General features: G+C 42.7%; 5 protein-coding genes across 14 annotated transcripts; 2 read left to right on the top strand and 3 right to left on the bottom strand.

The window, feature by feature from the left end:
* The first annotated feature begins 50,875 nt into the window (after positions 1-50,875).
* PLPPR1 (phospholipid phosphatase related 1) lies at positions 50,876-172,670 on the top strand. 6 transcript variants are annotated; one of them, XM_079332059.1, is made up of 9 exons: positions 52,474-52,658; positions 70,588-70,662; positions 109,846-109,953; positions 141,739-141,927; positions 153,195-153,327; positions 161,972-162,222; positions 167,650-167,826; positions 169,689-169,820; positions 171,107-172,670. In XM_079332059.1, exons 3-9 carry the CDS (start codon positions 109,891-109,893, stop codon positions 171,137-171,139), a joined length of 978 nt encoding a protein of 325 aa, XP_079188185.1. In that variant the 5' UTR covers positions 52,474-52,658; positions 70,588-70,662; positions 109,846-109,890; the 3' UTR covers positions 171,140-172,670. The 6 variants fall into 6 exon arrangements, with proteins under 6 accessions (XP_079188186.1, XP_079188182.1, XP_079188185.1 ...); XM_079332058.1 differs by having other exon boundaries at positions 70,588-70,686; XM_079332060.1 differs by lacking the exons at positions 52,474-52,658; positions 70,588-70,662 and adding an exon at positions 50,876-50,895.
* Positions 172,671-174,135: 1,465 nt separating this feature from the next.
* Positions 174,136-175,293, bottom strand: MRPL50 (mitochondrial ribosomal protein L50). The gene is made up of 2 exons (XM_079332052.1): positions 175,155-175,293; positions 174,136-174,799 (listed from the first exon to the last, which is right to left on the bottom strand). The coding sequence occupies exons 1-2, from the start codon at positions 175,247-175,249 to the stop codon at positions 174,400-174,402; spliced, it is 495 nt and encodes a 164-aa protein (XP_079188178.1). The 5' UTR covers positions 175,250-175,293; the 3' UTR covers positions 174,136-174,399.
* A 2,063-nt stretch (positions 175,294-177,356) lies between these two features.
* LOC306815493 (fructose-bisphosphate aldolase B) lies at positions 177,357-187,352 on the bottom strand. Its single transcript, XM_079332051.1, has 9 exons — positions 187,180-187,352; positions 180,785-180,906; positions 180,290-180,501; positions 179,698-179,752; positions 179,393-179,553; positions 179,092-179,175; positions 178,443-178,617; positions 178,104-178,303; positions 177,357-177,867 (listed from the first exon to the last, which is right to left on the bottom strand). The coding sequence occupies exons 2-9, from the start codon at positions 180,894-180,896 to the stop codon at positions 177,772-177,774; spliced, it is 1,095 nt and encodes a 364-aa protein (XP_079188177.1). The 5' UTR covers positions 180,897-180,906; positions 187,180-187,352; the 3' UTR covers positions 177,357-177,771.
* Positions 187,353-194,357: 7,005 nt separating this feature from the next.
* PGAP4 (post-GPI attachment to proteins GalNAc transferase 4) lies at positions 194,358-206,670 on the bottom strand. Of its 3 annotated transcripts, none has more exons than XM_079332053.1 (2): positions 206,217-206,670; positions 194,358-197,313 (listed from the first exon to the last, which is right to left on the bottom strand). In XM_079332053.1, the coding sequence occupies exon 2, from the start codon at positions 197,181-197,183 to the stop codon at positions 195,996-195,998; it is 1,188 nt and encodes a 395-aa protein (XP_079188179.1). In that variant the 5' UTR covers positions 197,184-197,313; positions 206,217-206,670; the 3' UTR covers positions 194,358-195,995. The 3 variants fall into 3 exon arrangements, with proteins under 3 accessions (XP_079188179.1, XP_079188180.1, XP_079188181.1); XM_079332054.1 differs by lacking the exon at positions 206,217-206,670 and adding an exon at positions 205,871-206,205 and having other exon boundaries at positions 195,964-197,313; XM_079332055.1 differs by lacking the exon at positions 206,217-206,670 and adding an exon at positions 197,764-198,069 and having other exon boundaries at positions 195,964-197,313.
* Positions 206,671-215,019: 8,349 nt separating this feature from the next.
* On the top strand, positions 215,020-238,824 carry RNF20 (ring finger protein 20). Of its 3 annotated transcripts, XM_079332045.1 has the most exons (21): positions 215,163-215,184; positions 217,652-217,703; positions 218,222-218,392; positions 218,517-218,684; positions 218,804-218,951; positions 219,116-219,298; positions 220,530-220,648; positions 221,464-221,610; positions 221,779-221,856; positions 222,165-222,284; positions 223,496-223,675; positions 223,866-224,001; positions 224,629-224,750; positions 225,059-225,462; positions 226,051-226,168; positions 227,471-227,620; positions 234,415-234,627; positions 236,142-236,267; positions 237,159-237,299; positions 237,616-237,717; positions 237,928-238,824. In XM_079332045.1, the coding sequence occupies exons 3-21, from the start codon at positions 218,264-218,266 to the stop codon at positions 238,102-238,104; spliced, it is 2,961 nt and encodes a 986-aa protein (XP_079188171.1). In that variant the 5' UTR covers positions 215,163-215,184; positions 217,652-217,703; positions 218,222-218,263; the 3' UTR covers positions 238,105-238,824. The 3 variants fall into 3 exon arrangements, with proteins under 3 accessions (XP_079188172.1, XP_079188171.1, XP_079188173.1); XM_079332046.1 differs by lacking the exon at positions 217,652-217,703 and having other exon boundaries at positions 215,020-215,184; XM_079332047.1 differs by lacking the exons at positions 215,163-215,184; positions 217,652-217,703 and adding an exon at positions 215,298-215,619.
* Positions 238,825-288,358: the final 49,534 nt, after the last annotated feature.

The following is a 288,358-nucleotide window of genomic DNA, read 5'->3' as shown; positions in this document are numbered from 1 at the left end:
CAATGCCCGATAGTCCACAGTCAGTCTCCATTCTCCATCAGATTTCTGCACAGGCCAGATAGGACTGTTGAAGGGTGAGTGGCTCTTGCTGACCACCCCTTGGCTCTCTAGATCACGGATCATTTTGTGGATGGGGATCACAGCATCTCGATTTGTCCGGTACTGCCGGCGGTGCACTGTCATGGTGGCAATTGGCACCTGTTGCTCTGTCACTTTCAGGAGTCCTACTGCAGAGGGATGTTCTGACAGTCCAGGCAAGGTGTTCAACTGCTTAATGCTCTCTATCGCTACAGCAGCTATTCCAAAAGCCCACCTGAACCCCTTGGGGTCTTTGTAGTAGCCGTTCCTGAGGAAGTCTATGCCTAGAATGCACGGTGCCCCCTGGGCCAGTTACAATTGGATGTTTCTGCCACCCCTTCCCTGTCAGGCTAATCTCAGCTTCCAGCAAAGTGAATTCCTGTGATCTCCCCGTCACCCCAACAATGGAAACAGGTACCTTCCCCACATGTTCTGATGGTATCAGGGTGCATTGTGAACCAGTATCAACTAGCACTTTATGTTTCTGTGGCTTTGATGTGCCAGGCCATGGCACCCACACCATCCAATAAATCCTGTCATCCCATGCCTCTCCCTGGCTAGAGGCAGGGCCCCTCTAGCCCTGGTTATTATTTCTTTCCTGGGCATACATAGTGGAGGTTCCTTCCAGGGGATCTGACAGAACACCCTCCTTGCTGTAATACCCTGCACCTTGCTTGTGGGAGGTTGAGGCTACCTTCATTTTAGTGCGGTTCCCTCGGTTAGCATTTCCCTCCCTGAGCTGACGCACCCATGCTGCCAGGACAGAAGTGGGTTTCCCATCCCATTTTCCCATGTCTTCCCCATGGTCTCACAGGAAAAACCACAGGTCAGCTCGTGAGGTGTACCCTCTCTCCCTAGCTGGGGGACGTGAAGCTCTGACTTGGGGGCCTGTGACTCGTACTGGTGCTACGCTGATCTTCCTCACCTCCTCAATTCTCTCCATCATCTCCTCCCTCATATCCCTCATCCTATCTTCGACCTGTTGGAGGTCCCTGGCCACGGCAGAGACATTGGCCTGCATTGGGCCATTCATCACGCTCTCGAAATTTCTGAGTTTGTTGGCAACAGAACACACTGTCTCTGGATGGTTATCAGCATTAATCATTGCTATGTAGGTGGTATATTGAGATGGACCCAAGGTTGCCAAGTTCCATAACATCTGCCCTGTGCACTTGACCTTGTCAGGGTCATTGTCATGCTGTCCATCCCTCCCAAAGAGTACCTCTAATACTGCTGTCTCTCTCAGCTGCTGGATCCCTTCCTCAAGGGTCTTCCAGCGCATCCTACGGTGGTGCTCCTGCATTCTCTCTCTGCATACAAACTTCTCTCTCACACTCATTAAAAGCCAGTCCCAGAGGGAAAGGAGGCCTTGCTCCCTTACGAATATCTGGTCCACACCTGAATCCTGGGCCAAGGATCCCAAATTCCTGGCCTCAGTTCCATCCAGTTGTACACCTGTTCCCGTAAGGTCCCAGACCCGGAGTAACCAAGTGATAAAAGGCTCACGGCCCCGCCGAGCAATGTCTTTACACAGGTTACGGAGACTATCGTATGAGAGGGACTCGGTGACAATCTCAACCTCTGGCTCCCTTGCTGGTTGTGAGGACCGTCCTTGCTGATCCCCATTATCTAAGTGCCTCGTTTTAATCTTAGATTTCCTAGTTTCCACAGGAGCAACTGGCTGTGGCTGCTCCTGTGATCCAGCTGGAACCTGGACAGATACAACATCTACAGGTTCCACTGCAGCACCATCTGACTCTCCCTCTTTAGGGCAGGGGGAGGGTTTCTCACCAGCTGGAGAAAAATACTCCTTCATCATCTGGCTATGCTCCTTCAACATCTGACTCTGCTCTTTCAGCATTTGGCCTATATCCTTCACTAGAGCCCCCACCCACTCTGGGTGACTCATTTCTGTGGTGGGTGTGGGGCAGGGTTAGGCTCTGGGGCAGTATCTCTAGTCGCTGGGGCAGAGGCAGGTTCTGGGGCAGCATCCCTAGTCCCAGAGGCAGGCTCTGGGGCAACATCCCTAGTCCCTGGGGCAGAGGCAGGTTCTGGGGCAACATTCCTAGTCCCTGGGGCAGGTATCATAGTTGTCATCCGAGCCAATATTCCCTTGTTTCTGAATGCTAAGTAAAACAGGCCTATCAGCAACACCAGCCACTGTATAATAACACTGGCAATTAAAACAGATCTGAAATCCTTGAGAACCAGTGGGGTAGCTTCAAAAAACTGGGTGATGGGTTTGGAGAAAATTTCCCTTGCACTCGTTACCTCACAGTAAGTACCATTACTGAAATAGCCCCAGAAACACACAGTTAGGGTACGATAGCTCCGGATCCATGCAACCGCTTCCCAGAAAAAATTAAAAACCCATGAATTCCTGACATAATCAGTCCACCAAAGTAATCGGATAATAGCTACAGTAACTTTGGTGAGGGGGCCCAAATTCAAATAACGGCTTGCAAATGGGAGGGAGATGGCTGTGACCACATGGAGCACAAACCAGATTAAACCGGACAACATATTGCCAGTCAAGAGAGCTGTTATTCCTGTCTTAACTCTCAACTCAGTGCCCTCTGTCCCACGTCTGGGCGCCAAAATCTGTCCTGGTTTGAAAGGACAGGTGTCTGCCAGTAAGGGCAGAAGTTTCCCTTTGGAATAGAGACTTTGGTTCCACTCCCCCCCGCAAGTATTATAATTGTTTGAATCAAGGACTCTGAGGCAGAGATAAGGGGGTGGGAATAACAGCTCTTTTACTAATATATCTAACTGTACAAGCAGAAAACAATAACAGTTAAAATTGCTAACAGAACAGAATAGATAACTCGGTGTCAGTCCCTTTAGATGCAAGCACGCTGTTTCTGTGCTTAGTCCACAGTCCTGATCTGCCGAGGGCAGACGGGAACGGAGGCAGGAGGGGGTGGGGCAGCAGCGGCCATGCCGGTCTCAGTGGGAACAGGCTGGAGCGGCGGCTCCTCGCTCACCGTGTGTGTCCGGGTGATCAGCTGTGTCCGCAGAGGCAGGAGGCTGGAACGGGGCAGATGCAGGGCAGGTGATCGCAGAGGGTCTGGCTCTCCTGTGCTCCGGCCGCGTGGGCTGACGATCCCGGGCGTCCTCCTCCGAGCTCGCTGGAAACCTGAGTGCCCTCCCGGAAGCCTCAGAGGCCCCTCCGGGAGCCGTTCCCACCCACCCCTTTTGTCTGGACTCATCAGAGACCCTGGGTGTAACCCGGCCAGCTCCATTGGCATGATAATGGGAAAAATTCTTTCAATTGACACAGTAATAGAATAACACTCAACTCCCAACAAAAGGTCACTCCAGTTTTAAGGCAGTTAAATAAGAAGTCATCATTAATTAAACCAAAACTAGTGGCACCACTAAGCAATAGTGTTGGTAGAGATGAACTGCTGCTTAGAAAATAATATCTCCGGTGAATAAACCAGGATTAGAAAAATAAAACCCCTAAACTGAGAGCTTGGTCATAACCTCTGTATTGCCTAACTCATCAAATATTCCTTGTTTTTCCCCAGGTAGCTGATATTCCATTTTTTCTTTAAACTGTAAAAAAGACAGTATTCTTAAACAGAAGATGGTAAATGCTACCGCATTTTCTTTTCTCACACATAGTGGGATGTTTTGGCTATGCTTTAGCTAACAGGATCTGGCAGACCATTAGAAAAAAGAAATTCACCTGAATCTTAAGTCTTTCATTTTTTACCATTGATTTCACAAGATCAGAATCTTTAGAGTAGGTTATTAGAAAACTGTTTGACAGAGAAAAGATACAAATCCACATCCAAAAAAAGGTATTCAGTGCAAACCAAGATGAATGAATAATACAGAAGACCTGTTAAATAGTGTAATCATTTGGGTATGCTGAATTTCTCCAACTACCTCCAGGAAAGGTGAGAGCCAGACTCACCCCAGGTGGGAGGAAGGAGATTGTTGGAAACCATGAAAGTGGTCAAACACCAGCACAGGAGCCCAGAGAACTTGTAAAGTTTCCAGCCTTGCAGGTATTTGAACCCAGCTGCCTAAAGCAACCTGAACCAGATGGTCCTGTTCCAAAAGGCACATTTGGACCACAAAAGGGACCAGAGCTCTTCTCCAACCTTCATTGTTTGATTGATACTACCTCTTACATTCAATTAATACATGCATCCCTCAATCCATAATCGAGTATAATTCCTATTTTTATCATAACACTCATTATAATCAGAGGAATTTTGCCTTACCAACATTCAGTGAAACACCAGGATGCATCAATAAAGTTTATAGATAAATAACTCCCAAAAAAAGAGTTGGTCCCTCCTGCTTTGTTGTCTTATTTTACGGAAAGAATCAGTCCACTAGGAAGCACCTATAAAGGGTCCAAAATTATTTTATAAATCCTGTATTTTCAAAGAGTTTTTCTCAGGTAAATCTATGTTAGCAGATTTTTTGAGGGAATGGTAATTTTTCCAAATACCTTTTGTTAACAAGATGCTAGCACAAAATCAACATTCCTGAATAATTTAGTGGTGTTAAGCTATTCTACCACCTGCATCTATTATGCTCCCACTTCAACAACAGTGTTCATTCACCTGAGTAAGCCAAAAACCAAGTTCCCTACTTATTCTTGTGCGAACAACAGGAGGCTTTTGCTACTTATTTTTACATGTGCCACTAAAATCATTAATATGTTTAATTTCCTGGACTGTGACACAAGATCCCAGTATTCACTCCTGTGAATAAAATGCTAGGACTAGACAGCAGGAGACAAAACTGTGTGCTGAATTACTGAGAGTACATCATCTGTTGTCATGATATTCTGACTGCAAAGCAGTCTGAAGTAGGCCAAGGTACCCATTTGTCCTAAAAAACAGCTTCTGTCCAAAATCCATAAAAACATTTTTAGGCAGATAATTGGAACCATTACAAACTTTGAATCACCAAAATTTTCTGTGCAGAAAATCTTTGACAGTGCTGGTAATAGCAATTATCCTCTCCCCAAAGCCCCCTACCCCCTTACCATGACTTCAGAGGTCACAGCCCTTTTCCAATGTCACCCATTTTCTCTGAGACCTTAAAGAAGTGTTTGCTTCCCTTGCTGTCTCCATCCTCAATCTCCCAATATCAAGAGACACATCCCCTGACCTGCTGGCTTTGGAGCAGACTGCTATAAACCAATAACCACCACCCCTCCCTTGTCCATCAGCCTTGGAGATCTGTCCATTTTATCCTGGAGCATGCAATTTGAATATAATTGAGTTGAATATTGGTTTAATAGAGAAGCAGTTTTGGTAGGACACAGACCTACACCTGCCATACCCCTACTACTACTACTACTACTACTACAAAGGAACCTCTCTGCTTCCAACCTAGAACTGGATTTTTTGTCTCTTTGACCCATTAACAGCCCTCAACAAAAGTAATGTGAACTTTTCACCATATAGTTGGCAGTATCTGAGGACAAAGAAGTCAAGCTTCACCACATGTTAGCACTTCAAAAATGAAAGCCTTTGTAAGGAAAAATTAATCAATCCACAACATTTCTCAGCCTGTGTGCCTTCTGCTAGTGGTTTTCAAGATCATGCAGGAGCTTTGCAGTCAAATATGTCATTTTCTCTTGAATTTTTGAAGAATGAAGGTACACATACACAGAAAATAAAAGTCATCAAATAAAGTGTGAATGTTCCTGATTTAAGACATGTCTCAGATTCTTTGTTTATACTAGCAGGTACTTCAGAGAGACCCCTTGAATGGTGTGAGAATGCTCAGGCAGTAGTGTCACTTATGACAACTGTGTTTTGCTTAAAATCTGTTTGTTGAAAAGAGTTCCTTCAATTAATAACTCTGCATTAGGCAGTTCCCCCCCTCCCCCGTTGTGGTCACTCTCCTTTTTTCATCTGCTACAGCAATAGGGAACAAATTGACACTGACTCCCTTACACATGCAAATAAGTTCACTCTATTAGAGAAATCACCCCTTTTTATACCTTTAATCTCCACTGGACATGAACAAAACACAGCAGAACACCCATTGGCTGTTCAGCTGCTGCTGCTGTCCACAATCCAGCCTGCAGCTGTGCCTCTCCCACAGGGTGTTCTGGTGAGCACAAGCCTTCCCCACTTTAACAGTTATAACCCCATATTCCACAATTTTCCCGTAGTATACAGCTCCTAGTTCTGTCCCACAGTAGATTGTCCTGCAGGGGAGGTTGGTTAGAGTTTTGGAAGAAAAGTTGTTTGCCATTAATCAGTTTTTTAGTTCTTCCTGAGGTACTCAACTACTCACCTAGTCATTGTCCCATCCCACCACACTGTTGCATTGCTGTTCGGTCACTTAGTGCCCTAATCATCAGTATGTTTCTCTGTAGGTAGCAATTTCACATAAAAAGGTTTCACTCTTCTCTGACATTAAAATATGCTCTCACTTCTCCATGTCTACAGTGAAAAAGTTTATTCTTTTGTTCTGTGAATGCAGAGTGACATTACCTCTGCCTGGCTGCTCACATTCACCACCAAACAACCAGGGTGAAGTTCTCCTACCTCACCTGCAGTGATACAAATACCATAAAAGCAGAGAGCTATGGCAACTCATGAACTAGGTTTCTTTGCATCCCTCCACCTACCACTGCTTGGTCTGTGGAAATTTCTTACAACAGTCCTGGTTCGGACCTGATGGGAGTGACCAAGTCCTCCCTGATTTGAGAGAAACACTCCAGGCTTTCATGTGGATGGAGGTGCAGTGGGGCAGGGGGGTGGTTCACCTCACCCTCCCTCCATAGCAAGGAAGGAGAGAAATATCTGGTGCAAGCACACAGGAGGCTCACCAGAGGAAGGACCACCACCAGGAATGCTTAAATACATCCTCTGCATCTCAGCCATGGTAGTCCCTGAGCTAAAGGAACATTTTATATGCCAATGCACTGCTGGGACAGAGTTAATCTCTTCACAGGGGCTGGTACAGGCTGTGTAAGAATTTGTGCAGAAAACAGTGTTGATAATAGAGGGATGTTTTCATTACTGCTGAGCAGAGCCTGCACTCAGCCAAGGCCTTTTGTCCTCCTCAATCTACTCCATCAGTGAGCAGATTAGCAACCAGCTGCATAAATTGCTCAGAGGCCAAACACTGGCTGCAAAACCTCACATGCAGTGGATCCTCAGCTTGAAAGTTTCAAGCTGTGTGAAGAGCACAAAACAGCTTGTGAGAGACATTCCTCATAATATCAAGTATGCCACACAATACTGAAAAATGGAACACAATAAATATTAAAGGTCAAGTGAAACATCCCAACTCTTCACTTTCCATGCAAAATCATGTTAGATGCTGAAAATACAAAAGCCTTCTTCTGAAGTCCTGAAAATTGCTGATTTCCTTGCCTTTTATTCACAGGCAAGGAAATCAGCAATTTTTTAAAATGTGTAATTTATAGTATGTTTATGTTACACCTGGGACCTCACACAGTGTTAATAAAATCTTTCTCTATTCTGGACAAAATGCCTGAAATACATATATGTTCCAAAAAGTTTATCTTGTCCAAACCAAGAGTCATCACCTGAGATAAAAGCTGTATCTGTATGCACAAAAAAAAAAAAAAATTTAAAAAAAAAAAAAGTTTTCCCATTTGCATTAAGTTGCCCATAAAGGAGCCCAATATTATAACTCAGTCTAGGCCTGTTGTATTTTCAGTGTATCGAAATTAATTACATTCTTCAGAGCAATTTTGCATGAGCCAGTGACTTGCCTTCTTTGTAGGAATATTTAAACATTCAGATGCACTGAAGAATTACATTATTAAACATGCTGCAGAGAATATCAAAAATGGAGTGCTGACAAAATTTGTTTGGTTTCCACAGAAAATTCTGACTTCTGCTCATGATCACTGCTATTACCTCAGTCTGAATCAAGCAAGGCAACACACTCCTGTTGGAGCAAGTCCAAAGGAGTCTGCAAAGATGCTGAGCAGGCTGGACACGGCTGAGAGAGTTGGGGCTGCTCAATCTGGAAAAGAGAAGGCTCCAGAGACACCTTAGACACTCTTCCAGTACCTAAAGAGGCTTCATGAGAGCTGGAGAGGGATCTGTAGGACAAGGGCATGTTAGGAAGAGAGGTGATGGCTTCAAACTGACAGGGGTAGGCTTAGATTAAATATGAGGAGGAAAGTCTTGACTGTGAGGATGGCAAGGCCCTGGATCACATTGCCCAGACAAGTTGTGGCTGTCTCACCCCTAGAAGGGTCTGAGGCCAGGCTGGATGGCATCCTAAGAAATCTAGTCTTGCAGAAGTTGACCTCTGTGGGATTAGAACTCGATCTTCAAGGACTCGGTCTTCAAGGACTGTTCCAACTCAAATGGTTTCATATTTCTATGATTCTCTGATTAACTGCTAGAGGAGCACTATGGTCTCTGACACTGGCCAGAGTGCATTAGAACAGTAGCTTTTTCCTTTTCTGTAATACTTCCTACCTCCTAAAAATAACAGCGCAAATTAAGATATTGTCATGGGCACTTCATATTCATGCCCTTTCTCAGGAGACTGACAATCCTCGGACATGAAATCCCAGTCATAAAATCAGAGCAATGTGATCAAACACAGTAGGCAGATTCTCAAGAAACAGAAATCAATACAACTCTGATGAAATCCCTGAAATTGAGTCAATAAATTAAGTAAAAGATGAAGTACCCTATCCACAGGCCAAATGCAATGATATTTTTTAATCTTCTCTTTGAAGGGATAGAATATGGAGGTGGGCGCTGAGAGATGTTATGTGTGTTTTAAAGAAGTCCATTTCTTTATATCACTTGCATTCCCTACATTCCCTAACATTTCCCTCTATATTACACAGCTCTTTTCTACCAAAAATCCTCATATCTTTTACATTGGTTCTCTAAATCTTCTCCAACAATGGCAGTGTTTTGCAGAACACTGTTGGAGGTGATTTTGAAGAAGCTGCCTTAGAAGTGTGGTGCCTCATGGTCTGGTTAATGAAAGACCTACTCCTCAAGACTGTTAATCAGTCATAGTTTTGTGGAAATAAAACACATGCTGGCCTGAGCATAATGACAATAGATCTCTGCTGCAGCTACACACATTCAGATATGAGATTTCATATTGCCTGTATCAATATTCCTCCAACTCCACCAGCTGGAGTACTGTACACCAGATGACCATGTGTGATGGAGTGTCTCTGTCACAATCTCCATGAAAAAAATACTACTTCTACATTTGCTAAAAAAACACCTGAGTATCTTTTCTTCTCAATTTCACCCAGCTAGAACATAAATCCTAGATACAGGACAACACTTTTTGAGTCATTAAGACAACACAGAAGACGACAGAACTCTAAAAGAGAGTTTTGGTTTATGAAAAGCTGCAGTGTAGGAATGAAATTTAAAATGTAACTATGCTTCAGAAAGCATTTGATACAGTACATGGCAGAAGGACAGAGATTTGCAGTTTTCAAGACTTCATGTTTAGGGCAATCAATGCCTTCAGTCCTCCAGCACTGAAACTTGAGATGCCAGGAAGCATGAACATGAACATCAAAATTTCTAGCAACTACACAATCAAGACAGGTTGGTATAGGTGTTTCACAGCTTTACACCTGAAACTGATGGTATGAGTCCATGTGGTATTAACAACTCACCAGCATCTGATAGAAAAGGCAGGCACAAAATGCAAGATATCTGTATAATGGAAGTCTGAAGGACTGTCCTAGGATAAGCATTACTTGGACCCACAGGTATTAACATGAATTGTCTTTCTGGAAGATAGAATTGTAGAATGATTGAGGCTAGAAAAGACCTTCAAGTTCATTGAGCTAATGCAGCACTGCCTTGTTAACCACTAAACCATATCCCTAGGTACCCCTTCCACACACCTTTGGAACATTTCCAGAGACAGTGATTCCATGGGCAGTCTGCTCCAATGCCTGACCACACAGACAGTGAAGAATTTTTTTTCTAACAGCAATACTAAACCTCCCATGATGCAATTTGAGGCCATTTCCTCTTGTCCTTTCACCCTGCGGTGGATTAGACAGATTACAGCATCCAGGTCCTGCATACTAGTGTGGGACATTTTGGAAAGACAGATGAAGTGAAAACCCTGTAGAGAGATCATGGTGAAGAAGGGGTATACACCTGTACTGCAGATCTCTAAGCCTTGTTGTTTTAAATGTTTTCTCCTGCAGATACCTAGGTCTAAAGAAAAGTAAACCTTATTCCCAGGAAGAAAGAACACAGAACACACTTTGCCCTTTATTCATGTCAGCCACTACCACCTGTGTGAAGATTGTGCTCCACGCTATCTCATCAAAATCTACTTTTAATTACCTAATGATTTATTTTGTAATGTAGCAGTCTATGTTCTGTTCAACAGCTAATTGTTGCTTTGCAATAATTTATTTTTATGACAAAAAATATTCAAGGTGAGCAAAATCAGGAAGAAATGTTAAAATAGTTTAGAATATTAATTTGAAAGTTAAATAGATTAGTAAATAGCACATTTCTCACAGTCTTAGTGATGTGCAGACACATTTTTGCCTTGTCACTTGCAAGCTGACAGCATCTATGCCATATTTTCCTCAGCAAATAACAGGGTGGGAGATTGGAATTAATATTTGTTTAGATCTTTTTTTCAAGCTAGTTTTATATAGTACTCACTATTTAAAAGGCATGCATAAACTCAATCTATAAAAAAATCTTGGTTTCCATCTCCTTTTCCAATGCAAATCCTGTTTCAGATTTATCACTGCTTAACATCAGAAAAGAACACTCAATGCTGTGCATGGCACTAGTCTGTCAATAGCAAAGACAGCCATCTTGAGCCAGGAACATAAAAGCAGCTTTTAGAGATGGGCTTCACTCTGTCACCAGTATGGTAAGTATCAGATTGCATGGCTGAAAAATTTAGCCTTTTGCTTGCCAGTATTTTTTACTAAAGGTTGCTCATTTATTACCTCTCTGTTGGTTTGGTTTGGTTTGGTTTGGTTTTTGTTCTAGTCCTTCAGCATAACGGGGACAACTGTCTTCTCCTCAGCCACACTGCTCATGTGTTTGGGTGTGAATGGATTTCTCTGGCTTCAGAAAAGCTATCCCAGCTTTAGTCTTCAGTGGAAACACAGTTGTACAGCTAGCTGCCCGTGGAAAGTGCATCCTGCTCCCTACTCTGGAGCACAGGGAAGCTTCTGGACATCACTTTGCAAGGAATTCTTGCAGAAGACTATTTTCTGCTCATTGTGTCTCGGGTAGAGTTTATGAAATTTATGAATGAATTATGAATTTTTATGAAATTATGAAATTATGAAACATAATTTTCAGTTTTGGAATTGTGCTGAACACAGGGCTGATAATAGAGATATTTTTGTTATTGCTGGGCAGAGTTTGCACAGAGCCAAGACCTTTTCTGCTCCTCCTGTGGCCATCTGGGGAGCTCAGGAGGGGACAGAGCCAGAACAGGTGATGCAAACTGACCAAAGGAACATTCCAGACCATATAGCATCATGCTCAGTGGGAGGAACAAGAAGGAAGTGGGGGACATTTGGACTGATGGTGTATATCTTGTGTTCATCTTCCCAAACCACCAATAAGTTCTTCTGGGAATGGCTGAACACCTGCCGGTCCCTGGGAAGCAGGGAATTTCATTCCTGTTTTGCTCTACTTGCCTGCATAGGTTTTGCTTTCCCTATGTATCTCAACCCACAAGCTTTCCAGCTTTTAGCCTTTTGATTCTTTTCCTCAGTTCCTTGAGAGTGAGTGAGCTGCTGTGTGGGTCTGGGATTAAACCACAACACCTCCTCGAACAGCTTTCAACAAGTCCAGCAGAGTCACCCACTGCTTAATCCCAACTTCTTCACACTCTTTTTTTGTTGTTGTTAGTTTCTGTTTGACTTTTTCATCTGATACAATTTATACTCATATTCCAACACCTTGGCTCTGGCTGACCTCAACTTCATTCGTGGGTTTGTGCCGTTCCTTGCAATAACACAACTAAGGGTCTCACATGACCACTCATACTCATTAAGGATACCCTCCTTGCACTCTGAATCCTTTAGGTAATCCAATTCAACTGCCCAATTTAATACCCTTGATTTGATTGTGTCTTTTGAATGGCACAATACCAATGTTTTACTTCCAGGAAAATTCCCATTAAGATCAAAATAATTGTTCATGATTCCTTATTCTCTTCTACACAATAATAGTAAACAATTCAACACACACAAATTTCTTTTGCTTCATTTAGTTGCCTCTGCCTGATGAATCACAGAAGACCCCTAAAGACCAAAAATAAGAAACCAATAGCAACAAAACACAATCAGGTTTTGATTTTTTTTTTGCTGTTCCAACATATCTATCTACCTCCTATGCTTCCACTCTGTCTACCCTAGCTACAAAAATGAGGGCTGTGGATGGCTCCCTGAGGATCTCTGCATCCATCATAATTTTCAGTTTGGCAGGAGAGAATAAAGCTAACTAGCCACTAGTAGATGGCTGTGCAGGAGAGAGGAATTGTGCAGCCTCTGATAAAAGGATGCTGACTGCAGGAAAAACATGATAGATCAAGGTTCAGGTAGCGAGAAAATTTTATAAATACTCTTAATTGCTAACCAAGCTGTCACCAGCACTTGTGCTATTATGCCTATCCGCATCAATCACCTTAGAGAGAAAGACTCAGAAAATATAGCACTGTTATTTCCTCTGTTTATTGAACTACTCACTTGTTTGGAAAATGCTGCCTGCACTTGTCTTGGACTGCCGCTCCCAGGGACAAGTCCTCACTTTGTTCTGTTTGTACAGCAATAAGCACTGAAAAAAAACAACAAAAGAAACAAAAAACAAAAAAAATCCCCTCCCCCCAAAAAAATAAAACAACAAAAAAAACCCCAAACCAACAGCAACAACAAAACAAAGCAAAACAAAAAACAAAACAAAAAACAAAAACTAAAAAACAAAACAAAACAAAACAAAAACAAAACAAAAACAAAACAAAACAAAACAAAACAAAAAACAAAACAAAACAAAACAAAGCAACCCCCCCCCTTCCCCCCCCCCCCCAAAAAAAAAATCTAACAAACCTGTAAATGCTCCTGGCTAGCATTCCCTGTCAGAGACATCTGGAATGCAACCGAAATAAATCTCTGAATCCAGTTTCACACCTCCATTATCAGGGAAATTTTTGCAGGCTTCAGATATAACCTCCTCCTGCCACTGCCAAAGCACAGAGCAGCTACAGAAGTCAGAGCTGAGGTTCAGAAGGAAGGTTTTTCTTTCAGGCCTGTATATCTTTCCAGGCAGTAAGATAGTCACATAAATCTGCAGAAATTGATGAAAATGTAATGCCAAGCCAAGAGATTAATTTGTTCACAAGGCATTTCCTGCATGCTATGTTAATCCCAGCACAGAAAAAGCATTCTGAAAATTGGCCCAAGTAATACAGTGTGTAGTGTCTTAATTGGCTGTTAAAGTTAGAAGAACACTGATTAGGAAACAGGTGAAGTGTTTATTACTACTATGAGGAGCTTCAAGCTTCAGGTAGCTTCAATGTAGGCTCTAACTGCAAGTTTATTTATAGATATTACAGCAAACTTCCACAAGAAGGGGCCAGAAAAAATAAAAAAACCTAGGGCACCGTGTAAAGCAGTTTCTGTGCCAACACTGACAAACTGCTTAGCATTTTCCACTGCTGAGGTTAAGTGATAGGGCATGTCAGAGCAAACCAAGGAACATTCCAAGAGGAGGCAGATCTCCATCAGACTGCTTTGTTCCTCTAATTTTAGCATCCATACAGAGAGAGTCATAGAACAAAATTCTACTTTGGATGACCTGGTGTCTGTAAGACACTGAATTTGAGAAGAGAAACCTTCATGGACTGTGTCCATGAAAGAATAATTCAAGTCTGCAGGCAAAATCCCCATCGCCCTGACACCTGTGACTTTCTACCAGTGCTGATGCATGATGCAGTCAAAATCACGATGGCTTGCACCTGTGTTTTTTAAATACATAAATGAAGACCAAACCAAAAAGAGAGTGGTCCTTTAGTCCTGCTCCTAGGAGTGTCTCTAATGCACACTACTTCCAGTGCAACATAAGGTGCAAAGATGGAAACAGAAACAAAGGAATATGCTGATGTGCACCTACATCAGTGGCACATTTCTCTGTCAGATCTTTTGTGAATTTCTATTTCTTTTTCTATTTCTATTTCTATCTTGTCAGTTGCATAAATCTATACTCACATTAATTAAAATCAAATCCTTGCTTTGCACTCTCCAAGTTGCATCACAGTGTTTTGTGCATTTTTTACAGAGATGGCTCAAGGGCAGACATCAAGTGGGCTACAAAAATGCAGCTTGTGGTCAAGTAATCAGAGCAATAACAGTGAGAAACTTGTCACTCATCAGAGGAGTGAAATATAGTCTGATTTTTCCTTATTGTAAGAAGTAATTGCTTTTCTAGTATTTAATGTAAAAAATAGTTCTCTCTTCTGGAGGCTAATCCCTGCCAGATGGAGACATAAATTTTGAGCTTAGTGTATTAGTGATTTTTCATTGTGTCAGTTGTGTGGTAATACCAAATGCAGAGCAAACAAATCATGCATTGGTAGGACAGAACTAGGGAATTACAAAGAAAATAGAAAACACTTCAGAGACATTTCTATCTCAATTTATATATGTTCTTGTTGGAGAGCTTCTGCTCCAGCCTTTCCCCCATTGACCATAGCAAGTCTTTCTCACTGCCTTGCTCTCACATGGTCAGATATTCTACTGTGTGCTGCAAAATGTCCGAGCTGTTTGACCTCTCCCTTTCTGAGAAAGAGTGGGTCCAATGATGAGAAGGTTTGAAAGTTAATAACATTACATCCCTCTTCAGAGCTGATTAGCCAGTTACTAGATTTGAAAGACCCTAATGTATTGAAATCAAGCCAAAGTGCTTTCCAATTTGGTGAGGACAGTGCTTTCCTAGAAGTACATTTTAGAACAGGAAAACTGTCCTTCTTTAGCTTGATTAATTGCTTCCACAATGAAAGAGATCTCCAAAAATAGGCACACCAGTAGGTGAAGTCTGCTGGTAGCTGGCAGCCAGCCTTGAAGTGGCAGGAAAGGGGATATTCCAGGATATTCCCAGACTGCTCCACAACTAGGTTTGCTTTTGGCATAGCATAAAGACAACTAAGAATTATACTTAAAATAAATCTGAATTGAATGACTTAACATGATTCCTAGAGTTCCACAAATTCTTAATGTTTTTTCCTCAAGATTACTCTAGGTTTGGGAGTTTAGACAGATCATGCAGGAGAATTAGCAAACAAGCAGATAATAATCTTTAAAAAGAACTGCTGCAAATGCTGTTGCAAAATGACTTCCTAAAATGAGACGAAGCATGAAAGAATTTGTGTTGTTACTAGAAAATACTCTGAGATTCACGAGAGAGTAAATTTCAGAATATGTTTGAATGCAGTTCCTCTTCCACTGATTGCACAGGCTGTCACTGGTAACAGACAAGCAGTAAGGAAGCCAGAGCTGGGAACAACCCTGGTGTCCCTGAGGAGCTGCAGTCACATTTATCAGGACACACTGGGCTTTAAGGAGACCACCTACCACTCAAAGTGTGGAAAAGTGTATGCTGGAAAGAGGCAGTAGCTCTTTTTACAACTTAACCTTCCTGTCAGTGTCTAAACAGCTGCTGACCATGAGCCAGTAGTGAGCACACGTGGCCAAGAAGGCCAAGGGCATCCTGGCCTGCATCAGGGAGGGTGTGGCCAGCAGGAGCAACGAGGTCATTCTTCCCCTGAATTTGGCACTGGCTAGGCCACACCTTGAGTGCTGTGTCCAATTCTGGCTCCTCAGTTTAGAAAGGACACTGTTGGGCTGGAACATGTCCAGAGAGGAGCAACAAGGCTGGAGAGGGAGCTGGAGCACAGGTCCTGTGAGCAGCTGAGGGAGGTGGGGGAGCTCAGCCTGAAGAAAAGCAGGCTCAGAGGAAATGTTAATATCAATCTTGGCAACTCCCTGACAGGAGGGTGCAGCCAGATGGGGCTCAGGTTCTGCTCCCAGCTTACAAGGCACAAGACAATAGAATTCAGCCTTAAGCTGTACCAGGGGAGGTGTAGGTTGGACATTAGGAGGAAATTCTTCACAGAAAGGGTGCTGAGACACTGGAAGGGGCTGCACAGGGAGGAGGTAGAGTCACAGCCCCAGGAGATGTTTAAGGAAGGACTGGATGTGGGTGGCACTCAGCACCATGGTGTGGTTGACAAGGTGGTGTTGGGTCATAGGCTGGACTCGATCTCACAGGTCTTCTCCAGCATAACTGATTCTATGATTCTGTAAGCAAGTAGGTCTGCTTGCCCCTGCAACTAGTGTGGATAATTGCCAATTTCTTGTCTCTCTCTTATTGGTGGTGGTGTTGTGCCAGGTTTTGCTGTGGGGCAGCTACCAAATTTCACTAGGATAGCCTGAGCTGTTTTCACGTTTTATTAAATTCTACCATCCTTTTGGGTGCCCAGTGCATTTTTCAAAAGTACCTCTTTCAAACACAAAAGCTTAAGTCAGCCTGCGGTGATTCTTGGGAGCAGAAGCACAAGGAAATACAGCTCTAAATCCATGTACACTTTCTCTTCAAGCTGTTACAAAGCTGTGGAAGAGGGAGTTGGGATTATTTAACCTGGGAAAGTCTCCAGGGAGACCTTCTTGCAGCCTCTCAGTACTTAAAGGTGGCTTGTAAGATAGATGAGGACTGACTTCTTAATAGGGCTGGTAGGACAAGAACTATAATTTCAAACTAAAAGAATGTAGATTTAGACTAGGAATAGATAAACTATTTTTAATTATGTGGATAGTGAAAAGTTGCACAGATTGGTCAGAGAAGCTGTGGGTCACTGTTCCCAGGAAACATTCCAGGTCAGGCTGGATGGGAGTCCAAGCAACCTGAAAAGTATCCCTGTCCCATGGCAGGGGGGGTGGACTGACAGGACTCTAAAGGTTCCCTCCAGCCTAAACTGTTTTATGATTCTATAAGGAAATTTTCAACACTCATGGCTATCTGTAAAGAGTGGATGATCCACTGAGTTTACTGGCAGGAGTACAAATACCTGAAACAAGAGGACTGGCTCCCTGGGTTAGACCCCTGTTGCACGCTGCCACAGGTGACAGACCACAACCTCTGGAGCTGTGTTCACCTTCAAAGAGAATCCAGAGCCCAGACTTGGGCTGAACTGTAAGTTGCAGTTTAGTTAGTGCCAGCTTAGGGGCTTATCTCCCTGTTTCTGCTCCCCTGGCTGCCACAGCAGTAACCCTCCAAGGATGATTGTGCGGGCTTGGCGGACAGCCTTGGACACCCACAGCCAGTGTCTCATCACTGGGGTGCTACACTTGGGGTGCTACATGGCTCTGGGGAGACAAAGAGGCAGGGCCACAGGGAAAAGGCAGGAAATGTAAAAGGGCAGCTGGGAAAGCCACAAATGCCTCAGCTGGGATCTGCTCTCACCATGCCCAAATGTGTCACAGCCTGTCCCGAGCAGCTTTCCTGCACATCGCAGCTCCTTGGCGAAACGCTGATTTCCGCCACGGTTTTACCTCCGCTCACAAGGTTACCATGGAAACTTCTATGCCTGAGAAACCGAGAAGGCGGAGCTGCAGCCTGGAGAATACATAAATCACTAAGCAGGGAAGTAAGCCAGAAACAAGCAAGGGCTTAGGAAGTGCACCTTTCTCATGAAAGCAGCACCAGAACAGATTAGAAAGGGTAAGAAAGGTGTTGCATGTTAGCAGATGCCTCCTGTTACAGTAGCAGAGCACAGGCCAGTCAAGGAGATGCTGAATTACAATCCAGAGAGCACAGGGAAGAGATAATATTCTCACATTAAATTGTCTCATTGAAAATATCATTCTAGACTATGATCAACACCCAGTCTTCCCCAACTTGTCCCAGATGATACTTTTGCCTTTCCCTCCTTTCCTAGTAGCATAAATTAGTTTTAACCAGAATCTCATATGGGAATAACTGTCCTGTATCTTTCTTCTTGCTGCACTGTTCTCATCCCTCCTTTTTCCTACATGCACTCCAATAAACCCATAATTTGTTTGCTGCTTTGACCTAATATGCGCACATGGGGATGCACTATGTGGTAGTAATTTTTTTTCTAAAAGTGGGAGACACTTTGCACACAAAGAAGGGGATCCTGTCAAATGCACAGCTGTCAGATACAAGCACAGAATAGCTCATTCCCTATGGGTCACAGTCAAAAGACTGGGGAAGAAGGTGTTGCAAAAGTGGACTTAATTCTTTCCCTTCCTCAGCTGTTTACTACCATACTTACTATGAAAAAAAAAAGTAGCGTCTCTGTTTCATAAATATGGGGAAATAGTCTACACAGTCATCTTGATTTAGTCCCAGATGATCGTAAAATAATTACAATGGATAAAGGATTAATCTACTTTCTTAGGAAAGTACCTTCCTCTGCATATCTGACTCTCAGCTGCATCATCTATACATCCTTTCTGTTGGCTGGTAGTAATATGCCCACAGCATCAGCTATATTGAGTAAATCTTGGAAGCAGAACTAAGGACTGCACTGAGAACTTAAACTATCCTGCTAAATTAATTGACCACTTCCCAGTGATCTTCAGGGAGGCAGCAGTTGCAGTATAGTCCTCCCAAATTAAAACGTGCTTTTTTGGTCAGGGGAAAGGCACCATACAACCTTACTCTCAATGATGTCTCAGGAGACTGGAGGTTAAAATTATGCTATTTGCAATTACTTTTTGTAGGACATAACAGACACAGCCTGTGCTTAGACAAACAGAAAGCAATTACTTCTGTTATTAACTAGGCCCTTTGACCACTTTGCTGCCTAACAAGTTGTTATTATGATTTTATCAACTGTCCTTAATCCTTTCCTGGAGTGAAGTTTTACCACTGCTGTCCTAAGAAAAAGACAGTCTGTATTTCCAAATTTTTCTTTTGTTATTCTGACTTTTTCATGGTGTCAAGGTTGGATGTATGTGCCGTGGTTTTCATTAGTTGGGTATTTGCACAGCAAAGCTCCTGTTTGATTTTATGAACAGGGGAGTAAGAGGTAGATATTTCCATTTAAGACAAAAGGAGAATGATATCTGGCAATGTGAGAAAGACAGCTCACAGAGATTCCTGTCATCAGGGAAGTCAATTTGCAGCAAATCACTGTGTCAGAAGAGACACAGGACCAAGGCTGCTCAATACGTGGGGCACCTGCATATCTCCTATCTAACACATGGCATTTCAATGGCTCATTTTTGAATGGACCTTAAAAGAAAGATTACCTCATTCTAAAGACCCTACCACTAGGATTCTTCCTAAGTATTATACATATTTAAAATAATTCTTCACCTCTTCCCAAAATCTGTGATATTTCCATGCTGCTGTCTTCTTTCCCCCCAGTGAAATACACCATTTGGGTTTTGAAACCAGTAAAACATGTTTGTCAAACTGCCTGCATTGACCCATTATTGGCATTGACCAATAAGTTATTCTCCCAGATCCAGTTAGAAAAAGAAATCTTTTTGAAAAGAGACTTTTGATGCTCTTGCTTTTGTGTTGCTTGTCAACATTTAGTAGCTCCAGAGCACTGGCTTTTGCTTTTTTGTTTTTTGTTTTCAGGATAACAATACTGGCAAAAACCTTCTGTGAAAGTAAGAGTACCTATTGCCATGCTGACTATTAACAAATGATGGATATATTTTTAAAAGTGAGAGGAAGAAACAATTTGGGAAATTCAAGAAAATCAACATATGACTAGTTCTGTAGCCCAAGTTACCAAGTCACAAGTTTTGCAGGATATCCCTGTTGCAAACAGAGAGACTGATATATATGTATATAAATCTTCTTTGCCACAGAAATTACACCTTTGAGAATTTTGCCAGAGATTGTCACAGAGAAGTTTTATGTTCATCAGATGCAAAGGTGAAGCACAACTGGGACCTGGGCATCTTCAGCAGATCCATAGGGAACCCTTCCTGACAACATAAATTTGCATGCCCTGAGGCAACTTTAATATTCACTAAATGTTAGGTCAGTCTCTGAGTATGGCAGGGTGGATAAAAGGCCAGATGGAGCCACTCTGGATGTCCAATATCAGCTTCTAATGATCAAAAGCACAGCTTGCCAAGTAGCATGGAAGGGACGTTGACTAGAAATGGAGAAGAGCTACTGCATAAGTAAATAAGTAAATTCTCTTCCATTTGTTCTGACAAAGATTATAAATACTGTAAAAGTACAGATACTGCTGAATGGGTACGTAATGCTAAAGAGTTGACATTGGTGAAAAGGGTGATGGCAAAAGCAGGGAAAAGCAGGAATTCTGCAAAAATAAAGCACCATGTTCCAAGAGAAAAATAAAATTCTACAAGAAGAACCACTATGACCTGGAGCTCTAATTGCAAGAATTTCCTGCAGCTTCCAAGAACAGAGAAAAATGTTTAATTTTCTTTCAGCTCCTTGGCACTTCCTGGTACTTTTCTTGAGTGATCTACATTGCTTTACACCATTCAGCTGTAGAAATTAAATTTTTATGCAGGTTTGCTTCATGTGCTGTTGTCTGCTTACAGTAGTGTTAGAGTATGTTAACATTTATTTTAGATTTGCTGGTTTCACTATGTGATTGAGTGTTTGAAATGGTGCACACTTGCCTTTTTTCAGTCTCAGAATTCATCATGACATATGTCCACTGTTTGCACTATGTAATGATTTGTTAAAGGGTTTCACTAAGGAACAACAGAACCAGCCTTCTGGTGGAATTATTCTGAGTGCTACACTCTGAGGACTGAGTGGAAACCTTTGAACCTGCAAAACGGAGCTTGTCCAGGTAAGCTGAAAGCTCAATATGCAGGAATAGATGGGAAGTTATCAAAAAATAGTGGGAAGGTAGGTTTACCTTCTTGGCATACTGAGAAGAATGTAGCACTATACAAAAATTCTCCTGACTCCAAAGCAATGAAAGGGCAAGGCGTGTATGTTACGGGTTTAATAGTCTATAGCTACTGTGCTATAAAACTTGAGCGCATCCACCACATTCTTTTTTTTAACACTTAATCTTTTGCATCTGAAAGCTGCCAATTCTGACTCCTGATTAAAATCAGTAGGACTACTAAAAGACATCTCAGCAGCCTGATAATAAAGTCTTCATTGAATAATGGACATTTTAGGCAGCTTTATAGTACAGGCACTAAACATTGCTGTTCATTCTAGAAGGTAGAAGTCACAAATTTTATTAATAGTCTTCCACCATCAAGCCCAAATATCTAATGAGATTTCACTTCAGGTCCTAAGTTAACACTTCCAATTTTATGAAAAGCAACACCTCCCTAAATTCTCTTCAATAAACCAAGAATTGATTGACTACATAGCTGAGTTGTTCTCTGTCTTTCTGCCTCCAACATTAAAACCAGGTTTGAGCTGCAGCATAGGAAATGCCTGGAGCACGCAGCCTAGTGCTGCAAACAGTTGGTCACATCTGTTTACTCTGAATTCTGTGAAAAAGGGATGACTGTGGAATGGAAACACAATGTCAGCCACAGTGGCTAACGGCCTCCAGCTGCTGAAACTGACACAGCATCCCAGATCATGCCCAGCAGCACCTAATTTTTCAATGTGCTTGTTCTTGTGGACAAGTTTAAAAGGTCAGAGGGTTACATAAGGGTGAAAGGAAGAAATCCTATGCCTCAGGAGGACAAGTGAAATAGGTTTTCCAGGGTTAGGGTCAGAGATTTTATAAATGAATTCCTGAGAATGTGGCCTTGTATCCTCAAGGATTCCATTAAATGTCCACTTTCTTTTATAACCAGAATTGTGGCGATTAGGAGGGCTTATCTGTGTGCAACTCAAAAATGCGAACCAAAACACTATTCATCATCAATATGTTTTAGAATAGTTGCTAGAGGAATCACTTTTCCATAGAACCCTACTGGAATATTGCTTCCCATAGGGTTTCCCTGTAAAAACAAAAATTAAAAATAAAATCACCTTAGACTGGTGTAAAGCCAGTTGAATTCCAGCTTCAGTGATTTCCCCTCCTCCCTGTTCTTGCACAGGTACAACTGAATGCAAAAACTGTACTCCATGCTGTCACCTCAAAATTTATCTGTTCTCCTTTTGGTACATGAATTCCCCCACTCCCTCTAGTGTGTCTGGCAGGGCATTGAAGAAAAGTAGATCTTTAGACTTGAATCCTAAATCATAAAATAGGTTGGTTGGGGCCCTGAGCAACCTAATCTAGTGAGTGGCCCCAATGTGGGGCCACTGGATAGTGCTGGTATTTGTAACAAAATGGTTTTAAAGAGCCCTCCAACCCAAACCATTCTATGCTTCTGTGATTCCAAATTATAGACTCCTAGAGGAGTATCCCGGATTATAAGCATTATATCAAATTATCAGGTCAGAAGTACCCCATTCAGTGACAGACAGCCTCTAGTTACAGAGACCATAATTTCCACTCCCTTGGAGTTTCCTCAGTTACTCTCCTCAACAATTCATGTTTAATCAATAAGAAAAAAGAAAACAAACTAAAACTACTACAAAAACTCACAGTGGAATTAGGCCATCTAGTAATTTGGAGACAACAGGAAAGGTGCAATGATACTGTAATATGTGCTTTTGTATGGATGTGGCATAAATAGCTTCTGAGGGGCAAAATCTGTGTGGAGGAATAACCACAACATTATATAATTCATGCTGAAGTTCAGCCACAATGCGTCCACCTTATTTTATTGGGACATTCAGTTCCTGTGTGACTTAAGAGGTAAAGTTTTCTGTTTTATTGAAAAACATCTTTAAAATTAGTAAGAATAGTGTTTGGTTCTGGTTTATTCTCTTCTTCATATTAATATCTTCTCACTGGATTGTTTTCAGTGGGTTTTTTCCCTCCTCCCTACCTGGTTACATCTGTACCCCTAACAATGAGGAATACAATTCAATTGTAGCCTGCAAAGACATCAAAAAGGAAAAGGGAACTGGAAATTAAGTGGAAATTATTCCCAAGCACACCACAGAGCAGGGATTGTTTTATTCAATGCAGTTCACAAGGTTTACTTGTCTGCTTTTTTGTCTTTCCCTGTCAAAACAGTCTAAGAGTTTTGAATTGCCTATCTTTACAGTTCTAAAAGCAGCTAAGTAGATAACAGTTATAATGGAATTTTCAAAAACTAGTAAATAATGTATCTTTAAAATATTTCAATGCCAGGATCAATGCCAGTTAAGGTCCATGCAATTACTAGAAGGGACATCTCAATGTCATTGCCAGAGTCACAGAATACCTCCCTTCTTGTTTAGGTCAGGCTTTAGTCAATTTTTTTCCACAGGCATCAGTTTCTACTCATTCCCACAGGTCTTTAATCAGCAAAACACTCACTGTTAAAGAGATTGCCCAGCAACGGTGGTACAAGCTCTTAAGTAAGGTAATCTGGTCTCTTTTGCAGCTGCTTCTCAGAGAAGTTTCTGCTCAGCTGTAGTCTGAGCAAATCTCAATCAGAATTTTTGCTTGCAGTTGCACCAATATTTTGATCCTGGTTGTTTTGTTGGGTTTTTTTTTTTTTTTTTTTTTGCTTTTTTGGGGTTTTTTGTTTTTGTTTTTTTTTTTGTTGTTTTTGTTTTTTTTTTTTTTATTATTATTTTTTTTGCAGCCCCAATTTAAGCCACTCATGTCTTTTATTTTTAATAAACTTTTTTTTTTTCCATTGCAGATGTTGTTTAGCATTTTTGAGGTAAATAGGTTCAGCAGCCATAAAATTAAGGGTTACAAATAGTTTTAAAAGTTGTCCACTCTGTTGAAATGTTAAGCTACTTACTGTTCTTGATATGCATGTTCTGTATCCCCAAGTTGGCCATCTGTTTGTATTTTCCCAAACAATCCCAGTTCTAGTTCAATCACTTCCTACTTCTGCCCCGTCCCTCACTTCGCTTCCGGCCGCCTGCTGCTGCCCCCTGTCAATCAAAAGACACTGCCCCATATGCAAAGTTTCCAGAGTTCCCAAGAAACACCTCTTCAGTGGAAGTCCTAACTACCCATGAACTAAGGAGCTGTTGAGAAGAGTGGCACCCCTGGACCAACGGGCCCCAATAGAGTTCTGGATGTGCCTGTGAGGTTGGAACTCCCTTTCCTGCCCTTGGACAGGACTGCACGGGAATCTCCTTCCAGGGTCGCCTAGGCAAGCAGCAGGAGGTGTTGGCCCCTGGTGACCCCCCCCCCCCCCAATTCTTCAATAAAAGAGCTGCTATTTAATAAAGGCTTTGGCCCTGCTCTGTTTATTACAATTTTCAAGACCTTTTCTTTCCATTGTATATTTATATTATTGACTAATCCTTGGGTGGATGAAACTGCCCTTGGGGCTGGCAGGTGACGTAGGCAGCAACCTCGTTCTTGGAAGTGTCATTAGATTAAAAACTAAAGGGGAAGCCTTTTATTAAAAATTCACCCCTTCCTTTGTTCCTTACCTTCTTCCCACCCTCCATTCTCCCTGCCTCCCTTCCTCATTGTTTTTTTTTTTCTCTTTTTACTCTTCTTTTCCTCTGCTTCTCCTTGCCTTCCTTCCTTCCTTCCTTCCTTCCTTCCTGGAATCATTCCTTCCTTCCTGGAATCATTCCTTCCTGGAATTCTTCCTGGAATCCTCCTTTACTTCCTGGAATCCTTCCTGGAATCCTTCCTGGAATCCTTCCTTCCTGGAATCCTCCCTCCCTCCCTCCCTCCCTCCCTCCCTCCCTCCCTCCCTCCCTCCCTCCCTCCCTCCCTCCCTCCCTCCCTCCCTCCCTCCCTCCCTCCCTCCCTCCCTCCCTCCCTCCCTCCCTCCCTCCCTCCCCCCGCTCCTGCAGGCTTCTCTTCATCCCATATTACAAGGCAGTTACACTCCACAAATGTCACACACACACACACACACACACACACACACACATCCCCCTATTTGTATGCATCCCTGCCCGCACATATGGCTCCTCACACGAATGTCACAGTCTGCTTCCGAGCCAACCAATCCTTTTGGGAGGAAGCAGCGCCCCTGGTGGGTCCATCCGCAGCTGCCCGTGCCCGGGCACAGCCCCTGGCCACACTGGCACCACAGTGTCCGCTCTGTCCCCACCCGCACTGCCCATCAGCTCCCACCAGCCCCCCCTGCGCTTTGGGGACGCCGAGCAGCTCTGTGGGTCCCGTCTGGGGATGCCCAGGGGTGCCCGGTGTCCTTGGGGCGGGCACGGGGCGAAGGAGCCACGGGGTCACCCCCGTCCTGTTCCCCTGTGACACGGGCACGGTGACAACAGCCAGCACCCAACCCGGCGGGCCCCCTATAATTAGCTTTATTCCCTCTACGTCTCGGTTTTAATGTGCAGTTCCCAGATTCCTTCACAGTCAGCTCTCCCTGTTATGCCTTCTTGAAAGCAACATATATAGCGCAGGGCTAAAAATAACACTAGCAATGTCATGGTAACCATGGGAACTGGTCGGCTTCAAACACAGATGTGTGTGAGATTTACAGGAGGCTGCCCTTGACTTTACCAGATGACCTATCCTCTTTAAAAAATTACCGTGCTTGGAATTTGGATTTCTCACTTGACTTTGTGTTGGGGTTTTTTGTTTGTTTGTTTGTTTTGTTTTGTTTTGTTTTTCTCCTTTTAAATACATAACCAGTAACTGGATTTTGGTGCTTTTTTTTTTTTTTAATTTTTTTTTTCCGTTTTTAAAAATAAATTGTTGTTGCAAAGAGACCCTGAAAATTGATACTTTCTTTGGATGCTGATTGCAATGATGCTTTAAAAACTTTTTCTTTTCAGATAGAAGGAGCAGCTGTTTTTGCTCACCATCCATTGTAACTGATATGTCTCGCCTCCTTCGGTCAGGCATAGTTCAGTTCACTGCAAAGATAAAATGGATGAATTCTGATCTTTTGTTCTGGGCAGAATATGGAAGTTTCAATTTCTTGAAAATAAATGTAGCAACTGAAATTCAAAGCAGATTCAACCAGAGTCTGCCAACATCAATATAATAAAAGAAGCTACCCAGCCCCCCTGGAGTAACTTTTGACACAATTGACAGGTGAAGCAGAGGAGGCTTTCAGATCCCTCCATATCCCTGCCTCTGGAGCAAATCAGCACTATCCACATGAGCAGAAGCTGGACACTGGTTTATGTGGGGGTGAGCCCTAGTCTGCAGCTCTGGTCCACAGCACACTCTGTGCCTTTACTTCCCACCACAGCAAAACTGTGTCTGCTGATCCCTTGCTATTCCTGCAATCACTGAAACTCATCATGGGCTGTACAACCTGGCCTGGAATGGGTGGATGCTTGAGCAAACCCTGATCGTTTTTTGTCAGACACAGATGAAGTCTAGCTGCTCCTCTTAGAAAAAAATCACTTTTTTGGGCTGTCCTTACAACCTCCACACATCTGTCCTACAACCTGTGCTGGTGGCAGCAACAGCACACATATCCTCTTCTCTGTGCTGCCAGGACTTCTCCTGCTGTCATTTCATCCAGCTGAAGAACAGTATGTGGCTTAAGTTTTGGAAAACTCTGAACCAAAACATCCAGTAAGGTGGTCACCATCTTTTGCACCTAAATGTAACAGAAGCTCCACATGTTTATAGAGTTTCATGGGCTGTTCAAGTAAATCGTGGTTGCTAAAGCACAATTCAAGTGTGATAAAACCTGAATTTTAAATGGAAAACTAGAACTAGCTTTCTCTATAAATTATATTATTGTAAGACGCTACTTTAAAATTGCAGGACCCTCTCTGTCATAATATTATCATTTGACTTATAAATAGTTACTTGTTTGGACCTGACTTTCCTTCAGATCACTTTGTCACAGGATTTTCAGTGCTTTGCCATATGTGTCATCATAAACTGTTTTGAAGAATAAATAGTTTTCTTTAGTATAAACTTTTGGCAGGCTCTATAAGTGAGAGAAAAAATACAATGTACAACTGAGCAACCTGATCTAATTGAATGTGTCCCTACCCACAGCAGGCAAGCTGGAACTGGATTACTTCTAAAGGTTCCTTTTGTGCTATGATTCTGTGACTACACTGTTCCATGATTTATTACTCTGCCCTTGTGGGAACACTGATATCAAAGTCTACAGAGAGTTCTCAACTAGTATATTGCAACATTTCTGGCACCATAGGTGGAGAAAAGCCCAGCATTCTCCTTAAGTAGTGTGGACAAGGGTAATTACAGCAGGGGACATGAGGCTCTTCAAGGTTAATACAGAGGCATTCCATGCAAGCAGTTGGGTAGAGAGCCTTGTGACCACTGTCCCCTCATTACAGCAGGGGAAAAGAATGGATTGTGCATGGTACTGAACAGCAGCTGAAAGTGGAGAATGTTGTAAAATGGCTCATGTGCCATGACCCTCAGTAAGAAGAAGCCTACCTTCTGCTAGGTGAGCATTTGGTACTAATGCATGGATGCTGCTTGGGAAACAATATGAGTATGTCCCACTGTTTCATTCTCCCACTGAAAATCTAGATTGAACAGCTTAGAGACAGATGCTGCAAAGTGATGCTGCTCTCAGAAGGACTTGGGATGACATCTGAGGAAAAAAGTGATGCGCCACTGTTCCATAGATTTGGCTTTGTTGACAGCCTCTCAGGAATGGATTTGAGGAAGGAAACAATGAGTGGTGTGAGAATATTTCAGCTGTTGTGCAGGGTGGCTGTGCTGCACATGGAAACCACTGTGAACTCCTGATGCTTCCCAGCCCATATGTGAATGGTGATGTTTGAAAGATGACCCCAACTCCATGGGTTTCAGAAATTCCTTCCACAGATCTCTGATGTGTTTTTGAGTTAGTCCAGAGGCTCTGTGCTACTTTCCTACTGGAATGCCTATCCTTACCTCAGCATCACCTAAAAGTTTTTTTGTAGCTGGAAAGGAATGTGAGTGTAGGTGAAAATGCTGCTTGCACATATTTTGTGCATGTGTGCTAAAATGCATAGCACTGAGACAAAAACTATGTGAGTCAGACTGTTCCCTTCCACTGGACTGAGACTTGCCAAAGGTCTGAGCTCACACAAATACATCACAGAAATGTTTTCATCTCCCAGCAGCAAACAAGGCATATGTGCTGCCTCCAGAGAAGCCATTGCCTCTGCAGCTTTTTGCTGCCTTCAGCAGGAAGCAAGTTCAGCAATGCCCACCTCAAACACCTGCACTCCATCTGTTAAGAGCACTGAACACTCCTGAGCTGCCAAAGTGCCACCAGTGAAACTCAGCACAGCAAGGGAGCCCCACTTTATCAGACCAGTGACCCAAAACCATTGCTATAGATATTCAAAGAGAGCACACTGGGGAGTTGAAATGACCGTGCTCCCCTTGATAAGCAAGGGCATGGAAAGGTGGCAATGACACGTGAGGTCAATAAAGATCTTTGAAACTGCTTTAAAACTGCTCTGTGCAGATGTCGAGCCCTGATCTCGGGTGCAGTCACTGGAAAGCATTTGCTCCAGCAGAATTCCTGATTCCAGTGAAGTCCTTTGTCTGCAGTTTCAGCCCTGGGGTCTGTTGATCAAGGATTTAGAGCCTCTTGGTGGGCTTAGACCTTAGCCATGGAGAAAGTAGGACCATAGCATCACAGAAGGGTTTGGCTTGGAAGGGATATTAAAGGATATCTAATCTGACCCCCGTGCCATTGGCAGGCACAGCTTCTGCTAAAGGAGACTGCTCAGAGTCCCACCCAATCTGCTCTTGAATGTCTCCAGGGATGGGCCATCCTTCATATGCTCTTTATTACCTTCTTTGGCAGCTGTCAAACCTGTTGCTAGTACTGAACTGCCAGACTCTTCCATGTTTTTTTCACTCTGGCACAGAATATCTCCAGACCATTTCAAGTTATTTTACCTGTGAGAAACAGGCATACACTAGTATGCCCTTGAGCTGTACAGCATGAATTTGTGTTAGAATAGCCTCTCTGCCACAGAGCAATTATTCCATCACATATTTTGAAACCTGCTTCCAGACAAAAGTAGAGTGATATGTGATGCTGTGATCAACCTCCAGACAAAGAAGAGCACAGTCATTTCCAAAAGACCTCATATATCCACTTTCCATGCCCTTTCCATTACATTTCCTTGAAAGCCAAAGTCAGTCTCATACTTGCTTTCAGGTGACCTTGCCCAGCTGATTTCCACTGGCTGAGCCTGAAAAACCTAGAAGTAATGGGGGAAACACAAGAAAACAGTGGTGGAGCATCTTTTCTTTAACTGTCACAATTTCTATGGTTCCAGTCAGGCATTATAATTGTTCATGACATTTTGTTTTCTTCTCCTCTCATAGAATCAGACTAGAAATTTTTGTTCATCTACAATTTCCCAAGTTATTACTTCATTGTGCAACTGACTGTGAAACATTTATAACACTGCTTGTTTTCAATGGCTTCTCAGTCTGCTTTGTCATTGCAGTAGGTTTACAAAGACCCCTGCTGTTGATGGAGAATAGCTTGAAATTTCTGTCTTACCCTTCAGTGTAAGGAGCTGGCAAAAAGGGTGGCTGACTCCATGGTTAGAGACACCCAGCTTGCCCCACCTTTGGCCTGCCACTTTTTCACTCACATCAGGAGAATTCCATGCTGGAAAGAAATTAGAAGATTCCCAACTGGTCTTCCAACTGCTCAAATATGCAAAATGTTTTCTTTGATGTTAATGAGTTGCTGGCATCAACTTGTGCAGTGCATATTTATTATCTGGGTGCAAGAGGCCTGATCTGATTGATTGAGACACATCCCATTACGTTTGTGCCACCAACACCTGCCCCTAATTGTCTCCAGACTTGCCATTATTCTGCTAGATGACAACTTTGATGTTGATGAAATTTCTGGCAGAGGCTGAATTTTGTTATGTGGTCATGACACACAACACACAACACCGGCACAGCAGGGACCAGACTAGTCTGGACGATGAAAATTTTGAGCAATTCATATCTGGATCCACTTGACTCCAGCAGAAATTTGGCACATTATTTTCAGAAGTGTTCAGACACCTATTGAAGGGTAGCTTTCCTTCTGGAATTGTAATAAGCATTTCTTTGCATCTGCTGGTGCCAAGGTCCTTTTAACAATGTAATCTGTGTGTCTGAAAAACATCTGACTCTAGGTTTGAAGAGGAGGGACAGCATCATTTTCCTCTGCTGTGAGCAGCAAACTAATTTCCATGAAGGAGAAGACTTATGGGAAGGGAGGCAGGACTTTTTGCAGCCACAGTAGCTGAAGCAGAAGGAACTTCTCTCTGTGGGCTTTCTCGACTGCAGGATGCTGATGGCAGATGTGTGCAGGAGCCTCATCCTTCCCAGTTCATTTGTTCCATGAACTAGTTTCACACTGTTGATCCTTGCTTGAATACCTTATCCCATGACCCTTCATTACATTCTGCTTCAGTCTTTTTCAGGTATTAATATGTGCTGAAGCACTGCTGTATTGACAATAATAATTATCTTCATAAAGAACTGACTTGATTCAGGCAGACAGATGGATGGAAAAGTGAAAAAAGAATTTAAAAGGGGACACAGATGAATAGTTTGGAAAGGAGGAGAAAGCAGATGGTGGATGAATTCATTAGTTTAGAGCAACTGTATGTACCCCTTTCTTTCTTCCCAAGCTGTAGCTAAGTTTTGCTGCTCATATTTGTAATCTTCCTCCCCCTGACTAGCAGCTCCCTGCAATGCTTGCTATCCTTACAGCACAACCCTTGGAACACACACATAGCAGCTCTGGTACACCTGTAACGAAACAAAGCCACAGCTTAGCATCTTCCCAGCTCTGCAATAAATCCAGGTGAGAATCCAAGGCACTGCAAGCCATTTCTTGCTGGTTTTACCCATACTGAGAATGTTGGTTTGAAAATGGGATCATGTGTCCTTTTGCTGCTCCAAAATCTTAGTGAGCCATGTAGGTAGCAAGCTGTGAAGTTCAGGTCCCTCTGAAATTCAAAAAGACTGAACTGGGTTTTACTACAACAGCAATCAATTACAGACAAGTGCATGGAGTGACAGGAAAAGGGGAAATAGTTTCAAACCACAAAGGGTGGATTTAGACTGGATATTGGGAACAAAGTATTGACTCTGAGGGTAGAGAGGCACTGGTACAAGTTTTCCAGAGAAGTTGTGGTTGCTCCATCCCTGGAAGTGTTCAAGGCCATGTTAGCTGAGGCTCTGAGCAACCTGGTCAAGTGGAAGGTGCCCCTGCCACAGGGATTGGACTGGATGATCTTTTAAAGTCTTTTCAAACCCACTCCATTCTGTGGTAAATGTACTGCTTCCCAAACAATGATCCAATCATTGCTGTCCCACGCCAAGGGCTGATGAAAGCAGCAGGATTCGCTCAAGCATATGTATGAATTCAGACAATATCCCAGGGGGTTTCAGATGTGACCCTGCCCAGTTCTGTGGCAGAAAAAATTCATACATTGCAGTAGAAGGGGCTTCCAAGGTCCATTCATACCAATAAGAGCCAATAGAATTGGTCAGGGAAGCTGCTCTCAGCCACCAGCAGTGGCTGTCTCACTTCCCCAGCATGGATTGACTTCCAAAACACATCCTCACTGTGGGTTCACCTGCATACACAGAGGAGTCTGTATTGCAGCTCCTTTGGAAAGGCTCAGCACACATCCCGCAGGGGCTAGGGCCCTCCCTGTTTGTCTGGCTGTCAAGTCAGTGCCAAATCCCAGAGGGGAAACTGGTCCCAAACCAAATGCAGGTGTGGACTAAGGCATGCTGAATTAAATGCTAAGTCAGTATTTAAATTAATTGAGCTTTCAATCTGGCCGTAAATAGCTTCTACATCTTTGCATGATGATTTTGCCTAATGCTAATTTGACTAATTAATTTGACTAATTCTATGTGTTGTAGAACTGTTGGTATTGGGGAAACAAATGTTCGATTTAAAAGCTAATTGAGGATCAGACTGTGGTCAAAAAATGCAGACAGATGAAATGGGTGCTTGCTGATCACTGAATTTTCATAATTTTCAGTGAAGGAAGACAGACTTGGTAACCTTAAGAGAGAGATCTCATGCTTGAGTGGAAGTACAACAGAGAAATAATTTCTGACTAACATAACTAAAGCTGACTGGTTTTCACCAACCCATTCATGAAGTCTCCTTATTTCCTACAGTGAGCAATCACAATGTTAATTTCCACCCGTTTTAAAGGATTTCAGAATTGGAGGCTCAAAATGTTCAGAGTATTTAGATGTAAGTGCTGATACCTAGCCAAATACTTTTAAGCTGGCCATAAAATGTTACTTCATGAGGATACTAACTATGTTAAGATTGGATTGCATTTTTTAAGATGTTGATTGGAAGTACTTCAAGAAATTTTGTTTGGGACATTCTTTGGAAGGATATAGGGATACTTTGCACATGTGTGCACTTTCTTTCTTTGTACCATGCTGCACGTGTACACTCTCTCTAATTAGCTATAGCAATAAATTGTGCAGGCTATATTCCTTGTCCAGCTCTTAGTATCCATCAAACCAATTACCAGAAGTCAGAAGAATGCTTATGCTGCATTATTCATGATGCCAGGGTAGGGAAGTATGTGTTAAGCATTCACCCTGAGTATAGATGCAGTTGTTCACTGAGATAAGCTGAGGAACAGGGAGATTTCCTTCATCTGGAGCTGCACCAGTATTTAGTCATTGCCACTGGAGAGGGACCAGGGCCCAAGCCAAGGACATGTATATATGAAGCCCATTTAACAGTGTTTATCTTGATGAACCAAGTGTGCCCACTGTGTATAAAAGCCAGTCATTCAAATAGCTCATCCTAATATCTAGAACTGGGCTGAATGTGAGGTTACAGCCTGGGATCTGTTCTTCCCACCCGCTCTTCAGACACTCAGCAGCAGAACATATTTCCATGGAGGGGCTCTCCAAGCTGGTGTGGCCACAGAAATTCAGAAGTTAAAGTTAAGTCCCTAAAAGTGAAGTTGGGAATAAATAAACTCCCACGTTACTGCAATATGCCACAGGGTTGGGATAGACTCCCGGTCTGCACAAAAATCTCTGTGTATCCTTCATATGACTCATGCAAGGAGGTACTCCCCCATTGTATTTTGGGGTGGTGAATTTTCTCCTTATCCTTTGTTGCCTATTCACACCCCCATTTATGGGGTCTGACCTGGGGTCCTTACAACATGTTTGAAACTATCAGGTTCAGATGGATTTTTTGCAAACTATTATCTGGACAGAATATAAATAAAATTAAAAGGCAAGTGGAAAATTTGGACTTGCTTTTGACTTTTGAAAACCCAAATAAAACCAGAATTCTTCTTTCTTTTTTTTTTTCTTTTTTTTTTTTTTCTTTTTTCCTTGATAGGAATTTATTTACTTTCTACATGTCCAGTCTGATTGAATGGGAACATTAACCCAAAAGACTTTAAAAACTGCAAACCCTCTTTCAGCTGCAGAGGGACCAAGACATGCATAAATATAACTTTTCTTGGAAAATTTTGATTTTTAATAGGTTGTGCTTTCCACCTAAGAAAAGGAGTATTTTGTCTGATCATTACCAACCAGCAAAGCACAGCAGTGGTGCACACGAATTCTGCTAGAGAGCTGGTAGCCCATGAGGGCATACTTTTTTTGCCTTTCTTCTTCAGCAAGTGCATGCTGCAACCCACATCTATGCATCAAAAAGTTGTCTGTGCAATAAAGTAATTTTTTTCCCTTTCCTTCATTTTTAGTGATGGAAATTGACAGGGTTACAATCCACTGGGGACTGATGAGCAGGCCACACCAAGGATCTTCCTGCCTTCTGCTTTCTTTCCTGGTTGTGCCATCATCACTTTCTGCCATAAGACAGCAGTGGAGTGTTCTCCTTGATGTGACCGAGTCCTTGAAACCCATGGGGCACACATTTTTCTGGACTCTCAGGTTCAAGTGGTTCTTTCTGAGTATTAGTGCTTTAATTTAAAAGATGGTAGAAAAACTGGGGAGATCACATCAAGGACACTTCAGACAGCTTTTAGGGGCTGCTGAAAATGCATTAAGATGAGACATTTACAGGAATCTCCTCGATTCACTTATCAAAAAGCAGTCTGATCTATGACAGGACTGCAAAGTACTTTTGTGAGCAGTTATTTCTGTGTACTGACATTGCCTGTAATATATCAGAAAAATGTGTAAAAAAATAAATTTCTGGAAGTTTATGTCCATTCAAAATGAAAAACAATAGAATATCTTTAAATAGAAATGACAGATAACTCGATTACTACCTAATGCAGAACAGGGAAAAATATTTGTCCTCTCAGCAGTGTTCTCAAGCTAGAAAAATTATTTTCCATGCTACTTGGAATGATGAGGGTAAAAACTACTCAGGGCAATGAGTTCTGTTTGGAGCCTTTAGGTGTTCTTTTCATGCTACCAGTGAAATAGAAGCTGCCTTCAACTGCTTTTACTTTTTTTTCTCAGCAGATCATGAGCCCCTTTATTTGTGACAGGTCTCTGCAGCCTGGTATTTCTGCAGCACACGAATCAACCTCTCAGGCACAAGGATGGCCATAATAAAAAAAGAAGTGCAACAGGTCACATTAAATTATTGGGATAATTTAATGTGATTTTAATGGCTATAGATCTCTCCCATCCTCCCTAAACACAGATCTAACAATGTGAGATTTGAGCAACAGAAGCTTCTGGTCTGGAGCTGTTATTTCTTTCTATGGCTTGCTTTTGCCACTCTGTGGAGTGTGAAATTCAAGATTAGTTTGAGATTAGTATGGATAAGCATAAGTACAACACAGAGATCTTTTTAATTGCTTCTTGCTCCTTTACAAAGTCCTTTACAAATTGGTGTTCTGCATAAAAAAAAAGTGTAGTGAATTCATATGTAATATTTGGGTGAAAATTTCAATCCCAGTGCTTTTAAAGAGCATCCATTGTAAAGCAACTTACACTTGAAAAATCTTGCAGCTTTTTCAGGGATTCCTTTAACAGGAATGAAGTATTTTTTTTTTGAGATCCTGTTCTATTCTGTTTAATTTAGAACACATACTAGAAAAAAATTTATTATCAAAAAAATATTTTCTATAAAGGCAAGACATCAACATCCATTCTATTTCTCTATTAAATTTACAGTTGTTTAAGTGCACACAAGACATTAAGTCTGGGATTACTAAGCAGTTTTTAGATTTTCCCTCTGTAGCATAATCCTTAAAATTCCTGATAACTTGTATTTTTCCTTGCATGACTGACAACTCTTTCCATGTATGCATAAGCATATTATTTTATTTCTTGTTCTAGAAGGATTTGTCTTTTTTTTTTTTTTTTTTTTTTTTTTTTTTTTTTTTTTTTTTTTTTTTTTTTTTTTTTTTTTTTTTTTTTTTTTTTTTTGTTTGGTACTGGAAAAATATGATCACAGTGTCAAAACTAAAATACAGTAACATTTCACAGCTATTTTTGTAGAGTGGTAAAGTCCTTGTCACAAGGACTTTTCATTTTGTGAAGGATTGATTCTAGAGGGGTTTCATTCTCTCTGTAAACCACAGCACAGAAGATGCACCGTGTGCAGTTACAGAACATGCAATAAATATTAAATCATAGAAAATGGCTCTTGGCTTTAGTGTCACTTAATATCATTCTGAAGCTTTCAAGGACCTCTCTCAATCACACTCCATGTGTATTTCTCAGAAAATAATATGTTTTTGTTTTTCCCTGCATTTATCCTCTAAAATTAAAAATATAATAAACTCATCATATTAGCAGTATAAACAAAAGGGTTATCCACTTTTCTACAACCACTGTTCAACACACAGGGTAAATGCAGTCACAAATGAAAACATCACCTCTTTTCTCCAAAAAGTTTCTCTGTATGAAATTTCATCTAAGGAGCCCTCAGATCAGCACTTCCATTGTCCATTTTTGGGAAAAGTTTAGAGCTGGCCTTGTGTGTAGCAATAAAGTACAGACACTGGACTGCAGTGGAGTTTTGATCTTAGTGCTGAGATATTATGAAGCACTCGTCACAGGAAAATTCACATCTGAGATTAAATTCTTCTACACTTCAGTTCTCTACTGTCTTAAGTTGTCTTAAGGGAAGCCAGAACTGCACATTAATTAATTGAGAATGCACATATCATCCACGGCTGAATGATTAGTGTCCTTTTCCCATCAGGCTTCAAGGTCAGGTGTGTGTAGATGCACACAGAATTCACAGGTCAAACTGGGTCTCATTGTGCTGAATGTTGATCAGCATGGGCAGTCTCCATTCCAAATAATGGATAACCTGGATATCAGACAGAAAATAGCACATAAGCAGAACAGAAAAATGACTGCAAAACAAAATGGAGAAAAAAATGTGTGGATAAAATTGATACATTGTTGTAAGCATAGTTTTGGAAAAATAGCTATTTCCTCATAAAAAACACACAAAGTGTGAGCTCAGGGGTCACTTGACATACTGCAACTCATTTATCAGGCATTTCTGCTACTACTTGTGCTTTCAAATTAAGGATTCACCATTCAATGACTCCAGCACAATGAGGATGAACACCTCCTATCCAAAAGTGACTCTTCACAGGCAAAGCAGCATCTATTCCCACACCTCTGGTCTTGTCCCTGAGCAACAGAGACATGCTAGGTACATGCCAGGCTGTTACATGAGAGGAGAACTGGCTTATGCAATGCAGAGAAAAAGGGTCAGTCACTGATCAGCTGACACATTTTATTTTTTATAACTTTTGAAAATTAAAACAAATTACATTATCTTTTTTGGTATTGTTCAAATAATAAACCTTAAACACAGAAATTTTAATTCATTTTCTCTTTTCCACTGTGCTGACAAAGATATCACACAGCTGTATCTATTAAAACAAAGACACCAGAAATTGCAACACATTTTTTCTGTCTCAGTTCCAAAAATAGCTATTCCTAACAAATGGAGGGAGAAACCAAGCACATCTGCATTAATGAAATGGTCATCCAGGATATCCAACAGATCACTGCTCTGTGAATACTCCATAGCAAAAAAACAGTAGGGGTTAGAAGAAGCATGCAAAATATCATAGGGCAGTGGTATTTCTGCACCTGGATAACATTGAAAATGTGCATAGATAAATTGGATTTGAAAAATATACAAAAATATACAAAATATACAAAAAATAAGTGCTGTGAGCTGTCTTATTTATCTCCAGAGCATTATTTTTTTAAAAAATAAGAAACTTCAGAAAAATTACTACACTTGGAGTGTGTTGTAGTGTAAAAGCATAGGGAAGCATAAAAACCACCATTTTATCAGTCAGTGCAGTTCCAGCAGCATCAGGAAAAATAGGGCCTTATGATGACAGATTGGAGAAAGTGAGAAAATCTGCTTCAAACAACTCAGAAGAGATCTGTCTTCAGTTCCTGGGCCTTTGTTTGAAGTGTGATCAGTAGAAAGGTGCCGGGGTGTCTGAAATTCCTTCAGCAAAACTTTAGCTGCTATAAATCAGTGCTGAATCCACCCAGCTGCTCTTCACTGTTGGCAGGGGTGATGACACAGTGATAATAAGAGATCAACAAGAACAATATTCAAGGTCAGAATGTCAAAGTGATGGAAAATGTCCAGGGTCATTATCCAGTCATGAATAAATCTTGATTGGGTGAACTGTAAAATCATTTAGTCTGGAAGAAAACATCATTTTGTTAAACTAGTAATCCAGCACTGCCAAGCCCACCACCCAGCCATGTCTCTTTGCCTTGCTCTCATTTAGTCCTGCCATCTTCTGGCCTGGGAACCACTCTCCTAAACCAGCTCTGCAGCTGATGAAGTTCTATGGCATTTTCTTGCTGTTGTCTGCAGAAATAAGTATTTTCATATAAAAGTACTTTATAAATACATTTAGGAGGGAGCTGCTTCTCTGGTGTGGAATTATAAAATGTTCCCATTCAACAAATCACACTGAATCAATTAATATGGACTTTATGAATGTGAACTTCAGGGCAAACCAAATAATGTTGGTATAAACAACTTGAGATTCCAGCTCTGGCATCGCTAGCAGATTTCATTTTTTTTTAAATTCATTATGTCAGTGTTTTGATTTCAAAGGAAATGGTAATCCAGAGACTGGTCTTATTTTGTAATTAGAAGAAAAATAAATCCATGCCTTTATACTGCTTCATGTTCTGCCTTCAAAATCTTCAACCACTTCTCAAAATCTCTGCATTAATCTATATAAGAGGAAGAAATATTCATATTCATGTCATCCTCTGATTTCCAGGATAGACTAATCAATACTGACTGGAAAAAGCATATCTTAAGTACCAATAAGGGCATTAAATTTTCGTTCCACAATAGCCTATAGCTACATTAGGTCTAATATAGAGGGACTACTCAGGTGGTGCATATTTTCAGACAACTTCTTGGTTCAAAGTTAAGTGTCAAACATTCAAAACCTATTCAATCTAGCCTGTGGCAACAAAGTAATTATGGAAACCAAAAAAGTCAAATGAAAACACAATATCCACTCAACAAATCAGAAACATCCAATTAAGAACAGAAGGCAGTGCTGCCACTGGTGATGACACATGATAAATAGTGATGACACATGATAAAGACAAGATAAAATATTTTCTACCTGTGTCTGGAAGAAAACTACATGGAAACAACATCTGCACTGCTGCCTGTCTGACTTTCAATTGCACAGTATTATTCTAGAAGATCAGATGTACTAATGAAATTTCCTGGTTTTTACATGACTGCTTGGGGGTCACTCCTTTTAGCCTCACGTCTGTCATTCAAAGTTCACACTGTACCCTTTTCTGAGCAGAGATATAGGAAATATGGGATGTATGTAGGCAGCTGGGAAAGATTTCAGATATTTCCAAGCAAAGGACATTGAGGCCTTTATTTTAATATTTTATACATATACATTATATATATAATATACACTATAATTTCATTATATATGGTTTGTTTTATTATAAACATGCACATATGTTTTATTATAAACATATTATATATAGCATTGTATACTTAGATTACAATATATATTATTTCTGTTTTGTTCAAACTGCTGGTAAATAATTAATACTTCAAATTTGCAAGTAGCAAAGCTGTTTTGAGGTCTTGGGGGCATCTTATATAGTATACAGAAAGAAAAGAAGCAAATTTTTCCAAACTTTCAGTGTTGCATGCACAAGAGAACTAAAAAAAATATTCCTCTCCTCCCAAGGACAGCACAAATAGCCTCACTCTGCATTTTGCTCTCACTTAAAGTTGCATTATAACAGGGGAACCATCCACCTGCACTATGTACCCATCTGCTTGTCTGTTTATTCCTTATTAACTGAAATTGGAGATTTAGGAAATTTCAGGAGCCCTGCAGGTCAACATTGTTCAAAAACTAAAACTAAATTGTGACAAAATAGGTATGTTGGCTGAACGAGGTCTCTCTGCAGATGAAATCACAACTGCCAGATCCTTGTGGAGTTATTGCCAACTGCATTGTCTCCAGCCCCTAGAGAGCCAAAGGTCAAGTAACCCATGTGATTTAAAACTCTTTCAGACCTTCTAGGCATTATGGAGTTACTATCAGAAATCATCTTAGTCCCTCCAAAGGACTGGGCTCGTTGGTGATGGAGGTTCTGTAACTGGTAATTGTGCCTACACTACCTGAGAAGCTTCTAGTTCTTCATTACTATCCAGAGCTACCAGCTACAGTAGGTATTAGCTACTGGCTCTGAGTGAGATTTTGATTTGTGTGAGGATTCAGGAAGTTCCCACCTCTAACCAGGTGCCTCCCCAGAATATTTCCTTAGAGAAGGGGCTCGTATGACCACCTGTCTCTTGAAATAAAGCACAATGCCGTACCTGTAACCCCACTTTTTCCCCCCTTACACTTTATCTTGGATATTAGGCACACCACAGGTTGTGAAAAAAACAAGATTCAGCTTCCATATATTCCCTAATGGATCTTGAGCTCCTCTTATACCTTTCAATTCATGAACCTGCCTGCCCAGGAAGGCAGATAGGTTATAGGCACGCTTGCCAGACAGTACTTAAGGAGAAGGCACCAGGGACTGCCAGCAAGGCAGGGAACTGAACTAAATGTATCAGTTGGATTACTTTTGCTATCATCTCAGCGTTTACCAATATTTTTCAAAGCTGTTTGTAGTACTGCTAGGCTCAGCCTTGTACTCAGCAGCTGCTGTTGAGAACGTCCTGTGCTCTCAGGCACATGTCCACGGCACCAAGTGACCAAGATATATACTGTCATTTAAGCATTTAATTATACAGTTTCTCCTCATCCCCATCTGCATAGCTGAGGACTGAGACCAAAGGTGATGAGAAAGGGAAGGTCTCCATCTCCATTTCCTTCTGGCTGCCAGGCTAATGCTTTTAGCAAGAATGAACAAGGAAAGTGGAGATTCACATGAAATAACCTTCATTCAGGAGGAGCCTGGAATTTAAGATGCACACATAAGACAATATTAAACTTTCATGAAATGTGTTCATTAAAACGACTCAGTTCCTTTTGTAAATAACTAGCTCTTTCATCATCTGATGTCTTCACAAGACTTTTCACTATCTAATGTCTCTGTAAACCTTGACAATCTCTTCCCTTCCATTCCTTCTCTGCATTTGTGGGAATATGTACATGCTCCTTCTCAAATAACTTAATATTCCTCAATCCCTATAAATATTAACAGGCAGACTTTGTAGAGCAGGAGATGAAATGTTTGCCATTCACATCAAAGGTAGTCAATTCATGACCCATTTAGGTTGAATCCCTGCTGTGGGGGTAGGGGAAGGAAAAAAGGATGAGGTAGGAAAGAGTACTCTGTGAATGTCATTTGAGCACATGTTTATGGCAATACCTTTGTTGCCTACACAAATGCATCTGCATATCCACAAGTAATAACAATTAAGACATAAGCTTTGCTTGAACTTCTATTCACTTGATTTTCCTTTGACAGGTGTGCCTTGGTTTGCATGCTGTGTTCAGTGTCCTCTGAATCCACAAATCACTTCACCAAAATAGCTTAATAATTATTTTGCTTTCTGAGTGCCTTGAAGTTCAGACCTTTACCAGAAATAAATTATCAAAGATAAGTTCTTTCCCAAATCTGTGTATTTCAGGGACAACAAATTAAATGTTTAGTGATGCTTCTCATGTTCTGGTGGCTCTGAGACTTGCCTGGGGCAAGGGACTGTGTCTGCTACATGTATAGGATGACACTGAGCAAGTTCCTGCATCTCTTTGTGTTCATGGCTTTTTCTCCCACACTTGTAGGATGGGAATAATAATACTGACAGATGTAATAACTTTTGGGACCTTGCAGGACAAATATATAAGAATAAACTAAGTATATGATGCAGAAAGAGCAATCTTACTATTTTGCCATTTACATTGCACTTCAAGCAAGTAAATAATTGGCCCAAATAGCCAAAACAGAACAAAAACCAGAAGGGTGGCTTCACTGATTTCAGAACAAAGATATAAAGTTTCTTTCATTCTTTAACATTGTACCTAACAGTCTATATCTGCTTTCATCATTCAACTTACATGAACAGTGCAAACAAATATTATATTAACAATTCTGCTTTCTCCAAAGCACCCTTCCCAGCACATTTAAAGAGTATTTGAGTTATCTAGATTAAAATACCCCAGTATACACCTAAAAATCACCAAAATACACCAAAAAATTACAAACTTCTCACTTTCTAAATAGTTTCAGTTTAACAGTTTATGAAGAAAAAACCTTTGCTATGATTCAGATTCCAGTTTTGTTAAGATGGGTGTTAATGAAGATCACCTGATGGTAGGCATTAAAAAATCTCTATCAACCTGGGCAGCAGCTTTTTTCTTTTGAAACTGCTGAAATTTGAGTCCTTCAACACCTAATTTTTTGAAGGGAAATTCAAATCCCTGCAATTTTAATAAAATCTAAGTGTGGTGCAAAGACAGTGCTGAGGATACAAGCCAGTGTCAGGAGTTACACTCCCTGTGGCACCAGTCCTAGAGCAGCTTGGGTGGTGTGGCACTTTTCCTTCCTCATCTTCTCATTTTAGTAAGCCACATATTTGTCCCTAACTTAGTGCTCCTAGGAGACCTTGTAGCTAGAATAGCTGGATGTTTTTGGTGCTAATGCGCTGCCTGAAGTCCAGGGTGTTCCTGCTGCCTGTGCAAATCTAAAGCTCACTGACCCACTGCTCTTCAGTAAGGTGGAACATACAAAAGGACTGGAGCTGAGTAACATATTACATTCTTCTACTCCACTTGCCTCCTTAAATGTTAATGCTTTGCATTTTCTCCATCGTTTCCCTCCGTGTTCTTTTACCCCTCCTTCATCCACAATCACAACCTCTAAATAGCAGGTGAATAAATCTGGTCAGTACGTGGTTTCAGATAGCACGCTACAACCCAGGAATCCATATTCTTTATACTCATCACTCACTCATTCCTTTATCCTGGAGGAGCTATGTAGATTGAGTTTGTGGGAACCTATGCCTGAGGGCCTTAAGAAGATTGAGGGAACACTGTGTATTCATTATTTTTATTATTTTTATTCTGTTTCTCTCCCTCTCTCTTCCCCACACCCCGAACTCCACTTTTTTTTTTCCTTTTTTATTTTTTTTTATTTTTTTTAAGTTGGCATTTCATATTTATTCGACTTTAGGACAGAAATTAACCACTCAGAACCACTTATCTCTTTACTCACACTGATATTGCCCAGAAATACCACGGTCTCTATTTCCTTTCACTCCTTCCAAGGCCCTGGGTTTCTTCTCCCATTCATGAACTACTGAAGACCTTCAGGATTTTTAAGGCTTAAATCTAGATTCATATCTTGACTGGACCCTGTTTTTCAAGTGGCAGAGTACAATACCTGTGTAAATTATTACCTCTCTGGTAGCTGTAGGGTTCTTGTTGATCCTTTGATCTATACTAAATTTACTACCTCTGATTCCTACTGTCATGAGATACCTGTTTATGGTCAGAGTCTCTGGAAGATTCACAGATAAATCTGATTGCAATGACTGAAAGAAGACATTTCCTTTTAAAACCTTGAGGTATTATAAAGTGCAAGGCATGAGATTTTTGTGTTTATCCTCAAATTGTTGTAAGAATAAATGTTCAGAAGTGGCTCTCTGTGCAGATTGTTGGGTTGTGGGTGTTAAATGCCTCATAAATGCAGATAAGCTATCCCAGGAGATTCTTCATACCCTTGTGACATATCTGTGCATGCACAGGGTCTGGGCCAAGCTGTGCATCTGCCCATTCAAACCAACACTGGTTGGTCCTAGAATGGGTTTTGGCTACTTGTGAAATATGAATGTGTAGCACCATGATGCTTTTAGAACTGTGAATGTGATGCTTTTGAGAATGGAAAAAGGAATCACATGTATATAACAATTACATAAACGGAATATTTTCTCCAAATGTTCTAAATTCTTCCAGATATTCTGAATCTTATGAAGTCAATTCAAAGGAGAAGCATACCTGGCAAAAATCTAATTCTGTGCTGCTTAATACTGCTCTGTCTTGTTTCAAACATTTAAAGGTGGTGATGAAAACTATGTAGGTTCTTCTCCATCTTTCCTCCTCTGTCTTGTACCCCAACACTCATCAGCAAAAAGTGATAGGGACAGTAATCATCACTATCTATTTCACACAGGAAGCAATTCTTCATTGAAGAATCAAATTTCAGTGGAGACAAACTCTCTTTCTTGTATCCTCTCCTTCCAAACATCATAAATGACTCTCTTAAATCAATGAGATTACTAGAGTGGGGAGTGCAGGTCTGTTTACACTCTGGAAACACCCCTGTAAGTGTTTCTAATAAAAGCTGTATCCTCTTCTTTAAATGCACCCTTTGGCCAGTCACAGTAGGACCAAATGCATCACAAAAAGCCTAGAGAGGCCTTCTATTTGAAGCTATTTCTAGAGGAGAAAAGTCTTTCCTGCTTCAAGTCAAACCTTGTGCCTCTTATGAAATACAATTTTTAAATTTTTTTTTTTATTGGCTGATAGTAAAACTGATCTGTCAACACCCTCTTCTTCTTACTTAGACTACATTAGTCACATCCACATGACAATGGATGGTTGTTGGCTGCCATCCCAAGTGCTCTGTAGCTGTGATGACACCTCGTCTGCCTACATTTTGATTTGGGTGGTGATGGCTTGCCACCACCCAAGGTGAGGTGAGTATAAATGAGGATATAAATACCCTTGTGTTGTTTATTGTTGGCTTTCTAAAGATCCCATTCATGGAAAGACATTGACCTGCTGGAACAGGTCCATGGGAGAAGGCCATGAAGATGCTCAAAGGGCTGGAGAGCCTCTCCTATGCCTCTCCTATGACAACCCACTGAGACAGTTGGAGTTATTTATCCTGGAGAAGAAAAGATTCCGGGGAGACCTTAGAGTATGTTCTGGTACCTAAGGGAGTTACAATGCAGCTAGAGAGGGACTTAGGAGCACACAAATGTAGGATAAGGGTTAATAGATTTAAACTAAGAAAAGGTAGATTTAGATATAAGAAGGATATTTCTCCTCATGAGGGTGGTGGACCACTGCCACAGGTTTCTCAGAGGAACTATGGATGCCTCATACTTGGAAACACTCAAGGCCAGGTTGGAGGGGCTCTGAGCAACCTGGTCTAGTGGAAGATGTTCTGGCCCATGGTAGGGGCTTGGAATTTGATGATCTCTAAGGTCCCTTCCAATTCAAACCATTCCATGACTCTGTGATTCATCATCATACTGCTGTTCAGGGTGGCACCTGAACAGGGCATCATCCTGACTGGTGAGAATCTGGACTGATGCTCCTTTTCCCTGAAAGTCAGGGAAAAAGTCAAATCCATATTCCTGATTTAATGAGAGTTGCTGGATCAAGTCAGATCAAGCAGCCATTGGCTCTCCTTGTTTCTTGTCCCTGATTAACCAAAGCAGCCATCCTTCTTGCTAGACAAAGCTTCCTGTTGTCTTTCATTTCCACAGAAAATTTAATACTTCAAAAAATGTGGGAACTCCTGTGCTGTGAAGACGCTGTATGTTGCTCTACTCCTCCAGGGAAAACCCACGGCTCTGGCCCTAAATCTGAGCAAGACTGGCTGTAGAGACAGTAAGCTGGCTAGCACTTACACAGGCCAAGATTGAGAATACAACCTTCCCAGACCTACATATCAGAGCTGTAGATAGCAATGCAATGGGCAGTAAATCTGGTGTGTAGGAACTCCTCTTCAGGCCCCTCCTTCCACTGTAGTGTCTAAAAAAAATATAAAAGAAAAAATGTCAATGCTGGTTGATCTATCACTCAGAAAATTCCTGGAAGCAGGAGGGAAGTACTAAGGCTGTCTTTCCTGCTGTCCTGTCATCAGCACTCACACATAGAATGAAGTTATCCTCAAGCAGTACCTTCTGAAGCTTGTTCCAGCTACATTTCTAGTTGTTAAATCCGCAGACTTCACAAGTAACCTTTCTGGAGCTCCATTCCTCATGCCTAATGGAAAATCTGCTTTGCCAGAAGAGTGAGCAGGTTAATACCAAAACCTGTAAAATGAGGTACCCTGAATGCTCTTTGATTGTAATGCCACATTTTCCCACCAAACTACATGACCCCTTTGATGTAGGATTACTTAACTGCCAGATTAGTTCAGGTCCCAGATTCCTGACCCACCATTATGACTTCTGCACCTAATTCTCAGCTACTGCACAAGGATACTGTTGGACTTAACAAAAATGACAAATGACCATGCAATTAAACTCAAAAATATCTTTTAATAACCTACTTTCTTAAGAGTTGTCATACAAATTTCATATTAATTTTAAATTCAGGCACTGTATTTCTGCAGACTGATCTTGCTAGGCCAAGCACAGAGAAACAGAGAAATTTATCTTGACATTTGTTCTGATGCAAACCTCACTGCTCAGAAGCATCACAGTAGCCTTTAAGCTCTGTAGTGGAGTCATGAGTAAGCAGATGAGCACAGAGGGAGAAATTTCTGTGCAGGAAAGGAGTGGGCAGGGGGTTATCAAGCCCCCGGCTGATATAAAGATAACTCATTTTCAGTTAGTGGGAAGTGATTTCCTCGCTAAAGGGATTTAAAAATTACTCCTACACAATATAAAAATAAAAGTGTTAGACACTGGCTGATATCCCTGACAACTGTTTGTGCCCTAATGTTAGCAGGTGAGGTTTTCCAAAGCTTCTCCTAGTCCTTCAAAGTCTTGTGCAAACTGAGACTTTCCAGGACTTTTTGTAGCAAATGACTACTGTAAACAACTGGTAGCTTGGACCTGTAGATGACAGGCACTGGAACAGGATTGGGAGGCAAATACATGAATGGTGGCACAGCACAAGTGTGCATCTTTTGGCCCTTCGCTGGAGCAGCACCTGAGAGCAGCAAGGACTGGAACTGGGAGTTTGATTAGGCAACAGTGCAATGCCCCCAAAGCCATCAGACCTGCAAGGAGCATCCACATGGTGGTACAAGGATTTGATCCCTCTGGATACAGGGGTGAACTGCTCTCATCCTGTTCTCCTGAGGCCATTTCCAGACATCGTTCAAATGGTGACAGTGGACCTGTGGGGTTTTTCACTCTCTTTCTCCAGCTGCCATGCCCAAGAGCAGGGCAGACTGCCAGCTAACCCACCTGCATATCATCTGCACATCTTATTATCTCTTTTCATCTCTCTCAATCCTTCATTTCATTATTCCTGTACCTTCTTATGTCCTCACCTTCCTCACAAATCAACAACTTCAAATTACTTTTTTCCTGCCAGACACCAAATTTGATATTTCTGATTCTGCCATAAGTCTGATGTGATATACCTGATAGAGTTACATGGGTTTACAGCTTTACAAGGCTGTCTTGCCCTAAAGGTCTTAGTTTGGCCATGTTTCACACAGCACCCCCTCAGCTGCCTATAACATTCGTCCGTCCATCCTCTGTGGGACCACCTGTCAGTGTCTCACACTGCTATTTCTTGTGGAATTACACAGTTTGGGTTGGAAGGGATCTTTAAAGTCCAGCTAGTCTGACCACTCGGCAATAAGCAAGGGCATTCTCAACTAGATCAGGTTGCTCAGGGCCCACATGCAACTTGACATTGAATGTTTCCAGGAATGGGGTATGCCCTCACACCATGTCCAAAATTCTTCCAGTCCTGATTAGCTTGGCTAGCCTCTGGCCAGAGCCCAGACAGTGCTCCCATCATTTGCTTGCATATCTAACAGTGATTTTGTCGGTCTTGTATCATGGATCTCAACAGCTCAGTAAGGATGCTTGACTGGTCATCCTTAGAAATCACACTAAAATGCACTTAGAACTTAGTGTTTTCCCTTTGGGATGAAAAGGTCCAGGAATACACTGATGACTTACATGATCAGGAGGATTTACCCAACTCATGAATGCTGCTGGACTTCAGCTTAAGGTGCAATTGCAACATGAACAAGTACATTGTGGACTCCTTGGGGTTCTGGTTTTAGGCACATTATCAGAAAAAAACACAGGGCATCTCCATTTATGTGCAGATTCTGGTCTGTTCATCTTTTCCTATGCAGTAATTATGAATTTACTGTTATCCACATAGGGATGGCATCCTTTTTCTTGTCAACAAGAAGACGCCAGAAATTTTAAGAAAACTTTAAAAATGCTACAAAACACCCCAAGATTTGAGGTACATAAACTTCTCAAATGTGCTAGGGAGCAGCTTTCTGAGTTACTGCTGAAGTGTACTACCTGCCTACACCCACTCAGCTTGAGCTTGCCTGCCAGTACACTTCATTATGCAAATATAATTTGCTATTAAAAAGCTACAAGATTGTTTTCTTAAACTTAGGTGTATCATACTCTATCAGCAGACTTGTTTGTGTATGCATATGTAAACATATAGAGGCAGTTTGGGTTTTATTTTGCTAGAAAGAATTAATCTGATGTTGAAAAGCAGAAAGCGGGTTCCTCACTTCTCTAAAGAGTGAATAATTTGGATTGTTCTCTGCATTGCAAGGTGTGTTACTCATTGCATACACACCCCTATTTGTTCCCATTTCTGCTAATCTTCTCCATGGTGAAGACTTTTTCTGCAACTATAGGATTTTCATAACTGTAGCAGCACTGTAATATGTTAGAAATCACTCTATTTCTTCTCTGTGGGCTTTAACTTTTGCATTATGCTTGAATCCTTTGATGTCCGACAAGAAACTGGTCTTTGCTTTTAACCCACTGGGTGCTTAATGAGAAACAGCAGCTCCCGTCACATGTCCTGTGGCCAAAAGAGTCCATTTGAGGGAAGGTTTGGGTACAGCGTTATTTATGAAGCTGGTATTCCCTGAAGCTGGAGGGGAGTACTGTTATCTTACACTGGCATAACAGATGGTGCATTTTCCTGCAACTAATTAGCTATGCAGTGCCTCCTCTGCAAAGAGTGAGAGAAAATCCTTGATGCTTCTCTGCTACTATCTCTTCTCCCTGGGGCTGAGCAGCATTCCACCAGACACTGTAGTGGCTGGGAGACTGGCAGAGTCCAGCAGAAAGCATTCCTGACCTATTTCAGGACTTTGGAATTTGATAGGTCACTCACAGTTACTTATGAGAGGCTTGGTTGGGCTGCTGTTTGACACAGGTGGACTTGGCCCCTCAGCCTGGCTGCTGTGAAGACAGGCTCACAGAATCTCAGAATGGTTTGGGCTGGAATGGGCCTTTAAATGCCACCTCATTCCAGCCTCCTTGGCTTGCACAGCAGCACCCTTCACCTGATCAGCTTACTTAGGCCTTGAATGCTTCCCAAACCATTCTGTGATTCTACAACACAGCAATGTGCTCTGGTTTACACATTTAAGTGTACTGCATTTCCTTAACCAGGAACATCTGTCTCCAAAACAGTGGTATGGTTAAGTCTCTGGCTAGCAATTAGTAGTGTGTGTGTAATGCCATTTCAGCAGGAGAAAATAAAGCATAGTGAAAACCAATCTGCCAAGCATGAATTCACTGCCAGCTCTGTAGCAGTCAGGCCCTGGTCTTCAGAGTGACACCTGACCTGCCATCACGGTCACACACTTAGTTTTAGATTCTTGTACCCTAATTTTGCTCAAGCAGGGCTAGGATTGGTAACCCATCATTGTTGCCTGACAAGCATGTGGCAAAGATAGCTAAGTAAGTGCAGTGTTCCTAGACACAATGTATTCAGCTACAAAAAAAAAAAAAACCCAAACAAATCCCCTAATTAGTCCTAAAACTATTTTTTATTATATTGGTGGCAAACTTTTCACCTCTGTGGCTTGTACACAAATCCTACAGCTGCAGTCCGGTCTGTGCATATGTAGGCTGCCATTTTCTTGCTCTGTGCATCAAGAAGTGTGGGTTTGAGTTACTGTGGCTGTTCTGGACAGAGGAACACTTTGGATTCAAAAAACTCTGCAAAAAAGTCTATACTTTTGCAACTAAAAAGACGATCAGGGCAAATTTATGGACAGACAGTAACAATGAAGCCTTAGGCTGAATCCTTATGCACTAAACTCTGCTGTTACTTCATCTGAAAGTGGAAAAACGCTGTGGAAAAAGTCAGGTGGGGACACAGAGACATGCTTGTCAATTAGAGAGATAAAGCAAAAAGTGCTGATTATTTCTGCTGTTTGAGGAAATTATCTCACAAAATTAGCAGCAAGCAAATGCAGGCTATATATAGCAAACACTTATGTTGTCATTGCAAGCATCCTACTACAATACTTGATGGAGTAACATATGATTATGGTGACACAGATTGCCCTGGATTTCTGGATTGCATCTACCCAAACAGGCAAGCAAAGAGCATTCAGAATGCTCTGCAACTGACTTCGGTGAAATGACTGACAAGAGTCAGAATGTGAGATGTCTTACTGGAACTTCCAATGGAAAAAAGATAACAACTACCACCAGAAGTTTAAAAAAAAAGGTAAAAAACAGCCCTGTGAGTCCATGTGGCAAGTACACATCGGTGATGAATGTTTCTGCACTTATTCTTCCACAAAGATTTACAGACTGCTGAATAGTTGCAATCCACTCTTCAAACTCCAACAAGGATAAAGGAGCTGACAGATACCTATGCCTCCTTCTGAATTATCATTGATCGAAAACTAAGATTTGTTGCTTTTAGCAGCAAAATATGAATCTTTCTCCTACAGTACACATCCTTGCCTCTTTTCTGCCTACTGCAGAGAGCTGCACATTGCCCACGGGATTTTACTACAAACGTGGGTGTGAATTCTCCCAGAAAGTTAGGCAACACACTTTGGGTACCAGCTACTCTCTGATTCAAAACATAAACACGTAGTGATCTCTAAGAAGGAAATTAATATATATTTAAACTTCCAGGGTGCGTATTCTTTTTCTGTGAAAAGAATGCATACTGCAATCTGATGAACTGGGCTTCTCTAAAAATTCCACTCCAGGTGCATAGTGCTAAAACAAAACACTTTGATTGTTCTGGAGGCAACATATATTGAGTAGAGACTGCTTTAGTTTGTTTGCTGTGTGAGTGGAATCATGTCCCCTGAGACAGGATGCAGTTTCTCATATTTACTATTTAGCAAGTGCTTCTGGTAAAAGATCATTTGTGTTTACACTTTCCAGTTTGTTTTCTCTTTTGTTTGCTTGTTTCGTTCTCAAATGTTCCTCCTATTAATACATCTTCTGGAACTGCCTGGCCTACTTTAGGCTAAAAATAGCCCTTGTTGCTACTGCCGTAGCTGTACAAGAGTCACACAACAACCACACTAGGAAAGAAAACCTCACGCCCAGCTGAGCTTCCCCGAAAAGACAAGTGGGTCAGAAATCCATATGACCAAAAAGCAGGAGGAAAACAAATTATGCCTTCCTCCTCTGCTTCTGCTAGGCTTGCTGATAGTGTAAAGTGGGGGAAGAGCAGAAAAGTATGTGAATTTTGCTTTCCTTCTGCCTCTTCTTCATCCACCAAGGACAGTGGGTACCTCTTTTGGAGAGAAACAATGGAAGAAACAATGAAACCGCAGGGATGGAAAGCTGCAAAAACGACATTCTCATTTAGTGTTTCCACGCTGTCATTGCTGAAATTAATGTAATTTGATTGATCTCTTGGGTAAATATCAGTCTTTGGCTATGACCAGACCAAAGCTACTGATGCTGTTGCACTGCTTAAATGAACAGACACCTCTCATCCTTAGTGGGCTGTGCCTGTGCTCCTGGTGTCTTAAAAGGAAAAGGGCTTAGTATGTTTTCCTCTGCATTGCAGCAGACACAATACTTCTCAAACCTTCAGTGAAAAACTCTGCACTACTCATCTGGCTGTGCTCCTGGGTCCATGTGGCCCATGGTCCACACTGGTCGGACACAGCCTGGCCTTAGTGATGATATCTGGCAAGTCACCTCACTGCCCTGATGCACAGGGCACCCTGCCCATGAAATGGTGGGGTAATAAATACCAAAAAATGCTTCTGCAAGACATCTTGGCAACTGAGGAATTAAATTCCATTGATCCACACATGAAAATTATATTGGCATGATTTACTCTAGCTTGTGGGTGTTGGTTTGTTTTTTTTTTTCCCAATTTTACACTTAAGGCATATTGACAAGAACATGCCACACACTTGTGGGAAGCCAGGACTCTGTGCTCATTTGCAGTAGAGTAACACCTGGGTCACTTTTTTCTTTGTCCTGCCAACTAGGAATTCAGCTTGAATGTAGTTGGGGTAGTACTACTCTCAGTTACAGCAACATATCCGTGAGTTGGAGGCAAATCTAAGCCTACGACAGGGAAATGACAAGCTCCTCTCCGTTGCGTTCTGAATGCCTAAGGCAGTTTGCTGAGGACAAGGCTCTGTCGGTACCGTGAGTTCAGCGCCCTGGTAGCTCCCAGGCGGACAGGGCCATGGAGAGTTGTAGCGTTCAGGACAACAACACCGTGGAGTATCGTTAGTCCTGCCCGGTGCCCTGCATGGGGCCTGGGGAAGGGGGCACGCCAGCACTGTCAACGCCGGCACCAGGGCCTGCATCCCACCCCAGCGTCACCCCAGTGCTCCAGGTTGCAGGGCTCCTCTAACCCAGAGCACCCCCGGGATTTTGGACCGCCAACACCCCTGCGGGCCACCCACGCCGCATCGCTCTGTCCCGATGCAATCCTGCTGTCGTGATGCCGGCGAAGTCCCTGGGGCATCGTGCCCCCCGCGGCGGGACTGCGGCAGGAGCACCGGGGAGAGACGGCCTCCGCGGAGCGCAGACAGCGATATTCCCGGACGCGGGAAACTGCTCCAACCCACAGGGAGGGCACAGCCTCGGGGAAGCGGCCGAGCTGGGGAACGGCGGCGGCTCTGGGGGTCCCACTCCCCCTCCCCGCCCTTCCGCCCGCCCCTCCCGGCCGGCCCCTGTCCCCTCCCTCCTCCCCGCCGCCGGGCGGGGGCTGGAGCCCGGTCCGGTGCCCGGGAAAGCGTGGGAGGAGCGGCGGCAGCGAGGGAGCGGAGCCTGTGCTCGCCCGGGCAGTGCTGCGGGGAATCGAGGCGGGAAGGGGCGAGGAGGACGAGGAAGCAGCGGCGCAGGGAGAGAGTCCCGGAGCCGGCCCTCCCCGCCGCGGCGGAGGGCGGACCACGATGTCCGGCCGGCCAGAGCTGCCCGCCCGCCCTCCCGGAGACCGCTGCCCGTAGCGGGGCCGCCGCGCCGCGGGGTGAGCGGGGCCGGGGGATGCCGGGGGGCGGCAGAGGCCGGGGCGAGGCGAGGCGGCGGCTTCCCCGCGCCGTGCTGCAGAGCGGGCCGGGATGAGGGATGCGGGGTGAGGGGTGCGCGTTCGGTGTGGGGGATGGCGGGAGCGGCGCGGAGGCATCGCCGCTTTTCCCGTGGCAGGTGCTGGGTGGCCGCTATCCCGCCGTTTCCCTCGGGATTCCTCCTGGGAACAGCCCCGAGAGCCCCTCCCAGGAAGGGGTTCGGGCGGCAATGCCGCCGAGCCGTGCGGGTGGGCTGCGGTTCGAGAGGAGGCTGTGTCGGCGGCAGGGCGTGATGGACTCGCCGCATGCGGTGAGAGGGGCTTTGGAGCAGAGGTGCTAAAAGGTCACCGTGTGCGATGTCCTTGTCGGTTTCGGATGCTTTGAGAGACCCCTGACACTCTCTCTTTCTGCACCTCTGCAAAACCTCCGCAGGTAGAGAAGGGAGAGTAATGAAGGCGTTTAGATCAGCTGTCAATGACAGCTTGCGGGTAGAGAGATGAGATTTCCAAGCTCTCAGGTTGTACAGTAGTTCTTCGGCTCCTAGTGGGTGAGTGCTTGAGAAATAAATGTGTCAGTGGCAGCTCTCGTCCATGCAGTGTGGTCTTTGTGGGGCCTGAAGGCACCTGGGCCGGAGCAGGGGCCCCGCAGGCACACTCCCTCTGCAGATGAGGTGCGTGTGTGGGGAAAACACACAGATCGCGGCTTTGTGCGCGCGTTTCTGCCTGCTTCCACTTGGGCACAAGACGGAGTGTTTTTAAAACCTCTGCTTCTTGCACAGTGCAGGTTTTGTGCTTGCTTTGGGAAGGAAGGTTTCTGTAGGAGTTACTGCAGAAGGGCTTACCTCTGAGGCTGCTTAGTGTGATTCCCCTCAGTCTTTGAATTTCAGGATCCCGTTTAATCTGAGGACACTGCCGTGGACCTCCCTCTCTTAAATCACCTCTGCTACTCTTAGGTCTGATTTTTGGCTGTTTATAAAAATAAAGATTGGTGAGGTCTGAGGGGAAGACCTTTATGCATTTGTCCACAGGTAACTCTGAATATAGTGTAGAGGAAGAGAACCTGCTTTCAAGGCTTGACACACGGAGGAAAAAGGACAACATTTATGTCAACTGAGGAACTGTCAAGCACTAGGAGCTATGACAACAGTTCCTTACTACCTTCCCATATTTATTTGTATTCTTTCCTTTCCTCCAACTTTCATTGCTGGCTCTCACATGACATCTTTCAATGCTGGCTTTTGCCCACTCCGAGTGGAAAACCAGTGATGCTGAAAAAGATAACTAAATCAACATGTTCAGCAGGGATGATATCAAGCAGCATTTCTCCCTTGATATGATGGATGTGAACTTGTTTCAGTGTATGTAGAATTACTACAAAAACCTGGTCAGAGCTGTGCTGGTTGCTGGTGCTTATTAACCTGTTTCAATGCACAATAAAGGTAATATTTTTTTTTTTTTTCATTGATGAGATCAGAGGAGAGGAGGAACTAGTGGGGAACTATATCCTTAATTCCTTAGTCATGTGGTCACATCTGCTCAGTTACAGAACCTTTTGCTTGGTCTGTAATTGGAGACATTTTTGTCTCAGTTGAGAGAGTTCAGTAGCAGAAGAAGGAGATTTTCGAATTTTCAGTGGATTTTTTGTTTAGAACTGTACCTCAGTTTTCTTTGACAGCTTTGGTTGCCATGAAGAACTTTGATTTTTTTTTTCTCTTTGTCAGTCTTCCCTGCCTCCTTGTTCAATGGTAAGAGTCAACCTACCATTGTACTTTGTTGTCTTTGTGTTTTTTAAAATTGGCAGACATATCTATAAGTATTACTTCCATCAGATAGTATGTTGAACTAATTAGCCTACTTTATTGTGCTCTGGGTTTTCTTCTTAATACTTTCTGCAACCATAAATATCTTGTAGTTGTGTGGATACACAGCAGCATGCAGGACATGTTTTTCCAATTGTGTTGACAAGGAACTATTGTGAATATCACTTTGGGATTTTATTGTGGGGTTGGCACTCACTGTGGCACTAGATCCTCAAGATATGCAAACTTCTTTAACGGAAGCAGCTACCTATCATCAGTGCTTAAAAGAAGCATTTCTTTAATCCACTAATGCTGTCCTGTGTACTGGGTGAAGTTGCAGTGAACGAAACTTTTTTGGTTGGTGACTCTTCAAAAGCAAGATTTGCCTTCAAGATTATTTCTCCCTATCTTTGTTTCCTCAAAATAAAGATAGAAGGAAGATAAATTGTGTGGTGCTGGTGCCAGAAGACTTACATGCCTGTCTTTTCACTCTATCCTGGTTTGTGCCGAATAAGTCTGTGATATATATTCAATTCTACCCTAGTTTTCACAGAAGGACAGTGAAATCAGCTGTGCCATCTTATTCTGAGTGACTGAACCAGAATGCTTATTTCTTAGGAAGTGAGTAAGTGAGGACACCCAAGATTATGACTTCTTTTTAAATCTTTGCTGTGTTTTGAAGCATTGCTTCCCAGGTGATATTCTCATGTAAGTTACACCAGGTCCAGAGCCTGTGCATGGTGTCTGCTGTGGCTCTGGCTGGGTCAAGTGATGCTCTGTGCTTTTAATTTTCCAACTCTGAAGGAATTCCACGTTCTTCAGACTGCCCAGTTTGATGTTACTTTGAGTTCTTCAGACTTAGCCCTGTATCATTCACAGGGCATTCTTCAATGTTTTCTTTAGTTTGGTTTGTTTTGCTTTTAATCTAATCACTGAAAAGACTGAGTGCCAACATCAATTTGCAAACCCAGTTGTTTCCTGAAGAACACCTAAAGCTCTTGGAGTTTCTAATAGATAGATGTTTGGATAACACATAAACACAGAAATAATGACCAGCATGCTTATTGCCATTGGTGTGCAGAGTTGGTGATGCAGCTTGCTCGCATATCCTCTCTTCCCTGTTTAGGTACTGATTGCATATCCCGAGTGAAACTTGCTTTTCAGTGGTGCTTTTCAGAAATGCTTGCTTGGCAGCAGCTGAGAGACCCATTGTGAGGGGCATTGTTGTTCATGATGTGTGTCCTGATCTCCTGCTTTTGTAAAAATTGTGCTACCATCAATGTCTGTTGGATAGACGTGAGTCTGAAAGGGATAGGCTACAGAATCTGACGTCTACTGTCTACTCTGAATAATCATTATCTGGGTCATTAGATACGGGCTCCGCATTGGCCCGTTTCTCCCTTTTTGGAAAACTGCTTTATTGGTAGCCTGTACCTGTCAAAACAGAGCTGAATAGCTGGTCTGTGTTGTAAACAATCAGATGTCTTTACAAAAGCATGTAGGGACAGGGTGGGGGGAGTGGCTTCAAATTGAAACAGGATAGGTTTAGTTAGATTTTGAGGAAAAAGAATCTTTACTCTTGAGGGTGGGGAGGTAGTGGAATAGGTTGCCCGGAGTTGTGGATGCATCATACCTGGGAGTGTTCAGGACCACTGAGCAATCTGGTCTAGTGGAAAGTGTCCTTTCTCATGGCAGAAGGGTTGCAAGTAGATAGTGTTTAATGGTTCCTTTCAACCCTATGATTCTGTTAATCATATGTAAGTGATTGGGCCAATTCCACACAGTCCTAGGGAACATCATTCATGTTGGTGACTTGTTGCACTGCTTTTTTCCCTGATAAGCGAGTGGATCAATATCAGTCCAACCTTGAAGTACAAGATAACTTTCCTTACCCAAGTGGGTTTTCTATATTTTATTATAAAATAAATAGGTCAAGCTTGATTAGTGCATGGTACAGGAATCCCATAAGAGCATGTGGAATGTGTTGTGGAGTGCCATACTTTTTGGTTATAGTGGAAGTTGTATGGGAGGGATCATAGAGATAATTAGTCAGAAAGGTGTGGCCACAGGTAGAGGAGTGGGGACAGAATAGGCTTATATGGATAAGACAGTGTTTCAATCAATTTTCCTGAAAGATTTTTGCTGTGTTATTCTTGTATCTTAACCAGGATGAGAATTAGCTTCAAGATAGATCCATGTGCAGAAATGTGTTGATCACTGATTTAACATCTCTCGGGGACTGAGGACCAGCATAAACTATAGTCATGTCACTCATTACCAAACGACAGAATTATGTCTTCTAGATAGAGGGTCAAAGTTAGCTACAGGGCTGTCCTTTGCTTTTGAAGTAGGGTTTCTGCTTTTCTTGTTTTCAGAGTGTCAGTGTTATTCATGACCGTGCAGTGTGCCACACTGCCACACATCCTCTACTCCTTTTAGCCACTTGTTTAAATAGTCTTGACAATACACACCTTCTTTGACTTTATTTTCTCTTTGCTGTGCTCTAGCAAGTGGAAACTGATCCTTTGGTCAGAAAGGTTATTCAGTGGAGGAGCAACATCTATCATAATGGCTCTTGCCACTGAATACAAAGAGGTTTTACAGAAATCATGGCAAATGCCTGTGAGACCCCAACTCTTTTAATAGCTCTAAGACCACTGTTGCAATCTCAGAAGGTGGAACTGATTTTGAAATTGAACTTTGCACAGTTGCAAAATCAGGATTCATTCCTGTCTGAAGACAGATGATGTGTAACTCTCCAGAAGTATTCAGAGATGTGTAGGTCTCTCATGCCTGGTTGGCCCTGGCAGAGTCTCATGTGAGTGGACTTGGATGCCTCTTAGAGATTGTCTAAGCTAACAGGTTTCTACAGAAGCTGAGGTTTGAACCCTCTTAGAAGAGTTGCTCTGTTGAATAACTCAAACAGGAGCATGAGATTGCAGTGTGAAATTTCCACAGACATTTGTTCTGCTGCTTTTTGCTGCTTAACTGAGGCTCCAGTTAATTCAGAATCCTGCTTCACCATCCATCAGCTTAAATCTGTCAAAAGGAGAGGAGGAAAAAAAAATCCAACTTCAATAGAAACACGCACTGCAAGAGGCAGTTGTATCACATTTGTATTCTGCTCTGTGCTTCTGTCACCCACGCTTTTAAAGTACTCAGTGACAACAAAATGAAGTACATTTAATTTCCACATATACAATAATTTATTGTATTTAGTGAATAATTGCTGGTAGCTCTTCTATGGTAACTTGTTTTTCTGCTTGTTCCAGACTTTGTCCCATTACTTGGGCATGGAGGGAGACATTTAGTAACACATGAACTAAAGAGACACCAACCTATTTTTTCGTAATTAACTGAAATAGTTTCCAAGAAACTTGAAAAATATAACTTTGTATAATGCAGCTGGGATTTTTGGAGCATTCCGTGATAATAATTTATGGGAGAAAGGCAAAGTACTGGAAAAATGAAGGGTAGTTGTAAAAGGATGCATTTTCTTCTCTAGAACACCTAAATCACTCTTTTTTGTGCTCAAAGCTTGCTTTTAATACTGGTGAAACACGCTCATTAACCTGTCAGAATAATGCTGTTGTGATGGCAATGCTGCATTTGGATAAATGAAGCCAGAAGAACAGTTTAAAGTTTGCAGTCTTGTGAAGGAGTCTTGCCTCTCACAGAGCGAGCCTGCCATACCAGCTCATGATCTCCTGTGCTATAAGCTCTCCTGCCTTGGGATAGGCCATGGTCTGCAGGCAGACTTGAGGACAAGCAGGACAAGCGCAGGACGCCTATAAAATACAGGGCTGTGGATTAACAGCCCCTAGGCTGCCCCCAAATGCCATTTGTAGTGAAGTGTCCCCAAATGTATTTTGTTTCCATGTAAGGACCATGCCCACATTACTCTGACCGCAAGTGTTTTTGATGGAGACACCTGAGGAGATGTCTTGCCATTCACTGTGCTGGGAATGCTGTAAACCAGCAGGGAAACGTGCTGGGCAGGAGTGTGCACATCACTTTGGTGTGACTTAGGGAGGTGTCAGGTGGCTCAAACATTTGCTAGATTGCAGAACCACTGGTTGTAATCCATCATGGTGAACAGTGAAACAGATTTTAAGGAACTGGGTGTGAAAAATTGCTTGTCACTGGATTAGTGTAATGACTGGAGTATTCAGGGATTTGAATTGCTGGTAGAATGGGGTCCACCTTAAAAAATGCATGGTGATAGTGGGTGTGTTTCTTGAAAGCAGGACCAGGTCAGGCAGAAGAAACTAGTCTCCAGCATTATACTTCAGGCACTGGCTGAGTCAAGGGAATTTCAGTTCTCCACAGTGCAAATGTAAGCCACAAAACTGATGAAGGTTTCACGTCCTTGCATCACTCACGCAAATTGTTCTCAGTTATCTTGAGAATACAGTGAGTGTTATTTTGTAAGACGTGAGAAGATATAACACAATTTGCCAGTCACGAAAGCTATCACAAGCAGGTAGTGTATTTCAGTAAATCAAAAATCAGAAAAATAAAGTGCCATTCAAGAAATACCCAGCTTCCTGAGACTTTCACTGAGACCCTACTATTTGCTGGCAGCAAATAGTATTTTCAGGCTGAGTACTCTGAATGCAGACATAGAATCATAAAGCGTCTGAGGCTGGAAAAGACCTGTTAAGGTCATCCATTCCAGCCATTAAGTGGTGTCCTGGTTTCATGGTTGCGAGTTGGTTTTCTGTGCTGATGAGCATCAGACAGAACACAGCCTGTGGGTTTGGGAAAACTAGAGGTGGTTCATGGGTTGTGTCTGCCACATTACTATTGTAAGGCTGCCAAAAACACAAGAGGCAAATCATTTGTTGGTAATCATTTCATGCACTGCTGCAGCAGTGAGTGGAGAGGGCCATTGCTTACGTGGGGCTGTCACTGACAGCACATCTGCTGCTGCCCTTGTCCATGCCCCAGTGCATGCAGCCAGTGACCCATACAAAATCTGAGAAACAGCTCAGGAGTGCTGGGGTACCTGAGGCTGGGCAATGACAGCTGTGAATAGAAAGGGAATGTTCAGTCACTCTCAGCTGGAGCTTTGTAGAGAAGCTGCAGCAGCAATGCTGAGGTGGCTCAGGGCCAGGTGAATCTGCCCTGCTGCCCATCCCTGAGGAGGTGTGAGCCACTTCCAAGGGATGTCCACCTGGACGCTACCAGCTTGGCTCACAGGGCACCACTTGTGTCAGCTCACAGATTATGCAAGGCGGCTGCAGGGTGTTACTAATTCACAGGTGTTCAGTGAGAAAACCTGTGCCTGTGCTGCAAGAGATGGTCTTCAAAGAGAAGCTGTTTAAGGACTTGCATGATTTGCATGAGAGAGGAGGAGATTTTGACTAGAAATGATTGGTCTGTGGCTTGTTTCTCTTATTCAAGCAGTTTCTATGGCAAAATAAAATTCTGCAACACACTGATTTCTGACAGAAATTACTCAGTTTTGAAAAATTTTGGCCCAAAATACTGAGCAGAAATATTAAGCATAAATTTTTTTTTCTTCTTTTCTTTTTTTTTTCTGTAGGCTGGTTTTTATTTAGTTCTTGTTTTATGTTTACTTAAAATTATATTCCACTTTGAGTAGCATTATTGGAGGTGAGTTTATTTTCTTTAATTCCAGTTGACAATGGAAGGGGTTATCTGTTTTTCTGTATTGTGTTAATGCCATGAATTTGACAAGAGAAGATTCTACTTTTGACTTTGGAATCTAGAGAAGAGGTGTGAAGTTTAAAGGAGGAAAACAAATTAAGGATCTAGTGAAGGACCCCTATGCCTTCTAATTCTCTTGGTCTGTATATCTGTGTTCAATTTTCAGATTTTTACAGAGAATTTAATGAGTTTGTGGTTCAGTGATGGAAATAACTGTGAGCTGGGAAGAAAATTATTTTGGGTTTACTAAAGCCATAAGCTGTTTCTCTTGCTAACAGGAGAAAAACAGGCTGAAATTTCAGACACACTGAAATATTTTATTTGCTTTGTATCACTGTTTTCTCTCTTCATGGTTTGCAGCTTCTTTGTGTAATTTTATTTACCCAGGGTCCAATTTTCAAGCTACCTACTAGATTTGATGACCAAAACTCTGTTCCCCAGCCCCTCTGCTGTTTTTTCCTTTGGATTCAGCAGCTCCTAACAGAAAGGGAAGCACAGGTCAGGTTCCATGGAGCAGCACTGGTGTGAGCTGGGAGCATTGCATTTATTCAGTATTGCCTGTGGTACCTCAGGAAGTGACTGCATCTGTCCCTACAGAAAAAGAACCACCAAAGATAGCTTTTCCTGCCACTCTTACAGCTCTTGAAATAGAGGATGGGAATAGTCCCATCCCATTTTTTGATAAAACTCGTAACAATATTGTTGCCTAAGCATGATATCAGACCTCACTTCTAATCACCATAGGGGTAATTAATAAGTTATTTGCATGCAGAAATATTAATGTCAGTCTGAACAAAGAGCAGCAGAAAGAGACCCTGACTGGCATGGCAAAAAAATTAGTAAATAGCTTCAACCTCCTTTTCATCCTGCTGTTTCTGTTCTCTAAATACGAATATTTGGGTCAAAGAAATTATATAGGCACTTGCTGACATTTTTTAATGCCAAATAGATCTGCATCTCCTGGCATGGCAGTCTGTATTTTCCAGTACATAATGACCTGCTATTAATCTGCAGTCATTTATCCAATCAAATGCTTATGTCTTTGGAATCAACACCAGGGGGGTGCTCAAAGGAAAAACAAATCTCTTATGACATCAACTATCCATTTCAAGAAGAAGCTCATTCTATAGTGTCTTGCAGCCCTGTAAGCTTTCTTTCAGCACTCAATTATGTAATTATCAGATAACTGATGTTTGAGAATAATTACTATCGATAGTTTTAATTAATAGTTGACATAAACTGTATTCCTTCTCAGGCTATACAAAGTTAAATTAGGGATGGATGTTACTACATCTCTGGTGATCTGGAATAGGCCAAAAGTTGTTCATCACATGACTGAGATCTGTATTACTCACACATGTCCAGGATGGCATCGACACCATCATCATCATTACCTGACCTACCCTGCTAACTCTGAGGGGTGTTTGCTCTAAAATGGCTGTGTTGCTGTTTGCCACACTCCTGGAGGAGCTGGATGTCCACAATGTCTGTGCTCTTCTTGGAGAGCACTTCCTGCCTCATCTCAGCTGCCGGGTTCAGCACAGCCAAGAGAGAGTGACAGCCAAAGGGGAGAATATTCTGCTTTCCTCAGGACAGTGGCAGTGCTGATGTTGGTCATACACATACAGGGACTGACTTTTTCATTCTAGACTTTGGTATCAGGAGCAAGGAAATTTCTGACATAATTTGGATTTTTTTTCTTCCCCAAGCATTTTAAAAATTTAATTTCTGATACTAGAAATAGCTACTTAACTAGTGTTTGAGGACAGACTGCTTTTTCTTTGCTTCCTTTAAGTCTTCCTTTGCTTACCACACATCACCTTAACTAACATACAACCTTGTCTTCTTCAGTCATTTCTTTTTGGGAAACTAACATCTTCATAACACTTCCTTAATGTTGCCATCCTTTTATAATGGTAAGGCTTCATTTATCTTAAGAGGAATTAGACCCTTGGCTTCATTTATACAGTAGAGACTGTATCTGCTGCTGTCAGAGACTTGCTCTGATGGATGTATCTCACAGTTGTGAAAGATGACTTAATCTAGTCCAAAGCTATTCATGGAGTACTTGGCTGAATAACTTAATGAAATGGTTTAACAGATCTAAAATGCCCTCACCTGAGAGCAGATATTTGGTTGTGTTATTCCTCTTAGGGGGCAGGAAAATTGGCTTCTAAATGTGAGAAATGTGAGTTCCAAAGACAGGAATACTTTAAAAGACTGTAAAAGGAACAAAATGATTTGTTGAGTGAGAGGCTACTTTTTATTATTCTTTTGATACATATATTCTGGTTTTAAAATTCCTGCTGAGATTGCACTGATTCTTTGTTCTAAGATGTTTGCTCTGGTATAGAGGGCTAGCAAATCAGCTGTTCAGCTTTAAGTCCCATTACACAGGTCTCATGCTAAATTTTACTATTGAGTGCATGGAGGGCCCACGTGCTGTTTGCAATGATGTGAAGTGGAATGATTGTTACAAATATTACTGTATTGTGGAACAACAGAAAATAATAATTTTAAAATTGCCATTCCTTTTCGTTGTTACTCAAAGTAGAGATGGATATCCCCAGCAAAATTCTGACTATTACTGCTTGCAGAATTTTGTTTAGCTTGATGATTTTCAGCAGAAACTAGTCAGCAATGCAGGTAATTTAAAAATAAATTAAAAGGGGAACATTTATTTATTTATATCTATTATAAAGCATTCAACAAGGGAAACAGAAATCAGGAATAAAATCTACACTTTTTTTTTGCAAGAAGAGGTGAATGACTCAGTCAGTGGTATGTTAATCAGAACAGAGGGAGCACAGTGAGAACACTTTTTCAAGTAAAGCTCATCACAGGACAGAAGAGCACATTTTGAGATTTGTGGATCACGTGCCCCTGTGAAATGGCTTTATCAATGCCTGTATGGATTTGGATTGACATTGAATGGCTTCATGAGCAGAGCAAGGTGAAGGAGGTCAGGATATCTGAGTCCTCCCTAATTTCAGGCTAGCATGGGGGTTTTTTGTGATGCTTGGTCCCTTGTCAGCTCCTCTGTCATCTTGTAATAGAAAAAAAAAACATTTTTCTGTCCTCTCTCCACACCCTTTGCCCTGAAGCCATATGTGTGAGGTGTGCACTTCAGGACTCAAACCAGTCATGTCCATTTCCTTCATCCTCCTCAACATTTCATGTACCAGAACTTTCAGGTTTTTTCTGCTTTAAATGTATACTTCAGTGTGACTGTCCAGGTTGTGCAGCTCTTTGGGATTTGTTGCCTTGCAGATATTCAGTGGCAAAGAGTTCAACAGCCTGACTTCTGAGCATCAGGTCATTTTGGAGTTTGTTCCCAGCTTGGCTGCCAGAGGAGCCTGGTATTCTCTCACCCTCTTGCTCAGATATTCAGCCTTCCAGCCTTGGCCTTCCTTAGTACTGGTCTTCTCAGTCCTAATTTACTTTTGTCTCTTACAGTTTGAATTTAATCTACCTGTGATGATGACAGAAGGGGGAGGCTAAAACTTCCTCGGTCATGCATCATGTCAGAAAAGTCAACTGAGATTACTGGGAAATATTAGTTAAGGCATTCTTGGTAGCAATTGCATTTTCTGAGGGTTTTTTAAGCCTTAAGGGCCTCAGTGAGAGACTCAACGTTTTGTTCAAGACATCAGTGATTCAAGACAGGTAGTTCTTTAAAATTATTTTGCTTTTAAGCCTTCAAACAGCTTTTCTGATGGAAGATTTTATTGATAAGTTGTAAAGCACAGCAAGTAATGGAAGTATTTCAGTTCAGGTGAGTGACGTGGAAATTGGAAACTAATTTTCAGGACTTCTCTCTTCCTCTGCATTAGTAGCAGAAGCAGTTCACGCCCTGTTTTATCAGTCTGCTGTAAATAATGGGTGAACATTTGAGCAGTGACAGCTTGCAAACAGCTGCTGAGGTGCTGGAAGGATGTAGCTCTTAGGCTGAAAGTTGTGCAAACCTCTGCATTTAATGTATGCACATTATATCTGTATTTGGCAAATATGCGTTACCTCAGATAGAGCTGGGATTTCAGTGGGGGGGGGGAAGGCAAATGATAATAATGTTAAGTGGAGGTAGAGAAGGAAGGGAATGGAACGGTGTTAAAGGTAGTGGTTTTGTGAGCATCAGTTGTTTTGGCAATGACAGAACATTACAGGAATGAGAATTGGTCTCACTTTATACCTTCCAGGCTGAGCAGAAGATGGGGTCTCCTCAAAATGGTCCTGGTGTGCATGAGGATAAATAGATAAAGTCAATTATGATTGTGTTTCGAGTTTGGCATCTAGGGTTATGTACTGGAAATACTGGTGTTTCCAGTACTCATTACAAAGGATTTCCTTCACCATTGACCAGAGCAATTGCTAGCCGCATTAAGGTTGCATGTGAAAAATGCTTTCCTATTTCAGACAGAACATCTCAGGAAATGGAAAAAACAAATGTTTACTGATTTACTTGTTCTTATGTGTTGTACTATATTTGCTCAGAAAGATAATTAGACAGTTTGAAAAACTGGCTGCAATAAAACTGTTTGTCAGAATGAAAAGCATCAAATCAAAAAGTTTTCCCAGAGTGGAAACTCTTTTCCCAGAGTTTCCCAATCTCAAACAATTTGGCAACTCATGCAGATGTTAACACAGAATGTCATATGTCAGAACCAGCCCTATACTGCAGAGCTGTTCTGTCAGGATTATGGCCATGCAGCTCTTTTATTGCTGTGCCTACAGCACTTAGAGCTCTGTTCTGCCGCTGCACTCAGAACATGCTCTTGCTTTAACCTCCTATGCAAGCAGGCAGGGAGTTTCCTTTTCTGATGTTCTAAACACAGTAATACATGTCTTGGCTCAGAAGCATCCTCTAAAAAAGTATCTGAGCCTTAAAAGTACACTCCAGAGAAGCACACATTTCTTTCCCCCTCTTTCTCTGTCTGAGCATGCAGCTCGTGGCACTGATCTGCTGACAGTGCCCTGGGTCATTGCAGGCAGTGCAGTTACACAGTTATAGTTTACAGCAGAAGATGGTTCATGTCTGACTTGAAGGGTGAAGTATAACCCTGTGCACACTAGACTATTTTATGTACTGCATGACATTAGGTGGGTTAAGTGGGATGAAATTAGGCCCAACAGAAAAGTAATTGTGTTCTCTGATTTCTGGTTTGCACAAGTTAAGCAATGATTAATACAGGCACTCAAACTCTTTCTAGTGGCTGTGTTTCTTTAAAAAAGCTGATTTTTCAGAAATCTTCATTATGATGGTAAAACTTGCAATTCCCATTCTGGCCATTGTTACAGACTTGAAAAGAAAATAGGAGCAAAAATAATTGGCAAATAAAATCTGCGTGTACCCACTTCTTGTGTTACATTATAGACATTTTGACATCAACTCATTCACATTTCGAGAAGCTATGCTGCAAGAGACTTTCAGACCACCTTTTCCCTTACTGTTGCTATATGTTTTTCATAGAGTTTACTAGATCTTTGGTTCTCTTGAACTTAGTGGCAAAGCTTCTACTGATTCAGTGGAGTCAGGGTTTAACCCACTATTTATAAGTGCTCCCCTCAAACATACAATTGTAGATCATTAAGGCTGATAAAGGCCTCTGGAGTCATCCAGTCCAGCCTTGGGTTGAAAACTACCATATCTACCACTAAACTATGTCACTAAGCATCACATTCTCATGTTTTTTTAACACTTCCAGGGACAGTGATTCCACCTGGTTAGCCTTTTCCAGTGCTTGACCAATGAAAAAAAAATTTCCTAATATTCAATCTAAATATCCCCTGGAACAACTCAAGTTTTATCTTACTTGACAAGAAAAAGACTAATGCCTGAAATAAATAATTAAACAAATGGACTATGTTGCCTTGATTTCAAATGTTTTCCAGGGAACTTTTTCACAGTACAGTTTAAAAGCACATATGCTGTGCATGCTGACAAACAATAAACACCAATTTATCCAGGCATTTCTCTTCCAGCCTGATGTGTGTTTGACTGTTTTGAGTCAGCCCTCAGTGTATGCTCACCTCTTTTTTTGCTGTCACCTTCCAGTCTGCTGCACAAGCATTGTCTCCCATCCTCACAATCTTACAGAAAAACAATCAACTCAACTTCTCTGCACAGAATAAGAAAAGACCTGAAGCTTTCTGAAATGTGTGGCATCACACTGAAGAGCTGCTAACACCAAGTGACTTGTTCAGGTAGTTTCACTTCTCTGTGATTTGGCCAAGAAGCAAGTGCTGGGGATATAAATTAGGTTGACAGAAGTAGAAAGAAAGGGTGGGTACTTGGATGCATTTAAGTCACAAGTATGCCTGTCGGGAGATTAGGAAGAGGCTGCAGGTAAGTTTATTATCCTGCAGTTTGCTACCACCCACCAAGCACCTGGAGGCTGCTGCTGTCAGGTGGCATATTGAGTGTGATCTGTGACTGCTCTGTGCTTTTCCCCAGTGACAGTATTGCTGGCTGGAAGCGTGGATTACCTGCTACTGAATGGGGGCAGATCAGGCGCCTGAGCTGCTCGCATTTCCAGTGACTGCTTGCTTCACAGCATCATCCTGAGTAGGGTGTCTGAAAAATCAGTCCTAATGCTGTCTTTTCAGAGCTTGAAGAAGCTTGAGGTGGGTTGTACAAGAGATATGTGTTGTCTAGATGAGGATGTAAAAGGGGAGACTGGATAAAAGAATTACAGTGCTTTTGACAAAAGCAGTGGCAATGTAACTGAGAAATTTGTCTGAGGAATGGTGTTTTTGTCATGGCTTAGACCATAGGACAGGCTACTGTATCCCTTAAGGGTACAGATAATATAAGGAAAATTAGCCTACAAACACAGAACACTTAAAAATTTTAGCCTCACTTTCCTACCCACTTATTACTGTTGCAGCATATCTGAGTTTGCAAATGAGATATGCCAATTATAGAAGTTTTCATTCTCAAAACTGTAGAGGAAAAACATTATTGAGGTCAATTGCCTTTGTCTTTTTTTTTTCTTTTTTGATAAGAAACTATAGTCCTTTTTAGAATAGTTTTGAAAATAGGTTTTGAGGAAAGAACAATTATCACAGTCACAATGAAAAATATTTAAAGAAAGCCAACTTTATTATTCTTCTAATGCATGTCTTTTTAAACCCAGCACATGAAACTGAAAGGCAGTTCACCTCTGTGCATGATTAAGTGGAAAAATTGGAAAATTTAGAAGAAAAAGTGTTACTATAAGAAAGTAGTAAAAATACTATAAGAATACTAAAGTATTATATAAATACTATAAGAAAGAATTATATAAATTAGTTCATGTGCCATACAGTCTTCTCTTGTAGATTTTGTTTAACATGGAGGTGTGTTCCTAAGTAGCTGGTTTCCTTTTCACGAAAAGGCTGTTACAGACTTGACATGATTGCCATTCCCTCTCTTCACATAGGCACAGACTTCAAGTGGAATGTTAACCAGTGTCACTTAAATTGGTTCTCCTCTGGAGGGCCTGCAGTCTTTGGGTAAAAGATGGAGAATATCTTGGCACTCCAGTGTTCTTTATCATCTCAGCCATTCCTGTGAGGATGTGTTTTCCTTTTTTGTTGGAAAACACACTCTTTGACTTGTGTGTGGCTGCCCCACCAGGACCAGCTGTGAGTGCTGTTTTCTGCTGCCAGTCCAGATCTCCCTTCTGTGACCACAGCTGCACAAAAGCCCAGCTGGAGATGCCAGGCTGGGCTCTGCTGACACTTGCATCTCTGTCATCCCTGTGAAAGCTTGTGAAGGAAAGCAGAACTTAGTCCCATGGGTTCTCTGGTGGATTCCACCTGTGCCATGGGATTCTTTTTGTCTCTGCTACAAACTCACCCTTGCAACCTCTCTCTGCACTTACCTTCTACCCCCTGACTTAGAGTCTCTCTGGAAAAGTATCAAAGATAACCTCTTCTGTCCTTCTCACTTCACAGTGTACATTTTCTTGCATTGTCCTTCTTTTGCAGTGATACCTAAAGCTAACTTGTCTCACTTGTGCTGTGAAACATTTGGATTTCACCACAGTCACAGTGGAGTGGCCTGTGAGAGTCAGGAAAAGCAAATTCTGAGTGCCCTCTTGTTCAAAAGAGGGAATGCTGCACCAGTGGCATTTTGGTGATGCGTAGTTCCCTCTCTGTGATGAGTAGCAGTGCTTTTTCACCCTTCTTGTCACCCCTGAAAATGTTTCATAGCAAATGCTCCCACAGCCACCCAGAAGCTTAGACAAGATTAGTTTTAGAAATGCAGTTTTTCAAAGCAATCAGGTTTCTCAGTTAAAGTTTTAATTAATTTCACTGGGCTTGATTAATCTTAGGACACAGTAAAGAAACAGACTAATATGCAGGAGTGGATTTTACTCTTCTTGATGATACTGCTGTGCTCTGGTCCTCTGTGACCACTGATCCAGACAAAGTATTTTGAGAGAAAAAGCCTCCAATTTCACCCCAGCCTTGCCACCCTCATAGTCAAGAATGCCTTCCCAAGATCTAAACATTATTTCAGTTTATTTCTGTCTTATTTCAGTTTAAAGCCATTGCCCCTTGTTCTGTCCCTCCTTGTCCTTCTCAGAAGCCCCTCTCCAGTTCTTTTCTAGTCCTATTCAGTACTAGAAGGTGCTCTTAAGTTCTAACCTTCTTTTGTCCGGGCTGAACAATCCCACTTCTCTGTCTTCCATTTTTTTTTCTGGCCAACTTTTCCTGTTTGAGAATGATGGCACCACGAGATGTTAAAGACCAACATTTGTCTTATGAGTCAGCATACCTTGAATTGTATTGGACCTTTGAAGTTTGATCCATTTTGCTTGATTAACTTTAAAATATGTATTTTGTAATTTCTGGCAAGCTTTGTGATTGGCATTGCTTTACAAGCCTACAAGTGGAATAATAGGTGGTTTGCTGCATTGAGGAAAGAAAATCATTGAAAGATGTAGGTAATTATGCACCTTGGCAAGGACTGAAATTTTTCATTTACTAGATAGAGGCCCAAATCTCAGTCAGAAGAAAACCCTTGGCTTCATTGAAGCCTTGCCAGTTTAACTGGAAGAGAGCAGAGCCTGGAGAATACAAGAGCTGTACCTGACCATAACAAGACAATAATTTGAGTTTGATAACATTTTGGTAAGTTGGAATGAGAGTGTTTTTGAGGAAGACTTATGGCAAATGGTACATTAATTATTACTCTGTTATTTTTCTTGTCATTCTCCAAGAAATGTGAGCTTGATTTAATTTTTTTTTAATATTTTATTTCTTGAATAAAGTTGTTAATTTGGGGTATTATTTTGGAAGCTTCTGTGTTGGCTGAGCAAGACAGAGATACACAGTGTAGTACTCGTAAGCGAGTATATACATAATAAGCCTTTGAACATTGTAAAGAAATGCTTGTAAAAAATTCAGTGCTTTTCTGAAAGATAGTGTTCCATGTCCAGCTGTCTTCTAGAGCCCACAGGGTAAAAGGAGTGGTTTAAACCAGAAGCATGGTTTGTTGCTGACTGGCATCTTTCAGAGACAATTGGCAAGAGGTGAAAGAGAAAAGCACTGGCTGCTACACTTGGTGGATACCCAAGACTGGTGCTGTGCTTTCTGGGTCTCCTCAGTTTTAATACAGATTCCATTTGTGAGATTCTGTATCTGTTCTGCTGTCCTCTTTATTAATCTACCATCCCTCAGACTCTTCAGATCCTCTCAGCTTCCTTATTCTCTGGTCCAGATGTTTAGTCTCCCAGAGCTCTGCTGCTGCAACTTACTTTATGCTGAGTGGATTGAAGTTGCTTCCTTTTCCCAATAGTGCTGGATTTAATCTCAGATACATATTCCAGATTATATTTATTACAAAATATATTACATTTTTAAGAGCTCATAGCATGTCGTGTTAATATCTTGATCCCTAGCACAGGTGAACTCCTGTTGTCTTCCGTACATATGCTCTAAGTCCTGAATGCATGGATTTAGCAAACCAAACATAAAAATAAGTACAAAAAGTAGGGTACTATTTTACCTGCTGTTACTTCCTTTAACTTCTAGTATTTCTTTATCTATCTACAACCTTACCTAAGAAAGTCTAAGACAATATTAGAAGAAAATTGAGGCATATAAAAAGAAGAGGCTACAAGCTCTGGTGAGTCACATAGTGTAGAAGTAGCCTCAGCTGTGTTTCTTGTTCCAGTTGTGTCAACACAGACCTGTTTTACTGTACAGAGGCCAGTTAAGTAGATGACTGCTCCTTGTAGTGCTTCCCTGTCCCCTCACTCATGCTTGACTAGGTTGAAGAGAAAGGAGATCCCAGGCAATGGTAAGCTTTGTGTCTGGGGGAAGAAGAATAAAATATGGTGATGCAAATAATGCCCTGCCACTTCAAGAGCACGGGCTCAGCTTTAACTGAGCCTCTGACCTTGCTAAATTGGGGGTGTCCTACTCCCTCACAGGTTTAGACCTCTGAAAAAGGGTACCTGCTTCCACTGCCTTAGTTTGCAAGTGATCATGAGGGCACACAGAATGGAGTAAGTCTTCATACACTAAGGATAGTAAGGAAGATTCTGTTGTTTTTATCTGGGTAGATTTGTTAGCTGCCAGATTTTGCAGCTTGTAGCTGCTAGCTGCTGCCTTTTGCACTGGGTGTTTAAAGAGCTCGAACATCCTTTTTTTATTCTCAGTTGGTTTTCCTTTGGTTTTTTTTTTTTTTTTTTTTGTTTAATATTCTCTAAATGTTCTGTTATTGAGCATTGTCCATGCAACTGCATGTTAGAGAAATTTACTTAATTTCACTTTCCTAATAGTAGCACATAGCTCCAACAGCTGTAGCTTTAAAAACAAATCAGACTGTTAAGAGTGTAGAGTACGTAAAGCTGTGCAGCAGTTGAATCTCAGGTGGTAGAAGGTGAGTTAAAAGTATGATTGGATACATCCACAGCCTGGAAGTGTGTGTTGGAAGTAGGATTTTCTCCTGTTTCGTTTTTTGTTGTCATATCCAATTGTGGTCAATCCCCTACACCAGATACAGGTAAAATCTGTTTCTGCTGGCTGATCACTCAAGGCCTTTGCCTTTTTGTTTTGGTGCTGCTGGTATGTCTTGTTCTTTCTTCCTGACCCTCTGCTTCTGGCCTCCACATATGCAAAATTATCTTGCTTTGTCATTAAAGTGAAAATGCTACATGCAAATTTTTTTTTTTAAATTGCCAATGAGTATTCTGGACTATTCCAAAGTATGAAGCCAGCTTTTCTGGTATAAAAAATATTTTTACTGGCTTTTTGAAAGATAAATGTTTTGCTTTTCTTAGACACTATTTTGTTGTTTAAAATCTGATGATGAAAACCAGTTTCCAGCTGGAGCTACATTTATTTTCTTTAATGGTTCATGGTTCCCAGGCAGACTACATCCATGTAATACAACAAGGTTTCCAGGAAGGGATACAACACTGCCTTGGAATGGCACATATACAGTGCTTCTTTGTAACATTCTTTCACCTCCAGCCATTTCAGTCCAAGGAATTCCCAAGCTGGATGTGATTTCTGAGTACAGAAGAGAAAAACAAGCATGTATTTACAAGGTTTTAATTCCCTAGAGAGCCACATGAGCAGAGAGAGAGAGATGGAAATAACTGAAGGAGATTTATGTATTAATTGTAGGTGACATCCATGAAAAATGTTTTGTGCTTTTTTTGCCCAGCCATGCTTTGCCTACCAATGTCTTCACAGCATTAATCACAGCTAAAAGGTTCTGTGGGAAACCTTTTCTGCTATGTTAAGAAATGCTAGTGTGGATATGGACTTAATGCTTTGTCCTTCTTCTTGCTACATAGAAGGAAGGAAGGCTGTCTGCAGAGGACTTTAGCCCTGGAAAGGAGGCAAGCACCTCCTGCTGAAGAGATGGTTATGTTTTCTTGCTATTAAGGAGCTGTAAGCTTGAGATAGGCAGCGGTTGCTGTTTCTAGTGGCAGAAGTGGCAGCTTGTAAATGGCCTGACACATGGGCAAAGCCCCTGTCTGTGCTTTTAGCTGGGATCTAGGTTAAGAGGAGCAACCTTGCATGCAAATTCAGCAATCAGAGACAAGCTTGGTTTTGCATGGTGGCACAGCAGGACCAGCAGGACATCTTTGGTCTTGTGTCAAAGGATATGGTTTTCCTTCTACACAGGGCAGGGAAGGAAGGAAGACAGAACAGTACTGTCCAGGGAGGGCAGGGAGACCTAAAAAGGATCATGAGGCTGCCTATCTGGGTGAACGCTTCTTAGGAACAGTGATCTTTGATGGGCTTGATGCTGCAATTTATACAGGTGCCAGTAAATGAACAGTTTAAGCCTGTGGAAAAGCTAAGTGCTGTGGAAAATCTTATACAAAGTATTGTCACAACTGGGAACCATTGCCACTGCCATTCCCTATAAGGGAAGACTGGCCCAAGCACTGAGACATCATAGCAGTGACTGGAGAGGAAGAGATCTGAAAACCTGCAACATGAAAATAATAATCATAGCAGTGACTGGAGAGGAAGAGATATGAAAACCTGCAACATGAAAATAATAATCAGCACAGTATTGTCAAAAGAAAAACATTTGAGAAAAGTTACACACCGCTAAGTTATGGCATAGAATATTGCTGTGTTTGGAGTATGGCATATTGAGATTCTCATGATACATGAAGTTTTAACACATTACTTGGACATATTCTTACTTTAAACAGTTTTGACAGTCTAAACTTAAATGGTTGCATTAAAACCATGTGGGTTTTTTTAAACAGGATCTTTCTAAATGGCAGAGCACAAAGGACAGTGGAATCACCTTCTGTTCAACTGCCTTTTCTTTGAGACTTAACGGTGAGAGATAGTTTATTTGTATTAAATATTGCTGCATGTAGCTGAAAATTTGATTTGGTTTGAATGAAGACTTCTTCAGGTTCTTCACTATTACTGTTGATTCTTATTACTGGGACATTTGCATCTATTGCAAAGCATATTGCCTTTAATACCACACAGATCTCTTCTGTGAATAAAACCACAGTGTTAATGCATTTCTTGGCTTTTTGATTGAAGAGGTGAGGCCTGTTGCAATGTGAACAGGAAACCCCAATTCCGTTGATGTCCATGAATGAGGTTGAAAGCACAATTTTGAGACTCCTGTGGAGTCCTCATTAGGGCAGCACAGGCATCACGTATCTGTGGGTACAGATCAGGCAAAGCAGCTGTCTTTTGGCCATTTATAGTTCTGCAGATGGGCAGCTCCTGTTTATCTGCCTGCTCACACTGGCATCATCTTTGCCAAATCCAACAGAGGTGCAGTTGCCCAATGTCTCTTCTTTGACTACAACTACATAATTTTGTAATTGTCTGTTTAGCTGAGTCTGGCTGGAATTTAGCGTGCTACGCAGTCAGCCCCAGTGGAAGGAAAATCATCTATGTCCCCATGTCTTGGAAACATATGACCCTTTTCTCCTTATGCAAGGGTAGTGTGATTTCCTCTGTGTTGCTGAGCTGAAGAGAGCAAGGACATTTCCTGAGACCATCAGGCAGAGCATGGGAGAAGGGTCAGAGGCAGGTGCTGCCTGGCAGGGCAGGGGGTCTGCCAGCTATTCTCTCTCAGCAGGCCTGCAGAGAGGAAAGCCATGAATCAGTCAGTGCCCACAACATCTAAGCCAGGGAATGAGTAGATTTGGAATGCTGGTTCCTCCCGTCCTGCTGGGATTTAAGCTGGGCTCACAAGGCTGTGTGGTTTAGCAGACACAGATTTGCCAACATCCCTAACAAGTCGTGTAACAGTCGCTTGATTTTCTTCCTTCCTCTCTCCCCCTCGATCACATCCTTTGTAATATTCAGATGAATCTGTGTCTGTCTGGGCTCAGTTTCAGGGTCTCTGCTGGAAGGTGATGGATGTCCGTGTCTCTGCCCAGGGCTGGTTGAGCCCACTGCCAGTGGTTCCACCAGCTCCAAGCTCGACTGTGACTCCATGTAGCAATCTGGAGCTGGCCATAACCGGCCCAGCCCCCAGCCATACACTGCCAAGTATGGAACAAAAGGTGGAATTGCTGGAGGAGCAGAGGTGTGAGGGGAAAAGGTTGAGGGGCAGGAGGGGAGGAGCACAGAAGAGCCCCAGGAGCAGGGCTCATGGCAGTCCAGGACAGTTTTCCTGCTGTGAGTTTCAGCCTGGAGGAAGAGCCCAGCGCAGAGAGAAACCAGCACGTCCTGATCACTTCCAGTCCTCTGAGGGTGTGTGGGGAGGGAGATATTAACCCACCACAAAACTCTGCCAGGGAAGCACCTTTCACACTCTGAATAAACATCTCTTTTGTTCCTAGGGGCTCCGCATGCTGTAAACGTCTGATTTCATGTTTTGTTTAGAACTAGGAAAACATAATCTCAACCAAGCAAAAAGACTGTTGAATTGTTGTGGAGGATCTGACTCTGTCCTCAGGTGTGTGAGGAAAATCACTCATCTCAGCCTTGTCTGTGCTGATTTATATGAAACTCTTCAAAATTGCTTAAGGATTATGGGATTGAATGTTGCTTAAGGAAAGCTGGGACTACAGAGGAAAAATAAGGTCTCTTCTCCTAAACAGTTCTTGATCACAGGCAGCAGATCCCAGATTACTTTGGTGGTGAGGCCATGCTCAGGCTGGCCATGTTGACCAGGTATATCAACCTCAGTGAAATCTATCTCCCTCCCCTCCCTCCCTCCCTCCCTCCCTCCCTCCCTCCCTCCCTCCCTCCCTCCCTCCCTTCCTCCCTCCATCCTCCCTCCACCACCCCCTCCCTCCCTCCCTCCCCCCTCCCTCCCTCCACCCCTCCCTCCCTCCCTCCCTCCCTCCCTCCCTCCCTCCCTCCCTCCCTCCCTCCCTCCCTCCCTCCCTCCCTCCCTCCCTCCATCCCTCCCTCCCTCCATCCATCCATCCATCCATCCCTCCCTCCCTTCTTTCCTCCCTCCCTTCCTTCCTTCCTTCCTTCCTTGAATCCTTCCTTCCTTCCTTCCTGGAATCCTTCCTTCCTGGAATCCTTCCTGGAATCCTTCCTTCCTTCCTGGAATCCTTCCTTCCTTCCTTCCTTCCTGGAATCCTTCCTTCCTGGAATCCTTCCTTCCTTCCTGCAATCCTTCCTTCCTTCCTTCCTGGAATCCTTCCTTCCTGGAATCCTCCCTGGAATCCTTCCTGGAATCCTTCCTTTCTGGAATTCTTCCTTCCTGGAATCCTTCCTTCCTTCCTGCAATCCTTCCTTCCTTCCTTCCTGGAATTCTTCCTTCCTGGAATCCTCCCTGGAATCCTTCCTGGAATCCTTCCTTTCTGGAATTCTTCCTTCCTGGAATCCTTCCTTCCTTCCCTCCTTCCTGGAATCATTCCTTCCTTCCTTCCTGGAATCCTGGAATCCTCCCTCCCTCCTTCTCTCCTTCCCCTTCTCCCAACCAGAAGAGACTTTCAATACAGAATTTACATTTTTATAACACGAAGTTAGCCAAGAAGCAAGCCCTGACTTTTTAAAGACCTACTGGCTCAGAAATTTTGATTTTTTTCCCTGTGCCACTGCTGATCTCCCGCCTGTGCTGCAGAGCAGCTGTGATGTGGTGCGGGAGCCATGCGCAGATCCTGGCTCGGGCACTGATGCATGCATTGCACACCTTCAGCTGTGTGGCACTGTGTCCTTCTGCAGTGCCAACTGCAGTGTTTCCAGGCTTCCAGGTAGAAGTAGCAACAGTCTGACATCCAGGTGAGGGGTGGGGGTTTTCTTCCAGGCCCTGGCTGTGCAGTCACCTACTGGCTTGCTGTCTTACTCTATTTTGTAACCCTTTGAAATACTCAGCTTCAGCTTCCACACATACACACAAATCTGGCAACCTCCATCAGAAGTGTAAGTTTTCAGAGAAAGTATGAAGTTGCTTGGCAGCTGATGGCAATAATATCAGAGTTCAAGTGCTACTGCTAGACATCAGTGAGCAAAGCCCCTTCAAACACAGCGAACATAGAAATGTCACTGAAAGACAAAAAGGGGCACACATACTGTAAATTGCAGTGATGATGTAAAGCAGTAGGACATTGTTGTCTTCTTAAGCTACTGAAAGATAATAACTTATTCCAGTGCCAGTCATAGCTTAGGTCTTTGATCCTTTTCATCTCATTATCCTGTTGAGCAAACAGTAAAGCAATTTCGGGTTTCAAAGTTGATGCTCTGCTGTTGGACTGGGGTGATGTCTTCTAAGATATAAAGTGGAGCATGCTTTAAGTGGGTCACTTTTTATCTCCAGACTTTGCTTGCCTTCACATGCCAAGTTGGGCACCTGTCCCTACCCCTCTATTGTTAAAGGAAAGCTTAGTTGCATACATTCAGTATGTGTGCTAAGAGATACAGGTGTATTTCCAGTTATTTTTATAAGCTTTCATTGATTTTTGCAGGTGTTTTGAAGTGATCTTGCTATGACTAGATGTAGAGAGTTGCCTGATACTAAGCTGCCTGTGAAAAGCCCTGTACTAGACCTATCAGTTGTGTCTAGTGTCAGAACAGTGCCTGCATTGATTCGGCATTGAGTTCAGATTCCATCAAAGGAAAAGGAAATGTCCCTTTATCTTCTGTTTTTTAGTCTGGTGGAATCTTGACTTTTTGCTTTGCCTTAAGATAGGAGTGTTTTCATCTTGTTCAGGTTTGTCACATAAAGAATTCACTAAGGGGGGCAACCTTCTGAGCTTAATTAGAGGCAAATCTCTTACAGGGTCCACAGCTAGGTGTTCTAGCTCTTCAGACAGCTAGGCCTCTTCTGTGTGTCTTCCTGATATTCTTATGAAAGAGTCACCTTACTGTCTGTCATTGAAGAGATGCAGAGCAAGTAGCATAAGGTTGCACTTCTTGTTCAAGTATTTTTTCAGACAAGTAACTAGATTAGCCAAGATAGAGTGCAGTTTTCAGCTGACAGTGGCCTGATACTCTTGTGTTTGGAGTTTCTGTAATATGAATTAACAGTTCCGATCTTCTTGTTTGTGTCTGTACTGAGTTTGAGATTTCCTTTTGTCCCCAAACTGGCCATATAATTTTCAGGAATGCTTATGTTGCTATAGTTGAGCAATCAGTAAAAAAGTCCTTGAGTACCAGTAGGAAGCAAGGAAAATGCTTTGTGGAGTTCGCAAAAATTCCATTGATGGAGAAATTCCTTGTGATCAAGAAGAGGGAGGGTTAGTGGTACTGGTCTGAAATACTGGTCTGTCCATCTTCCCTTTGGAAATGAAACAACTGGAAAATAAAACACTTTTTCTTGTTCTCTCTCTCTCAGGACAGGCCTTGGACAAGAAACCTCTCCAAGGTCTGCTAAGGAATTAATCATTCCTTAGTGTGAGATTTGTCTTCACCTCCACCACAGAAAATCCTGAAAGAGGATTTTGTGTAGCTGTGTATGGTTTATTTAGTCTTTCAAGCTTCACTTTAGTAAGAGAAAAAAACTCATAAAGGTTATGTCACATTCATGTGAGAATCTTATCCCATTGGTTTGGTTGGAAGGATAGTCTAAAGCAATACCCATGGGCAGGTTATAAATCTTTTATGTTTTCATTTGTGAATGATATTTCCATGGGAATCACCTGACACTTGGGCAGAATATGAGGGGATGGATACATGGTGTCATGGAAGGAGGAAACAGTAAACAGAAAAACTCTTGAGAGAAAGCAAAAAAAACCCTGCATTTTGAAAATGGCAAATTTGACTTCATATTCTCTGGGGACTTCGCTGGGCAAGCAAATGCTGCCAACAGTAGCATCTGCTGCAGGACTGAGGATGTGGCTCTTGTGGCCAGGAGCTGAATCCTTCCCTTTTAATAGTGTGTGGATTATGTGCCTGGTGCTTTTTAACTTTTTTTTTTTACTAATAACGTAGAATGTTGGGTGTTGAGAACGCTTCTTTTAGACCAGAATAAAGTAGTTTAGACAATGCCAGAAGTGAACCATATTTCCAAAGCAAAAACACAGCAGAGGATAGAGATCTGGTAAGTGTAAATTCTTTTTAAGCTACACAGATGGCCCAGCCTCACAGCAGCAGGAGGATGGGAGCAACCCTGTGTTTTCTTGTGCAAGCAATGATGACAGCCTTCTTCAGTCCTTAGACCAGGCTGAGGAGCAGACCTGGAGGGGAACCCACTGCGAGCTGGGAGTGTAAGGAGTGCAGCTTTTCTATTTACCATCCTGGTTCATGAATGTAATACAACAAGGAATTGCAATTCAACAAATTTCCAGAACATACAAGGCAGAAATAGTAAACAAATCTTTAAGGGTACTGATTTGTCAGTCATCTAGCCATTGTCTGAGAAAGTTAGCGTGCCGTCCACTTAGTCTCTTCATAATGAATATGATGTGGGCACTGTGCCGGGATGTAATTGTTCAATATGATGAAGTAAAATCCTATGTATTTATCCTGTTTATGTATAGAAACTCATCCTTTAATTTTATTTTGCCACATGCCAAATGAAATTTAATGTGCTGTTATTTTAATATAATACTACAGTTTGTGGTATTAAATTGCACAAAAACATTTGCATATGATAAGTCTGTTGCAGACTGTCTTTGAAATCCTTAGTGAAAAAAAAGAAAACTGAGAGTTCTTTTGTTACTAATGGGGCTGTGTAGACAGAAAAACACCCTGAATTTCACACCAGTGAACTAATAGGTGGATTAATAGTGCCATGATCTGGAACAGAACAGGGTGGAATATATTGATTAGAAATCAGCAGTTTCACTCTGTCAGCACAATAGCTTAAGGGCAACATGATTTGGTTTGCTTTTATGTAGACTAGGGCTTTACATTCTTTGCCAGTTACAGCATTGCTGCTGTACTGTACTTCTGTGCTTCAACTGAACAATGCAGAAAGTTGCTGACTTTTGAAAACAAACCTGAGTATGCACAGAGCATGATCTGCATGCATTTTGTGAGAAGCTGCATTCTTTAGCTTCTGTACTGCAATTATGAGTCACAGTTAATCTGAATTCTTTTGTCTGGTTGCAAAGTAACTTGTTAGTGTTAGTACACCGTGTCCATATCCATTAGATGCTTTGCAAAGACTTGTTTTCCTTTGTTTGATGGAGAATACAGAAATAAAACTTTCATGGAGCATGAAGGAACTGAGTCCTGTTCAAATAGATGGGAAGGCATTTGTGAGAAAGTTAAACCCAAATGATTTAAGCAAATGAATTATCTGTGTCACTTCTGGCAGTACCTTTCTCACTACAAAATTTCCCCTCTGGCCATTACCTGCTTAGACTTGAGTATTTACATGAATTTAGGAATACAGTGACATTAGTTTCAGTCCTGTCATGGACAGTGACTTGCCTTTAGCTTAGTAGTTTGGACTGCTAAAGGGAGCCAGAAGGGTTCTGGTCATGTAACTGAGGAAAAACAGAAAATGGTGCTGTTCCATGAGCTCATCAAATTCCTGACCTGAGTAGAGAGACAGACTTAACTTGGACCAGAAAAAGAGTGCATGTCTATGTAGGATGGGATTTTCGTCTAAGTTGGTTTTATTTTTAAGGTGTGTGTGGGTTTTTTCCCCCAGAAACTGAACTTTGACAGAGTTTGCCTGGCATTTTAGAAGGGAGTCAGAGTATTTAAAAAGGGAAAGGAGGTAAAAATCTGACTGCTATTTAGAGGCTTGTGCAATAGGGAATTTGAGCTGTATCTCCATGGGGTTTTTTTGATATAGTATGAATTTTTTCCAGCTTGAGTGAGGGTTTCTCATCGTGTTGTCACAACTTACTGTTTTAGCTTTGGCACTTGTCTCCAGTGTGTCAGACGAGAGGAATAAGTGAAGCTGCAGAGGACTTGCTTTCTCTGCTGCATTTTTTTTCAGCAGCGTAACCCTAGTAATGACGCACAAGAAGTTGTTGTGCTGCAGTGATGTTGTTGACCACCCTGAAATTTTCTACTGACATAGCTCAAGAAAATAATCGATTTGCCATTATCTAAGAGATCTGTAGTGAAAAAAATCAGTTTGATAGGTTTTAGTTTGCCAAAAACCCACACAACCATTTGCTTGCATCTCACTCAGCTTTATGTGAGAAGGACAACAGTGTAGTAGCTAGATAGCAGAATTCTTTGGACACGTTTCTTTGAAATTGCAAATGCTGAATTACAAAAAATAAAATGCCAGAAGCACAGAGACGAGGTGACTTGCCAGAAGTCAGTGGAGGGCCAGGATCAGGAACAGCCACTGTCTGCCCAGGGTCCCAACCAGGTGTCTTAAGTGCTTGGGAAGCATTGACATATCCTTTCAGAGGTGAAAGTCTCATGATGTATTTTCTGTCGTAGCAGCAGCATGCAGCCCTCACAGTGAGGAGACAAGGCAGGCAGGAACTCCCAGAGTTTGCTGTTGCTGGATGAGCAGCATAAATATGTGTAAGCCTAGAGATACTTGGTTATGTTGTTCTCTGGATGGGTTGCTTTTTTATTTTAATGTGATGCATTCCATGGAGCGCTGAACAGTCAGACAGCAGAGTACAGTAACAAGATGGAGTGAGAAATAAGTAAGTTCACGAGCTTCTTCATGAAGTGTCAAACATGTAGAGCTGCTGGGTTATTCATTTTCCTTTGTCAAACATGGAGCTGTTTTTCTAAATAGCTAGCCACTTCATTGTAGTACAGGCGAACACACAAATCTGAATACTGTGACATCTAGAAAATTCCACTGGCTTTTCTTTCCTATGTGGAGAAGACATCTCTCCTCAGGAGGAGAGGATGCTGTCTCCCTGCTTGTGGGAGTGCTTTCCTGTGGAACTGTTGATAACCCTGTTTCATTAAATTAAAAATAAAAAAAAAAAATCATGAGCTACCTTGGCACCAGTTAATCTTTTATCATTAAATGTTTTATAGCTGGTCACTTCTGTCTATGGATCAAGGGAGAAAAATGTCTCTGTTAGTAAAAACATGAATCTGAGCTTCTGGATGTGAAAGTAGTCTATTTTAAGAAAGGTGTATATTGAAAAGTTATTCAATTTCCAATGCAGAACGAAAATACAAGTTTACTGGCTTGGCAGGACACAGTAAATACTTTTGGCAGTTCTGATTCCAGATCTAATGTATGAATATTAGAGAACTATAGCCCTTTTACCTCCGTTGCGCTGGGGAGAGGGAAGGGGAATCCTGGTTTGAGATAAAGTTTTTTCGTATAGAAAGAATGGGAAATCACAATATGTAATAATTCTGTGATACATTTTATGCAAATACAATGTTGTGAAGGTTTCAGTTTGAAACTGGGCAGAAACACCAATTTAGTGTTTTGCCAATTTGAGATTCGCCAATTTGAGATTTCCTGGCCAATGCACAAATTTATGTTGTGGGTTTAGCACTGGTTAAGTGCACCCACTAGAATTATTTACTCATTTCTGTTTTGAGATAAGGTTAGGAGATGAATATAGCAGGCTCAGACTTTGAAGGGTATAAAGAAGAACTTTATTAACAGAAACTAAAAAATAAGACAGAGAATAAAGCTTTCAGAACACTTCTTGCCCCCACACACTCTCTTTTCCTTCACACTGACAATGTACAGAAACAAATCAGTCAGTTTACCATTTCTAAAATAGTCTTTCTCCAGTTTACTTAGGAGAGGAGACTCTCTTTTCAGTCTATGGAGACTTCGCCACAAGAAAACTGTTCTCTCGTGGCTTCAGTTTCCACAAATAGCAGCTGCCCGGAAAATCTGCAATCATGAAATCCTTCCCATTTTTTCAGCCTTCCCACAGCTGAATTTATGGACCGTGTCAGCTTATGGGGCACACTTTAGGAAAGGGTTAGCAGTTCAAGCAAAGGCTCTCTTCATCTTTGAAAACAGAAGTCTTTCTTCTTCTTCCCTAGGGGCAAGGGATCTACATCACTCTCCATTCTCTCTCTCTGTTCAAACCTCCCCTGAGATCCAGCTACTTCAACATCTGCTTACTTCAGCATGAATGTCTTTGCTCATGTCTACAGTGTGAACTCTTCATCCACCCCATATGCATTCCACAATTTATAGGGGGGGGAAAAAATAGTCCAATTTATCAGTTAAATCTTCTCCATAGCTTACAGGAGAATTTCAGTCTAGGATACCTTCGCATCCCTCTCCCATCTTGGACCTAACTCTTCCTTCTTGTCTGAGCTCGATGTCTCCAAGCTAGTTCTGTGCCCAGCTGGTACCTGTGCTCAGGCCAGAAGGGAGAGAGAGCTTCCCGGGCTTTGTTCGTATAAAAATGCGTGTTCACAGAGGTGTGCTCAGCCTTCTCAGTGGCCTAACAGCTTGTCAGTTCTAAAAATTAATCACTGATTTGTTTCTGTCAGACACAGAGGAAGTTCTCAGCAGCTTTTCTTTTTGATTTAATATTTCTGTGGGTGTCTTCTTCATCCCACACTAAATGTCGTATGTGCAAAACCAGCACAAGTATGAAAAAAACTTCCTTGGATAATTCAGAAGTGAATACAGGTAGAGCAAATATACACAGATATTTCAGATTGAGGGATCTTAGTTGGAATTATTAATATATAAAGCAAAATAGTAACTCATAATATTTTCAGACCATTATATTCTCAATTCAACTTAAAATTTTTAAAAGGTCAGTCTTTCTAATCTCTCCAAAGGTTAAAATTCTGCAGCCAATCACAGAATTAGTAGCAAAATCTGCTAGTGTAGCCTTTTTCCTATGGGACCCCATATTTTGTTTTCTAAAACTGTTTATTACAGGCTTTCCATGCTTACTTCTGGGTTTCTTGCAATGTTGGCAAGAGGGCTTTGTGGGAAGCTCCACAGTTCTGGAAGAACTTTCAGTCTGGAAGAACTTTCTCTGGGACTTCACTGGATGGGGGTGATACATTGGCCAAGTATAATCTCATGAGCTAAGAGATATTTTCTACAAAAGAAGGAGCATTGTTGTACTGAATATAGTCCTGCTTTGATAGCAAGTTTTGCCAGCTGATTTCAGCAGACTCAGGAAATGGCTCTGTACAATCAGTGGCATCCTTTTCAAAATGTGAACATTTTTTTCAATTCTAATAGAAAATAATAGCTTTGTTTTTCAGCAGTTCCAATTGGAAACAATGACATGATTTTTCAAAATTAAGTGACTTTTAAAAGGGCAGCAAGTTGGTGTACTCAGAAACGGTTACCAGGTATGTGAATGTTTTATGAAGCTGGTCTGATTTTTACAGACAACATTAATAAAGATTGTTGGGCTCCACTGCATCTAATTACTGTGTCCAGTGATTCTGGAGAGATGGTGAGCTGACTCCAAACACAACTGCCAGAAGTCAGAATTTCTTTTTGCCTTTTCCACTCTGTAATTCTTGTACATGACCAATATAAATTTGCTTATTATGCCTTCTGTGTTGTAATTAGGAGGGAAGGGCAGTGGGCACTGTGTGGCTATAAATGAAGGCAGTTATTTAAAACAATTGTCATTTTGATTGTCATTTGGCTGCCTAACAACCACATCTGATGTTGAGTCTTAGAAATTACAGGCAGTGACTTAGGACCATAAGTGAATTTGTCAGGTGAAAAATCTTTCATCTTCATTTTTCTAATGCAATAAATAACAAAATTTATATTATTTACTAACACCTTTTTAGTTTAAACCAGCAGAAAAAAGCTCGTGATAAGAAGGCACAGGATGGAATGGCATTTATTTTTAGAGGAATGTATACCAAAAATCTCAGTGTCCTTGAAATTTTTCTGATTTCTCCTGAAATCAGCACAAACTTGGAAGGACATTCAGTCTATTTTGATTTTTGGTGGCGGGTTATTTTTCCTCCACTCATTGTATTATATTTTTTAAACTGTTACCTTTCCACCTTACTAGAGAGCTGCAATTTAAGGGAAAAATGCATCATAAAAGTGGAAACGATAAAACGAGTGAACAACAAATTTTTCAAGATTGCTTGGTAAAAATTGCCCAATATGTAAACCTCTTTTATTTTTTCACACCAGAAAAAAAAAAAGTCAGGTTTCCAAATTACAAGTGAAAATTTGAAGAAAATTTAATGAAAGTTGTTCATTAAAAATTCAAATTCTTTCTATCATGCATTTTTCTTTGTTTGGAAATCCTGCCAACCTACAACCAGATGCATTCAGTTTAGGTTGCCTTACCACAGCTCTGCACTCTTCTTCAAACCTTTCTAGACCAGAGCATTAAGTAGGTTTGTTCCCCTTCGCTCACTTACTTTGCGTCTTTTTCCAATAAGACCTTTGCAGATTGTGTCATTTTAACAAAGTGCTATGCCTGCAACTCTGAAAGCATTTTAAAGCTCCTACTTCTGAAATTTCTACACCTTAATTTGTTGGATTCTGAAATTCCACTTTCGACTATGTCAGCAAATCACAGAAAAGATGAATATATTTAGAAATCGGCTTATCTTATTGTCTGATTTTCATGGTATTGTAGTAGTGGACATTGGGCTGGGATGTGGGAGACTTTTTTCCTATTTCACATGCTGTTCATCTCTTTCTGGGCACTGCTGTTCAAAAATTAAGATTAAAAAAAGTATTTATTACTACTGTGTTTTCATGTTTTTCAAGCGTCTTTAAGTCTGTAAATACTGGAGAGACACATTTCCCGTGAAGCACTTCATCCACTCAAACGCTTTTTTTTTTTTGTTTTAATTATTAAGTGGCTTTTTCTTCATGATGGTATTTGCCAAGTTTCTAATCATACAAGGCAGAACAATTTTGTGGGTTGACTCTCCTGGATATATAAGTTACTTTTACTTCAAGTCTTCACTTGCTTTGGGGATATTTTTTTTTTCCATTTTAGAAACAAGATTTTATGGGCTGGTTTTCTCATTTTCCTAACAAATTGGATAATTTTGAAAAGTAAAGTCTTAATGCTGACTTGAAAAGCTCTTGGATTAGATTTTAATCAAGTTTTTGAGGTTTGGTTTTTTTTCATTTTGGTGGGGGTTTGTTGCTTTGATGGAGCTTTTTTTTACTTTTATTGTAGTTGCTTAAATAACATCACATTGCATTCCTTCAGTGCATTGGTGTAAATACAAAATAATAAGTGCAGATGCCAACTCATTTGACAATCATGAAATGAAGGTCTGAATTACATCTACAGGACAGAGGCTACATAGGGAGTTCACAAAGAAAGATTAAAGAGTGCTTTTGTCTTTAGTGAACAATATGATGGATGAAAAAGGTGATGCTATAAATTGAGGGCAAGTTTTATACTTGGCAGGATTGTTAGACTTTGCCTCTGTGTACATAGAGTGTGAGGAGACCTTGGGAATGCAGTGTCTGCATTTCATAGGAGTTCACAGGCTTTCTGCCTTCTTCAGGCAAATATGTTTGCATTGTGTGAGTGTTCTAGGTGCAGAAATCATTACTATTGACAGACTGGAGTTTGAAAAAATTATGTGGTAATGAAAAGCCGTAGGAAAAAACCACCATTGCTGATGATTGACAAATTAACAGGCTCTGAAAATGGCACTCCAGCAGAATCCTAGATTAGTGTCCTTTAATTCTTGATTGTGCTAGTAAACACTCAAAAAAAAGCACCCTGATTTTTTATAATCAGGATTTGTGTTACTCAAAGAACTCTTTGATTCAGAAGTTGTGCAGAGAGACATGGAGGAAAAGAGAGCTGAAGTAACAAACATTGAAACTATCCAAAGATTTACATACAAGCTTGTATGTTTCTAGCAGTTCTTAAAAGCAAAACTGAAGCCTTGTGAGTCTATCAACAGTTTATCTCATTGCCAATATTTAGGAGTATCTGATGTTACAGGTGAGACTTCGTACTGTTTTTTTTTAATCTGCTGTGAAACACACCTTAGTGTTCTACTTCCTTTCTTCCTAATTGGTTTTTTTTTTCACTCTTGCAGTTATTCCTGAGATGGAGCAAATATTACTAACATAAAGTAACTTTCTCCGTGAACTGAAATTGTTTTACCACTTTAAATAGTGTACCACTTTGTTCCTGCTAAAACAGTCTTCATCTTTGGCAATTCATGAAAGAAAGATCCTATGCCTCTCTGAGACCAAATCAGATAAGTTGCAAGTTCACTGAGTGGAAAGAATTCACCTTTTTTGCATGTAAATACTTCTCTTTTGAGCACTTAATTATATTGATAAAGAAGTTCTGATGGGTAGGTTAGAAGAGTAGTTTCTAATTTCACTTCCCGAATTTTTTCTGTTTTCTTTTTTAAAAAGACTTTAGAGTTCTACTTTAAAGATTATCCTTTGATTGCAAGTCTAATGTGGCTTAATAAGTCTAATAAGGTCCCAAATTGAAGGTTCTTACCTTGGAGGAGGCTGTATTTTGCACTGAGGATCAGAGCTAAAGCTCCTGCAGGTTCTCCTGATGTGTCCTCTTTGTCCCTGTGTTCACACCACGTGGCCCAGAATTTGGTTCATGCTACCTTGGCTAAATGAACCCCTGGGAGTTACAGAGTGGCTTCAGGAAACAGGAATCATATGTGAGATATTTGCTTTAAATAGATTTCTTTAAATATCTGCACATTTTGATTTTTAAAATACTTTACTTGAGGGTGTATTTGCTTACAGGCAGGTCTGTGTTTTGTTTCTTCTGGGGCAGGGGTTCAGATTCAGTGCATGCACAAAATTCGTGGGACTCATTCTTTAAAAGGTGCTCATTCCCTCTTGCTGATAATATGGATCATAGTAGGTGTTTAAATGGCTGTTAGCAGCTGCAGAGTAATGAGAATCTGAGTTCCTTGTGAAGTAGAATAATTCATATTCACTGTCGCTATGAATGTGCCCTCAAGGTGACAGATTCATGACTTCATGCATTAGAAACCTCATACTTCCAAAAAAGGGATATGTTTAACAGAATAGCTATTCTTATGAGAAATGCATTTTGAAGCTTTTTATCTTGCTGCAGCCCTTAAGTTGGAAAAGGATGCTAAGCTGGTCTGTTACTATATCTGAGAGTAATTTGGTTTTGTGTGTAGAATTAGGCCCTAATACATTGTTCAGTTTTAAGTCCAAAGCAAAGGACTAGGATAGATATGCAATCAAATATGTGGCTGCATTTCCTGCCATTTTGTCAACAGAAATAGGCAGCAGCTGCTTTAAAGGGTACCTGGTTTCGGTGTTGGAGAGCTTTATCTGAAATGGCAGCTTAACAGACATATTGGCCTCCTTGCTCTACAAACCTCAAACTCCTAACTGAAGGTATGAAAAATGAGGGAAATTACCTTATTGTCCCCTTCTCTGGAGGAGTGATTTGGCTCTGGCTAATCAATAAACCATGTCTGCAAGGCAGGGATGGCAGTCACCTGAGGTCATACCTCTGTCAGAGAGAGTGGGTGGGCAAAGGGAACTGGGTTTTTGTTGTTTCTTTGTTTGCATTCAAAATCTAGGGGCTGCCTTGATGTGGGGCAGAATGGTACCTTGCTTGTTCAATTTCAATAAAGTAAAGATGGAGGGATGGAAAGAGGAACAGAGGAGAGAGGGAAGAGAAGCTCAGACAGAGAGAGGAAGTCTGTTTTCAAGTGATTCAGGAGTAATGTTCCTAGGAATAAATACAAGATCTCTATATCCATGCAAAGAGAGCTTAGAAAGACCAGAATTTATGGCATATTTGGAGCTTTTGTTTTGGCTTTGTTTGTTTTTGATAAAGCATTTCTCTTGCAGTAGCAAATCAGATTCTCCAAGGAGAACTGTAACAGGGATAGAACAAGCAGAGAATTAAAACCTGGTCCCAGAGGTATAAAACCTCAATTTCACTCATCACAGAATAGCAAGGGGAAATACACTATGCCTGGGGGAGGGTAAGCTGTTTTCTATCTTTGCCATGATTTACAACAACTGAAAGAAGGAGCCTTTTTGACTTTTGAGGCAAGGCAAGAGGTTTATTAATACCAACTAGAAGAACCTCTCAATTGGTTAAAAATACCCTTGCAGAACAACTTACCCTATTAGAAAATGATTCTGGGGTGTATTTATTTTGTGGGTTTGTTTTATTTTTTTGTTGTTGCTGGTTTTTTTAGTTCTCTGCTTCCTAGAATGGAACTGTTAAGGGATCATGAAATATTGTCTTGGTTTTAAAGATAGATATCTGCTAAGAAAGGCAGGAGCCTCTCTTGAAACGGAAAATATAAATCCACTCCATTGGAATTACTATAATTTTGAAATTAAGGGGCTCTCAGGCAAAGATATGGGAATAACAGTTTTTTACTAGGGAAATTAAAATAAAAATGCAGTAATAGAAAAAAAAAAATTGCTACCAGAGTCAGAATACAAGCAGTCAGTCAGTCAGTCAGTCAGTCAGTCAGGTGTTGGTAGCAGTTGAATTAAATGGTGGCTACAGTCCTCCTGGAGTGACAGGTGTGGGTCTGTTGAATTACTGGTCCTGTAGAAGAGTGCAGTTTTCTTCTGAAGGTCCAGTGGCAGTGTAGATATGCCTGGTCATCCACTGAGAAACCAGTAGCTAAGGGCTGCTTTGGTGTTCCAAATCTCAGTTTCTATCTAGGTAGGAAAGGCTTGGCTCCTCTGCCTAGCTGGAGCATGTCCCACTGGGGTGATGGAACACTATCAGTCATGCAGTGGGACTCAATGGCTGATTAACAGAAGAGATCTTCCTGGAGGAAGGATGGGTTGTGGAAAAGATAAAGAACACTGTCCCGTCTGGTTGTTAACAGTTGGTGATGGAGTACATACTTCTGGTTACATCCTGCATTGCAACCGAAGACAAATATTAATGCTAAATATAGACAGAGTGAACATTCACCAACCCATATTAAAGTTTACTGAGCCTGTGCTTGGTTTTGAGGACCTGTGAAGTCCTAAATATTTAAACTGAAAGAGATAAGGGGAAATGTGGGAAAACTGCTATTTGACATCACCAGAAAACACTGCTGATCCACAGGCAAGAAGATTAAATTCTCAAAAGGATAGTGGGAGAAAAGAGAGAAGATAAAAACTATGCTTATATGTTTAATTTTGCATTTTGAACCTTTCAAGTTTTTTTTCTTGTGTTGTTTTAGAGGTTTTCAGCTTATGAAGAAGGCTTTTAGCCACAGCAAATTTAAAACTGTTCATGCTGAAAGTCAAATTAACTCTTGGAAAAACAATAGCTTGCAGAAATTTGAGTTCTTTTTACCTCTGACTTTCTTCTCTTTCTTTCTCTGACAAGCACACACAAAACATGCACTCCATCACCTCAGGATAGTGAAAGAGGTTTTAAAATTCCAAACAGCTTTTACTTTAAAAGTTCCGGTTTTGAAAGAATGCCTTTACAAAGTTAAATTCTTCTGAGCTTTAATGGCTCTATGTAATTGCAGCATATTCTCTGCTATTTTACATTACCTAATTTTAGGTGAAGTGTCTTCATGGCCCTTGGGAGGACATCTCACAGTCTCAGTGCAAGCCTACACTAACACGCATTCTGTACTTGCACCTAAAAAGACCAAAAAAATAAATAAAATGAGCAAAGAAAATGTAGTTGCTGTAATTTTAAGATTGACAGGTAGTTGGTTGCTGTCACCTGTTTTTTTTTTCACTGCCAGTGTAGGTGGCAACTATCTGAATAGCAGAATTTAGCACATTGCCTCAAAGAATCAGGGATCACTGTCTTCAGCCTGAGAAAAGTCTCTGTGGCATAGGCCAGTGAAGGCTGTGATAGTGACAGTCTTTTATTTCTGTGTGGTTTTTTTCTTTCTTTCAGTTTATAGCATAGCGCTTTTTAAATTATATTAAGCTTATCAAAACTGAAGGTGAAACAAAGGCATCTGTTCCCTGAAATTTGTACTGATTTTAAATAATTTTCCCTTTAAACCATGATTTGCTTGTCTGTGTGTGAATAAAGGATACTTTTATAAGATTGTCTGCCTAAGGGACTTATTTTTCACCTGTTGTTCTACTGCAGGATCATAGTAGCAAGTGGGCTAACATTCCCACCTCTTCCCCCTAAAGCTTTTCCTTCCCCTTCATCTTTGTATCATAACACCTGGATTAGCAGGTTTTGTTAGTCAGATACCATCTTGGTAGATGTGAATGAGAGAATCAGGGCGTTTGGTGTTTGTACCTGGGTAAACAGTAGCAATCTTGTTTCACTCCAGTAGTTTTAAATCGGCAGCCTCTTCTCCTCAGCCCATATCCTGCAGTGTCTCAAAAGAAAATGTCATTTTTTAAATTGAAAAGTGAAAGTGGTGCTTAACAGATATTCTTTTATCTGTGCACCATTTTTCTTTGAGTGTGGGCTGGTCAAAAAAATCTGCTCCCACAAAAGCATTTATAGTTGACACTATTAAGCTTTCAAAAACAGAAGAAAAAAGCCTTCCTGCATTGCATCCACTGAAGATCTGCTACCACCCAGAAGGAAATGTGAGCATTTTTATTCCTCTGGTCTCCAAGGACCATGTGTATAGCATCTTGTGTTGATGATAAAAGTTGTACAAAATGGGTTTGTAGAACTGTATTTCATGGTTGTCGTAAAGCCTTTGTTCCCAGTGTCCAGTTGCCACATTATCTCTGTCTCTGTTTTAGTTTTTGTTAAAGTTCCACTCACAATGCTTTCATTGAAAAGCTTTGTGATAGAAAGATATGCATTCCAAAAGCTAGAAAAACCCAGGAAATTATCAATCAAGGAGTATTATCTTAAAAAGAATCATTTTCAAGTAAATATTCTAAACCATTATTGTCTCTCTCATGATTTTAGACTGCATATATGTCGTTTGTCATTTCTTACTTAAGGGTCCTTAAAAGTCCCATTTTAAAGTTGTACTAAAATAATTCGGTTTATGGATAATCATCAATTCTCATGACTTAGGAGCAAAATCAGTAACAATATCAACCAGAGCAAAAGTTGGTGTGGAAACTGGAGAAGAGAACACATTCAAATTGAAGAAAAAATTAGTAAGGTGAAATCAAGTTAAAATACGATGAAAACAATATAAGGTGCAGGGTATTACCAAACTCTGTCACCCCAATTGGTGAAATATTCTATGACTAGTAACTCTGGAACGAATTCAGAGAAACTGAAAAGGAATAATTATTTCAGACTATTTTGTTTTTGTTTTTATTAATCAGATAATAGGTTGTTTCATATTGTCCTCTTGCAGCCTATATAGGCTATAGGAAATATATCTTTGTTGGGGATTTCTTCTTTTTTTTTTCTAAATAGAATTTTTCCTACAAGTTGCTAGGAAACTAACCATTGGGTATTTACGGGTACTTAAGAAAAAATATAAGTGGCTGAGGTCGGGAGAGGAGTGTAGCATTTGGCTATGCCTATTTTTCTCTGGGGGTTTCTCTCTGAGGGACGAGAGACAGAGATACCCCAGGATTTTGGGCAGGTAAAGGACGGCGCTGGGGGCAGCTGCTCTTTCTCTCTCTCTCTGGCCTTCAGAGGACGATTGAACTGCTGCTTGGGGAAAGGAATTCTCTTCTACACTGCCACAGCCCGGCCAGAGCAGGCTCTGCTGCTGTCCCACACCCTGCCCTCCAGGCTCCGTGCCGCTCCCGCTCGGCATTCCGGAGCCCTGCAGCACCGGCCCGGCCCTGCCCCAGCTGCTGAGGCGCGGCCTCTCCTTCCCATCCCTTCCCTCCCGGATGGGCCGCCATCGCCGCGCCACAGCCCTCCCTGCCGGGCGAGGACCACTGCCCCACCCCGCACCCGTGGGCCGTCGCGCCCCCTGCCGGCCGTGCCGGGAACTGCAGCGCGGGGAACGCGCCCGCGGCGGGAGCTGCGCAGGCTCTGCTGTGCCGGGAGCGAGCGCCGCGATGCGGGCTGTGCGTGCTACTGCACGCTGGGGAAGAGCAGCTGCTCCTGCCCGCAGCGCTGCCCAGCAGCCCTAGATCCCAACCGTAACAATGCAGAGTGACAGGGTCTACAACCTTCAATCCAAGGGAGGGCCCTGCTTTCCTAGCAGACACCTGTCCTTCAAATGGAGACAACCTACTATGTAGAGCCAAGAGGTTATTTTCTAATCTGTGTCTTAGAAGACCACCAGCTGCTACTCACGTGGAAATTATGTGAACACTTCAAGTTACCTTTTTCACGTAATTCCCTTTCATCAATCGAATAAAACTGTTGCGTACACTTGCCAGTACCTGTCCCTTTCTCCTGCACACCAGTCCTTCTGATGAACCTCTGAGTCCTTTGGGTACTGGCCTCAGTCTTTATCAAGAAGAAGAGATGGTGGTCAGTCATCAGCACCTTGGTTCTGTAATTCTGCTTCTTTGAATTTAATTTTTAAGGTGCTTATTATCTTTGTAGAATTATCAAATTAATTGAGTTGGAAGGGACCTTCCAAAGGCCCTCTAGTTCAACTCCTCTGCCATGGGCACAGTAGATTAGGATGCTGAGACCCCTGTCCAGCCTTAGCTTGAGTCTAAGTCCAGGGATGGATCCACCACCTCTCTGAGCAATCTGTGCCAGAGTTTCACCACCCTCATTGTAAAACAAGTTCTTTCTCATATCAGATGTAAAATGACCCTCGTTAATTTTAAAACTACTATCTCTTTTCTTATGTCAACAACCTTACTAAAATGTTTGTCCCCATCTTCTTTATGGAAAGGTCACAATAAGGTCTCCCTGGAGCCTACTCTTCTTCAGGCTGAACAATCCCAACTCTCTCAGCCTGTCTACATAGGAGAGGTGCTCAAACCCTCTGAGCATCTTTGTGGACTCCTCTGGACTTCCTGGGGCAGCTTCACATCTCTGCTGTGCTGGGACCCCAGGACTGGAGGCAGTTCTGCAGGTGGGGTCTCACCAGAGTGGGCAGAGGGGCAGAATCCCCTCCCTCCTTGGCTGCCCACTGTGCTCTGGATGCAGCCCAGGACACAACTGAGCTGCCAGCACATGCTGCTAGGTCATGTCCAGCCTCCTGTCCACCCCCAAGTCTCTTTTCCTCTGGGCTGCTCTCAATCCATTCCATGGGACCAAGGAGTAGCACTTTGTACTTGTAGAACTTGATGAGATTCCCAAGGATCCATTTCCTGAGCTTGTCCAGGTCCCTCTGGATGGCATTCTGCCTTTCAGGCCTGTCAGCCTCATCACTTATCTTGGTGTTGTCTGTGTTCACTGAATTACATTCAAGCTTGTGGATTTATTAAAAATTTGCCAAGATGAGTTTTGACTTTGTTTTTGTGTACATGGTTTCCCTCAGCTTAGTAGCAGAGCCCTTTCTCTGTAGTTGGCCATTGACTAAGGCATATTTGTACCCTTTTATTAATGAGTGTATTAAAATAGCATGGCTTAGATGTGAGCTGGACAGATTCCAAGGTGGAGCCCTGTTGCATCTCTGGGAGTCTGCTTGGTTGGCAGTTGTGAATAGGGTTAGACATGTGTTTCCTTTGCAGTCTAGCAGTGGGTGCTAGCATGGATCTTGCACTTCATTGTATTTCATATCACCTTTTCTACGTTCTTTTAAGTCTTGTGCAAAGTTACTGAATTTCACAGTTTGAATGTTTTCCTTATGGTGATATGTTTCCAGATATGTTCTTCACTGTCTTGGCATCTTTTTTGTTTCAGTGAAACTTTTCTTACAGTGCTCTGATGATTAAGGCATGCCTTTCTTTTAAACCCTTTGTCTGCTGTTTCATCTGGCATTTTGCTTATCTGCTTCCCTCTTCTCTCCATTCAGATTCATGTTTTTCTCATGCAAAAATCCTTGTTGTTTTGTTTCAACACTCCTTCTGAAAATGTTTTCTTCTGGCAGGTCTCTGCTTGCTTTTGGTCCATGCAAAGATTGTGTCCATGCCAGACGAATCAGACTGACCCAGGCATTCATATGAGCTTTGTTAGAACCATTATTGGTCTGTGTGTTAGCACAGAGCTCACTCAGGGTTTAGCTATGGGAATTGGCTTCTGTCCTCAGTAAACATGTGCAATTGGTTCCTGCAGTGCCTTAAGTGCCCTTAATATTATTTGAGTTAGTGATATGGAAGAGGGCTGACTGTTAGCAGTCACATTAATTTTTGAAAATAGCTTCTAGAACTTAATTTATCTTCACATTATTTTGGGTTACCTGGACTGGCAACAATCTGCTAGATTATTCCAGAGAAAACAATATACTCAGAGAAATGCAAACTTACTTTGATCGATATATTCCAGTCATACTTAACCTCAAAAAGAAAACACATCAGTGGGGATTTAAATACCTTTATTTTAAAGCCTGTCTGGCTTTTGTGATACATTTCTATCAGTCATTGCTGTGACTGTAGGGAAGGTACAACAAAAGGCAATGCCAGAGACAAAAGTTGTGTATACCTTTGGTATCTGATTGGTTCAGGCTGCACAAACTTCAGAAGCTGAGGTTTTGTTCAAAGGAATGCACAAATAAAAGTGTTGATTTTAAGTGATACTTTCACATAAGAATGCTGGGCTAAGATTGTCTCAAGGTCTGGGAGGAGTCCTTCTAAAAAGGTTCTATGTATTGAAAATGTTTTATTTTTGTCTCTTGCTTTCTAGATAGTACAGATTAGGGCTTCCTGTGAGAAGAATTCTGGACAGAGAGAACTTGAATCAAGTTGTCTTTTCCTGCCTATTATAAAACTTTGCCTGATGATAAGGAACATGCTAGTTTAACAGTGGAATGAATTTTATTCCTCTGACAGCAACGTCTTGATAAAAAGAAAATGTGAAATCTCACCCAAGTAAAGTCAGACAGTGGAAGCATCCAGACAGTTCAGCTATTGGTGCAAAAGTCAGGGAACTGCTTCTGACTATGTCTATAAGTTTTCTGATTTTCTGTAAGTCCTGTTATGTCCACAAATCATCATGAGAGAGAACTCAAAGATAATTTGAAAAAGCAGTGTCAGATATTAGCTTGGGAGAGTGTATCTGCAGATACCTTAAAATGGCTGTGGGGCTTATTTTGCACTGTAGAGTCATAGAAGTGTTACAGCTGAAGGAACCTTAAAGTTCAGGGACACATTGCACTAGAGCAGGTTGCTCAAATCCCTGCCCAGCCTGGCCTTGGACACTTACAGGGATGTTGGGGCCACAGCCTCACAGTAATCTCAAAGGAGAAGCCTGTGCTAGGGCCTCTCAGGGAAGAATTTATTCCTAATACCTTATCTAAATCTACCCCCTTTATTTTAAAGCCATTGCCCCTTGTCCTGCCACTCTGTGCCCTTGTGAAAGTCCCTCTCCAGCCTTCTTGTAAACTCCCCTTAAGTAATGGAAGGCTGTCCAAAGCCTGTTCTTCTCCAGGGTGAAGAGCCACAGGTCTCTCAGTCATTCTTCACAGGAGAGGACCACCAGTGCTCTGATCAATATAGTGGCCTCCTCTGGTCTCCTTTCCCCAAAGCTGGAATTGTAAGGTATGTGGGTCCCTGTGAAGAAAACCGTACACAGAAAGGTAGCCCTTTCAGTTTTCTGTGGGAGATGATAACGTGGTTACTTCCTAATTTTTTATGTATTGGTATTAACACTGAGAGTAAGAGAAATGTCAGCTACAGGCCTGTTCACTCAGGTTAAAGGTGGGAAAGGACTGTTAGTTTGTGTCTGTTAGCAAGCATTTCCCTCTCTGGTTCTGTGTGTTTGTGCTCAGCTAGATCATACAGCATTGTTAAGTCTGGAAAACATATCACAATTCCAAGTGTGCTGAAATATTTCCAAAATTTTCCATGCTAGGAATGTGTGATGTATTGAATTTGATGCTTGTCACAATTTCTCTTTCTTAAATTTCATCCTGCTGCTTGTTATCACCAGCACCCTAAATACTTCCATTTCTTTTTTGGAAGCTGCATGTGTTGTTCAGTGTTCTGGAGCTCAAATAGCTCTTTGCAAACAGCCCTGAAATGAAAAGATCCTTTTGGAAGTAAATCTCATCAGGACAAAGCTGCAAAGTAATTTGAACTTTCCAAAATCTTGGAAACCACTATCATATGTTCCACATCATTTGGGGAAGCTGACTGTGTTTAGTTGTCACAGTCATTTTTTTATGAGCAAGTGCCTCCTGTGGTGATAACTGCTGTATTGCTTATCAGGGGCCTCTTTAATGCCAGTCATTATTAGTGTGAGCTTTACTCCATGGGACCAAACTCAATACTCCTCCCCACTGTCATCCATCTCCCCATCAATTTCCTGCTGGCTTTTTTCATTTGTGCCAGGATGGGTAAGGAGGTGGGATTTGGAGACACTCCAGTTTTGTCAGTAGGAGCAGGTAAAAATGTTCAGTTACTGCATAAAGGGAGAGGAGCTCTGGGTCCAATTCCTATTCATCAAAATTGAGAGAGTGGTTGCATGCTGATTAATACCAGATCAGTGCACTGTGGATTGCCAAGCAGTGGGAAATTTGGGTAAGGTGTTGGGCCTGTGCCTGCTGAACACATTGAATGCAGACTCTGCCTTTTCTGTGGCCTTTTGGCAGCTCTAAGAGGACAGGCAGCATTTGGTTCAGAATGTAGCCTGCAAATATAGTTAATCAGTGGTTTCTGTTTAACAGTTCTTAATTACAGCTCTTCTTAGTACCTGAACATTGCACGGAGAGACAACTCTGGAACCTTTGATCCAAGCATTGGGAGGCTGAGAGCTGAATTTTTAGTAAAACTGAGACATAGTCATAGCTGTTGCTGAGCTCTCTTATTTATGTGGAAATGTTGTCCCTGCCTTTGATGACTGTACAGTTAGATCACTGATGCACTGAAAAATCCAGACTTGACTGTTCTCATGGCAGCTGTGCTCTTTGCAGGGATCATTGATGCATCCAGCTGCAGGAGGAGCAGAAGCCTCTCCCAGTGGATGGATTTGTCACTGCCAGTGGAGGACAGCAGTAAGGTCTGTGTTTGGACACTCCTAAATGATGAACAGCTGAGACCAGCTGGGGATTCAAATTTCTCATGGGCTCCTCAGGTACCTGGTCTGCAGGGTTTGGATGTCTTTTGTGGTGTTCCCTGTGGAGAAGTGGGCATGGCCTAAAGCACCTTTTTTGTTTTGGGGGAGTCAGGGTCAGTCTCTAATCTGTTGGCCAAGATGCCAACTGTCACACAGGTGTTGGTTGTTCCTTCTCCACTAAAAATGGGAAGCGGATGCATAATGACGACTTTTAAGCTGAGCTGTGTTATAGAACTCTTGCCTGGCTTTATAGATGGGATGATACAGCACCTCATGATTCCACTGGAAGCTCTGAGAAGAGATGTGCAGTTCTTACAGTTCCATCATCTCAATCCCTCAGTATAGTTGGGTCCAAAATTTTATTTTAATTTTTACTTTGAGTTGACTTTTCTACAGAGTTGGATAAAGAATAGAAAAGCCAGGAACATTTCTAAGAGAGAGGTCAGATAATAGGTACACATCCTCTTAGTGTTATGACAGCAGCAGAGTAGAAGTGAAAGCTTGTTCATGCAGCTCCCTATATGGTCACTTCCTTGTTTTTCATTGGTAAAGAAAGGCCATCTAGGGATATGGGTTATACAGTGGTACCAACTCTTGGAATACTGAATCTTGAAGGACTGTCCTGGATATTGCCCAAGAATTTGCAAACCTGGCAGAAAAAAACACAGCTACTGTCCTGTGAAGAAACCAGATGTGCCAGGGAATAGTGGTAAAGAGGAAAGAAACTTGCAAGCTGAAGGATAGAGAACAAGAGAGGGAAGATGAGACGGAGCATCTAAATTGGGAGAGAGTAAAACTTATTATTAATAATAAGCAAAATAATAAGTTTAAAGTGCTGTGCATTATCAAAAACCCCATAACTAACACCACTATGAGATTCTGAAGCTGAGGTGGTCCCCAAAGCAGGGTGCATGCACATCAAGGTGTGCATAAATCAGTCCACTGGGATGTGAAAAAACATGGTTTTGTGCTATTAATAAATTTTTAAAACTATGTTTATTTCATCTCTAGCTTACAGTTTTTAGTTTTTCTGTATGTTTTACAAATGGCATAATATGTTAGAATGGTGGTACTTTGGGAAGATTTCTTTCCCTGGTACTGTTTGCAATTCAAAAGTTTGGAGATTAGTGTGGTAAACCACAGATGTAGCCGAGATCTGTGTGCTCTACATAAAATAGCTGTGTGAATGGTCTTGCATCTAATTTTAGGGCTTAGAATTATGTGAACTATATACCCTGTGGCAGAACCCTGATAAGAGAAATAGGAGTCTTTGAGAGGAAAATGGATGATTACAAGCTAAAGAAAGTCCTAGGGCTAGGAAAAGACAAAGAGGCAGTACAAACTGCTGCCCTTGCAAAGTGCACATGAGGGGAAGGAGGTTGTGGCAGGTACCTTTGCTTAGCACAAAGGTTGTGGAGGGAGTGCAAGCAGCAGGCAGTGCTTCAGTAAATATCATTCTGGGGCATTTGGGGGGGAGAGGGGGGGATCAGCACAAGAAAACAAATAAAATCCAGTGCCCCCACTCTCTCAGTCCCAGCTGACAGCCCATCTCTTCCTGGAGTTCACACAAAATTAAGACACAGAGGGTGGGGAAAGCCTTTAGTTCCCAGGAGAGCTGCATAAAATTATGGTTATTGATACCACCAAGACCACTACATAGGAGGTGCAGAGAGTGACACCTGCTCTTAGGACAGCTGTGCTGAGGAAGCAGGTAGTGAAAGAGGATGAGGGGCAAAGGTTTGCTCATAGCAGAGCTAAGAAGGGATGCACATACAAGATGAAGCAGCCAGGGTGCTGTATTTGCTGCAGTATGTAAAACATTCCAGTGCTATGGATATTGATGACTTGGCATTTCTTGGATTTTCTTTCCCTGTTCCTGTTTTGTTTGTGCTGTCACATATGCAAACAGAATGATGCAGTATTTTTATTCTATGTCAGTTCTCATCACTGAGGTGACAGGAGAAAAACGTGAACTGAGGGAAGCAGAGAAAGAAGATCAAATTTCAAACTGCATTAGTCTCCAAATCAGAAAACTATTTCTATTGTGAGTACATGTGTATTTCATATTGTTAATATTGATTTTGCTTAGTAGATCAGGGAATGCAGTGTTTCAATATGTATTTTTTTAAAAAATGGTATCTAAATGAACATGTTTGTATACATACCTAGAGAAATGAACTCTTGTACATTTATCAAATGTGATGTTCTGAGCACTAGAAGCAGCAACTGTACATAGATTAGCCAAATTGAGAACTGCTTTCTGTGATAAACTGAGTTTTGACAGAGTGCATAAGTCCTTAAATGTTGTGACTGGGATGACATATTTGTCTATTGTCTTTGGAGTATTTTAAAAGAGCAGTATATACATTGGTGGCCCTCATATGGGCAGAAAATAACAGTTTTTTGTAGAAACCAGTTTCCTCTATGCAAAAACCCTGTATGTATATGTGATAGGCACTCTTACACCTATTCACTGGAAATAATTTTTCCACTTTTAAAGAGCTATTCAGATAATTTGTGAAAATTAGGATAATGGTATTTTAGAGGTGAGAGCTATGCATCAGCAGTGGAGAACTATTAAACAAGAGATGATGTTCTGATGGTCTATTTAGAAAGATGGCAGAAAACAGCACAGGACATGATGGCATATTTATATGCTTCTGTCAGCTTTTAGTGTTCAAGTGACTGTTTAATCATTTTCTGACCAAGTCAGATTGCATGCAAAATTGCTCCTTTTATTTTCAGCTATAGTTTCTCATGCAGTTTGCAGGCTGCAGTTGCATTTAAGTTTATGTGAATTTGTATGAACCCACATTCATGCTGGTTTGTAAGTGTCCACAAAATACTACAAGCTAACTCTCTGTATACAGTTGACCTGAAATAGGTGCATGTTTCATTAAAACTCGTACAGAACATGATTTCAGTAACATCACACTCTTAGAAATAACATTAAAGTCTCAGCTACAGGAATCTCAGAATTCTGAGTCACTTTAATTGTAACAGCTTAGCTGTTTGTGTTGACTTTAAAAATCAAATGCCTGATAGCCTATGCAATGTCTGTGGGAGCTTCTCTGGGGCCTCTGTGGGTGCCACTAGTCACAATTACACAGGGAAGAACCCTGACCTCCAAGAAAACAAGGCTTGGCCCTAGTCAGGAGCTTAAATCCATGGAAGTGTTTGCACCAGCCTTGCTGGATGCATAGGTGAAAACCTTTTTTTTAATCTATGAAAATATAGGGCATCTTTGTCTATCAAAATCTGGGTTGAGCCCTTGTAGCCAGACAAATTCTATTGCATTTTCTAGTTGCAACACAGATTCTGAAATAATTCTGCAAGGACAAGGGCTTATCAGATCTCACTTGTCAGGACTTGCCTGAAGTTTTTTCTGCTCTTTTAACTCTTACAGCAGTTGTCTGAAAGAGTGATAGGTGTTACCTAATCAGTTTTAGCTTGCTGTTATACGGTTGTATAATTTAATGCCTATTTTTATAATGATCTTCATCAGTTTCTCTGCCTAATGGGTAGAACTAAGAGTGTCTGTTCTTTTAAAAATTAACTATCTGAATGGCAGCATGGAGAACAGATGTGGGATAACAGCAGAGGCTTGAAAACTGTGAACACAAGGTGGTACCAGAGCCAGTGAAGCTACAAGCAGCCACCTCACCCATCAGGGGGTTCTGAGCAGAGTAAAGAGGAATAAGCTCCCCCCATCAGCCTTGGTTCCTTTCTTTTGGAGAAAAGCTGCAGCCAGGGACAGTTTGCCGTAACTCTCTCTCCTATTCCAGACTAAGCAGGATTCATGGAGAAGTCTGTGGATAGCATAACAGTACAGAGAAGGGAGAGGTTTTACAAGGTCTCTAAATTCAGAAGGGTTTTTGTTATAGTTGGCAGTATTTTTTTATAGTAATAAATAGATTTGAACTAATAAGAAGCTCTTTTTTTTTTTTTTTTTTTTTAAGACTGTTGTAATCTAACAATACATCCTTAAATTCTTGACTTTCCATCCAGTAGTGTTTGTGAAGCCCACCTAAACTGCATGAGCTGTACTAACAGTACCTTCCTTAGAAGTGGGCACACTGGGGCTGTGGGGTTATACTTGGTTTCCCTTGGCTGTAGGACGGACACAGAGATTAAAAAAAAGGAGGAAAGCAAAAAAACCTTTTTTTTTCACTGCTATTAAAGAAAGCTTCTACCAGAATGTTTTTTATGATGGAAAAGACCAGATCTGCTAGAAGTCCTTTGTCTGTCTTAGCAAGGGATGAAGGTGGAGGTTTATAAGCCAAGTGAACTGACAAAAGATCCCCATAAGATTGAGCTCGCTAGGTGTGCAGGAGCAGAGTCTGTGCAATCCTTGTGTGTCCCTGACAGCTCCACTGCCATCATTAATACCAGACTGGAACCAGGAGCAAGGGGTCCTGCTCCTGGACCCCATTGCCAAAGGCTGCTCTGTGGTGAGGCAGCTGTTTGTTTACTTTCATAATATTACAGCTTGCAATCAATACTCACACAGTTTGCTGAGCCCTGAGGGGACAAAATGAATGGGGTTTTTCTTTCTATCTGGTGTTGACTGGCTTGTGCCTATTACATGACTAGTTTTTAAAACAGCTCACCATGATTTTTAGAGGAAATTTCCAATGCAGAATTCATCCCCTGATAAAAATCCCTTTGAAAATAAATAGAAACATGTTAATCACCTGATTTTCATCCCCTTACCCTGCCTAGCATTGGTGTACTCTGTTCCTTCCTGTGCTCATATCAATATTTCTGCCTGTTGATCTTTATACCATGACCTGTGTGAGCAACCTCCAAAAGTATTGGCTTCCTTAGTTGTCATTGAACAGTAGTGGGAGAGAGGGTTGGAAATTTACTCACAGGTATCCATCAGAGGCCTGAGAGTAGCTGGCACTTTGCAGGAGCTTCATCCTTGCACTTAAATGTGTGGATCAGCAGCTTGCTTGGACTTAGGCTCAGCAGATGTGGCATATAACAGCACCATGCAGCCTATATTTTTGAAATATATTTTCAATATTGGGATTCCCAGAATTAGTTATGTATAGAGCTGTGAAGCTCCATTTTAAATAAAAATATTTGTCATTCTTGCTAACACATAAGCAGCCAATTGTTTTTTTTAATAGCTCAGTAGGTTTCAGTAGGACAGTTGGCTAAGGAGGTTTTGTAAAGAAAAAAAACAAAGCGAGTTTTCTGAAGTAAAGTACAAATTTCTGAATGAAAAAAATACTTTGAATATTTTTTTCTTATAATACTATATTCTAATAATTTAAAAATAATATTAAAATATCTTCTGCAAAACTCATATGTTTTTGGGAGGGCAAGGGTGGAGTGTTTTCCAGGGTGTGTTATATTGATAGAAATTATATTCAGTCTTGTGGTTTTGCATCACAGACAAAAGCTGTGGTCTGTTTTCCTCTCCTACCCTCCATCTCATAGGAGTTTTTCTGTAGCTCATCCAATTTTCCTCTCATCTGCACCATTACATTGTTATCCTCTGTATACTTGAGGTTTTCTTTTGCTTTCTTTTTTACCTTCAATCTCTTGCTCCTTTTTTTCACCAGTTAAGAGCCTGAGGCGGAGGCTGCTGTTTTTTTCTCCTGTTGAAATTACTCAGTTTCCTCAGTGCCTGCTGGTGCTTTGCATGAGCAGTCACCAAGTGGAATGGAATTGGTTTCAGAGAGTGAAATTGGGTCACAAGCCTTTCGTGGTAGTATCAAAAACAGCAGGGAGATCACTGCTTTCCAGCCAGTCTTAGAAGAGTGTCAGCTGCAAATCACAAACAGTGTTTTTGGTTTTTTTGGTGAGTTATGCAAATGAGACACTGAGCATAGAACTCTTGTGCAATAGTTTACAGATGGTGATTTAGCATAAACAGAGTACCTGTATCTCAAACCCATTATTAATTAAGGCAATCAGCAGAAGTTCTGGATCTCAACTGTTTTACTTTGGGAACATTAGCCTGCTATGTTTTCTTTAAACTAATCATGTAACTAATCTCTGTAATTCAGAATCCTTTAGTATAGGAAGTAATGCCGACCGCACCTGCAATTTTATTGCTGTAAATCCCTTGAAGATTGGAGTTTTAACCAAGAAGTAGAAGAAACAACCAATGCCTTTTGTATTTGTCCAGAAAAGATCACAAGGTAAATCAGTTGGTTTAATTAGTCTAAATAAAGATGACATGTCTTCAGGTGGAATGGGTGGAGGCCAGAAATAGCCTTTCTTTTTCCCACAAGTATTTTGTTTAGATTCACTTCAAAGTTTGAAAGGCTGGAATGAGAGCTAGAACAATTAGCTTTTTTGACTTAAAAGAGAGTTAGGAGCAGAACTATCTTGTAATGGCATAGATAAATGTAGTGGGTTTTGGTTTTTTTTCCAGAGACTGCTTGTTATTTTTTTTTTTAAGAATTCCCTAACAAATCTCATAGTCAAATTCCTTCTTCATTTATCATGTACCACTAATCCTTTTGTAAGAAAGAGGAGCATTATCAGCTATAGCACACCACCACAGCAGGTAAAACCTTTTATTCATATGGTTTTGCAGATGTGTCACCACATTTTAGGTGGATTTCATTCAAACCAACACAAAGTAAGTGATACAATGAAAATTGGTGAAAAATCTCACCAGATGCAGCAGACCAACCATGATGACACTTTCAGACTTGCTGGACAAGGAGAGGTTCATGGGTTTAAGAGGGCTCAAAATAGGGCTTGTGGCCAGGTTGTTTGGCTTTCTGGATATTCGCATGTATATACCTGCTATTCACACAGATATGTTTGGGTTCTATCTGGCCTACTGGTGTCAATGAAAATTCTGTTGACAGAAGCTGTGGCATAGAGATTTCACTTTCCTCCCCACAGTGAGAAGCTGTTACAAGGCCTCTGCTGTGCTGACATTACACTTGAACTCTGTTGAGCATCTAAGTGATGTGCAGCTCTTATCAATCTGCCTGTCCATAGACTTTGTACTGTTGCTTATTGCTCAGTCATGGGATATTTTCTACATGAAGCTGGTAGCAAGGGAAAACAACCCTAACAGGATTCTTGAAATCTGAGGCATCACTTTCTTCTAGGTATCTGCTTTGACACCAGAGATTCAGCATTTTTAACATTTTTAAGAGAATGAATTTAGGAATCAAATCATGGTAATTATTAATGTAACTTTCTTCATATCCAGGTGGGTTTTGTCCAAAGAGTTACCGTTTCAGATATGCTGTGTATATTACTTATATTCAGATATGCTGAACTATATGGCTTAGGTATCACTGTTTGCCATGAAATGGTTTTCTGTGTTGAATACCGAATGTGAGGATATGACTTCTGTTAGAAGAAAAGGGTCAGAATTCTCATCAGAGAAAGTGTTTTTCTGCCCTAAATGCTGCAAAATTCTTTTTGTGTAATGGTGAACATGTGCAGGTTTATTTTCCGTATTGTTGTTATTCCTTTCCTTGCTGCCATTAGTGATGTGTAGTTTCTTGTCCAGAAGTCTATGGAGACACCTGTGAGAAGCACTTTCACAGACAGGGCAATTTATTTGAATGGTGTAGCTGTTGAATGGTGTAGTTGTCCTGGCAGAAACCAGAAGTTGTAATAAACTGTACTTTTGGGTGAGATCTAGATTCAGTAAACTGTGCTTCTTCTTTACCTGTTCATTTCTTCTTGTCAGTGTTCTGGCCAGGTGGAACATTGGGCTGCTTACACTGGAGACAGCCACCAACTAAGGTCTGAAACTTTGCACACCACATTTGTTTGTGATCATTTGTTTGTCATCAGCTGCCAGACAATTTCACAGTTAACAGCTGAAGATCAGGTGTGACTCAGACATCAGGTCTGGACAAACATTTTCTCCAGTCTAACTCCATGTTACTGGTCTAGTGGCCGTGGTGTTGGTGGCTCTCTGCCTCTTAATTCTCAGTCAATGGGTCCCAGGGCCCATTTTGTCTAGGACACGCTTCCTTAAGGGCAACATGATCCAAATGATGGTTTCCTTATTTGTTAGGTTAAAATTAGTGTGTTGTGGGCCACTGAGATAGCAAACCGAGTGCCAGTTGTCTGGTACCTTCTAATTGTTGCAGCCATGATGTTATTTTCTCAGTTTTACTGTTTTCAGGCATGTGGTCTGTGTTGAGTTTGGGTGCAAGGCAGGCAAGCAGATCTTATGCCACAAAGCCATTTGTGCTTTTTGTCACATGGTTTGGCTTTTGGAGTGATTCATGCAACCACTGAGGTTTCAATTACTTTGAAAACAGTAAAGAAGTCTGTACTTGGAGTACAGTGACCGCCTTTTGCAGTAAAGTCTTACCATTCATTCCTTCAGCTCTTTTTTGTGCACTGGGAAGATATGTTAACCCTCTGTTGTCCTGTTGCAGCCTGTTCAGAATTACAGGCGTGCTCATGCAGAGGTTGTACTGGGATAATGTGGTGCCTATGCACATGGCAGGTGAAGTCACAAAGAGAGAATGTGAGGCTGTCACATCTCGGGGCATGCTTGATCAGCCCTTGTTGTGTAAGGTTGCAGTGTGTGTTCTGCTGGTTCCAGCAGCAAGCAGCCAGGAAAACTGTGTTCCTAAAATCTGCAGTGAGGACTGTGTGATTCTTGCGAGGGAATTAGCAAGTACGTTTGAAGTGCAAAGATTGTGTTGTCAAGTGGACAGAACACTTGACAGGACTCTGAGAATAATGTGTCTTTTCAGCCTATGCATTGAGTCATTGTGTGATGTTTGGCGAATTGCTTCAGCTGTTTTCCCCCAACAGGAAATAGAGGACCCTGCTTTACAGTGAGATCTGTAAGAGATATATAACATATAGAGATTATACAGGTCTTCACCAAAGCTTGGATAATCATTACTAGCAGTGGCATTAATTTGAATTAGTTTCCTGAATGAATGGGGGTTTGATGTATGCAATTTGTGTTTCAGTTGGGCAAACTGATAGTTGGTAGAATGGTGCAGAGATTTTGGTGATTTTTTTTTTTTACTTGTAAGCAGAATTCTAATTTTAGTGAGAGTAAAGATGTTTATAATTTGAAGCCAATTGCAGCAGAGGTTTGCAAATTGCTAACAGAAGGTTTAAGTAATTTACGTAAGGAAGTAATGATGTTTCCAGTATCTTTTAGATTGATATGGTTATAGTTGGTGTTCCTTCTAATGTAATATTTACACCTTGTTTTAGAACAGTAATAGCTGCTACTGAAAATATCATAAAACTAAGAGACAGAAATCCATTTTTTTTGTGTGTTTGCATCACATCCTGGTACCATATGGCCAGTGGTTACCCTCCTCACCTCTGGTCAGAGAAGATTTGGGATTCTTCTGTTAGGTGGTGTCCCACAGTGCCAGTGGTTTTGTTGCTGCTGTAGTTTGTGCAGCAAACCTGGATTTCAGGCTGGTGGTTTCTGAGCTACTGCAGAACAAATATGCATTGATTCTGATTAACTGAAACATGGTTGACAACTGTGACAAACAGGGCATGTTGTCATGTCTGGATTGTATTCCTGCAGATGCCCAGGTGCCACACACAGTGGTGTGGCAATATATGGACTACCTTGTTTATCTTCTCTTCCTACCTGTGCAGAGCATGGCTTAAAAAACATAGGTTTGACCACTGTCTCCAGAAGAACAGACCCCAAGTAAAGTGGTTAACTGATCACAGAACAGCAGTTGAATGTGATGTGTGTGCTGCAGGAACTTGCACTATAAAGGCTCAGGAAATGCTAGGTTGTCCTAGATACATCCTTCTTGCTGTCTGCCACACGCTCACATAAAAGGCTGTAGAACATACCTAAATGAGGCATTCTAAAAGCAATTCTCCTGGATGGATCCCTGTGGCAGGAAAATCTCTTCAGCTTGAATTGCCTTTTTCTTTGCTGTCCTTTTCATTCAGTTTTCAATTCACTTATTTATATTCTGTGTCTCCACTTATTCTCCCAGGAGATGCCAGACAATAAGCTCCTTTGCTGTAGATATGGAGCTTTCTGAAAATGCACAGGTGAGGTAAATTGAGAAAGATGTGAACTAATTTTCATTAATTCACAAATGTTGTATTATGCAACTATATAAATTGTTTTATGAGTGGAAGCACCTCATAATACCAGAGCTTTAGATGATTAATATTCTCTCTACAGTGGTCTCTAATTAGTTAGAATAGGTTTGACCAGTTCTGCTCTCATGCTGTGATAACATACCAGGCCTGAAAAGGTCACAGCTACTGGGATCTAAAAAGATTGTTACAGGTTTGTTTTAGCAATTCAGTTAAGTTAATAAAAATAGAAATAATAAATGGAGAAGGCTGATGCTGATATTATAGCTTTTATTTGCCACTGCCTTGGTCAGAGGCTTTGCACTCTGAAAATTCATTCAATGTGAAAAAAATCTTCATGGATTAGAGAACAAGACTTTCAGTAAAACTTCTTTTACATCTTATTATGATTCTTTGTGCAAAACTGGGTTATCTCTGGCTGCTGTGCAGGCTAAAGCATCTGGGGTTTTCTATAATCTGTGTTTTGCTGTCAGTATCCCTAGAGGACTCACTGCCAGCTGAAGAGAGACAAAAGATGGTGCTTCCACCAAGACTACACCTTTGCTTCCCTCTACTCTTTTGTCAAGTAACCTGATGAAAAGACCAACTATGACAAGCACTGGCTAGCTGAGTGTTTTCCCACAGTCTAGGAATTAGCTGATCACGCAATCATTTGGTCTCTTGCTGCTTAAGCCTGACACAAATGTGTGATCATATAGGAGAGGAGCTGGCATGTAAAAAGCTGTCCCATAGGCAGTGCAGTTTTTTAAACCAGTGGTGCACAACAGGCTTAAAGGAACAGTAAACATCTGTAACATCAGGGTCCCTTAATGTTAAATCAGGCAACTTAACCTTCAGTTAAATTACTAGTTTCTTTGCTAGTTTGTTCAGTTGCTTTGAATCATCTGTTATGAAAGGTTTTTCAAATTCTTGGATTGCCTTGCCTAACCCTCTGCTTGGGTTAGGAACACACATCAATTGGAATTGAAGGCATAGCTTGGGGTTGCAGTATAGTGGTATGGAAAATCTTGGTTATTTCTAACCTTAATGTGGCAAAGGATTCATGAAGGGGCTGAGGTATTAACATCTCTTTGCTAAGCCATTTTGAAAACTGGATTTGCAAAGTTACTGACAGTGTATCTCCAGGGTACATAAAGTTTTCATTGAATAATGCTGTGTGAGATGCTCTGACTCGTTAACCTGCTGTTGCACCAGGTTCTGTGTATTTTCCAAGTTACAAAACTGCATGGCACAAGAGTCAGGGGTATTAAAAATGCTGCTAAAAAGTTAATTGCTGAGTTTTTTCCATGGTCCAAATGGGGTTGGATTACCTTGTCTTTTTTAGGCAATGGCACTAACCTCTGACATAAGCCCCATTTTACCCAGTAAGTAAAGTTGAAGTCTGTTTGCAAAATGAAGTGTTTTGAGAATATTTGTATTACAGAATAGGATACAGTGTAACATGCAAGTGTCTGAGGCACACCACAGGTGGCATTCCTGACTATTTTGTTTGCCCTGAAACTGTATTTCTCAATGGTTAGCAGTTCAGAAACTGTCTTTGACACAGAATGTGTCCTCACTGGAGTCACAGTACCTCTGCTGTGCCTAAACCCATCATATACATTGTGTATTTTACTGCTCTGGGTCAAACTGAAGAACTGAGATGAGGAATAGGTAGTTCATAGGTGGTGAGACAAGACCCTGCATCACGGCAAGCACTGGCAGCTGATCCAGCTCCTCCATTGCAACCTCAGATGAACTCAGTTGTGCTGAGCATGGTGCTTCTGCAGTAACCCTGCTGAGAGCTGGTGGGAAAGCAGTGACCCATCAGTGAACCTCACAGGCTCCATGTGCCAAGGCCTCAATTGCCACCGAGATACCATTGAGGTCAAAGAGTCGTGGGAAGATGCTGTGCAAAGCATCCTCTGCAGAATGCATCAGCTCCTTCCTCCTCCCTGGCCCTGACACATGGAGGTGCTTGTCATCAGGGCAGAGTTTCTTTGTGAGTGTTGGAGGTGAGGCTGGACCCATCTAAACCTGTGCTCTTGCTTGTGGTGCTCAGGTTAAAATTGATAGCAGAGGATTTTGATTCTCTCCTGTGTCTCATGTTTTGTGCAATCCTGCACTAGGTACTCTGGGCTACACACTGCTTTTCCAACTCTGCCTTTCCTCCTGCACTGTATCCAGATTCTTCATGTGTTGCCTCATGCATGCAGAAAAGGACACACACTGTCAGTAAAATTTCTTTATGTTAGTCTTTTCTCTACTTTTTCTACTTTTGTGTGAAAAGAGTGTCTTAGCACAGTGTTACAAGGTTATGTTAATTAGAATAACCAGTAACTCAAACTAATGCTGAGTGGGTAGAGTTTGGTGTGTTAATGTATTAATTTTTATCAGGACAGAAAGGCTCTGGAGGAAGAGCCCAGGTCTTCACTGCATTTTTGTTTCATTTGCTTGTTGTGGGTTGTGAGTTTTTGTGCAAAACACTTGCTGTGGTCTTGAGCAGATTTATCCAGATAAACATTATGATCATGAATGTGTACAGTCAGTGTACTCTAAGCATGTCTCTAAAATTGCAAGTTTACAAGTCAGTTCCAAAAATCTCCTGGTTTAAAACACACCGTGGGCAGTTCAGTGGGCTGAAAATGTGATTTTACAATTCTGAGGAATAATCTTTTGCTTGGGAGTAGGTTGTATTAAAGGAAAACTATTGTATTGCTTATCACCTTTGATCTGTATATGATGTGTCTTGTAACCTATATCTGTCTCTTCTTTTGTGTTGCAAAGGGAGAGCTTTTTCAGGGTATTCTGTACACAGTTATACCTTGATGTTCACTGTAGTCCGTGTCCTTGGTCTGTTAGGTCAGTGCTCTGTGTTATGAACCTCATTTTGGAGTTTGTAAAAACATGAAATATACTGAAATACCTCTGTCTTTTCTTTTTCAGGATATAAAGTTTTGAACAGTGCCTCTCCAACAAGTGTGATGAGAAATGGCTTTAGGAAACAATACCCAGAGAAGTTATTCCATCATCCCCTGCTTCATCTTTGTTGAGGTGAGTGCAGCATTCAGCTGCCAAGTCTACATAGAAGGCAGCTCTTCCCTGGAGGAATTAAGTAATTAGTTACCCATTTTATTTGTAGCAAAGGACGCTGTCTTAGTTGATCACATAGATATCCATCTTCATACTCCGTGCCATCAGGTCCCACTGAAAAAAAGTCCTGCATGAGTTACCCAGATGGCAGGTACAATCATGCAAGAATGAGTCGAGACACTGTGCATCCAAGACTTCTCTGGTTTTCTGGCTAGTCCTATGGTACTTGGCAGAGAATGGGCAGTAGCTACAGGTGTAGGTCAGCAGCAGGGGATTGCTCATCTTCCCAATCTTTCCTCAGATGTCTCTCCATCCTGGTGCTGCACAGGGACCAAAACTCATTCAATCTCACAATCTGATGGTGGGCAACACTCAGCTCTGATTTCACTTCAGGTGGAACACCAAATGTAGATGAGCCATGCCTGACCTTTAAGTGTGGTGAAGATGATTAGCTAGGACAAGGGCTGAGAAACGTCTAGCAGTACATCTGCAGTTAATGCTCCATGTCTGTGTTAAAGGCAGTTGGTGTGGTGAGCTTTTAAATTATTATTTAATTATTTTATTTTTTTAGTGCATACAGGTGGTAGTTTATGGTTCTTCTTTAACTTACCCTAACACTGATAGACTGGCCAACATTGGTTATTCAAATCCATGATTGTTCAGCTGGTTCATATAAGGCTGGGACAGTTTTCTTGGCAAGTGAGGCAACTCTGTTTCCAGGGGGGATTAAAGCTTCCATCAGTTTTAAATGGTAAAAAGGTGATAACTGCCTGTAAATAACCAAATTCAGGGCCACCTGTCTGATGTAGCTTAGATGGAATGCTCATTCTTTGGCCTGAGTTCTGAGGCAACTTGAGCTCTTCCATAAGATAAAAGCCAGTAGCTGTCAAAGGATTAATTGTTATTCTGATGGAGACAGTGGGTAACTGCTTTATTCTAACAGCTAGAGAAGGAAAAGGTAAAAATGAGTGATAAGCAGAAATTAGGTCAGAAAAACACCAAATAAATAGCAAGCAGGGATGTGATGTCTCCAATTTATTGCTTAAACAAGCAGCTCTGAAGACTTTTAGTCCTCTAAAGAAATGAATGATGGACCTGGTTGGCAACTTATGACAGTGACATAAATTGTTCATTCAAGACTGATAGGAGGATTTTTTGCTCCATAAATGTAAATTCCTTGTCCTTTCACATAATTGATATGCTGATTAAAACACAACATTAAATTAAAAATCAGTCAAAAACAGGGAGGTAGTGTCTGAAAAGATGTTCTCTCTGCTGCATTTGATAAAAACGTTCTTCCTTTCCCTCTTTGTCCGCAGTATAGATTTTTAATGGGACTGGGACTACAAATTCATGGCCTTGTGTCAAGCATTGTAGCATTAAACAACAGGAAATCTAATTTCCTGTTGGGAGTGCAGAGATGATTGATAGTAACCATTCCATCTGAAAAGTCCCTGTAATCCTAAGACACACTGAAGTGTTGTTCTATTTTCACTGCTGTGCTTCTGAGACTAAAGTAAGTGGGTTTTTTTTTTTCAGACAAGCTGCCCCAGACACCAAGTCCTGTTCTGAATTACCTGGGTGAGGACAGACCCTATTTTTGTTGCTTTGAAGCAGCCATGAGAATTGATTAGCAGTGTGACAACTTGCTGCTGCTGTGAAAAGCAGGACAGCTAAAAATAATGTTGCCTGCTTTCCTGACAATATTTTTTTTTGTGGGAAAACAATTCAGCAGCAGCCATGCTTGCAATCATGATAGGAAGAGTGATAGTCAGTAAAAATTATCATAGGCACGTTCCTCAGAGTGTGCTGCCTCCCTCACTGGAATCTTGTCCTCTGATTAAAAGTTTTGAGATACTTGCACTTAAGAAAATAATGCTGAGCCTTAATTGTGATGTCAGTTGCCCTGGATGTAGCTATTTGCTAGCTGCCTACTCTGCAGTGTGCCTTCATGAAATTGTGGTGGCAGAGGTAGAAATGAGGTGTCACCAGGAGTCTGGACACTTTAAATACCATCATGCTTCAGTCTGTACAAATATGACACAGTTTTAGCCCTTAGTCTAATTTCCATTTTTTTCCCCATTTCATTTTTTTCTGACTGAACTAACTTGTAGCTGTCAGTTATTATGGAACCTGACCTGAAGATGAATGGCTCATTATAAAAACTTAAACCCTGTGCCTGACTCTATAAATTCTTTTTCATGTTCAACATGAAAAACTTTTAATAGTGAAGGGATAACATATGATGTCTAGTCTAAAATGACAGAAATGTTTAATCAACATTTTCATTCCCTAATTGGAAATACAATGTCACATTATGAATGGATTTAAAGACTAAATAGGGAATCATTAAACTAATTTTGGTCCACTTATTAAATCTGAGTCCCTCTCCCAAATAATGCAGGCAGCTTTCTGGATGACTCTTTATTCTATTATAAGAGGTGTCATTACAGTCTGGCATTTGTCACCAAGTGTTTGTGAAGATTTGGTGCAGTGTATTTTATTAAACACGTAAACAATTGACTAGTATGTGCAGGAGATTAAGATTCTCCTTTTCCCTTCCCTCCGTGGCAGACAGCATCCTGAAAGGAGCCTTCAGGAGGCTCTCTCAACCTTGGGTTGCATTAGACAGATGTTAAATAGTGGAGAGATGCCCTACTCCAGAGCTTCCAGAGCCCTTTGGAGTCAGTGATGGACCCAGAGCATGCAGCAGAGGCTGCATTTGATATGCTCTGGATCTACCCCAACAAATGCCAGTAGTGCACAGCAGCCTGTGTGAGGATTTGTTAGTGGCCAGAATTGATCACTGAAGAGTTTGCAGGGATGGCAGCCAAGCATGAGAGAAAGCAGGAGAAGCAGCGTCTGGTATGACAGGAGGAAAAGTCTCATGTTCTTCCTTTTTCCCTTATGGTGGCCTTTGTTTGCCAAAGCGCTTTGTGGGGTATCTCCTCCCTCCTTCACCTGCTAGGACAGAGTACTGTCAAAAACATCTGTAACATTTCAGCATAGCTGTGCTGTTATTTTGCTATCCCACTTGGCACGGTTTGATCCAGGGAATGTTGTGTTACATCCTTCTGTGAGAAACTTTATTAAAAACCTTAACAAAATACAAGAAAGGACTGAATAAGGAAAAATTACAGTGCTGGGAGCGCAGGACAAAACTGCCACATGCTCATCTACAAAATGGATGCTCTTATATTTATGCCCCTGGCCCCTCTTAAAGTCTTGTCAGTAAACTTTCTTTGCTGATTATTTGTGGAGGCATCTTTTTTGCTACTTGGTTGGAGCTCAGGTGTTGTCATGTCCTAGTAACAAGCCTTCCCTCCTCCCGAAGTGCCCTGTACAAGGGGCACAGGTTAATAATAGCAGTAATACGGGGAGAACAGAGCACATCTAAATAATAAATCACAGTAATGTAACTATACATCAAAAAAACTTTCTTTAACATACATATAATGTTCATCTCTAATTGTGAGAGGCAATTTACTCAGCTGTAACACTTCCATGGACCATCTAGCATGTGCTGGTTGAAGGTGGGGAAAGGTGCAGTCACAACTGGCAGATGTGTTTTATGCATGAACACACAGCCAGTTTGTGCAGTGAGGAATAAACTGTCAGAACAACTAAGCTTCCTGAGGTCTGGGCAGTGCCAGGGATAGAAGTGGGAGAAATGCAATGCCTGGCAAATCCCAGTCCTCTTCCTGTGGGACTGGTGAACTGCCCTGAGGTCTTCATCCAGTACTGTTTTCCATGCTCTGTGCTCTTACCTTCTCTTTGTTCATCTCATTTTGGCAGTCAGCTTTATAGAAGAAAACGCTTTTGCAGCCTATTTGATGCTTATCATTAGTGACAGAAAGTGCAAGGCAATGTGATAATTGCGTTTAGCAAATAGATTTGGAAGGAAGATTTCATATTGTGAGTAAACAGCGTCCTCACAACTACACATGACTTCAGGGGGAAGGCATGAGAGTAACTTTAGAGCCATTGTGTCTGTTTGAATCGTGGTTTTTGAAGAAGCAATATCTTTCTCTTTCTGCAAAGAAAACTCTCTTCTCAACAAGAGTTAGGGCTGTAATGGCTCTCTAGGCAACAAAAGGAGAAATTTGGACAGGAATTTCTGTTGATGAGGCATTTTCTACTTCCTTTTTCCTCCTCCTCACACTGCAAGTCCTGACCTGACAGCTTGAGCTGTTTCAGGGAATTATCTAAGGATTTATTTTCAATTGCAGTTACTCCTGGAGGAGTTGGGTGTATCTGAGGTGTGTCTTTGCACATGAAAACACTAAAATTTTCTGTAACCAAAATGAATTGAATTGTCTTAAATTGATCAAAGAGTTATGAATACCAAAAGGCTTTGATATATGACTGATGCATATTCTTCATTGTGCTTCATTGTGGATTATTGTAATCCTGACTTTAACAAGGTAATAGGGGCAGAGTCAAATATGCAACACCATTAAAACTTTAAACATTGGCCTTCTTTAAATTCTGTAATTTGAAGATCACACTTTTTCACACTAAATCCATTTTTCTGCCCCCAGAAAAGCTTTTGCAGGCAGAGTGGAAATTGCTTCTTCTTGACAACCTGAAATATAGGACATTGCAAAGGGCTGAGGATTTTTTACAGAAAACATCTTCTCCTCTTCCCCCCAAATGAATTAAATTATATTTAAAAATCTGAAAAATATAAAGTCCTGATGATTTGAACTGTGGTTATGCTGTAGCCTCACCGGATTTCTGCATCTACAGTGGGGTACATTTTCCTTTACTTTTTGCTCTTTTATATTTGGACAGATTGAATCATCTTCAAATACCAGTTCAAATGTAATTTAAAAAAAATGTTTCAATTTACAGAAGCACTGAAGGAAAGCATTCTTCTTCCTTGCCCACATACATTTTCCTGTCAATATTTCGTGTAGTCAAGCCAACAGCTGAACTATGGAGTAGCAGGAGAATTTCTGCAATACTGAGACAAGTGCATCTTGAACTTCTTTTTATCGTCAGGACTTGGGGAGCTGTGGAAAAAAATCAGTAAATTTAGAACATTCATGACCTATGTGGCATTTGTTTTATTATAATTTCTTGGTTAGGTGTTCTGAAAATTTTGTAAATTTGGGTGTGCTGGCAGGTGCCCTCTAATTTGTAGCAGCATTTGAGGAGTGTGAAATGACTTCTTACGTCTGCTGCAGTCCTCAAAGTTACATTTCTAAGAGACATTAAATGTATTTAAAGTGACTTTTTATTTGTTTATTTTAAAAAAAGAGTCCCTTGTCTCATCATAAAAGCTTGCTGCTTGCATTACAGCTTTAGTGATATCATTAAAATTGCATAAACGACATAGAGATATAAGATTGAGACATAAATTTTGGATATTCAAAATGCAGTGTTTATATCAAGATAATGCCCTAGAGAGTGCAAAATAAATCCCATCAGATTTAACCTAACCTTTAACTGTAAGAGCATCCCAAGGTGACCTAACTTCCAAACACTGTAGCCTTCAGTGACTCTGCTCCTTCCTTCTCCATCCATGCCATGCTTAAATGTGCTGTGCTTCTCCGATGGGATGCTGTGAGCACAGAATCACTGGGTTGGAAGAGACCTCCAAGGTCATCGAGTCCAACCTGTGCCCTAACATCTCAACTAAACCATGGCACCAAGTGCCACATCCAGCCTTTTTTTAAACATATGCAGGGATGGTGACTCCACCACCTCCCCGGGCAGACCATGCCAGTACTTGATCGCTCTTTCCATAAAAAACTTTTTCCTGATATCCATTCTATATTTCCCTTGGTGAAACTTAAGACTGTGTCCTCTGGTTCTGTCAGTTGCTGCTTGGAGAAAGAGACCAACCCCACCTGCCTACAGCCACCTTTCAGCAAGTTGTAGAGAGTGATAAGGTCACCCCTGAGTCTCCTTTTCTCCAGGCTGAACAGCCCCAGCTCTCTCAGCCATTCCTCACAGGGTTTGTGTACCAAGCCCCTCACCAGCTTTGTTCTCACCTCTGGACATACTCAAGGGTCTCAACGTCCTTCCTAACCTGAGGGGCCAGAACTGGGCACAGCACTCAAGGTGTGGCCTCACCAGTGCTGAGTAAAGGGGAAGAATGAGCTCCCTGCTCCTGCTGGCCGCACCATTCCTGATACAGGCCAGGATTACATTGGCCTTCTTGGCCACCAGGACACACTGCTGGCTCATGTCCAGCTGCTGCCCACCAGTGCCCCAGGTCCCTTTGTGCTTGGGCACTGTCCAGCCACACCATCCCCAGAGTGCTCCAGAGCTGTGTCTGTGCTGGTGTTGTGTAAACTGCCTGTCATTACTGTGAGAACTGGTGCTGACAGATGCTGTGCAAATCCAGAGGGCCTCCTCTTGTAGCAGGGTGATGTTTCTTCATAATCCCTGTGCTTCAGTCACTTCTGTTTCTTGGAATTGTTTCTGGTTTCATTCACTCAGTATAAGTATCTGATTCTCATTGCTCTTTCTAAAAATCTCTATATGTACCTCATTTGCCAGTTATTCCTCAGCATTTGCTTTCTTTATCCTCCATATACTTCCCTTGTTCCAGGTGACTGGACAACTCCATATTATAAAATTGGCTTAATCTCAGTGAATAGGTGTCTCTTGCACATCAGATTCATTTTGTTGAATTGCTAAGCAGCTTTCATATTATCTGACTATAGAAGAATCCTTCTAAGTGCCTCACAGTTGGGCAGAGAGCACAGAAAACACTTGGCCAAAATAGGCACTGTGAAGTAAATCTGATTATTGTTTGATTCTCCTTAGCTTCTTGAGGTCCTCTTAAAATTAACATTAAGGTGTTGCCATGAGAGATTTGGTGCTTTACTGAACTTTCCTTTAAAACCTAAGTGAAAGAAGGCTTGTATTCCTGCTTGCAGACATGTGAAGCCTTTTTTTTAAATTCTTCCCTTTATCCTGAAAACTTCCAATTGCAAGTAATCCATTCAACCTGAATAACATCTTATAATTTCCACCAATGAATCTGGTACACTTTTCTAGGAAGGTCTTAAAGGTACCCAAAGTTCTTTGTCTTTATGAGTAATAAAAAAGATGGATTTGCTAGTAGAAAAAAATGCTATTAACAAATTGCTGTACCTGTTTACATTGTGCATTGAAGCTAGCCAACACTTTTGAGAGCTACTATAATTTATAATATGTTGTTCTGTTTAATCAGGTTTCTAAGAGAGGGAATTGTACGGGCTTTTTTAAATACTCAGCAGTTAGGAAGATTGATTTGCTCTGGTTCTGAAGTACAAATGCATTTTTCTCATTTTTTAGTTAAAAAAAAAATCATAGCTTTAGTAGATTTTTATTAGAAAAACTACTGATCAGAAAGTTTTGTAAATATTTCAGAAAAGGGGTTATGAACCAGGCACTGTTCGTGCAGTTGTTCTCTGTGTGCAGAAGTCTGCAGGATGTATTTGAAGCCTTCTAAGTTGTGAGGCATTTCCAGTAATGACTGAGCCTCTTTAACTGGGCTTAAAATACACAGCAGTGTGAAAATGCACAGGGCACAATGTGTAACTGCCCACTTTTCTCCCTCCTTCCTTTTTAGAGGTATACTTAGGTTTTGGTTTCATGAATATTGCTGTGAAGCCCTTAATGTGTTAACTTTTTTTTGTAAAAACTTAAGGGATTTTCATGTTTTCTTTCACTAGCACACAACACTCGGATACATGAACATTTGGAGATCAAGAAAAGTGCAGTGCATTATCAAATTATTGATTGTTCCTGTGATAAAGCTGCACTATTTCCTCTGGTCTACATCTGTGAATAAAATTTTTTGTTTGTTTTGGTTTGTAGGCATATCCCTGCACTTACTTAATTTGCATAAGTTACATGAGGTTCTAAAAAGAGTGGAAAGGAATCAATAGGGACTCACAAATGTGGTCTAAGTAACCCTAAGTACAACAGTCAAACCCTTCCAGAACTAATCAGTAGGAAAGAAATGAAAAATGCAGCAGCAAAAGAAGATGCTTAAAGCATATTTTGAAATATCAAACCCATACCAGCTTTTTTGAGAGTAGCTTTGACATCAGGAGAATTTTTAAAACTGGAATAGGTCTTTTAAAGCATCATGCCCACTTTCATCAGGAGTCGATTTCTCTGAAAAGAAGGGGTTTGTTTTAACAGTGTTCCAAGTTATTAACATCAGCCTTATGGCAAAGAGGTTTGTTTCAGTGATATAGCTTTGAAAGAATATTGGAATTTTCTGCTCTTCAGAAATTCCGTCTGATTTTTAATACCAGGTTTACGAATTGGTCTGCCAAGCCTTATGCATCCTGTACAAACCTAAGGTACTGCATCAACTCCAAGCTTCTGGCAACACTTAGGTGCCTTTGTGTGAGTAGCAAGTAGTTTCTAAATTGTGAGATCTTCTCCCTCTAAAGCACAAATGGATAATCCTGTTGACAATTTCATGTTACCTGAGTAACATGAAATAAATAAATCTATTACGAATGCAGTAGAATGTGGCAGCAATAACAGCAAAAAATCCTTCTGGAGAAATGATACTTTATGTTTCTGTATTTCTAACTTGCTTGGCCAGTGCACCTCAGGCTTTATGATCTACTTTGTAATTCCTGGGGTGTTCTGAAGGGGCATCTGGTGCTTCTTGTCAGTCCATTCCTAAATCCCAGTATTTTCGTAATAAACAATTCTTCTCTGAGATGTTTCCTTCATCACTATATTTCACCAGGAATTTCTGTGAGGTGGTGGATATGGTGCAAGTAGTTTGCAGATCCCATTCCTAAGGACAGAGCATATGCTTTGTATGCAGGTAGGTATGTTTGCACTTGTCATTTTGTCACAACTGTGGCAACTGTTGTGGAGCTGTTGAAGAGACTGAATGAAAATGGATTAATGCAGATACGTTTGCAGGAAATAAGTGAGACAGCAGGAATTGAGAGTCGTTGCATCTTGTGCACATGATGCTAAATGGACATTCAGGTCTTAACACACGTGAAATTATTACTCATGATGTTGTGTGCTTACAACAGTGACAGATTGACCCTCAGTTTTAGAGCTCATGAATCTTCATGGATTATCTTTCAGCTTGATGCCATGCCTAAAATAATATTTCTGATTCAGAAGCTTGGGCTAGGGTCAGATTTAGAATCTGTATAAATTCATAATGATAAATTGTGTTAGGTCTTCCTGGCACACTCCAATTTTAAGTTAAAGTATCAGGAGTTAAGATGTATCTTTGTCTTGAAATAGTGATTAAATAGTCAAGATTTCTGTTGCAGATTTTCAGAAGTTGTTATTAAGTGAATGGTTGATCAATATTTTACTGAGAACGTAGTCAATTTTTAAAGAGTTGTTTCACAGTTCAGGAAACCAAATGGGTGTTCATAATGGTGTGTAACTCTTACCTTTTGAGTGATGAATTTACAGCACCCACTGGGATTAAGATCTACACCACACTTGACATGGTGGAAGTCCCACGGATGGCTGTGATCTCTACCAGCAGTAATTCTGCTTGTTTGCAGAGAGTCAGTGCAAAGAGCCCAAAATATTAAAACATTCTCCAAAACCTGCTGTGCAGTTCTTTCTCTTATAATTTCATTTATGACCTAAACTCAGGATCAGATAAATGGAAGAAACCATGTAACAAGAAGCGTTCAAAATGGATTTGAATAATTTGCTAACTTTTCACAGTTCTAGGGAATTATTAACTTTTTAATTGTTCTAGAGTAATTATTGATGACTACTATGAAAAATATGCTGCAATAAGATTAAAGCAGCTTGGAAATAACGATGCAATTATGGCTAGAGTTGCTGTCAGTTTTCTCATGAGTTTAGTAAAGTGCATTCTGTAACTTAAAGGATAGCTATACTTGGTTTTATAATGGCCAAATTATTCCTGTATTTCTTTCTCCTGCCTATTAAATGCTGCATGTCTATCCCCAAAATCAATAATCTATTGTTCAGCACGACTTCTGGAGTTTAGACTTTGCATACCTGACAAGAGCTCTAATAATAATAATACTAATCCTGTATCCATACTTGTTACATACTTTACTAAAGCACAGAAATTTAATGTGTGATTATTGTGGGCAGAGGTACAACATTGTTGAATGAATAAAACCTTTATTTAATTTGCACCATATATAACAGACTGTTTGATTTCTCAAAACTCTTTGTGAGTTTTGCATGCTTCATGGAGAGAATAAGGTTAGAGAGGCTTTAAAATAATCTGTGTTACTTTTTCACAGTGGAACTATTGATTGAGTTTTTATTTGATCTACTTTAGTCTCAACACTGAATTTTTTATAAAATTATAGCAAAAGATCTGTAAATGTACTGCACAAATGTAGTCTAATTTCTTATTAGAGCCCTGACGAATGTAAGATTCCAGTTATAATGGAGTGAATTAACTTTTCAAATAGACTGGGTAGCAGACTGTAGTTTTATGAGTTATATAGTTGTGCTAATATTTGACTTGCAGCTAGCTAGGCCAGTAGTCATGAGGAATCTTTATGATCTTATTTAAACCAGTCCAAGCAAAAATCAGTTCAGCTCTGTTAGAATAATGGGGAACATACTGAAACTCTCAAACTGATCAAATTGGGGGAATAGAGGTAGTTTATACAGTGTTGGTGTCATATGAATAAATACCAGCATTGATTTAACATGTTGAGTTTCAGATTTTTTTGTTCTTACTGAAAACATCTTGGAGAAAGATTCCTGTTCAAGCCTTGTCACCTTACCCTGTTTTGTGAACCACTGAGCTGTATTCCTGTGCTGCCTTTTCATAATATTGGCATCCTGAAGTGATTTCTACTGCACTCTTTTCCATGCTGTCCACCATTCAGCTCCCTAAAAAAGCCACATGTGCAGCTTTGTGACTTCTGCTGCTGGGCCTTGGTTTAGTAAGACCTGGATTAGTAAGCAGGAGGTTAAACTGCCCTTAGTGTATGTGGAGACTTGTTAAGTGAGTATCTAGAGGAACATTAGTAATGTTAAATCTGGGTTCAGACATGACTACTCTTGAATTATATCCAAACCTGGTCATGACAAATAGCCACAGCAAATAGCTTTGGATATTTTTCTTTGTTTTGACAAAGCTAACATTGAAAAGAGAATGGTATCTTTAAGTGTTCTCTTCTTCTTTACCTTGCATTCAAAACTACATAGCTAGATAATTACAAAATCTGAAAAATGAAGGAGTCATTATTAATTTTTTAATATGACTGCCTGCCAGTGATAAAGAATTGTACTAAAGGATTGGCTCAGGCACAACATGACTTGCGTGCAGCAGAGGAGATTCAAAGTGGTAATTGTTTTTTTAAGAGCTTCCTGTTCAGCTGGGAAAATGTTGAAGGCCAATAAAATGGATTTCATAATGCATTATACTTATTAATAAGACTGTGAAGTAAAATGTCTTTGACTGTTTTCTGTTTAATTTAAAACATTATCTCTATTTTTATTTTTATGATTGGTCTAAGAGTCCTACAATCTTGGTATCAACAGATTGAGTTTTTTGGCAGTAAGTGCTGGATTTGGCAGGGCAAAAGGTAGGGTAAGACCAACCTTTGTTCACTACTGGATGCAGAAGGGAACTTAGTAACTGCAGATGAGGAGAAGGCAAAAGTGCTCGACACCTTCTTTGCCTCAGTGTTTAGTGGAAGATAGCTTGTCCTGACAACTGTCCTCCTGGATTGACAGATGGTGTCAGGGAGCAGAACGGTGCCCCTGTTATCCAGGAGGAGGCAGTCAGAGAACTGCTGAGCCACTTGGATGTTCATAAATCTATGGGACCAGATGGGATCCATACCAGGGTGATGAGGGAACTGGCAGATGAGCTTGCAAATCCTCTCTCCATCATTTACCAGCAGTCCTAGGACACTGGTGAGGTTCCAGGTGATTGGAAGCTGGTCAGTGTGACACCCATTCATACAAAGGGTGGCAAGGAGGATCCTGGTAACTATAGGCCAGTCAGCCTGACCTCAGTTCCTGGGAAGGTTATGGAGCAGTTTATACTGAGTGCCATCACACAGCACTTAGATGATGGCCAGGGCATCAGACCCAGCCAGTGTGGGTTTAGGAGGGGAAGGTCATGTTTGACCAATCTGGTCTCCTTTTATGACCAGCTGACCTGCCTGGACTTTCCTGGATGTAGGAAAGGCTGTGGATATTGTCTATTTGGACTTCAGCAAGGCCTTTGACACTATCTCCCACAGCACACTCCTGGAAAAGCTGCAGCCCATGGCTTGGACAGGAGCACTCTGTGCTGGGTTAAGAACTGGCTGGATGGCCACGCCCAGAGAATGGTGAAAGCTGCTGCATCCAGCTGGTGACCAGTCGCCAGTGGTGTCCCCCAGGGGTCTGTGCTGGGACCAATTCTGTTCAATGTTTTTACTGATTACATGGATGAGGGCGTGGAGTCTTCCATTACTAAATTTGCACATGGCACTAAGCCGGAAGCATCTGTTGGAAGGTAGGAGGGCTCTGCAGAGAGACCTGGAATGTTTGGATGGATGGGCAGAGTCCAGTGGGATGACGTTTAACAAGTCCCAATGCTGAGACCTGCATTTTGGGCACAATAACCCCCTGCAGCATTAAGGGCTGGGGATGGTGTGGCTGGACAGTGCCCAGGCACAAAGGGACCTGGGGGTACTGACAGACAGGTGACAGAACATGAGCCAGCAATGTGCCCTGGTGGCCAAGAAGGCCAGTGTAATCCTGGCCTGTATCAGGAATGGTGTGGTCAGCAGGAGCAGGGAGGTCATTCTTCCCCTTTACTCAGCACTGGTGAGGCCACACTTTGAGTGCTGTGCCCAGTTCTGGCCCCTCAGGTTAGGAAGAAGATTGAGACCCTTGAGTGTGTCCAGAGGAGAGAACAAAGCTGGTGAGGGGCTTGGAACACAAACCCTGTGAGGAATGGCTGAGGGAGCTGGGGTTGTTCAGCCTGGAGAAAAGGAGACTCAGGGGTGACCTTATCACTCTCTACAACTTCCTGAAAGGTGGTTGTGTTCAGGTGGGGTTGGTCTCTATCACCAGCAGCAACTGACAGACCAGAGGACACAGTCTTAAACTGTGCCAGGCGAGATACAGGATTGAGTACTGGAATGGTCTGCCTGCGGAGGTGATGGAGTCACCATCTCTGGATGTGTTTAAAAAAAGACTGGATGTGGCACTTGGTAACAAGGTCTAGTTGAAGGTGTTAGCCCACGCAACCCTTGCACCCAGGAGAGTGACATCCTTCACCAACAGAACTAAGGCAGTTGAGAGCCTTGTCTTGGAAGCTGGGCTCTGAACATCATAAGCCAGAGATAGGTAGAGAAGGGTATAAAACAGCACTGTTGTATCATGTCTCTCTTCTCTGACATGGTGTTGCTACAGCCTCTGCAAGAGGGGGTGCCAATCTGCTTACTAGTTACAGATTTTTTTTCCCAGTTTTTTTTTTTTTTTTGCTGGCACCCATAAATTGCTGGCACCCACAATTCCAATCTCAGGGAGTTTTACAGCTTTCTTATGTCATCTGTAATTTTGTTTATGTCAACCAATAGCTTCAGTAGTTGGCATAAAAAGTAAGAGTAAAAACTACTGCACCTAGTACTTGAAAAGTCTACAGTCTTTCCCTGTTTGGCAGGCATAGTCAATGGCACAGCAGTATCTCCACTCTCCTCTGAGACTTTCTTGGTCTTCTGGGAACTTCTTATGAGTTGTCAGGGAAGTCCTGGAAACTCAGAGGAACATTAGGGTGCCAGTGAGGACAGCTAGATGAGCCCATGTCTGCTAGCAGCAGCCTTTAGTCAACTCTGCCTGCTCCTCTTTAGCCAAGGGAGCTCTGAGCTTGCAGATATTGAGTCCTGAACAAGGAGGATCAAGTGAGGTACTGGCACAGGTTGCCCAGAGATGCTGCAGCTTCCAAATCCTGAACCTTCAACTGCAGCAGAACTGTTGGAGTCTCTGCTTACCAGGGTTTGAAAGTGGAAACTCCAGCAATGATGAAGGTTAGAAGCTGGTGGCCTCTGGCCCTGGGGGAGCAGGCTTCTGCTCCACCTGCAGATCTGCAGCCATGAGAGGAGGTTCAGTGCTGAGGCAGCTCCCTGGATGAGAGCTCTGCACAGATTCTGTATGTGAACCAGCTGAACCTGAACCATGTGGCAGGAGAAGACAGTGAGTTTCTCTCACTGATACTCTCTGCCTATGGAGAATGAAGGCTCCTATGAGTGCTTTCTTTGATATTGCTGAGGAGCGTCTGAAGAGGACTGGATGGATCTAATGGGTCCACAGCTGAGATCACAGATCACAGAATAGCCTGAGTTAGAAGGCACCCAGAAGGATCACTGAGTCCAGCTCTTAAGTGCATGACCCATACCTGTGTTTGTCCAGCTGATGTCAGCAGGAAGGTTTGGCTTCTCTGTCCATGGGGCCCTCTCTGAGAATCTGGACTGCTTAGAAGGCAATCAGCCTGACCAAGTGGAGCAAAAGCAGCTTTGCCAGCAGTCTGGCCAACCTGGAGAGGAGAGCTTAAACTAGTGGTGATGGGGTGGGAGTATAAATAGTGGCTGAGATTTAGGTGAGGAAGTGAAGGAACAGGTAGAAAAGACCAATAAAGGATGCAGACTGAGCAAGAGACCCAGCATGATGTGAACAGAAAGGTCACTAATGAAGAGAAGAACTAGGAAGTAAAATCTCACCAAGCATAAACACATAAGTAAGGAAGTGCCAGGTAAAGTTTTCAATCTGCTTTTGGGAAATCAGCACAACCAGATGCCTCCCTGGCACACCACATTTAATAGTCTGTGATTCAGTCCATTTATTTACCATGAGACAGCCAGATTACACAAACACACACTCAGGATTCAGGATTATGAGTGTCAACTGGCAACTAAAATTTGTTTCATACTGAGTACTAACCAGTCCTTGAACCTCTGACACCATTACCATCCTCTCACTTCTGCAGAAAAGGACAGCTTTTTCAAGCAGTGGGAAGAATCCCTGCCTTGTTGGTGTTAATGGGAGCCACCTGTCAGCAGCCTGTTCCCAGCACAAAGGGTTCACAAACTAAATTCAGATTCATAGCTGGCATGGCAGGCATACCATTAACAGGTTTTCTTTGTCTAATTTAATGGCAGGTGTTCCTTGTCCAGCAGTTGGCAGCTTATTTATTGGATTCAGTGTTTCAGATTGAGACCATCTTTCATGGCTGCTTAGTTTGGACATTTCTTCAACATCTTTGTAAACGACTTGGACGCAGGACTGAAAGGGATACTAAGCAAGACCACAGATGATACAAAGCTGGGAGGAGCTGTTGACTCCCTCCAGAGCAGGGAGGCCCTGCAGAGAGACTGTGGGTGAGTTAGAGAACTGGGCAGTGAGCAGCCATATGGAGTTCAGCGAGGGAAAGTGCTGGACCTTTCACTGGGGATGGGCCAACTCTGGATGTAAGACAGACTGGGAAGTGAAAAGGAACCTGGGGAACCTGGTTGATGGCAAGCTGGATAGGAGTCCGGAGTGCCCTGGCAGCCAGGAAGGACATTCCTGTCCTGGAGGCACCAGCCCCAGCATGGCATCCTGGCCAGGGAGGGGATTGTCCTGCTCTGCTCTGCACTGGGATTGCACCACCTCAAGTCCTAGTGCAGAATGGGGCATACAAATATAGTATAAGAATTATATTAAACTATTAAAGAGTGTCAAAAGAAGGGCAGTGAGGTTGGTGAAGGACCAGAAGGTAAAGCCATGTGAGGAGTGTCTGAGGCCACTTGGTCTGTTCAGCCTGGGGAAAAGAAGACTGAAGGGAGACCTCATTGCAGTCTGCAGCTTCCTTTTGAGGAGAAGAGGAGGGACAGACACTGATTCCTGCTCTGTTGTGTCCAGTGACAGGACCTGAGGGAATGTTGTGTCAGGGGAGCTTTAGGCTGGCTATTAGGAAAAGGTGAGAGTGTTTGGGCACTGGAACAGGGAAGTGGTCATTGTCCCAGCCTGGCAGAGCTCAAGATGCATTTGGACAATGCTTTCAGGCACAGGGTGATTCTTGGGGATGGTTCTGTGCAGGGCCAGGAGCTGGACTTGATGATCCATGTGGGACCCTTCCAACTGAGCTTATTCTGTGATCACACAAGACCAGGGCTGCACTCAACCTTTGACAATACTCAAAGCCAGGAGCAAGTACATGGTCACACTCCCTGTACGCAGAGGTACATGCTGTGGGAAGGAAATGAGAGGAATTAGAGGTCTGAATGCATTTGCAGGGCTGTGAGTTTACTGGTGTCACAATGTGGAGAGATAGCTCACATGAGTGGAGTGCCCTGGATAAACAGGCATTTTCAGGAAGGGCTGACTGGGACAGCAAGAAGGGAGGTTGCATTCTCAGCAGGTCAGCAGAGATCATCCTCTCTTCTGCTCAGTGCTGGTAAGATACATGCAGTTGAGATGCATCTGTGCTGGGTTCCCCAGTGTGAGAGAGACTGTGATACTCTGGAAAGGATCAGAGGCAGTGGGCACAAACTGCAACAGGAAATGGCATTTAACATAATAAAAGCTGTCATCCTTTAAGGGTGATGAAACATCCAGAGCAGCTGATGTAGAGATCTTGTGGAGCCTCTGACCTTGGAAGGTACCTAAGACCCAACTAGACATGGATTTGAGCTGCCTGCTCCCGCTGACACAGCTTCAAGCCAGAAGTCAGTCTAGGTGATCTCCAGAGGTGCATGCCAGCAGGAGCAATTCAGTCACAGTCTGGCAGCTTCTTCACAATTGTTTGTAGCTGGTGGCTCCATTTAGCTGCTGCCTTGTTTGCCATGTCTCATTGATGCTGAGATAACTGCTCTAGCACATGATTTATAAGGAGACTGTACTTTTATTTTTACAGATGAGGAAATGGAGGCACAGGGTGACTTGCCTACAGTTACTCCTTTGGTGAGGGTCAGGATCTCAGTATCTGCAGATGACCTTTTTTATCTTGACTTCATTCTGAAGGTGTGACTTGTCTCAGATTTACCCAAGAATACCCAAGTGCTTGTTGGTAGCTGCTATTTGAATACTCACCTTTTCCCTTCTTCATAAGTCTTTTTCTTTAATGACCTTGAACTATCAACAAAATTTTTCATAGCAAAATAAAGGTTTTTTCTTCTAAAACTAAGAATTTTTCATCTTAGAGCTCCACTGCACCAGCAAAACATTTAAAAATATATCTTAGTAATAAATAATTGCAGTCCTTTTGAAAGCTGCTGGCTTTGAAACACAATTGTTCAGCCTTTCCTTTTCTTCCTTTCCTCAACAGATAGCTGTGAAGCATTAGTCATTTAAAAATCAGACAAAGGGTTTGATGCATATGGGGAAAAGAGGCGGGTTACAAAAATGCTTAAACATGTCAGAGTTCCATGTCACTATAGGAAGAAGAGGTAGAATTTTAGAGTGACTGCTGCAAGAATTAGTTAATAATAAAAAAAGAACTTGACAGCAGGGCAAAGAATTAAACGTTGCGATTTGTTGCAACTAACTGAACTATTTGAGTGTCATTTTTGAAGGGAAGGAACAGAAGTAAGGTCCAGGTGCACACCAGTAAGCACTCTGTGAATGGCTGTCCAAAGCCTCATAGTAGAACAGTAGTTCTGTCACAGGGAAAGAGCAACAAAATGTGTTCATTTTTGCCACATGGCTAGTAGATGGAGAGACCCTGCTGCAGCAGCACTGCTGTGACAAAAGGTCTGACCACAGCCTCTTGTCTCTGCATGCACAGCTGCTGCTGAGAAATTGCTTGCCCATTTCTAACCCCAAGCAACTACCCTGATAATGCCCATAAGTAATGAAGCTTTTGGAGAAAAGGCTGACTGTTAACACCTTTCAAAATCAGTGGAATCAGGACCATGTGTTTCAAAAGCAGCAAGAAAGGGGCCGAAGAATGTGCAGCGTCTCAGAGCTTGGCTTCTCTGAAGCTTTGTGTTTACCCTGGGATTTTCTGGGTTGAGAAATATTGTAGAAAAACAGTTCTGTTCTGTCTAAGAATAGAATTTTCTAACTAAAAGAAGTTACTGCTGTTCTTCTAAACCTCATGCTCTCCAACTCGCAGTTTACCTACAGTTTTCACTAAAAATAAATTCGGGTTATGTACGGATTTGCTTTGGAATTAGGCTTCCTTTCTTCTCACTTTTGCCCAGAGTGACATCTTTTAAGAACCTGACAGGTTTAGTTTCTTACTGAGATTCTTTCCCAACAGGCAGATTGATGACCAGAACAAAAGAGATGAAAGTACTGCCAAAAATGTCTGAGAAAGGAGCAGATTTGCCAAATGCTTTCAGTGTGAGGAAGGTGAGAGAATGAGGAGCTCTCTGAGGAGCTGCTCTTCCTAACCATGCACACTCTATGAATTTATTATAAGGTTTCTGTCCCAGGAGAGCTGTTCCCTGAGCTTGCAAGGTAGACATGCTGAGAAGAGGAGTTTCCTCTTCATTTAGCCAGATAAGATCCCAGCAGCTTTTAGATCTGTTTTAGATCTGTCTTACAGACAGCACTTTTACAGCTTTTTTGGTCTTCCTGGAACACTGATCTGTGCATGATGTAATGGCTTGTGAATTGTAGAGCAGCTGGAAAATCAGTAGCTCCTTTCTTTCAAGGAACAATCTGGGAATCATCTTCTGAACAAGTAAGATGTAAGGGGTATAAGAATAAACAGCCATTAATTGGGATGAGACTATGTACACTACACTGCTGTTGCACTCCTTGGTGTTTGTTTATATGTCAGAGTGGGTAAAAGCCCTCAAGAACCTTTACCTTGAACCCATCCAGACACATTGCTAAAAATGTCACCCAATCCATCATTAGCAGACATAAGTCTGCAGTCTGAGAGCAAGCAAAAGGAAAGTAAGGCTTGTGTTTTGGTGTCCTTTGCTTTTCACTTCGTGCAGATCTTTGTTCTTTTTGTATTTTGCTTTATCCTATTCTCATTTTCATCTAATTTTCCCACTGTCAGCCCCTTCAATTTTCAGAGAGATCCTTGCTTTTCTGACTACAAGAACACATTACAAATCAAAATATACCTTTGCATTTCCCTGTGAACAGTTTTGCTTATGTACCATGTGGAGATGCCAGAGAGCAATCATGAAAAGCATACTGAAAAAATTTACAAGTCTGTTGTGTCAGAATCCTGTATCCTGTCAGGATCTGTTGCTTCTTGAGACTTGGAGAATAAATTGTCCTGACACCTCTATATAAGTGAAAATAGTCATTAGATTAAAAAGCCTTTAGTGTTCGTGATGGATTTAACAGCTTTTATAAGCCATTTGTACAGAGAAAACCCATTAGTCAGTGAACCATTATTGGGGTTGCAGGGCAACTTGGAAGCTGTTTTAGCCAAAGGCAGCTTTTCAGCTTTCCAGAGCAGTCCCTGTATTGGGCATCTTTGGAGGACACAGATACATGGAAATAAAATCTGTGTGTGCCAGTCAAATTTATGGAATGGTTGGTACTTCAAAGCAAAATAAGCTGCAATTTTGTGATTTTGGTTACTGAAATTAGGCAGACAATTAATTATTGTAAGACTTTGCATTATTTCTAGTGGACTGGGTGACTCATGTCATTGTTGTCCAGGTTAAGAACTACTGTCAGAAAGGATCAAACTCAAAACAGCCTTTCACAGGAGAACATATCTTATTCAGTGCTAGAAGGGCAAATTCAACACCAAGTTCTCATTAAACTCTTTGGAGTTGCTCTGAGTTTTCAGGACTTTTTATTACTTTGTACATGCAAATATTTGAGTAAGTTTCATGAATTAGGGTGTTTCTGAGGCTGGAGCAGACCAATACATAGATCCGCAGCATGGTTTAGAGGAGCAAACCCTGAATCCTTTTAAGGACAATTTGGACACCAGTTTTTTGAGAACATCCTGGCAGACTGTTTTCAGTGTTATACCCTTCTTGTGGGTGGTTTCATGAGGTGCAAAGCACTTCTCCTGCATTTAGAAGCAGTGAAAAAGTTGCAAGTCTTCCAACCAAACAAGCTGTTCCAAAGCAGCTGTTTCCAGCACTGCCTGTTCACATGGTGCTTGAAGTACAGAAGTTTTGGCTAGTATGTTAGAGGCTGGATTTCATGGATTCAGTTAGAGCTCTCCTAACAAGTCCTGGAGATGATTACAGCATTTTGTACTGTTTGTTTTAGGTGAACGCTGGATAGGCACAATAACCAGTCCTGGGTGTGTAACTTATTTTCAGTCAGTTCCAAGTGATCACAGGTATTTGCTGCCTCAGTATCTCTCAGCTTCCTCTCCCTCTCAGCTTCAACATCAAATCTTTAAACTGGGGGAAAGCTGTGTAGTGCTGCATTGAGAAATGTGCCTATTCTTGTCATCAGAGGTGCTGTACAGGTATTACTGGTGCTGGTACATGCCTGAAGTTCAAGTGGTGGTCTCTTCATTTCAAAAAGCTGATTCTGCAGATGTCTTGAGGAGACAAGACCAGGCAGGACAGGAGAGAAAAAAAAATGCTCTTGGTTTTTTTAAATTTAATACCAGAGTAGTTGAAGTATATCTCTGCTCTGCTTCTAAAAAAATCATTCTGAACATACACCATTTAAATGCAGACTTTTATGTTAAGAAAACTACTTAGTCTCCACCAGAATTTATAGATTACTTTAAGGTGTTATGTGCTAGAAGCAGCAGTTTCCTGGCTGAGTGCCATTTGGAACTGGGTAGAGCATTAATGCCACCTGCTGAAAAACTCGTGGGACCTGCTCAAGGGAAGATAAATATGCTGTACTTGTGGCTTGGAGGTTTTAACAACACTTGGTAACAGTGATGACATTCTTCAGGTGCTAAATAAAATACAATTTTTAAAATCTGATATATTCTCCCTTTTGACAGGTGGAAGTTTAATTCTCTTCCCTCCTTTTATAAATCTCATCCTGACATTTATCCATGTTTCTGGGGTCTTAAAGGAAAATTGTAGTTCTCAATTTTTGTTAAGAGAGCAGTCTTGATTTTTATACATAGAAGACAGCCAGTGATTTCACAGGAAATTCAGAGTGTCTGGATTTATACAGCTGTTTGAGGAACACATTTCATTTTAGTGTTGCTTTTTGCAAACTAATTTTTACCCTAACAAAGGTAACAGTCTGCATATGCATAAGAAAAAGATACTGCATGAAATACAGAATATGTATTTGAGGGACAGAAAAAGATGTGCACCATGGTGTCCCAGATACAAGAGGCAAAGCTGGAGAGTCTGGCCCTGAAAGCAAGACCTGCCTAATTTTGCAGAGTAGTTTGCTGCTGTAGCAAACAAGCAGCTTTCTCATCTCCATCTTTAAAGTGTATGTCTTCCAGATGTTGCTTAAAGTACCAATATTACTGTGTATTTAAAATTTTTCTTGATTTTCCTTTAAAATTCCATTCCTGCAGTCAGGTGATGATATGAAAATCTCAGCTTCAGTTTAGAAGAATTATCTAAATTTCCAGCTTTTTATTGTGGGAAAGAAAATTTGCAAATGTAATTCTCATCAAAATTTTAAATTTATGTCTCTTTACATTACGCATACAGACAGAGTGTGGATTGATGTAAATTGCACAGATTTTAATCCAGAAAGGTCAGATGAGGTACAGTAACTTTTATGCTGTTATTGAACAAAGTGAGAGTGAGATCACAGTGTGCCAGGATCTGAGAATCAGCCCTGAGTAGAAGACCAAGGAGCAGAGCCAATGCAGTGGAAAGCTCTTCCTTTTTGTTTCTGACCCCTTCAGTCACCAGCTGACAGCTGGTCAGCTAGATCAGCTAGATCAGCTTTCTGACAGAGAACCTTTGTGAACCACCTTCATTAAGGTTTAGGGAAAAACAACAAAAAAAATTCTTTTTGTTGCTTGTTAATGTTGGACAACTGACACAAGATAAAATCCTATGGACATGAACTCCTTGATTCATTCTTTGTAAGTAATAATTTATATTATCATTATGGTTGCTTTTATTTCAGAGTCAGTGGAGAGGGAAAATATTGCTATTTAAAATTGCCTTCTGGAAACACCTCCTTTCTCCAGGACAGTAGTAAGGTCAGAGTGCAAACAGAAGAGAGTTGGGTGCTTGATCTGATGTCAAGGAACAGCTGATGCTTGTGGACAAATACTCACCAAGAGAAATGAACCCACCTATTCTTCCTGCTCAATAATCCCCTTTGAAACTGCTGGCTGCAGATTTACTGGTCTTAAAATGATCCTCTTTCAAACTACACAAACCAGGGACAAAGACTTATTTTTAAAGGCAGGATAAAGCCCACAGTAGATTATTAACCAAATTACTATTATCACCAAATGACCTGAAACTCCAGCTACACTTGAAAAAAAATGAGATGATGTAAAAAATACAGGGGAACCCCCAAATATATTAAAAACATAAAACATCAGAAGCTCTGCATGGATGTTTGGTAGTGTGGCTTTGGGAATTTAATGTCGCATTAATGCCCCCTGCTGATAAGCCTTCAAAATCTACTTTGAATCAAGCTCAGAATTTAATAGTCTTCTGCATCAGTACATCCCTTAAATTAAAAAAAAAAAAAATCTGGCCTGTATCTCATCATAACTGGGTTCTTTTTAAATAGATCACATTTCGTTGAAGTCAGCTGCATAAAAAGGTCTGTGTTATCACAAAAACAGCTCCTTAGAATTGTGCCACATGAATTTCTTCTGCTCTTGGTTTAGTTAAAGGTCCAGTTATGTAGCATAACTGGATAGAATCTATGCTAAAGGAGAAAAAAAAAACTTTTATGATGTTTTCATCAAGAAAGCAAATTATTACCATGAAATATAAGAGAAATTGCAAGAGGGTGAGCAGATATTCAGGGTTGTACTGGAGGAAGCTGAATAACAAGATCATTGAGGTTGAAAAAGGCCCTTAAGTCCACCGAGTGTAATAATTAACCCAGCAGTGCCAAGTCCACCACTAAGCCATGTTCCTAAATTATAAGCCTTTTCATGGGCTTTTATGATCTATTTTCTAGGTTTATAAAAGATATATTTAGTACTGATTTTTACAGAGACTCTCTTGCTAACAGCAACACAGGCATTACTTGATTCCACAAGACAGAGGGGGATTCATTTCCTCCCTCTTCAAGCTGTGGGAGAAATGCTTTCCCCCTGCTGTCAGTGATCAAAAAGACACTACTGTGCTTTTTCCAGTTTCCATCACCTGTGCTGCTGCATCTTTCCTTTGTCCATTCATCTCCCTGTCTAAAGCAGACAAAGTCTTGTGCAAGTGCCCACAGCATTGGTGGAGCACCTGAAGCTCGTAGGGACATCTAACCCTGCATGTCATTCCCTCTGAAGAGAGTGAGAAAGCCTGTGTTGTCCCTCTCCAGAAGCAAAGGCTGAGCTTTTCTCAGACAGAGCTGATATAAAGAGGCTCCCTCAAGGCAGCCCAGCTCATTGTGAATGCAGTGAATGCAGGGAGGGAGGTTCAAGCTGTTTATAAAACACAGGTGGATGTCCCTCCTTTCTTCAGGCTGACAGTTTCAGCCTGGGATCAATCTGTGGATCATAATTACCTGTCAAAGTAGGCTTAAATTTATTAGATAAGAATCACTGATGAAAAGTAAAAGTCTTTACATGAAAAGGTTGAAAAACATTATTTTAAACTGAGAAAGCTAGAGCAGTGTATAAAGTGCACTGAGGTATATCTGAGTTATATAGATTGCAGTAATCAAGGTGCTTCATACTGTTGCTTATTTTATTTTCTACATAGGAACAGGTTGTACTGGTTGGAGCGTTTTTATGCTTTTATGTCTGTTGTCATTAAGGGACTTTACTGCTTTAGCTGCACAGGTAGAGCTGGAGAAATCTGTATGCTTTGTGTGGGTGAGCTCTTAGGTAACATTAAGCTGTTGAAGTGTAGCACCTCGCCATTCTTCAAGGACCATTATATAAAAAAGAAGCTGAAAGAGTTTTTAACCAGATGTCAGTATTTTTACAGGTCATGCTTCTCTCACAAAACAACTTCTGCTGAAGTAAGTGCATTCTTTTTTTTTTTCTAAGCATGTCTTCTTCAGCCGTACAAACTACACCTAGTCATAATTACTAAAATGGTTAAATAAGACAATAAGTTCATTATATGGACTTATAAAAAGCTCTGCAGAAACTGCTTTGATTTTGACACAGCTCCAGCTTCAAAAGCCTGTGTCCTTTAATAAGCCTCTCTGCCTCCAGTGCCCAGCTTGTGCCTGCACACAGAATGGACTTCAGAACTGTAAGAAAGCAATGTTCTGTGTCAGGCTGCTGCAGACAGGGTTGCTGTGTACCACAGTTGCATTAAAAAAAAGATTTCAGAATCAGTTATATAAGATGAGGGAGAGAAACACCTGAAGGAGTAGCAGTGTTCGTATTTAATTTGACAATGTAAAATAAATGGTTATTTAGCGTAATAAAATCATTCACTTGTACTTGTTTTGCCATTTCGTGGAATTCCAATAGAGGTTCTTTTTTCTCTGTCTCTCTCATTATGCAATGTAATGTTGGAATGAACAGTCCTGAGTCTGTTTTTTTGTCCTTGTTGTTTTGCAATATTTTCATAAAAGTAGGTGATTTGGTAAATGCAGTTTCTTGGCAATAATAAAGATTGTGCAGTCAGCCTGATCCTTATAATCCATTACAAACATTAACTTGCTGCAGTTGCAGGCTGTCCAATATAGTTCTCTTTCCACAGACCTGGGTCTGCTGCACAAGTGTGAAGGTGAAACCTTTAAAGGAGAATCACTTGTGATAAAATGACGCAGGACAGATGCTTTGAAGTGCTGTAGACCGAGGCTTTTGTTGATCCTTGAAGGGTTCATCCTTCTAATTCCCATTAACAGCTAATGGGAGACAAGCACCTGCCATCCTCACACCTCAGTGTGAAATTTCAGCTGCTGGCACATCTGGATCAGATGGGCTTCTAATTAATGGTAGTCTTTATCTTCTTTGTTGTTTGTAAATAAGCTTGTCTGAAGGCATGTTCAGCATTTCCTTACCACTTGACCACTCCACAGTGAGAAAATGTAGATCTTTCTTAAGACATTGTAGTAGGTCTTTCAAAATAGATTATTTCAGGAGCCCTGAAAAGAATTCCCAGAGAGAATAGTGCAAAAAGGCTTGGCAAAATAACAGTTTCAAGTCAAATTATCCAAATCCAGTATTTCCTAGGAGTCTGCAATTCATCTGCCAGAAGGAAGTTTGATTATTTAAGAAAACAATATATAACTAAGATGTTTTCTTTCTTTATGTCAGCTACAAGCACTATGAGCTGAAGGTTGCTAAGTAAAGATCAGCTGGCCACAAATAAATACAACCCACACTTACAAAAAAATTGATCCCTGAACCAACCTCAGTTTCTGAGACCTCATCCTAATAAGGATACTTCAGGAAATAGATTTGGTAACTCTTAGATAGAGGTTTGATTTGCTTTTAGAAGGGCAAAAGTGGGTCTGTGAATTTAATAATAAATGTGTTTTGTTCCAATTTGCTGTGCTTCTAACATCCCTCTGCTGCAGCTGCAAGACTGGAGTTCCCATCTCCAAGGAAAAATGGACTGCCTCCTTTCACAGAGAGACACCTGGACCCATCCCTGGGCAAAACAGTCTGGGATGCATGGTTAAATATTTCTGATGTCCATTAGAGAGCAAAGGCATGCCTTAACAATTCCTTTCAGCAGCAACTTAGGAGTTACTTCAGGATACACATATGCTATGGCTGTTGGATGCTCCAGTGTGTCTGTTCCAAGAGTCTCATCACCTCTCTCAAAAAAGCACACCAAATTGTTACCAGTTTTGCATAATAGTGTGTCACTAGAGTTATGCACAGTGCAACTGTGTCTGAAGCTGTCCCTAAACTCAACCAGCGCAGAGTTAAACAAGAATAGACTGTGTTTGAATCTACACAGGGACCTCAGGAAATCTCAATCAGCCCTCAATGCAGATGTACCATGGTCAGGGGGCTGGGCAGTGTTAAAAGCACCAACCAGCTGCCTACAGGGGAGTTCTGAATCTCCTATTTAGGGAGGATATGAACAATAAAACAGGCTGCTGTTGCATAGATCTCCAAAAGCGTGTGTTGTCTCTGTCTGCAACTCACAGATCTCATAACAGAGTTCAGGCAGAGGAGGAGGTAGAAATATGGTCAAAATATGTGGAACTATGAGCCACAGCATGTGTGTCAAGGGCTGCAAACGCTTGTGCAGGTTCATGGTGCTCATGAAACTGTGGCAATTTCACTTAAAGAAGTGAAAAACACTGAAATTTGCTTTAAACAAACTGAGCAAGGGCATCAGTAGGTATCTCAGTGACTATGCACTAAGAAACACCATATACAAAATATTTTTAATGAAAGACTTCTTCTTTCAGGAAGAATAAAAGTGTATTTATGTTGCCGTTTGTGTTCAAGGACAGTTTTTCAATTTTCAGTCATGTACATTAAAGGGCTGTAAGATATGAGTAGTCTGTGGGAAGGCTGGTAAGCTGAAAAGAACTTACACCTTTTTATGTATAAATGACAGTACTAAGGGGGGTTTCAAGCTTGCTCGTATGGACTTGCAATATCATTTCTATGAGTGACAAAACACAAAGCAAAAGGAGATTTTTTGCAGTGGCTGTGTGCCTGTCTTACAGGACAGAAACGCTGTGTAGCTAAAAAGAAATTTTCCCAGCATCTTCCTTTTCTCTGTAAGTTTCTTGCCTCCTCTATTAAGAATTATGGGGAATCATCAGTCTAAGCCAATCAAAAAAATCTGTCTCCCACAGATCTCTGACTTTTACAGCTTTATACCCCTTTCCCAAGTGGAGTTGCCCTTTTGCTTTCTTAGTTGTAGAACAGGGGCCTCTTTTCTATGAGTAACAGTATTTAAAAGAAAAATCACCCAGTTGTTGAGGATATGGGGAAGTGCTTTGCTATGAATTATGAGAGTGCATACAGTGTGGGATTTCAGTCCCACTGCTTTGAAGTGCAATAATTTTATTTGGATGGTAGTGCTCTGTGAGTTTTGCTGTCAGAGACTTGATGTTATTACAGTGAGAAGGAGAATTTCTGGATGTACAGCAATACCCTAGGGTTAGTATAAATAACTGTATTTCTTACTACAAAGATTCTCTTTCTTATACTCAGGACACAATCTTTCATTAATACCTGATTACAACAAACAATTGCCCATTGCCCTAAGAAGGCTGGAAGTTTTGCTTCCTATTTCTTGAATATTGAAGAAAGTAGTTTTTTGGATGCAGAGAATGCCCACAGTTTAAAGAGGAGCGAGGGTGTGCAGTGACAGGAAGGTCTGTTAAGACAGAACCAGTGTGGACTCTTAGAGCAGGGCAGAATTTCATGGTGTGTCAAGGGATGGATGTTAAGTGCTACGTAATTAATCCACTTAAATGATTGAGAGGAAAACACACCCCAGTTGCTTAAGTCCAGCTTGTCAAAATTGATTTTAGTTCAGCAGGAATTTTTAAATGGGACTGAATCAGATACATAGTTTGTTTTCTTATCATGAATGAGCTTCTACAGAAACAGGCTCTAAGCAATATATCATTGAGCCTTTTCATGTGCAGATTATTGACTAATCAAAAAAAAAATTGGTCCAGTATAAAGACAGATCTTGTCTCTGCCATAGGCTCTGCTGTGACCAGAGTGGAGTTGTTACATCAGTGGCGATAACAGAGACTCCTCGAGGGTCCTCAACAAAAGTGCGTTTTGCTGTTCAGAACCTCTTTTACAGGACATTCAAAAGTCCTGGGTACACACACGGGATTGGCTGAGGTCCCAACACACCCATTTCCCGGGCCAAGGACACATCTGCATTTAGGACTCGATGGATTGTCTGAGATCCTTTGGATGTGTCCAAATCCATCCTGTCATGGTTCACCCAGGGACCCGTCCACCTCTAGGCTGGTGAGTTCAGGGCTGCACCTTCACACTAGCTCCAGTCATTGTATCTCCTCAGCTTCTGTCTCCTCTCTGTGAAATGGTGATAAGAGCATTTTCTTAGTTTACAATGGAGCCGTGGTGATAAATATAAGGGATTATGACATGGTTAAACACTGTGCTAATGGAGGCCATTAACTACCTTAGACTTCTTAGCAGCCATGGGCTGCCTTTATGAAGTTACTGAGTGTTTTTAATTTTTCCCCAAGTAAACTCAAGGAAATAGATTAATAAGGATTAATAAATAAACCCTGCAAAATCTTAGCTCTAATCTGCATTATGTTTTCTGAATTATGGGGTGTTTTGTATCTTTAGTTTAAATCAGCCTGCCTGTTCCTCTTCCTTGTTTCCTTTGATGATTGCAAACCAGAAAACGGGGAGAAAAGAGAGAAAAGGCTACAAAATTCAGGCCCAATGACTGGGACCCCAGAGTGCTTATATTCCAGGGTGTTACAAGGCATCACTGCAGCTGTTCTTTATCTCAGCACCCAGGGAAAATTCTCTGCCTTGCAGGGCACCCTCCTGTCTCTGACATCCCTGTTTCTGGCCAGTTTGACCCATTCGTGCACTCGGACCTTATTTCTGTCCATGCCAGGTCACTGCTCAGTCATCAGTTACCACTGCCAAGCAGCTACAAGTAGCATTTTCCCTGCACAAACAGCCACTTAATCTCACTCCTGTCAAACACATATGAAATAGTTACCATGTGTAAAGGAAAAAGAGAAGAGAGAGCAAAAAGAAGTTTCTGGTTGCATTTTGCTGAGAAGCTGCTTGAAGGAGAAGATGAGGCACAGAAGTGGTCAGGTCTTCACTGACTGTACCAGCACCAAAAATTTTGCTCCTGTTTCTTGTAGTAGTTGGCTGTACTTTCTGTATCTCACATCATCCCTTGGGATATGGTAGGGTGTGTTTAGCTGGAGGTCAAAGATCCACTGTCTGCTGTTGCTGTTTTCCTGAGATGGTGGATGTCACCTACAGGATACAATGTATCTATAATTCAAATCTCTTTTCACAGATTATGCTGGGGGTTTTGGGGATTTTTTTGGTTTGGTTTGGTTTTTTTTTTTCTTTCTCAGAAGAACAAAACACAGAAACACAGGGAGTGTGAACAAGATTTGGTTCATTATTGAGATGTCTCAAGACCAAGTTGGAAGGTGTCCCTGCCCATGGCAGGCAGATCGGAATGAATTGAGATTTAAGGCCCCTTCCACCCAAATCATTCTGTAATCCTGTGATCTGTGATATTCTTGGTCAATATCAATGTTGAGTCAGTCAGGCAAGAGCTGGTTTTTATATGCAGGAGGGTTTTTTGTGCAGCACTGAGTTGGCATTTAACAGTGGAACAATCAATGTTATGTAGAGCTGCAGTCTAGAGACTGCATTTAGGATAAGTGATACTTTCCTCCTGTATCAAAACACCTTATTTTTTGAAAAGCATTCTTTTTTCCATATAACACCCAAAGAAAGTTTAAAGTTCAGTAACCTTTCTCTGTTTTCTCCAGTAAGAGGAGAAAAAACAGCTATCTGTTGTATCATTTATTATTTACCTGTGTTTGTCAGCTGTGGCAGGCAACCTGAAGAATTTCTGGGAGTGCATTTGGGGTAGGAAGGGTGGGTCAGATTGCTCTTGACAGCCCCAGTCATACAGGTGCTGGAACTGAGTTTAAAGACCTCTGTATCCTGTATAGAAGCATTCTGTAATCTCCAACATGTTTATCTGTGCATGTCAGGTAGAGTAGTGAGAGTGTCATTGCCTTTCTCTGGTGTTAATTAGCAAAGCTGAGTTGCCCAGGTTAATCAGAAAATCTGTAGCTGGTCAAGGAGTTAAATTCAGATGTAAATTAATTCCTGTGTCCTTAGTTATGGAACTGTTTGTAGTCACTGAGATTGATGTAAAGATATCTGGGGAATACAGAGATAGCAGCATCTTGCTTTATGTTTGTTAAAAATAAACTTTATTCTGGGCAGGTATGGGGTGTTGAAAATAATCTATATCTACAAAATGAGATGGTTCATTTTGAAGGTAAAAAATGAGGGATGGAATGTCACAACTACAGCTTCACTGTGACATTCTTTTAAGTCAGTCTTACAAGTGACACACAGAGGCTGTGTACACTTTGACTTTGGAGATATTAGAAACCATCTGGACATGGTCCCAGGCAACCAAATTAAGGTGTCCCTGCTTGAGAGGAGGAGGGTGGATCAACTGATCCCCAAAGGTTCCTCTCCACCACAATCACTCAGGGGCGCTTTGGTCTTCTGCTTTCATTAATAACTAATCTGATTTCATTATTTTTTTCTCATTTTAGTTCAACTCTCACTGAAATATAAAATGGCTTTAATGGCTGGCTGTGTGTGCAGGGATGTGCTAGAGGAGTGCATTAATAGCTTCAAGTGTATTTTTGAGGAATTGCCAAAATTAATTTTCAGAGGTCTTACAGTAATCTTGCAGCAGTACACTTTTGATGCAGAGATCCTGGAGGCAAAATACTAAAACCAAGAATTGCTTATTCCACCTTTTTCTATGATGTGGCAAGATAACTTGTATAGTTGCAGTGACAAAAATAGTTGTAATAGTGACAACTTCTGTAATAGTGACACTAATCTCCATAAAGAAGATTTTGAATCAGATCCTGTGGTCACAGTTTAGAATCATAGGATTTGAGTTGGAGGAACTTTTAGAGACCAGCTAGTCCACTCCCTGTGCAATGAGCAGGAACATCTTCCACTAGACCAGGTTGATCAAAGCCCAGTCCAACCTGACCTTGAGTACTTCCAAAGATGGGGTATTCATCACCTCTCTGGGAAGTCTGTGCCATTTTTTTACTACCTTCATTGTAAAATACATTATCCTCATACCTAATCTGGATCAACTATCTTTTAGTTTTAAAACCATTACCCCTAAAAAAACCCCCAGTTATAAGTCAATATTACTATTTTTGTCTTGGGTGAGAACTGTGATACGGGATTTTCTTTGCAGAGTGGCAGAGGGAGAACAAGAATTAGTAAATCTGCTTGTTTTCATGAGGTGAGTTTAGGGACTCCTTTGGTGAGGTGGTTGTGACATGTTGCTGAAATAGTGTGGGAAGCTGATGCTGTGGATATATACAAAAAATGCTAAGCTTCCACCAACGCATTTAGGAGCCATACAATAAGGAAAGAGAGACCAGAAAGGCTCATTGCAGTTCATATCTGTGATATAAATGCAGCTTCAGACTCAAGCCAGTTTTTTTCAGAAGTGGCTGTGGTGGAGTGAGTAAGTCAGGCAGTGCACCGAAATCCCCACAGGTTGCTTGGAGATTTCTGAGTAGATTTCTTAAGCATTACTCCTAAGAAGCAGCTCCAGGGAAAGGTGAGTGGTCAGAGAGAAGTCTTCCTCTGGATGCTTCTTCATCTGGTACACAGAGGGCTCATCTGAATTGGCACAACATGCATGTTCTCCAGCATGGGCTTGCAGCTGCGGTGGGGAAGCGTTTTGGCTTTAGCTTCCTCTAGGCTCTGCAGTAATCCTTTCCCACTCGCTGCCACTGAGCAGAGGTTTTAGCTGTGGCTGCTGCTGCCTCCTGCCACGTTGCCATCGATCCTGACACATGCCCCTTGGTGACACGGGCTGCCAAAGCTGCCGGCCCCCTGCGCAGACCCGCTCCTAATCTGAGACATTCATTAGTGTTTGCTAAAAGGTTTATGTAACAGATGTTGCAGAACAGAGGCACAGAAACACGCGCACACACCATTATGGCAGGGGTTGTCAGAGTGACGGTGGAGGGAGAATGGTCCACAGGACTGGAGTAGCTCGCAGGCACAGCTGCATCTGTTCAAAAAGCAACTAATGCCTTTCTGTGACTATGCTTTATTTCCAGCTCGTCATCATGGCTGGGACTGTTCTGCTTGCCTACTACTTCGAGTACACCAACACTTTTCAGGTGCATATCCAAGGTTTCTTCTGTCAGGATGGCAATTTGATGAAGCCGTATCCTGGGACAGAGGACGAGAGCTTCATTTCACCACTCGTGCTGTACTGTGTGCTGGCTTCAACTCCCACAGCGATTGTGAGTACCAGGAATTACTTGACATCCCTGTGACCACTTCGTAAATAATAACAATAAATAGTCCTGTGATATCTTTGTCCCCTCACCTCTCTGTTCAGCTGTAATTGATTTGCACTTAGCCAGATCTCTGTTTTGCCTCAGCCTAATGTGATCTTCATCAGTTATCTCCAGAAGTAATTATTCTGAGGTAATCACAGTGCAAGACTGAGGGTCAGAGCTTGTTAAGCCTTTTATAATAGCTTTCTTACTTCACTCATTAGTTGTGAATTTCCTGGGCTCCAGAGAGACTGTAATGCAAAGGTTATGTATTATTGGAAATAAGAAAACAGGATAAAGCTGAAGTAAAATCCAGGTCAGATGTGCAGTATATCAAGGATTATTTCCTGCTATATTAAAGGCACTGTTGAATGGCCTTAAAAGGCTTAGATGAGGAAAAGGGTGCTAAATACAAAGAAAAATATGATTGCTATTTCCTTTTTGTTTATAATCTCTTTGTATTTGACAGTCACTTAGCTTTTTTTTTACTTGATTTTCTTCACTATTCAGCCAGTAAACTGCAATGTAGCTGTTCTATGCAGATGAAAATACTCAATTAGCTGAGTCCATACAATGCCAAACAATTTATTGCAGTCACTGTTTAGGAGAGCTTCAGCCATTTTCTGTTTTCCACACAGAAAGTTGCGTATTTCACCAATAGTCCAATTGCTGAATTTGCAATTACATTGGTAAATTCTTTTAAGATTGTGTTTATGGATTTAGTTTCATTTCTCTCTATTTTTTCCCTGTTAGTATTAATTTCTTATATTAATTTTGGTTTTCATGCCTTTGAAAAGTTAATTAAAACTGTAACTGACATATTTACTCTTAAATTGTGAGTGCTTCACCATAACCTATTTTAAGCTTTGTTCTGCAGTAATTTTAGTGCATCAAATCATGTTCTTGTCACAGAATGTGGTAAGTGTGAAAGGGATCTGCAGAACAGGCTATAGGTTTTGGTACAGGACCCTTTCTGAAAATAACCAGATGTTTTGAAGAGGATTACATCATGAGTTTATAAAAAACATCTGCAGTAACAGAGTTATTTTGGGTGTTGGATCTTGTTGCATGTCAAGGCTTTCATTTTACTTTTTAGGTTATTTGAAAATGGAAAAAAAAAGCCCAAAACAAAAAGCAAACCTCCACATTTTGGAACACCCCCATCAGCATAGTGCCAATGTTCAGGGACATAGCTTTCACAGCTGCTTTTTGTAAAAGTAGATGGAGAGTCATGACTATGCCTTGATTCCAGAGCAATGGCATTAATGGGGGTTTTGTCCATTGATTACTGATACAATATTGGGTAAGGAGTGTTGCTCTTTATTCGGATCTTCTCTTTAAATTCTTGCTCTACCAAAGTTTGGTGTTAAAACCTTCCAAGTTTTGCTTCACTGGATCAGCATTTCTTTGCTTTTTAGTAACCCAAGAAGCTTTTCCTAATTACTATTCTTTACGAAAAGCTTGACTTGGCAGTGCTGGGTTAGTGGTCAGACTTCACAATATTAAAGCCTTTTTCCAATGTGAGCAGCTCTGCGATTCTATGGAGAGTGTTTTATTTGTAGTTTCCATAGCCTGTGTTAAACACAAAGAATGAAAAGCTATAGTAAATGGCAGGTAAGGTTGTTGGGTGCTGAAGAGACCCTCATCTTAGTGCTGTGTGGAACTGGCCTGTGTGAACTAACCCATCCAATGCAGGCTGTGTAGGAATGCTAGCCTGGGTCCATCAGGACAGCCATCACCCTGGGTGAATGGATCCAGGGTGGGTGTAAGTGGTAAACTCTGCTTTGTGGGCTGTGCTGTACTGCTACACTGGATACATTCCTCCAGACAGAGAAGACATGGTCAGAGTCAGCACAGGGCTTTTGTACCTTGGTTAGCACCAGTGATCTCTAGGTACAAGCTCAAGGAGCCAGCAGGCCAAACTTCCCTGGCAAAACATTTTTATTTCCATTTTTAATGTAGTCTTTATTAATGCATTGTTTAGTCAATTTTTTAATCAGTTGTATCATTGTGTTGTATTATTAATACATAATTCAATTATTTAATGTCTTATTGCTTAATACCAGGTTAATCTTCAGCCAGGGCATATGTCAGAGATATGTTTTTCTGTGCTCCTGACTGGTACTCATCACAAAATCTTTATAGGAGTAATTTCACTTTATTTCTCATTCCCATCTTTTCCTCAGGGACTTTCTCTTTGCACAGTTATTTTCACCCTTTACTTCAGTTTGTAGCTGACCTGCAGACCGAATTTTGGCAATGGGCATCAATAAAAAGCTTATAAATGAGACAAAAAGAGAGCTCAGATTCTCCCTAAATTCTGTTTTGCACTTCTCTGCTCATTAGTCCACTCAGAGTGTGAGTGTACTCAGCTGTCATCCTGTGCCCAAATGGGTGCTGCCTCTCACTTAGCCTGTCCACAGCCCAGCAAGAGATACTTGATCCAGTTGAATGTTCCAGGGATTTCAGTGCAAGGAGCAAGTGCAGCCATTTCTGTTTAGCCTGTGACAATTTGTACTCATTAAAAAGCCCTCCAAAAACCTCCACACACAAACAAAAGAACCCATACAACCGTGCATCGTGGGAGGGAGCACTGTGTGCATTCACTGTCAAAATTAAGTTGCAGCTTCATTTCCCACACTTTGCTCTCAGGAAGAATCACCAGCATTATGCAGCTCCACCACAAAGACATGGCTTAAGTCAAAGGTAATGGTAGCCCCTCCTTACAATTAGTTCTTTTCCTCTGCATTATGCTTACTGTTTCACTTCCTAATGGCAAAATGATCGACTTGGCAAATGGCTGGTTTGGTGCAGCAGCAAACCTGATCTGGCTACCTTGACATCACCACTGTCCTGACACCTCATGAGAGGAGTGATTACTGGTGGAACCCAGCAGCAACAAGGTACTAATTCATAACACTGTCTAAAAGGACCATGAAAGTTTCAGTGGAAGCTTCTATCCCCTCTCCTAGGGATCTGTACAAGCTCTCTCAACTGAGACATATGCAGCATTAAGTGCAGTCCTGTGTGCCTAGGTCTGGGAAGGACTCAAAGCCATGGTTTCAGCACAGCTCTGAGGTGTTACAGTGCTTGCAAGCCAAGAGGGAACATCTTTGTGAACCTAATGGAATATCTTTGTGTCTGTCATCTGGCTGCGACAGTGGGCATGGGGAAAACGAATGCATGTGTTTTATTTCTGAGAGCACTTTGCAGACATGCTGCTGTGGGTTGGTACCACTGTATCTACTTTTCCCTGCAATTTCAGTGGCAAAAGAAATATGACTGGCCTGTTTTTATGCAATTTTATTTTTTGTTTTTGAAACATTTCCCTAAATGTATTCCGGGATGACTCCACCGTATTCATCAGTGTCTCTAAAGACTAGCTTTCCCTATTACAAGGTTACTGCAAAGCAGCCAATTCCCCAGCTGGTACTAAACAATCCTTCCAGAGTTCAGCACTGCTGCCTGCTCTGCTCCAGCCAATATAATTTATCTATCCATCCAAGAGAAGCAGAGAGGCTTAGAAATAAAGCCAGCTCACTGAAATGAATACTGAACAGTGGCAGAAATCTTCAAGGGCACTGTTCTCACTGTTCTTCATTGCCTTAAGGTGAATCGAAGGTGCCACTACCATTTTCACACAAACCAGTTTCTTTCCTTTTGTTTCCAGGTTGGAACAGATTCCTGCATGTAGTCTGTTAACAATCCAGTGCTGTTTATTTGTGCAAAGGAATATTTTCAGATAATGTTGGAATCAGTCAAACCAAACCAGTCTGATTAGGAATTAGAAGCTGAATTACAGTGTTGATCTGAAGCAGGAGGAAAATGTTCCTACTTCTCTCTACAATCTGCACTTACCTCTCAAACTTCAGAAACATCATTCTTCTAGATGATTCTCCCATTCTGTCTTGATTCCTTGGCTTTGACTTTGCACAGCCATGTTACTACACTGATTTATTTCTGTAAGGGAAGCCAGGGAATGATTTCCTGTGGCTGATTCCCCTGTGGCTGCTCAGCACCAGATGCCAGGAAAACAAAGGATGTCGGACGCAGTTCAGAGCCCTGTTGCAGCAGCTCCTTTCCAGCTTCTTGAGGCAGGAATCACCAGGCTTTGCAGGTGGTGTTGCTGCCAGGAGGCACAACCTGCTCTGCCCCAGCCTCCTGCCCACCCCACTTCACCCCTGTAGTGGCACAGCAGCCTGTGTCCTCTGCCGGCAGTGACCTGCCTCCTTCTTCTGGAGTCTTGCAGGGCTCAGATCCTGAGCTGGTCAATGAGGAGTACAAAGGGGTGAGCCAAAGGTGTCCTGTCTAAGTGTTTGTATTCTGCTATTTGCACACCATTCTGGAAGAATAAAAATATACATTTTGTCTGGTACAACATTTTCAGGCACTTCTGTTGACTGTCTCCTGGACCCTGTGGTGGTTCTAGCCACATACCAGTCTTTGAGGAAAATGCAGGCCTGTGGGAAATGTGTTCTCTTTATTATTTTAACAAAACAAATTTCAACAAAATTTGGGGGTTTGTGTGTTTTCTTCAGTTATTTTAGACAGTTTTACCACAGTGTATTAGGTTTTTGAGCACAACACTGAGACAGTTTCAGGTTTCGAATAGGCTAGAATATAAATTGTGGATTTCAGCCCTTTTGACTTGAAATATAGAAAAAAGGAACAAAAAAACAAAGCAGTTTTCTTGTTCTGGAAAAGTACTTACAACTGTTCTTTGCAATTGTTTTCATTCAACAACAGCAACCACCCACTCCAAAATAGAATGAGGTGACTAATTGAATGCAGATTAAATAATTGAGTTTGCATACTTAGAAAATTAGAAGTGGGCCTGCAACATTCAGCTGAAGACTGTTTCATTACCTTGTGTAGTTTTGCAGAATATTGATTCCTTGGCTCTGAGAACACCTGTCTAGGGTGTGTGGGCAAAGAGAGTGTCTGAGGGAGCTCTCAGCTGGTTCCTGTCCTCAGGGATATCAGTGATAGTAATCTTATCAGGGAAAACCTCAGGGCCCTGTCTGTGGATCACAGCAGAAATCCTCTGTCATGGGGAGGGTGTTGAGGCAGACCTCAGCCACCCCTTGCCTTCTAAGGTGCCTTTTCTCAATATAAGTGCTGCTAAGTGTTTGCCACCTGGGTTTGACCGTGGAGTGTCTCAGCTGCACAGTGTCAGTACTGGGTAGCAGTACTGAGGGTAGCAGTTAGAATGGCAGATCAGTATTCCTCAGGTGCTAAGGCTAAATGTGAGAGAGATCTAAGGACTTCAGGAATTCACAGCAGAAAGTGGAAGTCAGTATAAGCCATGTTCTTAGTGGGAACTGTGGAGAGGAGGGAAACAGACTGTTGAGATCATGAGAGGCAATCTTGCAAGGGACACCAGCTTCAAAAAATAAAATGGATTAAAAATTAGGCAAACTTTAACAAAGAGGGTAAGCCAGCACTGAAACAGAGGCTGTGGGATCTCTGTCCTTGAAGACATGAGCTCCCTTGGAGAGCCTTGAGAACATGCCTCCTCTCCTGGCTGCAGCTGTTCTGATACAAACCTCAGAGACACGTCAGTGCAAAAGGGCAGAACTGCTTTTGGCCCAGCTCAAGCCAGTGCTGACAAAACACCCTCTGGAACATTTTGTAAAGGTCACCTTTTGGTGAAGAGTCCTACTTCTCCCAGGGAGAGTGTGTAGAGTCATGCTGAAGCTGGCTGACTGACGTTGAGAGCCCCACAACCTCATCTGCCGCTGTTCTCTTTTTTTGAGTGCTCTGCATGCAGATTGTCTCACACACAGTTCCTTCCTCATATCCACTCCTCCCCTTGGCTGCTGTTGGAATGCTGGACACCTGATTAATTTGATTCTTTCTGTTTGTGACATTGAAAGTGCAGCTCCATGCATCTTTGCACAGGATTTGGGAAATGTCATATGGCTTGCTTCCCAGAACTGACACTAACAATGTCCCCAGATCCAAATTCAATTTTGTTTGCTGCAGAGATTTTTGTGTGTTATAGCATGTCCCTGAGTGGGGTTTCAGTGCAGACAGTGGTGTGTGACTGTGTCACAAGGTTGCTGTTAAGAGCAAACAAGGTGAAGGATTTAAAAGCTCACAGAAATCAGAATAATGTTAATTTAATATCTAGGAAAGACAGGTTGTGTCTGCACTTCACATAATTCTCCCAGTATAGGAACTCCATTGTCTTGCTGTGATGGGAAGTTACATTACTTTTTTGGGAAAAGCAGCAGAAGGAACTATCACAGAGAGACAGACATGAGGTAGTGCCAAACTGTGGGCATGGTCATGCATCCTGCATTTCCACTATGCACCTTGGCTGGTGCCTCTTTATCCGTGTGGAATTGCAGGCAAAATTAAAACAGTGGGAACTTCCACACAAACCCAGTGTTCAGTGAAAAAACTGCAAAACTAGTTTTTTCACATTTGTCACAAGTGAGTAAAGTAAGTGAGTGAGTGAGTGAGTGTGTGTTAGTGTGTGAATGTGTGTATATGTAAGGGAGACAGGAGGGCTGTAAGTGTCACCAAAACTTCAGGAAAAACAAAAACTCTCCAACAACATTTTTAGTGTTAGAGAATTGAGGTTTTACTTTATTTCTGGCCAGGATGTGCAAAAGAAATAATTGCATCCTCAGGTAGCCCGGGTGTGCAGAGAAAATCATTCTGTGACATGCATAGTTTACCGGATTTTTCACAACATTTATTCAGTCAAAACACATGGATATTCATTGGTTCCAAGTTAGTCTAGTTCTTAGTATTTGTTTTCCTATTGCTTACAGACATCATCACCTCTAATTCTAATCAGGTCCTCATTCTTCTCTCTCCTTTCCCAGCCAGGGGTGTTGTTTGGAGTTGATAGTCTATTCATGGTCCTTGATGGCCGCTGATGCCTTTTGTATCTTCTGTGCTGCTCCAGTTGAGATGTTAAGCTCATCAGACCTTCACCTGGTGGAACAATGCCCTGGAAAGAAACTTTTAATTCTCTTCCACTGGGCGAAGGCGAACATAGGTTGGACTTGATGATATCAAAGGTCTTTTCCAACCTAGTTAATTTTCTGATTCTGTGAAAACTTACTGAAATTATAAAATAAAATAAATTATGTTTAGGATGTTTTCCAGCATGAGGGTGGAGCCTCTGCTAGCAGCAGTGGGAGGATGTCAGGGCAGATCCCTTTAGAGAGGTGAGGTGAGCAGCTGGAGTTGCAGTGAATCTGTAGTGGGTTTTCAAAGGGAAGAAAACAGAGGTGAGACTGGGACAACGTGACTGGAGCACTGGAGGAACGAGGTTGTGGCACTCTTGCACAGGAGTTTGAAGAAACATGACCAAGGAGAAGTATTTTGGCTGCTGGGGAAGTAAGCAAAAGCATTGCAGGGAGATGAAGAAGGGATGCCTCAGCTTTCCTACAGCACTTGAACTGAGGTATGAGGACAATGTCCTGAATAAGAAAAACAGATAAAAGGAACAAAAAATGGGCCCATCCATGGCTGTCAGCACCATCAATAATTTTACACTTGTAAATTTATTACAACTCTTTAAGGTGGCTCTTTTTGCCCCGTTGCACAATTACCACAGGAGGACATCTCCAAGGTGCCACTGTTTTGTAATGTCCTCTTGGTTGTACAACAGACACATTCCTAGTAGTTAATTTTATTTCATCCTACAGAAACAAGTCTTCTTGATGTTTACATCCTTTTTTTTTCATATTTTAAAATATTTTTTTATTTTATTTTTTTTAAACAAAGATGTGTAAATGATCCTTTTTGTGAGCTTATCAGAAAGTGCTATAGGAAGAAAAAAAGATTCCATGTCCCTTTAAAAGCAACAGTTCCATTATTTTGTTGATTAAATTGATAATTAAATTTACGAGCTGTTGGTAATCTGTACAGGAGTGCAGGGAGTATCAGGTGCTAATGCTGTGCTGACAACTTGAAAGGGGAAGATGAGACATTTCACTGTCTGAAAATGTCAGCTCAAGGACTATCATGGATAAAAGACTGTTGAAGAGGAAAATGGACAGATAATTTTATCATCTGCTGGGTCAGGATGAGCCAGGAAATAAGTAAAGCGTGTGCAGCATAAGGCTTTGAGAGCTGAACATTGTGGAGCAAGTATTTGGTGACACTGTCAGTAATGGGAAAGCAGAGAAAATTGAAGAAATTTTCTCACTAGAGAGGTTGAAATCAGTAGAGGAAATATGACTGCTGGGTGGATACTTCTAATTTGTACTGGGGTTTGGGTCATCCTTTTATTTTTGCCTGCTAGTAATAGGAAATAGAATGTGAGCAAGAGTTCTCACACAGTATGTCCTCAGAGTGTGGATGAGATGCTCTTGCATTTAGGAAACTGAGAACAGAAACAAATGCAGGGCACTACCTTTGCTTCCCTATTACCTATGCTGTGCCAGTCTGCAGATCACTTGTGCTTTCAATCCTGTGCAATTCTGGCATTTCATTTCTAATTAAGCCAGTATGATACAGAAGTTCATTAACATTGCATTGTTTTCCCAAACATAAATAAAAGCAGTTTACTTATGGGTTTTTTTTTCCACCCATATTTAGACACAGAGTCTATATTTAGAGATCAACTACAGAACTGATTTGTACCCATTCCTAGAGTGCTGATTCTGCTTTGGCAGGAGCTGAGGTACTCAGTAGTGCTGGTGATTGATTCTGGGAGGCCAGCTGGAGAACTTGGCTGGATGTGGACTCTGCTCATGCAGCATCATCAGGGTTTAAATCTTGAGAATCAGTGGAATTGCTTGATTTCAGAAATGCCTGGAGAAAAAAATAAAACAAGTTCTTTGAGAGCTATTCATATCACATTCAACTGCATACAGACAGATTAGCTTTCAGAATCAGGTGTCTAACTGCCCATTGAATTTTTAGGAAACAGCAAGACTGACTTTCTAGACAGCCCATATTAAGCATACAAGAAAAAAAATTTCAGCAACTAAATTCAGTGCCAGACATGGCATGACAAGAGTGATCCACTTAGTTGAATCACTTTGTATCTCCACACAAACATGGCTTTGTCGCCTTATACCTAAACTCTGCACTTAACTGAAGGCAGTATTCATTTTTAAAAATCAAATTTTGAACTGTTACGCTGTAGAAAATCTGGGATAATTCTGCTTAAATCTGTGGGACGGAATTGAACAGATTTACAGCCTAGCAAAATTTACTCCTGAGTCTAAGTGGAACTAATCTATGCATATGGGCTTTGCTAGGAGTTCGCCAGACAGCTAGATTTATAGAAACAAAGGTGGGAATTGAAGCAGGAAAATACTCTGTTAACTTCTGATGTAAAGAAACTTTAAAGATGAATGTATTGTTACAGGAGGACTGTTAGTATGTTTTATACCTAAGTCTCTTGGATTTGAAAAGTTTAGGATATTTTAAGTCACATAGCCCCTGGGTTCATAGAGTAGAATTCCCAGAGGGTGTGAATTGTCTCTCAGTGTGTATGTACAGCCCTGGGCAGAGAGAGAGCCAAAGCAGTAATTCAAACTTCTGAACATCATCATAATTCAAATAATAAGCAGTTTGAAACAGAGTGTCACTTTCAAACTGCCTTAGTGCAGATGGTCTTTTTCTTAATTCCCAGTCCCATCGTTAGTGAGCTGAGCTTATTGAACTGCTTGCCAATTCTGTTAAGAGCAGATGGAGCGAAACGGGATAAATGCTGTATTTCAGTGGAGCTCCCATGCATCAGCTCCCCTCCAGATGCCATTATTGACATGCATTTTACAGCTCTACATCTCTTGCCATCAGCGGGCAGAATTACAAAGAGGTTGAGCATACTTGGCTTGAATGTCAATAATCAATAAGGATGCTCATCTGGCTTAATAAGGATAAATTGTTGCCCTTGAAACAACCCACCATTCCAGCAGTCAGAGTGAACTAAGATGACTTCCTTGACATTTATACTAAGTCTGGGTGTTTGTGTCACCCTGTGTATGTGTACGCAAACACTTCTGTTATGCATTTCCTTGACTGTTCTCTAATAATCCCTCTTGTGTATGTCCTGTAATAATGTATTAAATTAATAATTTTGAGTGCTCTCCTTTAAAAGCCCACTCTTCCACCCCTGGTGTTTCTTGGTTTTGTTTTTTTTTTTATATTAAAGACTTTAATTACAAACTCTGTCTTTGTGAAAGGGTCCCAGTTTCCCTTTCTAAAGCCTGCTAATAGAATATGATGTGTGGTATTTTTAGAAGTTCCTGCTGTATGTGGACTGTCATTGCCTCTAAAGCCTGTGATTAAATCCTGCCCAGCTTTAGTGAGGGTAGATAGGGCTCAGTGTAGCAGAACTAAATTAGTTCTAAGCACTTAAGAAATAATGATCCTACTCCTATGGGAAGCAGCTATTGCATTTATAGAAAGTGTGAATGTTCAGATCATATAAAAATATGTAATACATAAGCACATCTAGCATCACAATCGGTAGTTCTGTGTAGACTTCATTTTTGATAATAGAACATTTAGTCAAATACTGCTTTTTTTCACAGGGTTTTAATAACAACAATCCTTGGTTATTACCAACATTTCTGGTCTGTTAATTCCAACAGTCCTTGGTTGGCTCCATGGCCATCCAGCTATCAATGTTTGATTACCCCTTTATCTTCCGGGAATTGAGAGGTCTAAAAGGATCTCACTTTGAGCCCTTGTTTAGAAGGTCACAATAGAGAGGGCTTTAGATATGGTAATCTTCCACCCTGGGCACAATTCAAGTTGGTAGCTTTTTTGGAATGTTCAACAACAAAAAAAATTATTTCACTTGGATTGTTATTCAGACAAGAAAAACAAATTTCCAAGGCTGTTCGTGATAAAGCAGGTGCTCATTAGATAGCAGATTTCCTGGGAATGGACAGTGTTTCTGATATGCTCAACGGGCGCTTAGTCCAGGTACAGCTCATCAAGGACAAGGCTCATTAATGAGCATTTCTCAGCTCACAGTGCAGCCAGCAGAGGGGGAGAGATGCACCACCACAATCCACCCCATGGGTGCAGTCAGCTCTCTGGGTCTCTGCCCCACTGGGTGCAGGAATGATCCCTCTCCAGGGTGGGAGCTGGGTGTGTCTCAGTAATGCTGAGCCCCACAGTGCAGGTGCAGTGTCCCCAAAACACACGGCTTTGTAGCACTGTCTATGGGCTGGAAGTAGTCACCCATGTTTCAGTGTTTGCTCATGTAATTTTTAATGTCCTGTTTCTTTCCCTTTCCTTGGCAGATTTTCATTGGTGAGATATCCATGTATTTTATAAAGTCAACCCGAGAAACCCTCATTGTTCAAGAGAAAACTATTTTGACTGGAGAGTGCTGTTACCTGAACCCACTGCTTCGAAGAATAATCCGTTTTATAGGTAAGCATCCTGTGCACAGAAGGCTTGGACCCTGCTTGCACCAAACCAGGACAAAACACCCTTACAAAGTACATCACAAAATTAATTAAGCTGTGAAATCTTTACAGGCATCTTCCACCTTAGAGGGATAGTCCCCTCAGGATTTCCAAGGTAACTTTCAAAATTTGCCGTATCATGCTGGCTGGAGCTGGTTTAGATCATATTCTGCTGAGCTTAATGCCTTTTTGAGACTCCTAAATAAAGGTTAAACCAATCAAATCCTTATATGAATAAATCCATCATTGCTAGTTTATGTGAGCTACCCATTTTAGTTACAAATTTGTCCTCACCAGCTCATCTAGCTGGCATTTTTCTTTTCAGCTCTCATTTTAACATCCATAGTTCTGTCATATAACGTTTAGCTGAGCACAGCGTAAAAAAGCCAGACCTCACTTTAAAATATTATTATTATTATTTTCATTGTATTTGCTTTTTCTTAGAGCTTTCATTGAGTTAATTGCTGAGAAATGGAGTTCTGTCATTAAACCATTTGGAGGTTGCTTTATATGGTGCTTGCAAACTGCTTTACCTTCTTCACACTGTTGATGAGTCCCAAGTTCATGCATGGGATGGGATGTGTGGCTGATGGCATGAGCCAGTGGCTCCTCAGATGGCTTCCCACTGGCCAGGAGGGGCTTTGCCCAAAGAGCATCACAGCACTGCCCTCCTTGTACACGCTGGAGAAGTGAAGCACCCTCCCACACTCCTCTGACAGAGAGCAGAGCCCCAGTTCAGAGTCTGACTTGGAACTGGCAGTGGGGAGGAAAAAGCTGAAAGCATCTGGAGGCACGTCTTCCCTGTCACTGCTGAATTTGTGAGCTTTACCTGGAATGAGAATGTCTGCTGTGGCTGTGGCAAGTGTTGTGTTGCTTCCATGGAGCACATATCTGGCTGCAGGGAGGGGTGCTTCCCCAGAGCACACAGTTGAAGGCCATACCCTGTGCTAGCATATTCATCAGCAGTAAATACACGCTGCAAAGGAGGAGTAACCAAGGTATTCCTTCTCCTTCAGCTCTCTCTGTGCCTCCTGCTTTATGCATGGAAGGTAGGGAGTGAAATGTGCCTTCTGCCACCACGGAGCTGGAAGCAAACCACATGTGCTTTGTTACTCAGTGTGCTGCTGGTGGGAGCAAAAAGACACAAGAAATGCAGTTGAAAGTAAAGCACTCACATAACCCCCAGGATAGACAGCAAACTGCCATTAAGAGAGAAGCAAGATAACAATGTCCTCTGGGCCACTCTGGGCTTTTTGACTGTTTCAGCACATTTGGCATGTTGCAAAATCCCAAACATACTCTTGTGGTCATGGAGGTTAAGTACTTCTTCAGTGTGTTTTCTTGCAGTTGACTTTATTCTTAAACATTCTTGCTGTCATTTCTCCTCTGTGGAGGTAGCAATGATACAGTGGACTCTCATAGTGCAGTAGCACATCAACTGTGCTAGGGAAATGAATCTTGGCTTTGCACCTATGTTTATTATTCTGAGAAAAATGAAGTTAATACTATTAGAAAAGGCTTGTAGTCTTTGCCTTGTAAAAAACTGCACTATGTGCTTGTTTTCTTCCGAAACATTTTCACTGCCTCTGCAGTGAAAGAGAAGTAGAATTTGCTGGATGAAATAATTAATGAAAGGATCTGAAGATAACTACATGTTTTTCATTTTGCATTTCACCTGTGTTTTGAAAACATGGCATGGACTGAATAGCTGTAACCTGTGCCTGGATGATCCAGAGAAGTTAGATGATCCATATAGCTGCCTGCTCCAAAATGAAGCTTCCCAATTGCTTGTCTCTGCAAAGACAGCCTGGTTGCTTGCACATGGATTTCTCTGTATGTGCCTTCTCTTGATAAACGTTAGGGCCAAAAGTTACAGAGCTGATCAGCTAAGTTCTCTTGCAAGTAAATTCTCTTCCCTAGCAAGCAGTTTGGCTTGTTGCAAAAAGGTCTGCTGCCATTTTAGTTTTGGTACCCACATATTTGAGCAAGTCTTACTGAATACCTGCAAAAAGCAGTTACTTAACTCTTGGAAAATTGCCTTGTAAGGCATTGCAGTATATACTATTCAAAAAGATGAGAAAAATCCTGTCGTGTGTCTAGGTTCTCATGTGTCAGGAAAAATGAACACTGCTATCTGACCTGCAAGGCACATCATGGAGATGCTTTTGAGAGTTGCTGGTTCCAAATTTTATGAGGGCAAAGAGACTTTTTCTCCCCCCCAACTTTGTAATGGAAATTGCTGGGAAGAGACAGGATTTTAAGAATTGTAGGCTAAATGTGCTTTCCACAAAAAAAAAGCAGAAAGCTATAGATACTTCCCTGAATGTTCATTTGTATTTTGCAAAGAGATGCAAAAAGGGAAACTTCAAGCTGTCTTTTGGTCCAGTGAAGGACAAGGACCCTTGTAAGGAGTTAAGTATCTCCATTGGATCTTTGGGGTTTGGTTGCTGGATTTGAGCTTTTCTGCTCTTACTTTTCTTTCATATATACAGAATAAAGGACTTTTTTGCTCTATGAAAGTAGAGCAAAACAAAAAAACCTACAGCTTTTCTGGAGTGCTAACAAAGCACCATGTTTCTTTTCTGCTATTTTCCTATCTTGTTTACTGTACTCTCTGTTGATTTCCTCCCTGTTTTCCTCAAGGTCTCAGCACACATCTGTTTCTAAGAGCCCGAGTTTAGTCATGACTCTGAATGTTGAGCTTTGCGTTAAATCTCTCCCAAATTCTTTGTCTACTTGAAGCAGAACCACAATTTCTTCTTGCTTCCTGGCCCAGACAAGCATCCTTCATGCCGATAGGCATTTATGTTTGTGGCAAAAGACTGCCTCTCACCTTGCTGCAGTGTATATCAAGTCCTGTATTTCAGCCTAGACTGGTGAAACCTGCTATGTTCCCTAAATTTAGAAAACCACTTTCTTTATCAGTGAAAAAAAGCTGGCTTAGCTTGGAAACATAAGACTTTGATGTATGCTTCAATTTGTTCCATCTTCCTCTTTATCTTTTACAGTTGTTTTACAGATTTTTTTTTTAAAATATTCTGAGGTCAAACTAGTGGTGTGCAATTTCTTCAGAATAGTTTTTTTAATATATTGTTGCTGTACTGCTTTGCTTTAAGCACATCTTCTCTCCTCTCCCTACCTTTCCCAACAGTTCTGTCATCAATTTCTGGTGCTTGCTGTCCATGTGCTGAACCTTTGAGAAACTAATCTGTAAGGATGACTGTTTCCTGGGCCTCTGCCTCTTCTTTCTATCTCTCAACTTGAGCATACACTGCTTTTTGTATTCATTCTGTCTTGTAATTTCACATTCAGCTCTTTGTTAACCTTGCATTTGCTTCTGTGTTCTACTTAATCCTTTGTGTTGCAAATAGAGATTATAAAATATTTTAGTGAATGGTTTCAGTCAAGGTTTTAGTCTTTTTATGTACAGCTGCTATCACACCCCCAGGATCAGGGATTCAGACCTCCCTGACCCTGTCTGGCAGGGTGACTATGGTATGTATTGTGTTGCATTTCATTATATTCAGTTTCTAATCCATGTGATTAAGTTGTCTACCTGCAAAGCCCTGGTAAGATGCAAGTAGCCCCTTTCTAGTTCAGATATCTAGAAATTCAGCATGCTTCATCAGCTTGTTACCAGTGGCTTTGACTTCAGATGCACATAATTTGCTGTTAACAAATGGTGCAGGTCAGCTTCTGTTGACAGCTTAATCTAAAGCATGGTGACACTTCACAGTGGGCAGCTAAATAATTAAATTTGGGCTTTATTTCAGCAAATTAAGACTTTAGTTCAGCAAATAAAGGCTTACAAGATTTATACACACATTGGGTTTACTGTAGTAGGATAGATATACCCCAGAGCTCTGTCAATTCCCTGAGCAGCTGCATGAGACAGCTTCCCTGACCTTGTCCTGTCTGCCTGCATCTGAAGTTCACTGTGGAACAGTGCATCTTCTGTTATTAACTGACTGCCTTTCCATAGTGCTCAAGCTATATTTGGGGTGTTTCCTGGAACCTAAATTGCTGCAGCAGCTTGAACTAGTGCAGATGTTTTCACTGGAGAACCTCCACAGTGAGGAACTGCTCTCTGTGCTGGGGACAAATCAGCCCTTACTGTTCTTTGATGCCAGGCTCTGAGATGGCAGCTGCCCCCATGAAAACTGGTGGTTGTGAAAGCAGTGAGGAAAGAGGATACTCTGTGCATCTTCCAGGAGGAGTCTTGAGCCTCCAGAGTGCTTTTGCACTGAGAACTGAATTTCTTCTGGCATGGTCAGACCATGTGTCTTCTTTCTTATATCTGGGGAGAACAGTATCCAGGCAGGACACACACAGGTGAAGCAGGCAGACTCAGGAGGCAGTAGATCCCTGCAGTAGTGAGCTTTGTGGGGTCTTCAGTGAAAGGTCAAAGCTAATCTTAGGATGAGGTTATGAGTGCTCAGAAGCTTGATGTTGAGCCTGTTCCTGATGCCAGGGCAACAGGACAATATATTTCCCTGCAACCTCCATCTCTGCCACTGTAAAATGGATTAATGATACAGGACTCTTTTTAACACACTCCCTAAGATGTAGTGAGGAAGGGTAGTTGAGCAGAGTTTGAGTCACAGGACTATGAATGTGTGACTTTATTGGATGCACAGGATTCTTACAGCAGAACATTCAGAGATAGGCTGAGGATCATCATTCCCATAGAGTCCTGAGTCCTTCCAGGGACACTCTCCCATGAAACTGTAATCTTCCTTGAAAAACTGAAGGGTGGGAAAGGGGGTTATGTGACTATGAATGTGCATGTGAAATAGGAATATTTTCCAAGCAAGTTAGGTTGAGAGTCACAAATTCAGAGAATTGACTGGGACAGAGAGAAGTACCTAAATAAATACCCTTAACAGAAAACATTATGATATTCTACTGAAGAGCCCAGCTTCTGAAGTCTCATGAGCTCTTCAGTGCATTGTTTCTTCTGTCACTTTACTTAAGGGTTTCATCATTTTTCCTTAATATAACCTTCTACTTCCTGGTTCTTATTTCCACAAACTGGCTTCTCACTTGTATCTTCCCAATGTCTTTTCAGCTGCTCTTCTACAAGTCCCAAGGTGGATTTTGTTGATTTTTGTTGTGGTGGTGATTTGGTAGTTTGTTTGTTGGGTTTTTTTTCCAAATCAATGGCATTTTAAATGCCTCTAATAGTGAGAGTTTCCACAGAGTCAACAAGTGGCTGCAGTGACTGATATTACATGGAGTCAGGGTGGAAGAAGAGAACTAGAACATGAATTGCAGGGAGGACAGAGGGTTGTACTGAGGCTACAGTGAGTGAGAAGTGCTGTATTCTTCTTCGGGGCTTCTTTTTCTTCTGTTAGAAAAAGCAGCAGAGCTGGAGGTGGCAACACTGATGAACAGCCACACAAGGAGTTTGATAGGAGACAGAACATGAGAATAGGGTGTGGGTAAGAGCCCAGAAGCTAGGGGTTCATGGAGGACATTTTGGCAGTCATTCAGAGGGATGTGTAAGTGATGAAATTAAAAATTAAGCATTCAAAACTAAAAGTGCTAAATATTTAGACTTTTCTGCCAAGGCAAGTGTTAGTTCAGGTGAGGTGACACTAGAAAGTCAAGCTTCACTTTGTCCTCAGCATTTTTCAACAGGACTTTCCTTGGTTGTTCTTTTTTTGGCTTGAATGTTTGCTTTGTCTACGGTCTTTCTCACTGGAGGTAAAGATATGTTAAAATCTGATCTCTGTAGAGCAGTTGAGAGAGTAGGAGGGAGTACAGCCTTATATCTGGTCTAAGCTAATATCTCTCCCACTTACGTGCTCCTTGCTGTTTTGTCTTCCAGGCACCTCTTTATGGCTGCTCCTGAGACACACAGTTGAGAGTAGTCAGGAGTGTGAAGTCAGGAGGCCTTTCCAGACACAGCCTCTGCTTCTTCTTTAAGGCCTCTTTTTGCAGCCAGACTATGTGACATGGGTGGCTGAGGGGAAATAGTGGCTTTATGTAATTGCAGTTAACCTTTATTCTTTCTGCTAGTGAGCAGCTGTAGCTCTGCCTCCCCGTGTGGCTTGCACTGTTCCCATCTTTTCTCAGCATATGCCAAGTTCTGCACTAGAGTTCATTCCCATGTTTTCTGACCCAGAGTGAGCACACTGAAATAAAAGATGGCAACACTCCCAATTACACCTGAGTATCAAAGTCTGGAAGAGGCACATATTCTCCCATTCTCTCCCTCTGACATTGTATCACAGACGTGCGCTGTGTGACTCCGAAGAGCTGGGGCTACTTGCCCTTCCCATGAAGCCTTTCAGAGCAATTTGTCTGCCTCTAAAAAGCTGGCAATCACATCACTGCATTTTTGTGCTCTGGTCAGTGAGTTTAGCTGCTGTAGGTCATTGAACAAATCCATTGAAGAGATGGATTCCTGAGGTATAAAAACCATCAGGAGATTGTCCAGCACTGCCCAGGCACACTGGCATTGCAGCCTTTAAATCAATTACAGCCAACCCTTGCTCCATGTCTCCAGAGAGGAGAGGCTCAATCAGCCTGTGAGGGTCACACCCCTGCCAGCCAGATTCATTGTGCACAGAGCAGAGCTTGGCAGAGCTGTGAGAGAACTGCAGCAGCCAGAATGCACCACAGTCAGAATGTGATAAAGGCTTCAACTGTGGCTTGCTCTGCTCTTCTCCAGATTACTGCAGGCCTCAGCAACCGTGCTTTGGCCAGCACTTTCTGTGCTACCAAATATTAAGAAAATGCAGGTGTTAAAACTTCTTTCCTTAATGGAGAGAAGTACCTTTGTATATATGCACTTCCTAGAGATGAAAATAGTTTTGTGTAGCTTGTGAGCTTTTCCTAAAATATGATGGTTCTTGGCTTGTACTTACACGATAAAGAGCATGAGCCAGACTGCCTGACACTTACATTTCCTCGAATTATTGTAAAGGCTGGGTGGTAATCCTCACTGCACTCTCTGTAATTTGCACTGCACATCAGAAAATTGCTATTTAAAAGCATGCTGTGCCAAAAAAAAAAAAATCAACAGGGTGCTGTATATAAAACTAGGTTCATCTCTGTTATAACTTCAGTTGTTTCACCGGGCTGAAAAGATACCCTTCTGCCTTTTCCCTTTGAACTTGCTTGTGCATTAATTAATATAGGTGAGAAGTTCCTAATGGCTGTGGAAAACCATGGATTTGAAATACTACCAGAGAGATAAAGGAGCACTCTCTGTGCTCTCTCCTTTTAAACTTAGCAAGATAAATGGGAGGAAAACAATCACACCATTGAAAAGACAGGGGCCATTCCTGCAGCCTAAAGCCAGAGGAAGGCAGCCTCCTTCTTTGGCCACCGCTGGCTTTTTAAATCCATGATCAAATACCAGGTCATTAATAATAAATAAAAATAAACACACATGAAGTACAGTAATGCATTCAACCTCCAGAATCATCTTACTGCATGATGCCCCTTGCTGACCTTTGGGAAGGATGGTGAGGAGGAGCAGCTTTGCAGTCCTGCAGCCCCTCCAGGCTGTTTCCCAAGGGAAGAGCTCTTCCCATCAGTACCCCACCAGGGATCTGTACCACAGTGACACCAAACATGATTCTGACCAACTGACACAAGCCCCACTCAACACTTGTACAACAAATCCATTTTAGTTATGGTTTTATTTTATGTTACTGTCAGTACATGCTGCATTATTTTGAGTCCATCATATTTTTTATGTTTCAGAGTAGAGCAGCCCATTAATCTGTTTTTTTTTTAACTCGGTGTAGATAAGCAGAGATGTTACAATCATGGTGGTGCCAACTCTTTAGATTTTATCACAGCTTTCCTAAGATTATATTCTTGCAGCTCCAGCTCTTAGTCATATTTAAAAACGTAACAATCTCAGTTAATTTATAATATAATGACTTTTGCTTACAGAGCTACAGAAGGGAGAAAGCAAAACTCATGACCCTCAATATTCCTACATCAGAAGTCAGGATTTATTTTTTCCATGTTTTTGTGAGGCTTTAATCAATCAACCTTAGTGATGAGAAGGGGAAGAGGAGAGCTAATTTAATCTTTTAGAACACTTGGGTTTGGTGATTTTGCAAACCTGCTCTTCTGTACCTTTGGTATGTAGGCATTACATGCATCTGAAAGATCCTCATATGTTCATAGGAGCTATAGCAGGTATTGATAACACTCAAGGGGAGTCAGTGAAGGATGTGACAACTGCAGTATTGATCAAGAGGTGCTTCACAGCCCTGGAAAAGGTCCTGCTTTCAAGTGAAAGGATGTGCTCCTGGTGACATTAGCTGAGTTGCAGCTGTCTTCCAGAGCAAAGCATTCCAAAAGTACATGCTGAGTATTGCTAGGGCAGAATTTTAAATCCTCAACATCAAGGTGGAAAATAGTCAAAATCCAAAAGGTACTTAATCGTAGGTGGTTATGTTAGATAAGAGAAGTATTGTATCTCACCACTACACTACTCTTTCAGGTTCAGAGATCCCAGTTTTTGGTCACAAATTTGTTTAAAGTACATTATACTACTCTCACTATGTCTCTCCCTCTCAGATATAGTGATATTTTTTCCTAAACCTGTTTGAATAATCACTCTCTATAACCTTTCCTCACAGGAGTGTTTGCATTTGGACTTTTTGCCACTGACATCTTTGTAAACGCTGGCCAGGTTGTGACTGGGAACTTGGCTCCCTACTTCCTGACTGTGTGCAAACCCAACTACACTGGAAACGACTGTCGGGCCCACCACCAGTTCATCAACAATGGCAACATCTGCACGGGGGATGTGGAGGTGATTGAGAATGCCAGGAGGTCCTTTCCATCCAAACATGCTGCTTTGAGCATCTATTCAGCATTATATGCTACGGTGGGTGCCAGTGATGACTGCTCACTTGCATTAGAGGTTTCTCGTGTGCATCTAGATGGGGTGGTTTTCTTACAATGGATTTTTGGACACAAAGAGGGTTGTTTTAGGGGGAGCTTTTTTCTTTATCAGTAGGGGAAGATCCCCTTTTTCTCCATTTTGCCAGTACTGGTACAAGCAAATGAAATATTCATTGCTTTTGAGGCACTGCATGCAGAGGCATGAGGTCCTAAACTTGTCTTTGCTGTTGATTTTCTCATTCAGTCTTCTCCCTGCCTCTGTCTCATGAGCATTAAAATGAAGCTGATCCTTAAACAGGTCTTGGGTCACTTTGTTTGTACACAGACAAAGTGTTGTTTAACATTTAAAATGCAAATTGTGCCCTTTCAGTGCAGGTCTGAACTTAGGTTGAATTTTGCTTCCCTTGTTTAGGACCTGAACTCAACATTGCAAGGAGGGTTCTAATAAAACTGAGTGCCAGAATTTTGTTGTTACCACAGAGAAATGTACCCCAGCTGACACACTAACAGGGTGATGCTGCCATGCAGTCAGGAGGGAAATTACAAAGTCTGATGAAACACATCAACGGCTCCTTTGTGTTCTCTGGCTAAAGTTTCTGTGATTCTTGAAAATTGATCCAAGAATTAAAGTTATTTAAGCGGGGGCATTTACTGAGTATGTTGCCCTGTGCTCTTGATAGCAGATGAATGAAATACCATATTATTACTTTTTAAATGAAGAGTCCACCCACTGCTGTTTCAATATCCATCTGTTTGCACTGAATGTTGTATGAATAGATAGAGAAATAAACTGTAACTCCTTTGATCAGGATTTGCTGGGAACTGTTTGGAAAGCCTGTAACATTTTGTGCACATTATTTCTGAACAATGGGCAGCCATGAGTGAAATACAGCTCACAATATACTCAACATGGTTGTAGCAGCTATTTGCACCATTATAAACTCTTAAGTGGAAGTTTCAGCGTCAGGCTTAGTCCTGGTTCTGCCTCAGCTAATTACCTCCTTCCATGGACTTTACCTGCCCAGTCTCCTTTGTTTCCTAGGAAGAGAAATTTTCTATAACAGGCTGACTTCTACAGCTGAAGGGTAACATTGTTTTTCCTTCCTGAGCCTACGCCCCAAGTAGTTCAGTGCTTCTGAGCTCTAGTTTTCCAGGAGTATCTGCTATGGTCCTGCACTTGTCACATAGGAAGATGTCAGATGGAGCCAGGATATGGAACTCCTTCTGAACCACAAGGTCATATGAAATTTTTCCCTTAAAGCATTTCATTCCACAGTCCAATTTCAGCTCAGTTCTCTACCTGAAGTCACCTTCTAGAACTCAAAAAGTTGCCTCTTTTCTTTGTCTGTCAGCTGGGAATAACATGAACATTACACAAGAAATGGATTTCTCATATCCTGCTTTGCTTAGTAACTGTGCTGTGCACAATTCTTTGAGAAGTCTCTTGCTGATTCTAATATGCATTATAATGTGCTTTACTGAACATAAAACACAGGTTATTTGCTTAGTATTAGCTGTTTTTTGCATAAAGCTGAAGAACTGAGCCATGGAGCAAGAAAAATAGAACAGGTACAACATGAGGAGGCTGGAGAACGGAACCAGCACAGACATGGTTCTCATTTTCTAAATGTCTTACAAGATCTGGGAATCTCTTCCTTTCACTGAACCTGAAGTACCCTGTATAGATGTCTCTGTACTAACTTTTTCATTAATCTGCTACTGAAAACACTCTTACTGTGACTGGTTTGGCTTTGTGGTTTTTTGGTGTTTGTTTTTGTTTTTTTATAATCTCAGGTTTATATTCAATCAACTAGACTTTTCTTTGTCACCTTCTAAAGAAGCTGAGGAGAACCTAAAGCATCACTTCTGTGATCTCTGCAGGTAGAAATGAATCTTGTATGCCTAAAGTAGGGTAAAGAGAAATGGCCTTGCAGCCCTGTCTTCCATACTTACAAAAAATAATGTCATCTAGAGAAATTTATCAGTCTCTCAGAATGATCCCAGGAAGAGATGGAAGCCACTGTACCTAGTGCAAGCTGCTGTGCACTCACATGAATTTAAGTTCCTCTTCCAAGGAAAAATAAATTGTTAGAAAAAGAGATTACCATTCCTGGTTCCATCAGCATGAATCCAGCTGATGGGATGTCAGTCTTGGTTTCAGCATTGATCCACCTGCTTTGGCCCAGCCCATAACCTGTCCAAGGTCCTGGGGGCACTGCTTTTTCATGGGCAGGTTTCTTCACCTCAAATATGGGTTTCTTACTTTGTCTAAATTTATTATCATGTGCAGTTCATTCTTCCAGTCTTTCTGGAAATGGGTGGAGGGCTTCAGGGGTCTTGGGTAGTTTTAATCCCACACTAGCATAGTCTGTGCCCATTTCCTGTGCTGTGTAGTAGTTGTTTGTCACAGAAAAATGCACTATCTCTGCCCCCCCTTGTCACAGAAAAATGCACTATCTCTGCCCCCCCTTCTCCAGCATAAACATGATATTCTTCATGGCCGTGTTAATAACAACAGTCCTTAGTTATTACTAACAATTCTTGTCTGTTATTTCCACCAGTCCTTGGCTGGTTCCACGGCCATCTGGTTATCAGTGTTTGAGACATACACCCTTATCGTCTTACCCTCTTGTCTTCTGGGAGTCATGAGCTCAAAAAGATCTCCCTTTGGACCTTTGTTTAGGGGACCTCACAAGAGTGGGTTTCAGTTATGGTGATTTTCCATCATAGCCACAATATCAGTCAGTAACTTTTTATGAAGGTTCTTTTAAAAAAATATGATAACAACCACTTTGGTTGTTACTCAAGCAGGAAGAAAAACAAGTTTCCAAGGCTGTTCTTAAAAAAACAGGTGCTTGTTAGACACCTATTAGATCTGGGGAACAGGCAGTGTTTCTGATACACTCGATAGGGAATTAGTCCAGGTGCAGTTTGTCAAAGCTGAGGCTTAATGAGCATTTCTCAGCTCATAGCACAGCCAGGGGAGGAGAGAGATGCACCACCACAATCCACCTCATGACTGAAGTCAGCCTCTCTGGGTCTCTGCACCTGTACATGAATCCTCCAAGATTTGGAAATTCTGAATAGCAAATACTGCTGCAATCCTGATTAATTCCTTGGCACCATGAGCAGCTGCACTAAGCATCATTGTCAAATGCTCTGTTACTCTTTTACTTTTGGAATCTCTATGTTAAAAGAAAAGATTGTCCATAAAACTTCTAGGACACAGACTTTTTTTGCAATGTTGGTATGAAATTTTTAATTTTCTAAGAAAAATAAACTGTCACAAATCTCCTCACTTTTTGCTGAAGGGGCAAGACAGATTTCTTCCACTCTACCTTTCTAATTATAGATATGACATGTTCTAAATACATGCATATATTTGCATATATAAATAAAAATATATGTGTCTTTTAAACCTGCAGACAAAAAGCCTCCTTGTCTATGATTTTGTCTGTCTGAAAAAGATGGGAGAGTAATCACATGGGATGAATGTTGCTATCACACCCTGCGTATTGCTAAATACATTACTGGAGTGTACTGATAAGATCACAGCAAAAATGGTGAAGAGGCCGATTATATAGTTAAATCATGTGTAGTTTATTTTTAATATGTTCTGGACATGTTTTTATATTCCTGTCTTTTTTCCTCTCTGGTTTCAACATTTAGAATTCTGTAAATAAGTTTACTCTATGGATAGCATTGTGGCAAATTCTCAGAAACACTTGCTGTACGTAGGAAGCCGAATGTAAGTAGCTTTGACTGAGATTTTGGTCTCTTGCACAAATCTTTGAAACCATGCTCTCAACGTGGGTAGACACTGTGAGAATCCTAAAAAATGTATTGGCTTTTGGGCCTGAACGATAAAGGTCAAGCTTCAGTGATTGGGAAGTCTGATCAGAATGGAGCTGCTCTCCCAGTTTTCTGAACATGGTGTGTGACTTAGGGATGATGGAGCCCACCTTCTGGGAAAACAGTTGGTCTTGTTTAAAACCCTCTTCATGAGGGTTTAACAGATTTCCCTCAGCAATCTGTTAGCATCGTTGATTACCCTTCTTGCTAAAAATATTCTTTTTACTACAAATTTACATTTTCTTGCCGAGACATGTGAAACTCCGATTACGGATACTTCCCATCTATGACAAAGAGAACCCTCCCACGTGGGTAACCCAAGAATCCAGCTTCTTCCCATACCTGTAAGCAAACAAGCACGTGTGGGCTGTTCCCTGAAGCTGTCGCAGCAGGTCTGCATTCTTATTTCAGAGATGGGTTTTCCTGTGGACCTGCAAATAGCAGCAGTGCTTCGGTGGGGAGTAGGAAAGCAATCTGGCTCCCTATTGCTCGATTAAATTGAGTAGGAGTTCACAGGGCAAAAGGGTGGGTGGTAATTATTCACGCAGTGTCAGTGATCTTATATTTTTTCCCTATTGTTTCCAGAGAACAGTGTGAGTTTTGGTGATAGGTGCAGCTTAACCTGCCAGCCAAGACTGGGGCAAGGTTGCCGCCTAGCGCTCACTGTTGGGTGTCACAAGGCATCTGCTGCAGTCGGGTTCAGGTGGGAGGAACAAAGCAAGTAGGAACATCTCAAATTATCAAAGCTTTGGTAGTCATGCGGGCTTACATTCTTGTTGGCTGAAAAGGATTTTAATGACTTGCTTTGCCACCAGGGTTTAGTTTGCTTCATCTTTGTTAGTTTGTGGCTCTGGAACTAATGACAGGCTACCAACTGTGACCCATACGTTTTTACTCTCTGTCAGAATGTATTAAAAATATTCCCAACAAACTGCCAGAAACATGTGGGGTTCATTAAAAAATATTTGGTGAACAGTAAAACTTCATGGTCTGGAATTGCATTCTCAAAATCAACTTTGTTTTGAAAGAAACCTCTTGTACTGTGTGTTTCCTTTCATCTTGCAGGGGAAATTGCTGGAATGGTTTCTCTCAAGTGTTCTCTGTTCCTTAACACTCTCTAGGAAACTGGAGCTGTTAGTTCATATAGATTCTAAGCACTCCATCTTGTGCACATTACAGTTTCTGCAGGAGTATAAGCATGAATTCCTGAGTCCTTCTGCAAACATTTAGTCATGTGCATTCAGAGTGTGTTTGCCACCATACAAGTTGGGACTTGCACAAAATCATTAGAGCCGAGCCTGCTCAGAAAATGTCCAGTATATAAATGCAAGAGGATATTTCACATCATTTAACAGTACTGGGTTTGTACTCTTAAAAGTGTTCCCTGAATTACCTGAAACCTCTTCCTCCATTTTCCCAGTGTCTTTTATTTTTTTTTTTTTTTTTTTAAATGAAACACAGAGTTTGTCACATCCTTTCTGGTTTAGGATTTGTCCAGGTGGGAAAGATGCATTTCTGGTGGAACCCCTTTTTATTTTTGGTTTGCCCTTTCTTACAGATGTACATCACAAGCACAATTAAAACAAAGAGTAGCAGGCTAGCCAAGCCCGTGCTGTGTCTGGGAACCCTCTGTGCTGCCTTCCTCACCGGGCTAAATCGAGTGTCTGAGTATCGAAACCACTGCTCGGATGTGATCGCAGGCTTCATCCTGGGGAGTGCTGTAGCCTTGTTTCTGGTAAGTCCATCAGTCCTTCTGTGCTCCTTTTAAAATACCACAGTTTAAAAAAAAAGAAACAAACACAAATTGTGATCACTTGTAGCCTGCAAGATCTAATTCTAGCCCCATCTAGTTAAAAGTATTATCAAAGAAAATCCTAATATCTAATCAGATTCATATTAGTTGGTAAGTCTAATTTGGTAGCATTTGTACATTTTATATATTTCAATTATTTTAATTACACGTTCTTACTTGATCAGTTCTGGAAAATGCTGCAAAAGGTGGTGTAGATTTCAATATCAAAAGGAGGGTGTACTTGAGACTCCTTCTCTGTGTTGCCAAACCCTTCTGTGTGCTTGTATCTGGCAAAAGTGTGAGGTACAGGGTGTTTCTGGGGCTTCTGTGCTGTGATCCTGGTTCTCCATTTTGTTTCAGACCACAAAAGAAGTGTAATAGAAGGGAAGGTCAGGATAAATTGCAGCTTTTAGAGTCAAGCTTAACTTGTTGCCCCCTCAAAGGACAACCAAACATACTCAAATGCATCAAAGACCTTCCCACAAAATCTAGGAGGAGACTCTCCAGACTCTGGGTGTAACTGGCTCTCCTATGGGCTGTGTGGTTTAAATGTTTTGTTTGGTGATGGCTCTCTTGCTGAGGATTTGCTCACACAGCAAGCTGTCCAGGTCATTCTCACTATTACCATGAAATGTGCCTGGTTCCATTTAATCAAAATATGCTTCAAAAATATGCTATCCACTGCATAGCAACAGACACTTTATCCCTGTAATCAGGAGGGATTAAGTTTCAAAGATCCCTTAAATCTCGATTGTCCTGTTACTGATTTTTTTTTCTATTCTGTACTTGAAAAAACGACAACAGACCTTCAAGCATCATTTATTCCTGTGCTCATTTCAGATAAAAAGACTTCTACAGCCTCTGACTTGAATCTCCTTGACATTAATGTGAATAGTTTGTCTGGTTCCCAATGGGAAGGGCAATTTAAATCTCACCCATGCTATTTAAGAGGCAGTTGCCCTATCTATCAGGTCTGGACAGTGTCTGTGCTCCCAGTATCTGCTGGTGACACTGACAGCCTGTCCCCAGCTGTATTTTAGCCTTGCAGACCTTCTGGCACTCTACAAGTGTCACAAGCTGAATTTCAGTGGTGGAAGGGATCTCCCCAGAGAGATACTGTCAGATCCCTGGCACCAGTCCTGCTGGCACAGAACCCACCCAAACTGCAACCTGCTTCTTGCTTGGGTCTGTGGCAGTGAAGGGGAACAGCCAGCAAGGAGCTGACTACAGGAATCACTCCACCAGCAAAACGTGTCAGCTCCTGTGTACCCTTTTTTCCACCATGTCTTCTCAAGCTACCCAGTGCCATGCATGGCTGTTGTTACTGGCATCATCATCACCATGTGGGTGCTATGAGTCTGGTCATGCATAAGCAAGGGATTTGTAGGATAAACACTACAGTGTTGATTCTGGAAGCATGCAGGAATGGTGCTCAGAGGTGTCATCCAGATGTGAGGGAGATTCAGCCAACCACATTCACTGTTTTGAAGTGGCAAAGTCAGAGTTTGAAGGGAGTACTTGGCCAGTAAAGGGCATAATTTGGGTAGTCTGTTGTTCTGGGAGGATAAGGTATATGTGGGTGTCTCCGCTGTGTCCAGTGTGAAATGTGAAAAGGGTGAGAATGGTTCATCACCAAGGCAGTCCATGCCCAGCTGTGTCAGTAAACACACTGCAGCCCAGGGCTGAGACAGATGATGCCTTGAACCAAACCCAGGTCAAATTCTTTCAGTTGTGCCCCGCCTGCTAATTCTCCCTCTAGGTTTTTCCTGAGGACCTCACTCTGGTTTTTTTTCTGCATTACACAGGGGATATGTGTTGTCCATAACTTTAAGGGCAGTCATGCAGCTCCTTCTAAACCGAAGCCTGAAGACCCACGAGGAATGCCACTAATGGCTTTTCCCAGGGTGGAAAGTCCTCTGGAGACACTGAGTGCACAGGTACTGTGAAGCTCTTACCCAGACCATCACCAAGCAAATTTTCTGTTGCATCAGAGTAAAAAGTAGTTTTGTACCTGACTACACAGGAGTAATTTCAAGCCCATTGAACAGAGTGAATCTGCATCACAGCAGAGGTTTTTTTAAGGCATTTATCCCTGAAGCTACCAAATACTGTAGATCATCTGCCCCCATTACATATCCACAGCTAAAGAAGTAGGATTTCACACGCCTCACAAACTTTTGCTTAGAAGAATAGAAAACTGAAAGAAAAATAAAAATAATTCTGCCTAATTACATTCCAGGAAACTTCTGGGATTTATGAAGGATTTACTCTTTCCTGAGGATAAACTATCTGTCCTCAAAGATAATACAGAGATTAGGTTTTTTATCCTTGTTACTGTTCACTATCTTCTATGATAAGAAGAAATAATATACTCTTTTCTATCTCTAAGTCATCATATTAGCATTCTTTCAAGCCTGCAAAAAAATAGTTTCTGGGAACATAAATATTGATAGTGCTTCTGTTAAAACTACTAACTTTAAATGGCTTGTGTTGGTATGACTGCATCATACCCAGCACTTTCAAAACAGACAAGTAAATGCCACCTGCCAGGAAATTCTGGGAACAAGGATAAACTGTAGTTTATGAGTTATCTGAAATGCACTGGTGTAATTTATTATATTATTAATATAATATATTAATATTAATTAAATTATTAATTTAAATCATACTTCCTTTATTGATGGCCTGTCACATATGATGTGTGGCAAGATCAATAGCAAGTTTTGTTACATTCCTTGTGAAATACACTGAAAAGAGGAATTTTTTTAAAAATGGCGATAATACTGTTTCTAATGTCTAGAAATACTTTGCTTAATTGAAGAGTCAATTTTTATTAGGCACAGATTTACTGGAAGACTTTCCACTAAATCTGCAGAACTGTGTGCATTAGATGCTCTCTCTATGGGTTTATAGTCCAGAAACTAAGTGCTACTTATATACCACATTGTGTTGTGTAGACAGAAGGGTGAAAATACTCATGAGCTGTGACAAAAATTTTGTCCAGTCAGCTATTGGACTGTGAAGTGCATGTAGGGACTGGACTTAAGCTGTTGATGTCCACCAGAAATCAACAAGATAATTTTCTTAAATTATAATTATTGACCATACATCTACACTGCAGTGTTTATGAGTGAGGGTTTTTCCCGTTTGCACACTAGTAGGGTATGTCAGTGCCAGACTGTTGTGTACAAACATTCATGTGTTTGCCTTTTCCTCTTTGCAGAATCACTCTGCCTCTATGACTGAAGTAACCTGAGATGGGAGATCGGCAGCTGAAGCTATTTTTTACTACCCTCCAGTAAAATACTCCAAGACACACAGTTACTAAATGTCTAACTGTGATGACCAGTATTATGTTATGTCTAGTTAGAGGCTAATGTTTTGTACTTTTTTTGTATGAGGAAGTGATGTAGCTTGCCCTGATTTTTTGTCAGCTTTAATATTATTATGCCAGACTTTAAAAACAAAACAGAAAAAGAACAAAAAAAAACCCTTTTCTTGTTTAAAGTGTGCACTGAGAAACTACATCTATGGAATTGTTGATGTTGTTATGTGGTATTTATACACGATTTTTTTTCTTCTCAGTTTCGAATTTATATATCTTGGGGAAAAAAAAATCACTTTTACCTTTTCTTACCATAAGAAGTGCTGAGTCAGATTCTTACTTGAGTAAACTCAGCATGGATTTGAAGTAGTTGCATATATTTAATTCATATTAAAATAACAGCAATCAGGAATCTAACCTGAATGATTCTATTGACGAGAAACAAAAATCCATCCTTGATTCAGTGAGCTGCTTAAGTATTCCCTAGGAGTTAATGGATTTCAGTTACCACCCATTTTCCAGACTAGAAGCATGTCCTTAAGCACCTCACTGAATCAAAGCCTGATTGTTCTGGTGTGGGTGATTGTGCCAGTTATTGAAAAATAACTAAAACAGCATCCTTGGTCTGCAATATAGACAGACCAGACATCAAAATTTACAATAGTAGCTGATAGCATGTGAGCTGACTATAACATCTCCCTAGATCCTCATTCCTCCCCGAGGCCCAGCTAAAGCTCCCAGTGAAACCTGGCTTCAGGAATTGACTATGGGGATATACAGCCACCACTGCAGGGCTGAGGCTGCGCTTCAAGTTTTTATCACTTCATCATGGATTTGTGGGGTAACAGTGACACTGGTGCAAAGGAAAAGTGACACCACTCCTTCACCAGGGCAGCATTCCTTGGCATTCAGATTGGCATAGCCAAGAAACCAGTTTTGCCACCCAAAATGTATTTTTTTCCTGAGGGGGGCTTTGACAAGTCAAGGAAAAAATAAAGACAGAAAGAAAGACAAGAGAGACAAGAAAGAAAGAAAGGAAGGAAGAAAGGAAGGAGATAGAAAAAAAGAAAGAAGCTGAGTCCATAATAACAATCTGCATTTTTTGTAAATTCTGCCATACAGAATTTATATCAAAACTGCTATTTTACAATTTAACAACTTTGTCTAAGCATTATAAAGACAATTAAGTATGGGTTGGGAGTGGGAAGAACAACAAAAAAAAAAGCCCATTTGCAGTGGTTAGGGACAAAGGCTTCATTAAATGATTTTTCACTGTTTCTAGGATTTTCCTGCATCTCATTCTTCTAGCATGGTGATAACTGCTGTGTGTGTCCTTTAAAGAATGGAGCCTCTGTACTTTTACTGGAATGTTTACCTCACATTTCCATGTTGATTCTTCTGGCTTTTTTTTTTGTATATTTTTTTCCAAAACAGAATAAAAAAAAATTATCAAGAAAGCAAACACTTGAGCCAGTCTTTCATTTGCCTACGACACAAAGAAAACCTGGAATGTCTGTCTCTGGTCCTGTGGTGTTTCTTCCTTCTTCTTACTCTACTGATGTCTGCTTCTGGCTGAAGAATACAAGGATCAAACTTGGGCCATGCTTTTTGTGGCCATAAGGAGCTAAGGGTTCTGGGTCCCTCACTACAGCTGTAATCAAAATTCCAAAGGGAAAAATCTGTTCTGAATAATTTTGTTAAAAAATACCTTCCAATGCTGGCTTTTATATACTTTCTTCTGATCTTCACTACTGCTTTGGCCTAAAACAAAGAAAGATGCATGGGCAGGGCTTTTATTTATTTATAATTCAATTCAAATTAAGTGATAAAAGCCCAGGGATAAAGTGATTAAGCACCTTCCACAGCCCAGGTGCTGTGACTTTGATGTCATGTCTTATTTCTGCTTTTTCAGCTTACTACAAGCAGTTAAATGCTTTGCATTTCAAACACCTATGTGTGATCCTCTTCCCTTGTGCTCCAGTCCCTGCAGCTCCCTGTGCTGATGGAAGGTCTGCACCTCTAAGGGACTGTTATGTCTGAGATCAGGGAAATGGCAGTTTGACTCAACTCAGACACAGAAAAACATGAGACAAGCTGCTGTCGAGCTCCTTTCTTGCCTGTCCCAATTCCCAGTCCAGTTTTTCATTCTGTTCTGATCACAATTCTGTTCTGATCTATCAAAGTTACATCCTGGGAGAGATAAAGAAAGGAGAATGAGCAGAATGAGCTACAACTCAGTGTTTTCTTAGATAGTGAGTGTTAAAAAGGAAACAAGGAGGTGCAGCTACCTCTGGTTTTGATGGAAGGACATAATTACGTGAAAAAGTAACTTAATATCCATTGCTCCCAAACAGCCTTTTAAGCCAACAAGGTGACACCACTTGTCACACGGTGGTTTCCCATAACTACAGAGAAGGGATTTGTGAATATTCAACTTTTATGGTGATCAGTGAAACAGCCCCAGTTCACCCAACAGTGGAACATGTAGGTGTATATTTACACTACTTGGTCATTCTCCAAGAGTCAAAAGGAGAAAAGAAAGTATTTCTTAAATTTCTTCAGAGGTTTTGAGAAGAAAGCAGCACTTGAGAAGTCTCTCAGTTAAGAAACTGTGCAATGTAACACAAAGAAGCAGCAGTGCCTGAGTGTGCTTCACACATTGCACACTAAAAGAAACCAGGGGACCAAGGGTTCAGGGCTTGGAGTGGTATAACCAGGACATTTCTGGATTATTCCCAGAATAAAATCACACAGACTCTCAACCTCACTGGAAACAACTTTTTTCACAGAAAACACTTGTAAGGTACTATGCACTTCTCAGACCATTTATTTCTTAATCCTCCTGACTTCTCTGCTTGTCTCCTCTGATTAAAAGCAGACTTACATCACCAGTTAAATGGGAACAAAAACTAAACACATAGCCAACATGGAAGAAAAACTAACACCTTTAATTTAAGAACTGAATAAACTTAACAAACTCTTGACAGGCTCTTAGCAGACACTGTAGAATTGGACAAGATGCCTGGACAGCAGCTGATTTTGTAGCGCTGTTGGAGACTTCACTGTTAACTGAGTGAAGAGATTTCAGTGAACCTTTATAAGTGAAATTAACAGATTTCACCCCAACAAGAGGGCTCTGCTGCTGCCCTGCAGCACAAACCAGGCACCCCAGGGATGCTCCATGGGGGGACTCAGTGCTGCCAGATGATTTTCAAGTTTGGGGGCAGCTCTGCAGCCTCGAGTTCATCGATCTTGCTCCCGTCCTTCATGGGGGTGTGATAGAAGCCCAGGACGTCCCCGGCACGGCGCATCCAGTGCAGCTGGGAGTTGGGGACAGCGTGTCCCAGCTCTGCTGCCAGCCGGGCCAGCAGGCGGTGCTTCAGCCTGTTGTCCTGCAGGGGAGTCTGCTGCCAGTCCTCAGGCAGAGAGGGCCCAAAGACCTCCCTGACGTGGGACTCGAGGCAGCTCTGCAGGTCCTCGGGAGGGAAGTAACTCCGGCTGCGTGGCAGGGGGCAGATCGGACTGGGCTTGCTCCTCTCCTCCTTCTCAGGAACTGCTCGGTCTGCTTTTACTTCTCTTTCCTCCTTCCCGCTGGCAACAGAACAGAAACATTTTCAGCCTCTGGGCTACCCAAGACAGAGTCAGAGCGTTTTAACCACTCAAACCAGACACTTCACACATCCATGGACTCATCAGGTCTGTTATCCAGAAGTGGACAGGCTTTCCCCAAATGCTGCTCCCCACACTGGCTGCCTCTACAGAGCAATCATTCACCCACCTACTTCATTGATCTGAGTAAAAAGAGCGTTTTAGCAAGACAAATCCTGAGGGACTTGTTCAGGGGGTGTCGGGCTAAGTGATCTCTAGCGGGCTAAGGGCCGTTGAAGGCCCAGCATTCGGAGAAGGCCAGAAGCCACCCCCCACTCACGCTCTGCCCTGCGGGTACCTGTGGCCGCTCCAGAACGCTCTGAGCCCCGCGGGGCCGGGGCCGAGCCCCGGCCTCCACCGCGCCGCCACCCGCAGCGCCTGCACCGCCGCCATGATGGGGAGCCACCGGGCGCCTTCCCACGGCCACCGAGGATGACGCATTTCCTGTCGCGCCCCGCAAAGCCTCATGGGAAATGTAGTCCGGCTCCTCAGGTCAATCCCCTCGATGGGAAACGTAATGCGTGAAAATTTCCTTAGGAAAAGGCGTTCTTTCATGTTTGTGGGCTTTCAAGCCTTCTGGACTGGAAGGGAGATTTTGTCTGTGTAACAGAAAGTAGTAACAAGCTCTAAGTGATTGGAAAGGCAAATTACTTGTTGGCTGAATACCTTCTTAAGGTCTTGACAGGCTTCAGTGTCCTCAGACTTAGGCTAGGTTAACAGGGCTTGGGAAGACAATGCACTTCGGATGGAGGACACAAAGAATGCAGAATTGATGGGCACAAGGGCATTTGGCAGAACCCCCAAGACAAGGCACAAAGTAACAAAGCCAATGCAGCAGTTGTGCTGAATCAGCTCTGGCTGGGTAAAAGATAATTGCAGAAGGGGCAGATCAAGGCCATCGACTCCATGAGCAGCGATTCAAGAAATCACTGGCTGAAGAGAAGGACTGAGTATGCAGACTAATTAGCATGAGAAGCGAGAGGATCATTAACCAGCAGCAGACAGGATACTACTAATTATTAAAACTAGGTAACTTGTAGTCAATGAATATTAACTCCTTTATTTCCTAAAATAACTAAATAAGGGGAAAATGTTGGTAATCTTGGTGCTGGTGGTGGCTTATAAATGAGAGGGAATGGGACTTTCAACACAGAGAGTGACAGTACAAGGCAGGGAAGGGGTAGTTTTAAACTAAAAGAGGGAAGAGTAAATATTTGGAATAAATTCTTTCCTGTGAGGGCAGTGAGACCTTAACACAGGTTGCCCAGATAAGCTGGGAATGCCCCATTCATGGAAATGTTCAAGGCCAGATTTGGACAGGGATCAGAGAAGCCTGGTCTAATGGAAGCTGCCCCTGCCCATGCCAGGGAGGATGGAATTGGAGGGGTTGGAAAATATTATTTTTAAGATAATTTCTAATGGAAAGGATTCTGAGACTGACCTTTGATCAGAGTATCAGTAGGATGCTGCTCATCAAGAGCAGAGGTTTCACTGAACTCAGGTGTGTGGAGGCCCAGGGGACCACAGCTGAAGCAGGAAAGACATTATTCCTAATGCTAGCATCAGCCTCTAGAGCTTTTTGACAAATTACTTCCTCTTCATTCATTGTCAGAAGAGACTAAATGCAAGCCTTAATTATGCAGTGACTGGATCCACATGAAGGATTTTAGCTGTTTATTTATTGCCCGTGTGACACACTGGTTACTAACACAGAGGCCATGAGGAGGTCATTTTGCCTGTTTTCCCTCTATGTGTTGGCAGAAGCAGCGAGTGCCAGTGGCCAAGAGGAGCAGGCAGCAGAGAGGTGACCTGGAAAAAACGCCTGGCCCTGGCTGTTTAGGGGGGCTGCTCCAAGGCCTCATGAGTTGATTGGTGTAGCTTGTAGCCAGGCAAATATTCTTAGTAATCTTAGGCTTGCTGTTTTTGCCATTTGTGCCTTTTTTTCATGACAATCATCTGACTTTAGCTAACAAAGCTTATGCCTATGACAAGGGCACAGCAACTTTGCCAAAGGTCAAACCATTGGTCTGCAACATCAGCCTCATTATTCAAGCTACACAACAGGTAGACCAAGATGCCTTCATGCATGCTTTGTGTTAATTATTGTGGAAAACACCACTGTAAAGGTGATTTACCAGGACAGTTTTTGCACAGCTGTGACTCAACATTGGCAACCCTAACACAGTGTGCAGCAGCCTCATCTCACCAACAGTGGTTCTCCAGAGACATGAGATGCTTCTGAACGTGGTTTCTGTGGCCTGATTCCTGAGCACTGTTTGTTGTTTACATATCCTAAGTGTTTCAGTGTCTGCCAGACTTCTGTCAGCAGGATTAACCTCCCCAGCTGTGTCACTATTGGGTTATCTACCTTTCATATCCTCAGAGTTTCCCAAGCTCACCAGCTGTAACATTTTGTGACTCACTCTTTGCAAGGACTACCAAAAACCACTAATCTGTGAAAGATATTGTAAAGTTTACACAAAAAATTGTGAGGTAGAGATTTTTTTTCAATTACTGTTTTATTGATATGATTGAATACATATTCAGGTTTTATAATTGAGGATTGTGGCTGCAAAATGTGGTAATGGGAAGGGGTAGCTATTTGAATTGCTAGGGAACTACTGAATCTGCCTGCTATTCCAGGGGCTGAGTTTCAGACTAAGGGATGGTGGGTTCGTGATTCATTGGCAGCTGTTGTTTGTTGTTTGGAAAGAATTCCCTTTCCTTGGAATGTGCAAATGAAAAAAGAATATCCCCTTGGTAAATTGTGGGAGTGAAGGGTGGAGAGGAAGCCAAGCCATTCTATCTCCAGTTTGATGTAGGGTAAGGGAAATTAGATTTCTATGTTTTTCTTTCATTTCTGAACATCTTCCACTGTGTGAGAAGAGACAGGAGGAAGGAAGGCTCCTGCAATTTCAGTAGGTGTAGCTGGCAGTGAACAGTGACTGCGTGGCAGCTGCATCAGTCTTCCCCGACAGGACATACTGTCCCCTGCAAGCCAAACTATTAATCTGAAAAAGAAGGGGAAAAAAAAAAAAGAGGGAGAAACAATCAGCATGTGGTAAGAAAGGCAGATGTGTAAAGAGCAACCAGCAGGAGTAACCAAGCAAGACAGAAATAACAGAGTAACAACCCTGGTGAACATGAAGTGCCAGGAGGGGTGGGATCAAGAGCAGCCTTAGGAAGGTGACAGCATGTGTCCCTTCATGCAAACTACCTTTTCTCCGTGCTGTGGGAAGCCTCATACCTGTGCCCGCTTGCGGAAGGCCTCTTGAGCAGCCTTCTTGTTCTCATTTTTGCCCAACCAGGCAGCCAAGGCAGAGGCTTGCAGAGCTCTCCCATAGGAAAAGGTCAGTTTCCAAGGCTTAGGCAGAGGGGACTGATTCATGGCATTCAGGTTGAGAGAAGCCTCCTCTTCACTCTGACCTCCAGACAGGAAGCAGATTCCTGCAAGAAAGAGGTTTTGAGGCTTAGAAATAGAGTGTTCTAGCCACCTCAATCCCTGACCTTCACTTACCAGAGGAGCAGGCATGTCAGAGGTAGGAGAGAGAGTGGGAATAAGAGATAGGAATTAAACAGCAATCACCAGGAACAGCAGCAGGAACGGTGCGAAGGAGAGTAGTGACTGTTGCTATGGCTACATCCTGAGGGGTGTACTTCTTGGAGCAGGAATGCCCAGCGGTCACCATGTTGGGCTTCAGCAGTGTTCCCTCCAGGTACACATGATGATCATTCAAAGCCTTGTAGACAGCAGCCAGAACCTGAAAACAGGAGGATTGAATATAGACCTCTGCTCAGATCTTCATCTCAGCCTGCTGTGGAAAGACACCTTATTTTTTGGTACTGTAGCAAGAAGAAATTGAATTTTGCTTTTTCATGAAATTTATCTCCAGGGCTGCAGTTGTGGAGACCCCACTGCTTTTGAGATAACCAGGATACAACTCTTCATATTTAAGGGATTTGTCCCTGATGAGATTGAGGTAATTTGGTTTGGTCCTGATACATCTTTTTGAGATTGAAAATGCTTATATTATCATTGAAGTGAAAATCCAAAAGCATGGAAAATAAACTTGGATTTCTTATTAGTTTGTTATGTGCCTAGGAGCTGCTCATTTTTGTGATGCATTTATGAAGGATGTTTTTGGTCAAATCTCTTTGAGATCTGTGAGCACAAACTTCACAAAGTTTAGCTACTGATTTTGAGGGGGAGCACAGAGGGAGGAATCTCTTCTTACCTTCTCTGTAACATACTGACAGCGCTGGAGATCATGGTCTCCATCGGGCAGGATTTCGGGCTCCACGATGGGCACCAAGCCATGCTAGGAAAAGAAAGGGGATTCTTTAGGGCTATGAAAGTAAAACTGTTCTTCTTGTTTGCCCTGACTTCGGTGTTATTCCTTTGTGCTGTGCTGCCCTTCTTCCTTGTCTTTCCCAAAACCCTTGCAGGGATTCTCCTTTCAACACCTAATGTGTTATCACAGGGAACAGGGAGAAGGGGCAGCAGCATCTCAGGAAAGGTTGCTGGAGAAGAGGTACCTGCTGGCAGATGCTGGCATAGCGTGCCAAAGTGTTAGCATTCTCCTGGATGGCAAGTTGAGAGGGTGTTGTGTTGGTGATCTTCAGCACTGCACGCCACTTGCCAAAGTCAGCACCATCTTTCTTGTACTGGGCACAGCGTTCAGCCAGCCCATCCAGCCCTGCAGAGGAGATCAGTGCTTCACTTAGATCTGCTCTTCAGCTCTGGAAAGTACTGTGACTCCAGCCAGGGCTGCGTCTCAGGTGAGTCACCCTACAGCTTTTGCTGCATGGGCCATAGCTTAGGCTTCTTAGGTCTCTCCTACCTTGGATGGTGGTTTCTCCATTTGTTCCTGCTAGAGGTGCTGTGCCTTTATCCAGCTGTGGAAAAAACCAGAAAGAGTTACAGAAAGGTGGGAATTGATCTAATTCTTACCTTCTTACCTATGTCTAGTCTGCCTTTGAAAGCTGACTGTTAGTAATATGTGGACCTTAATATGTTCAGGGTGCAAAGGAAGGAAATGTTAGACCAAAGGGAAGAAAAAGAAGTGAACTGGGTAAGAGGAGGGGTAGTGTGTATATAGATGCCTGCATGGAATGGCTCAAGAACTCTATCACATGTGGAAAGAATCAGATTTGGGTTTCTGCTTGGAGAGATTTATTTGCAGTGATGGTGAGTAGATGGGAATTGGTGTATGAAAGTTCCATTATCTAGTGCAAATGTGTCTCTAGTTAGTTGCACAAGAGCAATGCAGAGAATTTTAAAACCGAGGACAAAAATTTGGGGGGGTTGGGAGGGACGACTGGCGGGGGGTGGGGGGGTGCAGTGTTTTTCAGGAGAGAATGTAGCCCTAAATATAATTTTCTGTGGAATGTGGTTTGGATTATGGTGCCAGCCTCGCACATACAGATGCTTACCTTAATTCCCACTACAATGCCCTTTTCCTTGATGAGTGCTGGGAATGGCTTTCCACTGCTGTCTTTCTGATAGAGGGTCTCATGGAAAAGGATCACTCCCCCAATGCTCTGGTTGATGGAAGTGTCCGAAGAGAAGAGTATCTCTCGGAAAGCTCGGCGGTTCTCCTCCGTGTTCTCTACATTGATCCGCTGCAGCCTGTTCCCCATAGTACCTAGTGAGGTGGACAAAGGCCAGACAAAGAGATTCTAGGCTTGGCTGGCCTTCTGGTCCCAATAAGTAGTAATGAACTGGGACTTCAGTTCAGAGCTCCCCTTTTCAACTCATACTTTGTAAACTTTTGTTGTTGTAGCTGCAGTCCTGCCTGGCTGAATTGTTTCTGCTCAGACAACACTTTCTAAGTGTTTTTCTTCTACTCCACTGATTTCAAATATTAAGCAAAACTAAAAGGAAAAAACATCTTGCATACTGCTAACTGATTGATGTCCAAAACTTACCTACTGATTCATCTGCAGCTAGGATCCCTTTTCCTGAAGCCACAATCCGCTGAGCTATGTCTGCAAGAGCTTTCTTCTGCTCTGGAGACAGCGCTGGGAACTGGTGAGTCATGTTGACTTAGCTGTGGAAGAGAATTACTGTTACAAGTAATTCTGGGGAAAGCTGTGAACACTGACACCAAATGGATGTTTCCTCTGCAGGGCTCTTGGTGCTTGTCTGGTCCATAGGCAATATGACCAGAAATCTGTTTGAGTTCTTCTAGGCTTGGTGGGTCTGTAAAAACTAGAAAGAAATGCAAGAGACACATCCTGCCACATCATTCTAGAACCAAACTTGGAAAGACTCTGCATTTTACCTGAATTTGCTTAGAAAATAAAGGAAGGTCAGTCTGTTATAAAAACATGCACCAAGTAACAAGTAAGCAAATTTCTGAGTCTTCAGACTTCTTGGTTCCTGTCAGTGGAATGCCAGTTATTCCATTGCTTACCTTTACTCATTTCATAACACTGCTCCTCTTCTGTTTCCTGCGTCTGTTGGCAGTATTTGCTGCTGAGTCTGATTGACTTTCCATCCCCAACTTTTTGCCTAGGTTTGTAATTCTTCTCCGTATGGCTACTTTCAGAACTGCAGTGCATTGCTTCCTCTACAGAAGATATGGGGCCTTAGGAGAATTATCCCTCATTTCTATCCTTTGAGTTGTAGTAAAGGGTTACCTGCTGCAACTACTGAGTCTGGGTTCTGTCTTGATATGACAAAATTCTTGGTCTTAATAAAGTTTTGGTTATATGGCCTTAAATTACAGTTTCTCTGATCATCTGAATAGTCCAAGTTACTTTTGTGAGTGTATAGACCTGGAAGAGATTTTTTTCTGTTTCAGACTTACTTCAGCTTATCATATGTGATAGCTAAGGCAACACCTGTGTTTTTATCAGTGGGTGGTAAATGCAGAAAGTAATTGATTTCAAACAACATATAAGATCTCAAATACCATGTTTGTCTCCAAAAGGGCGGGTCTCTGGACAGTGTTTGCATTTTCTATTCCCAAACTCTGCCTGAGAGAGGAGTGAGAACATGCCATTTCCCATTTCATCAGAGATGGCAAGAAAATATTTCTCCCTGTATAAGCATGTAGGCAGTCAAGTCCAACTTCTTATTTCCCTGCACACAGATGCTGTCTTGCCAGGGAATCCTTGTCTTATCCTTCCTTCTGAAAGGTATGATGGGGAGAAACAATAAAGAGTCTGTCTGCTGCTCATGATAGGGTACAGAGTCCCTAGGGTACATAGCATGTCAAATGGTGCCAAAATTTTCTGGCAACAATGCCATTACAGTATGGTAACAGCTGTAAATTCATGTCCGTGATTTATGGCTGAAGGCTATACCACAGAGTCATTTTAGGTTTAGAGGGAAGATGGAGGGGTGCAGAATGAAGACTTAGTCAAATTAGGGAGAGTTCCCTGCTTTTCAAAGGGCTGAAATACCTTCTTGCAGTGGTCCTGGTGAAATAGGCTTAGCTGAACCCCTCTCTCAGTATGCCATCCTGTAGCCAGAACTCTGGAAACCATCATTCTGCTGTGGTGATCACAGCTCCATCACTCCCAGCTCTTGGCCTTTTCAGCTCACTCAGAAAAATTTGAAAATCTGTAGATTATGCTGCATAGCTACCTAAGTTCACCTACAACTCTCCTTATCCCTCACCTGCTTTCTGTGTTGGATGTGTTTTAAAAAGAGGAAACAGGTTTGTTATTATGATTACTGTAATAATAGTTTGGTGGTGAGCACCTCAGTTAAAGCCACACCACTATTAAATCAGTTGTTATTCAAAATGATAAGGAATCACTCCATTAGTTCTGAGTCTCTGTAGAGAAGACTGGAAAATTGTGCTCTGGCAAGAATATGATCTTGTTCAAGGTCAAAGATAATGAATTGCTAAATCAGGGTTAGAATTTTAGAGTTGCAGTTCGGAGTGGTGTTACAGCACCAGGAGGTGTATCCAGGTAGCATTGAATCCAGCTGGCTGTACTGCGAGATCACCAGTTGCTCCAGTCATGTTATGATGGATGAATTTCCTTTCCAGCAATTCAATAAACAATGAGACTAGTGTTTGCTTTATCTTACTTATTCCCAGTGTTCGCCTAAAGATAACAAGTAGATGCTTATCACCCAAAACCAGCCTGCAAGGCATATTGTCAAAATATGGAAGTATGAGTTTTCAGTGAATAATGCTGTTCCAAGTTAGTACTCTGAGAGTCTGAAAAAACAAAGTGTAGTTTCAGGCTGATTAACTGGAATACAGCAAATTATGTTTTCTATGCAAGTATCTCACTCAGTGAGGAGCAGGTGGAGATTTGTCCCAAGTTTCCTCAGAATGATCTTTAAGGCCATGGTGAGCGGTTCCCAGCTGCTCTGCTGAGCTACAGGGAGAAATAAAAGGCACAGTGTTTCTAGCCAAAATGGTGAAGAAATGAGGGCAAAAGAACAATTGTAAACCTTGTAATAGCTCAAAGGTGCAGAATGTTCTAGTACCCTTGATTTAGCATTTTATTTTTCTGTGATTCTTTAGTGAGAAGAATAATTTCTGAGAATCTTTGTGTCTGCATTCAGAAAGGGTGTCTCTGCTGCAAGGTCCTGCTCTGAGCAGGGGAGCAGGCAGAAGAGGAATGGAGAAGTCTTACACTTCAATAACATTTCATACAGACACATTGTAAAGAGTAAGTTCTCAGCATATCCATAGAAGCATTCATGCCCTCTCTTAAAGAGCTGGATATCTCACTTCACAGGTCCTGATAAAAAACCAGTCGTACCCAGGCTGCCAGTGCTGCACAGCTCATTTCAGTCTTCCAAGAACAAAGTCTGTTTGTCTTTATCTGCTTTGTCTGTTTAAATTGACAACTTTTCCAGGAAGAAAAATGTTCTAATGAACTGTGATCTCAGTAACAGTAACTGGGAGTTGCCACACCAGTAAGGTGTTCAAGAAGCTTTATTTTTATTTACCCATTTTAAGTTGTGGGCTAAGTGCCATAAACTCAGGCGATTTCACATTGATTTTACATTGTATGAATACAATGTATTCTCTTTGTAGTATCTGCTTATGTATTTTTTTTTTTTTTAAGTAGTAATTAAAAAAAAAACAAACTCAAAGGAATAAAACTGCACAAACCTCCCAGCTTTGTAGCTACCTGGAGTGCTTATCAGGCTTCAACAGCTCCTTAAGCAAACAAACTTCTTTGTTCAGCCCCCATCCTGTGGCCAGCAGGAGGTGGAGAAGTGGGGACAGGGAACAGCACAGTTGTAAAACTAAATACCGTCATGCTGAAATCTTGGGTTTTTCTCAACTACCACAACGAAAGAAGGGCTGAGAGGGAATGTGTGATGGCAGCACAATCACTTGATCCTGTTAATACTAGTAGTGAGAACCAAAGAGCAGACTCAAGATGAATAGCAGAAGGAACAATGTTACATTTCGCTTCCAGTCAATACTTAGAAACTTCAACACATCATTGGTGTCTTTTCTATCCAAGAACCTCATGTGACTAGCATCTTCTAATCTTACATAAAGCTCACCTGAGTCCCGGTTTGCAGATGGGAAAAGATTGGATCAGAATCTCGAAGTTTTTCTCTTGGGTCTCTTCACTGCCTTCTTTTGTAAAATTGGTTGCAAAAGTGCAGGACTGAAGTTTTAAAGTATAGTTTGTATCCCACACATGTGGCTGTGTCCTATTCAATTACTAGTAAACACAGCTCTACAACACAGCCCTTGAGCACCATCTCTGACAGTCAGCAATATAAAACTGCACACAAGAGATTTGCTTCCAAAGAACAGGGTTTGAAGAAGAAGCAGCTGAATATATAAGCAGATAAATATGATGGTAGGGACAATGAAAAGTATTCCAAAATTTAACCTATTGTATGTAGGCACAGTGTCAGCCTGACTGAATTTACTTCTCGTTTACACTTGTATGCTTAGAGGAGGCAGACACATAATGACTTAGGCACCTTATAGTGGATATCTGTGGTTACTGACCTCACTTCTCTGTGGAGCTCCATTAAAAAGCTGTTTCTAAATATGTCTAACTCCTTGAGTGTGGGGAAGACAGATGGGTATGAACGGCTGGGCAAGCCTGGACCCATCCTACTGACAGAGCACATTCTTATCTAGGCAGCAGAAGACTCACAGCTGGCAGGACTACTTGATATGCCTGATTGATGGGCAGTCATCCAGAGGGGCCTGGACACAGGGGGAAGAGGCCAACAGAAGCACCATGCAGTCTGGTCAAGACAGATGCCCAGACATTGCCTGGGGTGCAGAGCCCTTGCAGCCATTCCCCCAGGACTAGTGGGAGGAGGGATCTTTGGGGATGGCCTAATGCTTTGTCAGGCAGCGAGCTGAACAGGGGCCAGCAGCAAGGGCCCAAGCATCCTGTGTGATCAGGGTCCAGCCTGGAGAGCCAGGGGAAGAGATGGGTTATCCTCCTTTGGTCAGCACTCTGCAGTTAACATCTGAGTACTGCAACCAGTGTTGGACTCCTGCAGTACAGGAAAAACACTGACAGACTGTAGTGAGCTAGCTCAGCAAAAGCCACCAGGAAGGTCAGTGGCTGCAGCACTTGCTCTGTGAGAAGTCTGCAGAGTTGGGTCTCATTCAGCCTCAGGCAGCGATGGTGTCAGGGGCACCTCTCAGCAGTCCTGAGTACCTACAGTGACCAAAGAGACAGAGCTGGGCTTTTCAGAACCACTCTGATGGGACAGTAAGAGACAACAGGCACAAGCTGAAACTAAAGACATTCAGACTGGATGTCAATAATTTTTTTTCACTGTTGCAACAGCCAAGCAATGTAAGAGATTGACAAAAAAGGTTGCAGTGTCTCCATCCTTGGAGGTTGCCAAGACCCACCTGAACAAACCCTGAGCAGCTTGGTCTGACCTCATGTCTCACCCTCCTTTGGGCAAGGGGTGGTTGGACTGCTGACCTCCCATGTCCCTTTCAGCCTGAATTACCCTGTGACTCCCTGAGAGTACGTGTTTTAAGGAGTCAGGGTGGAAGTAATGCCTCTGGTAGGTATGAAGGAGCTCTCAGGAAAGATCAGAATGTTTCTCCTATCATCTTTGCACTGAGAAGAAGGTTTTGGTTTAGCAAAAAATTTCATTTCTGGATTCTAAAAAGTCTCAAGGGTATAGGACAAAAAGAGATACTCATACTTCTGTCACCTAGAAAAAGCAGCAGATGTTTTGATTGACATTCTAATGTCACCATCTCCATAGGTCCCTTGGGGCATATATATCTGTAAATTGCTTGGCTGTTTTTTGCTCTCTGAGTTTTTTTCCTATCCTCATGTTCTTGTCTAGAGACCTTGATTCAACATCCTGTCCTAGGTGAAGGATCTGAAGTTCTCTGTGCTGATTCCCACGTTAGCCTCAGAGCTATACTCAAGCCCTGAGCAAATGCATCCCTATTTCATTTCCCTAGCAACTATGAAAGAAGATTATGCTCAGAGACCTGTCCTCTGCAGTCAGCGCAGAGTACTCAGAATGGCTAGATTTGACTGAAGTGGCAAGAAGATGGTTGCTTGGTAGCAAGTGTTATTAGTGAGAAGCTACTTCTCTTTCAGGACTCGACTTTTCTCAGAGAAGGTAAAAAACTGCTGATAGACGTGCATGAGAATTCAAGTCTTGTATTGTCAGCAGGGGAGTCTGGGGGAAGCAGTTATTTAGTCTCAGGAAGACTAAATAGTTTTGGATAAGCACAAGGGATAGTTAAGTAAGTGATGGAGGATCACAAACTCAGTGAGGATTTGAGTTGGTCAAGCAATTTCCTGAAACTGGCTATTCACAGCTTGAAAGGTTACAGCCTACAGATACAAGTACAGGCTTTGTTTTCCTGCACTGCAGACCTTATACTCCCTTGCCAAGTAATCTTATCCGCACCACTATACTAATGCTTCAGAAGAGGCTGCACAACAAACACACATAATTGCATTTCTGTCAGCACTGATGTTTGTCAGCACCAGCTGCCTTCTCCAGTCATTATCTGTTCTCCTTGCAAAACAGAAATTTATGTACACCACAAGGAAAAACAAACACGAAACAAAACCACAGAAAGCAATGCAGGTATATTATTGCTCTAGTCCCTTTAGGCAGAGGATTCACTCACTCACTGCAGGAGTTCTGAGTGATTAAGCTAAGTTAGAAAGCCAGTGTTTGCAGTAAATGGATAACTTTAGAATACTCCTGCAGAATGGCTGTGTTTTTATTGCTCACAAGCTCTTCCTGAAACAACAACAAAAAATTAAAACCTAAAACAACTTTCCAAGCCCACTCTAGATATACATACCAGGTCTCAGCTTCTGATATATGTACCAGCTTAATAGTTTAGAAAATAAATTATTATACTTACTTGTTTGTGGGCAGTGTCTCTGCTGCTACAAGCTTCTGCTGAGGCGTTTGCAGGCAAAGAGACCAGGTCCTTCTAATCACTAACTTTTATAAAATTGGTGGGGCTTTTTTTTCCCCTCCCCCTCTACTCCTTTGTTGTCCCTCCTACCCCACAAGCTGTCCAGGGAGGTGTCATTGTTCAAGGTCGGTCACTGGCTATCAGACCACCACCAAACATCTCCAATGGGACCTGGTCATGCTCCTGCTGTTCCTCCCCTTTCTCCTCCCCTGTGTATATAAAGCATTCATGCAGTAAAACTGAGATGTTTTACAGTTATTTCAAATTATTCCTCTTCTTTCTAAAACAGACCAAAAAGAACTACAAGAGAAACCATGGGAATTGCTTACAGGTATCTTTAGCACAACTTTATCATTTAGGGTTAGATCTTCTGAAAGCTTATACTTAGGAAACTGCAGGAAGAAAGAGCAGAAAACAAAATGCAGAAACAATGCAACAAATCCTTAACTGGCATGAGCTGGTATCATTCCAGTGGCTTCCTAGGTGTTACACTGCTTTTCCTCACTGGAAAGTCTAACATGGAAACATATTTTCCTTTTCCAGTTAGTATGTAGAAAGGCAAAATGTGATGCTACAGTATCAGGTTTAATGAAAGAGCAAGTTATGATGTCCTGTAACACAGTGTACCTGTGAAATTAATGGCTGTCAGACCACATATACCCACACTGAGATGTACAGCTGCAAGCCAGATTTTCCCCCCAAATCCCACTGAGGTGCCCACCCATATTGCAGTGACATACAAACTTCTCTGGTGCTTAGCAGAATTTTTCAGTGAAAAATACTGATCCTGTATAAACGGTGTATCAACATTGCAGTTTATATGAATCCACACTATAATCATACACCTAGTCTAGGCCTGTGGATTTGATTATTTGCTTCATTTTCTTTCTCCCCATCCTCCAGGCCAGTATTCCTGTAGGGAAGTATAGCACAAAGACTATTGGATAAACATCATACCCTTAGGAAGAACACACTCTGCAACCTTGGACATTGGCACGTTTTTAACACAGAGACCCAGTGTTTACCAGAAGAATGACGTAGTTTCTCCATTTGTTTGGCTCCTGCAGTGACCCCTTTGGCCTTTACATGAACAGGTGAGACACCTGATTTCTCTCCCCACAATAGTGTCTTACTTATGGCGCTTCCTCCTTGAGCCTCTCTTGTGCAGCTGCATGCCAAGGTCAGTGCTTGTAGGAAACATTAGGAACCTGCCAGCCAGCCAGTGAGCAGAGAAACCTCTGAAGGAGCTGACAATGCAGTCCATTTGAAGGCCTTGTACTTGTGTGCCTCTGTTTTCCTCCACGTTGCCCTTCCTGATCCATTCTTTTCTTGCTGAAGGAAGCTGTGGCACATAACATGGACATAAAGCATTCCCTGCTTTACAGTGTTTGCTTTACATTCCATTTCTCCCATTCTAGCAGAGAGACAAACTCCATGGTATATTAAAGTTTCTCTACCACAACAGAGGCATCTAATAGAGATTACAAATACTTTTAAATACGTTATCTAAGATCCTCTTGAGACCAAGAAGATGTCATAATGGTGTTCTTCTTCAAAGTCATATGTTGTTCCTGGTTTGGCTAGAAGCTGACTGAGTAGGGGATTTCTTGGAAGTGTTTTATGCCCAGTTTTATCTGTGATATGGTCTGACAGGCTATTAGAGAAAATCTGTGGGAGTCTTCTTGAAAAAAAGCAGTGTCAAACATTTAGATACGACTTTAAATAGTCCCCTGCAGCACACCTTGCATTCTTAACTCTTCAGAAATACATAGAAGTATTTCCAGATGGATAATTGCTGCCGTGTGCCTTTCCAGGCCTTCCAACCCTTCAATCCAGCACACCAAGCATAGGATTACAGGTTGTCACAGAAACTTTGAGGACAGAGGAGATAAAAAGATGAATGGACAAGATGCTTAATTTTTTTCACCTAATTTAGGAACAGGTGCATTTTCAGGAAAGAATATGGAATGAGCAGTCATAGTAGATGATGTCACTGTAAGGTGTTATTATGCAGACCCATCACACTGACCATACTGTGCAGGAATTACAGTGATATTAAAATGACACTGGAAAAGAGTACGTCCATCACATGTAATCATGCTTTGGCTGTACTTGTGCCTCTTAAAATGAGGTTATAGTAGTATCATTTCTTAAATAATAGTAAGAGGAAAAAGCTTGCATTATGAGTGCTATGCAGTATTCTTGCATTTACCAAACAACTAATGTGGCCCATAAAAAGTACCAAATCACTGTATGCATAAAGTATTCCATAGCAAATTTGGTGTATTATCCAGGCTGTATTTCTGTCTCATTGAGGTAGTGTTGGAAGTCACACCTTTCCAGTGGCAATGAAAGCACAGCTCCCAGAGGGAGTTCAGTTTCAGAGATGGAACCATTCTTCTTCTGCATCCCTGGGGTTCCTCATCCCCCTCTGCCTCTGGCATGAGAAGGAGGACATAGGACAAAGATCCCAGACAAGGATAAAGATAGGGTGAACAAGATGGGAGGTCAGTTGCACTAAACTGACTGAAGAACAGCCACTCTATGTTTTTTGTATTCTTAAAAACAGTTATACAGACTATTGCAATAATTGCTGATACACTTTTTTAATAATTTATAAGAGAAAGGACTACTAGTTGGTTTTGACTTTTGGACGTCTGAAAATTGATTGCTTAAATACATATCTAAATAAATACAATGACTGTGAGTTTTCTGCACAGATTATGGCATTTTTATGTGTTCATGAGAGAGCTGATATAAATGGTCTTGCAATATAAAAAGCTAACCCTAAACATCACTGCAAACATCACTGCAAACAAGATACATAACTAGTTACAGAGCTTAAATGTTCATTGTTGTGCCTTTCATAACATAGAAACAGAAAATGTAGCTAGAAAAGAGATTGCTTTGGTTAAAACACAAGAAATGTGTCACAACATGAATTTTCTATTTGAATGGCTTGGAGATTTTTCTGGTTCAACTTTTTCATCTGGAATTCCCATACAAAACGACAGAAGTATGCATTTAAAAATATTAAGGACCATTGAAAACTGTATTCACATGTGGCACTGGGTCTTAATTTGTGAGTTTACTTTTTGAAATTTGACAATGCACTGGATTTCTGTAGTAGAAGTTAATTTAATTGCTGTCCTTGTTATACCCAGCCTTGCTGTCAAAGGATCTGACAGTTTTAGGTGAAGTCTTGCTGGAAATTAAAATCAACAGAAAGCCTGTTTTAAAGACAATGGATAAAAATATTTTAATTGCTTATGATTTTCCAGATTGTGATTTTTATTGTCTATTGTCTATTTTTATTGTTTCTAGCAGTATAATTCTGATAATTTTTTTTGCTTTTAACTACTCAAATAAACTAGCATTTTAAATAAAAAAAATAGTAAATGGGAAGAGTGATAAATTGTAGAAAGAAAGAATGATTAAAAAGAAATGGATGAAGCAACTTCAGAGATTATATGGTGATGACAAGAAAAAATAAAAATGTACAGCTTCTCTCTGCACTTAAATTACATACTATTTCTGGATGTGGTCAGACCTGTAAAATGGATTGAAATGGAATGGAAAAAAAACACTGGGAGTTGGAAGTATTTCCAGGAATAATATGCATCCACATGAAAAACACCTGGCTTTGTTGCTCCATGAGGCTGCTGCCTGCGTGATGGGGTTGAAGTCTAATCTGAGCAGGCTCGAGCAGACTGGAGTCTGCCTCTCACCTATCTCTCCCCACCGTGCTGGATGTTTCCTGTTTTCTGTACTCTGCAGTCTTGCTTAACCATCTCAAAGTCCAGCTTGTTCATGCCTATCTAATCAGAGGTATTGTTTATTAAGTGGTTTGTTTTCTCCAGTCACCTACAACCCGCAGCCCCAGTATGAGGATCTTGGCTGTTTAACCCCACTGGAAGAAACGCCCCCAGCAGAGTCTGCAGACAAGTACATTCTGAGGACTAGCGGTTGTTGGCCAGAACAGACTCAGACCACCAAGGAGATTGCACAAGGGTTTGCTTTGTTCTGCATTCTGTGCAATTTAAAGCTGGGCTACAACAAACATCATGACTTGGAATGAAAAACAGGCAAGCACGCAACACTGCTGTTATCAAAACACAGATCTTTGCACTGATTTCAATAGTGGGTATAGCAAACAAGGATACAACTTTAAATCGAGGAGCCTGTGGCAACTTTCCTGGGCTGTGAGAAACAGCTGTGACAGGACATGAAGGTAAATGCTGTAATGTCACTGGTCCCTGTGCCTTTCTGTTGACATTTTGTTTTTAAATAAAGCAAGAAGACAAACACTTGGCTTCTATAAAGGGAGACATTTAACTCTTTATTATCTGTTTATCTGAATAGTACATGGTCCCCCCCGCAAAAAGCACAATTAGGTGCTGCATGTTAATATTTGCATTAAGTTTGCAAAATACAAACCACAAAAGATGTCTGAACTGGACCAGCTTGCTGACAGGACCATTTGTAGATGTGGTTTCTGTCAGGAATACTGGACACCGACGCACATTCGAAGCGAAAGTAGGCAAAACTGCCAACGGACTTACAAATAGAACAATAAAATCTAACTCTTCATCAACATTTAAAAATCACTGTTACTCTACAGCTGGGAAAGTGGCATTCCTAGCTTGCCAAAGAAGAACAAAGTCATGGGAAGGGACACTGCTGTTGCTTCATATAGGGTACATGAATAAAATGGCTGATGTGGTGGATTCTCCCAAAGCTGTCAGGACAGGTAATCAGTAGAAATGAAGTTACTCCAGAATGGAGACATGCCGTGAAGAAGCACAGACCACAGAGTATCTCATTCTCTATGCAATTTTGGCAGGTGTGTGTTTAATTGAAGATTAATCAGAGCCACATGTTGGGCCCTGCCATCTGCTGAATTTGGATACAATGTCTGTAAGACTGGTGCTAAAATACACATAATGAAACTCTGACTTTGGGAGAGAAAACTGCTAGTGCCTTTGTAACTACAACTCTCACAGAAAATTACCTTCTTTATTTTGTGAAATATGTACCTTCTTTATACAAAAGTAAGCCAAAATTAGATTCCACCACTCAGAGCTTGATTTTACCTCATGTTCCTGTTAAAATGCCTCAATTTGGATTGGAAACCTGATCTAATAAGACCTGCTTTGAGTGGGGATTCAATCAAAATAACACCTGTGCCAATGCGTGAACATGAGATTATCTTTGTCAAATATGGTAAGGAAAGGTGGATCTGCCAATCAGGAAAACAAACAGTGAGACACAGAAAGAAGAGACTATTAGCAGAGTTTTTATAGAAAGGTTGTTTATTTTGTAGGAATGTTGCTTGTAAATAACTTTATTTAAAAAAACCAAACAAACCCAAACAAAAACAAACAACAAACTAAAAACAAAACAACCAAAAAACCCAAAACCCAACAAAACCCGAAAAAACACCAAAACAATTCAGTCTGTGTGTATCCAGACAAATTGCTGCTGAAATACCCAATCTGGTGATTCACAGCTCCTCACCACAAGAAGGAAGGTTTTTCTCTTCTCTCTTCAAATGTAGTCTTTTCTCTACTGTAGTTAGAAAATCCTCTTGGGCTTCTAATCTAGTAGAGACCTGTCAGTTTATCCCCTATGTTCTGCTGTCATCATGCTTATGTTGGACATGCTTTGGAAACAAATGTAGTTTTTATTTAAGTCAATAACTCCACCTGAACTGTCCTGGACAATAAAACCCTGGGTCCTGCTGACGGCCCATCGAGAAAGACTCCTCTTGTGCAATCAGCAGATGCTGCATTGAAGAATAATCTCCAAACTATTTGGAACACACCAACACCCAAGCAAATACATACTGTTTGTTTCAAAAATAGTCACTAAGTTTGTTTTAAAGTCAAAGAAACCAAGCTCTTAAGATCACATTTCAGAGAGCTAATACCATGATTTGAACTTCTGTAGTCTGAGATGGGGCAACTCAGCACCACTCCCCTCAGAGAAAAGAGGGATAAAGCTTTTGGGTGTTTGGAACTGTGTTTTTAGCCTGAACTGCAGAACAAAATCCAACAGGAATTAAGAATTACTATAGCCTCCCATTCTCTGTTCTGAGGGTGATTTGCACTTCTCTGACTTCTAATTTTTAGTAAAATGTGCAGCACAGAAAAGAAAAACAAGGTTCAATCTGTTTCTGGAAGACTGGAAGGCAGAAGCAGGAGCCCTTTCCTGGGATGTCCCATTGGCAGGATGGGCACTGTGCAAATACCTGAGTAACTCAGAATAGCTCTCTGCAGGCTCAACAAAGCAGCACCTCTGTTGTGAAGGTGAGATGTGCACTTTAGAAAATTGTCGCAGAAGGACATAAAGAATTTATTAATCTGCTTCTTGCACAAAGGATTTTGTTCTCAGATGGTTTATCTGAAATTCTCACACTGGTTCAAGTGAGCCCTCTGCACATTTTATCTCTCATGCCATGAAAATTGTCTTCTAGTTTAGAAAAGGTGCCTCAGATTCATGTTCTTAATTTACAGCTAAGAGGCTCAGTGAAATTACTGACCTCCCCTGGACTTTTCGCATGACAAATAAGGTACTACTGGACAAACAGGAGAATGACTTTGAGACAAATGGATAAATCATTATCCACATCAAAACATTTATCAATTGGATATAGTTAATTTGTTTCTTTTTTAAGGTTCCTTTTTTTCTTTTCCCCTTTTCCTTTTTCCATTCCCTATCCCATTTATTGTACATGGCTGAAAGATTTTCTTTGCAAGAATGAATATGAATAGAACATCATGAAAAGAACAGGGAACTGTCCTGGATTTGTACAGTATAAAGATATAAAAGAGAGAAGAGCAAGCCCACTGCACTGAAATATTCTCATCTGAAGAAACAGAAACTAGTTGTATGCGCAGGCACTTGGTGGAATAAATATACAGTGACACTCAAATCCTGACACCCAGACCCCATTGCAGTGAAGCCAGAGGAGAGATCTGCCCACCTACCAATGTGTGACTACCGTGGCACCTCCAGGGCATTCAGCAGCTGGGAACAAAATGTGGTTTTCCCTGTGTTCTCTGCCAGGAAGAATTGCCTTGCCTTTGGAATGGCATGGAACTCACATACAGTTTTTACTCACTCTAATTTTCAAAGATGTTCTAAAAGTATCCAGCTGATTACTGGAGAGCAGAGCACTGTTGTGGTGCTGTTTCTCAGCTAACCTGCACTGTGCCTTTGTGGTGTGTAACTGATACCCACTGCACTGACAGAGGGAGGGTTGCCATGTTCTTTGGTTTCATCTCTCAGGAGTTTTAGGTATTTCTCACCTACAATCAGACTTGTTAAGAGCTTAAGGCATAAGTCACTTGGGAGAGAGCTAGGAGAAGAAAATTCAAAGCAGAGCCCTTCCATTACCAAAAAGAAAAACCCCAACAACTCCCACTGATTAAACTCAATAAAAATATTTACTTGGTTTATTCTAAAGCAAGGAATATGGTTTTAAAAACAGTTTGACCAAATGCTATCTCTAAGTGAATTTGATTCAAAGCTCAGTAAAGCCAAAGTGGGCTTTTCATCAGATATACCCAATTTTTGCCTGTTTTCATTCAGTGTGAGGTCTCTTGTTATGTGCAAGGTTTTATATTTAACTGTGCCCACAGCCCTGGTGCAAAGTACCTATCCCAGATGCCTAACAACCAGGACACATTGTCACTGTCAGAGGGGCCCCTTGATGTGCTGTGCTATTGTTTCTTTTTCTTATGAACAGACATCTTTGTTTCCTACAGGTATTTTGCTTTCTGCCAGGAGCAGTGAACGAACCACTCCAGCTGAGCTGTGAATTACATGTCCAAAATGAACAAAGATCCTGAACAACAACACACCTTATCTAATCTTTCCTTTGCCTCTGTACTGAGGGAAAGTCAAGGTAAATTCATCTTGAATATCTAAGTTCACTCAGTGGCTGATTATACCTCTTTTAATGCATCCAGTACAATGAGTGATGATTCCACCCAATACAGCAATCATTGTGTACAATGTGTCTCATGTATCAATGAAAATGTGCATTTGTGACCCATCTGTGCAACACCAATGGCTGTGATTCTGTTTTCCTATCCTTACTCTCAGAGGTGACCTTTAATGAAGCAGCAGAGGTTTTGATTTTAAGGCTCTCTGGTTGAAGCAAAAGAAGTGGGAATGGTGGAGGTGCAGATAGGGAGACATGAAAGAGACTTCATAAATTTGAAGTACTTGGGCAGAATTTGTGAGAAAGTTCCTGCAAACCACTTCTGCTTTTGAAGGGTCTGCTCAAAACCACAGCTTTGGAACAGAGACAGGTCAGAGATCAGACTTCAGTAAGGATGGGGAAATAAGGCCTTCCCCTCCTCATTAGCTTGAATTTAAAACATTCACTTTGACCAGCATTTCTGCTGTCCTATGGCAAGGATTTTTGTAACGACTGTTCAGGAGAGTAGACAGGAAAGCTATGCATGTTGGTGTGAGAGCTTTTCTTTGGGAATTGCTAAGGAGAGTGAGCTGGAATCCTTCATTCGCCTCCCAGGTAGTGCATGGCGATTAGTTCCCAAGTTCATATTAAATAGGGTCCCTATGTACATAAGCTGATTATAAGAAAACTTGTACTTTTAGAGAAAATTATTCTTTGTCCATTGTGGGGACACAGGATGCACAGTGCAAGCACAGAATCTGAGTTTGCATACTGCCCCTCTGCCCCACGACAAGTGCCCTGGGTGTTTTTTGAACAGCAAAGCAGAAGCAGCTCATAGCAGTTTTGGGTTGCTCTTCAGTCGGAGGCTGGAGTACATGCCCACGTGCCGCACCAGGTTGGGCTCCAGTACGAAGGCGTTCTCGCCCTTGTTGCGCAGCAGCGAGTAGAGGGCGGTGTCCTTGGCAAAGCCCTGGCGGCAGTGCAGCCCCCGCAGGTATCCCGAGGCCCGGTGGGCGGAGGTGGCAGGGAACAGCATTGCAGGGGTACAGCACTCGCTGGCCGGCATCACATTGTAGAGTGCAGGGTGTAGGCGGCGCAGCTCCAGCCCATAGTGCCGCCCCACCAGCTCTGCCAGGGCCATGCTGTACAGGGCAAAGAACGCCACCAGGCACCAGCTGGGGCCCACCCGCCCCACGGCCCGGCAGTACGCACCGGCCAGCACTGGCCCCAGGAACATGCCCAGCCCCAGCCACTCCAGGATCCTCATGGGCTCAGGGTTGAAGTAGTGCTGGAGCCTCTCAGGATGGTACAGCTTGAAGTAGAGAGCATCTCTGAGGTAGGGCTTGGAGAATCGGGCCGAAAAGAGATGCTGCAAGACAGAAAATATCTCCTCCTCTGGCACAGCGTCATCTTCCACGAGGAGGATGTACTCTGGACTGTACACCAACAGTGACTGCTCGAGACAGAAGACATAGTCCTGCTTCTCCTTCTCAAACTGGTTCAGGCTGGGGTTGGGATTCTCTCCAGTTCTGTCACGACTGACCACAGGAAAGACGCTGCTCATCAGCCTGATGTCCTGATGGTTGCTGGGGTCTGACTCCACATTACAGAGGAGCATGCGGTGCCTCTGGCAACGCACCCCACATTTCTGGAGGAGGCGGTGAAAGTGGGAGGCCACTTGCAAGACGTAGTGGAAATCATTCCGCCTCTGCACAGTGATAATGGTGATCAGCAGCAGGGGCTGGAAGGCATCACTGCCAGAGGCCTCAGAGGCATTTGGCATCTGCATATTCTCAAAGTAATGGAGGGCATCCTGGCCCTCCTGCTGGTTCTGCTCCAGGAACTCCTGGCTCATACGGTTCAGGTGCCAGTGCCGCAGGTAGAAGTAAGAGTGGAGGAGCCGATGGCAGATCAAAGGTGCCAGCACACCAAAAGTCACCACAGTCAGGATGAGGAGATGGATGAAAGGGCTGGGCCAACGGCACCACTTCCCACAGAGCTGCCAGACTCGGTGTAACATATCTGCTGCGGAAGGAGGGCAGTCCTGCACTGCTGATGCCCTCAATCCTTCACTTCCAATGCATCCTTCTCCCTGGACTGCAGGGCACCACTGGTGCCACTGCTGTCAAACCTGCACAGGTTGTCCAAGCCTAGAAAGGAAGAAAAAATGATAGTTACTGCAATAGGAACTGGCAGAGAATTTAGAGACCAGGGGACTAGTCTTTGAGTAAGCCAAAATACAAGGCTACTGTGGAATCCATTGTGATGGAGGCATCACAGAATAGTCCTGGGAGGTTGAGGACAGATGAGCCAAACTTAAGGTTTCAGCAAAGGACCCCTAAGGCCTTTTTAGCATATAGGAGCTCTGATCTAACAAAGCTCAAAATGACTTTTTGTGTTTATTACTGTGCTTCAAACATGTAAGAACAAGCGAGGTTGCAGGATGCAGGATGTGTGGAAATCCCTTTCTGTGTTAAAGGCACAGAACTCAGGTACCCCATCTGGTGACAGTGACATAATAATGTTTAGATCACAGCCACAAAGCAAAGCCAAACCTCTTGTATCTTAGTCCAACACATACTGGAGAGTCAAACGTTTACCTCTTTGGAGGCACACATGCTTCCCTCCTGCTGCTCACACACTTCCAAATGTGGTTTTTTTCACTCTCCTCTCCAGAGTGTGAAGCCATATAACAAAGACCCAATTTCACTGAGGGCCTAATGCTAAGGGTAATGTGTGTGTCTGATTCTCTTAGATGTCTCCTCCTCTCTAGACCCTGTGAAATACATGGACATAGTAACATGAACATTCAATTGAGCCATTGACTCCTACTTCTTATTTAGAAGTATGCAATTTAGAAATATATGCCTTTAATTTTAAACGGAAGTATTCATATAAATATGTAATATTTTTGTATACACATTCACTGTAAGCAAATATCCACCTTCCTATTCACAGAAGTTAGATTTTGACATATCTGTGTTTCTGGCTGTCCTGAACACCTCATAGCCTGCCTAACAAAAGCTTACCCAAAATCAGGGCAGTTAGTCTGTTCAGATGAATTCTCTCATGTCAGTAGTCTCACTTTTAATTCATTCTCCCTTTAATTTCCTATTCCCTCTCCCTGAGTTACTCATGTTCCCCTTACTGAGGTGACTCAAGGTGCACTGGGTGTTCAGTGCAGAGCTTTTCCAATCTTGTCTTCAGCAAGTTCTGATCATCAAATGGTAGTTCCAGACCAAAATGTTATTCTTTGTCCTTTTCTGCACTGTCATCTGAAGCAGCCTAAGCAAAGCAGAGTGAATGATAAAAATCATGGCTTTTCTCCTCTGTCAGAAAAACATATCTTGCTTAAGAAAAGACTTGGAGGACATGAAACAGGGTCTGGCTCTGGGGATAGTTCAGAACTGCCTTATTTTGAAAGGTAACAGATATGCTGTTTCTACCATTAGGAGAACCTTTACCTCTTGCCATATGGGAATGTGACAACCATCTATGAAAGGCCTTTTAACAAGATTAATGCAAAATATACAAGAGTTATTCCAAATGTTTCTTAGAGAGCAGGCAGTTCATGCTGTGAGATCTCTGAGACAGACTGTGGTATCAGTGTTGTGCTCTCTTAGGGTTCAAAATAAGATTTACAGTAATTTAATTGAGAACAGATTTACATGCAGATGCATGAGAATCTGCAGTTTCTTCTCATACAGCTTTCTTCTCCTGTCTGGTTACACAATCCTGTTGCACAAATGCTGTATTGAATTGCATCAGTGAATTTTTTAAAGGCCCTAAAGGTGATGGCTGCACCTCAGCTGGTAGATCCAAGTCCTGAGGATTTAGGATGTGAAGACCTGAAATCCATCAGATGAAAAGATCTGGTATTTAAATGCATTTATTCATCCAAAATCCTAGCTCTTCCAGCTAATCTGTCACAAGCATTAAAAGAACACAGACATGCAGAAACATGTCCCAGCTCACGCTGTTGAGCCTTGTCTTGATACAAGCATCATTGTAGGCACTGTCTCTGAGCCAGCCTCCAAACTTGAATGTGAGGACCACAGTGGGAAAAGGTGATGAAGGAAAATTAGAAGGTAGTTCAGTTCTCAGGGAATAAAGTTTACTTTCCATCTTCTAGCTATTCTGAAGCTCTGAGCTACAAAACCTATGAGCTGGCAATGAGAAGATCTTGGGATATATATTGAAGCACTAGTAATAATCCTTTGAGCATTTCTTCATTAATAATTCTTGGAGCAACCTGGTCTAGTGAGTGGCATCTGGCAGGGAGGTTGGAACCAGCTATTCTTTGAGGTCCTTTCCAATCCAAACCATCCTATGATTCTGTGATGATAATGCTCACCCAAGGAAGCTCCTTCCCTCCCAGCATTTTCTACTGAAGAGGGAAAAATGGTTGTCCTGTTCTTCTTAGTGGCCAGCAAAGCTGGGGAGGCTGCAGCCTCATGAGATGAATAAACAAGTTTTCACTTGACGTCTTGTTCTTCTGCTGCCCATGTTGTTCAAGGATCATGTCCCAGGTCCTTGCAGGTGGACTCACACTGAGTCCAAAGCCCAGCAGTGCTGGGAAAGTGGTGTGGGGACTCCACCTGCTGGTGTCCCAACTCCCGGCTCAGGGAGGGTCGGTGAGGCAGGGCAGGTGAGCACCACCCTCTCTGGAGGTACCTCCTGACTCCAGCTTCCCCTGGAAAAGGACGCAGGACTGGAACCCACCCATGCAGGCCACCGTGTTGTAATTCCAAGCATTATGACTTAACCCTTGCTTCACTTCAACAGTAGCAGAATTCAAGATCTTAGAGATCTTATTCTGGCTCTGCAACTCAAGGTGTCTCAAGAAAGCAGCAATCACACACAAACCTACTGCTGCTCTTCCCATCTGCTGCTGCCTGAGCTGTTCACACTCACACTGACAGCCACACTCTTTGTCACTCTGTCTGCTGAGGAAAAGGCTGTTTTCAATGGGCAGTGCAATAATCACAGAGGCTAAAAATGTTCAGGAGTGTATTAAAGCAGGTCAAATACTGCAATTAATGTGAAAAGCAAGCTGGAGAATCTAGATGAGAGGGGAGAGACTGATCTCCTTCCCAACTTTTGTCTGTAACACTGGGAACCTGAGAATTCAAATTAGAGATAAAAAAATTCTTACTTCTGCAGAAGTGAAGCTTGCTCTTATCTGTAGGATTTGAGTTCAGAATTTCTACTCAGGCTGTTTCCTAGCCATTAGGATACTTCTGACTTCAGAGGAGACACTCTTTTCAGGAGCTTTTTGTATTGCCATTTTCGTTTTTTTCCCCTTCTAGGGGGAAAAAATCTTGTTTGTTTTTCATGCAAGTGACATTTCAGACAAGAAAAAAAAGTTTGAAAAGTGAGAAACAGATCTGGATTTTATAGTGCTTTAAAAACCCCCACTTTATTAAACCTGAATAATAACTACTTTGCAACCATATAAGCACCTGCAGTAGAGAACAGATTTACACATTCTGTGCAGAACTGAGCCATTGCTTAAACCCAACTAGAAGCTGTAGTGTTAAAGAGCTGTAGATTTGGCTTGTTTCTTTTCTTAGATTCTCATGATGAAGGTTCCTTCCAGAAACACCTAATTCCAAGTCTGTATCATATCTTTATTAGTCTCCTACTTACTAGGCTGAATTACACTGTTCAGGAAAACTCATCTGTTTGCACACTGGGAAGAGCAGAAAAATAAGTAATGTACTCTTTGGGGTGCAGAGTACTGTCTGCTGTGCTTGTGCTTTAAAAGAGAAAGCTGATCTGTCTGCTCCACACTCCACAGAGTGGTGTTCCTGGAACAAAGTTTCATGTATGTTTCAAAGCTGCAAATTTTTAGGTTCCTGGATAGCTGATGTAAGAGAGACCATCTGCCTCCTACTTCCTGCACCATGAGATAAGGACACAACTGTACAATTACAATATTAAATTACTACTTTTGGCATATCTACACTTCTTCTCAGCATCAGTGGGAAAAAAATTTCTTTCCCAAACATAAAAAAAATGGATGAAGTAATGTGGTCAGAGTCATAGAATCATCTATCTACAAAAGGATGAAAGAGGGAAACAAAGGCAGACTCTTAGAAAATGTCATGGAAATGTCATGGGCTGTCATAGTCCCAGCTGGGCCATAGCAGTGGTGGGAGTAATGGTGCTCACACAAGGGTACCTTGCATTTGTGTGTCGATCCTACAGCAGCATTCAACTGAAACCTTTGTGTGAAAAGCTTTTCTATGCCGTAGCCAACATCATGCAGATGAGCTGCTGGCTCAGGAGCAGCTCCTCTGCTGATGAACTCTCTCTGACAGAGACACAGTCTTTGTGATGATGTGACAAAATCCTGCTCAAATCTGAGGAAGCTTCCCAAGGCTTCCCAAGGCGCCGTAGAGATCTCCCGTAGCATACAGGCATGCTGACAGGGAATGTACAGATATCTTCAAATACTGGAACCTGAGGTCTCTGCCATGAGCTTATCCCTATTACTGGGCCAGATGGCCAGCTTTTCTCTGCAATTCCTCTTGTTTTCTGACAGCTTTTAGTAGGTCAGGTGCCAGATAATATTTCTGCAATGTGTCTATCCCCCCTTGACAACAGCAGTGTCCAGTAGAAGCCAAGCATCCACAGATCTGATCACTACACTTCCATGCCACTTCCAGGCTTCCTAGAAAATACAAACCATTCCAGCAGAGCTATGCTGCTAAAAACATTCAAAGGAACTTTAATGGTAAGAGACCAGTAGTTGTTCTTTGTATTTTAATGCAGGTACCAAATATATCCCTCACCTCCTCGAGCACTGCTGAAAGCAATGGCTCTTACGTTGGTTATAGATGACGAGTGTAATCCATCCTGTTATCATCAGATAAACCAGGCAAAGGTCAGGGCTGCTGCACTTAATCTCTCAGCTCCCTTAGAACTTTTGTTTCTTATGGTCTGTGTACTAAAGGTGTACTGAAGGTGTAAAACTGTCACAGTTAACAGATCAATGACAGCTTGAAATGTAAGAGAAATTGCTAGAGAGGGGCAGAGGACTTACCCCTTGGCAAAAATTATGTGATGCATGAGATAGAAATTGAAGACACTGCTGTCTTTTTTGATCCCTCAGGGCCTGTCAGTGAACATACAGACCTCTTCTGCCCAAGGAGATGGAATTTAAACACTATTGGAACAGTAAAAATGCACAAATATGCAGGATGTAATTATGTATTAGGTAATACTAGAAACTGCAGAAGTAAATCTTGAACGTAAATTTCATCTTAGGCTGGCTTGCTATTCTCATTGGAATGTAGTTAACTTCTACAGGTTGTTCATAAATCACTTTAAATCCATGATGCACAGTTTGAAAGGTACTGAACTAAGAACGGAAGGACATAGTTGTGGCAGGTGACTTCCCCATTTTATCTGAACTAAGAGGATAAGACTATGCCACAAGTGAAAGAGGCTATGAACTCAATATATATTAATTACATTTATTTCCCCAACTACTGTTGTGTTTCTCATGTATATTAATTTTCTTCTGCCACATAAACCTGAACAGAGCCCATTTCACTTGTCTGCCTCCCTGCAGGACAATCCCATGGGAAAGCAATGCTCCCTCTGTTGCTACCAAGCAGTCAGGTAGATCAGTAAGTAGGAGTGGAGAGCGGCCTGAGAGGAGTTCTGCAAGGTAATAGCTAAACACAGAGACTTAAGGCAATGACTTTGGAGGAGCTGTCTGTGATTTTGCTAGGTGTGACAGGTGGTTGAGGTGCCCCAAGAGAACCAGGGCGTTGTGATCACAAGGTTGCTGCTATCTGTCTATAGACTCATCCACTCAGTCGTCCTGGTGGGGTGGCCTGGAGCAAACTCCCACAATAAAGTCACCTGTCCTGTCTTCCCTTAATCCTGATTTGTCCTCTCTTGGACAACTCCTCATCCACCCCTGGGCAGAGCTCCATTCATTCCAGCTGGTTACTGACACAAAGGGTGACCCCTCCTCATCTCTCCCATCTACCTTTGCCATTCCACCACTGCAGTCCCAGGAGTCACCCCAGCACATTGCCATGATGCCAAGGAACTGGCAGCCCTGCAGGTGTGCCCATGACACCAGCTTCCCGTGTTCATTTCACATGCCTTTGCACATAGGCAGGTAAGTTGGACTCTGATAAAGGCAAAATAGTGGAGTAATAGAAGCAAAAAGGCTGGAATTTCTTTGTGTTGCTATTCCCGTGTTCTCCTGCTGATCTGTGATCTCTCCCCATGTTGTGGGCATCTCTTTCTAGCCTGGCTTTAAACTGAAGGGATTGAAGTTCCCCTCCTGCAGCAACTTTAAATTAAGTCACTCACCAACTTGGCGAACCTGTCACCAAAATTCCCTCTCTATGTCAGAAGGACCCCAGCAGTCCCAACAGGTTTCTCCAAACTCTCCTACGGTCAGACCCCTGACTGTGGTACCAGTCCTGTGACCTTTTGCTGGTTTGCCAGATTTCAAACCCCCTTCTCTTTGACTGGAGAGGTTGGAGAAGAAGCCACCTGTGCTCCAGAAGATGATGAAGGGATTGGAGCATGTCTTCTATGAGAAAAGGCTGAGGGAGCTGGGGCTGCTCAGCCTCGAGAATTGATGGCTGAGAGGGGACCTGATCCATGTCTGTCAGCGTCTGCAGTGAGAGGTCGGGGGATGGACCCATGTGGGGTCCAGCAGTGGGACAAGAGGAACGGCAGGAACTGTTTGGGAAACTCCACCTGAATGTGAGGGAGAACTTCTTCCCTGTGCAGTGACTGAGCACTGAACAGACTGCCCAGAGAGGCTGTGGAGTCTCCCTCACTGGAGATATTTCAGAACCTGGACATAATCCTGTGCAATGGGCCCTGGAACAACCCTGCTGGAGTAGGGAGATGGGACCAGATGACCCAGTGTGCTCCCTTCCAAGCTGCCCTATTCTATGACCGTGCCAGGCCCGTCTTCCCAGGAATTCAGGTGTTTAGGCCATGTTTTACAAGAGCTAAAAGTATCAGCCTGAGCTGGGATTAGACAAAACTGGAGCTGCTGCAGCTGCACCCCAGGACCTACACCAAAGAGGTGTTGGCTACCTCAGTCACTGCTGGCTGTAGATTCCTGTGGTCCCTGCAAGCCCACAGAGCTCTTCTGTGTGGCCTGGTAGAGATCTCCCTGTGTGCTCGGACTTTGCTCAAGAACACTCCTGGAGGCTGAGATGCCCTTACCCAGCACCTGATGTCTATAGTGAGGTAACTCATTTTGCATTAAGCCTAAATGTATGTTGTATGTTCTTGACATTTATATATCCAGCTATAACTTTAGGTGTACAACCGCAGTAAGTAGCAGAGTCTAATCATGGTTTAAATCATTGTTGAAATCAGAAACTAAAAACATGGTTCAATTACCATTTCATTACAGCTTAATTACTAATAATTGTTAAATCATTGTTAAATTATAATTTGATTATTCCTTAATCACCACTTGCAATTTATTTATCATTAAATATCATCTGATCATCATCTAATCATTGATAAAACCTCTCTGTTATCCCCAAAATGATGAATTCTCTTAAAAATTCACCTGTGACAGTAGAGTTGTGGTTGTATGAATGGGGGCAGAGGGAGAGAAAAGGAAACAGGTGCAGTGATGGCTGTTAACACTGCAGATGTTGTAGCTTTACAGTTGTTTATGACTGTGAAGAACAAAGTACAGGAATAAGGTAATAGAATATTTGTGAACAAGGGCCTTTGATGACAAAGCTGTAAATTACAGCTGTGACAGGTCTATGTAACAATCAAAATGTAAAACTGTACAAGGCAACAACCAGAGCATTGTGATTCAAACTTCTGAAAGAAAAATGTTAGTCATATTGATAAAAAGCATTCCTCTTTGCAGAGACTCTCTACTACTATTAAACTACAGATTTCCCTCTATTCACCACTTGTGCCTGAGGAATATACACCCTTTCCTTCCCCTCCCCCCACAACGTATGAACCAGTGTTTATTCTGCATAGCAAGTCATGGTGAACGGAATGCCCTGGTTCTGGGGGAACCTGATGATCTGCTTGAGCCCCAAGGGGAGAAAATGAGGTAAATGCAGGAGATGAAAAATTATCCGTGGTATAATTATAATTCTGTCCCTTGTTGGACAGATAAAAAAGCTGCAGATTTCACATGTGCAGGAGGATGCTTCTCCTGGTTTCTGTGCTTGCAAGTGCATGCTGAACCTGATGTGCCCTATTGGTTGTACATAAATGGTTTTCTCAGTGACTGCAGGAGAAAAGCCAGACCAAGAATCTGTAGAGTACATCAGCATAGTTTCATTTTTTGCTGCATCACAGAACAACTGCAGATTTCCTCAGCAGCCTTTGATTCTAAATGTCAGCGACTTCGGCCATTGGGTTTTTCAAGTGCTTCTCATTCCCTTCGGGAGAGCTGCCAGGTAGCACAAGGTGACCCGTAAAGCACCGGGATTAATAGCAGTTACCTCAGTGATGATGGTCAAAGAGGAGAGGGCGTTAGATAAGAAAAGCTGATCCCACCTCCACCCTGCCCTCCTTGAAGGACGGCAAACACAGAGGGCATTTCAGTGTGCCGGGATTTCAGACCAGAGAGATTATAGCCACGCTTCTACCTCGGGCGAGGGCTCCTCTGGGTGGCACCAAGCACAGGGAAGAAGCCGGCTGGCTTTTCCCCGTTCCCTTAAAAGTTCCATTCACCTTCCCTAAGGGAAGGGACGTTTTTTGATGCCCGGCCAGGCTCTGGCCACTCGTCCTCTCGCTCGTCACCATGTACAAGCATATCCCCGGAGCAAGCACAGAAACATCTCCTCCATCCCTGGAGGATTTCCACTTCCCTGCTGGCTCGGGCGCCGCAAACACAGCAGCCAAGCCCAGCCCTGATGAGCAGTTGTGGTTACTCATCAGCCATAACTTCGTGGCCCCCCCTTTCCCTGCTCTCCCAGCCTCGGTGCACTTCCCCTTTATCCTCCAAGGGTAGGGGAAGCATCCCCCGGGACAACCCGATTCCAGCGGGCGATTTCCCCGATCCGAGGGGCAGAGTTACCCGATCCGCTGGGCAGCCCCGCGCGGTCGCTCCCGTTTCCCTCCCTCCCGCAGCTCCGCTCCCACCGGAATCCTGCTCTCGGCGTGTGCTTCACTTCTCTTCCGCGAATTTCTCTCCTCCCTCTCGGGCGCTGAGGGTGGGATTAAAGGCATCAAAGACCAAACATGTGACTCCGCCAGTAAAGGGATGCTCAAGAAAGGAGAGGAAGGGGAGACGCCGGAAGGGATCACCGTACATCAGGGAGGGGACCGGTCCCTGGAAGCAGATTCAGGAGTAAATCCCTAGCCCCAGGAGGACGCCCGGGGCAGAGGCGGCTGCGCAGCCGGACCTCCTCATTCCTGCTCTGCGGTGCCCGAACGCTCCACCAGGAGCGGCGGGACAACCGCAGGGGCAGCGCAGCTCCCCCAGCCCTCCTCAGCCGGGGTATCACTTCTGCTCGGGGTCACCACAGCCGTGCCTCACCTCTAGCGGGTATTACTTCTGTCGGGTGTCACCTCTAGTGGGTGTCATTTCTGCCGGGTGTCACCTCTAGTGGGTGTCATTTCTGTCAAGTGTCCCCTCTGCGCGATGTCACTTCTGCCGGGTGCCCTCGCTAGCTCCCGCGGCTCTGGGGCACTGCCCTCCCCCACTGGGACCTGCTGGATGTTCCGGACCCCTCGCCTCACTCCCGCGAGGGGAGGATCACCGGGGCCCCGTAAACTCCAGCAGAAAGTGTCAAGAGTCACCAGCATTGCCACCTGTGACAGGCAAAAGCTTTGCTCTCTCAGTCTGCAGCGAAATCTTCACAGGTGCATTGGCTGAAGTGGGAAGGCTGATCAGCTACAGAAAGATTTGTATCAGGCTGTTCAAGATTCAAACATTTTATCGAAATGCCTCAAGACTGCCTCTGACCGGTTCATTCCCCTCCCTTCCGCCACCCAGCGCTTTTCTCTGTGTCCTGCTTCCCTGTTCTTATACACACACACCCTTCAGCCCTGTGACCATAACATCTAATTAACTGCTTACCTGAAAAATGCTTTAGGGGAAGTTTACTGTCTGTTATTGTAGGAACCACTTGGGTTTGTGCCTGCAGCTCCAGAAAATGCAAGTGCATGTATATAAACATATATATATAAACTATTTTCAGGCTCAAGTGTCTCTTATGTCTCAGAAGAACTGGGGGTCAAGGAAAAAGGCCTGCCAAGAAAAAAACCTCTTAAGTCCTTTCAGTAAAACAACATGTTCTGTTGAGCACAGTTAGAATTTTGCTAGTGTCCAGTCATTTAATTAGAAGGTTCTAGCATGATGTTTTTAATTTTAACATAGCAATTTCTATTATTCCCTTTTACAAGCATGATGAACAAAGGAAATCAGCTTTATGTGCTTGTGATCTTTATTCTTCCTCCTGACAAAAGCTATCCCACACCTAGGGCCTTTTATTGCAGAGAAAACATGAAACAAGGGGAGAAACAGTAGAGGAACACGAATGCCCAAAATAAACAGCATAATCAAGCATCACAGTTGGGTTCCTGTAGTGACTTCCTAGAAAGAGGTTAGACATACTGGAAGGTCGATCAGTTTACTAAGATGCATGTCACTCTCTCAAAAAACTGAAGAAATCATAGTTTCTCCAGTGATTTCCTTTCCCAAATTCCTCTTTGCCGACCACCTCTGCCTCTTTTTTTGTTTTTAATGACAGTTATTTATACTCTACCTTCCACTTAAATGCCCTTGTGGGCATAAAGTTGAAACTGGAAACACAGCAGATCCTGAAGCAGACCTGAGAAAAAAGAGAGTACTGGAGGTGACAAAAAGATTATACATTGCTAGAAGGTCTGTTATTATGTTCTTTCCAGTATAAGAGTTGCAGAATTTTGAAAAACAAAGAATGTTTTTTTCCACTGCTGTATCAATTGCATGTGGGAGAATAACAATTAAGCAGCATCACAAGAAACACTTACCACACTGCACCCAGGATTACATTTTGGATGATGTTTTAGCCAGCAGAATTTATTACAAGGGGCAATTAAAAAAAATGATGAACCAGAAGGCCTTTTCTTTGGGAATAAATATTTAGGTCATTGTAATTTTGTGTGTCTTCTACACAGTCTTCCCAGCTCCCTCTTTGCTCATTTGCATGCTTTTCAGGGAATACCTGACTTTCATCCTTAAACAATTATTTCTTTAAAAGAGCTTCTGTTAGACCCAAAAGACTGAGAGAGAAAAGTCTCAAAGGATTTTGGGGCAGTGGCCCAGAATGACAGTGGAAGTCATTCCTGACTACTCATCCATTCTTATCAAGGTGCTGTCTCCTGCTATGCACAACCATAAAAGACACCGATGTAGCTTAAAAAAACACAAACAACTTTTTCTCATGGTAGGTTATGTCTTAGTTGGATCACGTTAAACCTCAGTTCCCCACACCAAATGTCATTGTCAGCACAGCTGGGAGGGCTTTGGAAAGCAGAGATGAGCATTTGGGGACTTGACTGCTCCTGCAGTAACTGGACTGCAACCCATAATGCTCAGAAGAAATAGGTACTTACAAAATTATTTAGCCTGTACAACAGGACAGGACTTAAAAACTATGATCAGAAAGCATCTTCATCCAGGTAGCAAAGGTTCAGCCCAACCTTTCAGATCCCAGTACTTTTCATTGCCAAATCACCTTTCCCCTCTGCCATCCACTGTAACAGCTCTGATGGCACTGAGCATTTGTGCAAGGGAATGGGAATAATATTTGCCTGAGATCAGGTTCAGCTCCTGCTTTTCTTAAGGATGAGTGTCAGAGTCAGGACAAGCCCGGCAGGTTGTGTTTAGATACTTGCACAATGTGCAGGCAGGGCAGAAATTAATGGTCTTGGGGGAGCTGAACTGAGAAGCCTGGTGTCTTCCAAGTTGTGTTATTTGTGCCCTATCCATCACTGTCAAATTATCCTTACTTCTGGCTTGTGTTCCTTATCCCCTCCTTGATTCCAAGATTCCTTGGCTTTCCTCCTACTGCCTCATATTTTTTTACCAGAAGGCAAGGGCATGAGGGTATGCATACCCCAGATGATTTTAAATTGCTTGTGTTGATTACTCAGCCAACAAACCAAACAAAGAGCTTCCTGTTCGGGGTGTCCTAAGGTTCTGCTCAGCAGGATGGACACACTCAGCTCTGCTCTGCAAGGCACTGCCTGAAGTACACAGCAAACATGTCTGGGGCTTACATCCTTCAGTTGCAATGAAATTTGAGAAGTGTGCCAGCAGGAGGAATGAATAATGTGTTTAGCATAACATGTTGTACCAGTATGTACATAACCTGCAAAGGCTGTACCTCTTTCACAAACACTCTGAGAAGTTCTATAGTGATAGCACTATTCCTTCACATACAGACACCAGATGATAACAATTGCCTGGTTATTCCTGTACTGCCAGCTGCACAATGGATACATTCTCCTTGTAGGTATCTGCTGTTCACTTTAAAAGCTAACTTTTAAAATAATTTTCTTCCTCTGATAAATATTTAGTGTGGGGGGGGAAACCCCAATTAATATTTCTTGCTTATATTCTGCTTTTCTAAGAAGCAACAGACATTTCTGATGGCTATTTTGAATAGAAATACAGTATTGAAGATAAGCAAATTCATAGAGTGGCAGTGGCTTTCTTTTTTTTTTTTTTTTTTTTTTCTTTTAGACTTAATATTGGCCACTGGGGCAAAAAGTGTTCAAAGACCTTTGCTGATTACTGGAGGCATACTGAGCATATATGTCAGGGCCATTGTGTTCAACTTCAGACATAAATAGTTACAGGAAACACGACTCCAGCAGGGATTGATTCATGCTGGCTTGGCTGTCTAGGGTACATTAGTATTCTCTAAAAAGGCTGAAATATTTTAATCTCATTTTCTTCCTGGTCTGTGCATTTGGTTTTGGTTCTTTTCAGAACCCTCCATATATTTCCTAAACTGTCTCTCTATGGAGTCTCCCATATACAACCAGAGCCAGACTTTTCAGGCTCTTACCAATAACTATCTCATCTTGCAGATGAATTATTAAATACTGTTCCTGTAATCTCTTCTACCCAAACTGCACACATCTGAAGATGACAGAAATACACTCACTGTAGTCCTGTTCACTTTAGAGAGTATTGGGCATCCCTCCCCACCACAGATACCCTTTTTCTATGCTTCTTCAGCTTCTCTGATCAAACCATTAGAAAAGGTTGTTCATAGCTAAAAAACACAGAATGAAGCAACACAGAAATGATGATGGAACTGCAGAAATACTGCAAGCCTGGTGACAATCAGAGAAACGGACATACCTTGGCCAGTTTAGTGGTGTATGCTCTGGTGATCCAACCTCCTTCCCATCTTGCTCCAATGTGCTGACTCTTGCAGACCACAAAATATTTCTAAGAAAGTGACAAGCATTTTAATTTAGGCATAAAGTCTAGTGGCTCTTCAAAATATCTGTAAAAATACATTGGCTCTCAGTTACTTGCTCTGTCTTGCGACATAGAAGAATGGCCTGGAACAGTGTACTTTTTGCTAACAAAAGATGCTGATGCTAAAAAAAGAGAATCAGGTGAAAAGGCAAACCAGAAGATTTCTAAACTAAGAATCAGGAGGAATTATTCCCCAGGGATGCTGGCAAACTTTTACTTTCTCTTACAAAATAGAGTAAAGTAATTTGGTATTGTCACTGAGCACTTTTCACTAACAAATTCTGCATCCGTGTGAGAAGCACAGTGTGTTAGTAATAGCTCTCTTTCAGTTCAAAATTTAGGTGAGCACTTCTGGAACTAAAGGTCAGATGCTGGCATGACAGAAATGGCTGGAAAGGCTGAGTACCACATGTACAAGGTTTTAACTACATGAAAACTCTCAGGAAAATTATATCAAATTATGATTATTTTAAAACTGCTTCAAATCTGTAAGGGGCAGCATATTTGAATTTTAAGAGGTTTTAATTCCATGTAGCTGATTCAGGTGTTTTATTAACCTTTTTTCATTCCACCCAATAAGGGATGTAACATGGAGACTGAAATACTTCACTCCTAGTTCATATTTTTAATTAATTAATGTTTGAAAGTAAGGTTAGACTTAAGCAAGATACAAAAGTCTGTGATTAGTCCATGATCCAGAAGGAAAACTTGCTACAATGATGAGAGCTACACCGGCTAGTATAAAGATGCGAGAGTTGATTAGAGTTTCTAGAATTGATTTTTTGAATTCTGTAATTTTCACTGCTGAGTAATTAATATTTTTGAACACAGCTTGTTATCGTTCTCTGGTCTCTAAATACACCAGTAAAAAGCTGTCCTGGTTTGAAAGGACAGGTGTCTGCCAATAAAGGCAGAAGTTTCCCTTTGAAATAGAGACTTTAGTTCCACTCCCCCCAAGTATAATTGTTTGAATCAAGGACTCTGAGGCAGAGATAAGGGGGGTAGGCCCCCAACAAAAGCTTACCAGGATTCTGAAGAGCCTGTCTTTAAAATTCAAATGCATTTACTGCAATTAAATAAGTATGAATAATGGTCATAAGCTCCTTTTCAGGTAAATCTTCATAGTACTATTTCCAGGACCATTTGCATACAGGAATCCTCTGTGCACAGACAGCAAATAAAGGTAGTCTGGTGCCAGGAAAAAAAATAAACAAAAGCAAAAGCAAAAACAAAACCAAAAACAAACAAACAACCCCCCCCCCCAAAAAAAAAAAAAAAAGAAAAAAAAAAAAAAAGAGAGAGTGAGAGAAAGGGAAGAAAAAGTAATGCCTGCGCTCCATTTCCTGGGCTTTTTATTTTTCCTGATCACTATGGCAGCTGGGCAGTGAGACAGCAAGGCAATCACTAATAATCCCTGCTGAGACTTGCCAGCCTGGGTTTCTCAGTGACTGGAAATTTTCATTCTCTCTTCAGTGGAGTGAGACAACTCCTTCAATTCACACATATACTCCATTTAGCATCAAGTGTTTCCCTACAGTAGGAAGACAACTAGGGAAGAAACATGACAAAACAAAAGAAAATGAGAATTTTTGTGCAGCATATATGAGCAATTGAAGCATTTCTATCCAAGTCCACTCTGGTCAGGTGACAATGGAATTTATCTCTTCACAGATGTGTGTCCTAAGTATCCTACTATGCTACTTAGATAAGAAAAACTATACAATAATAATAATAATAATAGTAATAGTAATAGTAGTAGTAATAATAATAATACTAATAATGATAATAGTAGTAATAGAAAAAAGTAGTGCAATTTCTTTTGATGGAAAAGCAAGAATTCAGTTCAAGTGCATTGGCTACAGCTTTGTATGTTCATTTTCTTTAATCAGCTTGTCGGTCAAGAGAAATATCCTAAATAACATAAACAATTGTTGGCTAGATCAAGGATGTTGTGGAGTGATACACTTTTTGTGTAATCTGATGTACACTGCCCTGGTAGATATCATTAGGTAAAGTACTTGATCTTACCAAATACAGTTCCACTGTTGTCCCTAATTAATGTGTACCTAGCACAGCACTCTGCAGTATCACCTTTCATTCCATTTCATGCCCACAGCAACAACATAGGCTAATACACAATATTTGAGAGGAAAAGCAAAAATTGTCCTATTTTTACAGCACATCCTTAGCTACAATGAGGTAAGGATAAAGTCATACCACAAAAGAAGACACCTGAACAAACCTAAAGGACAAGATTTTGAGCAAGGACTGAAGCTTTGTGCTTCAAAGGTCAGCTTGTAAAATTAATTTTCTTTATGCTTATCACACTTTGATAACATGAAAGTGCCTCTCACACATATCAGCCATTTAAGACACTGGTGTTTCAATTTTTGCTTCAAAGCACCATTGATCAAAATGGCAGAGCAAGATAGAAACACCCTGCCTGTAGTCAGTGTATGAGGAAATTAAGGGGGTTAGGAATGCCAGTACAAGCCCTTCATCCTATTTATTTATCTATTGTAATTGTTTTTAGGAAGAGAGCCACATTTGCTTTGAAGTCAAAGACCTGCATGCACATATGACAGATCTGGTACTTTTATTTGGAAGTATGTTCCACTAACATAAATTTCCTATTTCTTCCTTCTTTCTTTTTTCCTTCTGAGACTTTTCCTTGCTTTACTTCACCTCTGTGATCTGATCTAGTAGACTCTGAACACATGTGCTAGCTGCCACAGGACACACTGAGGGCTGTATTTCATACCTGCTCTCCTGTGGTGCCTGGCACTGCATCATCACAAAGCAACTGCTGCGGTTCCAGTTAATAACCTAGGAAATGAAAGGCTGATTTGTGTGCTGACACAGTACACATTTACCATAGAAATATTAATGGACAGGGCTTTGCTCCATTGAATTTGGAATCTGGTTATCTCTTTTGGGCAGTTAGTCTGCTGTTGAGTATTTTGGGTACTATTTTGCTTTGCCCAGTCACTGGTTGGCTGGAATTGTCACTTTTTCACCTTATTATGTTAGGCTGGCTGTTTCTTGTGTCCTTGAGTCCATTTGTCCAACCTCTTTCCTTGAGTGTGCAACCTGCAATCCCTTTCTTCATCTGCCACTGGCAGCACCTGGACAAAGCTCTTCTGTTCCCGCCTTTGGGATGAATCTGTGCTCTGCTATTTACTCAGCAGACTCCAGGAACAGAAATGTTCTTGCAAAAAACAGGATTTCCCTCTGTCCTTCAGGGCAGAACCTTCTCCTCGACACAATTTCAGATTCACCAACAGGTGTAATAAAGATAGGCTCTGACACCACCTCCCAAAAGGCCTTTCCTCTTGGAAGCAGCACAGTTCTGCTGGATCAAAGATCACTTTAGGTACTCTCCTAGGTGTGCCAAAGCTCTAAATTTACCTGTATATCTGCAGATACCTGTGGGTAATATGTGAATAGCTCACAATACTGTGTTTTTCTACCTCCTACCTTATCAAAGAGTATTTATTTCACACCCATATGTTCAGCTTTCATTGCAAATTGATGGATGCTACAACTCTTATAGCTTGAGGGAGAGATAGTATTGAGTTTTCGTAGGTCCTTTTGATTTGGAATAGACATTTGGAACAGGTAATGGGTGATGCTCAGCACAATCCTGGTCTCAAGGCTGTGCATTTCTTGTTTACAGAAGGTGATTCAGTCCACATAAGTCCATATAAATGTCTTTTTGTGGCCACAGCCACACCAACACTGCAAGCTCAAAATTGTCTCCTCTCTAGTCTGTTTCTTACCTGATATTTTTATTCAGGTCATCTCTAGGTCTTTGGTAATTTGCTTCCTATCAGTCTCTCCTCTGCTTATACTAAAAACAAATGCATATTCTTTCCAAGAAACATTGCTTCAGACACTCAAACTCGTAACCAGCTGTAATTTTGTACCACGCTCGACTCTCTCCTCTCTTCCTGCAAGTGAAAGACTGGTTGAACCTGAGAGATTCAGGAAAAATCAGTCCTACTTGTCACACTCCTGGCAGACTCTAATTGCAATTGCTGCAGAACTTTCTCTGCAGTTCCTGTGCACTGGCATTGGATTGCTTGGCTCTCTCTTTCACAAAAGTATCTCAAGTATTGATACAAGTATTATTAATACCCCTTTTTCTCTCCTTACCGCTCAGATTTTTTTCTTGTATTTTTTTCCCTCCTCTGCTGTATTGTCTCCGCAAAACAATTTACACAGTTATCTACAAACAACATTGAGGAAAGCGGAACACTCTCGCTACCGGAGGGGAGCAAGGGTGTGGCCGATCCAGCGGCAAATACAGGGAGACAATCCCTGCCCTGCCCTCCCGCCACGCTACGGCTGCCACGGAAGGTTTTGCCGGCATTCAGCTGCCGCGCCGCTCGGCCGTGACAGGCCCCTGGGGTGGGCACGGAGGCGGCCGCTCCGCGGGGGCCGCGTGTGAGCGGGGGTGGCTCCGCCCGCGCCGCCATCTTTGGTGTGGGTGCGGCCCCGGCTCCGGTGTCGCGGCAGCGCCGCCATGTCGGGCGAGGGCAATGCGGCGCCTCCATGATGGGTGAGGGCGAAATGGCGGCCGGAAGGGGCGGGCGGCGGCGGCCATTGCCGGCGGGACGGGCTGGGGCGCGCCGGCGGAGGAGGCGTCGGCGACTACGACAAGCGGCCGTGACGGGTCTGTAGGGCCGGCCGGGCTGGGAAGAGCCGAGAGTTGGCCGTGCAGAGGAAGGTGGGGGGGGAGGGTGTTTCTGGGGGCTGGAGGCAGCGCACAGTCGCGCAGGGAGGGAGAGGCCCGCGGCGTGTCCGGCTGGCGCTGTGGAAGATGCCGGGGTCAGGCGCAGGACCCCCTCGGGATGTGGGAGATAGGAGGAGGTGTGGGAGTGGCCGCTGGGGGAGGGGAAACTGAAGCACAGAATCCTTCGGATTGAGATCTCCCAATGCAACCCCCCTGCCAAAGCAGAGTCAGCTGGAGCAGGTGACAGAGGAACACATCCAGGTGGGTTTAGGATGTTTCCAGAGGGGGAGAGTCGACGACATTCGTGGGCAGCTGTTCCAGTGCTCTGCCATCCTCAATAGTTCTCCCTCATGTTGAGGTGGAACTGCTTGTGTTATAGGGCTGCTGCTTCTCATCCTCTTGCTGGGTAGCACTGAAGAGAGTCTGGACCACCCTCTTGTCTGGACCTCCACCTTGGAGATATTTGTGTGTATTAATGAGGTTGCCTCTCAGTCTTCTCCAGACTAAGCAGGCCCAGATATCACAGTCTCCTTGTAACAGAGATGCTCGGGGGCCTTCATCATCTTAGTGGCTGTGACTGGACCCTATCCAGCAACACCTTGTCTTTGTATTGAGGAGACCAGAACTGGACACAGCACCCCAGCCACGCCATGCTAGGGCCAGGCAGAGCAGAGGGTTGGCGGTTTTCCATCTTTTTGTTTTGTTTTGTTTTTTTCCCCCAGGGTTAAGATATTCCTGCTGAGCCAGACCCAAAGCCAAGGAAAAATCCATGTTAGGCTTATGGATAGAGCACCGTTTGACTGGAGTTCCTGCTGGGGAGTGGAAACTAGAGTAGTGGCTTTTAAATCTGCTCAGGGCTTTTATTTCTGTTGTTCTGTGTCTGTACATGAATGCAAGTTTATACGTGGGTAGTGTAGTTCCTGTACTGCAGCAGGAACATCTGGTAGTGGCAGATGTAATAAAGGTTTTGGATTTAGTTGTAAAATGGTAGTAAGTGAGAAGAGAAAATCTAGTTAAAGTGTCAGTCTGTAGGGCTTGTCATCAGAAATCCATCTTTTTTTAAGCAAATACAGAGTGAGTAAGTAAAACTTAGTAGTTAGCAGAGCAGCTCAGTTGTTCTGTGTCAAGGAAAAAAATACAGAAATCAGGGAAATAAATCTGACATTCAAAGAAATGTTCATTCATGCTTAGAGTTCTTTACCTCTTCTGTGTGTGAGCAGCAGAAAGGATTGTCAGGCACTAGAAGGGGCTGCCCAGGGAGATGGTGGAGTCACTGTCACTGGCTGGATGTGGCACTCTGTGGCTGGTTTGGCTGACAAGGTGGGGTTACTTCATAGGTTGGACTTGATCTCAGAGGTTTTTCCATTCTAAATTATTCTATGATTCTCAGAAAGAGGGTCTGTGGCCATATAAAAAATGGTTTGGGATTTGGTGTACATTGTGTGAGGAGGTGGTGAGAGGGCAGCTGGAGCTGAAGGAAGAGGTGCCAGAAGGCAGTGAAAGGAGTATTTTGTCAATGGCCAAAAAGTGTGAAAGGCAGTGGACAGTGGCTTGGTGGACTGATTGGGGACAGATGAGATGCTTGTAATGACAGCTGTTCCCTTCCATTGCTGTCAGAATTCCAGCTAAAGTCAGTGCTGCTGCTAAGAGAAGTAAAATAGTTCAGTGCTAGTTGTCTTTGTAAATTTGAGGTGTAATTTAATGTTTCTTTTAAGAGATACCGCAAAGGATCCCCATATGTGCTATTTCAGTAACTCACTTAGAAATAGTCTTTATACAGTTTTACATGCAATGAAGGGCAATGCCAAGCTGAGTTGCTTGTGAAATACTGAGGTTTAGCAAAGCAGTGTACCAGCTTAATCTTCAAAATGCATTGGCGCCTTGTTGATTTCAGTACAGCTACTCAGTTAAAGCAGATAAGAACTGGACAGTTCAGTTTGTAACCCCTAGTTGGACTGTAAATGCCATTATAGGCTTAAGAGGAACAAGTCAGTTTTTACTGATATTGTCTGCACTTCATTCACTTCTGGTTTCATTCAGTCCAGGGGCTGGCACAACATCAGTGGCTGTGGCTGAAGAGTGCAGCTCATGACAAGTGAAAATCTAATTGGTTCCATTTTTCATCTCCAGCTGCTCCGTTTGTGTTGGAAACCCTTTGAGGATATACATGCCATTTTGCTCAATAATATTTTAGGGAACTACAGGAAGTACTGTTCAGACACAAGAAGGCTGCTGCCATATACTGTCGCAGTTGTTTGCTGAGGTCTGACCTGGTTCATTTTTGTTAATGCAGAAAGGCAGAGAGTGTACCTGGGTGAAGATTTTTTTACAAAGAGTGTCATAAGGTATAATGCTTCCATTTTAAATTCCAGGGCAGTGGTTATTTTCCCCATCAACATTCTGCTTGCAGTGCTGATCCTACTGGTGTCTTTTACAGCTTAATGTTGGACCAGAATGTGTGAGTCAACAGAGGCTGGCACAAGCTCCCAGTCAGAACACAAGGAGTAGATTTGTTTCTAGTATCTTGTTACTTGTGGGATCCCCAAAGTAGCACCTGGGCAGTGGTGCAGTAATAGAGATGTGGACAGCCTTAAACTCAGCCTGTGCCAGTGGATCACTGGCTTATCAAGGGTTATTCCATCTGCAAATCACTTGAGTGATTTACGTTCCTCCTTACCTGTCTTCCACTTTTAATCCATTCCTCCCAAAAAATATTTTCAAAATCTTTTGAGTTCTGTAATCTGCTCTGTTTTGGGCATCTTGTTACCATGATGGGTCAGCATGTTAAGAAGTCCAAATCAAATTTGCCACATGGATATGCATTCGATTTTTTTTTTTTTTAATAATGTTCTTTAATGTTCAGAAAGAACTTGGAGAAGGTGGGAGTCTGTACACTTTGGTCACCATGTCTGGAATTGGCAATAAACGGACGTCTGGAGAGCCTGGCCCTTCTGCACCTCCGGAGAAGAAGGCAGGTGTTGAAGATTCAGGCACCACTGTGGAGACCATTAAACTTGGTGGTGTTTCTTCAACGGTATGTCTTCCTTGCATACGCCCACTCCACCTTTTGGGTTTTTTTCATCTGGAGGCAAAAATGTCTCTGGGATCAGTATTAGCCTTTCTGTGACCTGGCCTGTGTCCCATGTGCCTGTGCCCAGGAGGAGCTGGATATCCGGACCCTGCAGACCAAGAACCGGAAGCTTGCGGAGATGCTGGACCAGCGCCAGGCCATTGAAGATGAGCTGCGGGAGCACATTGAGAAGCTGGAGCGCCGGCAGGCCACTGACGATGCCTCTCTGCTGATCATCAACCGATACTGGAATCAGGTTGGTAACAGCTTTTGTTACTTCATGTACACTGTTTTCTTGTCTTTCCTGTACAACTACACTTCTCTTGTTCACATCTGTTCTTTATCTTGTCATTCCTTGCCTGTCCCATCATTCAGTTTGATGAAAATATCCGCATCATCCTTAAACGCTTCGACCTGGACCAGGGACTTGGAGACCTTTTGTCTGAAAGAAAAGCACTAGTGGTGCCAGAACCTGAACCAGACTCTGACAGTAATCAGGAGCGCAAAGATGAGAGGGAACGAGGTGAGGCACCTGTCTGAGGATCAGTGGGAAAGATGGATTTCAGCTGTGGACAAGGCTGATGTCAATTTCTAAAGGCTGACAGAGACTGTTTTTTGTGATTGCAAAGATCAGTGATATGTTGCCCTGTAGAGCACATTTACAATTTTTCACCTCTATGTTCCCAGGGGAAGGACTGGAGCCAGCATTCTCCTTCCTGGCTACTCTCGCCAGCAGTACCAGTGAGGAGATAGAGTCTCAGCTGCAGGAGCGTGTGGAGTCCTCCCGCCGAGCTGTTGCCCAGATTGTCACAATGTATGACAAGCTGCAGGAGAAGGTGGATATGCTGTCTCACAAGCTGAATAGTGGAGGTATGACCAAGATAGCAGGTATTCAAGAATGCTTATCTGCCCCTTCGATCCTGCATTGTAGACATTAAGGTGTAGTCCTTCTCATGTGCATTTATTTTGCAAAGTGAATTTATTTGTCTTTCTAAACTCTTATTTTCAAAACCTCTACCAAAGGACCATGTGCCAGAAGTGTATTGTAGCTACCTCTGTATTTGGATGCTGAAGCTCTGCCCAGTGTGTTGGGACTAAGAAACATCTTGTTTCTGCCAGTACCATGTTCATGTGTCTGAGAAGTCAGAGAGCCCAGTTGAATGTTATCAGCCAGCTGTCCTCAGCCACCACATAAAAGGCTTTGTACTTAAAAATAAAGAAGTGAAATCAGTGTTGCAAACTGACATTTCAGTTTAGTAGAAAGGTGTAGGAATAACCAAGTGCTCAGTTTCCACTGAGTTCTGAGAGCAAAATTGTACCCATCTAATGGCATGATGTGCTTAGTGATGTGCTTAGTGTGCTTAACTGTCCATTTTTAATGTAGCAGAGTTCTGCAGAGAAAGCCAAATGACCAGCTTCTAAAAATTAGTGTAGCAGATTCACTTCACACTCAGATGACTGCTCCAAAAACTTAGTTAGCTTAAGATTAGAATTTTTAATTTTTTGAGTGAAGCCTTTGGTGGAATATCAGCTCATGCTTGATGTGCCTTCTGTGTGCTCTGATCAAATCTGGCATTGGTGTAGGGAAGTGTTGCTGTCCTTGACTGGCAGTCATAAACTGCCTAGCTTTGACATTGGTGCCATGTGAGCCTGCTCTCAGGTGCTCTAGTTTCACCTGTCATCCAGGTGCTGTGGTTGTCACAAGATGTCATGTTGTGTTGGCCTGGTGTCATCCCAGGCCACCTGTTGCAGCAGGTTTATGCATGAATTCAGGCAGCATTCGAATGTCCCTGGTTCCAAGGGCATGCTCTCAGTTGCTGGTACCGGCACAGCTGACACATGTCTGGTGTGAGGATATGGCCCTCGGGTCCGAAATGTGCAGACTGCAGCACCTTTTGCTTGTGGAATGTAACTCAGAGCTCTCTGTGGATGGAGACCAGGCCCTCAGGAAACACCTGTGCAGTAAACTGAAATGGTACACTAAACTGAAGTTAATTTCAGAAATTTCCTCTTCTGTTTCCTTTTTTCTCTCTTTGCTGTTCAGGAATTAAAAACTGTTCCTTGATTTCCATTAATTTCCTTTTCTTTGTGCACCTTTCAGATATTTCACTGATGGAAGAAGCAGTAGTGGAGCTGAATTCCTACCTGTCTCATGAGAATGGACGGCTGCAGGAACTGGCTGATATTCTTCAGGAGAAGCACAGAGTCATGTCTCAGGAGGTATAAAAAGAGCGAAAGAAATCTGCTTTAAGGTCCTGCTTAGCATAGCTTATGGATACTGTAGTTTGGAAAGCAGCTTTTTTCCTTGGAGAGACACAGGAGCAACATGAAAGTTACGAAAAGGTTGTTGTGGAGAGCTGTACACAGATTTTCTGTATAAATCAGACTGATTTGCTTGTTTCATCACTAAAGGAAAGGATATAACAAGTCAGTGAATTGAATGGCTTTAACTTCTAAAGAAAAGGGAAGAACAGAAAAACTGGGGGCAGATGATGCTGAGGTGGCTGTGTAGACACCTGGAATGGTTGAGGTGACATTGCTGTCATTCTGAATTCCTTGGTTTCTCTGTATCATTTGACAGTATAATGATGCCAGTTACAAGATGATCCCAGTTATTAAAGGATTCACATTATTAACAGCATTTGTTTGAGAGATTCCAGTTCATTTAAAAATTGTGTTAATGCTGGTCTTGCTCAGTGTTAGACCTCTGAGCACTTTAGTGGTCTGCAGAGCAAATGGACATAGGAATTGGAAAGATTAAAATCAAAAAGGCCTTTGAATAAGCTGAGGTGACTGCCTCTATTCTGCCAGATATTACCAGCTTCCCACTCTTTCTCCATTTGTAGTTTTATCTTATTTTTGTTATTGTCTTGGGATTTGACCAGTGTAAAATTCAGGACAATTCATGGAATAGTCTGTCCTTACAGCAAAAGATGAAAAGCAGATGATGAATAAGAGAATAATGGCTTTTGAGCAGCCTCAGGAAGAGCTGATTCTATGCAAATATTCTGGCTAAAGCACTCCTTTGATTGCAGTTCTCCAAGCTGCAAGAGAGGGTGGAGACAGCAGAATCCCGGGTGTCTGTCCTGGAGACCATGATTGATGACCTTCAGTGGGACATTGACAAGATCCGCAAGAGGGAGCAGAGGCTCAACCGGCACTTGGCCGATGTCCTGGAGCGAGTAAGTGCTGCACTGCTGGCCAGGAGACCTGGGAAGGGAGGATGGTGTTGGATGGGGTGGGACATCATCTGGGACTCTCTGGGACTGTGAGAGCTGAGAGCCTGCAATGCGTCTTGGATCTGCTGCATCACTTGCCAGTGTTTCACTGGGTCTTGCATTTTTTTGCAGGTAAATTCCAAAGGCTACAAGGTGTATGGAGCTGGTAGCAGTCTCTATGGGGGAACAATCACCATTAATGCCCGCAAGGTAAGGTCAGGAGCAGAGTTGTGGGCAAGGGGAAGAATAAATTTGAGGAGAGCAAGGGCCACAATTTGAGCAGATACTTACTTTAGATACTTTTTAGATCCTGTGCAATAAATCTGGGTGACTCTGGGTAAGCTGTTTTGTCTGCACAAGTTTTCTACTTAAAAAACACATGGTGGAATTAGACTCTAGCTTAGTCAAGTTGCCTGACTGTTCAGTCTGTAGTTGATGTTACTGCATGAACAGATAGTTCATTAGCACTCTCAGGAGACACATCAACAGCAGGATTTACAAGCAGTTTATCCCAACAGTTTGAGGAGATGAATGCCGAGCTGGAGGAGAATAAAGAACTTGCTGGGAATCGCCTTAATGAATTGGAGGAACTACGTCAGGATCTTGAGGAAGTAACAACACAAAATGAAAAGCTCAAGGTGAGACATATGTAGCTGTGTAAGGATGAAGTGTTCTGTATGAAGGGCTGCCCTCAGCTTTGCAATGCTATGCCTGCAGAAAACCTCATTAGCAGTGTCTGTTCTGAGCCTGCTCTTTAGCTGTGTTTGACCTTGCTGCAGGTACAACTCAGCGAGTCCGTGGCTCCACTTGCAGTTCGGTGCATTGGTGACACCGTGTGGCCACCGCTAGAAATTGTAGTTTCCTGCATCTGTCCTATTCTGTTCTTTGAGTCCATTTTAACCATGTCTAGTTAAAACTTGTCACCTCTTTACAGGTACTGATCCCTCTTCCACCTTCCCCTCGCCCTGTGCAAATGAAACCAGAGAGCAGAAACAATCAGGGAACTTGTGTGGGGAGAGAGGTTCTAGGAAGGGTCAATGGAATTGATGTCCTTCCTGGTGTGGGAATGGATAGATAGGAAACAGCCTATGAGTTTGTGATGTTTTAAAGGTGATAACATGAGAAGCTGTGACTCTGTGGAAGATAAGTATATGGTGGGGTGAATAAATCGAATTGGCATCTTAGTAGTCAGTGCCAGTTATAAGAAATGTCAGTCTTGATAACATAAATCCAGAAATCTGATGCTGATAACTGTCTTGAGTCACCTCTGAATTATCTTAATCCCCTGGAGTTTGTTTTGAGAGAAATGGTCTTTAGTTTACAACTTTTTTTTTTTCTCCCTACTTTTAAGCTGAGTGCATATATAGACATGTCTGTTTCATTGCTGTTAGTTGCAATCATTTGCTAACTTTTTTCTAGGGATTCAGTTCTGTAGCTCTGGATTTTTTAAATTTTCTGTGAGTCATTATGTCTTACTGGTAGAAGGCTAACATCTTGTCTACTTGCATTTTCTCTGTTCTCTCATGGTTTTCTATGTGTCCATCTTTATTGATCTGGGTCATTTTTATTTATTACGTTTTCCAAGTTCATATCTTTAAGAGAAACTATTTCAGGACCCAGGAATCAAAAACTTCCATCATGTGGTTGTGCAAGAGGAGTAGCCTTGTTCGTGCAGAGAACACAGAGACTTTTTAAAACTGGTACTGAAGCATATCATTTGGACCTACTTCACAGCAGTGAGATTGAAGTTTTGTTTTTGTCTTTGTGTCAGCTTGATTCACTGTTCTCCTGTCTTGAGAGACAGAAAACAAAAGCAAGGGGTAATTTTTCTTCTTGTGGCATTTTCTAGGTTGAGCTGCGGCGAGCAGTGGAAGAGGCTGTGAAGGAGACCCCAGAATATCGCTGCATGCAGTCCCAGTTTTCTGTTTTGTATAATGAGAGTCTCCAGCTGAAGGCACACCTTGACGAGGCCCGCACGCTGCTCCATGGCACCCGTGCCACACACCAGCGCCAGGTGGAGCTGATCGAGGTAACACCTCTGCTCCATAAGCCTAAGAGCCCTGTCATGCCACTGGCCATCACAGCTGGGTCTGTGTGCCTCTGCGAATGCTCAGAAATTTGCATTTCTGGCAATAATTAATGTTATGGTACCTTGTCTTGATGAAGTGAGAGATACTCCAGGTTCAAAGCAACAAGTTCTGTTTTCTTTTTGTTCTCAGAGGGATGAGGTCAGCCTTCACAAGAAGCTACGCACTGAGGTGATTCAGCTAGAGGACACCCTGGCACAAGTCCGCAAAGAATATGAGATGTTGAGGATAGAGTTTGAACAGACACTTGCTGCCAATGAGCAAGCAGGTATGGTGGTGTTCTACTGTGCCTAGGGCACACAGTGCGCTAGAACACCTGGGTTCATTTTTTGTTACTATTAAATACTTATTCTGGCAGGTCTCTTCATCTCAAGAAACAAAGCTCTTCACCTGTTTTATTGGGAGGCCAGTTCCATGTCACCTGACTTCTTTCTAGATGCTGCATAATAGATACATTTTGCTAACAGTTTGGTTTATGCAGGATATTTAACATTATTAATAACTACTTGTGGGGAGAGGATTCATTTCCAAGTCTGTAAGGATAATCTAGATAGCAAAGCAGTAATTCTGAAATTTCATAAGAGGAAATAAATTACTTCTGAAGTAGCATTTAAATCAGATTTCTTTTGTAATCTGACATGTTTCTCTTAGGATCACGGGTCTAAAAATAATGTCAAGTGGGAACTTAGGACTGTGAATTTGCAAGGACTTATGATTACGTATAAAACTGGCATGACATTTTTTCTCCGTTTTCTGTTATTCTGTTGTGTGGCAGAATGGTAACAGTCTTATTTTGTTCTTTGTCATTGTCACTTAGCTTGTTCTCCATTTCCATGAAAGTCCTCAGGATGGTTGACAGAAGTGTGGTTTGTCACAGAGGTGTTTGTTTTTGCAGGCCCAATTAATCGGGAGATGCGTCACCTCATCAGCAGCCTCCAGAACCACAACCACCAGCTGAAGGGAGAGGTGTTGAGATACAAGCGCAAACTGAGAGAGGCCCAGTCTGACCTGAGCAAGGTAATACAGCAGGAAATGCCAGCAAAGAGAGGAAAGGCTTAGGAAAAGGGGATAATGCATCCTTGCCAGCAATATCAACCTTTCTGATCTGCTGTGCAGGATGCAGTGAAACTTTCTGTGGAGCTCTGCACTCTGCTGCTTCCTTTTACCAAATGAGTGCTCTTCCTTTGTAGCTGTGTAGTGCTCCATGAAAAGGGGGCATGGGAGCATGGATCTGGGAAGACATGGGACAAAGGGGTAAGGAAGACTCCTGATTAAGAACTTAAACATTTGTTTTCTTGGTCATCTCTCTTGCTGCTCCACACCAGATCCGCTCTCGCAGTGGCAGTGCTCTCCTCCCATCCCAGTCCAGCACTGAAGACACAAAGGAGGAACCTACAGAGATCAAACAGGAGCCTGATGATCCTTCTGCCCAAGTGTCTGTTCCCAAGGCTGCTTCTGAAGATGTTAATGAAATGAAGGCCAGGCGAGATGAAGAGGAACGGGAGCGGGAGAGACGGGAAAGGGAGAGGGAACGAGAGAAGGAAAAGGAGAAGGAGAAAGAAAGAGAACGAGAAAAAGAGAAAGAGAAGGAAAAGGAACGAGAGCGGGAAAAGCAGAAGCAGAAGGAATCTGAGAAGGAGAGAGAGTCCAAAGAGAAGGAGAAGGGGAAGCATGAGGATGGAAGAAAGAAGGAGGCTGAAGTGATCAAGCAGCTGAAGGCTGAGCTCAAGTAGGAGTTGTTTCTCACTTTCATGTGGGAACAGTGCCCAAGCCTGGGGTGTTCATGTATTCTTGCTTTCATGGGATCAGCATCATTGAAGTTTGAAGCCAAGAGAGTTTCTTGACAACCTCTGTATCTGATTGTGATGTAGACAGTGTAGGAGTGTTCTTCCTACAGTACCCTAAAGCATGAATTACCAAACCAGATACTTCATGGTGTGGGTCAAGTAATGTTGATTTGTTGCTGTCATAATAATAGCATAGAAGTTCACAGGAGCAGGTTATTAATAGAGGACACAGCAGTGTTCCCACTCCTGGATGGTTCCCAAAGCAGAGCTGGATAGTTTGTAGTTTAATATTGGGTATTTATTACATAATTCATCTCAATCTCACTTCTTACCTTTCGACCCATATGCCTGAACATGTTTCTTTTCCATCCTGTACTCAGCTGCTGTTTCATTACTAGGATAAGATGAGGCACCAATTACTCCATATCCATGTAGGAGATTTGAGAGAATATTGGCAGTTCTTGTGCTGGCTATATTGCAGTATGGCTTTGCTGCTATGTTTTCATCCTGGTCTATCTTCCTTTCTCCAGGAAGGCCCAGGAGAGCCAGAAGGAGATGAAACTGTTGCTAGATATGTACCGCTCTGCCCCCAAAGAGCAGAGAGACAAAGTGCAGCTGATGGCAGCTGAGAAGAAGGCAAAAGCTGAGGTATTTCTAATTTCCTTATTCCTTTTTCTGTGTTACTTCTTTTCAGATGCTCTGCAGCAGAACTGTGTCATTTCTTTCCTCAGAACTGAGGGTTGTTAGTCTTCTTATCTTTGTCACTTAGATATTGGAAAGGCCTGGAGATAATCAGGGGACTAGTTGCTAGTGCAGGCACATACAACAATCTCTAGATTCATAAGCACACATGCTTTTGCAGATCCCTTAAGTAACAGCATGTCTCTCTGTTTGGAACCCCTGTGGCTCCAAGTCCCTCTTACCTTCTTCACAAGCAGTCTTTATCTGCCTTTAGGCAGCTTTTACTCTGTGCAGCACATGTACGTGGGATAAGTTAGATTACACACCGATACTTAAGAAAATGTGTAATAAAAAGATACAAAAAGACAGGACAGGACAGGATGATATGATCATGTGCAGGGCTGAGCCAGATAGTACAAATATGTACTGACTGCCCATATTTTCCATGGGCCTGGCTCCTTATATACCTTTCTCTCTGAACAAACCCCAGTTTGTTCATGCTTGATCTCCATTTCCCTGCACATTGCTTCTGGATTTGAACAGCTCTTGATTTCCACAGCTCAGGAGCTCTCCCAGTTCAGGAGCCATTCCTGGCTTACAGTGTCATCAGTTACAAAGTCCTAGCTGATCTTCCTGAAAGTGGTTTCTCGGAAGCCTATCAGCTGTTGTGACTTGGAGAGGTTTGCTTCCTCTCTTTGTCTCTTTGTTTTGTTGGGTTTATGTCTCTATATATTTTGGGCTTTGGGTTTTCTCCTTCTCCCACACTCAGATAACCTTAATGAAAATAATGAAAATAACCATTTTTACACTGTCATGTGCTTTCATCAGTTAGTGTGACTGACCAGGTTTCATTCTCATCACTGCCTCTGTTATTATTTGTCTGACAAGTTTGTATCTCTGTATGTTTTATTTTACCTCCTCTTTTTCCTGATGTCTCCTCCTTGTATGGAAAAAGGTCCTTGACTAGATACCCTTACAGGAGCACATGCTCTCTGCCCACATATCCATACGTGATACGTGCAAGAGAGTGATATTCCTATTCTGATAAAAGATGCTGTGAAATTTCCAAAGGTGTGAAAGTCAGGATCTTGGGCTTACAGCCCATCTCAATGGTACATCTGCCCGTAATACTCTGTCAAAATGACGTGGGAGTTCTTCGCCATGTTTTGAGGGCAATCCTGAGTGTTTCAGAGAATTTTGGAGAAAACAGGCTCTTAATGCTCAAGGCACATCCTTATGTTTAGTGTCTTTTCTGGTTGGTTCTTGTAGCTTGAAGAACTGAGGCAGAGGGTGAAAGAATTGGAAGACAAGGAAAAAAAGGAGAGTAAAAAGATGGCTGATGAAGATGCCCTCCGCAAGATCCGAGCAGTGGAGGAACAGATTGAATATTTACAGAAGAAGCTTGCCATGGCTAAGCAGGTGAGAAGTTTCTGATGAGTTCTTTTTTGCCTGGAGCAACTGTGAAGGAGTTGCTTTTGGGTTATATTCAGGGAGGGAAAAGGAATTTATATTTGTATGGGCCAGAGATGGGAGTTTGATCCGTGTTTACCAAAAGGAAAGAAAACAAGCCAAAGAACCACCAAAAAAATTGCCTCCTCCACCCTCAGTTCCAGGGTACCACAGGCAGTCTATAATAGGAAATGTTTAATAACAATTAAACATTAAATAAACAGTTAAGCGTGGGGCCTTGTTGAAGCACACAGAGGAGAAATGACTTTATTCAGCCATTAGGGGAAGAGATTATAATTTATTTTTAGGAGTTAACTCCTCAGTTAATGTAGTGAATATGTTTGCATTGAATTGGTACATACCTTCTGCTATAAAAGGGCTCAGTCCAGTGAGAGAGCAGGGCCACCTCAGCAGGGTAGAGGCAAGACATTTGATTGACATGTACTTTTTTAGAATTTGGATTCTTGTTATTTTAGAACAGAACTGCTCTACCTTGTCAATGCTGAAGTGGCCATAAGTGAGTTTAAAGAGCTTGGCTGCCTGTTAGTTGGAAGCTGCAAGCTGTCTACACATAGAATTTTTGGCCTGGTGTATCTGGCAGTTGTTCAGTTCCTAGGAATGGGGAGTTGGTTTCTGCCCCAGCTCTGGCAATGACTGTGTCAAAGCTGATCCTACCAGGCAAGAGATAGGAGAGCCATCTGTCCTGGTTTGAAGGACAGGTGTCTGCCGACAAAGGCAGAAGTTTCCCTTGAAATAGAGACTTTGGTTCCACTCCCCGCAAGTATTATAATTGTTTGAATCTAGGACTGAGGCAGAGATAAGAGGGTAGGAATAACAGCTCTTTTACTAATATATCTAACCGTACAAGCAGAAACCACAGCAGTTGTTAAAATTGCTAACAAAACAGAATAGATAACTTGGTTCCAGTCCTTTCTTTAGCTGCAAGCACGCTCTCTCTGTGCTCGGTCCTGGTGCTGCAGCTGGAACAAAGCCCGGAGCTGCAGAGGGCGGGCAGGAGCGGAGGCGGGAGGCGGGGCGGCAGCCACGCCGGTCTCGGGTGGGAACAGGCTGGACTGGGCGGCTCTTCACTCACCATTTGTGTCCGGGTGATCAGCTGTGTCTGCAGAGGCAGGAGGCTGGAACAGGGCAGATGCAGGGCAGGTGATCACAGACTGTCTGGCTCTCCTGTGTTCCACTGCGTGGGGCTGCAGACTGGGCGTCCTCCTCCGAGCTCACTGGAAACACGAGTCCCCTCCAGAAGCACGAGAGGCCCCTCTGGGAGCTGCTGCCACCGACCCCTTTTGTCTAGAGTCATCAAAGGTCCTGGGTATAACCCGACCAGCTCCATTGGCGTGATAATGGGAAAAATTCTTTCAATTGACACAGTAATAGAAAAAAATCATTATCCACCCTGAATTTTTTCCATGCCAACATGCTGCAGCAAGTTAAAACTTTTAAATCATATACAATCATGCAGTTACAGGCACAGTATCATAGATAGTTCACCCTAGAACAAGGTCCCCTTGGGGTATGCATCGGGTCTCTCCATCCTTTTGCATCACCCACCAAGTGCAACCTGGTCCTTGAGCAAAAACCACCCCATGAACAGGATTGTCTTTGCTGGAGGCAGAGTTCACCCAAACAGTTTTTCTTAATATGGCTCTCAGGTGTACCACTGGGACCTTATCTCCATCTGGTGTTCCCAAGGGCTCAGATTGGTCAGGGCCTGCTTGATTAGTGGAACCTCAGGTATTCACTAACCATGTGGCCTTTGTTAGATTGATCTCCCAGTTCTTGAAAGTTCCCCCACCAAGTGTCTTTAAGGTGGTTTTAAGCAGACCATTGCACCGTTCAACTTTCCCAGCTGATGGTGCATGGCAGGGAATATGGTACTCAGTTGATGCCATGTTCTTTAGCCCAGGTGTTTATAAGGCTATTTTTGAAATGAGTCCTGTTGTCTGACTCAGTTCTCTGAGGGGTGCTATGCCTCCAGAGGACTTGCTTTTCCAGGTCCAGGATGGTGTTCTGAGCAGTGGTGTGAAGCACAGTGTAGGTCTCCAACCATCCAGTGGTGGCTTCCACCATGGTCAGCACGTAGTGCTTGCCTTCACGGGTCTGAGGCAGTGTGATGTAATCAATCTGCCAGGCCTCTCCATACTTATACTTGGACCATCGCCCCCCATACCAGACAGGCTTCACCCACTTGGCTTGCTTGATGGCAGCGCAAGTCTCACAGTCATGGATAACCTGAGAGATGCTGTCCATGGTTAGATGGTTAGATCCACCCCTCGGTCTCGTGCCCACTTACATGTGGCATCTCTGCCCTGATGACCTGAGGAATCATGGGCCCATCAAGCTAGGAACACTTCTCCCTTGTGTTCCCAATCTAAGTCTATCTTTGAGACCTCTATCTGTGCAGCCTAATATACCTGCTCGTTGTGCCTGTGTTCTTCATTAGCCCGACTCTTGGGAACATGGGCATCCACATGATGGACTTTCAGGGGTAGCTTCTCTATCCGAGTGGCAATGTCTTTCCACTCATCAGCAGCCCAGATTGGTTTTCCTCTACGTTGCCAGTCAGCCTTTTTCCACCTTTCCAGCCAACCCCCACAGAGCATTGGCTACCATCCACGCATCAGCGTAAAGGTAGAGCTTTGGCCATTTCTCTCTCTCAGCAATGTCCAAGGCCAGCTGAACAGCTTTGAGTTCAGCAAGTTGACTCAATCCACCTTCTCCTTCATTAGCTTGTGCAACCTGTCGTGTGTGGCTCCATACGGCTGCTTTCCACTTCCAGTTCATCCCCAAAATGCGGCAGGAACCGTCAGTGAAAAGGGCGTAGCATGTTTCGTCTGCTGGCAGCTGGTTGTACGGTGAAGCTTCTCCAGCCCCGGTCACTTGCTTCTGCTCCTCTTCGTCAGCGAGACCAAAATCTTCACCTTCTGGCCAGTTTGTAATTATCTCCAAAATCCCAGGGCGAGTCAGGTTGCCAGTATGGGCGCGCTGCGTGATGAGGGCAACCCACTTGCTCCATGTGGCGTTGGTGGCGTGGTGGGTAGAGGGAACCTTTCCTTTGAACATCCACCCCAGCACTGGCAATCGGGGTGCCAGGAGAAGCTGTGCTTCCATGCTAGTCACCTATGAGGCGGCTTGAACTCCTTCATAGGTTGCCAGGATTTCCTTCTATGTGGGAGTGTAATTGGCTTCAGACCCTTTGTGACTTCTGCTCTAGAATCCCAGGGATCGCCCTCGGGTCTCCCCAGGCACCTTCTGCCAAAGGCTCCAGGACAGACCATGGTTCCCAGCTGCAGAGTAGAGCACATTCTTTACCTGTGATCCCGTCCTGACTGGGCCAAGGGCTACCACATGAGCGATCTCCTGTTTGATCTGGGCAAAGACTTGCTGTCGTTCAGGGCCCCAGTGGAAATAGTTTTTCTTGCGAGGGACCAGGTAGAGAGGGCTCACAATCTGGCTGTACTCAGGAATATGCATTCTTCAAAAGCCTATGGCACCTAGGAAAGCTTGTGTTTCTTTCTTGCTTGTTGGTGGAGACATTGCAGTAATCTTATTGATGGGGACCTGGCGCCGTCCATCTTGCCACTTTGCTCCCAGGAACTGGATCTCTCGGGCAGATCCTTTGACTTTGCTCTTTTTAATGGCGAAACTGGCTCCCCAGCAAAATCTGGATGATCATCTCTCCTTTCTCAAATACCTCCATTGCCATGTTCCCCCACATAGTGATGTCATCGATGTACTGCAAATGTTCTGGAGCCTCACCCTTTTCCAGTGCAGCTGGATCAGTTCGTGGTAGATGGTGGGGCTGTGTTTCCACCCCTGGGGCAGTCGGTTCCAGGTTTTCTGCACACCCCTCCAGGTGAAAGCAAACTGAGACCTGCAGTCTGCTGCCAAAGGAATGGAGAAGAATGCATTTGCAATGTCAATGGTGGCATACCACCTTGCTGCCTTGGACTCCAGTTCGTACTGGAGTTCCAGCATGTCTGGCACGGTAGCGCTCAGCAGTGGAGTCACTTCATTCAATGCATGATAGTCCACAGTCAATCTCCATTTTCAATTAGACTTGTGCACAGGCCAGTTGGGGCCCTTGAAGGGTGAGTGACTCTTGCTGACCATCCCTTGGCTCTCCAGCTCTCGGATCATCTTGTGGATGGGGATCACAGCATCTCAATTTGTCTGGTACTGCTGGCGGTGCACTGTCATGGTGGCAATTGGTACCTGTTTCTCTGTCACTTTCAGAAGTCCTACTGCAGATGAGTTTTCTGACAGTCCAGCAAGGTGTTCAACTGCTTAATGCTCTCTGCTGCTACAGCAGCTGTTCCACAAGCCAACCTGAACCCCTTTTGGGTCTATGTAGTAGCCGTTCCTGAGGAAGTCTATGCCTAGAATGCACGGTGCCCCTGGGCCAGTTACAATTGGATGTTTCTGCCACCCCTTCCCTGTCAGGCTAATCTCAGCTTCCAGCAAAGTGAATTCCTGTGATCCCCCCATCACCCCAGCAATGGAAACAGATTCCTTCCCCACATGTTCTGATGGTATCAGGGTGCATTGTGAACCAGTATCAACTAGCACTTTATGTTTCTGTGGCTTTGATGTGCCAGGCCATCGCACCCACACTATCCAATATATCCTGTCATCCCATGCCTCTCCCTGGCTAGAGGCAGGGCCCCTCTAGCCCTGGTTATTATTCCTTTCCTGCGCATACATAGTGGAGGTTCTTTCCTGTTCCCATAAGGTCCCAGACCCAGAGTAACCAAGTGATAAAAGGCTCACGGCCCCACCGAGCAATGTCTTTACGCAGGTTACGGAGACTATCGTATGAGAGGGACTTGGTGACAATTTCAACCTCTGGCTCCCTTGCTGGTTGTGAGGACCGTTCTTGCTGATCCCCATTATCTAGGTGCTTCGTTTTAATCTTAGATTTTCTAGTTTCCACAGGGGCAACTGCTGCTGTGGCTGCCCCTGTGACTCAGCTGGACCTGGACAGATACAACATCTACGGGTTCCACTGCAGCACCATCTGACTCTCCCTCTTTAAGGCAAGGGGAGGGTTTCTCACCAGCTGGAGAAAAGTGCTCCTTCTGGTTGTGCTCCTTCAACATTTGGCCTGTATCCTTCACTAGAGCCCCCACCCACTCTGGGTGGCTCATTTCTGCGGTGGGTTGTGGGGCAACATCAGGCTCTAGGGCCGCATCCCTAGTCCCTGGGGCCAGCGTTAGGCTCTGGGGCAGCGTCTCTAATCCCTGGGGCAGGGGCAGGCTCTGGGGCAACATCCCTAGTCACTGGGACAGAGGTGGGTGCTGGGGCAGCAGCTCTCTTTCCTGGGGTAGGTATCAGGGTTGTTATCCAAGCCAATATTCCCTTGTTTCTGAATGCTAAGTAGAACAGGCCTATCAGCAACGCCAGCCACTGTATAATAACACTAGCAATTAAAGCAGATCTGAAATCCTTGAAAACTGGTGGGGTAACCTCAAAAAACTGGGTGATGGATTGGGAGAAAATTTCCTTTGCACTCGTTACCTCACAATAAGTACCATTATTGAAATGAGCTCAGAAACACGCAGTTAGAGTACAATAGGTCTGGATCCATGCGGCTGCTTCCCAGAAAAACTTAAAAACCCATGAATTCCCTACAAAATCAATCCACCAAATGAATTGGATAATAGCTACAGTAACTTTGGTGAGGGGATCCATATTCAAATAAGGACTTGCAAATGGAAGAGAGATATCTGTGGCCACATGAAACCCAAATCAGATTAAACCGGACAGCATGTTGCCACTTAAGGGAGCTGTTATTCCTGTCTTAACTCTCCGCTCAGTGCCCTCTGTCCCACGTCTGGGTCGCCACAGTCTGTCCTGGTTTAAAGGACAGGTGTCTGCTGACAAAGGCAGAAATTCCCCTTGGAACAGAGATTTTAATTCCACTCCCCGCAAGTACTACAATTGTTTGAATCAAGAACTCTGAGGCAGAGATAAGGGGGTAGGAATAACAGCTCTTTTACTAATATATCTAACCGTACAAGCAGAAACAACAACAGTTGTTGAAAGTACCAGCAAAACAGAACAGATAACTCAGTTCCAGTCCTTTCTTTAGCTGAAGGCACACTCTCTCTGTGCTCGGTCCTGGTGCTGCAGCTGGAACAAAGCCCGGCAGTCGCAGAAAAATGGCAGGAGAGGGGGCGCAGGCAGCAGCCACGCCGGTCTCGGGTGGGAACGGGCTGGACTGGGCGGCTCCTCGCTCACCGTTTGTGTCCAGGTGATCAGCTGTGTCCACAGAGACAGGAGACTGGAACGGGACAGATGCAGGGATGGTGATCACAGAGGGGTCTGGCTCCTGCATTCCTTTGTTCAGCCGCATGGCTGGAGAGTGTGGATCCTCCTCCCAGCTCGCCGGAAACACGAGAAGCCCCTCCAGAAACTGCTCCCACCTTCCCCTTTTTTCTAGAGTTGTCAAAGGTCCTGGATGTATCCTGGCCAGTTCCATTGACATGGTAATGGTAAAAATTCTTTGAATTGACAGTAATAGAAAAACACTCAACCCCCAACACCATCTTATCTCTTCAGCTTCTAATTCAGAGTATCTCTGCTGTGGTATACAGTTGTAGGGAATATGTTTTTCTGGTTGTAGGGATGATAAGGTTCCCTGGTGCCAAGAATCTTTCTCCATCTTCACTAGTTTAGATGTCTCTGAATAAGGCTTACTGTGAGGAGTCCAGGAGACAGTTTGACCACAGTCTGTGGTTCTTTTGCAGGAGGAAGAGGCCCTGCTTTCAGAAATGGATGTCACAGGCCAAGCCTTTGAAGACATGCAAGAGCAGAACATCCGCCTGATGCAACAGCTGCGGGAGAAGGATGATGCCAACTTTAAGCTGATGTCAGAACGTATCAAGTCCAACCAGATCCATAAGCTGCTGAAAGAGGAAAAGGAGGAGCTGGCAGACCAAGTTTTGACACTGAAAACACAGGTAATACAGAAAAAGGGAGAAAGGACAAGAGCTGGTGGGGAAGGTGGAGGTGTTGTGAGTTATCCGTTTTAGGTAGTTGTGCATCACTGTTTGCTTGCTCCCCCACTGAGGGGAAGGGGAAAGAATCAGAATGGACAGTGAGAAAACGGATGCGATGAAATAAAGGCAGTTTAAAAGTTAAAGAAGTCCTTACAAGTGAAACAAGAAATTAATTAATTCATTACTTCTTGGGGCAGGCAAGAGCTTTGTCATCTCCAAGAAGGCAAGGCTTCATCTTGCCTTATTGTTATTTAATAAACACAGCTCTGAACATCCTCCCACTTTCTCCTTTCCACCACCTGTTACTGATGTACACAGCATTGTAGGGTATGGAACACCCCTTGGGCCTGCTGCATCGGCTGTCCTGGCTGTATGACATGCCAGCTCCTTAGGCACCCTAAGCCTACATGCTGGTGGGCAGCATGAGACACAGAAGGTCTTGGCACTGTGTAAGTACTGCTCAGCAACAGCTAAAACAGTGCTGTGTTACTGACGGTGTTTTGCTCCAAAATGCAAAACATACTAGTATGTGAACTGCTCTGAAGAGAATTAACTATCCTCTCCAAAATCAGTCCAGAACGGAATGTTCCTCTCACCAGCCTAGGAATGCATCAGGCTGCAAAGGGGCCTGCCTCTGCTCTGCCCTCCTGAGACCCCAGTTGCAGTATTGCATCCAGCTCTGGGTTCCTCAGGACAGGGAAGACACATGGACCTGCTGGAGGAAGTACAGAACACCCTATAAAGGCAATGAGAAGAAATGAGCACCTCTGCTAAAAGAACAGGCTGAGAGAGCTGGCATTGTTTAACGTGAAAAAGAGAAGACTCTGGGGAGACTTGCAGCCTTCCAGTACCTGAAGAGGGCTTAGAAGAAGGGAGAGGAACTTTTTATATGAGCATATAGTGAAAGGACAAGAGGCAGTGGTTTTAGACTGAAAGAGGACAAGTTTGGATTAGTTGTTAGGAAGAAATTCTTGACTTAGAAGGTGGTGAGGCACTCCTAGAGGTTGTCCAAAGAAGTTGTGGATACCTCATCCCTGGAATTGTTCAAGGCCAGGCTTGGATGGATGGGGCTTTGACAGATGTGCCCTAGTGAAAGTTATCCCAGGGAGGCTGGGAGTTGATGGTCTTTAAGATTCCTTCCAATCCAGGCCATACTATGACTCTGTATCCTGTCATCCTTAAAACCACTGTGGAACTGTTCATTCCCTTGCAGCTAGTCTTTAAGCCACTGTCCAATAATTAGGACATCTTTATTGCAAATATTTGACTGCTAAGTTTCAAAGTGTTGCCCAGAGAGATCTGGGTATGACTCTCTGGATACAGGCACAGCTGTTAAGGGAGAAAAAAGCAAGGTGAAGGTGTGCTTCCTGGTGATGGGGAAGCAGGACAGTTTTAGTCTGTAGCTTGAATGACAGCTCTGAAGACCCACAGAGCATGCATTCATTTCTTCTGAACCTCCTATCTCCCTTTCCCAGGTGGATGCTCAGCTGCAGGTTGTACGTAAGCTGGAGGAGAAGGAACACCTACTGCAGAGCAGTATTGGAACAGGAGAGAAGGAGTTGGGTCTACGGACACAGGCCTTGGAAATGAACAAACGCAAGGTGAGTGATGCCTTCATTGCCTCTTGGGTTGTGAGGTGGAGCTGCTGCCTTGTGGGAGGCATAGAAGGCTCTGAGCTCTGACTGGCTTTACAGGACCTGGTATTCCCTGGTTTTGGATGAGTATATCAGAAGGCTGAGGAGTCCTGGAAAGAATTATGATTAAAGTACTAGAGACTGATGCTTTCTTTGATAAGGAGAAGCAGGTCATACATGTTTCTGTGAAAACTATGGTGAAGAAAGAGACAGCAGCAAGATGAAGTTAACTGGTCAAAGCTTTTTTAGGAAAGATAGGATGATAAGCAAAAGGAAAATAGAGCTGGGGGACATGAACACTTTCAACAAATGCATAAGATCAATAAAATAGGTGTGTTATGGATAAAATAAGACTAAGTCTTAGAGCTGATGCTGCCTTTGTTGTTAAGATTTAGTAGAAATGCAGAAATTACATTAGAACAGACAGAAAAAAAAAGCAGGAATATCACTGTGAAGAGGAGCTGGGGAGAATTCAGCAATGTGACTCCTGCTTAATACAACAGTATAAAGTATTAAGGGAGTTTGGCTATAAAGTTACAAGAGAACTGATGAAGAGAGAAGATTGTTAGAAATAGGTATTTTGCAGTTCTGTCTAGTTCAGCTACAGAACTGCCTCTAAACAATACAGTAGAGAACATGGAAACTGGAAGGCTAAAAATATGTTAAGATGAGAAATTGATGTTGCTTAGTGTTTTTCTAAGTGATGTGCTTTGCAGTGTGCCAAGGTTTGGCTCTGCCCAAACAAATCTTGAAGCTAAATGATTAGAACTTGTTGATAATTGGGGAGTAACAAGGGACTAGAAATCACCAGAGCTCTTCTTCTGTGTTTGGTCGTTATATACTGGTTTTCTTTCCCAGGCCATGGATGCAGCCCAGCTTGCAGATGATCTGAAGGCCCAGCTAGAGCTGGCTCAGAAGAAATTGCATGATTTTCAGGAGGAGATTGTGGAGAACAGAGTAACTAGAGAGAAAGAGATGTTCAACTTCAAAAGGGCTGAGGTATATATCCTATGAATAATCCTTCAAAATCTGTATGCTTTAGTGTGCTTCTCATTGTCCTTTAAGCTTGCAGAGAATTCCAGCTAAACTGCTTTTGGTGTCCAGTTTCACTTTGATTTTGGCTTCATCAGGTCCTGGCTCTTCCAGATTTTGTCCACTGACAATACTTGTGGCATCAGATTATCATGTTGTCTCTTTGATTATAGGGGAGGAAACTGTGGGTGGCATGACTTAGCCAGGTGCATGTTCTCTTTGTTCCCTGAAGAAGGTGACAGAGAATGTACTGCTCCTTCACTTGATCTCCTGTTTTATGCAGGAAGATATTTCTAGGTTGCGCAGGAAGCTGGAGACCACAAAGAAGCCTGACATGGTTCCCAACTGTGATGAGATCCTGATGGAGGAAATCAAGGATTACAAGGTGAGTATCTGTGTCTGTAAACTTCCCTTTTTACTTCAGTGAGAAGGTGTGTAGGCACACTTTCAGTATCTGACATCTCTTGTGTGTACTCTGGCATTGAAGAAACCACACTGTCCTTCTGAGAAATGGAAAGACCGTCATCTTGAGGCATCTCTGAGCACAGCAGCTGGGTTGCAGGACCCCTCACAGCTCTGTGTGTGTGTGTTGCAGGCTCGCCTGACGTGCCCGTGCTGCAACATGCGCAAGAAGGACGCAGTGCTTACCAAGTGCTTCCACGTTTTCTGCTTCGAGTGCGTGAAGACGCGCTACGACACCCGGCAGCGCAAGTGCCCCAAGTGCAATGCAGCCTTCGGGGCCAACGACTTCCACAGGATCTACATTGGCTGAGGCACTCCCAGAGCCTCTGCTGTGCTGAGCCACCTCCCTCCCCCCGGCAGCTTCTGCCGCCTGAGCACAGTGAACTCTGGAGCTGCCTTCAGGGTCTTGAGAGAAGTGCACTCTGGGTCTTGCTTCCTTTCCTGGCCCTGGCCCTTTGGTCTTCCCTCGATTTTTGTGTGGTCTTTGTGCCTGAGAGGAAATTTCCCGTCCCTCACTTTCACACTGCCAAGGTGGAAACATGTAACTGAAGTGCAGCCTTGGGATGGAAGCTGAGCTGCAGCAGAGATTAGTGAAAGCTTTATTTGGGGGCTCTGCTTTGGATGCTAATTAAATCCTATCAAGGGATGGCATTGCTCACGGGAGGGAGGAGTTTCCCAATTAGCAGGCTAAATAGAGGCCAAGGGACTGAATCTGTAGACTCAGTGGAACAACTCCTTGTGTATCTTCCTGAGTTAGTCCCTGAGGACTGGTGCACTAGGAAACATCCTCCATAGCCCCAAACAAACACATGTAAATATCCAGAAGTGGAGAAATGAAAGGTCATGGAGACCCTTAGAATATAGCATTCCACTGATGATTCCTGGTTGATGTGCTCACCTTCCCCTAGGCTGAGGCATTGCTGTCCCAGTCCTTCTCAGAAAAGGACTTTCAGCAGTTCTTTGCTGCAACTTCACCACAAAGATTTAATCTTGTTATGCACAAATTCTTATTAAAGCTGTTGTTTGATTTCTTTTTCCTTTTCTTTATTTTTCTTTATTTTCAAGGTTCTCTTGCCTCTGGTACTATCTATCCTCCCATCCTTTGTTCAGTTCTTGGAAACATTTCTCACAAGCTTTAAATTTCTGCGGTAAGGACAGTTAATTTCTTCTTTCCTATGCTTTGAAAATATGCTCAGCTAGAACAAATTTTGTCCCTTAGGCTGTATCCCCAGTCACTTGCTCCTAACACAACAGGAGGACCAGGATGCTGCATTATTTCTGCAGTCATTTTATCATGGTTGCTGAGAATTTTTGGCAGGGATGTGGTGTGGCTTAAGAGTCTCAGTGCTCCCTATGCTTGGAGGCTGCTTTTGAAGTCTGCTCCTAAAATCAAAATGGGAAGTTTCTTCCTAGGGTGTAGTGTTTTCCCTGTAAGGTGCACCTCTCAAGAGGTTTGTCTCCTGGGTGTCCCTTCCCTGAAGTATGGAATCTCCTGCTTTCTACCGTCCCCTCCCTGCAGGAAATACCAGATACAAAGAAAGAAGTTCCATCACATGCCCTTACATTATTCATTATTATCTTGGTGAAAACATTCAGAATATATGAATAAAGCCTTGTAAATGATGAGGAATCCTGAAAACTGAAAAGGAACACTTGGAAGGCATCCTGCCTTTCCAAGGGCAACCTGGGATGCTGAGAGTTTCAGCCATGGTGTAAGAAGAAGGAATGAGAGTAGAACCTGCTCCCCTTTCACTAGAAATTGCTCCCAGGATTACAGGTTGTGGCAGCAAGTTGGCTAAAGAATGGTCTGTAATGCTGCTGGTGGTTTTTGGAGTACAAAAAAGTTCTTCATCACAACCAGGACCTGACTCATGAACAAACTGCATCTTCAAACAGCTTTGCTACAGCAGCAGGAGTTCTTTTACAGCTGTAAACAGCAGTCTGAACAGCCCCAGCAGAGCTGCAAAGCCTCTCTGCCCTTCCCCAGTCACTCTTGTGAAATTGGGCTTTGTGTGCACACTATCCAGGTTGGCTTCCCTCTGCTCATGGCAGGAAATGGGTACTTCAAACAATCTGCATTAGTTTCACAGAGTAGTTTTGGAAACTCCTTCCTTAGCATGAACTAAGTCTTGGTTTTATGTTAAAATTTTTTAAATTTATTTTAAAATTTTTAAAATAGCTTCTTTCAAGCTAATTTTAGAAGTGACTGATTTTCTTCCTGTGGATAGAATTTAAACACTGAGAAACAAGGAAAATTTTAGATGATCTGTTTGCAAGGATGTATGAAAAGGATTTGAATTTATCAGAACTAGAAGTATTGGGCTAAAAGAAGTAAAGGGGTGACAGCCTTTATCCAAAGGTGCTCTATATTCAGTGTCTGATGTGCTGAGACCTGAGCAGCAAGCCTGAGCCAGAGTTGATTTACCAGATTAATCCGGGATAGAGTTGTTAGCGCCATTAGTACTTAGCTAAAAATAGACTGTTGGAGCCGTAGCTAGGGAAGTATCTTCATGGCCAGATGCAAAAAGACTCACACATCAGTATGATGCAAGTCCAATCCGTTTATTAGTTGTACAGTGCTTCTTTTATATTTAAACATTATCGCAACACGCGAGGCCAGCAAACATATCATTGGTTAGTGAGCATCGTCCGTGTATTACTTGTTATTTACTGATTGGTTTCATGTGTTTTTACGGCATTTTCTCCACGTCTTGGCTCAAGCAATCTAGCACCCTGAGTCAGTCACATCTCTTCTGCCTATTTGCTGCTTTACTATATTTTCCCTACATGTCTACCTTCTTACTTGCTACTTTAATGTACCTTCTCAGCTGCCTACTGTTGCTACTCTGATTCTTTCCCATTCGTTCATTGTATTACTTTGTATCTCCTTTATGAATAGCACAATGTCAGTATTCTCTCTGAAAAGTACAGAATTATGCAATTCTCTTAAAATCAGTCTCTCATATTCATGTAACACAGTAGAGCCCCAACACTTCTCCCTCTTTTTCCAAAAACTAGATTAGCAATTTTATACATTTGATTTTGCAAGCATCGCAAAATGCATGGGGCAAAGAGTAAAATTACTATGAAAACTAAAACTAAAATTATTGCCGGATAAACAGTTGTAGCCAACCATGTTATTAGTCCTAGTGATTGTAAGTATCCTTCAAATGACCATGAGGATTCTTGTAATTTGTATAATCCCTGCTTTACGGCCTTGATTTTTGAATGAATGGATGTTGAATGGTCCGATAAATTCATGTCACATATGCCTTCAAACTCCTCACATCCATGACCATGAGCTAAAAGCAAATAATCTATTGCAGCTCAATCTTGCAACACAGCATGATTAGTCCTAGCTATATGTACTGTTAATTCATGCAAAATTTCCGAGGTCAAGTTCACCTCAGCATTGACCCAACAAGCTACTTGTTTTAAGGTCTTCATTGTCCTAGCAGCTGTACCTCTAGGTAAAAATACCGAGGTGACAATAGTATGTAATTCTGACCAAAATACAGGATCACCTTCTCCTTCACACGCCAATTCATGAAGATCCCTTCTTTTGAGATTCCCTGACTCTCACCTTCTGTGTGTCCAGTGTATTATTTGTGATACATTCGGGTGGAATACAGAAAGCTTGCCTAAGTAACATGGTCCTCCCATGGCATAAGCAGGTATGCCTGCCCAGCACGATTTCCACAGATTAAAAACATTCCTGGGGGTAAATATTTAGCCTTACTTTCTGGAAGATTGTACTCCATGTATGTTTGTTTGTGAACCTCAATAAGTGTTAGATCAGAGGTTATCTGTCACAGCTTAAGGTGTCTCCTTAGACCTGAGATCACCTCAGGAGGACCTGCAGGTGGTCTGGAACCTAGCTCTTTCTGATGCCCGCCAATGAGAGACTGCAGGAGGCTGTTCCTAGAGGTTTTCATGGTGGTTTATTGTTTCTTATCTCAGGAATGCTTTGTCCAGCAAACAGCAGTCTTCTCGCCAGACATACAGGGCAGAATCTGTTTGGTAAAGGCAGGGCTTATCTTGTATATTCTAAATCACATATTTGATGTTTACAAGTATTTTCCAATACAATACAATCTTGTGAAACAGTGCAGCTCTGTCCCCATCCAGTCTGAAAGTGCCAGCATGTCACCGAGCGTGGATGACATGGAGAAGAAGGAGGAAGAAGTATTCACGCCCCAAATTCTCCTTGTTGGCCATGAGTCCCTTATCACAAACATGCCCAAATAGTTTCAGGGAGCAGTTCTCTGTATTTTTTCCACAGCAATGATCAAGCCATAGGCTTCTAAACAGTTTCTCAAAATTTTCTCTTGCTCTTCAGTAAGAGAAGTAGGACTAGCAACTAAGATGTCATCCATATTAATGGTAAGTATAAAACTCTGGAAATTGTGCTCGCCAGGGTTTCAGTGTCAAGTCAACATACCATTGACAAATAGTTGGCAAATTTTTCATTTCTTGTGGAAGGACAATCCACTCATACCTTTTGGCTGGACCCTGATGATTGACTGTTGGGACAGTGAAAGTAAACTTTGTGCAGTCAGAGGGATGTAGTGGAATGGTTAAAAAACAAATTTTTAGATCAATAATTAGCAATTCCCAATGTTCAGGGAGCATAACTGGCAAGGGTAACCCTGATTGGAGAGTTCCCATATCTTCCATACAGTTGTTGGCAGCACGCAAATCATGTAACAACCACCATTTGCCAGATTTCTTCTGGATTGTAAAGATAGGTGTGTTCCAAGGACTAGTTGAAGGACGGATGTGACCAGTGTCCAATTGTTCTTGAACCAGTATTTCCAGATGTTGCGACTTCTCTTGAGGAAACAGCCACTGATCAAGCCATACTGGCTCAGATTTTTTTCAGGGCAATTTATTGTTGGGCGAGAGCTGCCATCAGCAACCGCTATCAAAAATGTGATGAAAGGGAAATTCCCCAATGACTCAATACATTTCGACCTATGATCCATAAAAGCGTATGAATTACATAAGGATTGACCCAAGCAGTATTGCCTTCATCATCTTGGACCTTTATTGTTTGTTGGGATATTTGAGTTACCATGACACCTCCAATTCCCATTACTGATGTTGCCTTTGTCGTTGGCCACAAAGAAGCCCATGCACTAGCAGGAATGATAATCACATCAGATCCTGTATGCAGCATGCCTATAGCAGAACTGGAATGACTAATTTTGTTGAGGAAATTGATAAAGGTGGGGGTCTTCACATAGTAACTTGTTCACAGGAGGCAACCTGCAAAGAGCCAGTTGATCCAAATCGTCCTTTTCTCTCAATGGTATTATGGCATGGTACCTGGCTGCGAAAAGGAGTAAGTTGTGCTATTTTAGATCCAGCTGGTATAGTCACTGGAGGAGCAAATATTTTAATCATGATTCCTATAGGACCGTGATAATCAGTGTCAATACAACCAGAAAGCACAAATATTCCTTGTTTGGATGCAGATGATCTGCCTGTTAAGAGTGCTGAGTTCTGAGGGGCCCAGAACAGGTGGATGGGAAGACATGGACTTTGTCATCAGATATGACTGTTGTTGCTGCCATGGCCAAATCAACTGCACTTCCTCTGGTTGCAGCGGCGAGCCCATGGAGACAGCCATAGCCAGAGGATATTTCTTCCCTGCGTCCATCGGCCTGCGGGATACCAATTTTCCCGACAAAGGAGTTCCATCTTTCTTAAATCTTGAATGACATTCATCTGCTTGATGAATTTATTACAACACATGCATTTTCCAGGAAAAGCATTTGGAACTTGAATTTCTAGTGGTTGAGTTTGCTTTTTTCTCTGGGGACAGTTCTTTTTCAAATTGCCTACCTGTCCACAGGAATAACAAGCTCCTTTCATTCCTCGATTACTGTTTCCTTGAGTTGGAACTTTTTTAAGGGCAACGGCCATAGCAGAAGCTATGAATTTTTGAGCTTCCCATAATAATGGAGCTCGATTACACACTTCAGCCATTTGAGCAATAGATGCACTAGGTTGAAGAGCAGCTATCAGTCGCTTACATGCCTCATTGGCATTTTGCGTTGCCAATTCCTTTGTTAATGTTGGTTTTAATTCAGAAGGCACATTTGGGGCATTAGGCCATTGAAACATTCAACTTTGCTGGCAGCTGGTGCATGGTAAGGGATATGATATATCCATTCAATGCTGTGTTCACTGGCTCAGGCATTGATAAGGCCGTTCTTGAAATTAGTCCCGTTGTCCGACTCAGTTCTCTCAGGGGTGCCATGCCTCCAGAGGACTTGCTTTTCCAGGTCCAGGATGGTGTTCCAAGCAGTGGCGTGGGGCACAGGGTAGGTCTCCAACCATCCAGTGGTGGCTTCCACCATGGTCAGCATGTAGCGCTTGCCTTCGCGGGTCTGGGACAGTGTGATGTAATCAATCTGCCAGGCATCTCCGTACTTATACTTGGACCATCGCCCCCCATACCAGACGGGCTTCACCCACTTGGCTTGCTTGATGGCAGCGCAAGTCTCACAGTCATGGATAACCTGAGAGATGCTGTCCATGGTTGGATCCTCCCCTCGGTCTCATGCCACTTACAGGTGGCATCTCTGCCCTGATGGCCTGAGGCATCGTGGGCCCATTGAGGCAGGAACACTTCTCCCTTGTGTTCCCAATCTAAGTCTATCTTTGAGACCTCTATCTGTGCAGCCTAATATACCTGCTCGTTGTGCCTGTGTTCTTCATTAGCCTGACTCTTGGGAGCATGGACATTCACATGACAGACTTTCACAAGTAGCTTCTCTACCCGAGTAGCAATGTCTTTCCACTCATCAGCAGTCCAGATTTGTTTTTCTCTACGTTGCCGGTCAGCCTTTTTCCACCTTTCCAGCCAACCCCCACATATAATTAGCTGCCATACACATCAGCTGCATCAGTGTAAAGGTAGAGCTTTGGCCATTTCTCTCTCTCAGCAATGTCCAAGGCCAGCTGAACAGCTCTGAGTTCAGCAAGTTGACTTGATCCACCTTCTCCTTCATTAGCTTGTGCAACCTGTCGTGTGTGGCTCCATATGGCTGCTTTCCACTTCCAGTTAATCCCCACAATGCGGCAGGAACCGTCGGTGAAAAGGGCGTAGCGTGTTTCGTCTGCTGGCAGCTGGTTGTACGGTGAAGCTTCTCCAGCCCCGGTCACTTGCTTCTGCTCCTCTTCGTCAGCGAGACCAAAATCTTCACCTTCTGGCCAGTTTGTAATTATCTCCAAAATCCCAGGGCGAGTCAGGTTGCCAGTATGGGCGCGCTGCGTGATGAGGGCAACCCACTTGCTCCATGTGGCGTTGGTGGCGTGGTGGGTAGAGGGAACCTTTCCTTTGAACATCCACCCCAGCACTGGCAATCGGGGTGCCAGGAGAAGCTGTGCTTCCATGCTAGTCACCTATGAGGCGGCTTGAACTCCTTCATAGGTTGCCAGGATTTCCTTCTATGTGGGAGTGTAATTGGCTTCAGACCCTTTGTGATTTCTGCTCTAGAATCCCAGGGGTCGGCCTCAGGTCTCCCCAGGTACCTTCTGCCAAAGGCTCCAGGACAGACCATGGTTCCCAGCTGCAGAGTAGAGCACATTCTTTACCTCTGGTCCTGTCCTGACTGGGCCAAGGGCTAGTGCACGAGCGATCTCCTGTTTGATCTGGGCAAAGACTTGCTGTTGTTCGGGGCCCCAGTGGAAATAGTTTTTCTTGCGAGGGACCAGGTAGAGAGGGCTCACAATCTGGCTGTACTCAGGGATATGCATTCTTCAAAAGCCTATGGCACCTAGGAAAGCTTGTGTTTCCTTCTTGCTTGTTGGTGGAGACATTGCAGTGACCTGATTGATGACCTCAGTGGGGACCTGGCACCGTCCATCTTGCCACTTCACTCCCAGGAACTGGATCTCTCGGGCAGATCCTTTGACTTTGCTCTTTTTAATGGCGAAACTGGCTCCCAGCAAAATCTGGATGATCTTCTCTCCTTTCTCAAATTCCTCCATTGCTGTGTTCCCCCACACAATGATGTCATCAATGTACTGCAAATGTTCTGAAGCCTCACCCTTTTCCAGTGCAGCCTGGATCAGTCCATGGTAGATGGTGGGGCTGTGTTTCCACCCCTGGGGCAGTCCGTTCCAGGTGTACTGCACGCCTCTCCAGGTGAAAGCAAACTGAGGCCTGCAGTCTGCTGCCAAAGGAATGGAGAAGAATGCATTTGCAGTGTCAATGGTGGCATACCACCTTGCTGCCTTGGACTCCAGCTCATACTGGAGTTCCAGCATGTCCGGCACGGCAGCGCTCTGTGGTGGAGTCACTTCATTCAATGCACAATAGTTCACAGTCAGTCTCCATTCTCCATCAGGTTTGTGCACAGGCCAGATGGGTCTGTTGAAGGGTGAGTGAGTTTTGCTGACCATCCCTTGGCTCTCCAGCTCTTGGATCATCCTGTGGATGGGGATCACAGCATCATAATTTGTCCAGTACTGCTGACAGTGCACTGTCATGGTGGCAATTGGTACCTGTTGCTCTGTCACTTTCAGGAGTCCTATGGCTGAAGGGGTTTTCTGACAGTCCAGCAAGGTGTTCAACTGCTTAATGCTCTCTGCTGCTACAGCAGCTATTCCAAAAACCCACCCAAGTCACTTTGGATCTTTGAAATATCCATTTCAGAGAAAATCTATGCCCAAAATGCAGCGGGCCTTTGAGCCAGTCACAATAGGCCAGTTTTTCCATTCATTTCCAGTCAAACTCACCTCAGCTTCCACCAGAGTAAAATCTTGTGAAAAAATACATACATGCACACACACCCTACGCAGTTTTCCCCCTCTTATTTCGGGCAGGGTGGACACACAGCCTGCGCGGTACCCCCTCCTAACTTCTTAGGAAAGGTTAGTATACATGCACATACACCCAACGCAATTTTCATCCCTTATTTTCAGGAAAGGCAGACACACAGCCTGCGCAGATTTCCCCGCCTAATTTTTAGGAAAGGTCAGTTCACATATATGCAGTAATAGATTAGGGTTACACATGCACTCCTCAGCCTGCGCAGTATTCTGCCTAACTCAGGGAGGTCAGTACACAATCATACACAGTACTAGAGCTATGCACGCACTCCTCAGCCTATGCAGTATTCTCCCTGACTCAGGGAGGTTAGTTCACATTCACACACAGTAACAGAGTTACACATGCACTCCTCAGCCTGTGCAGTATTCTCCCTAACTCAGGGAGGTCAGTACACATTCATACAGTAATAAAGAACAAGAAAAGCATAGTTTTGCCTTCTGCACCAAGAGATCTTTTGTGAATTTCTGAAGACAGAATTCTCAAATGAGTGTATGGATGCTTTTCACCTAGGTGTGTGCAGTTTGTGGGAAATCTGAAATGTCCCCCTTGCTTTCTAGTCTGGTTTACCCCTGTCGAGGTGGCCAGCTAGGTACGGCTGGAGCAAGATGGATGTCCTTCCCCTGTTACAGACTACACACAACCAGCAAACCTTCTGTCTGTCAGAAACCCTTCTGTCCGTGACGCCAATTTATGTCACAATCCGCTCAACCTGAGTGGGTGTCGTGATGGTTCGTTCGACCCCAGGGTGCAAAAGACAAAAGGTTTGTTTAGCAGAAAGCAGTAATGCAGTTTATTGTGTGCTAACAATCAAGTTTGCGATAGAGAGTGAGAGGGACAGAGAGGGTGAGAGAGAGAAGGATGGGATATAGCTACCAATAGACAGGACACATCCTTGTGGCCGTCCGACGAGATGGGACGAGACGCATCTTCAATCCATTGGGGAAAAAGAGATCTCAAAGTCAGTTTGAGGAAAGTCACTTTTTATAGTGCTTTTCCAAAGCGAGTGGCTTCTGGCCAAAAGGTGGGGAGATTTATGGACTATTGTGTGTGGAGATCGTAGCCCCATGATGCAGGTGTGGGACAGGGTGCAATAACCAGCACCCTGCAGCGTACCATGACAAGCACCAGGCACAGCTACAAACAGTCCTTGGCCTGCAAGCATCCACCTCGGCCAGACTGGAGCTCTGGGTCAGGGCAAGTGGTGCAATCTCAGGTCCAGGCTCTGATGATGGTTGTGAGGCAGATCAGAGAAAACTTTGGACCCACTCTTACAGGGCCCTTACCTAAAATGGCCAGTTGGAAAGGCAGGCTCTGTTTGCATCAGTGCACCTGATGCAATGCCAATGCTTCGTGGACTTTTACGATGGATCCTTGGGCCTCAGGTGTGAGCGAGTATGGCGAGTCAAGGTCCTCACTGCCACGGAGAAGGTTGAACAGAGGTGTGAGGTCCTCCGTTGTGATTCCCAGCAGGGAACATACCCAGCTGATGGAGCCACAGAGCTGGTGAAGGTTTTCCAGGGTTTTTGGGTTGTCTCGGATGTTCAGCTGCTGGGGTACGATGGTGCGTTCACAAACACCAGAGTCTGGGGTAAATCCAAGGGCTGGTGTATTGTATCTTGCTCTGGTTGATCTCAAACCAGCTAATTCAATGGCTTGAATAGTCCTTTTGAGAGTCACATTTAGGTAGATTTGGTCCAGTGCACAGATTAAAGTGTCATCCATGTATAGAAGGATGATTGCTTCAGGGAACAGGCTCCACATGGGTGATAAAATGCAGGCAACATACCACTGGCATATAGTTGGTGAGTTTTTCATGCCTTGGGGCAGGACAAACCAGTAGTAGCATTTCAGGGGGCTTGTCTATTGCGGGAGGTAACTGAGAATGCAAACCTTGCGGAGGTAACTGAGAATGCAAATCTTGGAGCATCTTGAGATGGAGAAGGATGTTAAAAAAGCAATCTTTGATGTCAATGATTGCTAGCTTCCAGTCCCAAGGCAACATGAAAGGTGAGGGCAGGCCAGGCTGCAGAGGACCCATATCCTCAATGACCTCATTGATTTTCCTGAGGTCGTGGAGAAGCCTTCACCTGTCTTTGCCAGGTTTATTCAAAACAAAGATAGAGGAGTTCCAAGGACTGTCGGTTTTGATTATGTGGCCCTTGGAGAGCTGCTCCTCTACCAGGGCTTCCAGGGTGCATAATTTTAATTTGGAAAGGGCCCTGGTCAACCCACACTGGATGGTCTTGTTTCCAGGTGAGCTGATGTGTGGTGGGTGTTGCGCACCACACAGTGGCCCTGGCTAAAAATGCCTAGTGTTGATGCGGATGGAAGCTCCCCATTGGGACGGTAGGTCTCTGCCCCAGAGGGTGATAGGAGCCCTCACTACATATGGCCGGATGGCTGCCATTTTACCTTTGGGACCTTCTACTATTACATTTCGTTTGCTTCTCATTGAGACAGCAAATCCTCCAGTCCCTGAGATCATCCCAGCTATACGTTCCAGCTCCCAGTCTGATGGCCACTCGGAGAGGTCAATGATGGTGACATTCGCTCTGGTGTCCATCATCCCTGGACGAAGGATTTTCTCCCCCCTGCAAAACAAATTGCATTCAACAATCGGTTTACTAGATCCAACAATATGTGCCCACATGACAGTAGGATTGAGGGGAACCTGTTCTGAATAGTCTATAGGCAAAAGAAAAGCTTGAGTAATTGGGGTTCCCTGGTGCAGTTCAAATGGCGTTTCTGTGCAACAAAGTGAAACAAAGATTTCATTGTCAGGACCTGCAGTTTGCACCTCAGGGAACACATGGAAATTGTCCGGTCCATGAATAGTATCACCAATAATTAGAATGTCTCGAGGACCATCTGGTGGCCCATATTTTCCTGTTGAAATCCTATAGATACATTTGTCAACAAAATTGATGGATAGCGTGCTTACCAGCTCACGCCAGGTTCCCATCTGAATCGCTCTGTATGCAAGATCTTCTGGATGCAGGCTGGGATCTTCAGACCTGTCAAGGCTGATGGTTGAATCTCTTGTTGTTCTGCAATGGAAAGCAGGGCAGGGTGAAACAGCTTCTGATTTGCTGTTGTAGCGCAGGGCTGTTCCGTGTTCAGCTTGCAGTTTCCTGAACGCGGCTGGTAGGATGATGAGGATCGAGGCCACGGGTAATGCCTGCGATGGTCTTGTATTGTTGCCCTATCTGGGCAGTCTTCTAAAAAATGTCCTAGATTGCCGCAATTAAAACATCTTTGATTTTCATTGGCAGCAACTACAGCAAAGGTTCCTGCTACCCCTTCTGCGATGCCTTTGGCTATAGCCTGTGATACAGTGTTTTCAGTAGAGGTGTGTTTCATGCAGGCCTCCACCATTTGGTTGATGGTGGGTTCAGTGTCCAGGGGTAGAGATCTTAGAATTGCTCTGCACTCCCGGTTAGCATTCGCCATAGCAATTTAATTTAGCACTTCCTTTCAAGCTTCTGAACTTTCAGTTTGTTTTTCAAGTGCAAGCTTTAGTCTAGCAACAAATTTTATGAAGGATTCATCCACCCCTTGTTAAACGCTGCTAAAGCTTTGAGTTGGAATGGAGTCATCAGGGGTTAGGACCAATGCTGTCTTTGCTGAGTTGGTGCAGTTTTGGGTAGTATGTCTGCTTGGTCAGTGGGTTTTTGGAAATTCCCTTCTCCTGCCAGCTGTTCTACTATTAGGTTTGGCCTGTTGGCATCTTTGAAAGAGGTGTCAGAATTTTTAGATGCCTCTTCCAATGCCTACTCCACAGCATGGCTTTCACCGGGGTAAGCAGGCAATTTATGGTGTTTTTTTTATATCATGTGGCATTAGAACGTGGACAGAGAAAGTGGCTTCCAAAAGGTTCTTAAAATTCTGATTGTGCCCCTTGGCCGCCTTGCATAATTCCTCAAGTTCCCCACATGGGAGGGATTCCCATAGTGGGGGTGCTGTGGTCTTTTCCTACTTCCCCACTTACAGACAACTGGGAAGGCTATGATTTTATTCAGCAGTTCCCAATCTCTTTCCCGTGTGGCTTCCCTTTGAATGCCTGTCCAATGGTCTTCGGACTCGGGGCTGGAGTCTCTGTCTGCAGAACAGACATTCTCATCCTCAGAGGAGGATGGAGGGCACTTAAGCACAGGGTGAGGCTTCTTTTGGTGACTGGAGCTGCCAGATGGTGGCAAATTAGTAGAAGGCAAGTGTTTAAAAACCCAATGAATTAATTTTTTGAGTTGCCCCTTTGAAAACTTAAAATTTCCCATAAGAAGGGTGCCCAAAACTTGGTAATAAATGTTCCTCTGAGGAGGGCTAAGCCGACAGTGGCTTAACTGATCCTCAAATCTTCAATTTACCACCCAGCAGTAAAAGGAAAAACAGAAAGAAGGACCCTGATAAGCTCATTATCTCTCTTCTGGCTAAGCGAAGCCTGTTGGGTCAATGAAAGCCTGCCAGGGGGTGGTCAGCCAGTTGACTGGTCTTCAAAGGTGGTCTTGTGAACGTCCTGGTTGCACCTCAAATGGTCCTTGCTAGAACGAGAGGAGCCCTTATTAGGAAGCCAGCTTTCCTGAAAGCAACTTGGGTCCTGAAGCCAAAGCTGTAGGAGATGTTTCTCCAGGAACTCCTTGGTAGTGGTCCCTGTTCGAGTGCCAGCTGTCGTCGCAGGGCATTGGTGGAGTGCCACGACCTTACAGAGAAGTGGCTTTAAAAAGATGTCCTGGTGGCACAGACATGTCCTCACTCCCAGGCAATGCGATTAGCTCTTTTGTGAATCCTCAATGGTGCTGAAGAAAGGGATGAGAGTGTGGTCTTCCAAAGAGAAGCTCATTTGGTCTTCCTCCTCAAAGGGTCTGGGGACAAACAACTCCAAAAAGGGTTGAGGGAGCAGGGTTTATTTAGAAAAGTTAGGTGGCGGGGTGGAGCAACAGACCAATCATCTGAGGGCACAGGGGCAGGGCAAAAGGGGAAGGGCCAATAGGGTACAAACAATCTGCCTAGAGCAGGGAGGCATTATGGGAGGAATTTTCCTCACCACTATGAACGATGTGAGCACTTAGGAGCCTTCCCTTCAGGGGAGATGGGCTGACTCTTTCTCAGTTGGCCCATTGGCCTCCACAATATATAGTTAAAACAAAAGCTGTCTCAGGGTCATAGGTAAAATTGATTAAAACTCACTAAGATTGAAGCTCCCTTTATTTTTATAGGCATTATCTCAAACAATTTTGTGAATTTAATCAGGGAATGTCTCTTCCTCACTTTCCCTGATAACTGCAGCAGCCACTGACTGCATCCACATTTGTGCTTGAGTACATCCAAGAGCCAGAGAAATATTCACACTAGCTGTGCCTAGTGCTTTAATTATTATTTCATGGTCTCGCTCCTTTATATTTTCCTGTTTTGATAATATTTTGTTGAGTTTCTAATTATTGTTAACAAATGCTAACAGAGAAGATTGCAAAGGCTACTGTAATTTAACTACATCACTTCCTATCACATTTGTTCATTAACACCATCACATTCATTGTATTTAATACTCCCAATCCTCTTCTTAACATCACAATGAGGTCTCTCTTTTTCTGAAAACTAGAGGGCATATGGTTTTGAAGTTAAGTAGTCCACTCCATAAAAGGAGTTTTGAGAAATGGGGCACATTCTGGCCAAATGGCAGAAGCATTTACTTGCATTTCCATTTCTATTCGCATCAGAGACCATTCTGGATTAGTCAGCAGTTTCTGAATTCTTGTTTTCTTGATAGCATATGCATAGGCTCAATTTTAGTCTTTCTGGGAATTTGCTTCTTCTGAAATAATCGGAGTTTGGGTTGTTACAGCTCTCTTTGACACTGGTGGGGTTGATTTGGCTTTGATTTTGTGTAACTCAATGCAATATTGAGTAACGTTAAAATAAAGATCAAACTCTTTTGCTGCACACCCTTAAATTTTAAGTTGAAATTCAGGATACGTGGTCAAGCATTTGTCACAGCATCCAGGACCAGGTTGGATGGGTTCCATGGGTGGATAGTGAGCCTCATGGAACCCATCTTGTATGAATGCATATTAACATCTTGAAACATTCTTTCCTTTTCACATACTTGCATTTGTGACCCTTAAAATTTTGCTTAAAGCCCTATGAGAGTAGGGATCGTACGCTTTCCCTTGGCATTGATAAATCCCGGTTACATTGTACTGGTGTGGTGTTGCTTTGAGTCTTACTATACTCATGGCAATGACCACAAGGGTCACAAACGTTTGCATTATGTCTATGATAGCTACAAGTCCAATACTCACTGTTCCTGGTGAATTTCAGCTTCAGGTTTCCGTTGCCTGGTGCAATTTTCCAAATTTCTTCAGGAGCTTTCTTCACATGGGAGTGATGGATCTAAGCTTTTTGTTCTTTGATCTTGATTGCCATGGAGGTGGTGAGGAATACTTGGAATGGTCTTTCCTACTGTGGTTCCAAAGTCTTTTCTGCAAAAGACTTAACATATACATAATTTCCAGGTTGTACATCATGTACTGGCCTATCTAATTCTTCGCTTTGGGCCTCAGCCACATAATTTTCTATTTTTTTAAAGTTGTTTATTCAGGGCCACCATGTATTTTCTTCCTCTACTTGAATGGGTGTCATTCTTTCTTGGACCACATATGGTTTCCCATACAATATTTCAAAAGGGCTTAATTTCCCTTTTGTTCTTGGTTTTATTCTAACCCATAGTAATGCCAGTGGAAGAGCCTGGTCCCAAGGCAAATTTGCCTTTTGCCCCAGTGTCCAAGTTTAGGACAAATTTTAGGAAAAAGACCTCCAAAGGGCCCCCTCCCCCCCTTACAATTCCTTCCTTCACCAAGCTCGGAAAGAATTTTCTTCAGGGGAAAGTGGAAAAAACTTTTTTATTAACAAAATACAAAAGAAACACTTCCCAGCACAGACCCAGATGAGATGAACTCGGCAGATCTTTGCCGGGAAGGGCAGCAGAGCTTCTTTGGCAGACTTCCAGAGGTGGTCTCCGAAGTTCAGATCCATTTCCTCTGGAGCCGGTGCAAATCTTAGGGATGAGGAGGGGGGAGAGGGAGAGGGACAGTTTAGGCAGCCGGGGGGAAGCGCAGCCAAAGCAGCAGAAGCAGCAGCCAAAGCAGCGAGCAGCAGCGAAAAGCCCCAAAAGCCGAAAAACACCCGGCTAGATAAAACAGCTCGGGGGAGGGCTGGCAGCTCCATGGTGGGGGGTAGGGAGAGGAGCTAGTCAAAACATAACCCATAACACCCAGCCTAACAATTTGTTGTTTGATCATATGGTTCATTTTCTCTATTTGGCCGATGGATTGAGGGTGATATGGGGTATGCAATTTCCAATTTATTCCGAGGTGGTGACTGATTTGCTGTACAATTTTCAAGATATAATGTGGCCCTCTATCAGAAGATACAGAGGCTGGGACTACAAAACATGGTATTATTTCTTGTAACAATGCCTTGGTCACCTTTTGTGCCTTAGCTATCTGGGTAGGGAAGGCTTTTGGCCATCCTGAAAAGGTATCTGTTAACACTAAAGGTAATGATACTCCCCTTTCCTGGGCTATTCTGTATAATTAATTTGCCGTTGCTGCCCAGGTCCACAACATTTCCCTATTTGTCCGACTTTAGGCTTTGCAAAGTTTTTAGGATTAGTTCAGAGGCAAAGACCACACTGATGAGTTACCTGTTTTACTGTGCTTTGTAATTTTCTACCCAGAATTCTACCTTTTGTATAGGGCATCCATTCCCTAATGTGTTTTCTCATGTTCTTTTAGCACTAATGACCACAACAAGTAAAAAAGGTACTACAATTTTTCCTTCTTTTGCTACAGCCTCCTGGTTATAACCTCCTGATTATAAGTTGCTTCTTCTTCCTTAATAAGTTTCTTATCTTTTTTGTTATATACTGGTTTACTTTCAATAGAGATCTTTTCATCTGGAATTAATGCTACCTTGACTGTTTCCTTGGGTACCTCACCTTTGGCTGCGTCTTTTGCTTTTCTGTCTACCGCCATATTTCTTTCTTCTAATTCTGAGCTCACTTTTTGGTGTGCGTTGATGTGCATAATAGCTACCTTTTCTGGTAACTGAACTGCATCTAATAGTTTTAGTATTTCTTGTGTGTGTTTAATATTTTTTCCTTGTGAGTTCAGTAGTCCTGTGCATGAACCACCCCAAATGAATATCTTGCATCTGTATAAATGCTGATTTCTTTTCCTTTTGTCAGCTCTAAGGCCCGGGTTAAGGTGATTATTTCAGCTTTTTGTGAAGAGGTGTTTGTTGGCAATAGTCCAGGCTCTACTACCTTTCTGCTTGTGGTAACTGCATACCAGCATATCTTTTTCCACTGATGATATAGCTGCTCCCATCAGTGAACCAGCTCTCAGCGTCCTCTAGAGGGGTGTCCTTTAGATCCAGGTGACTAGAGTAGGTGGCTTGAATGGTTTCTAAGCAGTCATGGATCACTGGTTCTCCCATACTCCTACTGAGGAAAGAAACTGGGTTCACAATGTTAGTTACCACAATTTCAACATTATCTTGTTCTATTAGTATGGCCTGGTACTTTAGAAATCTTTGTGGGGAAAACCAATGTCCCCTTTTCACCTCTAGGACTGCAGACACTGCAGACTGCAGAGAGTGTGGGATACTAGCACGGTCATATTCTGGCCTAGGGTGAACTTGCATGCCTCTTGGATGTTCCCTGTGACTGCTGCAACAGCTCTGAGGCACCCTGGCCACCCCTTGGCTGCCATGTCCAGTTGTTTGGAGAGGCAGGCAACTGCCCTCTGGTATGGCCCCAGGTCTTGTGCTAGTACTCCCAGAGCAATTCCTTGGTTTTTCGTGAGAGAACAGAAAAAATGGTTTACTCACATCTGGAAGTCTCAGGGCTGGAGCTCACATAAGAACCTTCTTTAGTTGGTCGAATGCTCATGTTGCTTCTGTTGTCCACTGAAGATTCCTGCTCCCTCCGTGATAAAGACATACAGGGTTTAACAAACAATTCATAGTTTTAAATCCACTGTCTGCATCACCCGTCATGCCTGGAAAGATTCTCAGTTCTTTCATTGTCTAGGGTTTCGGGATTTGGCATATTGCTTCCTTACTGTCTTTTTCCAAGGTCCTTTGTCCAGCAGTTACTTCATAGTCCAGGTAAATCACTCTTTGTTTCACCATCTGGGCTTTCTTTTGGGATACCCGATACTCCTGCAGGCCCAAAAAGTTTAGGAGGTTTACCATCCAATCCACACATGCCTCCTGGGTCTGAGTGGCTGTTAAGAGGTCATCCACGTACTGAAGCCATCATCTTTCTTCTGGTGGGGGTTCCCAAGACTCCAAATCCTTTGGCAGCTGTTCTCCAGATATGGTAGGGCAGTTCTTGAACCCCTGGGGCAGTACACACCATTGAAATGAGTTTTACATCCAGTTCTGGGATTCTCCCATTCAAATGCAAAAATTTTCTGGCTGGCTTCATGGAGAGGGAGGCAAAAGAAGGCATCCTTCAAATCTAAAACAGTAAACCAGGTTAGTTCAGGTGTTGAACGAGTTAACAAGGTGTAGGGGTTAGCAACCACTGGGTATAAATCTTCAGTTATCTTATTAACAGCTCTCAAATCTAGTACTAACCTGTATGATCCATTGGGCTTTTTCACAGGAAAAATAGGAGTATTAAAATCAGATTGACACTCTTTAAATAGGACTCTATTTGCAAAAAGTTTTCAATGATGGGGCTAATTCTTTCTCTGTCTTCCCTTTCCAAGGGATATTATTTGACTCTTACTGATTGTTCTCCTTCTTTAAGCCAGATTTGTACTGGTAGAGCATCCTTTGCTTTCCCTGGTATATTCGAGGCACATATCCCAGGGAAAATCTGATCTGTTATTTTTTTAATAATTTTCAACTTCATCTTTTTTGTTATTAGCATTAAACTTAACAGTTTCACATACTGTTGATCTTTTACCTCCAAACTAATTTCCCCATCTTTAAATATTGTTTTTGCTTCCAGCTGCTCTAGCAGATCCCAGCCTAAAAGTGCAGGTGGAGCTTTAGGCATATGGAAAAATCAGTGAATTCTCCACTGTTTTCTCAATTTGTACTTTAATGGTTTGCAATAACATGCTTTTTCAGGTCAGCCAGTCGCCCCCTTTACTACAACATAAGCATTTGTTATGGTTATCAGGGCCTTGTTTAACACCGAATATGTTGTCCCTGTGTCTATCAAAAATTTCACCTTTTTTTCATTGTTCTCTAGTTTGATTAACACCAGAGGGTCCTCTAGGCTAGGGTCCTCAGGTGCCCTTCAGTTCTCCTTTTTGTGAGCTATCACCCCCTCCCCTTTTCGATCACCTTTTCTCTGTTTGTCACCCCTTCTTGGCTCTGGACACTGGTTTTTCCAGTGTCCAAATTTCTTGAAAAATGCATATTGGCTTTTTCCAGCCGAGATAGTCCCCATTTTGGGGGACCTTTCTCACATTTCCCTTTTACGTTTTCCTGAATTATTGCTACCAGTTTCTTTGTCCCTGGTTTACACCTCTCTTCCGATTGCTGAAAACTCTCCATGCCTCATCCAGCAAAATCTTTGTTTTGACTTGTTGGGCCCTGCATCTTCTGGAGCTTTTGCCTGATGGTACTTGTAGATTGCCCTAAAGACAAGTTTACCAATTGTTGTGTTCCCTCATCAGATTCAGGATCCAGGGTGGTGTGTCAATGCATTGCCTCTCACAACTGGTCTAAAGATTGAGAAGGAGTTTGAGAGGAATTCTATTTAACAGCATAAAGGACTGACCAGTTTATAGTTTTAGGAATTGCTCTTTCTAGTCCCTTTCCTATCAATTCTTGTTATTTTCTTAGCCATGCTCTTTCCTCTGGCTTATTAGCATTCCAACCTGGGTCCCGAAAGAGAAATATATCCTTAATATCATTTTGTGTTATTCTACAATCATCCTCAGCCAGATCTTTAGCCATCTTTAAAACCATCAGCCTCTTTGAATCAAGTCGTATCTGAATGTCAGTCTAATCAGACCTATGTTGTTTAACTATAAATTTCATTCTTTTAGCAACACCTAGTGGGTCAACTCAATAATTTTTAGCAATCTTCCTAGGAATCTAAATCACAGGCAGTACAGGGGACTCTAACTAACACTGTCTCCCTCTCAGAGGTGGATGTTTCCCTTAAAGGGGTTTGTATAGCTTCTCTTATTTATTTTTTTGGGATCTTTGATGTTATAGGACTTTGTGGGGAGAGTTCTTTCTTTTTTTATTATTACTGGAGGGTAAGGGTGAATACAGTTGAGTTGGCTTTCGTGGTTTGGGAATTGAGGGGTGGGACTCATAATATAATTACTGTTTTCTCAAGTGAGGATGAGGCAGGGGATGAAGCAGGGGTAAAACCCAAAGTTGATGGCAATTCTAAGTCTGCTTCTCTTACTACCCTTTAAATTACAAATTATAGGTCGTTAGTAAACTAAACCTCTCTGTAATACCTTGGGTTAAATATTTACAAAGTTATGCCAAAAATCCATTGAATTTTGCAGCGGGGGGTGAGCAGCTCTGGGCTCATGTTTCTGCCTCACCTTTGCACACTTGGAAATTAACCACGCTTAGTCAAAGTATCACCCTTTTTACACTAGCCTCACAAATAACTAACTATATTTTCTCACAGTTCAACAATTCTGCTGCTTACACACACAGTCAAAATACACACACAGTCTAGCTCACACAGTTCAAGCATAATGCCAGCACTTCAAATTCCTCCACCCTCCGTAAAAATATTTTCTACTACTCAAGTGTAAATCTCAAAACTTTTTCACAACCTACACATGCGAAACTTTTGCCAACACACTCCCAAAAAGCACAAAAACTAAAACATACATTGCGCCACCAACTTACAATTCAAGAACACAAAGCTCACAAAAACAAGCTGCACACTCAAACTCACATGCACATTTGGCGCACAGACTGTGATCAAGCCCACAAAAGGAGTCACCACACACCAACTCCCGCAAGCTTGGTGACCCAAGCTGAAAATTACCAACGTGCTGCCTTTAAACCAGAAATAAAACTGGAGCCACCACTGCTCCTGTATCACAACAATACTGGCAACACTGTTATTGCCGCTGCCTGAGCTCCGCTGACACACTGCTACGCGAGCTCTGCTCCTGGAGCCACGACCAGCCCGCTGCTGCTCCCCACTACGGGGCAAGAGGTGCTGGAGCTGTTACCAACCCCACCTGGAACGCAAACCACTTCCACATTCCACAGAAACTTATAAACAACTCCACTTGAGGCTTTTTCACTGCACACTTGATGTCTCGCAGCGTCTTAGCAGTTTGCCTCTCTTACAGGTACCTGTCTATAATTTTCAAACATACCCTTTTGTTGGTATTTCCAGCAGTTCTAGTTCTGCTCCCTGGGATGCCAGTGAAGAGAAGGAGCCCTCTTCCTAGGAAGATCCCAGGTGGGCACCCTAGAGGGGTCCTGAACACGGCTGGCCCCTCGGCCAGAGGAAACAGGGTCACACCAGAGTTGCCAACTGATTTACCAAAATAAGAGTATTGTCTAATACCAATACTCAACTGTGACAGACAAAAGACTCTCTAACAGTTTAAAGTTAGAAAGTGTATGTTTATTCAGCGCTAAGCAGCAGTGTAAGGTAATCCTCTAAAATGCACTGCAAAATCACAGGTGATCACAAAATCTATTTAGTGACAAAGGGTTCAAACAAATGCATATTCATAATAAGAGCCCCTCCCATGCCTCGCTTCCTATGGTAATTGACTGGAATAGCTATTAAGCATGCATGATTGACTTCTTTGATTAAGTCTGGGTTTTCGTGGGGAGGGGTCGTAAAAGGAGGAAGTAAGGCGAGTCTTCCTGATCCTGAACCCTTGACTTTTTCTATCAATGACAATACAAATCATTACTGGGGATAATCCCATTTTTCAAAGAATGGGTTTCTGGTTGCATTGTCCGTGTTTCTTTGGGTCTGCTCACTAGTTTTGTCTTTTCCCATTGTAAGCACAGCTGAGCAAACATAAGATGACAGACAATCAATTATTTAAGTTTCAGATAACTACTTCAAGTCCGATTTAACTTCTGACTTCTAACATTTAATTATTTTCAGCAATGTCTCTCTATCCATTTGCTATTAAATTAATTCTAAAATTTTCAAAGATTAGTGTTTTACTGCCCTGGGAAGAGGGATCAGCTGCTGTCATCACCTTCTTCTACAGCTCCTCCTGGGGCCTGCCCCATGCCATGGGGACAGGCACAGGTGGGGGGTGGCTTGGACGCCCAGGAAAAGCAGTGTCCGATGTGCCAGCTTCCTCCTCCACACCATAGACTTTGGGGCCATAGACTTTTGGAACCCCCATCCAGGAGCTGCTGGTCTGAGAGCTGCTGGAGCTGGAGCTGGAGCTGGAGCTGGAGCTGGAGCTGGAGCTGGAGCTGGCCACAGGGCCATGGTTCTTGTCCCTGATGGCCCCAGAGCGCAGCAGCCTATGAGCCTCCTGGCTGCACCGGCCCACAATGATGCTGATGGCGCTGTGCACCAGTGGAGCCATGTGGTGCTCGAGCACAGGCTGCAGCTCCTGGACCAACGCCTGGGCATTCAGCCCCTTGACGCACAGGTCATGCAGGATGGAGCTCTCTGCGGCCTCAACCAGCCACCACCAGTGCCAGAATATCCCCTGCAGCTGCTGGCGCAGCCAGGGCCGCACGGGCTCCAGCAGCTGCGGCTGTCCACGGAAAAATCCGGCCCACACCTCGGGCAGGAGGCCACCCAAGAGCTCCATCCCTGAGGGGCCCTGCTCAGCTGGGGACAGGCTCCCCTGAGGAGCAGCGGGACAGGATGCTACAGGGCCGTGGGGGCTGTTCTCTTCTAGGTGGCCAGGAGCTCTCCCTGCCTGGTTGGCAGCCACTGGCAGCTGCTCGGGGGCGGTGCTGGCTGTCTCCAGATACTCGTCTGCGTGGTCAGAAAACTTGATGGTCTCTATTGGTATCCTGCAGAGTGGGCACGAGGGATTTCTGAGTGCCCAGCGCAGGATGCAGCCCAGGCAGAAGCGGTGGCGACAGGGCACAGCAGAAGTCCCATCCTTCTGGGAGTCCTGGCAGATGGGGCAGTTGCCATCTGTCTCTGTGGCCATATCAGGAGTGATGGCTCTGGGACTGGCACCGAGATCTGCCAAGAACAGGCCGTGCCCAGCACCAGAGCTTGGCTGCCTTGATGCTCTCAGCCTGGTAGCCTCGCTCTGCAGGAGTTCAGGCTGGAGCCAAAGTGGCCCTGCCAATGTCTGAATGGAAGCAGTGAGGGGCACAATGTCACAATCCATCCCCCTGTGACTGTGATGTCACAGTCCACTGCTCTCTGACACCCCGAGTGACAACACAAAAGGCATTCCAAGTCCTTGGAACCCCAGGACAAGCAGTGAGGGATGTGAGGCCACAATCCAGTGCTCAGTGGTGTCACTATCTGTACTTCAGACTGCTCAACACTGTGATGACACAGTAGGCCTTCCATCCCTGCAGGCACATGGTGTCAGGAGAAAAAAGGAAATACTGTTTCCTAGTTTCAGTTTCTACTTCTCCATGATGCTCTCCCTCAGACACCTACATCACATGTCCTTGGCCCTGTCTCTGATCCCTGCTCCACAGCATGCAGAGAGATCCAGAGTGGAGCACTCCTAAATCATTCTGTGTGGAGACCAGCTACCCCTGTTGCTCACTTTGACTTTGGCATCTGCTGCTCTGCAGGTGTTCGGCTGCAGCAGATTTCCTGTGGGAAAAGGTGCACCCTGCATGGCCCTGGGCCTATGGCAGTGCCCCTCAGGACATGGGTGCCAGCCATGCTGGGGTACAAGGACAAAGACACCAGAAGGCTGGGGAAGCAGTGCCCAGGGACTGTGTGAGGGAAATAACAATTTATTTATTTTTCCCTAAATAAAGGGTTGCAAGGTCCCTTTAGTTCTGCTGGCAGGGGGATCTCTTGCAGGTGGGGGGAGAGTCCTGAGGCTCAGGAGCCCTTTTCCTTGGAGGATGCTGAGGATCAGGAGACCTGGGCCTGCTGCTCTGGGCAGATGAAGCTGCCAACATCACCTGCTGCTCTGGCTCCTGCTGGGGCCGGTCCTGCCCTGCAGACATGGCGACACTTGGGGAGTGGCTGTGACCCCTGGGCTGGGCAGCGGCTCTTGCATTGGCTCCCTCCTCCTCCATGCAGACTGCAGGGCTGCTCCTGCTGCTGGCTGGAGTCCCCATCTGAGGGCAGGAGGAGCTGGAGCTCAGGTTGTTTGGGCTGGAAGAGCTGGAGCTGCTGCAGGGCTGTCATTCTCATCTGCAGCAGCACTGGAGCGCAGCAGCCTCTGGGCTCCCGAGCTGCAGTGTCTCACAATGATGTCGATGGTGTCCTGGATCAGTGGCACTGTGTGCTGCTCCAGGACACTCTGCAAACCCTCAATCATGATCTCCTGGTGTGGCCCATACACACAGAGCATGTACAGGATGCAGCTCTCTGCCAGCCACCACAGCTCCCCACACACGGTGTCTGTCCTTTGGCGCAGCCAAGTCCGCACAGGGTCCAGAAGTTCCCGTTGTCGACGGAAAAGTTGTGCCCAGACCTCAGGCAGGACACCGCTGACAGCTGGGGGTGGTGTCTCTTGAGGAGAAGAGGGATGGGGCAGCACAAGGGGATGAAGGCTGTTCTCATCCTGGCCACCGGGAGCTCTCCCTGCCTGGCTCGTGGCTGCTGGCAGCTGCTCAGCGGCTGTGATGACAATCTCCAGAGATTTGTCTGTGTTGTCAGAAAACCTGACAGCGTCTATTGTTCTTCTGCAGAGTGGGCACACAGGATTTATCTGTGCCCACTGCAGGATGCAGACCTGGCAGAAAAGGTGGCCACAGGGCAGAGCAGAAGCCACGTCATCCCAGGTGTCCTGGCAGATGGCACAGTTGCCCCCCGTCTCTGTGGTCATATTTGGCCTCTGCAACACATGGGGAGAGCTGAGGATCAGGAGCTGCTCTCCGTTCCTGGTGTCACAACCTGCAGGAGAAGGGAGGAAGGAATGGCCAGGCTGCTGGAGAAGGACACTCCCAGCCCCCTGAGCTCCATGGCCACTCTGGGGGGATGTTTTCCTGAACAGCTCACCCTCAGTGCTGCAAACACACACAGTGCTTGGCTGTCTCGACCAGACAAGGCTGGGGAAACCCTGCTGGTTGCTCTGGGACTGGCACTGGGACCTGCCAAGAACAGGCACCACTCAGCAGCAGACAAACCTGGCTCGATCCTCCATACCTTGCAGTCATGCTCAGTAGGAGTTCAGGCCAGATCCAGACTGGGCCCATCTCTGCCTATGGCTGTATTTAAGCGGCAAGGAGTGAGATGTCACAATCCTGCGCTTGCTGATGTCACAATCTGCCTCTCGCTGATGTCACACTCTATCAGCAGGTGACCAGTGCATGTTCCCACCAGTGCATGTTATCAGGAGAAAGGAAAAAATATTTTTTCTTGTTTTCAACTTCTGCATTTCCACATTGCTCTCCCTTGGCCATCTGCATCATGTGTCCATGGCCTTATGTCTCATCCCTGCTCCTGACACCTCGCAAAGATTTTCTGTGAGGAGAGGAGTGGTGGGACCTGTTTTCATGGACTGCCTGTGGCTGGATGCTGCCTCTTCCTGTCACTGCCTTTCCCTGGGCAGTGCTGGGATTTGGAGAACCTGGGTGCTGGTGACCAGCTCTGGGTGAGACTCTCCCACCCCTGTGGGTTGTGTCCCCACTTCAAGGAGAAGTTGAAGGGAATGTTTTGCTCCAGCCCCATCCATTCCCACTGGGACTTGCCCACAGTGCCAGGTCCCTCTCCACTTCCTAAGTCTCTGTGTTTCTGGAAGCCAGTGCCTTTGTGCTCCTCCCCACAGCCTCAGCAAGGAGCAGAAGTTGCTGTCCCAGCAAAGTAGAATACACAGGCCAGAGGAACCCTGTGACAAGAGAGCCCAGGACCCATGGCAATGTGGGCCATGTTGTGCCCTCGTCCCTTCTTGCCTCTGGCTATTGCCATCGCTGAGAGCAAGCAGTTCTGTTTTTCATTTGGAACTAAAGTCTGTTAGTTTGAGAGTTAGCTGATACGAGCCAAGTTTGCTGTGAGCAGCCACAACATGTCTCTGCCCTTTAAGATCTCCTCAGGTGACAGACTTTCAACTCTATTTAGGGGACTATTCATCAACCCACATGGAAGAAGCCATCACATCCTGGCCAGGCCCTGCACAAGATTTTGTCCCTTTTGGTTTTAATGTCAGAGTTCATCCTCTCTGCAGCCCTGCTGGATCAAGGGTGATGGGCACAAGGACACTTTACAGCTGTGTTTAGGACTGTGGAGCTTTTCTGCCTTGCTTGCCCTGTAAAATGGGTCCCTTTAGGGCTGTCTGGGGGGGCTCCAAGTCTCTCAGTCTTTTGTTTCAGCAGCAATTGCCTCATTGGCACAATGACAAGGCCAGGCCTTCATCCTAGGAGCACTCCTGAGGTTACAAGGACACAGTCTGAAGGACAACATGTGGACCCCTGGACAAAGGAAATCTGCAACTACACAAATGGTGCCCCAGGGGTGCATCTCGACTTTTCTCCTTCCTCCTTTGCTGAGTTTTCATCATCACCTGAATCCTGAAGGATCTGTCAGGAAAATTTATCCATGATGCCAGACGTTTATGTCCAAAAGGAGACAGAGCACTCCTGTAACTTTATTCAAATAAAGGCAGAGTCCGTGAGCATTTCCCATGAGGTCTCTCAAATTCTTGGGGGGGTGTAGCCTCCTTTTCATCCTGAGCTCCCACCTGCATCTCGTCTTCCTTTTCCCCATTGGCTGAGGTACTCAGAAGGCACAGACTTCCCAAATCACCTACTCTATATTCCCCTCTAATATGCACCTCCATATTGTATTTAAAAGAAAGAAAAGCCTTTTTGTAATTCTATTCAGTCTTTGTTTTTTTTCTCTAGGTTCAGGAATTTAACATGGCCTTGGCTGAGCAGCAGTCTGTGTTAGTAACATAGTCTGTGTTAGTAAGAGTTTCTTCTCTATAAGTTCCTGGCCCGATGTAAAAGCAGATTCACATGGTCTGTTTGTAAAAAACACATTCATCTTATTCCTTTCAGTTACAATGCAAATCTCTGGTCAGAGGCAGATCCTCCCTTACACAAAGCATCCCAGGAAGACCACACCCCTGGGACATTCCTGTGAGAGGCAGTTGAGGGGGTGTCAGAATCCATCAAAGACACCCCGAAGGGCTCCCCAGGGTCTTTGCACCAAAGGACTGCACTGGATGTAACAGAGTCTGCTGTAAGAGATGATGGCAAACTCCCTGCAGCCTGGGAGGTGTCTGGGTTTTCCTACCCAGCCTGAGCATGTATTAACCCATCAAATTCTATGCTGTTCAGGGGGACCACCATCACCAACAAGACCAATAGATCAAATGTATACTAAATGAAAATATATCAAAATATATTTAAAATACATGTAATAAAAAATAAAACCTATTAAATGACACATAATAATAATATGTGGAATTTGTATAATATACATTATATATTTTGACCAATATATATGATATATTTTCCTATATATCATATAATATGTAAACATGTAACATATATAACATGTAAAAATATAGTTAATCTTTTTTGAAGCCTTTGCTTGTGGTGCATATAGATCATTGGCTATTGTTTGTACATTTCTACTTTGCGGTAGTATTGACCATAGCATCAGCTCCGCTGGGAGTACCTTTAGGGAATTTCACAAAAGGGCTTCCATCATTTCAGTGCTTGTAGTACTTGTAGCCTCCCAGTTCTCCAGCATCCTAAGAGATTTTGGAGCATCTCAGAACTTGTGTTGATGAGCCTCCTTTCATCCCCAGCCTGCAGCAGTTTCAGCCATTGTTGTCTCCCCCTTGCTCCAGCTCATTTGTCAAAGTGCTGCCAAAGGAGTCCTCAGGATCCCTCTTGGCTTCTGGTGTCCAGAATGACCTCCAGAGGGACACTTGGAGCACTTCCTAAAGAGCTGCCAGTGGGATGGGAGTGGATTTGTCCTCCCCGGGTGGCTTCTGGTTGGAGTTCTACATTCAGTGGAGTCCCAGAGTTTTCTCAGCTGGCTTTGCAGGGAGTTCTCAGTGAACGTGTGGCTCTGCTGCCATCCCAAATCTGCATTTTCCTTGCCCAGCCTGAGTGCACGTGGGGCACATGCTGGGCATGGCTGGATATTTTCATGGCCAAAATGCCCCAGCATCACCACCTTTACATCTGCTCATTGTTTTGGATAGCACAGATCTACATTTCTTTCAGTAGAAACAGATTTTTTTTCAGATTGCTACACCCACACTACTAATGTACAAATACAAACTAATCTACTTTGTAGTGGATTGTATTAATTTTCTGAAATAGTTCTCTGCCAAGACCTGAGCAGCTTCCTTTATGTCTGACAAAAACCAATCAGTGGCCAGTCTTGAAAACTGACAACTTCTTAAACCACTGAGAAAGCTGCATGTGCCTTTGTAGATAGGCATTTTAAAACAAACAAGTGCCAAAAGTGACCCTTTTTCTTTCCACCTGAAGAGGGTGTAGCAGTGGACTGGCCCCTCAGCGCGGCCTGGGTAGGGCCAGGCAGGCCATGCCAAGCCCCGCGCCCCAGCGTTTCATGGAAAGGGAGAGAGGAGGCACTCTGGGCTGCTGAAATCATAGCCATCCTCCCCTGCCCCTGGCACAGCCGGGGGCTCCACAGGCCCGTGAGCAGTTCTGGCAGATTGTTTTTTGCCAGACATAAGAAACTAGCCAAGGCCACACCTGGCCTTGGCTCCTCCTTGAGGCCTGGCCAGGCTTGGGGAGAAAACCAGGAGGAGAATTAAATCAGATGTCCTGCACCAGAAGTTCTGTCACATTGATCATTCAACACTATCAAAGCCGGGCCAATCTCACAGCGCAGTCTGAAGCCTTGTGGCCAGCAAAGGTGGAGGCACCACAGGATTTCCCAGTTCCTGGAAGTGGCTTTTCAGAACTTGGCTGGCACAGTTTCCCCCAGCTGACGTGTGGATATGGATGAAGGGGAAAGCATTGTGGTATTAGGTGATGTATCTTTCTTAATCTCTAGACAAGCTCTCTTGTATTAATGTATTCAAGTATCAGTGATGAGATGCATTGCTTAGCTTATAATTTTCTGACTTTTTTGCACTTTTGCATGACAGTAAATTACACTATTCCTTCAGCTGGTGTGTATGTCTATGTCTCTGACCCTCCTCACCCCCTAAACAAACACAGCCAGTTTAGCACAAGACTGAAGGGTCTGTTTGTCTTATTTTGAAAGAGGAGAAAATTGCTGGTCTGCAAAAAGAAACAACCCTTCTCACATCTCTTTCCCTCTGGAATTCCCTGGAGTGTGACCCAGGCAGGGGCTGCTGCTCCTACCTGAAACCTGCCCTTCTTCATCTCTGCAAGCCCATCTCTTGGAAAACACTCCTGATCACTACCTCCTCAAACAAGATTACCATGATCCACCTTCCTTTGCTACAGGCAGGTGAGAACAGTGCCTGCTCCCAGCACCAGCCTCCTTTGGAAATCAACTGCCTTCAGCAGTCACAACCCTGAAATATCAACCTCCTTCCTTCACCTGTCCACTGGCAGCTCACACCAAGAAGCCTTTGGTTCGAGGATACTCACAGAGGAGCTCAAGGAGGGAGCAGTTTGAAACACAACTCCTTCATGTTGCTATTGAGCTAGGAGCAGCAAATTACAGCAACACACTTCTTCTTGAGCAAAAGAAGCACTGTATTGAAAAAACCAACCTGTGTTTATAGGACTGTTTATAAATCTCAGACAGGACAGCAATTCATTGGGTAATAGGAGAAAACATCCCATGTCACATACATCATGCACTGTCCCAAGGTCAACACCAGGTGCTATCTATGTTATTAATTCCTTTTTATTTGTAAGAATGCTATCATCCTGGGAAAGAATCCTGGCTGGAGCTGGAAAAGACTCGCAGCCTGAGAGAGAATCTGAGCTAGAGCTAAAGCAGCTCAGATCCTGGGAAAAGGCATAGCTGAAATTTTCTTAGGTCTGCAGCAGTGTCCACAACTTCAGAGTTTAAACCTCCCTTTATCTAATAGGCACACACCAACGTGTACCAAAGGGAAAGCAGCAGGAAAGAGAAGCTCCACTCCCACAACAGAAGCTCTGTGCTTCTTTCTGTCTCAGCGGGAGAGCAGAGGCCATGGGCTACTCCTCATTTTGGGAAAGAGCCCTGGGAATTGGCCTGATTTGGGAGCCCAGCAGAGGGAAGTTCCCCAAAGAGAAGGGAAAGATTCTCTGGGAGCAAAAGATTATGGCAATGTTTCAGCAGGGAGGAAAAAAAAAAAAAATTTTGAAGCATTTGAAAAAGTTCCCCAGATGGGAATGTCTCCCCTAACGCAATAACCCCTCAGTCTCCTTCTTCTGTCAGGAAGCTCTGGAATGAACCTGGAAGGCTTAGATGCACATCATTGGGTTCCATCTCCAGATCACAAGCAGCTTCCCAATAAGATTTTGTTTGCAAGTTTACATTGACAAGAGTTGGCATTGACAAGGAGAGATTTGCATTGTAACTGAAAGGAATAAGATGAATGTGTTTTTTAAAACAGACCATGTGAATCTGCTTTTACATCGGGCCAGGAACTTATAGAGAAGAAACTCTTACTAACACAGACTATGTTACTAACACAGACTGCTGCTCAGCCAAGGCCATGTTAAATTCCTGAACCTAGAGAAAAAAAACAAAGACTGAATAGAATTACAAAAAGGCTTTTCTTTCTTTTAAATACAATATGGAGGTGCATATTAGAGGGGAATATAGAGTAGGTGATTTGGGAAGTCTGTGCCTTCTGAGTACCTCAGCCAATGGGGAAAAGGAAGACGAGATGCAGGTGGGAGCTCAGGATGAAAAGGAGGCTACACCCCCCCAAGAATTTGAGAGACCTCATGGGAAATGCTCACGGACTCTGCCTTTATTTGAATAAAGTTACAGGAGTGCTCTGTCTCCTTTTGGACATAAACGTCTGGCATCATGGATAAATTTTCCTGACAGATCCTTCAGGATTCAGGTGATGATGAAAACTCAGCAAAGGAGGAAGGAGAAAAGTCGAGATGCACCCCTGGGGCACCATTTGTGTAGTTGCAGATTTCCTTTGTCCAGGGGTCCACATGTTGTCCTTCAGACTGTGTCCTTGTAACCTCAGGAGTGCTCCTAGGATGAAGGCCTGGCCTTGTCATTGTGCCAATGAGGCAATTGCTGCTGAAACAAAAGACTGAGAGACTTGGAGCCCCCCCAGACAGCCCTAAAGGGACCCATTTTACAGGGCAAGCAAGGCAGAAAAGCTCCACAGTCCTAAACACAGCTGTAAAGTGTCCTTGTGCCCATCACCCTTGATCCAGCAGGGCTGCAGAGAGGATGAACTCTGACATTAAAACCAAAAGGGACAAAATCTTGTGCAGGGCCTGGCCAGGATGTGATGGCTTCTTCCATGTGGGTTGATGAATAGTCCCCTAAATAGAGTTGAAAGTCTGTCACCTGAGGAGATCTTAAAGGGCAGAGACATGTTGTGGCTGCTCACAGCAAACTTGGCTCGTATCAGCTAACTCTCAAACTAACAGACTTTAGTTCCAAATGAAAAACAGAACTGCTTGCTCTCAGCGATGGCAATAGCCAGAGGCAAGAAGGGACGAGGGCACAACATGGCCCACATTGCCATGGGTCCTGGGCTCTCTTGTCACAGGGTTCCTCTGGCCTGTGTATTCTACTTTGCTGGGACAGCAACTTCTGCTCCTTGCTGAGGCTGTGGGGAGGAGCACAAAGGCACTGGCTTCCAGAAACACAGAGACTTAGGAAGTGGAGAGGGACCTGGCACTGTGGGCAAGTCCCAGTGGGAATGGATGGGGCTGGAGCAAAACATTCCCTTCAACTTCTCCTTGAAGTGGGGACACAACCCACAGGGGTGGGAGAGTCTCACCCAGAGCTGGTCACCAGCACCCAGGTTCTCCAAATCCCAGCACTGCCCAGGGAAAGGCAGTGACAGGAAGAGGCAGCATCCAGCCACAGGCAGTCCATGAAAACAGGTCCCACCACTCCTCTCCTCACAGAAAATCTTTGCGAGGTGTCAGGAGCAGGGATGAGACATAAGGCCATGGACACATGATGCAGATGGCCAAGGGAGAGCAATGTGGAAATGCAGAAGTTGAAAACAAGAAAAAATATTTTTTCCTTTCTCCTGATAACATGCACTGGTGGGAACATGCACTGGTCACCTGCTGATAGAGTGTGACATCAGCGAGAGGCAGATTGTGACATCAGCAAGCGCAGGATTGTGACATCTCACTCCTTGCTGCTTAAATACAGCCATAGGCAGAGATGGGCCCAGTCTGGATCTGGCCTGAACTCCTACTGAGCATGACTGCAAGGTATGGAGGATCGAGCCAGGTTTGTCTGCTGCTGAGTGGTGCCTGTTCTTGGCAGGTCCCAGTGCCAGTCCCAGAGCAACCAGCAGGGTTTCCCCAGCCTTGTCTGGTCGAGACAGCCAAGCACTGTGTGTGTTTGCAGCACTGAGGGTGAGCTGTTCAGGAAAACATCCCCCCAGAGTGGCCATGGAGCTCAGGGGGCTGGGAGTGTCCTTCTCCAGCAGCCTGGCCATTCCTTCCTCCCTTCTCCTGCAGGTTGTGACACCAGGAACGGAGAGCAGCTCCTGATCCTCAGCTCTCCCCATGTGTTGCAGAGGCCAAATATGACCACAGAGACGGGGGGCAACTGTGCCATCTGCCAGGACACCTGGGATGACGTGGCTTCTGCTCTGCCCTGTGGCCACCTTTTCTGCCAGGTCTGCATCCTGCAGTGGGCACAGATAAATCCTGTGTGCCCACTCTGCAGAAGAACAATAGACGCTGTCAGGTTTTCTGACAACACAGACAAATCTCTGGAGATTGTCATCACAGCCGCTGAGCAGCTGCCAGCAGCCACGAGCCAGGCAGGGAGAGCTCCCGGTGGCCAGGATGAGAACAGCCTTCATCCCCTTGTGCTGCCCCATCCCTCTTCTCCTCAAGAGACACCACCCCCAGCTGTCAGCGGTGTCCTGCCTGAGGTCTGGGCACAACTTTTCCGTCGACAACGGGAACTTCTGGACCCTGTGCGGACTTGGCTGCGCCAAAGGACAGACACCGTGTGTGGGGAGCTGTGGTGGCTGGCAGAGAGCTGCATCCTGTACATGCTCTGTGTGTATGGGCCACACCAGGAGATCATGATTGAGGGTTTGCAGAGTGTCCTGGAGCAGCACACAGTGCCACTGATCCAGGACACCATCGACATCATTGTGAGACACTGCAGCTCGGGAGCCCAGAGGCTGCTGCGCTCCAGTGCTGCTGCAGATGAGAATGACAGCCCTGCAGCAGCTCCAGCTCTTCCAGCCCAAACAACCTGAGCTCCAGCTCCTCCTGCTCTCAGATGGGGACTCCAGCCAGCAGCAGGAGCAGCCCTGCAGTCTGCATGGAGGAGGAGGGAGCCAATGCAAGAGCCGCTGCCCAGCCCAGGGGTCACAGCCACTCCCCAAGTGTCGCCATGTCTGCAGGGCAGGACCGGCCCCAGCAGGAGCCAGAGCAGCAGGTGATGTTGGCAGCTTCATCTGCCCAGAGCAGCAGGCCCAGGTCTCCTGATCCTCAGCATCCCCCAAGGAAAAGGGCTCCTGAGCCTCAGGACTCTCCCCCCACCTGCAAGAGATCCCCCTGCCAGCAGAACTAAAGGGACCTTGCAACCCTTTATTTAGGGAAAAATAAATAAATTGTTATTTCCCTCACACAGTCCCTGGGCACTGCTTCCCCAGCCTTCTGGTGTCTTTGCCCTTGTACCCCAGCATGGCTGGCACCCATGTCCTGAGGGGCACTGCCATAGGCCCAGGGCCATGCAGGGTGCACCTTTTCCCACAGGAAATCTGCTGCAGCCGAACACCTGCAGAGCAGCAGATGCCAAAGGCAAAGTGAGCAGCAGGGGTAGCTGGTCTCCACACAGAATGATTTAGGAGTGCTCCACTCTGGATCTCTCTGCATGCTGTGGAGCAGGGATCAGAGACAGGGCCAAGGACATGTGATGTAGGTGTCTGAGGGAGAGCATCATGGAGAAGTAGAAACTGAAACTAGGAAACAGTATTTCCTTTTTTCTCCTGATACCATGTGCCTGCAGGGATGGAAGGCCTACTGTGTCATCACAGTGTTGAGCAGTCTGAAGTACAGATAGTGACACCACTGAGCACTGGATTGTGGCCTCACATCCCTCACTGCTTGTCCTGGGGTTCCAAGGACTTGGAATGCCTTTTGTGTTGTCACTCGGGGTGTCAGAGAGCAGTGGACTGTGACATCACAGTCACAGGGGGATGGATTGTGACATTGTGCCCCTCACTGCTTCCATTCAGACATTGGCAGGGCCACTTTGGCTCCAGCCTGAACTCCTGCAGAGCGAGGCTACCAGGCTGAGAGCATCAAGGCAGCCAAGCTCTGGTGCTGGGCACGGCCTGTTCTTGGCAGATCTCGGTGCCAGTCCCAGAGCCATCACTCCTGATATGGCCACAGAGACAGATGGCAACTGCCCCATCTGCCAGGACTCCCAGAAGGATGGGACTTCTGCTGTGCCCTGTCGCCACCGCTTCTGCCTGGGCTGCATCCTGCGCTGGGCACTCAGAAATCCCTCGTGCCCACTCTGCAGGATACCAATAGAGACCATCAAGTTTTCTGACCACGCAGACGAGTATCTGGAGACAGCCAGCACCGCCCCCGAGCAGCTGCCAGTGGCCGCCAACCAGGCAGGGAGAGCTCCTGGCCACCTAGAAGAGAACAGCCCCCACGGCCCTGTAGCATCCTGTCCCGCTGCTCCTCAGGGGAGCCTGTCCCCAGCTGAGCAGGGCCCCTCAGGGATGGAGCTCTTGGGTGGCCTCCTGCCCGAGGTGTGGGCCGGACTTTTCCATGGACAGCCGCAGCTACTGGAGCCCGTGCGGCCCTGGCTGCACCAGCAGCTGCAGGGGATATTCTGGCACTGGTGGTGGCTGGTTGAGGCCGCAGAGAGCTCCATCCTGCATGACCTGTGCGTCAAGGGGCTGAATACCCAGGCGTTGGTCCAGGAGCTGCAGCCTGTGCTCGAGCACCACATGGCTCCACTGGTGCACGGCGCCATCAGCATCATTGTGGGCCGGTGCAGCCAGGAGGCTCATAGGCTGCTGCGCTCTGGGGTCACCAGGGACAAGAACCATGGCCCTGTGGCCAGCTCCAGCTCCAGCTCCAGCTCCAGCTCCAGCTCCAGCTCCAGCTCCAGCTCCAGCTCCAGCTCCAGCAGCTCTCAGACCAGCAGCTCCTGGATGGGGGTTCCTGCCCATGGCCCCAAAGTCTATGGTGTGGAGGAGGAAGCTGGCACATCGGACACTGCTTTTCCTGGGCGTCCAAGCCACCCCCCACCTGTGCCTGTCCCCATGGCATGGGACAGGCCCCAGGAGATGCCATGGCAGGAGATGATGGCAGCAGCTGCTCCCTCTTCTTAGGATAGCAGCTTCAGCCCCTGCACCTCTGTCCTGGGCTGGGACCCATTGCCATTGCAACACTTGCACCCCATGAAGAGAAGGGTCCCCATCCTTCAGGACTCTCCCCAACCTTGCAAGAGACCAACCTGTTGGCAACTCTAGCAGGGCTCTCACAAATCTTCATTGAAAGAAAAGCAAATAAATTGTTATTTCCCTCATACAGACTCTGGGCAATGCTTTCTCCCTTCTGGGCAGTAGAAGCCAAATGTAGAGTGGGCAGCAGAGGCAGCTCCTCTCAACACAGGACCATGCCCTCGGCCTGCCTCTGGTGCTCCTCTCTGTCCAGCCACTGGCACATCTGCTCTGTTTCTGTGTGCTGCATGATGCTGACCAGGGCAACCTGCAGAGAGTAAATTTTCTGGCAGACAAGCAAGGTCTCTGCTATCTTGATCCTGAATCAAAATTTGATTTCTATGTTCCAATCAAATTAATCTTTTCTAGCAACAGTTCATTGCTACAGGTAATATTGAAGGAGAAAGTAATGGCTTTGCTCCAGCCATTAGCACATCTTGGAAAAACCTGTTAGAAAGCAATACTCTTCATTTCCTAATAAAAGAAGTTCTGGAGTTGCCCAGTTTGACTGAAATTCATTCAATAAATTCACTGGGATTATATGTCAAGTACATACAGTACCCCAGGAGATTGGGATAAAAATGACTTGTTGCAAAAAGAAATGAATGCAACTGTGCCGAATGGGAACTATACATCTAATAGGAAACTGGAGGTTTAACAATTGAGAGACCTATTTTGTTTTTAATTTTAAAAGTGGACAAGTTCTAGAAGCCGTATTGCCTTGTAGCAAGAGATATGAGCATCACTTTTTCAGGAAGGAGGAAAAACAGGTTTAAAAATATTATACTTTTATAATATTTTAGAATTAAAGCAAGAGGAGAGGGAATGATTTTCATTTTTTAAAAGAAAAACATTTTTAAATAATAGGCAAAGACAAGGAACTATTTAAACTCTAAAATTCTGCCAGCAGCACGGTAAATGGACAACTTAATTGTCAAGTATTGCCAGTTTTCTTTTGTTCAAAAAGTTTCTCTGACACTATTGTCTATTCAGAATCAACTCTGCTGTATTTCTCAAAGGGCTAGCAGGGGGTACTTGCTGCTTTTGATGTATAAAAAGCCTGGCATTTTGCCTGATAGAGAGATTGCTGCACTATCTGTAGTGGGTTGTTTTTTCGTACGTCCCTTCCTACGGCGCTTTGTGGAGTTTGATGTTGGGGTCATTGTCCCAACCTGTAAGAACTGCATGAATTTTGTCGCAAATTTTTGTCAGAATTAATAAAGACACCAGAGAGATGTCAGAGAGCTCTTGTGCTTTAGTGCACACCTGTCTTAGCTCCTGTAACCAGTCAACCCTTTGGAATCGAAAGGTTTTGCTCAACAACTTCCTAAATCTAGTGACACACTTCTCAAAAGTGCTGGTTAACAAACCCTAAGCTTTTACAGTACACCTGATAAGTTTCCAGCTCCCATAACAAACTTCTCCAAGGAGCACAAGGAAAAAAAATATTTTCAGATATTTTCACCGCCAAAGGCAACTTACTTTGGTCTTTCCTCTTCAACTATGGTTCCACATTAGAAATCCTGTACTGTAAAACTGAAAGAAGGGGAATCTTGCCCAGTAGTAATTTTGAGTTGTTTTCTATTTTATTTTTTTTCTCAAGTTGGACTATGTCCCGGGCCTGGTTTGTGGTGACACACAAGTAATCTGCTTAGTTTGACCTCCCATGTCCATACTATGTAGGTTGCAAAACTGGGCAAAGAAAATAATCTATACAAAATAATTAGCTGAAAGTTTGGGAATTGCAAGCACAGAGAGCTCTCAAGGCCTCATGCATAGAGCCTCAGAGATGGTTACAATGTTTGATGTAAGACCTTGGAGAATTAAAGCATTAAAGTGAGACAGACATGAAACAAAAATAAAAGTTTGTAGTTTAAGTAGAAATACATTATAAGGAAACAAAAATACGTATTATGTAAGCAAAGCAATACGATAAGTGACTAAAAGATTTTATAGTTTATCAGTAGAACCTGTTATAAAGTTAGTTAGATGCTGAAGATGTAGCAATGTACATTTGTTGTATGATTGGTTAAAAATTGATGCATTGTGGCAAAGCCATGAAAAGTTAAGCAATTAATGATTGGTGTAAAAAGATGCTGACAAGTTTTGTAGAAGCATGTGATTGGTTAAGTATGGCATCTGATGTGGGGGTTCTTTCTGATCCCCAGATGCTCTACGGCACCTGTCTCCAGAGCTCTTAGGCTCCTGCTCTGAGCTCTCAGGCTCCTAGTTCATCAGGTAATCTTAAAATAAGCAAAGCAGCTAATAGTTAAAGAGGTTTATTACAAAGCACATTAGTCTCAACAGGCAATAGCAAAAGCAATGGCAAGCAATGGCAGAAGCAGCAGCAATAAGAAAATGGCTAGAAGCAAGCGGCTAAAAGCCACAATGGCTAAAAGCAACAACTCTCTGAATGCATATTGTTATATAGGATTTCTTCAAAAGCTAAGATGCTAACTCAGACCACCTCTCTTTAACCTATTAGAATCCTAGTTTCTTAACTCACCAGTGTAACACTACGCATACACTCTATTTTGTTCTATCTAAGAAATGTAAGAATTATTCTTACTATAACTCTATTATGTCTAAGTCCTGTCTACAACTGCAAGCCTGGAGCCTCTACTGAAGATATCAAAATGTTTGCAACCTTCAGCAGAACATACTGCTACCATGGTATTTGAGGCCTTTCACTTACTAAAAACACCAGAATTCACTCTAAGACTTATTCAATCCCTGCACTCCGATTTCTCTCTGAAGAATTCAGAGAGACCCCTGACTCACTGACTCCAACAGCTGAGAAACTAACATAAGGCACTGTAACTAAGAGTTAGGTGGCTTCTGATATTACGGCACTGAATGTAACACCATAGGTCTCTTCTATGAGACTGATGCCATAAGGCAATAAACCATCTTTTGAACTGTCTCTCAGTTGCTGTGTCTGTCATGATTTTGATCTCCTGACATAAAAGACTTTGTAAAAAAAATATTATATGAAGTTGGAGAAAGAAAGCTGTCTTTTGACTGTACTGGTATCATACAGGGCTGTCGGGGCTCTGGCTGTGTTACATGATTATGAGAGACTCTGACTTTAAGAGAACTCCACAACCCTGTATCTTGCTGAGAGAATACTGACATTGAGCTATTAATGAATGAGATATAAAATAACAATAGTAATCTGATAAGAAAGAATCAGAGCAGGAGCAGCAAGCAGATGAGAAAGGTACATTAAAGTAGCAAGTAAGTAGGTAGACATGCAGGGAAAATATAGTAAAGTAGCAAATAGGTAGAAAGGACGTGACTGAATCAGGGTGCTAGATTGCTTGAGCCAAGAGGTGGAGAAAATGCCGTAAAAACACGTGAAACCAATCAATAAATAGCAAGTAATATGTGAACACTGCTCACCAACCAATGATATGTTTGCTGGCCTCACTTGTTGCAACAATGTTCAAGTATAAAAGAAGCATTGTACAACTAATAAACAGATTAGACTTGCATTATATTGTGTGTAAGTCTTTTCTCATCTGATCATGAAGATCCTTCCCTAGCTATGGCTCTGACACAGGGCTCTTCTGACTGAATGTTGGGGGTTGAGTGCTTTTCTCTTACTGTGTCAATTGAAAGAATTTTTCCCATTATCATGCCAATGGAGCTGGCCGGGTTACACCCAGGGTCTCTGATGGGTCCAGACAAAGGGGGTGGGTGGGGACGGCCCCCGGAGGGACCTCTGAGGCTTCCGGGAGGGCACTCGCGTTTCCGGCGAGCCGGGAGGAGGACGCGCGGGATCGTTCAACCACGCGGCCGAGCACAGCAGAGCCAGACCCTCTGCGATCACCTGCCCTGCATCTGCCCCGTTTCCAGCCTCCTGCCTCTGCGGACACAGCTTATCCCCCAGACACACATGGTGAGCGAGGAGCCGCCGCCCTCGGTGAGGGTGAGCCCGTTCCCGCCCGAGACTGGCGTGGCCGCTGCTGCCCCTCCCCCCTCCCTCCTGCCTTCGTTCCCGTCTGCCCTCTGGCAAATCCGGGCTCTGGACTAAGTACAGAGACAGCGTGCTTGCATCTAAAGGGACTGACACCGAGTTATCTATTTCGTTCTGTTAGCAATTTTAACTGTTATTGTTTTCTGTTTGTATAGTTAGATATATTAGTAAAAGAGCTGTTATTCCCACCCCCCCTTATCTCTGCCTCAGAGTCCTTGATTCAAACAATCGTAATACTTGGGGGAGGGGAGTGGAACCAAAGTCTCTATTCCAAAAAGGGAAACTTCTGCCCCTACTGGCAGACACCTGTCCTTTCAAACCAGGACACTGAATGAGTGTAGGATCATCTGCTTTCCACTAAACTATCTGTTAACAATACAGAACTCACATTCTTCAACTTTTGCTTCAACTTGCTATTTCTGAAGCTGCTCATGCCACTGAGAACAATCAATTAGGTATTTTTGGAAAGTGAAAGAGCTACAATTTTCTGGATGAACATCATCAATGTGAAATCCAGCTACAATCTACATAAGTGACATGGTTAGTCCTGGGGTAGGTGCCACATCACCATGCATATTATGCCGCAGAACTCTTGAGAAGTTACAATGGAAAAAGTCATTTTACAAAGGTTTGCTTTAAAGAATGAATAGAAATTTTGGATGAGTTTAGGTTTGGTCTCATTCACACTTTTATAATTTCAATTAATATTCAATCATTAATGCACATACTTTTGTTTCAGCAGCATGTGAAAACTGATTTATTTCTTCTTTCCACTGAGCATTGTTTATTTTTAGCAAGGGGAGAAGTTATTCCTTATCAGAGATTTTTTCAAAGGGATTTAATAGTGTCTGTGTATCTTTCTTTTGAAGATCTCCAGCTCCCCTCAAACTCCTTTGATTTCTGTTTTGCATGATGGCCAGAGGAGGATTTCAAGAAAGATGTCTGTGAGCAGCCAGCTAAAGGGGGTTCCTTACAACCAGCTGAACTAATTTGGATTTGTGTGTTCCAGCTGTTGCTCCCAGCCATCCTACTGTGCATCACAATGTAGAGAACTTGCAAACTTACTCACATATTTGTCCTAAAAGCCAAACCCTTTGGCCTTGTCCCCAAAACTTCTTTTATCACAAAGTGACAGGATCCCATTTATTTCTGACTCTTTCAATTCACTTGTTCCATTAGGATTGCCATAATTATGCTTTGGAAAATATAGATAAATCCAACCAAGAACATGCAGGACAGTGAAAGAGGTTTTCCAGTTACTCAGCATATCCAGTACTACCACAATTTGCTGAGAAAGCTGCTGAAAAGATGAGTCCCTCATTGAACAGTGAAGGAAACCCCCCACTGGCAGGGTAAAGTATTTACTTTCAGGTGGCAATAAACTGGTGGTGTTTGATGGACATTACCTTGAAAGAAGGCTGACTTTCATCTTGATGGAGCCTGTGGGTACATAATTGTTTTTGCAGGATTAATTCCTGGAAATATCTGCAGGAGTGTCCAGAAGTCTTTGACAGTTAAGGGGACACTTGAAATAGAAAAACATCTGGAGTTTCAAAGTGCAACTGGAATGGGATGCCCTGATTTTTTCACCAGTTTGAGGATGAACATTTGTGTTTCATTTGCTAGATTTGAATTCTGCACAATGTTATGGATAGGGGAGTAGCTTCTCTGACTCCTTGTGATCATATTTTACTTTTCTTTGCAAGATTTTCTGGTAACCCACAGCTTAAATCATTGCCTGAATAAATGAATATTTGAAGCAAGCTCCGAATACTTGCTCTGGATTTCTTTCCCTCCTCCTCGCCTCCAATAAAACAATTAAAAATTCCTATGAATGATGTTATAGATGTTAATAATTAAATGGGAAAATACAGCCTGGGAACAACAATCATAGCTGTCCAATAGTTCTAAAAGTCCCCCAAGAATACAAACTTTGAAAGGTTCCTCCCTTTTCCACAGGGCTGGGTATTATATGCAAAGAAATCAAGCAGTGGGTCATCACCAACTGAAAGTTTACTGTATTTTATAGATATTTCCTCATGTTCATGATCTTTCTAGATTCTTTGTGTCAAACTTTGGCTGCAGAGCATGCCCTCATGAGCATTGATGCTCATAATTGCTTTCCCAAGCATTAAGTACAAGAGACTGTGCCATTTCTTAGTTTGAATATGCCCCTATATGGGTGGCAGCAATTCTGAGGCAATGAAAATGTAACTGATGCTTATTGCTTTTATTTATGTAATAACTAATCTGTTTACACAAAGATGCTACTCTTCTGGCAGGCTTCCAAGCTCAGATCCAAAGAAGGGATGAAAATTAATATTTTCTGCACCCAGTCATCCAAGTTACCTATTTCTGCCTCTGAACTATCAGCTTCTACTGCCTGTTTACAGCTGTCTTTTCTCTGTGTCAGCAAATCAGTGCTACAGCAAGAATCACCCCTTAAAAGGCCAGATTACCCACTGACAATGAATATAACTTTTCAAGTTCTAGTCAAAGCAGGAGTTGCCTGGAGAAATTCCTTTGGACAGCTGGAACTCTGTCCAGAGAGCTCCCACACCTCTGAGCTGTGAAAGTGGAAAAAAGTCATTCAGCCACCTAATTTGGAGCTGGTTTATTGTTTCCAATAATATGTATTCACTATAGATTCGCCATCTCATCTGTGAAAATAACTAGAAATCAATTTTTTTGACCACTCAAGGAACTATTATCTAAAGCCCATCAAGTGTGCACACAGGTACATCCCTGATAGTTGGTAATACCATGACTATAGTGAAATTATTATTTACTGTTGTAATGAGGTAAAAGGAATGAGTCAGCATACCTCTGTCCATCTCTTCCAGTTGGTCCCTGGTTCCCTGTCTTTCCTGTCCTGTGACCTTCCCCTGTGACCTTGTAGCCCACCTAGAGTTCCGGTATTCTGAACCTAGACCCCCCGTGTTCTTACCCCATTGGCTGCCAGCCAAGGCCACTCCCATTCCCCTCTCCTGAATTCCCCTTTCCCAGAGAGAATCTCCCTCTTTCCTGCCACACCATCGCCATGGAATAAACCTGAGACCTGAAAGAGCCTATTTTGTATCAGTTCTAATCCATGCAGATACTTTGTCTGATCTTAAGTAATTAGTAAAAAGACACAAAGTATATTTGCAATTTACAACACTGAGCTTCAGTCCCATCTCTCTTGCCACAAAGGAGATTAAATATAAAGAGCCTTACCTTTTGCTGTGAGGGGCAGGTCATTGCTCTCAGATGCTCACAGTGACTGAGCAGATTAACAGATGAAACTGAGAGCAAAAAACCAGCCTTGGCTCTGTAAAAATTCTTCAGGTACAACAGACTGGATTTTCATGAAACCAACCTCCAGAAATGCCCCAGCAGAGAGAGTGGTGTGCACACCAAGAGCTGCTTGCTGCCCTCATGATTACAAATTAGCTGAACAAAATTAGGTTTACCCATTTCTCTGTCTGCCCACATTCTGCTGTTCATTTCTCATACACAGTTCTGATACCTGGAAGGATGCCCGGTGCTATTAAAGGAAACTCAGAGGGTCGTGGCTGTTTTCTACCAGATCAGGTGTTTCAAAAATTCTACTCTTTAGATGAAAAATGCTACTGTAGAGAGAGTTTGAAACATGGTGTTTCAACCAAAGCAAACCTAACTAATTCTGAGCAATCAAGGAAAGGCCTGGCTGAGTAATGAATTGATTGCAGATCTTTGTTTCAGTTCTGCAATATTTTATTCCTTTCTTCTCATTTTCCTTAGTTCTATGCAGAGTTGGAAAAATATGGTGCGAGTACAGTGGAACTGATAAAGGGGCCTGGTATCTTAAGCCTTATGGAGAAGAAACCATGGGAGAGACGGACACAGATAAATGCTCCCTGGGCAAGGAGTGACCCAGAAACATGTTGTGAAACTTTGTGATAAGATAATGTTACCAGGTAATGTGATGTCATGAAGAATGTGTAACCAATGGGAAACTGTTACCAAAACCAAAACCCTACATAAGTGCCCCACAAGTAAAACCCTATATAAATGCCTGGTATACTCAATAAAATTGGGTTCTGATCCAAACTCGGATGTCCCCATCTCTCCAATCACCAATAGAAAAAGCCCACCAAAACCCAACAAAGACAAAAACACCCCTCCTTTTCCTAGGTTTGCTAAAGATGGCCTCCTTCTCCTATCTGATTTAGCTAATAAATAATTTTACTATAGCAGCAGGACAGTTTTCTAAGAATTGTGGGATCAAAATGAAGTTGGAAGGAACCTCAAAGCACATCTTCTTCCAGGGACACTTTCCACTATTCCAGATTGCACCAAGCCCTGTCCAACCTGACCTTGAACACTTCCAGGGATGAGGCAGCCACAGATTCTCTGGGCAAAGTGAGGCAGAGCCTCACCACCCTTACAGGAAAGAATTTCTTTCTAACATGTAATTTAAATCTGTCCTCTTTCAATTTAAAACCATTGCACCTTTTCCTGCCATTAGCTGTCCATATAAAAATTCTCTCTCTTCTTTTTAAGTCTGGATTTAAACCACCCTCTGCTGTTGCTGTTGGATAAAAGGCTGACAAACATCTTTGAATATTGCAATGTGCTTCATGTCCCTTGTGTAATGAGGGCTCTGGTCTAAATGCCCAAAACAGTATCTGCCCCAGTAGAAGCAAGGGTTTTTTTAAAGAATTCTTTCAATGATTGCAGTTTTAACCTTTTTCTGGGTTGCACTGAAGATTTAGGGACAGTTTCTGTTATTAAGGGGTAATTTTTGTCTTGAAAGAAGTACTGTTGTTTTTTTTTTTTTCTAGAAAACTACTGCGATGCATTTTGCATTATGAAAATGTTCATATGGAGAAGCACTTCATGGAACTGAGAACTAAATAAGAACTTAAGTTCCTGAAATGGCAAGAAATGATGTGCTCACCAAAACATTGCTCTGCTCTGGGCCTGGGTGAATGATAGCTCAGTTTGATAGCTGAATATTTTTGCCATATTTTTGATATTCACTGAAATGCTGATACACTTAAGAAATATAGTTCATTTCCTTGCTATAAATTAAATATAGATGTTGCCCTGCATAGGTAAGGTTATCTGTCATACATTTTGATGATAATTATAGGTCCACTGGGATGACATTTTCCTACATTTGTCTTTTTATCACATAATCTTTTCTTCTCCTCCACAGGCCAGATGAAAACTGTCAACTTCAGCCTGTTACAAGTATGAAATAATTTTGGTTCTCATCATCTAGTCATCCTCCGATTGCTTAATTTCTTTAGGCACTAGTGCTGTGGAAATAGGTTCTTAAATCTGCTATCCTACTAAATCTGTTTTCTTAGCACCATGTTTGTATTTGTTCTTTGCCATTTACATTAGGCATGGTACTTGGATACATGATATTTGCACAAGGAGTGAGGTGGCTCAGCCTGACAAGAATTTTCTGTCAATTTCCTGGCTGATTCTTTGTTTCTTCTTTTAGTTTCTTTTTTAGCTTTTTTAATGTTGCTGTTGTTGCTTATTTGTTTGTTTTTAGGGACATAGGCATGGCATGAGTGCTCACTATAATAATTTTAATGTTTGGTAACATTATCCATTGTATCCCAAGTTTAGAAAAAATCTGCACAAAATTCGAGGCCACATGATATCCTTTCCTGGCAGGTTATGCCCTCAAAACAAAAGCCATCAAAGTTAAAAAAAAAAAACAAAAAACAAACCAAAACCAAAACAACAAACTATTTCCTTCCCACCCAATACACCTTCCAAAATTAAAAACAAAGCATGAGTAATCTTGCAAAGGTCCATGTGTGTATTCTAACTTCTGTACATATTGGGAAGAGAAATCATTGCTGAATTCAAAACTGAGCAAAGGATATCTGTATTTTCAGCAGTACCCTTCACTTGAAATTAAACTAAACTAAAGAGCCCTTCACTCTTCTGTGCACTTCTTACAGGGACATCCCATACCTTGGACTTTCTCATGATGGGGCTTTTACTAGTTTGATACAAATGGACTAACATATAGTGATAGCAGGTTCTTTGTGTGACATATATTTTTCTATTTTTAACTAAGAAACCTAGTATATAGGAATTTTTATACAGCTATAGTATCTGGTTTTGGGACTTAAGCATTATTCCTTATATTTAAGCTTGATTTTGACCCTTTGCATCTCTAAGGAGCTTTGTTGATATTTCTTAGTGGATACTGGACAGATTATTAAAACATGATATTAAAAAAAGTATTATTTGTGAAAACTGATTCTAGATGTATGTCCTGGAGATTCCATTTATATTTTTCCCTTAGAGACAGCATATAGAGCATAAACTATTCTTCATTAAAAATAGAGCACTTTCGTGCTACTCAAATCCCATATTTGATGAGGTTTGATGGCCAAACTATGTGGTTGCAGTAATACTCTCTAGCTGCTTGGATAGGTTTCTATGTGATGATGTCAGATGCTATGACTATTTCTATAATCTGAATATTCTTTATACTCCCAGTTTTGAACTGAAGCTGCATGAGTTATTATCTGAGAATATTCTGGAAAAAAAGTTTCTGGAAAACTCCAAGGTGCCTCTATGCCTTTTTCTTCTGTTTTTTGTCAAACAGAACCCAAACACTCATATTTTTGCCCCTTGAAGAGCCTTTATTGCATAACATCGTGACAAGACATCCTTTTCTGTGGCAGAATTTTTCCCTTGGCAGTGCCTGCTTTAAAACCTGTGTTGCAGAGCCCTCTTTAGTTTATAAGCATGGAAACCTTTCTAATAGACTGTTTTCTCCAGTTTGCTATGAAAATTCATCCTCTGTCCTGCAAAAGGTCTGATACTTTCCCTTGCACTGGGAAGGGAAGCAGGTGCTTTTGTCAGTGTATTTGGTTTGAGCAGCAGTTCTGTTTCCAGAATATGTTTTTTACTGTCTCTCCAGATGCACTGCTCAAATCAAAGTAAGGTGTGTATATATGACAACAAATACCTTTGCATTTGCCACACTGCCAGGCTGGCTGTACAGTAGCTGGGTTTGATCATAATTTGTACAGGCAAAGATCATCTCCTTCAGACCAGTTATGTGTCTTGGCATGTGCAAGAGTTCCTCCATAGTTGACCCCCAAGCACTGCCTAAAAATATATATCAGAATGTGATTTTGTTAGATTACTCCTTCTGTATCTGCCTGCTTAAATCAGAAGGACCTTCAGTTGTTCTGTACTGCCTGATAAACCAAGACCTTCTTCTGTCAAATTAAATTCATTTATTGGACCTGTACTTCCTTCTGAGAGCTGTTAAGGTTCATCCACATCTTATGCCTTCTGATTTCTGTACTCTGCTGCCTGCACCTTAATCTCCCTGGACATCTGGCACTTTCAAAGTGGCTGCTGTGAGCTCTTAACCACTGGATTCACCACTAACTTACCCAGACAGTTTAATACAGATGCCCAAGTTTCATTTTGCTGCCAGTGACAGATTACATTCCTTCCCCTTCCTCTTCCAGATCATGATGGATGTGCTGCTTGGACAAATGTTTGTCAGATACATCCGTGTGCCTCCATCAGCGCAGTTAGCCTGGTTTTATGCCCCAGGGAAGTAATACAATTAATATGGTCCTCAATGAAATATTTAATCAGTTAATCAAAATGACAAATGTTATTTGGTATGGTTTGATCAAAGCAAGTGTCACCTGCAGAAGGATATGTTCTAGAAAGCTTGCCCTTTTCATCCTCCCTCAATCTATTTTGAACATTTTAGTAAAGATCATTCCTTGTGGCCATACATATATCTAGAAAATGTTATTTTAATGTGAAGTGGCTTTAAAATTGGCATTTTTTCCTGTGTATAGCAGCTGAATATCAACAAAAAAAACCTACCTTTCCATTCATTGTTCTAGCAACTCTTCACAACAAATAGGATTTTTTTCTCCCTTTGGAAGATATAAGCAAAGCAGACTAAATAAACAGTATCTGCCAGTGTTTTCCAATACAAGAATATAATACCATCCTAATAGAGACTTTTTATGACCTCTATATTCAAGCCATGAGGGTTGTTAATTGATAGGCCTATAATTACGTCTATTTTAATTGTTTCTGTTTGACAGAAGCATCCTTCATATGGAAATGTACCAAATAGTGGTACATAAACATTTTTAGGTTTGCATTGGAGATACAAGAAAGAGAAAAAATCCTAACAGTTTGAGTTATCAACAATTATTTTACAAGACATGACAGCCATAAAATAGCAGAAGACTAATTTTTGCATTGGTAGGGCTTCAGTTCTATAAAGTTACTCCATTGTTCTTGTTTTATTTTTGTTTTTTTTTTTTCTTTTATAATAGAGACTATGAATTGATCATTAATCATATGAAAGCTGTGAATGCCACCCTGAATGGGATCAGAATTTGAAATGTTCCCTCTGATTTGTGTTTCCACACAAGCCAAAGCCTTAGAACTGCTTATTCTTAGGGGAGAAGGTGTTGCAAAGCAACTTCCTTTGCTTAGAGTTGAGGTTCCCCCCTTAACATATTCCATTCAAAAAAAACCACAGTGAAATAAAATGCAAGTCTGTAGTACACAAACAACTTGTTCTAAATGTAGAAGTTTTGACCAAATTAATTTTCCTTCCTGTGGGAGCCCAGGGCGTACCCCTGGCCTCCTTGAGGGTCTCAAAACTCCCCTGGTGAGGGTCTCAAAACTCCTGAGTGAGACCCTGGTGTCCTAGGCTATGAATTCTAACCCCTGGGGAAAATTACAAACCCAGAGGGAATGGAAACAAGCCAGCAAAATTAGTAAAGTGTAAATTAGACTTTTAGAACGTAGATAAATAGACTTTTTGGAATGTTTATGATAAGGGACACGTGGCCAAGATGGAGAATATGGGGGGTGGACATCTTTTCCTCCTTCTTCTCCATGTCATCCATGTTGGGTGACACATTAGTACTTTTAGATTAGATGGGGTCAGAACTGGACCATTTAACAAAATTGTATTGTATGGGGAAAATTTTGTAAACATAGAACACGTAATTTAGATTATATAAAATAAACCCTGTCTTCGCCAGGCAGATTCCACCATGGATGCCAGGCAGAGAAGTCCACTGCTGATCAGGCAAAAAGTCCCTGAGATAAGATATAATAAACAATCCTTGGAACAAGAGAAAACCATCTCAGGCAATCTCTCTTCGGCTGCTTTGGAGAAAACCAGGGTTTGAACCACTTCATGTCCCTCTGGGGTGATCTCGGGGCAAAAGAGAAACCTCAGACTGGGACATCTGGCATCCCTGGGTGGGCACTGACACTTCCCTCACTGAACACTGTTTCTGGTTGCCAAGTGAAGATTAATGGAACTCACCAAAAATCGGCAATTGTGGATTTAGCCCTCTACTGAGAAATGAAGTCTCACACTTTGTGGCCATAAAACATTTGTCTTTGTGTCTGCTACTTCAAAAACATCATCATACATAGGAAAAGGCAGGAAGTGATAATCTGTGGTAAGATACTTTCCTGGTATTTTTAAAGCATATTTTAAATTCAATAGTAATCTCAAGGTTTATCTCTGACTTGCACAATTGTGCTCTGGTATAGGACTATTTGAAAGTCCAACAAAGCTGTATATATTAATTATTTAGGAGAATGGACTATTTCAGAGATGATGGCAACTTTCAATTTTGCAGTTATTTTCAGCATAAAATAACAGATGGGAATGCAAACAAGGACAAAAATATATATACCTGAAAATTAATACCCCTCTATCCCCCTCCCTTTTTTCCCATTAATATACACAAGACTAACTAAAAAAACCCAAAAACAAAACCAAAACCAAGTAAGATCTCCACAAACAAACAAAACTAACCAAACAAAAAAGACAAGATTTTCATGCTCCTTCTTGGCCGTATTAAATTTTTTGAACCCACAGTGCTAAAATTAACTGTGGGGTTTTGAGCATTCCTCATTTAAAAGAAACTGCTATTTAGAATGTTCAAATGCAGAAGCTATTTTGCTCATGTAGGTTTAAAGACTTGCACATTTCAAAATACCAATTTTGTTAGGACAAAACAATGAGTGGAAAAAAAGAGAAATTTACTGCAAATGTGCCATAATTTCAGCTCTGAACACAGATCTGGTGCAATGTCTATTATTAAGGTTGATGTCTTCTACAGAAACTATCCCTTAGTCTTTATAGTTGTGCAGAATACATCAGTGCTAAGGCAGACTTTTTTCCCAATGAGAGAACAAAAGGCAGAGTGAGTTCATATTTCATTGTGCTTCTCTGTCTGAATTAGAGAGAGAGAGCAGGTAATCAAGTAAAGTACAAGGAATTTCGACAAGGGAAATGCTGCATGTAGTGTGTACGTTTTCTGCAGTAATTCCTCCCCATTTATTGTAGGTTTTCTGTTCTAATGCAATATATAATTGCAGGATCACGGTCACAAAATCAAACATTCAAGAAAAGTAGATTCTAATTTGGAAATTTCTCACAGTTGCCCTCTTGCATGCATACATGCATTTCAATATGAAAAAGATATATATTATGTGTGCATTATTGTGTTGCCACAATAAATATGGAAACATGTAATGCCTTGAGATTTCCATGAAGCTTAATTAGCACAGATGAACTTTTCTGTCAAAGGGTAGAATTACAAATGTTTACCCAGTTCAATGATGATCAATTTTAAAGCTACACAAAGGGTCCCATGGGTGGTATCTTTGCATTGTGACAATCACCAGCTTTTAAATGCTATTTTTCTAATTTTGTAGTGGATGCTGCTTTTTTTTTTTTTCCCCCCCATTCTGACTCCCATTTTTTTGACCTCGTAATGGTTGCAGAAGTACCTGCAGTCTGTTCCCTCTTTCTTTCTGAAAGAATGTCAGAAACACAAAATGTTGCATTTCATATTTGCACAAAGTGCTTGTGGTATAACTAACATAGTTCAATGCATGCTGGGGAGATCCCTGGTGGGGCAGAATTGCAAAGTTCTTGTTCACCTGGCAGCTTCAGGTACACTTGGCAACTGAGGATGTACATAAACAGCACCAATGGCTCACAGTCTCTGGCACTGTGAACTTCTTT

The sequence above is a fragment of the Erithacus rubecula genome, assembly GCF_903797595.1.
Source record: "Erithacus rubecula genome assembly, contig: scaffold_143_arrow_ctg1, whole genome shotgun sequence".
Lineage (NCBI taxonomy): Eukaryota > Metazoa > Chordata > Aves > Passeriformes > Muscicapidae > Erithacus > Erithacus rubecula.
The sequence above is the reverse complement of the archived record's forward strand: the minus strand, read 5'-3'. Positions and strand labels throughout refer to the sequence as shown.

What these genes read in the sequence shown, in the direction of transcription:
- PLPPR1 (XM_079332060.1), top strand. Translation starts at nt 109,891, where the DNA reads ATGGCTTTAGGAAACAATACCCAGAGAAGTTATTCCATCATCCCCTGC. An exon ending in AAGAATAATCCGTTTTATAG is followed by an intron (nt 153,328 to 161,971) that starts GTAAGCATCCTG and finishes CTTTCCTCACAG; the next exon opens with GAGTGTTTGCATTTGGACTT. An exon ending in TGGAGACACTGAGTGCACAG is followed by an intron (nt 169,821 to 171,106) that starts GTACTGTGAAGC and finishes TCCTCTTTGCAG; the next exon opens with AATCACTCTGCCTCTATGAC.
- MRPL50 (XM_079332052.1), bottom strand. Translation starts at nt 175,249, where the DNA reads ATGGCGGCGGTGCAGGCGCTGCGGGTGGCGGCGCGGTGGAGGCCGGGG. An exon ending in GCGTTCTGGAGCGGCCACAG is followed by an intron (nt 174,800 to 175,154) that starts GTACCCGCAGGG and finishes TTCTGTTGCCAG; the next exon opens with CGGGAAGGAGGAAAGAGAAG.
- LOC306815493 (XM_079332051.1), bottom strand. Translation starts at nt 180,896, where the DNA reads ATGACTCACCAGTTCCCAGCGCTGTCTCCAGAGCAGAAGAAAGCTCTT. An exon ending in TGGAGAAACCACCATCCAAG is followed by an intron (nt 179,554 to 179,697) that starts GTAGGAGAGACC and finishes TCTCCTCTGCAG; the next exon opens with GGCTGGATGGGCTGGCTGAA. An exon ending in ATGCCAGCATCTGCCAGCAG is followed by an intron (nt 179,176 to 179,392) that starts GTACCTCTTCTC and finishes TTCTTTTCCTAG; the next exon opens with CATGGCTTGGTGCCCATCGT.
- PGAP4 (XM_079332053.1), bottom strand. Translation starts at nt 197,183, where the DNA reads ATGTTACACCGAGTCTGGCAGCTCTGTGGGAAGTGGTGCCGTTGGCCC.
- RNF20 (XM_079332046.1), top strand. Translation starts at nt 218,264, where the DNA reads ATGTCTGGAATTGGCAATAAACGGACGTCTGGAGAGCCTGGCCCTTCT. An exon ending in CACAAAATGAAAAGCTCAAG is followed by an intron (nt 222,285 to 223,495) that starts GTGAGACATATG and finishes GGCATTTTCTAG; the next exon opens with GTTGAGCTGCGGCGAGCAGT. An exon ending in AGGAAATCAAGGATTACAAG is followed by an intron (nt 237,718 to 237,927) that starts GTGAGTATCTGT and finishes TGTGTGTTGCAG; the next exon opens with GCTCGCCTGACGTGCCCGTG.